Source organism: Gopherus flavomarginatus, chromosome 1 (assembly GCF_025201925.1).
Source record: "Gopherus flavomarginatus isolate rGopFla2 chromosome 1, rGopFla2.mat.asm, whole genome shotgun sequence".
In the NCBI taxonomy this organism is placed as follows: Eukaryota; Metazoa; Chordata; order Testudines; family Testudinidae; genus Gopherus; species Gopherus flavomarginatus.
In genome coordinates this window covers 164,953,761-165,188,963 of record NC_066617.1, presented here as the reverse complement: position 1 = coordinate 165,188,963, position 235,203 = coordinate 164,953,761, and the positions used below count along the sequence as shown (strand labels likewise).

Genomic DNA, 235,203 nt, shown 5'->3' with positions numbered 1-235,203 from the left:
AACTTTTGTGTGTAGACAAGCTGTGGTGGGATATACTCCCCACACTGGCTCTGAGAGAGCTGAATTAGGCCAGGTGGGCCCAATGAGCCAATTAAGCATCAAGTGAGGGAGAGCCTTGATTAGAAAGAAGCTCATCTCTGAGAGAACAGGTGGGAAATTCTGTAAAGCCAAGAGGCTGGTAAATAGTGCAGGGAGTGGGGTAGAAGCTTGTAGTCTCTCCTTCTGGAGTAAGAGAGAAGGAAGTAGTTGGGGACAGGATCTGCTGAGATCTAGTGGGCCTGAGAAAGGGGGCTGAATAGCAGGACTAGAGAAACACAATAGCAAGGAGTCTAGGGACTAGAGCAGTAAGTGAGTGCAGCTGTGGACTTTAAGTGCTTGCTCCAGGGCCCTGGACTGGAACCCTAAGTAGAGGGTGGGCCTGGGTTCCCCTACCAATCGCTGCAGAGTGATACTGCTTGAGGCAGTGAACTAGAAGACTGCCTGGGTCACTGCAGGAGTGACAGAGTCAGGGTAGCAGGCCTGAGGACTGCATGATGCTGTTTGAGCAGAGAGACTCTGAAGGACTCATACCTCTTGCTGGGAGGGGAATCACAGTGTGACCTGGTTGGAGAGCTGAGTCACAAAGCTGCTGTGCTGCAATGCTGTGAGAGGGAGAAGAGCTGCAGTTGATGGAAGAGAAGAAAGAGGGTGCTGAACTGGACCGAGCTAGTCCTCAGAATTGCCCAAGGGAAGTGCCACCCAGTGGTGAGTAGAGTGCCCTGTGACACAAGCCCAAGGGAAAGCAGGATTGTCCCTAAAGCTACTTTAAAGAAAGAGCACAAATATCTTCCCATGTAGGCCCTTTCCACATGAAGGGGAGTCACACTGGAGTAACTCCATTGATGTAGTTCTCCTGGCTCCAACAACTGATCCTGTCACAGTGCACTGGTGCAAAGTGGTGAGATGCCTTATGTAGCTTAATTCAATAACACAGAAGTATGCTGCACCTGGTAAGCCCTGTATTGTGCCAGTGCATTGTGACTACATTAGGGTCTGCCCTGGCTGTCTACACTGGCATTGTTAACACTGGTGGAGCTGAACTGGAGTGAGCAATAGGGGGACTGGTTGAGAGAAAAATACTAGTATAGATTGGGCCCATCAAACAATCTAGCTAGCACAGTGCATAGGGGATGCCTACATTGCCATCACAGGGTTTCACTGCAGGTCATGTAGACATACCTGAGCTAGCTTTAATCTAATCATCATGATAACACAGTACCATAGGCTTCAGTGTGGGTTAGCTGCCTGAGTAATTAGCTAGGGCTCAAGACTATGCTGCTGTGGCTTTGTTGCTCTGGTACCCAAGCTAGCGTAGCTGTTTCTACACAGCCATGATCGCACCCTGAGACTGCAGTGTACACATACCCTTAGTCAAAGGAAAGGAGTATATACCTATATCCTTCTACAATGGTAAGGGAAACCATGTTAGAATCCTGCTACCAATCACTTAATCATGGGTGCTGCTAAGCATTTCTGATCCCTGTGTGAATAGAGATCATGAGGAAAGGGCACCTTGAACTGGTCCAAAGTTTGGCTCATTGAAGGCTTGAGGCCAATATTTGCACACACAAAATGGTACCTAAAGTTAGGCTCCTAGGTCCATATTTAGGCACCTCAATAAATGACTTTGAAAAGTGTTGAGCTCTCATCCACACCCATTAAAAACAATGGGTGATACTGGGCTGCTAAGTTGTTTGTCTTTTTTGTTGTTTGTTTTTTTGAAAGTCAGACTACTTATTTGGGAGCCTAAATATGGGTTTAGGACTCCATGACCTTTATCTTGGGTTGTTTTTTAAAAGCATATGTAATGGCTGGCAGAAAATTGCCACTTCAGTTATCTAACTAAAACAACAGTGACAAAATAAAGTGGAATTATCAAAGGGTCACAGACAAGCTGGAAACCTCCAGTCTGAAATTAGAAGTGGTAAGAATTACTGATCAGTTTTAATCATATCTTTGCTTTATCACCTCCTGCTCTGCACTTTTCAGTCAGATCTGCAGACACATTGGCTCATGTTTAATTAAAAACTGTGGCTTCGCTGTGAAACCTGCCATTCTCAGTTCCAGTTTAAGAGTTAGTCTTGGGACATGCATCTGTTTAATGGAGGTGATGCTGAAGGAAGATAGATCAGTTATACGTAACTTAAGAGTCATTAACACAATTTAGTGGATCCACAGATGCACATCTATGTTGAGTGGACTTGCTGTTTCGCCCACCCCCATATTAGGTCTACATTCAGTTGAGTCAGCAGCACTGACTTCTGTCCATGTATCCTAATGTTCTGAGCACCACTCCATGTGGTGCACTGTGGATGATTCTGCTGAGTGGGAATGTACAGCTGTAACCTTCAACTAATGTTCCCAAAGTTCTGACAACAGGAGCGGCACTCAAACCTGTCCATCCATGGAAAACTTTGACATGTCTTCCAACCACCAAGAACTGGTGCAAAATTTAATGTTGCAATCTATGAACACTGACTATTAGATGCTGTAATTTTGGTCAAATAGGCTCATATACATAGGACTCGCTGGCTCAGAGGATTTTATAATGAGGTATACATTCCAGGGGAACAGTGACTGAAAGTTGTAACCATCTGATGGCTGTTTAGCCTATGTAAAAAGAGTTTAGTGATCTCAGTCCAGTTCCCAGTGGAAAAATGCCTCTGTCACAAAATCCAGGCTTGGTTATATCCAAGTTTTTAGTCTGCTTAGGGAATCTATGCTAACAAGATGGGTAACTGGATCACATGTGTATTGTGATTGAGATTGATGGGGCCATTCGTTGGCAGCGGTGGAAGGAAGTCTTGGTCAGGCTTGTTTGGCTAGAGGTTGGCTACATTAAGTGCTCATGGGGCCAGGGCCTGAGGTCTGGGCTTATTTTCTTTATCAGGATCTCATGGCCACTATTTCTTCTGAATTAAAAAAAAAAATCTATCAAATATCTCTGCCCCAATAAGCTTGATCTTCCATCTGGTATATTACATACATCTGATCTAGGCCTAACTTAGGCTGTAAACTTCTTGGGTCAGGGACTGTGTTCCCTTTTATGTTTGTAAAACCCTCAGCACATGATGGTGCGTAGCATTCCCAGGGGAGTCAGGGGAAAGAGGAAATTGCAGCAGTTAGTGATTTGGTGACTGGTGCTGTATAAATATCTTAGTCTCTCTTACTCTTTCAATAGAACAGGAAAAATATGATGCAAAGACAGAATGAAATAAAAGATTAAAAGAAATAGGACAGCATATTAAGGGCCTGATCAGAACTGCTCTGTGGTGGTTGCTTTAGCTTTCCCATCACCCATCCTGCATGCCACCTGTGCACTATTCCCCAATTCATTTCTAGCCTGGAGCTATGCAACGGAAGCAACCATAACATGCAAAACAGTATCAGTTGTTTTACATTAGATCGCCCCCATCTCTCCAATGTCACAACCTCAGGTCAAAACAGCCCTTCCCCCAAACACTAGGGGAAAACTGAGTTAACTAAGTAATTTGTGGATCAGGCCCATACAAGGCCAGCTCTAGCCATTTCACCGCCCCAAGCATGGCGGCATGCCGCGGGAGGCGCTCTGCCGCTCGCTGGTCCCATGGCTCTGGTGGGCCAGCGGACCCTCTGCAGGGATGCCTGCGGGAGGTCCACCGGAGCCACCTGCCGCCCTCCCGGCAACCGGCAGAGCACCCCCCGCAGCATCCCGCCCCAAGCACGTGCTTGGTGCGCTGGAGCCGGCCCTGGGCCCATAGCTAGTGTTAAGAGTTGTTTTTGAAGTTCTTCATATTCTAGTTCTATCAAGGCTGGTAGAAGCAGGTCTGAAACCTCTATTCTATCTCTGTCTGTCTGTAGCACATGCACCCTCAAGCTTATTTTAGTATTTGGCTGTTTCAGCGGAAGGCCCAGCTTTGCCAAGTGTCATCAGTATTTGTCAAAATCTCTGCTACCACCCTTCCTGCATGACAATGATTACAGACTAATGATATTTTACTTATCTAACAAAACCCAACCCTCTCCCTTGGCAAATGAGAGAATAGAACAATTGCAATATATTTGTCAGAGACTTGGGTTGAATTTCCTACTCTGCGACTTATTTGACTTGCCAGTCAAGATTCCCTGCATGTAGAATGCTGTAGTAGAAGCATAGGATACTGGTATATTAATGACTCCCTAAATTGTTTTTATGGGGCTTCTCAGATTCCTGCAGTGTTACCAGGGAGTGGAATGTAGCAGATTTTGGAGGGGGGCAGGGGTGTCTGGCCCCCAGGAATTCCTGCTGATCTAGTGACATTTATGGACACCTGCAAACATTAACAGAGTGGCCCTCATTACAGATCATATATGTCCAGCTAGGCCCCAGTCCCACTGAAGTTGGGCTAGATGTTAGGAAAAGCTTTTTCACTAGGAGGGTGGTGAAGCACTGGAATGGGTTACCTAGGGAGGTGGTAAAATCTCCTTCCTTAGAGGTTTTTAAGGTCAGGCTTGATAAAGCCCTGGCTGGGATGATTTAGTGGAGATTGGCCCTGCTTTGAGCAGGGGATTGGACTAGATGACCTCGTGAGGTCCCTTCCAACCCTGATATTCTATGATTCTAAGTTTCTTTGAGAGACCCTACACTGATTATATGTTCTGTGATTAGGTTTTACCAACCCAGTAACAAATGGGAACTCCTGAAGCACTAAAACAATCTTACCATGGAGTCACAGTTAGACTGGAATGCCCAAGGGGACTATCTTGTCACCCAGGCAAGCTGGATTTAGTGATAATTGGTTGCTGTACGCCAAAGGTCACCAAATAGTCACGTTGCTCCCAGTTCCAGGAGACCAGTCACTTACCCAAGATCAGTTTGCAACTGAGATGATCTCACCAAAGAGAATTAGTCTATGGGTTTTTAAAGGTGACAGAGTTGTAGTAATCTGTCGGCTTTGAATGCCTTTTAGGTCTAACTCAGCTTGACCCTGCGATCTCTGCTTCTGTTGCATAGCTCCTCAGCCCTGTGAGATCTAAACAGCAAAAAAGATGAGAGAAATTTCTCGTTTTTATTTCCTCCTTCCAGAACTCAAGCCTCTCCATGGGTGCAAGGGAGCAATTAACCAAGTCTTTGTATTGTGATGTCCCACAATGGCTCACTTAGTTTTAATAACCCTTCTTGATGGGCAGGACACAATCCCTCCTGACTAGGTTCACAATTTCAGAGCAAACATTTTTTACAGTTATACAGTAAAACATTAAATATTACCATATAGCAGGTGATAAAGAAATTATAATTGAGATTAATACATCTAACTACTGAGAAGTATTTTATAAAGTCTAAACACACTGTTATAAGTCCAGTACCATTTTAACTATCCTAACACACAGGTGAAATTGACTGGCTTCCAGCAACGAGTTTCAGTGTTTGGCTGAGTCCTAAAGCCTTGGCAAGAGCTATCACCTAGTCTGCCAGAATCACAGCTATCTCTGTTACTGACTGTGACCTTAGGTTAAAAGTGTCCATTTATTTTGAGTACCGATCTTGACCCTGATTTTCAGCCATGCTGAACAGCGACAGCGCCAGGTAATGGCAGCAGCAGTTGTGTGTGCTCAGCACCTCTGTCAATCAAGTCCTCCGCGTCTCAAGTTAGACATTCACAAATGAAGGCACTCAAAATCAGAGTCCTCTCTTGTGAAAATTAGTCTTGGGCTCTGTCCTAGTTCTCCCATTTTAAAAATGGGGAAACTACATGGATAGGGGTCAAAACCCACACCCTTGATGTGAACATCTCTGGACTCCAGGGGTGTTTGAAATTTAGTCCAAGATTTGGATTCAAATTTTGCAAATGGCTCCAATCTCTGTCACAGACACTGGATCCAAACACTTCTAAACTTTGGCATCCAGACCCACATTTTACCACCTTTACTTTTCTTTCAGTTGGTTGTGAGATAAGAGCACAGGGGTGGCATCAGAAGACTTGGGGTATGGCTTGCCACGGCAGCTCTTTGAAGTGTGAGTGTGGTCAGAGCGCCCAGCACTGCACGTAAACCACATCCTCTACGGGTGTAGCTTGCAGTGCTGGGAGCCGCGCTCCCAGCGCTGTGGCACTGATTACACTGAGGCTTTACAGCGCTGTATCTTGCAGCGCTCAGGGGAGTGTTTTTTTCACACCCCTGAGCGCGAAAGTTGCAGCGCTGTAAAGTGTCAGTGTAGCGAAGCCCTTAGATTCTAACCCTTTTCTGCCATTGACTCTGACTTTAGCTTCTCTCTGACCTGCTAACGCATGTTAAAACGACAACTGCCTTGGCCACACTAGAATTTTAATGCATTAGCTAATACAAGGGGTGTGTTTTTAAAAAACAAACCAACCCTTTCCTCTCTTACCCCTCCACGCCTCTCCCCATGTGACCTTGGATGTTACTTCTCCTCTTGGACACAGGTTCTACACTGGTGAAATGTAGTAAATATTTTTCCTTTGTAAAGTGTTTTGAGATCTACAGTCGAAAAAACACTGTATACATTTTAGGTATTACTGGTGTTCACAAAGAGTTCTGAAGATGCAACGTGCTAAGTTTTCTCTGATAAAGGAGTAAAACGTTTATAAGAATGAACTATCCATGGCACCCAACCCATTCTGCGTGCAGCTGTTAAACCAGCTGCTCCTAGATAACTCTTATCTGATTTGTTTATTTTAAATTCTTCTGGTTGGTTGGTTTTTTATGCTTAATTCCATGTTATTGTTTGAAGGTCTCAGGACTCTCCAACACCAAACTCCCCATCCTGAGGAGAAAGGGGCCAAATTCCTTAATGATATAACAGTATTGAAGCTATCCATCAGTTCATTGTTTTGACTCCACTTCAGTGCTTGTTTCTCTGGTTCCTCTGTAATATTCCTAGGCTTTGAAGTTTCAGTTTCAATAACATTATTTGCAGGGCAAGGTAGACAAGCAGTGCCATGGTTAATACGTCAAGTATCTAGATACCATGGTGATAGGGGATCAAGTGTCTGTGTCTAGGAGCAATTTCGTATTTGCATTGTGATATGCTAAAACCCGATGGGGAGGAAAGGAGCATACCTCCTTTGCTTTATTTCTTGATGCTGATGATGAGCATCTCCAAGGCTAGGTTAAACAAGGCAGCAGTGCCTCTGTTTAAACAACAGAATCTGCCTGTATAAGAAGAAAAGGCTAGAAAAGGCAGCTTTATTAAACAAAAGCTTAGTATCTATAGAAAACACAAATAAAGAACATGTTAAGGGCAATCAGATTGCAGCAAATGCTTGATTATATGTTTCAGTCCCACTCAAGTTACTGACCTCACTGTAGGAGTAGCTGGGTGAAATTCTATGCCCTGTGTTACGAAGGTCAGACTAGAAGATCTAATGGTCCCTTCTGACTTTAAAATCTGCTTCTTCCAAAAGCTTTCCATGGAACTGTATTTGTGCTGGACAATACTACTACTCGCCTCCCCTTCCTTCCCTGCCTCCATTTTTCAGATTTTCTTCTTTTCCCTAGCACACAAGTATCAGCTGGGGTGATCAGATGTAAAGAAGTTCATGACAATGGTAAATAGAATGTAGGGTACAATCCTGCTCTGGCCAAAGGGGTGGTCTAGCTACTTCTTTTTCCCCCTCTCTCTGATTAGGGATCTGGGGGGCTACTGTCACTTAGATAACCTATCTGTGATAGGGAGGCAGGCAGATCCCTGTTGTGGAGTGGGGAATGCACGGCAGGCAAGATGGCAACATAGTTAACTTCCAAGTTGTGGTGTTTTGGTTGATTGTGTTCAGTAGCTGATGCTTATTTTCATCCTCTCGTACAATATTATTGTATCTCTTGCAAAGTGTGGTAGGACAGGGTGGATGAAGATTATAGTGAGGTTGCAGCCACAAAAAACAGTCATCACCCACAGAACCAAAAAAGAAAGTCTTCAGCTCTGAGTCCCTGTCCATATGTGCTGTGAATGTAGGCTGAGGCCCTGTCTGCAGTGTAAATATAACAGTCAGAGGGCCTTGTTAAAAGTCCACACCCAGTTATAAGCAATAATGTAGTGCAGTGTTCCTCATTACGTCCTCCTAATCAGGTTAAGGCCATGGGCTCTCATCATAAAGTCCACTTCCTTGGTTATAACTATAGTGTACATAGGACCTGAGGTAGAGTGGAGTCATGACACAATCTGAAGAATTTGGGAACTAAGATTCCCAGGGTCCATGGCACATGAGGAGAAGGATGGTCTAAAGCACTATTGGGACCCAGGACTCCTGGGTTCTATTCCTGGCACTTCTACAATCTCAGAGGAGGTGGGAGGAAGACCAATTGACAGTTTCTGGGTAAAAAGTGGCAAAAAATAGAAGTGATGTCATTGTAGAAGTTAACTACAGACCACCTAATCAGAAGTGGATGTGGATTTTGAGAACACACAACAGAAATACTGAAAACACAAGACCTGGTAGTAATGGGGGACTTTAACTACCCAGACATCTTTCAGGAAAATAAAGCAAAACATGCAGTTTCCAGTAGGTTCCTAGAATGTGACATATTGGGAACAACTTTGAGACAAAAAATGGATGAAGTAACCAGGAGGCCAGCTATTTTAGACTTGATTCTGACCAACAGGGAGGAATTGGCAGCAAATCTGAAGGTGGAAGGCAAATTGGATGAAGAGAGAGAATAAAGTGATAATCACGAAATCTAAGAAAAGGAAAGTATGTGAACAGCAGAATAAGGATAATAGACTTCACAAAGGCAGACTTTAACAGACTAAGAATTGGTAGGTAAGGTCCAGTGGGAAGAAGAACGATTGGGGGGGAAAGGAGTTCAGGAGAGCTGGCAGTTTCTCAAGGAGAAGATATAAAGGCACAACTGCAAACTATCCTGATGTGAAAGAGATAGGAAGACTAGTATGAGGTCATTATGACTCTTTCGTGACCTGAAAATCAAAAGGAGCCCTACAAAAAGTGGAAACATGGAAATTGCTAAGGAGGAGTGCAAAAGACTAGCACAAGCATTTAGGGACAAAATCAGAAAGGCTAAGGCACCTTCCAAAGGATATAAAGGGCAATATGAAGATGTTCTCTAAATGCATTAGGGGCAAGAGAAAGATGGAGAGTGCAGGTCCTATACTTAGCTGGAAAGGACAGCTAATAACTGATGACATTAAGGATGCTGGGATGTTTAATGCATATTTTGCTTTAGTCTTCACTAAAAAGGTTAATGTGACTAGGTACTCCACACAATTAGGGTGACTAGATAGCAAGCATAAAAAATTAGGATGGGAGTGTGTGGGGGGGGTAATAGGTGCCTATAAAATTGGGACATCTGGTCACCCTACACACAGTTGTTAATAACAAGGGGAAAGGAATGCAATCCAGAACAGGTTAAAGAATATTTAGATAAGTTAGATGTATTCAGGTTCTCAGGGCCTGATGAAATTTATTTTAGGGAACTAGCTGAAATTATTAAAGATAACAGGTAACAGTTCCAGGATAACTTTATGGAGGATGGATGAAGTCCCAGAGGACTGGAGACGGGCAAACATTGTACCTGTCATTAAAAAGGGGAACAAAGAGGACATGGGGAATTAGACTGGTCAACCTTCAATACCTGGAAAGATACTGGAACAAATAATGAATTTGCAAGCACCTGGAGAATAATAGGATTATAAGGAATAGCCAGGATGGATTTTCCATAACAAATCATGCTGAACCAACCTAATTTCCTCCTTTGACCGGGTTATTGGCCTACTGGATGGAGGGGAAGAAGTAACCATGAGACGACATGATTTTTAGTAAGGCTTTTGATGCAGGGTCATGTGATGTTCTCATGAGCAAAGCAGGGAAATGTGTACACATCTTATAGTAATTTCATTTAGACCACAACTGGTTGAAAGACCATGCTCAGAGTAGCTGTCAAACTGGGAGTGTGTATCTAGTGGGGTCTCACAGGGGTCGGTCCAGGGTGCAGTACTATCTTCATTAGTGACTTAGATAATGGAATGGAGAGTGCTTAGAAAAGCTGCAGATGTGACACCAAGCTGGGAGAGGTTGCAGACACTTTGGAGGACAGGATTAGAAATCAAATGCCCAACTACAAAATGAGGAGTAACTGGCTAGCTGGTAGTATTGCAGGAAAGTATCTGAGGTGTTATAGTGGATCACAGATTGCATACAAATCAACAATGTGGTACAGATTCAAAAAAGTCCAGTATCATTCTGGGGGTGTATTAACAGTAGTGTCAAATGTCAGATACAGGCGGTAATTGTCCTACTCTATTTGGCACTGATGAGGCTGCCTTTGAATCATTGTGTCCAGTTCTGGGCACCACGCTTTTAGGAAAGATGTGGACAAATTGGAGAGAGTCAGGAGAGCAACAAAAATGATATAAGGTTTACAAACCTGACCTATGAGGAAAGGTTAAAATAAATGGGCATGTTTCTTCTTGAGAAAAGAAGACAAGGGGGTGACCTGATTACAGTTGATAAATATATTAAAAGCTGTTATAAAGAGGATGGGGATCAATTCTTCATGTCCACTGAAGATAGGAGAAATAGTAGTGGACTTAACCAGCAGCAGGAGAGATGAGGAAAATTTACGTATTAGGAAAATCTTTCTAATGATAAAGGGTGTTTAAACTCTGGAATAGGCTTTCTGGGAGTTTGTGCGATCTTCATCATTGGAGGTTTTTAAGAACAGGTTGGACAAACACCTGTTGGGGATGGTCTAGGTTTACTTTGTCCTGTTTCAGCATTGGGGGGAGGAGGGGTGAGAACTGTGTGGTGGTGGTGGTGCTAGACTTGACCTTTTGAGGTCCCTTCCAGACCTACATTCTATGATCTTGTTGTATGACCCTACATAAGTCATGCCTCTTTTGTGGGTCTATTTCTCCCGCTGATAATGTGGAGATGAGTTAGCCTCACAACCCTACCACTGTAACATGGGGAGGTATTAGCTAATATTGATTAAGTGCTTTGGTAACCTTGGATGGAAAGCACTAAAGAGGAACAAAACTATATACACCTCTACCTGATATAACGTGACCCGATTATAACATGGTAAAGCAGTGCTCCAGTGGGCGGGGCTGCACACTCCGGTGGATCAAAGCAAGTTTGATATAATGTGGTTTCACCTATAACACAGATTTTTTTGGCTCCTGAGGACAGGGTTATATCGAGGTAGAGGTGTATTTACCTCTCCTCTTCTCCTTCCTGCTGTTGCTGGGTCCTGTAGCAGCACCATTCAGCCAACTGCAGTCAGCTGTGTGTGGCTCTGGCCGAAGCTCTGTTTTCTGCTGCCTCCCAAGAATCATGTGGCAACTCTCACCTTGTGAGACACACTACCATGAACTGGCCTGTGAGTGAACTCTGGCTTCTGTTCCCATCACTTTCATCATTTTGCTGTGTCCCTCAGTTTCCATATCCAATATCTTATCCACCTTTTTAAAAGCACTTTGAAATGTCTAAGTATATTGTGAACAGATCTGGGTGGCTTTCCAGTGTCAGTACAACCTCTGGGTGTAACAGGAACTGAAACAAGCTTGGCAGATGCTTGGGAACTTGATCTCTGAGAGATAATCACAGAACTGAAGTAACAGTGATTTTTTTTTTTTTTTGGGTGCTCTAGATTTTTTTCAGTCAGAAGTGGTCAGAAGTTCCCTGCCCCTACGTGGTGCATATCTCTCAGTATAAACACATTTATTCTAAGTCATAGACAGCCAATGGACTTGGGCCAGGGCTGGAGTGAGAAGCTATTTTAATAGCTAGACAGAGAGGAGTCAAAAAAGAGGGAGACCTGCTGAACATGCGTTTTCTAGGAGACTAACTAAAGTTAGTTGAGAGAACCACTTGAAAAAGGGTTAACTTCAATTTATATAGGAAATATGGCCAGCAAGTCATCACAGAAATGCAGCGTCAAAAACCATCCAAGTGGCCAAACATTTACCAGGTCTTAAGTCTTCTCTCAGAAAGGGGTGGGGGGAATGCATCTTAATTTCTCAGTATTCTCTCACCAACAGAGCTGAGGAAAGTTCTACAAAAGTTAGTTGGATTTTATTGAGCTCTTGCACTATGGATCACATCAGCCTGGTGGCAAAAGGGTCCCTTCTTTGTCATATGGGTGTCATGTATATGTCACAGTCTCTAGTAGACATCTAATGTTACAATGGTTATATGCATTATTTAATGTTGCTGTTAACACTGGGACAAGTGCTCAAATACAATGGTCATAGGTGTGGTATTAAAGCCTAGATAGGTGCCAAACCCATCAAATAAGGTATCCCAGCTATGTGCTGCTTGTAGCTCCCAAAATGGAGATGGTAACACTCTGGATGAGTGCTGGCGCTCATAAAAGTGGGATACATGTTGCATTGGGTGCTTGAGTCGGTCACTAGCAGTGTGGCTCTGCCAGGAGAAGGAAGGGTGGAAGCTGTAGTGTAGACAAGGTATAAAGGCTTTTAACACTCTCATCTCATTGCATGGTGATTTAAAAAAAAAATCCAAGACCTGCTTACACTATCACCAGTGGAGAATCATGGGTCAAAGTGTAGATTCAGTCAGTAACTGTAGATGAATTTATTGCATAAATGTAGAAGTGTAGTCAGTGGTTTATAGCAGAAGATTCTAATGTGCTCTGCCACTGACTTGCTAGGTAGCCTTGAGGAAAGTCACTTAATCTCTCAGTGCCTCAGTTTACCAACTACAAAATTAATATTATAATGATTAGCCAGGGATATTTTGAAGTTGTTTGAAGTGCTCTGAGCTTCAGGTAACAGTAGTAGCTTTTTGTAAGGACAAATCGTATCTGATTACAGATAACAGCTGCTTTCCCTAAAGGGATTTAGAAAAAAGTAAGGAATCCTCTCAAATCCCCCTGCCTGGAGTTGAGCAAGCCCTCAATTACTACTGTCCAGACTCTGCTTCAACACGCAGCGGAACTGATTTGCATTTGGTAGTTCACTCCCAGCCTCCTTCCTGAAAGCAAAATAACAGGCAAAATTCTCATTTAGTTCAATCCCAGTCTTGGTCCACACGCTACACCCTCCATTGCATCAATATAAAGAACCAAGTTTCAAACAGAAAAAGTTAAATGCAAGAATAGAATTTGCCTAGCACAATGAGGCCCTGATCTGACTGAGGCCTCCAGGTGCGACAGCAATCTAAATGACTGCAAGGCATGTCCCATGTAAATGACAGCAGCAGGGCAATACCATTTGCTTGATTCCTCTGCTGTGTCCCCATTAAACTCATGACTGAAGGTTTTGTTAATAAGATATAGTTCCTTCTGCTTCCAGGTTATTGGTTCTTCAGCTCTGGTTGGGAGTGCCTGAAAGTCATCCCCATGGTGACTGCTGTGAAATGAAGTGGGGTCAGCCCAATTCAGAGTGGGCAGGTATCTAGGTAAAGAAAAACCCACCACCACGCAACTGGCACTAATCGGCTCTGTTGCTAGCTGTCTCAGCAGAGAGGCCAAGAAGGAAATGAATGGACCACAGAGACTGTCTATGGGCCAAGTCTTCAAAGGTATTGAAGCACCTAAAGATACAGATAGTGCCAAGTGGGATTAGGTGCCTAACCTGCTTTGATGCTTTTGAAAATCCAACCAGGCACCAAGCTGTATCTCTAGGTGCCTCAATATCTTTGAAAATCTGGCCCTATTTGCATATTCCATACAAATCACTCCTTCAGAACTGAGATGAGGCCACTTGTCAACAGGTGTGTGGGGAAACAACCACTGCCTAAGCCATAGTGCATAGAGAACTTCAATCCCGTTGTGACAGGTTGGATCACAGAAACTCTCTTGGGAACTGCCACCCAATGGGCCCAGACTACCTCTACTCCTGCTTTCCCTGCCAGCTCAGGACCCCAGCACCCTGTCTTGCTGAACCAGGCACACCTGTCTGCTCCAATAGACCCAGGGTCTGAATTACTTGCCCCAAAGCTGGAGGTTTACCTGAAAGCAGCTAACAGAAGTGTGCTTGTCTTTAGCACTCAGATGCCCAACTCCCAATGGGGTCTAAACCCAAATAAATCTATTTTACCTTGTATAAAGCTTACACAGGGTAAACTCATAAATTGTTCGCCCTCTATAACAGTGATAGAGAGAGATGCACAGTTGTTTGCTCCCCCAGGTATTAATACATACTCTGGGTTAATTAATAAGTAAAAAGTGATTTTATCAAATACAGAAAGTAGGATTTAAGTGGTTCCAAGTAATAACAAACAGAACAAAGTAAGTCACCAAGCAAAATAAAATAAAATGTGTAAATCTGTCTAATCAAACTATATACATATAATCTCACCCTCAGAGATGCTTCAGTAAGTTTCCCTCCCACCCCACAGACTGGACACCTTCCAGGCCTGGGCACAATTCTTTCCCTTGGTACAGCTCTTGTTCCAGCTCAGGTGGTAGCTACGGGATTCTTCATGATGGCTCCTCTCCTCCCTTTGTTCTGTTCTACCCCTTTATATATCTTTTGCATAAGGCAGGAATCCTTTGTCCTGCTCTGGGTTCCCACCTCTTCTTCTCAATGGAAAGACACCAGGTGGATTCAAGTTCAGGTGACTTGATCACATGTCACTGCAAGACTTCAAGCCTTAATACCTCCCAGCTTGATTCACAGGAAGGCCTGCCTGCAAACAGAGCCATCCAGTCAATTGCCCTGGTTAATAGGAAGCATCAAGATTCCAAACCACCATTAATGGCCCACACTTTGCATAAATACAATGGGCCCTCAAAGTTATATTTCATATTTCTAGTTTGATACAAGAGTGTTACATTTATACAAATAGGATGATCACACTCAGATTATAAGCTTTGTAATGATACCTTACAAGAGACCTTTTGCATGAAGCATATTCCAGTTATATTATATTTGCTCATTAGCATATTTTTATAAAATCATATAGAGCAGGGGTTCTCAAACTGGGGGTCGGGACCCCTCAGGGGGTTGCGAGGGTATTACATGGGGGGGTTGTGAGCTGTCAGTCTCCACCCCAAACCCTGCTTTGCTTCCAGTATTTATAATGGTGTTATAAATTAAAAAACACTTTTTTTTCATATATATATATATATATATATATATACACACATATATATAAAGGGGGTCGCACTCAGACTTTCTATGTGAAAAGAGTCACCAGTACAAAAGTTTGAGAACTACTGATATAGACTGCAACATCACACCCATGGCCTGTCAACTCATCACCTTCCGTCAACACCAAATCCACTTCAGAGAAATGTAGCCAAGGCTACGTCCAGAGTGCAAGCAGGGGTGCAACAGCAGCTCAAGCAGGCCTACCTGAGGTAGCTTTAATCTCCTTACTCAAGTCCCAGAGTAGTGAAGCTGCAGCAATGCACCCTTCTGCGCAGGCTGTACGAGCCCACCTAGAACCCTGGGTAATTACTTGCTGGCGTAGCCTGAGCTGAAGTGCATGCTGCTGCGGCTTTACTAGTCTGGTACCTGAGCTAGCAAAATTTAAAGCTAGCTCGGGTATGTCTACGTGAGCTGCAGTCAGACCCCATGCTTGCAGTCTAGACATGCTCCAAGATAGAATCCTCTTGGCAGCAGCATGAGATGATGTAAGACGTACTGCCCTATGGAAACTAGATGATGACATCTCAAGAGGCAGGTAGTCAAGTCAAATCTTACTGCCTTCTCTCTTTCTCCCACCTGGCTCCTCCACTGGGGTGTCAAGTAACTCAGATCATTAAAAAATGGCATGGGAATCGGGCTAATCAGACAGACAAAGAGGCAAAGTCAGTTTTTTGTTCTGCCACAGTCTCAGAGTTCACAAGCTAAGAACTGGGAGCTCTTCTTTTTTACCATGGGTAGAACTGAAAATAAAGCTTTTTAACTATAATTGGCATTCTTTTTAATCTCCTGCTGCTGGTGTCCAGCCTGGTGGGAGGAAGAGTCTCTGAAAGGATTTGTAAATCACATTGCCATCCTACTGTGCTCCTGACTGAACAATTACAAGAGGTTTAGAGACAAGTTGTGCCCTGATGTACCCCTCCCATCCCCAATCACTGTGTGGGCTGCTTAGATAAGTCAGCGCCTGATAACTAATGACAGAAATAATTTCTCTCCCCGCCCCCCCCCCATTTTTTTTAAACCTCTGTTAGATCAGGTTTCAGAGGCTTATTAGTTTAGTCTTTTTGTTCCCAAATTTAAGTGGTTTAGTGCTGGTGAAAGGAGTCAGATTGTTGGTCCCTGGAAACTGGAGTTTTCTATACATAACAGCATAGGCAGCAGCAAGGCAGGCTTCCTCTAAACTTTCTGCTGCTGGTGTGCCTCACCAGTGCACCCCTTTAGGAGTGAGCGGAGAGTTTAGTCTCCATGTGCCAGACAGTCTTAGTTGTCTCGGCAGCAAAAATCAAACATGGAGGCCAGGACGCTGGACCAATTTGTATAGTGAGGGTGCTGAGAGCCATTGAACCAAACTAAACCCTGTGTATATAAAGGAAACTGCTTCAAGCCAGGGTGTGTGGCAGCATGTATGCATTGAGGCTAGTTAGTGTCTTCACCACAAACCACACTGCAATGTTTTGTCCTGTAGGAATTAAACTGAGATCCACCATTCATGCCACATAGACTTCAGATGGCATGGTTTCTGCCAAATCTGGGATGAATTTGAACGAATGCACTAGAAGTGAGAGACTCTTTCTTCAGCCTCCTTGCCATTACTTGTATAGTTCACATGGTGATTGCTTATCAATCAGTACGGTGGCTGCCATCCTCACAGAGGCTCCAGAATGCCAGCTGTAATGAAACACACTGTATTTTTCCCAGTTTCATACTTTAATCTTTGGGAGACATGCTTTTCCCTGAGGGATGTTCACTTTATGATGAACCAAGCAAATGGGATGGATTTCCTATATTTTTATCCAACTATTTTCAGTAAGGAGGCAAAAATCCTATTTTCCTGCATCATCAAAGAAAGACTGGATCTGGAGAAATGGCTTATTTACTACATCATAGTTTTCTATTGCGTTGATCAGAATGTTGTTTGGGTTTCTGCTACTAATCATTGTGTGTGTTTAGCCAGAGGAACAATACCCAGTCCCAGTGACATAGCCTGGTTATTTAACGTCCAGCAGTGGATTTCTCTCCTGTTATATGCAGTCCTATTGCATCCCCAAAATCCTGCCTGCCCACCCACAACACACTCATACCTCCCAGAGCCTGTGAATCCTGCACCCTACTGTTCTGTGCTGAACTGGAAACTGAAGCCTGAACAGTTCTGCCCAGCTGAGCCAATACACCTGGCTCTGCTGAGACTGGCATAAGCTAGGAGTAAGTCAACTGTATTACATAAGTGTGAAACTGGCATAAGCAAGAGGAGAACTGGGTTCCTTGATGGTTTTCTGCTGATCTGATTACTAGTTGCCACCTCCCTGCTTTGATGCCTAGAGCTTGGATAGGCACTTTTAATAAACCTACATAAATTAAAATCTCTGCTTGGAGGACTAAATGCATGTCTGTGGGCCTCGTTTTCAGATACGCCATTCCTGTGCTTGGGACAGGAATGGGGAGCAAAGATTGTTTTTTAAGCCACTTTTGCACACTCTGTATTCCTAGGCTATGCAGATCTGCCAGTACTCTGGTGTAATTTAGAGCAGCTTCTGTCCTGCTCCAAAACGTACGCTCTGCTTCTCATGGACCCTTATGGGACCCAGAGGCAGAGAATCAGGGAACAGTCACAGCGCAGTGTGCTGCAGACATGATGCTCCATACGCCTAGGGCTGATGTAGAGCCCATATGCCAGCTTTACATTGACTGAGGTGCAAGGGACATTCTCAGGGGCCATTTCTAGCCACTCTGAGGCTACTTTACGCTGCCGGTTTGGTGTAAAATGCTCAGTGTCACTGAGGATCAGGCCCTGTGTCTCTCTAGTTTTTCCTGGGAGAACTAACACCGCACATGTGGCTTGTGGCCTTTTGCACTGTGGTGGCTCTGATTGGCCCCCTTTGTTTCTTTCTCTCACCTGCTTTGTGTGGTGTGGGCATGGTGCCAGGCTTCTGAGTAGCTGCCCCTTCCTGCTCTAGGCCTGCCAGACAGATGAGACCCAGCCCTGCCTGTTTGCTGCAGCAGCCCATGAATGGTAACTACTTAAGGGCATTTTACACACTTTCATCTTTTAAGTAGTGCTTGCTCTAGTAGTTTGAGGTTCCACCCTAGCCTACTCCCCTCTCCTCTCCGTCCTTTCAGACGTAGAGTATAAAGCAAGTTATTTGCAGACCTGGAGAAGGGCTCGAAAGCATGTCTCTTTCACCAACAGAAGTTGGGTCAATCAAAGAGATTACCTCACCAGCCTCACTTCAGTGCAAGTTACTTGGGTTTCTGTGGGTGGGAGTCAGCCAGGTGGCAAAGCTACCCTCTTTTTCCTCCAGCTGTAAAATCCACATTGCTCCCTCACTAAGAGCAAGGCACTTTCACTGCCCAAAGGGCAGAATAATCACCTCTCTGGCAAAACCCTGCTTCTCCCCAATCCCACCTCTTACTGCAGGACAACCTGTACTATCTCCTTAAGTGAGAACAACTCTTGAATCCCTTCTCCTCTCCCACTGCAAGAAGATGCTTCACCTCAGCCCTCTCCCTTCACCCCATTCAAATAAGAAACAAATTCTCATGAAACTGAGAGTAAATACCATCCTGCTAAATCATTCTTCCCTAGGCAGTGTGGAAGTGGGTTTCCAAAATTCTTTCCTCCTGCAGGTAAACTTGTAGACATGGTGGATATCTTTGCATGTTTTGTCCTCAGCATTTTCAAAGGTCACTGTAGGCTCCTGTTACTCTTATGAAAATCAGATCATATAGTTGTGTGCTCAGACTGTCTGGGCAAAATCTGAATGGCCAGGCAGGGGATGGTTGAATTTTTACCTAACTTGGGCCCCCATTCTGCAAACATGGAAGCAGCTGCTTAACTTTACACAATAAAGTGGAGCCATTGGAACCATTCACATAATAAACAGATATAAACATAAGCATGTGCATAAATGTTTGCAGGATTGTGGGCCTTGGAGTGAAAGTTAGGTGTGTGCCTTTTGAAATTATGTAGTGTTGGTCCCAAGATATTAGAGAGAGAGAAGCTTTGAGGCCACACAGTTCTTAAGGTTTGCTTGTCTCTTAGGCCATGTCCAGACTACCCGCCATATCGGCGGGTTAAAATTGATTGCTCGGGGATCGATATATCGCGTCTAATCTAGACGCGATATATCGATCCCCGAGCGCGCTTATATCGATTCCGGAACTCCATCAACCCCAACGGAGTTCCGGAATCAACAGGGAGAGCTGCGAACATCGATCCCACATGGTGTGGACGGGTGAGTAATCCGATCTTAGATATTCGACTTCAGCTACGTTATTCACGTAGCTGAAGTTGCGTATCTAAGATCGATTTCCCCCCCGTAGTGTGGACCAGCCCTTACCAACAGAAGTTAGTCCAATACAAGATTCCTGGCCTTTTGAAATGCATTTTGGGTAGTTTTGTTTCCCTTTGGTTCAAAGTTTGGGATATGCCGTTATGGTTTCTACAGCCCTGCTTGATGCAGCTAAACCAACAAAGGTTTTCCTTGTAATAAGGCCTTGCTCTTGTATAGCATTTTTCAGCAGTAGATTTCAAAGCCCTTTACAGATAGGGAAACTGAGGCATGGGGAAGTGAAGTGACTTGTCCAAAGTCACTCAGCAGGCTAGTGGCTTATGCTGGGAATGGAACCCAAATATCCTGAACCCTAGTCCAGTGCTCTAACCAGTAGGGCAGATATGTACAGGGATACTGTAATTATCCAAACCCAAGCATTACAAACACAGGAAATTCAGAGTTAAGGTTATTTAGAAGAAATCCAAACATGTTAAGGCACGAAATGTACATGTAAGGCACTCAAACCACCTTAACTCTGCCCCACAATGACGCCATGCAATAACCATCTTTATGATTAAGGGCTATTGTATTTGTAGTTCCATAATATTGATTTTTAATTTTGTTTGATACTCTTTCCCTCCCCCTTCCCCCCGGCATCACTAGAGGGCAGAGTTAAAGTTGGTTGGAACATATGTAGGCTCTAGGTTATTCAGGCAACATGATATGATGCACAGAATGCTGACTTGAGACTCTGGGGCCCTGTGTCCTGTATCTGGGTTGGCCATTGGGTGAGTCACTTCACCTTTTTGTGCCTTTGTTTCTCCATCTATAAAATGGCCACAATGATACTGACCCCCTTTGTAAAGCATTTTGAGGCCTAAGAAGGAAAAGCTCTTGTATAGAGCTAAGTTGTGGTGTTAGCTATCGGTAACACAGTAAAGGAGTGAGTACCCAGAGTGATAAGCCAGAAATTAATGCTTGGGTTTTGTGGCAGGGCTGGCAATATTGAGCACTGGGCCAATTACCAAGGGAAGATGAGTGGCAGAAATGTGGTAGTGTTCAGTAAAGGGTGGGGTGGGGTAGGCTATGGGTGAGCCAATGGTTATTGCTGAGCATGGATACACAGGGCAATTGGCCTAGCACTAGGGTATGGGCAGTGATTGCTGGCCCCCACCTGCTCCATAGTGGTGGTTCTCTGTGTGGTATTGATGCAGTCTCAGCTTACAGGGACCCAGCAAGCTGAGATATGGCTTTGAAAAACAAAAAAAAAAATCTAGTCAGTAGCTGTGGGCAGCTCATTATTTTCCCTTGCCATGCTTAGTTTGACCATGTGCTCTCCAGTTTCCCTGAGGAGGAAGAAAGAGGAAAATAGTGCACATGTTCCTGAAGGCCAAACTGGGAGGAAATACTCTGGCCTGGTTCTTGCTGCTTGCTCCCACCCCTCAGATGGCATCCCATCCCCCAGTCTCTTCCTGATCACTATCACCCATTGGTCTACTCTGTTCATTGCAGACTCTACCCCCTGCCATACCTACCATCCTGTTGCAGACATAGGGGCTGTGCCAGCTACATTCTCCCCCTCAAGCAGGGACCCATCCTTGCCCTGGGGCAGGCTCTGCCTTTCTCCTCCTAATAGGTGTTCACAGCATGGGGCATGTTATTTGCATTAAATATGCAGTAGCTGTGTTTACCCTTGAGTGAGCTGGAGTGCAGTGTGACTTCAAATGGAGGGTAGGAATGACAGATGGGAGGAGAAACTGAGAAAGAAAGGTACCTAGTGTATCTTTGCTCTACTATACACTTTACTCAGCAGTAGGGTTGCCACACAAGTAGAAGCTCATGCAGAGGAGGCTGCATAGCAAAGAGAAAATGATTTTAAAGGGTGAAGCATTTCTCCTTCTGCTGTCAACTGATAACACCCCTCTGCAGCCTTCTCCTAAACCCAGACCAATCTGCAGCTGCTGCCAGAGACAAAGGATGCCCACTATGTCCTCACCCCCCTCTCATGAGTCATAACTTAAATACCCCAGTGACAGGCACTAAATAAAAACCTAAGCTAGGAGTTCCTGGCATAGACTTGGGGTAGGACCCTTTTCTCATTCCAGCTGAGTGGGCTGCTATCCTGTGTTGCATATTCATGGCAAGGGGGATTCCCAGGGCAGGGCAGGGAAGTTGCAGCTGTGGCCAGAAGCAAGGAAGGGACTTGAGCGGGAGGGAGGGGAATACTTTGTGTGGTAGCTGTGGGCAGCCAGCAGATGGGAGCCAAAAGGCTGCAAGAATGCGTTGGTGGCATCTGGGGCCCACAAAAAGGGGCGGGGGGGGTCAGGCACTACTAGTCCGTGGCAGGATTAGCTGTTAAGTTGATGGACGGTGATGCTGGGGGAGGTGTGGAAATGGCACGAAAGGTATTTCTCCCTCTCCCCTCCCCCTTCGCAGCGAAGCTCCCGTCTGCAGCTGGACACGCCCTTGACCCCTTGTCCCGCTCCCCAGCTCCGCCTCCTCCCCCTTTACGTACGAGGGCTCAGGTGTGCGGCTGGCGCCAGCTCTCACCCCCCCCCCCGGCCTCCTCCTCCCTTTGTCTAGGAGCTTGTGCCAGGCCGCCTCCTTAAATGGGCCGCACCCTGCTCTGATCTCCACCCCCCTCCCCGGGCTGCCGCCCCACCCCGCCCGCTGAGCTGCATGGCCCCCGGCCGCTTTCTCTCTCCCCGCCCCCATCACCTTCCCCTCCGCCCGCAGGGCTCAGCCTGGCGGCTACTTGCCTGGAGCCCCCCGCCCCCGTTGCAGGTGGGGTCTCCCCGGCGCCCGCTCTCCCCTGCAGGTGCGCGGGGGGGGGGGGGGGCGCCAGATACAACCCCAGACGCCTTTCAGCTCAGCCACGTGCTCTCCCCCCGCCCCAAATCCCGTTTTCATTGGCTGCCGGCGTTCGGTGGGCGGGGTCAGCCGCGGGAGCCGGCAATATAGCGCGCCGCTGCGCCCTGGGCGCTAGCCGAGCGCATGTCCCCGGCCGGCGCGGTTCTGTGAGCGGCCCCTCGCTGTGCCCGGGAGCCGGCGGCCCGTCTGCGTCCCACCCTCCCGCCTGCAAAGCAGCCGCTGCCGGGGCGTGCGCGGGAACCCGCTGGCAGGGCAGCCCCCGCTCCGCTCCGCTCCGAGGGGGCGAGTAGGATTTTCTCGTGTCGCCCCTGCGCCCAGGCGGGGCCGCTCCCTCCCCCATGGCTCGCGGCAAGGCGAAGGAAGGCGATGGCAACTGGAAGAAATTCATCTGGAACTCGGAGAAGAAGGAGTTTCTGGGCAGGACCGGCGGCAGCTGGTGTAAGTGCGTCCCTGGCCCCGTCTCCGTGCGCGCCAGCCCCTGCCGCAGCCCCCCGCACCCACTGCGGGCTGCGCCTGGAGGGAGGCTGCGTCCCCTGCTCCCGGCAAAGGCTCGCGCGGACCCGCAACAACTCGAGCTAGAAAGGTGGGGGCGGGGGCAAGGAATTGGTTCCCTGGTTCATTGTAATCGGTTTAGCGCAAAGTGGAGACAGTCCCCCTCGCATCAGGATTAAAAAATACCCCCCGAGCTTTCTTCGCTGGTCTTACATGCTGCTTCGGTGGCGGTGATTTGAAACACCCCCCCACCCCCACCCCCGACTTGCTTACGCTGGTGTGGATTTAATTTGTGGTTCCTTACGGTGTTGCGTGGAGCGGTTCGCTGATTTTGGGGCGGCTGGTTCCCTTCCTGGAGGGGATGCGGTATCGCCTGGGGAGATGAAGTGCGTATTGTTCCGGGCGGAAAGCGGTTGTGTGGTGTCTGAGCTCAGAGGAGGAACCTTGTCTCGTCTTTGGGGCTTGCCCGTACCCCGTTGCCCAGCCTGTTGGCTAGATTTGTCAGCGATGCTTGAAATCTGAAAGGCCGAGCTCCTTCCCTGCAGGAGAGAGCTGCTTTGGTGTCTTTTTTTCCCTGCAAAAGGTCATGCTGAAGGGCACTGATGTAGTTAAATCTGAGTCGTGACTGCGGTAGGGATGGGGTGGGCGGCTGTGTGCGCGGGGGCGAACAACCCTACACGTACCTCTCGCTGTTTCCCACCATCCTCCTCTGCATCAGACCCTTTGTAGGGGAGCCAATGCGGCTGGCATGGTGTCTTTGGAGGAGGGCGAATTGTGGAGAAAGCCAGGCAAAGGGCCTCTGTTTAGAGGTGTTACAGGGATGCCCTCTGAAACTGGTGTAGAGGCTTTTGTGTTACAAAGAGAGACCCCCGCCCCCGGAATCCAGCAAGCTCGGTGGGGCTGCATGGCTGGGGAAGCAAAGGGTTAATAATGCATCAGAGCTCAAGGTTAGTCAAGGTGACACCTGAAAGCAGGAGGTAACCGGAGGCACTGGGCTCTCTGGGCAAGGCCATCCGGTGGTAGGACATTAGGGTTTGGTTTTCCTGGATGTGTGGATGGTCCTCTTGGGTTTTATTTGTTTCCCTCCCGGTCTTCATTTGGAGGAATAACTGGCCTGAGCTCCGGGGGAGAGAGGAAAGGGCTGGGTGGGGAGGAAGCAGGGGAGACTCAGGAATGAGCAAGTCCTTGAAACCAGTCTCCTAGCAACTAAATGTAACTTGAGTGAGACCATGAGGTGCACAATGGCTCTATAGCTGCCTCCTTCCCTTCTCCCTGGTGTGCTTCTTCCCACTCTGAAGTCAGAGGCAAGAAGGACCCCCTCTTCTAGGTGCATCACAGCCTGCAGTGCACTAACCAGATAGATACAAGGGGCATTGTGAAGATAGGGCATCACTTCCCAGTTTTTCCCCTCTCCCATCTTTTTGGCTTCTCTCTCCCCCTCTCTCTGTTCTCTATAAAGTACAGCCATATCTGTTTGCTTTGGAGTCTAATAGTCTGCAAGCTCTAGTTCATTTTGAGTTGACCCTGGGGGAAAGCAGCTCCAGTTCTGTACAATAAAACAAACACAAAATACGCAGTGATCTATAATTTGAGAAATGGTGTCTCTGGTTCCAGCTTGACCTAGCATGTGGCTGTTAGTCACATTGTTTGTTTCTTCTCCCCCACCTCCCAGTTAAAGTTATAAAAAGATACTATTAAAATATTTCAGTTCGCTGATTTTTTTTTTCTTTCTTTTTCCTTTTAATCAACCAAGTTTCAAGGATGGCCGTGACGCCTCTTTTTGTCTTAAACAAGGAATGCATCTCTCAGTGCTGAAGCGCTAGGCATGGTTGTCCTTCGGGAGAGGGCATTTTGCCCTTGGGCTCATCTTTACCTAGCTGGGTTTTAACCAACAAACATGAGTTCTGTTTATGAATTGTGAAACTGTAGAATTGGAAAGACTTTTTTTTTATAAATCTTTTCCTTCTTCCTTTTTTGGGGAGTGGGGTGGGTGATTAAAGGAAGCTGAGTTTACATCAGAACTTGGGAAACAAATGTGAAGAAGTATTGTGTATAATGTACTGATTACATATTGTACTATTACAAATAGTACTTGGAAAGTTGTCTATTTATATATGAATTTTAAAAGCCTTAGTCAGACGTCCACTTGCTGCCAACCAAAGCTGGCCTGCCACCCTCATTGTTGAAGTCAGCCCCTGTTGACTGATCAACCGGATGTGGAGTTGCCATCTTCAGATTTGGCAGGCAGAAGCATTAGGACACACTATAGGAGGCTCTCACTATATATTTGTGTGAGCAGAGAATTTAAATACATCAACTGTTGGTGTTTTTTTTTTTTTTTAGCACCATGAATCTGTGTGGAGCTTCACAGGTGTGTAGAATGTGGTCCCTGCCACAAAGAACTTGTGCCTAAATATCTAGGTCTAGATCCCCATTGGTGTAGCTCCTTTAAAGTCAGCCAAAGCTCTGACAACTGTACATTAGCTGAGAGTCTCTGGGCTAGGTATTACACACCAACTTGTAGCAGGCACCTGTTTCTCACAGTGAGCCCTTGTGCTTTGTTGGTGGATTTGCTGGATATTTTCTATAACCCAGGCTGTGTACCTTGTAGATGTCGGGTTCTTTTTTTTTTGTGCTGTATCTCCCAACCAGGATGTTCATTGCTACCTCCTGGTACTGCCCATTTGCTGTGATCAAAAAAAAAAAAAAAAAAAAAAGAATCAAAGGCAGCAAGCACATTGCAGACAGCAACCTTCTTGTTTGGTGTATTACAACAGCACCTCCTTTGACTGGTCTGGAAAAAATTTCCAAATCTCTTGTGACATCACAACCATTTGCCTAGAGCTGCCTGGATACCAAAGAGTATGATTAACTCTGAGAGTGCCAAAACATAGTGCTGCTGAGTTTAACTTCATGAACTTTCTGCTACCTCACCCCAGTGGGGAAAGAGAGAGTTTGAGGACAAGGCCAGCTATCTTAGTTTGTTGTTTGTCCCACCCCTTCCTGCTGCTCTCTCTTTAAGAGACTGAAAATAATTAAAACCAAGGAGAAGAGAATTGTATTTGAATTGGTCTGCTTTTCTGTGGTAATAGAGCACAGGAAGAAAGCTTTTTTCTCTTGCACTTTCTGTCCTTCCCTTCCCCCACATCTATTTTCACTCCAGATGGTTCAGAGGGCCTTTGTTTTAGGGCTTGTCCACACTGGCACTTTACAGCCCTGCAACTTTCTCACTGAGGTGTGGGGAAAAACACCCGGGGGGGGGGGGGCCCTGCCCAGCACTGCAAATTTCAGTGCTGTAAAGTGGCAGGGTAGACTGTGCACTGGAGCAGCTGGTAGCTATTCCCCTCATGGAGATGGGTTTCTTATACTGCTGGGCCAGCACTATGCCTGACTACACAAGCCACAGTGATGCAACCTGGTTTAGTGATTTCAGATTAGGGCATTCTGAAGTCAGATACATCTCTTCTCAAATCTGTTGCCTCTAATTCTAGTTCACTTGCTTGTGCTTGTTACTGTTCCCTTGATTAGCATATAAGTTGCTTTGCTTGGCATGGGTTGGTTTATCCTTCCTGTAGGCTGCCTGGTGATGCCTAGTACCGCATGTTACTATGCAGTTAATCATCTGAGATAATCCTTGTAAACCAGTAACTGATATCCAGATTCTGAGTAGTGTTGTGTTCCTTTTTATTTTCTTGTGTGGTTATTCCAGTCCCCTCTTTCCTTTTAGATCAAAAATCTGGTTATATAATTGGCTGCTTCAGCTGGATGATCTGGTAATGCCGTGTAGTTTTTCTTTATATAGGAATTGTCAAACTACAGTAATACAGGTGGCTTTCAGCACCTGGAATCAACTAGACAATAGCCAAGATGAAGCCTAATTTTGTTCCTAGCAAGGTCTCATTAACTTTCATGTGTGGGATTAGGTCCACAGTTGAAGATTGGGGTTGTCAAAGGATCCTAAAAGAATTAGACACCCAGCTCCTAGTGGAATTCAGTTGGATTTGAACTGCTAATTCATTTGGAATTTCCAGCTCCAAGGCTCAATACTAGTGAATGGGTGTTGTGAAAGTGCTAAGCATCCTAAGGACAGGCACTTTAATGATGTCCTTTACTACCAAGCAGGCTTGCTTTACTGAAAATCAGTCCCTTATAATGCAGCACAGAGTGATATTTCCTGGTGGATCCAGTAACAAGTCACAAGTTTTAACCTTTGTGTGTTTTTTTTTAAATGAAAAAGTTGGCTCATAGTATTTAATGTGTTAGAATGTGATGTGACTAAAATCAGAAAATTGCTTTGTTTGTACAGTGCCTAGCGCAGTAGGGTCCCAGTCCATGACCAGGACATCCAGACACTACTGTGATACAGATAACCGTCTGCCACTTCCTAGCTGTTGTAACCAAGATCCCTAGCTCAGTCCTCTTGGGCAATTTCAGTGTCACACTTAAGCATGCTGGGTTTTCCTTCAGCGGTAGAAAAGGATGAAGTTTTGTGCTGAAACATGGCTGCGTCAAGGGCTTGATTATTTCTCTGTTCTCTTGCAGTTAAGATCCTTCTCTTCTACCTGATCTTCTATGGCTGCCTGGCAGGCATATTCATTGGGACCATTCAAGTGATGTTGCTCACTATCAGTGAATTTGAACCCAAATATCGGGATCGAGTGGCACCCCCAGGTAACTTAAATAACAAGCCCATGCCTGACTGCAAACCATTTCAAGAACAATCATTTTATTACTCACCTGGGAGTGATGATGGAATAGCATTCCATCGTGCTTCTAAAACGGGATTGGTGCCTTATCATGAATATCTGTCAAGCATGTTTAAAAGTTGTGGGTATGGTCTCAACCTATGTTTACAGCATCGTTTTTTTGCCGTTGAGTCTTAATGAGAATTAAATGTTGCATCAGCTAGAACATTTTCTGAAGTGAGAGATCTACATGTGCATAATTGGTTTTATATTAAAACCAATTAATGGAATGTGGTTTAGATGTTGCAGTAGGTAAGTGGGTGGAGTGAGGCTGTCAGGACTCTGCCACCTGATATGGACAATTTTCTCCACCTTTGTCTCTTGTTTAACTCTCTTCTGTGAAATGAGGGAAATAATACCAATATCTGAGGGTTTAAGACCCTTCTATAACTAATGCTTATAGTGTCTTGGAAATTTGGGGGAGGAAAAGGGTGGGGGTGTGTGTGTGTGTGAGACACATACATGCATTTGGAGTTGTCTTGTTTGAATGAATGGTAGCAAATGAACAGCCTGTCCGTACTGGATGAAATACAGCAGCAGTGTAAAGAGAGAGATCGATTGGGCAGCATCTCTGAACAGTCTGCATGAAGTAAAAGCAGAGAGAATGCCTTGGCAATGCAGCAGATTCCTCTCTTTGTCATATCCAGTCTATTATGCTGCCTGGCTCTTGCTAAAAGTCAGTGACTGGTAGGCCATGAAGAGTGTAGGGGGAGGAGTCTTGCAACTGCTGCTTTCCCACATTACAAATGACCTTGAGGCTGCTTGGCATTGGGGATGGTAACGATTTGTCTCTGTCTCTCACTGCTTGCTCTGAAAAACAGCTCAGAAGCTTTTAATAACAGTGGTATTTAAGTGACAATTGTGAGGCTGCTGGCAAGGCTCTGGTGTCAGAGCATGCTGCAGCCCCACCGGGGTTAGCAGTGCAGTAGTAAACTGTGTGGCTAAGCTATATTCTAGCTAAACAAGGACTATTATTCTATCCAAGGGGTACACGTAGCCCAGGTCTTCCAGGAGGTACTTCAACTCCTCTAGATATTTGCCTAGTTTTACAACAGGCTACCTAAAAAGCACTAGCAAAGTCAGTACAAACTACAACTTCATACAGACAGTGACTTGTTTATACTGCTCTATATACCGTACACTGTAATGTAAGTACAATATTTATATTCCAATTGATTTATTTTATAATTGTGTGGTAAAAATGAGTCAGCAATTTTGTAGTAATCATGTGCTGTGACACTTCTGTATTTTTATGTCTGATTTTTGTAAGGAAGTAGTGAGGTGAAACTTGGGGGTATGCAAGACAAATCAGACTCCTGAAAGGGGTACAGTAGTCTGGAAAGATTGAGCTACTGTTTTAGCCTATACAATATCACTCCACGCAAAAATCAAAAGGCAGATCTTCCAGAAAGCCTCACCACCAACATTTTAAAGGAAGTTGTTTCCAAAGGATGAAACTTGGAACAAACTGATGCTTCAGAAGGGGTAAATGCTGCCCGAGGTGCTGTAACATTGGCCTGAACCCATCTGGCTTTGACATCTGTAAGAGAGAACTAATTGCTCTGGTCAACATCAGCAGTACCTTTTTTTGGTAGGGCACCAGAGGGGAAAATGGATGGTATAGCATTAAGCATGGCTACTAGGATAATTAAGATAGAGTAGGCACTACGTACTGTATGCATAACTTTTGGTGGCGCAACCTGCTTTTAAAGAAGAAAAATGTTTGCCCCATGAAACTACATTACATGGAAAAATACAAGGTGGAGAAATGTTGATGTGCAGAGTTTGGTTTTTTTCAGGTTATGTCCATATTGACTTGCTGCATGGTCTGATATCACATGATCTACTTGTTGTAGCTAAACTTTTTTGTCAGTGTCTTCACTTTAATAGTAATTTTGGAGGTCTACCTCTGAGTTGAGATTGAGTTGAATTTTTTTCATAAAACCTTAATCTGTAGAGCATTGAGTAGTTTTTTAAAAATGTTGACTGGATGTTGCACAAATTGACCTTCAAAAATAAAATAATTGGAAGGTGGATTGGTTTCAAGACACCATTTTAATGTGTCATTAAAAATAAATCTACTTTGATTCTATAAACACAAAGGTTGCAGGCACTGATTTTTCTGAACATTTGGGAATTTGAGCATGCAGACTAGACTCCCTGGGCATGCAGTGGGACCAGCATGGCAACGTTTTGCTTCACAGTCAAAATGAACTGTCCTCTAAATCTGTATTCCTTCCTTCCCATCCCCTACTATGGGTGTTCCAAGACTTTTAACCCAGTCAGTGCACTAGTGTCAAAGCCCCTGAATTTGGGGCAAACATCCTTCTGGCTCTTGGAACCAGTTGATATTTGCTCTTCCTTGACTGGACAGTAGAGGTCACTTGCACATTAATAGGGAGTGAATGTACTTATACCTGAAGCCTTTCCATCCTCATGCAAGCCCAGAAATAAAGTGTAGCTCTCGGCCTCAGACCTATCATACCATGGTGCAGTAGCCACTAGTTTGGCCTCTGAATATACCTTTTCAGTTATGGAAGTGAGAGTTTCTCACATCAGCTTTCAAAATGGCCATGAAAGCTGACCAGCCCAGGCACAAAATCTCACTGGATCTTCTCACAGTGATGATGAATAAAATGTACTCCTGTCAAACAGGAAAATGGACAAGTAGAATTTTGTGTATTCGAGAGAGGGAGAATAGACAACATAAATTGCCTCTCACTGGAACCACTGTAGACTATTGGCTACATAAAATACAAATCAATATGTGAACGGCATGTGCCCAGCAGGTTTTATGGTATATGTGGGGGGAGTGGTGCCAACTTAACTATTAAATGTACTGGTAATCCAGGAATGACAGGGTTACAGGACTGGGAGCTAGAAAAACTAGACTTCTGTCGCAGTCTCTGGCTGTGACTCCTTGGGCAAATCACTTAACCCCTTTGTGCCATTTTGCAGATTAGGGAGGGGAGAATAAAGCTTGTCCTTCTAAAGCACTTAAGATCTTCAGAAGAAAATGCTATATAAATGTTGTGCATTAGCCTCATTGCTCTGTAAAAATGCTATTATGAAATGAGAAGTCATGCTGCCATTTACTGGGTGATACTGATTTGGGTATAGCTCCATTTCTTTACCAGATGGCATTAATATGCTAATTACTGCATGCATTTAACACAACAGGGCTATTATGCTCACTTGAAGGCTAAAGAACAATTTTGTACCTTTCCATCAAATACTGCTTTTCTAGAGGGTTGTGGTGGAATCAAAGGCATTCGGATATCCCAACACTGCAACTACAGCAAACGCTGATTAAAAGTACAAGAAGAAAAATGTCTGGAATTCTAAGCCCTACTTAAGTGCAGTATTTGGTTAAAAAATTTAGATACCTGTGTGATGGAATCGAAGGTTTTGTCTTACTACTCAGTGTAGAACGTTGTAAAAACGTTTTAAGATGTTTTTAAAAAGTATATGGTAGAGTTTAGGCATAGAAGTTTCTGGTGATCAGGGAATAGAGTACAGATTATCGAGGGGGTGCAAAGTTTGGTTTAAGATCGGATGGTGTAAAGAATACATAATCTGCAATAGTCCTGATTGGGGGTAAAAGGTTAACGAGTCAAAGTACAGACACTGAGATAGGAGGGTATGTTGTTCATATGATGGCTATGTTTGAGTGTGGAATATGAGTGGATATGATGATGAGGATTGATTGACCCTCACTTGGTGAGATTTAACGTTCAGTGAGTTTATGGTTCCGGTTCATATGGTCCAACAGGAAAAAGTCTTTTGGTCATTGAGATTCTATCTGCCAGCTGGGGTATGACCCAGCATTGTACCTGCTGCTTGGTCTGCCTCTACTATAAAAATATCCTCAATTAGGCTGTGTATTTCTGTTCTTGCTGTTTGATCTTGGCTACTGGGGTTGGGGGGGAGGGGAGCCACTCCACACCTCACAGAGAAAAGACCCTCTTCAGAAACTGGCAGAAAGGACTCTTCTGTCCGATCATAGTGTTTAAAAATGGCTCCTGCCCCTTTAAATGGCTTCCTCCTGTGCCTGTGAGGTTGTGTAATGGAAAAGGCTGTTCTGGTCCATAAGTGAGCCAATCAGTCACTAGCTTCCATAGCAGCAGTAAATGAAATAGAGGTCAGTGTATTTTAGCTGGTGAGTCTGCAACTGTCCTGGGGACAACTCTCGGCAGGAGGCAAATAACATTTTCTCCCTCTGCCTCTCACTTCTTAAGAGTGGAATCCGTGAAGCCCAAACTGCAGAGGGCACCTGGTCACTCAGCCATGCAGATACCATTATATGTTGAGAAAGTGCACACATTTTCCTCAGAGGGGGTGGCTAGAAGACTCGAGTGACACTAGCACCTCAAGGTTTTAAATTTAGTTCCATCTTGGTGTGGGTTTTTTTAAGCTTACTAAACTAACAGGACCTTGAGGGTAGTAGCTTGCTCAGAATGACTGTAGGAATGTGTTGTGAATCTGTGTATGCCACATCCATCTGCACTTAAAAATGTGCTCTCTAAACCCAGGATTGTCTTTAACTGGAAATAACACGGTATTATGAAGTAACACTACTTACAGCCAAAGTTCCTCATTTTAAAGCCTTATTTCCCAACTACAGCATTTCCTTCTTCAGTTTTTCTGCAGAGGAAAGGCCAGCACTTTAAACATGCTGCTTTTCTTCCTTTAATTTTGCTTCCCATCCCAGGTAAGTACACTGCTCTCTTACAGGGATGTTCATGAGGGCTGGACTGCTGGCCATGCTGCCTTCTCTTTAAGAGGATTGAAGTATTTATTTTGTGTGGTTGTAGATTTGCAAAACGTAGCGGGATGGCACGTAAAGTGGGAAATGGTAAGTCTTAAGTTTGGGCCTCAACATTGTGTCAGTAACATGGGTAAGATGGGGAAGGGGAAAACCAGTGACTTAAATAATTCTCACATTATCCCTGTGAAATTAACAGTAGTATTCCTATTCCTCAGATAGGTAAAATGAGGCACGAGAGAGATTAAGGTCCCAAGTGACAAAAGCACATAAGCTAGCTTGGGGGGAGGTGGGGTCTGGCCCAGACACTCCCCTCTTCCCCCCACCCCCGCAGAGCCCAGGGATCCAGAGGGAGAAATAGCCTGATGCTTGGTCCCAGGCTTGCATGGGGTGTTCTTTGTGCCACTGTCTCCTTCCTTCAGGGTGTGCTGGAAACTAGAGCTGCTGGGAACCCTGCAGTTCCTCCCCCAGCCTTGTCTTCTGTTTGTGAACTGAGCTCTTCTGGCCCCTATTGGTAGCCAATATCTCTGCAGCCCACTTCTGTGGAGGGGGAAAAGGGAAATTCTCTGCACACATTAATTTCTGCAAAATTCTGCGTTGTGCAGTGGTGCAGAATTCCCCCAGGAGTAAAAATGTGCTTACGTGCTTTGCTGAACTGGGGCCTAAGTGACTGGGACCATGGGATGAGCCAGTAGGAATAATTTCTGGTCTCTCATCCCATCCTCCCTAGTGTACTAGCCACTAGGTGCCCATTAATATTGGAAGTTGGACAGAAGAGCCAATGGTGTCTTTTTGATGTAGGGCAGCAGCTCTCAACTTTTCCAGATTACTTGTTCCCGTTTCAGGAGTCTGATTTGTCTTGTGTACCAAACGTAAAAACCACTTGCTTACAAAATCCGACAGAAGTGTCATAGCACACTGTGTGACTGAAAAATTGCTTACCTTTATTTTTGCTATATAATTATAAAAATAAATTTGGAATATAATATTGTGCTTACATTTCAGTGTACAGTATATAGCACAGTATAAACAAGTCATTGTCTGTATGAAATTTGAGTTTGTACTGACTTCACTAGTTCTTTTTCTGTAGCTTGTTGTAAAACTAAGGAAATAGCTAGACAAGTTGATGTACCCCCGGAAGACCTCTGTGTACCCCTGGTTGAGAACCACTGATGTAGGGCTTATAGGCTGCCCAATCTCATTCTCTTGGGGATTCTTCAGTGTGGGTGATCAACAATGAAACACATACAACCATTTTTCTTGTGTGTGGGTGTCTTGTGGTCAAAAGTGAGCTCAAATGGTGGGCTTGACTGACCACTAGCATGCAGCTACATTGTCATCCCTTTGTTCAGTGGCTTTAGCTTCATATTGGGTGGAGGGGTTTTGTGTTGTCTTCTCTTTTCTCTCTTTTCCTTTCCTTCAGCAGATGTACAAAAGGGGGGCAGGACTTTGCTGTGAGTCATGTGCCCTAAATAAAGTACATGGCTTAAATTGTCTAATGACAGACTGTAGTGTGTACTTTACAGCTTCTATACAAAGGCATTTCACAATATTCTGCTATTCTTCATGTGTTCTCAGTTCCCTGGGTGGGGGGAGAAAGGGGGTGTGACTTTCTACAAGCTTAAATCTGAGAAACTAATGGTGTTGCCTGAAGCCCACATACAGAAGACCACCTTAAATAACTAGTGTTAACATTCACCAGCTGACAAGGAGGAGGACTGGGAAGGAGGGGGTTAAAAGCTACTTGCTATCGCACACTATATTTAGCAGTGAGGGTTTTGTGTGGATAGCAAAGTTAAAGGTTCCTAGAAAACAAATGATTGTCAGACTCTTGTAGAAACAATTGTAATTTTGATAGGATTTAATTTTGTTAGTGGGGAAGGTAATTTAGTTCTCAATTTGCAACAAAACCCAGACCAGGGAAAAATATATGAAAGGGAGAACTAAGAGAAGGTTCGAACTGTTTCCTGAAATAAAACTTGAAACCATGAGCTCTACTGATTGGCTGTCTAGCTATCTTTTGGCTGCTGGGGACTGCCCTCAGGGAAACAAAGCAAATCTTTGTCTTCTAGGTTACAAATTCCAACTTGGGGGGGGGGTGCGAAGAGGAGGAATGGGGGACCCTAAGCAGCAGTATTTAATTGCCTTTGAAAGACCTGATAGAATTGTGAGCCCATGTAGGCAGCTGAGTAGCTTCAGCCTGCACTGGAAGAAATTGTTGTTGTTGGCAAAACAATTGTTTGAAAGTTGTCAAAGCTGATGCCACTCGGCTGCTATGCTGTGCTTGCTAAAGCAAAGGCAACAGACTGAATGCAACCAGGACCCCTAATGATCACACAGTTTGCAGCAGAGGCCACCGCAAAAGCAGCATGAACTCTAGTTCCCATTATTTTAAACTTCAGCATTAGTCACGCATCAAGGCATTCAATTAAAATGTGACCTGGACCTCATGCGAGTGCAACTATTTATTAGTTTTTTGTAATGACTAAGGGAATGCTTTTCCCTTTGACTGTACGGGTAACTTCCATATATTAATTCTGTCTGCTCCCCACCCCCCAAATATCCTTGCCCCTTGGGTAATAGAGTAGAGCTGGTTATGGAATCCAGAATTCTAGCCCCCAAGGCAGTGTTCTAACCAGGAGATGATTTTCCCATTTACCCCATTCAGCGAAATTGTCTCTTTGGTCAGACACATCAGCGCTGTTTCTGTGCACAAAGCCCAGAAGAGACGAGTAAGGGGGAAAGCACGATGCTTTCTAGAGAGCACAGATAACGATTTGACTGTTCTCTGAGCTCACAACATGAGTACATTTTCACTTGGTGGCTAGCCTAGTAATTCCTGCACAGCATAGGGGGGAGATGGAGGGAGGTGAGGGTTAATAAAGTGCAGAGGCCACATGGGACTGGAGAAGTGTTCTGGATGCTTGGCTGATGTCTGCCCTCTGATCCTACACTATGTGATCTTAGTGATGTTGCTGGGATCACAGCAGCCTTGCAGTGTGGCATAACCTAACTTCCAACTCAAGTGCTACAGTAGCACAGCTGGAGCCCTGTGGCTACAGCGCTACAATGTTGTTGCTTCTGTTAACCTGGCTGCCTCTGCACTGGGGGTTGGTTCAACCTAACCTTAGTAGCTGGGGTGCAGAAACTTCAAAGCCCTCAGTGACATAGCCAGGTTGATCTTATTTTTAAGTGTAAACCAATGCTTAGTAGTGAAACATTACCATTTAAGGCTTGTAAAAATAAAATTTCTACTTAACCAAAGAATGGAACCTTATCTGGTACAGATTTTCCTTCTGTGTGCCATCGTTCACCATGGGAGGGAGATTTTGTCCTGATGTCAAAATAGATCTTCCCAGTTTGGTTTAATTCAAGGCTGCAGTCCACATCTCTCTTCATGAATTAGGAGTGTGCCAGGGAAGTGTGAAGCATTTTGAGCTGAGGTTTGAGAGCAGTTACACTGAGACCACTTTTTCTTGCTAGATGTGAGGATGATGATCAATCTTCTTTGTTCTACCTCTCCTTCTGGGCCAGTTTCCAAAGGCTGTAACCCAAAAGCCAAGTGTGCATGTTTTTGAAAATGTGCCCAACTATCTCCAGTCTTAGGAGCTGTTCTTGAAGGGCAGAAACAGAGTAGTGGGTTCTTCAGTTCCCTCAGGTAGTGTCTGATTGACCCATGTCTCTGTTAGCATAAAGGCACCCCCAAATCACTAGTTGCTTCTGAAAAATCTTGGCTTTGGACTGCTAGCCCTACCCACTAACCTGCCTTGTTTCCTAAGTGTGTGATTTTTCTTAGAAACCTCACCGTCTTCCAAGCCTTGAATTGTTCTATCTGCTGGAGCATTGTAACTATTAAATAAAATTCTCAAAAGCACCTAAATGACACTGAAACACAGTCGGACTTTGACTCCTAGCTCATTTAGGTGCTTTTGAGAACTTTACCTCATGTCTAGAATCCACTGGAGGTATCTCAGCGCCTAGGACAACTCTGCTCCTCGCTGCCTTAGGGCCAGTTCAGGAAAGCATGGAAGCACATGCTTAATTTGAATGCTTTCCTGAGTAGGCTTGTTTGGGAGGTGTCTTGAGCCAGCATGCTTGGGCCCTGCACCAGCTGCTTTTGTTCGGCTGTACGCTAACCCACATCAGACTGCTTCCAGCCTCCATCTTGTACAATTGACCCAGGTCTGGGCTGGATTAGAGCATACACAACTGGTGGGGAAGTAACCGTGCCAGATACAAATGAAGTCTTAGTCCAGTAGGATGTGTACTGCATGTTGGAATGTTGAGAGTATATTTAAAAAAAAAAAAACAAAAACCCAAACTTGTGCAGTGACCCAAAACACTGCCCTTGCCACTAATGTGGGGACAGTGTTTTGGGCCATAATTGGAAGCAATGACTGAGCTGTAGCTTAAGCACATCACCTCCAAGTGAGCTAAAATCCAGGAACTTAAGCGTGTGCGTGTGTTGGCTGTACAGACTCTGAAATCTGAGTCCTGTGTCTGTTTCTAGAAGAACAGACTGTTTCATGCATTATACATGTTGTCCTGAAATCGTGTGACTTTTGGGTGTGTTAATCTATATTCTCTCCCCCCCCCCCTTTCTTCTTGCCCTTTTAGGACTGACCGTAATCCCCCAAGTACTAAAGACAGAAGTTTCCTTTAGTATTTCTGATCCTAAAACTTACGAAGAATATGTGGCGGGCCTTAACGGATTCTTGAAGAACTACAACAGCAGTCAACAAACCGATGAGATGATATTTGACGATTGCCTTGGTAAGCAGACTCCTGGATATGAAGTTCTGTTCTCACATAACTGGAGGCTGTATTAGCCACCCCTCTTCTAACTACATCCATCAAGAATAGAGATGATACTGGCCATTGTTGATGGTTTTGGTATAAGCCCGTAGAGCATCTGTTTCATCGCGACTAACAGCATGATGGTTAGCTTTAGACTCAGGTTAATTAGCTGGTCCTGAAGTGGCTCATGACTGTCTGTTGTCCAAGTAGAATGCATTCTACAGTGAACTTCGCTGTCCAAGTCTGACAAGCTTCTGGGTGGGATTGTGAAAAGCGCTGAGCATTGGCCTTCCTCTGCTCCCGTCAGAGACAATAGGGGGTTTTACTGTTGTCTTCAGTAGGAGCAGAGTTAAACCAGTGCTGAGCAAACTTGACAGTTCCACCCTAAGTGCCCAAATCAAGTTAAGAATTCAAATCCTTGTCTCCAAAAGCTGTTAGTATGGGGCACTGTCCCTTCCCATGGCCCCTGGGGTGTAATAACGGACTACAGATGCACTGAAAGCGCTGTTGAATTTCTTTGGAGAAGGAAAGGCAGTCCACATGGTCTGAAGGAAAATCTGTATTCAAAGCATTTCTTCTAGACTTGCTCCTTCTCCTCTGCTCCAACAGCCAGACGAGAAGAGGAGAGGTCGTTACTCGGAAGCCATTTAAATCACAACACCAGCTGAATATTTTTCTCCTAAGTAGAGATAGTGTGTGGGCTGCTCTGGATCTGGACCCAAACCAGATCACTGGGCTCAGATGCATAGAAAGTAACACTAGCCTGCGTATATTTGTTTCTGTAAGTCCAAAGGCCTAAAACTCCAGTCATTGTCTTTCCATTGACATAAATGGAACAGGTGTCAAATGATCAACAGATGGTCAGTAAGTTTGTTTTTAAAGTGGGCTTGAAATGCTTGTAAGTTGTTTCAGATCCCCACCCTCCACCAGAACATCTCAATTACAGAACCCACATTTGTGTCCTTTGCAGTCTAATTTTAGGGGCCAGATCATGCAGCTAGTGTAAATCTACGTAGTTCCATGGACTTCAGTGGTATTATGCCAGTTTATACCTGCTGATCACCTCTCCCTCAGGTCCGAGTCAGAACGTTTTGAGCTTCCTTCCCTGCTGCAGTTGATGGTTTCAGCTAACACCTAAAGCATTGCTCTAAATGCATCTCCCTGTTCTGATTTTAAGTGTGATATCCAGTCTTGTAGAAGAGAGAGCCCTGACTTTTGGTCCTGACCACTTAGAGGCGACCCCCCCCCCCTTTTTTTTTTCCTCCTCCTAATGTAATTCTGCAAAGCACCTATAATGGACTGCGTGTAGTGTTGACTTGAAGGGAGATGCGTGTGTGTTGGAGGGAGAATACAGTTCTGACAATCTCTCCTGTGACCCAAAACATTACCAATAAAAATCAGAGAAGCAACCCCCACACACACTTCCATTTCAGGAAAAAAGGCCCCGTAGAAAACAGACTTGCAGTGATCAGTAGAGCACTTGTCACTGAATGGCTTGGTGCAGATCCATGAAGTCAGTCTGTAGAAGGTGGTGTCTGTCTCTGTTTTTTGATTACTACTAAACCTGAGAAAAGGGATTCCAATCCCAGGGAAATGCTCACAGGAGTGTTGTTTTTCTTCTCAAAGCTTTCAAATGTGAGTTCGTGCTGCATGTAAGTGTTTTGGTTTTTTGCCCCTCCCTCCTCTCCCCCTCTCAGAGAAACCTCATGACTACATAATCCGAGGAGCATTTAATAATGCCCAAGGTCAGAAGAAAGTCTGCAGGTTCAGACGTGAATGGCTGGAAAACTGTTCTGGAATACTTGATTCCAGCTATGGATACAAAGATGGAAAACCATGTATTGTTGTCAAGCTCAACAGAATTCTAGGCTTCAAACCAAAGGCAAGTGCTTCTTTTCCTATTAATTTGGGGGAAGTGATTTTTATAGCAGGAGCAGAGGACTGGTCTTGGAAAGTCCATTTACTCTGGACTCTTATCTGTAAAATGGGGATATTAATGTCTCGCTTGCAGGGTAGACATGAGGCTTAAGTAATTCCTAGAAGGTGCTGTAAGAGCCTTCAGTGCTAAGTGCTATGGAAGCACACTGTAAATCGAGTCTCTTGAGAACATCACCTTGGTTCAGGACTGCCAGTTGCCTTCCCTAGTTCAGCCACTCAAGTTCCAGGCTGACTCTCAGGGACTGTTCCTAGAAAGTAAACTCTCATGTCGGCTGTGCCACTCCTCCATTATGAGTGATACATATGCTTTTCCAGAATACCTTTAGGAGACTTGCTTTGCCCTTTGACCACAAGCATTTATTTTGGGGCGGGGGGGGGGGGTGTCAAAACAGATAAGTAGGAGTTAATAGAACAGAAGTGCTTCATATCTCTTTCCCTGGAAAGGGTTAACAAGAACAGTGACCCTGGCTGTCACCTGACCAGAGGACCAATCAGAGGACAGGATACTTTCAAATCTTGAGAGAGGGAAGTTTGTGTGTGTGCTGTTAGTTTTTTGCTTGTTGTTCACTCTGGGGGCTCAGAGGGATCAGACGTGCAACCAGGTTTCTCTCAAATCTCTCCGATACAGGCTCTTATAAGTTCAGAATAGTGAGTACTAGGTAGATAAAGCGAGTGAGGCTTATGGTTGTTTTCTTATTTTGCAAATGTGTATTTGGCTGAAAAGATTTTAATTTGTACTTGTATACTTAGGCTGGGAGGGTGTTCCCAGTGTCTATAGCTGAAAGACCCTGTACCTATTCCATTTTTTTTAAATGTACAAAGATAAACTGTAAAATTTTCTTTCTTTAATTAAAAGCTTTTCTTGTTTAAGAACCTAATTGTGTTTTTATTCTGGTGAGAGCCCAGGGGACTGGGTCTGGATTCACCAGGGAATTGGTGGGGAGAAAGGAGGGAAGGGGGAGAGAGAGGCTGATTTCTCTCTGTGCCAGGATTACTTTCTCTCAGGAAGAGTCTGGGAGGGGGAAAGAGAAGGAGGGAGGAAGGTGAATTGTCCTCTCTGTTTTGTGATTCAAGGAGTTTGAATCACAGTGATCTTCCAGGGTAACCCAGGGAGGGGAAGCCTGGGAGAGGCAACGGTGAGGGAAAGGGTTTACTTTCCTTGTGTTAAGATCCAGAGGGTCTGGGTCTTGGGGGTCCCTGGGCAAGGTTTTGTGGGGACCAGAGTGTACCAGGCACTGGAATTCCTGGTTGGTGGCAGTGCTACAGGTTCTAAGCTGGTAATTGAGCTTAGAGGAATTCATGCTGGTACCCCATCTTTTGGATGCTAAGGTTCAGAGTGGGGAATTATACCATGACGGGGGGAAGTGTTCTCTTGGGCTGTCAAGCCTTATCTTTTATTAAATTCACTAACAGGATGATTTTTTTTTTTTTTAGAAGTCCCCTGAACTGTATTTACTCTGCCCTGCTCAGGAAGTTGTCTGCAGAGCTTCTCTTGTTGGCAGATTCAGATTACTGCTGGTGAATTAGTGGCTTCCATGGCCACTTAACTTGCTGACAGTATTGACTGAAAATCATTGCCAACCTGAGCTGGCTTTGAAACTTTGACCTAGAAGCAAATCTGGTTCCTCTCAATGAATCTGCCAATAGTCCACCTCCCCCCCACCCCACCCCCTGGGACTTTGACACACAAGAATGGGGCCACTTGTTGGCACAGTTCTGAACTTCAGGAAGATGTGCTGGAAACTAATCAATGTGCGTGTTTTCAATGGAGTTAGTCTGAAGAGCAGAGATTGTCCAGTATGAAATGTAACACTTGCTTGTTCTGGGTTTCTTTTAGCCTCTACTAAATGACAGCCTCCCTCCTGAGGTGACGGGAAAATACAATCCCTATGTCCTCCCTGTTCATTGCTCTGCTAAGGTAAGTGGGAAAGCGTGTCCATGCCTTTTCTGACATGTGATCCAAACTTCCTCAAAAGCTAACTTGTAAATGTGCAATGAACTCTACCCATCAAAGGGCTGAGCAAGCCAAAACCATAACCTACACCATGCCAGTTTTGTATAAGCCGAGACTTAGGATTCTAAGCCATGGCTGTGGGAGGACACACATACATTCAGTGATGCTGTTTATTATCCAGGACCTTCTTTCTCTGGTCCCAGTTCTCCTCTTAGATTGGTGCAGATTGACTTTAAAAGGATATTTAAAAAAGTGAGCATGCTTCAATCCTGAGACAGGAGTCAAGTCTTGGTGCTCATTCACTCCTTGACCTTTCTGCTGACAAATAACACCCCACCCCCCATTCCTTTTGAGAAGGATATCTTCCCATTAGGAACAGGATTGAGGCAACTCATTTCACAAAAGTCAGTGAACAATTAATGACTGAATGGGGTCAATGACAACATCTCTGGAATGGGTGAACTAAAAATAAGTAAAACCTCTTTCCCTCCTCCCCCCCCCCCCCCACCAAATCCTTTCAGACATCTACTCCTCAAAAGCAAGGTCTCTTCCAAGTAATTCATTTACTCAAGCAGGAAATTTGTAGAGATTAATGCTAACTGAAAAAAGCAGATTATTTATTGTTCAATTTAAAATTTTTGGACAGAGGCCCAGCAAGCTTTGTCAATTCTGGGGCCAGTTCTAAGAAGGAATAATTGTTAGAATTCAGGATTTTCCCATACCCTGTGCTGTAGCTAACAATGAGTGGCCAGGGAACAATAATGCTGATCTTACCAAGCTGCTGGAAAACAATGGGAAGTTCTGTGGCGACATAATTTGTGTGTTTTTGTGGAACCTACTTCCTTAATCCATTGACATAATGTAGGATGATTTTCCTATTTACTTCTTAATTGCCCACATCCTACTACTGTGCACCTGTCCTCAGGGATCCTGAATCGCTTTGAATGAATGAAGATAACTTTATTGTACAGTCGAGCACAGAAGTCACATGGTGATGGCCAAGTATGGCTCAGATAATTAGGTTGAATGGGTATATAGGGGTGGGAATATTTACAATGGGGCTTGTCCAAATGATTTTTTTCTTTTCCTGTTTAGAAAGGGGAAAATGCTGACAAAATTGGCACTGTTGAATATTATGGGATGGGTGGCTATGCTGGCTTCCCTCTACAATATTATCCATACTACGGCAAGCTACTTCAGCCAAAATATCTCCAGCCTCTCATGGCAGTGCAGTTCACTAACCTGACCTATGACACAGAAGTGCGTGTGGAATGCAAGGTCTACGGTGAGAACATCGGTTACAGTGACAAAGACCGTTTTCAGGGACGTTTTGAAGTGAAATTTGACATAAAGAGCAGCTGATCATAAGCATGATTTTCTTTTCTCCCCTCCTAGCCATTTAAAAAGTAAAAAACAAACTTACTAGTCTTGAACAAACTGTCATACGTATGGGACCTACACATAATCTATATGCTTTACACTAGCTTTCTGCATTACTAGGTTAGAATGTAAACTTAAAAGTGTAGCAATAGTGACAAAATATTTATTCTACTGTAAATGACAAAAGAAAACAATTGAGCCTTGGGACATGTCCATTTTTACTGTAAATTATGATTCCATAACTGACTTGTAGTAAGCAGTGTTTCTGCCCCCCAAGTATTGCTGCCTTGTGTATTTTATTTAGTGTACAGTACTATAGGTACATACTCTGGTCATTTTTCAAGCCATGTATTGTATCTGTTTTCTACTTTCTGTGAGCAAAGATTTTGCTGCCTGAGGTGTAAATACTCAATGGGACTAGAACTGGCATGGTACTTAAATTTCTTTTTTCCTTTTAAAGATAAAGGCCCACCTGTGAGACTATTTAACAGCACTCCATAGATCCTTTTTATTTTCCTGTGGTGTAAGGTATTTTATTAGAGAGGTGGCAGGGGAAACTAATTTGAGTTTATGAATAAATAAAAAAAGGTGATTGTGTTCTGTGCTCTGTAGTGAATGCGCTCTTTCCACCCTCATCCTCCAGTATGTTGTGTGAGACCTGAGTCAGGCTATCCCTACCACTGATAATTTTTTGCTTTGTGTATAGTTTTTTTTTTTTTTTTTCTGCTGGCAGCATCACACTGTGTGGTGCTAATGTCTTTTACTGAATGTTTTAACCATTTTCATGGTGGAAGATTTTATATTTATGCAGTTGTACAATTTTATTTTTCTGCAAGAAAGTGTAATGTATGGAAAAAAACCAAAGTCACTTGTTTGAAAATAAATCTTTATTTTAAACTTTATAAAAAGCAATGCAGTACCCTATAGGATGGTGTTAAATGTTGTCTAAAGTGCAAAACTCATGTTCTAACATATGTAATAAACAGCCAGGAGCACAGTGCTCTTGCTCTTGTATTTCAGTCAGGTTAAAACATTGGACAATAAATTAATGAACACATCATTGCGCCTTGTCTGTCTTTTTCCTTTAGAACTGGAGATAGGTCCATGTTCTACTGTCAGTTGTCCAGAATCTTGAAGAAGTACTGGACCTGTAAAAGACATATTACAGTGCGTCTTCTAGGTTGTTAACTATTGCAAAGTGAATACAGCTGAACAACAAAGCAACTGTGTGTCACAATGTAGTGGTCACACTAGAATCTGGCTGTCAGGGGTGGGCTCAAGAGTTCCTGCAGTTAGCACTTTTATAGAAGAGTACCTCATGGTTTCTAGCTGTATGTACTCTTATTTTTACTGTTGCTGGGACTTATGGACAGATCAGACTTTGAATATCAACAGTTAATTGTCAATAAGTTAAAGCTTTAAAACCTAAATCAAAGCCAAGTTCTGAAGCAACACTTTTAAGTGTTGATATCATTTGACAATCTTAGCCTTCCAGGTCTATTTGTTTTACTTAGAGGAGCTCAGTGCCATCTTTAAGTTGCATTTCAAAGTGTAGGGGGAGCCTTCAGCTTCCTCTCTAACAAACAGGTCAAAAACCCTTGAGCTTAGGAAAGGCAAGGGTTGCTACATATCTTGGGTACATTGTGTTTTAGACAGTTAATACAGCAGCAGGAGTTGTGCACTAATCTACTTCTGAGAGGAGTAGCTGAAATGAAAATGTCATGCTTACTGACCAACACACCTGTACGCCAACTTTTGTTAATCTGTTGATGTCTCAAATGCCCTTCTAAAAATGTGGCTGAAATCTTCTGTTTAAAAGTTGGACGGCACTGGCTGCTTCAGCTACTCCGATCAGGGCTTCAGGTCAGATGCAAGAAGATGACAAACTGATTCACAAGTAATAACTGAGTTTAATGGGAATGTACTTCAATTTTGTATAAACAGAGGTTTCTGGTGCTTACAAAGACAGCAAGTAACTGAGTTATTCAGGGGTGTTCCCACTAATGAATGTCACTGTGACACATGGTAGTGGCAGTGATTTCGCCCCCCCACCCCCCTTTGGCAGGAGGTAGGGGGAAGAGAAGAAGCTGGCATGCATTAATTTTAAATGAGAATACATTGCCTATGGCTCCTTCCATATACAGCAGCAGTTTGAAGAAATGCACCCTAACTAGCACTACTTTTTTTTCTAGGGGGAGGGGGTGGCTCCTTAGATGCAGAGGTGAAAGAGTGGGTCTTGCTCACAACAGACATTTTTGTGAAGCCCCCCAGCTTGAGAACAAATAAATGCATGTCTTTCACTTGCTTTATGCACACCTCAGGCCCTGCTTGAAGCATCTTACTGTGGTAAAATCTGAGCTCATACCACAGGCCTAATTAGGCTTGCATGCCATTTTGCAATTCATGACAGACTTTTAAAGGTACCTAAAGTGTTAATAGAACAGCACCTTAACATCACACACCTCAGAACTTCTATACAATGTCTCCGGCTTTTCTATGCATTCACAAAAGTGTCATCCCCTAAGCCAAAGACATCAAATTAGACCCACCACTGAGGCATATCAGTAAAAAGGCAGCACAGTGAGACTTGACTCACTTATAGTCACCAGTGTGCTAAAGACTGATGGAGCTAAAGAAAATTGCAATGATTAAAGTGGCATGTGGGAAGTGTTAGCAGAAAGAAGCCTCTCTAATCAATCTGCATTTTCACAGTGAGGTACCTGTCCCCCTCACAGCTAGGAAAGAAAGCCCCACAGAAGTGGGAACAGAATCCATCTCTAACTCAGTTTAATTTCCTGTGTCTCACTACTTATCGTGACGCCTCTCTAAAATCAAATGTGAAGCCTCTCAAACCTAGACTGCACTGATTTTCCAACTCTCAAGTTACCACCATAAACATGCCCCTCCCCCAATATAAAGTATTTGCAACTGGCAGAAGCCAATGGATTGAATTAGGTACTTTACCTGTTATGAAAGTCTATCTGTATATTTCATGTGTTGCATAGCAAAATGTGGGTCCCTTGAAAAGTGCCCAAAAAGCTTTTAAGAAAGGTACATGAATCTCATCTAAAACTATCCCAACAATCATCCCTAATGGAGAGCCTGGAAAGCGTAGACTTCATGACAGGCCCTCATTTTGCATGGTATGACCTGGTATTTACATTACAGCGGTGTTGCCATATACTCAGCACAACAGTAAAACAATCATTTGTCAGAGACAACGCTCTTAGAGTCACGGAGTAAAATCTAGCCCCAGTGAAGTTAATGAATCTTTCCACTGACTTCAGTGAGGCCAGGATTTCACCCCAGGGCAATGGACTTAGAAGAAAGAAGCAGCACAGTTAAGAACAACAATCCGTTTTTTTATGCTGTCACTCAGACTCAGCCTTTAAGGTTAGCAGGGATCAACATGATCATCTAGTCTGACCACCTGCACATTGCAGACCAGAACCTCACCCCCTGCTCCTTTAACAGACCCCTACCTTCTGGCTGAGTTACTGAAGTCCTCAAATCATGGTTTAAAGACATCAAGTTAGACTCCACCACTTACACTAAGTTAAACCTTTAAGTGACCTGTGCCCCTTGCTGCATTCAACCCACTTCTGAAGTCAGTGACACAATGGAACATGAGAAGTCTTTACAAACTTTCATGCCAAATTTGATGGTGTCATGTTTGCAAATTAATTCCAGTTCTGCAATTTCTCATTGGCAGCAATTTTTCAATAAGAAAAACTTCAAAAACAGACTCTGAATAAAGAGTGGGAGTGGCTGGGTCACTACAAAAAAGAATTTTCCCTCTGCTGATATTTGCACCTTCTTGCCAACTGTTGGAAATGGGCAACGTCCACTTTGATTGCATTGGCCTCATTAGCACTACAAAAGTAATTTTCCTTCCCTTGGTATTCACCCCATGTCAACTGTTGAGAATAGGCCACTTCTACCTTAATTTGGCTCGTTAGAACTGACCCTCCCTCCCCACACTTGGTAAGGCAACTCCCAACTTTTCATGTGCAGTAACATATATACCTGCCTACTGTATTTTCCACTCCATGCATCTGATGAAGTGGGTTTTAGCCCACAAAAGCTTAGCCAAAAAAAATTTGTTAGTCTCGAAGGTGCCATAAGGACTTCTTGTTGTTTTTGCTGATACAGACTAACACGGCTGCTACTCTGAAACTTGTGAACCAGTGCTGCAAAGGAGACAGAGATGGAGAGACATTTTCTGCTGCACTGTCAGAAATACAAGGGAGCTGAGAAATGTTTGTTAAGTCCTCCAATCTATCATTCATATCTGATAGACTTTCCGTTAAAAAATCCAGGGGCAGGGGTGGAGAGAATGTTTGAGAAAAGCAAAGGCCTGAGATAGCATCACATAGGAAGAACCATGCCCCTGAGGGTATGTCTACACTATAAGCTAGGAATGTGATCCCCCCGGTTCATGTACACACACTTGCACTAGCTCTCATTGAGCTAACGAGAATAGTTGTGTAGCTGCAGTGGCAGTGAAAGCATGGCTGAGCTGCGCAAAATACAAAGCCATCAAACACCAATAGATATTGCGCTAGTGCGATCATGTGTCCACAGGCAGGGGAATCACCTGCCCAGCTCAGCCAGAGCTGGAGTCAGAGGTAAACAAGAATGACTGATGGATACAAATCCAAAACATGACTATGAAGCCTGACGGGATACTGGATACTTACTTAAGCTGTTTGGGAACTGGAATTTCTGTTCCATTGAATGAACAGCCAACATTTTGAAATGTCCCACAAAATTAAAATTCCAACATGTTTCAATTCAATAGCATTAGAAAATTTCAAAAGGCCATTTTGTTTGGATTTATTTCATTTTAACTTTTATATTAAATAAATAACATTAAATTAACACTGACTGGATATCTGATATCATGTGTATAAGTAAAAATGTTTCCATGCTGTCAAAAAAAGTTTACACTTTTTTCTATCGAAAAATCAGTACTTTTCCCATGCAATGTTTTGATGTTGACAAAGCTGCATATTTCAATGGGAAACTGTTTTTTTGACCATCTCTAATTGTAAGCTCTTTGGGGACAGAGACCATCTTACTGTTATATGTTTGTACAATGCCCAATAGAAGGTCCATCACTAGGGCTTTAATGTACTAGCCCTACTTTTCACAAATACCCAAGGTCTGTGTCTTTTTTAAATGTTAGCAGCATTATGTAACTTGTCACACTAATAAAATTGTGAATTTCATCTCGACTTCTGGAGAGGCCTGTCTGCCATCAACTTCACATTTCAGGGTGGTTTGTGACTTTGTGAAAGCTTCCATTGCACTCAGAAGAGCTGCTACTTCCTTATTGCATGGTATATTATCAGCTGTCTATCTGAACACACTGTTCCTGCTGCCAGATTGACTCAAGTGTAATTTTCTACATTAAAATGCTTTCTCTCTGCTCTTGGCAAGCCAGGCTCCTGGATTCCAGAGTGAGATGCACATTAAAAACACTTAAGAAATACAGAGAGAAACACTTAAAGGCAAACTCATAATAGTTGCATTTGAGAGCAAGCAAGGTTATGAATATACATAACGTCAATAAGGTGGTGTAGACCCCTGATTAGAACAGAGGTTTAAGCCTTAGAACCTCGGGGTTCTTTTCCCACCACTGCCCAATCCTCCCAAACTTGCGAAGATGTAAATGTGGAACACAACGTGCGTCAGAGAACCAAGATGAGGGGGACAAAAAGCACGAACGTTAAAATGCATGGAATCTATTCCTGCCGTGAAAATAACTCTTTTAACCTTGGTCACATGATTATGCATTTCTCAATTAATTAATTTTCAACAATAAAAGGAAGGAGACACCAAATGGGGGTGGAATATAGGTAACTTGGGGATTTTGAGAGGTGTAGCTCTGCCACTAACTTGCTGACACACCCTGGGCAAAGTCACAATCCTTCTGGTCCTGTTTCCCAATTAATTAAATGTGAATAAACTTCATTAATGATTGCAAAATGCTTTGATCTGTCTAGATGAATGTCACACTTGAAATCTACACGACTAGTACTGATCAAGAGTGTTTATTGCAGCCTGGGCCTCCACCTGTACGGCCTCTCTGGAAGGGAATTCTCTCGCACTAATGGCTCACCCCTGGTTTGGAGAATCTCTCTCTTAAAAATAGCTTTTATTGCATTGTCTAAAACTCATACAGAACATACTGACAAACTTCAAAGGCAGAACAAGCACAGTAAGTACTGTATAATCTACAAACTGTGTGCCATTATGTTCTTTCCAAATACAATCATGAGGATTGGCTGCCATAGACTCACAGTAAAATCTGTTAACAATTTACATGTATATAGTACGGAGGAAGGATTTGCCTCTCTCAGGAGCTGTGCATTGCTGGGCAAGATGCTACAATGATAAATGTGGCTCTGGGTAATCAGTAGCAAACAGTGCCCATCTATTTCCTCAATTACCATAATCTATTTCAGGGGTCAGCAACCTTTCAGAAGTGGTGTGCTGAGTCTTCATTTATTCACTCCGATTTAAGGTTTCGCGTGACAGTAATACATTTTAATGTTTTTAGAAGGTCTCTTTCCATAAGTCTATAATATATAACTAAACTATTGTTGAATGTAAAGTAAATAAGGTTTTAAAAATGTTTAAGAAGCTTCATTTAAAAGTAGATTAAAATGCAGAGCCACCTGGACCAGTGGCCAGGACCCGGGCAGTGTGAGTGCCACTGAAAATCAGCTCGTGTCCTCCCTTCGGCACACGTGCCATAGGTTGCCTACTCCAATCTATTTAATAAATTAGCGCTTGTGAAAGATGGTGCATTGCTAGCTGGAGAGTGAGGCCAAGGTTGTCAAAAGTAATAGTGATTTTGGGTGCCTCTGTTCTAGGACCTTTGGGTGGCCCAATTTTCAGAAAGCGCTGACCCATGCCACTGGACAAACAAGCCCTTTTAAGATGTCTCTTATGGGGCATCCAACAATGGAGGCAGACAGATCACTACTCACTTTGGAAAATCTCAGCCTGCAGTCACTCTTTACTCAGAATCCTGATACAGCACAAACAGCAGGAGAGAAAGCTTCCCCCGCACAACACGAATGTGCCTCAACCTTGTCTCTATGGTCAATTCAAAACTTTCGCCCCTTTGCTATCAACAAAGGGGCCACTCAGTGCCAAAGACAGTGATGATTTTTTTCTGTGGACATTTGTCCTCCAGGGACAACAGTGAGACCAACCAACCAAACTCATTTTGCATAGGCCATCCAATAGCTGTTACAGCTGCAATCAGTTACACTCACTCCTCCCTTGGGATGGGTTTGAAAGAGAAGATGAAAGGCTCTGTATGCCATTAGCAATCCCAGCAGCCACCCAATCTCCAAGGAAAACTGGGTTATAACATGCAGATAAGCCCACTCTGCTTCCTGCTCCTATATAACATGGAAAAAGAACTGAGACACTCAGACTCTAACAAGACCAATGACCTCCCCAGGGAAAGCTCTAAATCTGCGGCATTCCACAGTGGACACAAACTCACTGCAATTCTAGGACTGGCAAAGATGATAACTCCATCTCTTAAGCTTTCGAAGTGCACAATAAAATAGCTGTTTCCAAACTTTCTACTCCAGAGCAGCTTCAGGAGTTTACACAGTTGTGCAGGCAATAATAAAATCCAACAACATCCTGATTGTATCACTCATGCAAACACTTCTCTTTTCAACAGTGTGCATCCTAAAAACAAGGAGGGGGTCAGACAGAAAATTAAAAAGGAAAGCGAGCCGACCAACCAAGCATCCCAAGGAAAGAGAAAGGTCTCAAGTGCAAGACACAGAAGAGGAGTGAAAAAGTAGAAAAATTCACAAGTGAGGATATTCCCAAGAAATGGAAACGCTCCTAAAAAATAAAGGGGAGCTTAATGCTAATGCAAGGTGGCAGCTAGCTAGACAGCCTTAGAGAGCAGTGCTCTCTGTTTAACCATGGAATAGGTACAGAATGGGCAGTAGTAGTACACCTTGGCAAGGAGGCGGATGATGACTTATTGGGGCCCTAGGGCACAAAGAACATTTGGGCCCCCCATGTCCTGGGGGCCCCGGGGCACTGGAACCAGGGAGATCATGGCTCCCCTACTTTTTAACATGGGCATAGTAGCCTCAGGCAGGTGTGGAGCGGTGATGGTGGCAGGGACTGCGCTTCACAGTGGGGGGGAGCTGGTAAGGTGATTAACTCCCCTGCTGTGAAGCACAACCCCTACCCAGGGCAGGGGGAGGGTCCAGGGCTGCCCACAGCAGCCCAGGCTCCCTGGGCGGCTCTTACCACGGCCTGGCTTCTTGCCTGGCCAGAGGGGAAGGCCACAGTTCCAGCGCCAGAGGGTCCTCCACTTCTACACAGCTTCCAGAGTTCCTGTGGGGGCCCCCAAATTGGCCAGGACCCCACAGACCCATGTGTTAATCTGTCACTGGCTTGGCAGAATGCCTCAACCCTACCCTAGAGTTGAAAGAGTATTTTGTTATTCATGGTCCATTCATCCTTGGCCTCTCAATCTGAAACTGCTAAGCCCAGGGGACCTGTCAGTGTCAGTTTTGGTAGTGGTGGCTTTAGCAATGTAGACTCTTTCCCAATGGAAACTAGTCTAAGATCCCTAACTCATTTCACAAGTGTCACCAAAAGGGTGATAGCAATGTTCAGTCTTTTCTAACCAGTGCTAAATTAGAATCATCAGCTAAGAGATGGAAGGCTCCATAGTCTATTATTAATTCAGAGCCAGCCAGTCCTCCTCCAACAGGCTGAGAGAAATGCATGCAATTCATCAATGCTGTGTCTTGGAAGCCATTCCGACACTGTACTCGCGCTGAACCAGTGACAGGGCTCCAGGAACACGGTCCAGGTGATAAAGTGATCCATGTGACTTCTACTGACCCATGGCACTGAGGCTTTATAACTTTAGGAATAATTCAATTTGAAATCACTAATGGGAACTCAAATACCATTTTGGCCAATAAAACTGCTCTCTACATCAGTATAAACCTCGCTGAGACCTGACTGCACTTTTTGATGGCTAAGACTGAGTTCTGTTTTATATGCTGTTGATTCAGTGCAGCATTAATACAGCAGCATGGATTAAAACACTCAAAAAAATCTTGCATTTTTACAGCACCTTCCATCCCAAAGGGTTTCATAAACAAACTGATGTACAAGCAAGGGAGTCATTTTATCCACCACCCACATGCAGTCACCTGGGGGGTGAGACCCAGCAGCTATTTAACAGTTTACAGCAATACACTCAGCCAACAAGGAAGTGAGGAGTAGCTTTTCCAGATGAAACTGCAGAGAGAATTTAGTTCCCTGGTGGACTTTGGTCAGAACATCAAGGTTACACCCCTTTCCTTCTTACCAAAGTTCCAAGGAATCTGTAAGGCACAAAACTGATCAGGAAGGGCCAATTTGAATTATTCACACATACTAGCAGGTTCTAAATCAACTTTCACCACTGACACAAAAGACCTGGGCTTCATGGCAGAGAGCTCAAGGAACAGCTCTTTTCAGTGCATGATCATGATGAAAAAAACAAACAAGAGGGTACTCTGCTTTAAGCACTAGAGAATAACACTAAAAATATTGTAATGTTATAACATATGCTGGTGGCACACTCATCTCAAATGTGTGTTCAGCCATAATTAGCCCATCTCAAAAAATTATAGCTAAAGTAAAAAAGAAGGACAATGGTAGTTTTTCCATGTTTTACTAATTTTAACACTAGGACAGATTAAAAAGATTAGGTCGACATCTTAGATGAGAAACACATAAGAATGGACATGATAGTAATACATGAAAACAATGAAGGCTACAGTAAAGGTAAATTGGGGCTGCTAATTTACTCTCTTTAATAGTACAACAACAAGGGGATATAGTCAATGAAATTAAAAAGTAAATTTAAAATGGATATAACAGTACATAGCTAACCAGTGGAATTCACTGACACAAGATGTTGAATTCAAGAGGAGTTCAGACATTTACAAATGTAGCATTTTTTTCCATAACTGCAATAAAAAAACCAAACAATGTAAAACTTTAGAGCCCACAAGTCCACTCAGTCCTACTTCTTGTTCAGCCAATAGCTAAGCAAACAAATTTGTTTATCTTTACGGGAGATAGCATTGCCCACTTCTTATTTACAACGTCACCTGAAAGTGAGAATGGGTGTTTGCATGGCACTTTTGTAGCCGGCATTGCCAGGTATTTATGTGCCAGATATGCTAAACATTCGTATGCCCCTTCATGCTTGTAGGCTCTGAAGTTTCACATTGTTTTGTTTTTGAGTGAAGGATTAAAAAAAAATTCTACATTTGTAAGTTGCACTTTTACATTACATACAGTACTTGTATGAGTTGAATTGAAAAATATTATTTCTTTTGTCTTTTTACAATGCAAATATTTGTAATAAAAATAATATAAAGTGAGCACTGTACACTTTGCATTCTGTGTTGCAACTGAAATCAATATATTTGAAAATGTAGAAAAACATCCAAAATATTTATAATAAATGTAAATTGGTATTCTATTACTGGTTAACAGTGTGATTAAAGCACACATTTTTTTTTAATCGTTTGACAGCCCTAGAAGAAACTACTCCCATGAGCATGTTATTTCATAATGGTCCAGCCTGGGTTTTACTTCTCTCTCTGAAGCCTCTGGTATTGGCCACTGTTAGAGATAGAACATTGGACTAGACAGGCCTTTGATCTGGCAACTCCTAAATTTACAACTCATTTTTAAAGAGCACAGCACCCCGTTCCCAGGATCACTCTGGGATATTGATTCAGTACCAACTCAAACCATCACTTCTTGCAACATCTAGGCATATTTTAAGAGGACTCATTCAAATACTGACTCAGTATGTCCCTGCTTAGTTTGAGCAAGCACTAAAGGAATCATAGCCCAAGGCTGCAGGCAAAAATAGTTTTAAGGACCTTATCTGAATAGCTGTAAAATGGCTAGCAATAAAAAGCAAGGGCCAAATGTAGTTTTGGGTGCTCAGCACTTCCAAAAATCAAGTCGCAGAACTCCCTGCGGGCAAGACACATGTGAGAAAGGAGACAAAGCCTGGAAGGTTTCCACACTGTAACTGACTGGGCTGCCAACAGCTCATGGGTGTATGCACAAAGGCATGCACAGAGGCAAATGAGAGCATAACTGGAAAATGGAGAATGGGAGAGTCTGGCTCAGAGTGAAGTCACCACACCAGTGATTTAGGGATCTGCATACTGTTCGCTTAGCAGGTAAACATCTATATTAAAGTACCTGAGAAGGCAGAAGTTAGTAAAGGGCAATAAGGTGAGATCACTCACATTAGAAGTTAAAATGATACATCAAGAGGCAAATCAATTGACTGGGAGCTATACAGCTCACAAGCTATCCCTATGCAGCATGGCATAGGTGCGAAATAACAGCTATCCAAAAGGCCTTGCTAGGGGACCATATATGCTACAGTTTGTGGCGCAAGAAGGATTATTTCACACATAAGAAAATGGTTGGTAACATTTTATTCATTGGAAGTAACAACCTCTTTCAAGTGGGTTATTCAGAGATTTTGAGTATCTGTTTCTATTCAACTCACTGCAGCCCAAGAGATCTCTCAAGAGATGATTATTTTACACATCTGTGGCACTTAAAGTGCTTTACAATCTAATTACACCTCAGGACTTCCACACCCCTGTGGAATGAGTCAGTGCTATCATTGCTATTTACATTAGTACATGGGGAAACCGAGGCACAACAAGATGGAGAGACTTGCCCAAAGTCCCACAAGTCAATGGCAGTCTCCTGCACTAACTACTCAACAAGCTCTGCTTAAAATCAAAGAGGAGGTTTGCCTAATACATATATATGGAGAAATAACGTCTTGTTTTATATTTAATTTATAAAAGTGCATCTACTCCACACTCACTCAATATATATAAATGAATACTTAGCCAGAGTTAGGAAGTGAATTCCTGCCCCCACTAATGTCAATAGTAAAATTTCTAATGATTTCAATGAGGTCAGGATTTCATTCAAGTTTCCTATGCATTACCTAAATTGCAGGCTCTTTAGGTCAGACACCCTCATTGTGTTCTGTGTTTGTGCAGTGCCTAGCACAGCGGGATCCTGGTCCTGCCTGGGGCGTATATCTGGGAAATATTACGCATGACAGGGGAAGTGATTTCTAAAGTTTGTGAACGAACCTTAGCTCAGGATTTCCTGCATTTGTAGTGATTGTGCTAGCTAGGAATGGATGTCAGCAGCCTTCACTCCACGTTACCACAGTGTTAACACTGTGGTAACGTGGAGTGAAGGCTGCTGACATCCATTCCTAGCTAGCACAATCACTACAAATGCAGGAAATCCTGAGCTATATATACACACACACCCCCCACACAAAAACTTATTGACCTAATTCAATCACACTAGTGTACATTAGGAGTAGCTCCAATGAAGTCAATGGAGTTAAACTGATAAGAGAAGAGTGAGGCTCTACACAGTACAGGTATACTTAATAATTTGCCTAGGAGAGCTCTGGGAAGGATGCTATTTAGACAAGGGAATAGTAATATTTCAGTATGTTTCTAAAGGTGCATTAATGGACAGAAAACAGCCTTACAGTCACCCAGCTCTATACACCACAGGGTATGTCTACACCGGAGCTGGGAGGTGTAATTTTCAGCTTCAGTAGACATACACATGCTAGTTCTAATTGAGTTAGTGAGCTAAATATAGAAGTGAAGCTGCAACAGCATGAGCAGCAGGAGGAACCAGCTGTCCCGTGAGAACGTGCCCACTGTTTCAGATGGAATCTGAGACAGAAGCCAGGCCAAGAAAGCAGGCCACACAGGCTATTGAGGGGTCAAAATATACAAAAAAAAAAAAAAAATTTCTGTAGCTCAGCAAAGCCTCTCTCTCTCTGTATATCTATCTATCTATCTATCTCAAAAGCCCATTTATCACATAAATCAATGACACTCAACCTTTCCAGACTACTGTACCCCTTTCAGGAGTCTGATTTGTCTTGTGTACCCCCAAGTTTCACCTCACTTAAACTACTTGCTTACAAAATCAGACAAAAAATAAACAGTGTCACAGCACACGGTTACTGAAAAATTGTGGACTCTCTCATTTTTACTATATAATCATAAAATAAATCGATTGGAATATAAATACTGTACTTACATTTCAGTACATAGAGCAGTATAAACAAGTCATTGTCTGTATGAAATCTGAGTTTGTATTGACTTTGCTAGTGCTTTTTATGTAGCCTGTTGTAAAACTAGGCAAATATCTAGATGAGCTGATGTACCCCCTGGAAGTCCTCTGCGTACCCCCAAGGGTACACGTCCCTCTGGTTGAGAACCAGTGACAGACATGACCTCTGGGATATGGTGAAATGAACAGAACTTGTTGTCTGATCCACTCCCAGCTTGTTAACCTCTCTCCTCTAGTGCTTAGAAATACCTAAACCTGGAAGAATAGGTAGGGTGACGAGACAGCAAGTGTGAAAAATTAGGACGGGGCTAGGGGGGTGAGTAATAGGGTTCTATATAAGAAAAAGCCTCAAATATTGGGACTCTCCCTATAAAAATCAGGACATCTGGTCATCCTAAGACTAGGTGGCATTTGGGTCTGATCTTCCCTGGCAGAGAAAGCATGTTAGCTGAATTGTTTCTAAAGACTGTTTAAACACAGTTTCAGCACGGTTTGTTTGGCCAGTCTAGAGCAGGCATAACCATTTTACTCACCATGTTCGAAGGTAGGCAACAAGTGAACCAGCAATACCTGAGGCTTTACGGAGGAAAGATAAAGCCTCAACAGAACTAAAAGTAATCTATCTACATTAGCCTCCTATTTTATTTTTACGTTCTTTTCCACACACAAAGTCCTCTTCATTCTTTGTGCTGAGTCACCTCTTAGTACCAGATATGTACACTGCATCAAGAAACATTTTGAGACAAAATTCCAGTGCTAGGGAACATGTACATAACTACCACCGAATTAGATACAAAACATTGACTTGCATTCCAGATTCTTTCTATTCTGCTCCCACATCTCCTGGATAGCAGGTATCCAAAAGTCAACGTGGTAGAAGACTTAAATCACAATCTTTATCATCTCACAAATCTCTCTGAAAATTAATTTATATCAAGAGCGACAGTCAGATGCAAATTTCAGTCTTTCAAAATGCCTGTTGTTTTCATGAAAAGTTCAAAACATTTTTCACTTTTCATTTGAGATTATTAAAACCATCTTACTATGGATTATGCAGCTCAGTACAGGCCCCTAGTAAAAGACTTCATCGCAAAAGTGCCATATGACTGGGAAACAATGGCTTCTTTATTAACAATTTAAAGACTCTTGAAAAGAAATGCTGTACGAATGAAACACCCTTATGGAAAGGTTCATTGCCATATTCTGCGCTTCTGCTGTGTAATGTTTTACAAATTGCATCACCTTGTGAATAGTAAGAGTTAGTTCTCAGAGGCTAGAGGCTGCTTGCATGCTAGAGAAGTTAATATGTAACAAACAATGCAGGAGACCTTTGTTCAGAATGTGACACACTGAAATTTCACACTAAGAAAATGCACTCTTTTTAGCATCTCTATGCTTTCCAGAGTTATTCATTCACATACTTAATTAGCGTATTTGTCATGCAAAGTTTGAGGCACCAAAAAGATTACTTTTAACATTTGCATCTTTTAACAAAGAACTCTAGTTTTACTACTTATTATTGCTTGGTGTACTGTTGCCAAATAGTATGAAATCATAACTAATCAAATAAGTAATGTTTTACACTCATATAAGGTCTTTCATCCCGCACTGTTACACAAACCATACACAGCAATCAACTCATCCATCACTAAAATCAACTTCGTGTGGGGTGGAGTGTGACAGCCATTTGATAGCACACCAGAATCCCTATGCAATGGTTTAAGATAGGAAGAGAAGTGCCACATTGAAATTTCACGTTGGCATTCAACAAGACACTGCATCAAACACACTTCCCCTTGTGAAAATTGCCACTAGATATTTAATGACACCACATGGGCAGTGTTATGTTTTTCCACACTCAAAGAGCAACCACACACCGTTACTCTGAATGACTTATTTTAGATCAAGAGGAACAACAGAACAAGAAAGAACAAAAGAAAAATTTCTATGAGAAAGCACAATGTGTGCTGCCTCCTCTGGACCCTGTGTGACAACTTCGCATCACAGATTGGGAGCAGCCCCTATAGACAGCAGACTCCTATGAAATTACAAGTGCAATACATCAAAAACTCAGTCAAGCAATTATACGCACCACTGACATGATCTCCAGCTGCACAGCAGCTCCAAAAGCCATTGACACTAAGCACCCCTGTAGTCACACCCTACACACTATTGTAATTACTTTTGTACAAAATATGCCTTGCGAAGTACCATTTGAATACTAATAATTCACTGATCATTAATACTCTTGTGTGACGTATGTACGTGATGGGTACTAAGAGTTATGAATATATGCTGGAATTATAACTAAAATGTGTTCAAGCCAGGCATGCAGTGGGAGTTGGCAAACAAATCTGCCCAGGTTTTGAATACAAATGAGGCAGGGTTGACCAGAGACAATAGGATTACAATTTACAGATAGGGTAAAAAGAACCAAAGCTCACAAGGTGGTTGGGGGTCAACATGTCTGCACCAGCTTGGCCATCAGCCAAAGACAATGAAGGTACATTGGCATGCCAGATAAACAAAGCGATTAAGCTGGGGGGGGGGGGGGGGGGGGGGGAAGAGAAGCATGTCTACAGCCAGTAGGAGAGAGAAGCTTGGTCTGAGTTTTACTTTTCAAAAGAATCCCTTTCAAAGGTTTACTGATCTATAAAGAGGGCAGGGGGAGGGCCTGAATCTCAAGCGATAAGCAACTGAATCCACTGATTGTGTACAATATTAGTGTGTTACACAAGTGTATCGAGTGAGGTCTTTCCTGAAAGCTAATGACACATTGGTGATTAACATCATTATGAAACGTATGTATTAAATCTATATAAGGAATTATGACTACTTAATAATATGAGGCTGTACAGTTTGTCCAGACAAGAGGGGATGTCACAGCTATCTCCTATGTACCTGTCTCCTATGTAAATAAAGCCTGGTGGAATCAGAAACAATGGAAGCCCCATTTACATGGGAATCACACAGCGGGGATGGTCAGCAGACAGGAAGGGAAGAACAGAATGACATCATCATCCTGCCTCATGAAACAAAGTCATTGAGCTTTGGAAGATACAGGCAAGGACAGGAGCCGTCATTAGACAGACACGAGGGAACAGAGCGCTTGCAAGCTGAGAAAGATGGGGCCTTCAACCAAGGGGGGGTTGAAGTTTCTGGAATTAAATATAGGTGAGAAACCTGCAGAAGCAAAGAACATTCCCCCTAAGATAACAAGGGAAACCAGCACCTTGTAGTTTCATGGAAGGTCCTGACTGAGGGAAAGTCAGCCATGGCTGGGATGAAGAATGACTGGTGAGAGGAACCACCTTGAACAAAGCCTGAATCTTGCTAGATTAAGTTTTAGATGAGTGTTTTCACTTTTATTTTCTTGTAACTCTTTTCTAACTTTATTACTTTCACTTAGCATCACTTAACATATGTCCTATTGTTAACAAATGTTTTATTTTGCTATAAACCAGAGGTAGGCAACCTATGGAACAGGTGCTGAAGGTGGCACACAAGCTGATTTTCAATGGCAGTCACACTGCCTGGGTTCTGGCCACTGGTCTGAGGGGCTCTGCATTTTAATTTAATTTTAAATGAAGCTTCTTAAACATTTTAAAAACCTTGTTTACTTTACATACAACAATAGTTTAGTTATGTATTATAGACTTTTAGAAAAGGACCTTCTAAAAATGTTAAAATGTATTACTGGCACGCGAAACCTTAAATCGGAGTGAATAAATGAAGACTCGGCCCAGCACTTCTGAAAGGTTGCCAACCCCTGCTATAAACCAACTCAGTGTGGTGTTTAAAGGAAAGGATGTATTCACCACAGTTAAGTTAATTAGATGTGATGTGTTTTTGTCTCTTTAGAGGAACAGATGACCCTACTATTACCTCAGGGCACACAGTTCTGGGGTAATTTGGGACTGGTAGTCTGTTGGGATCACCCTGCAAGTAGTGACCAAGGCTGGTGGAAGCCAGAGTGGGGCTGGAGACAGGCTGCTGGGATCAGAGGAGTCAGAGCTGATGACTCAGGGCTGTCTAGCACACAAACACTTGGGGCATGACCTGCATATGTTGGTGGGCTGGTTGTGAGCGACTTAGTCTAGGAGCTACAACAGCAAAGCACTATAAGGCAACCAAGGTTACAGAGCAAGTGATGACCCAACCCCTCACTGCTCTGGATTGCACCCCTGACTGTGACAACCATACTGCAGTATTAGTTTAATATTGACTTCAAGGGATCAATGCTTCCTTTGAATCTCCAACAGCATGACCTGTAGGACATACTTGATGAGAGTTATCTATGGAACGTCCACAAAGTACCTGTCCAGCCCGACAGTGCTCAGCTTATGAGATGATCATGGTAAAAGGTGGTACCTTCCATTTCTATAAAGTTGGATCACAATTAGCTAAATTTCTGCTGTCTGAACCTTGATAACAATTGTATCTGTGTATCCCACTGTCTATCAAGCAATTGTAAGCAATTTGTACAACTAAATGGTGCTACTTATTGTTTCTAAGCCATTTAACCAAGTCATTTAGTTTCATTGCTATATGCCGGACAAGAGAAAGAAAGGTTATTTGTCAGTAGCAAAGACTCATGTAGATTGTCAATACCCAGCCCCACAACTGGGGATCTCAGGGCATACTTGAAATTAAAGATAGAAAACACTGTAATAAATGGCTCTCTCAGTGGACAAATGAAGAACACCACTGTATGAAATCAAGGCATCTCACTTCAAGAGGTCATTTACATGCCTGCAAGAAACTTTAAGTATGGGGTGAGGACAGGGAGGAACAGAGGCACAGACAGGGATTGAGGAGGCTCTGTTCAAATCCAGGCTGAAAACCTGCCTGGGACAATGAAAAATCCCCACGTCTTCCTACCCAAGCTCACCAACCAAAGAGAAACACAATTAACTCTCTGATGAGTCAACTGTGACTGGAATGAGCTGGAGAGAGGGTGAATGGGAGGCTGTGGAGGAAGCCAGCACAATCTCCATTTTAGGCAGCTCCGAGGCTGGAAAAATGTACATTTGGAAAAATGTAAACTCGACATGGAGAGCAGTGGTAACTGTGGTACTATTCAGCTAATGCTCCTACAAACACTAACAAAGAGGCTGCCAGGCTGCTTCAGATTATGTTGCCAACCCTGCAGCTGCAGGAGAACCAAAATTATGGACAGTGAAAATCCCACTAGGCACCTATCTGCTTCTTTAGGTGCCTAAACATGTTTGAAAATCTGGCTCTCCATAATTACATTTTTCAAAATGGGAGTTAAATGTTTTTGAAAATATTACTAAATGTGTGCAGAAGGGCTCAAACCCGAACTGTGAGTCTGAATGCTCTCAAAATGCAGGTATGTGCTTTGCATTTCAATCCATATCAGGATCCAAACTTCCTATCTGAAGCCAAACCTTCACCAAGATCCTAACTTCCCCCTAAACTTTTTGAAAGATTGATCCCCGTCTGCGTCTAGATTCTAGCACAGTGGTTCTCAAACTTTTGTACTGGTGACCCCTCTTTCACATAGCAAACCTCTGAGTGCAACCCCCCCGTATAAATTAAAAATGTTTTTTATATATTAAACACCATTATAAATGCTGGATGCAAAGCGGGGTTTGGGATAGAGGCTGACAGCTCGCAACCCCCCAGGTAATAACCTCACAACCTCCTGAGGGGTCCCGACCCCCAGTTTGAGAATCCCTGTCCTAATGCTTCTTCTCACTCCCACTTCAAACTAAAATACTTAATTCGTGAACTTTGTGTAACTCAAAGTTATGTGATATGTTTGTCAATGGCTCTCTCCTTCTCATGAGTGGGCAGAGTTAAGGGTTGTTGGATATTTCTGAATGCTTCATTGTTGGCATGTCTAGATTTCTTTAAGGCTGCATGAACCGTAAAAGTTACATTCTTATCTATGTCACCTTAGCTGAGTATTAATATACATTTAAACACTTAGTTTTATTAGTTGTACAGTCTTGGTATGTATTTTTTGTAACTGTTTTACAGTTCAGCAACCTTAATTTTAAGGAAGCTAAGTTTTTTGTCTGGGAATGTACTCTAAGCTGCATATCACATAAGTTCAACAAGCTAGTTCAGATACAAATTTAGATTATTACAGTATGGAAAACAAGATTTAGTTTTAGCTTTTCTACTTGTCAAAAAATTCCCTGGTTAGCACATTGCCACATAAATGGTTCATGTCCCTCAGTTACATTGGTGCTACCCCTTGACTTCAAACAGGTAATGGACAGCACAAATGGGTCTAGTTTTTCTTTTTAGGTCAATCTTTTGAGTCACTCCTTGCTGTATGTTATCACCAGTAAATATATACTGATGCAAACGTGCAAGAATATAAACACATATACAGAGGAATAATTAAGGTCCTGATCCAGCAAGGTGAAGAGCGCTTTAGATAGATTTAACTGCATCTCTCATCACCCAAATTATACCAGAAATAAAAACAGAAGTTATAATTTTATGAATGAAAATGTGCTGACTCTCATTATGGCCAATGTTTCAGGCTAAATTGCAACTCCACCCTCCCGACTTAGTCACCAGATTTAATCATTAATTCTGACTTGCTTAGTGACTGGCTAAAATGTGGAGTAGTTTGCAGAACAAAGCCAAGAGGTCAGAGTCAAACTACAGGGAGCCAGTGACAATGAATTTTTTTTTTTAAAAGCTGCTTCCTCATTTTTCAGCCTCACAAAAAGACAGAGTACTACCAGGCAGCAATGAAAAGTTGGCGTGCAGAATTAAACTTGACTAAAAGTTATTTTACAATAATGTTTGTTGCAACACCTGGGATCTAGTTGGTCTCTCAGCTTTCCCTGTGTCTACAATTGTCCACACTTGTAACTCTGGGGTGCTATTTATGGGAGGAAGGCCATAGTCTGCTCCACCCTAGTGGCCTTGGACTAAGTCAGGATCCTGCATCATCCAGGTCAGTGAGAGATTTGCTATCAACTTCAATGAACTGAGACCTGGCAGCCCTCAGTTACCTACTACCATCTCTCTCTTTTAAGAGGTTGAAGTACTTTGTTCTATCTCTGGGCAAGCTGAACAGCAACTGCCCTAAATAAACACTCTCCAAATCCAGTTCAGGGGCTCTTTAACCAGAGGTGATTAGTAATTTTGCAGAGGCCAGAGAGAGAGATCTTAAAATAACCAACACGTGGAAAGAGGAACACCTAAATGAATCCTATTGAAATCAGGCTAGCCTGCTACTAAAGAGCACTCAAATATCAGGTGAAGAGTCTGTCACAAGGCAGAAAAGTTTTTCCTCACTCTCACAGCCTAAAGCACTCTCTTCCTTCTTCCACTCAGCAAATACTGAACACATACGCCCAAGGACAAGGTGACAGGGTAATCACATGCCTCTTCTCTGTCTCAGTTTGGCTATACAAGGGCAAATGTCACAAGTCGGTATTAGGATTTGGGGATTTGCAGTTTTCCCATCTGCAAAATGGGAACAATGCTCCCTCTGACCACCTTGTCTATTTAGAATGTAAGGTTTTTGGGGCATGGACTGTCTCCCACTATGTACCTCTACAATGCCTAGCACAATGGGGACTCAATCTTGATTGGGACCTCTAGGTACCAGGATAATACAACCAATGAGTAATCCTCCTCCTTCTGCTTTGGTCAATAACACATAGGATTAAAGTTTTCCTTTTACATACATACTGGGACAAATTTACTCTTCTCAGAGCAGAAGGTCACTTTGAGTCCCTTGTGCACACAGGATATTTGCAACAGAATCAAAGAATCATAGACTAAGGCCAGAAGGGACCATTATGATCATCCAGTCTGACCTCCTGCACAATGCAGGCCATAGAATCTCACCCACCCACTCCTGTATTAAACTTGTGTCTGAGCCACTTAAGTTGTCAAATCATGGTTTAAAGACTTCAAGGTGCAGAGAATCTTCCAGCAAGTGACCCATGCCCCAGGCTGCAGAGGAAGGCAAAATAAACCCAGGGCTTCTGCCAGTCTGCCCTGGAGAAAAATTCCTTCCTGACCCCAAACATGGCAATCAGCTAAACCCTGAGCATGTGGGCAAGACTCACCAGCCAGACACCCAGGAAAGAATTCTCTGTAGTAACTCAGATCCCACCCCATCTAACATCCCATCACAAGCCACTGGGCATATTTACCGCTAATAGTCAAAGACAAATTAATTGCCAAAATTAGGCTCTCATATTATATCATTCTCTCCATAAACTTATCAAGCTTAGTCTTGAAGCCAGATATGTCTTTTGCCCCCACTACTCCCCTTGGAAAGCTATTCCAGAACTTCACTCCTCTAATGGTTAGAAACCTTCGTCTAATTTCAAGTCTAAACTTCCTGATAGCCAGTTTATATCCATTTGTTCTTGTGTTCACATTGGTACTGAGCTTAAATAATTCCTCTCCCTCCCTAGTATTTATTCCTTTGATATATTTATAGAGAGCAATCATATCTCCCCTCAGCCTTCTTTTGGTTAGGCTAAACAAGCCAAGCTCCTCGAGTCTCCTTTCATATGACAAGTTTTCCATTCCTTGGATCATCCTAGTAGCCCTTCTCTGTACCTGTTCCAGTTTGAATTCATCCTTCTTAAACATGGGAGACCAGAACTGCACACAGTATTCCAGATGAGGTCTCATCAGTGCCTTGTATAACAGTACTGACACCTCCTCATCTCTACTGGCAATACCTCGTCTGATGCATCCCGAAACCGCATTAGCTTTTTTCACAGCCATATCACATTGGCAGCTCATAGTCATTCTGTGATCAACCAATACTCCGAGGTCTTTCTCCTCCTCTAACTTCCAACTGATGCCTCCCTAGCTTATAATAATAGTTCTTGTTATTAATCCCTAAATGCATGACCTTGCACTTTTCACTATTAAATTTCATCCTATTACTATTACTCCAGTTTGCAAGGCATCCAGATCATCCTGTAGCTTTCCTTGCTGATCACTCCCATCTTCCATTCCTTGTTGGTTTTCTGCTTTTCCTTAATCACCTCTCTGAGATGCTTGCTCATCCAGCTTGGTCTACAACCCCTCTCTATGAATTTTTCCCCCTTTCTTGGGATGCAGGCTTCTAATAGTTTCTGCAACTTTGACTTGAAGTAATTCCAGGCTTCCTCCTGGGATTTGTCAGGGAAGGGCACGTGAGATGTAACAAATACAATTGCCAAGGAGCCCTAACTTAGAGTCTGCCTGGGCTATGAAATGAATGAGCACATATGCTCTCAGTTTGGCCCTGCATTCTTTTGCAACAGCAATAGCTGGCTCCAGACCACCCCTCGGACAGATCAAGGGCTACAGGTAACTCATTCCAGGCAGACTTACTGCCTCTGGGCTTGCAGCCTATGTTTCAACAGCAAAATCTGGCAGAATCCAGGAGGTGAAATGAGTTCATGTCCTATTCAGCACAAAACAAAATGCAGTTATATAGAGCAGGGGAAAAAAATGAAATAAAAGCTCATAGGTTTTCCCACTATTATTTTGAACATTAGTTTTGTGGTTTGTTTTGCAAAGTCTTCATTGCACTTTGCATTTCACTTTTTGCCAAAAATGTAGCAGAAAACTTTGCTACAAGATTTCCACATTTTGATACACAATTTCTGGAAGTGACTCAGCCAAGAGAGACAGACACGCACGCACAGGTCAGAGCTGGAGGTGAAACTCAGGAGTTCCTGTGTCTGTAACCAGATCACTTCAGCACACCTCTCTCAGCTGGATGGAGTGCAGGAATTTGCATACTGTCAGGTTATAGAAGCCAGGGCCTTGCTGGCGGCCAGAGTAGAGGGGCATGCATTTGGGGAGCTCATTTTCTAAACAAGGATCCCAGGGAGATGATGCAGTGCAGAAATAATTCTACACCAAAAGGCCTTGCTTTTATTCAGGTAGAAAAGTGATTGCTAGGGTCAAGTTTCTCCTCCGTTTGGCATTACAAGGGATTGTTCTCATATTGGCATAGGAGCACAATAGGCCAAATTTATCTCGGGCATAATTCCATAAAAGTCAATGGAGTTATACCAGCGATGAATTTAGTCCAGTCTCTCTCTCAACTAATCAAGTAGCCAGCAATGGCACACCAAGGTTTCATGGTAGCAACGTCTGCAGCATCATAATAGTGGAGCGTAAGCAAATTTCCCATTGAAACGTATGAAACTGACTAGATCCTGCCAGCTTCCCTATATAGTGATGGGGAACCATGAGTGGGACCCACAAATCTGTCTTCCTACTGGAGAGTGAATTCACTCTCTCTGAAGTTCACCTAGTCTGAGGCCCAAAATATTTGATATTATGTATTATTAAAATGCGAAATTATCCACACACACAAAACCCATCACCATCACACTTTTCATAAGATCAGTGGTTTGCCTCAGAGTCTTGACCAAAATTTCCCCCTGCTTGTGTTGTGTGTCATTTGGTTGCTACACTCCACTCCAGCAGTGGCTGCACTTCAGTGTAGCTGTACAGTATTTAGAGAGATTTAAAGCATTTTGAGATGAAAGGTGGTACATTAATATTATTATTACAGCAATAAGGGTCTAGTCTGTGCTACTCAAAGACAGAGACTTTGGAGATTTGCTATGAGGAAATTTGTACTACCCTCTCCATCTCACCCTCAATAAGCTCTTCAGTGCAGTGCTTCCCTAGGATAAAGCGAATGCGTATTACATCACTACAATTTCATCAGGTATGACAAGCGAAGCGGTTGTATATATGAGGACCATAAAACCCTTCAGGAGGTTCTTTTTTATTTCTGCTTAGCTGAGTTTTCAGTTAATTACAAAACTGAGATTAAAAAGAAGAGTTAGAAATGTATGCATTCTAGGAACCGAGAAGCTCTAGTAATTTATAAAACAACGTCCGCTTGCCAAGGGATCAGAATGCCGTATTCACTGTTTCATTACATTAAAAATGACATTGATGATGGTCTTCATTATTATTGCTTTAGCTTAAATTGTCATAGGAGAAACAATTGACAGCTGCGAAGCCATGTTGTGGGACCAAATGTGCCAATGATAAAAATGTAATTTAGAAAAAGAGGAATGTTTATGGACTGCAAAGCACATGCTCAAAATAAGAATGAGCATGCTCTGAAAAAGCATGCACAAGTCTGTAAATGCACTGCGGATTCAGAGGACATCATCAATCATGACAGTGGTGTTTGACTTCATGCAATTAGAACACTGATATAGAACTTCAGCCTTAAAATTCACTGGGGAGAAGCAGGGCCAGATTCACTAGTATTCTCCAGCTTCTTTGTGCCACTTCTTTCATGAAAAGCAGCCAGGGTGCCTTGGTGAATCTGGGCTATGTTGTTTAACAATATACATGGAAGTCTGCTAGATATACTGAAATGCCTGTCAAGACTGGGTGGTTTATCTTCAGGGGTTAAACCCTTTCTCTGCTGATAATTTAAGGCTTTGGCCGCCCCCCAGTCTTGGGGGAGGGGGGGATGATACCCTACTCACTCTCTGCTTGTTAAAAATTTCACTGATGTATGGCTGGGTGATCCAGAGCATTAGTATTATCATGGAGACTTTCATTTCTAATCACCGGTCCTAATCCAGCCCACATAAGCAGTGACCAACAGCTACCATTTGATAACTGACTAGTGCTTTATGACAAATTAGTTTGCTGTCTTAGGGCTGGTATACACTTGAAAGTTATAACAGTCAGTTAAAGGTTTGACTTTTTTTATATTTTATTTCTTTTTTACAGATATACCAAGACAAAGCCATAGTATAGCGGTACAGTTATTCCCCTTCCCATATATAGGAAGAGTTCTATCAGTAAAAGCACTTTTATGCCAGCATAACTGGTATGCGTACTGTACGTGTACACACCACTTTAACTATGCTGGAAGAGTTAATGCAGGGGTCTCAAACTCAAATGACCACGAGGGCCACATGAGGGCTAGTTCATTGGCCCGAGGGCACACACCCTTGCTGCCCTCGGCCCTGCTCCCACTCTACCCCTTCCATGAGGCCCCGCCTCTTCCCACCCCTTCTCTGCCCCATTCCTGGTCAATGGGAGCTACGGGGATGGAGGGGAAGGTGGTGCCTGGAAGCCAGGGAACACACGAACGGAGCCCTCTGCTTCTCCTCCTCCCCTGCCACAGGGACATGATGCCAGTTGCTTCAGGGAGCAGCATGAGGCTCGAGGGGGGCAATCCTGCAGCTGTAGTTTGCCCACCCCTGGCCTGGAGGTAGGCCGGAGGGAGAGGGCACAGGCTGCTTAGCAGGCCGCAGGAAATAGCCCCGCGGGCTGCCGCGTGTTTGAGAGCCCTGAGTTAATGGAGTACAACTTTCTAGGCCTTGCCTACACTACACGTGCTTTGTCAGTATAGCTATACCAGCAAAACCTCCTAATGTAGATGCAGCTTTTATACCAACAGAAGGCATTTTTCCATTAGCATAACACCACCACCTCCCTGAATGACACTCGCTATACTGAGAGAAGCATTCTTCCGGTATAACTGTGTCTACACAGGGGTTTTACCAGCATAGCTATGCTGGCTGGGGTGTGTGGTTTTTTCCCCGACCAACAGAGCTATGCTGACAAAACTCCCAGTGGATAGGTGCCAAAACTGCCTTAACCAAATCCCAGGGGATAGGTGTTGAAATCACAAAAACACCACTATGATTGACTGAATGAATCATGGAGACTGAACTGTCCTCTCACCCCTGGAGCTAGCCTTCACTAAAAAAAAATGAGGTCATATCAGAACATGACCAACATGATGTTAAAGCATGACTTCGTAATCTGTGTAGACAAGAACTAATTGGTTTAAAAATTGTATCAGCTGGCCAAGTGTAAGCCCGACCGGATAAATACTTTGCTACTTGCTGTATAAAACAAAATTCACCATATAAATAAATCCAGCACAAAATTCACATGTACATAAAAAGAAAAGGCTTTAATTCTCCTGCCATGCTTGGTTGTATAGTTTGCTGTTTCATACGCTGTCAGTTGTATTTTGTCTGAAGTGAGCTCTCTTTAATTCTAGCTTTTTAATTTTTATTGAATTTTAATGAAAATGTTAAAAGCTGAAACCAGACACTAATTTTAGAATTAACATAAAGCACAGAATAGACCTATTGATACATATAATTACCCATGGATGTCTAAAACAAAGCTGATCACCAAGAGGAGTTTTTGCAACTTTATGCACTTGTCACATTGCTAAACATGCTTTCAGGATAGGTCCAGCCAATGAGACGGTTCTGATGATATAATGCTTCTGACATTGGCTCACTACTTTGTTCAGCAACATCCTGCAAAAGTTGTATGGGAGGAGTTCTCAAGCAACATTACGAACTAAAATTCTGCCTCTGGCTTGCTGATGTAGTTGAATTAATTTATCTTAATAAAGTCACCAGCTGTTTTATTTTTAACTTATTCCAGTACTATTACTCCAAACGCAACACATTTTAAATAGCTCCAGACAAGGCTGGTTCCAGGTTTTTTGCCGCCCCAAGGGAAAAAAAAAAAAAGAAAAAGAAAAAAAGCCACACTGCTGCCACCACCGAAGCAAAAAAACAACCAACCAACCAAAAAACAACAGAGTGCCGCCCCTTGAAAAGAGCCGCCCCAAGCCCATACTTGGAACACTGGTGCCTAGAGCTGGCCCTGGCTCCAGAAATTGCTAGGTTTATTTTCTAATTTTAAAAAACCCAGCTATAAAAAGAGTTTATATTTGCTGAACCTTACCTCCAAAAGTCCATCCTCTGGTAGATCTGTACAGTGTACAGCATTCTGAATCTTGTTTTTACCAAAGATGGCACGCAGGGTTCCAGGTCGGAGGTGACGGGCTATTTCCTATTGAATATATAAATATTAACACCGTGTGAACCTTATAGCCATGTTACATCATAGACAGTACAAATACATATCAAGTAAAGAATTCATTGTATGTTGATTAATATATGTACAATATACCAAAAATGAAAATTAAGAGGTAAGTTCCAACTTGGACTTCATGTATGCACTGTGTGGCTGTAAAGCCATGACCAGGATGGGAACTGAAGGGTGAAAACAGTCTGATATGAATCTAGTGTAATTCATAGATTCCAAGACCAGAAAGGACCATCTAATCTGTCCTCCTGTATAACACAAGTTACAGAACATTCAAAAAGTAATTCCTAAATCATTTCTTTTAGAAAAAACATCCAATCTTGATTCAAAAATTGTGACTGAGAATCCACCATGACCCAATGCTGAATTACTCTCCCTGTTAAAATTATTCCTTATTCCCAATCTGAATTTGCCTAGCTTCAACTTCCAACCATTGACTCATATTATGCCTTTCTCTGCTAGACTGAAGAGTACATTATTAAATATTTGTTCCCTAGGTAGATACGTCTAGATTATAATCAAGTCATCCCTTCACCTTCTGTTTGTTAAGCTAAATAGACTGAGCTCCTGGAGTCTATCACTATGAAACCACCAGGGATTGTCAGCAGGGATAGAACTCAGAACCTTCCACAATATATGCCTAAGCACCTAACACTTGAAATAATGGAATTAGCTGTGCATATGTAGCAGGCTCTTATCCACTAGATGGACGAGTCACTACAGATGAAACACGATCACACACACTTAGCTAATGCAGAGTGCTACACTGTATCTCCTCCAACCTGAAGAAGCAATTTTCACTTTAAATTTGACATTGTCAAAACTGAGCTCTTGATCTACCCTCAAAACCCTTCCTCTTTTCTCTGTCAGTGTGAACACCATCATCTATATTTCTCCTAATCATTCAGCTCCATAACCCCAGGCACCAACATATTCAGGCTATATCTAAATCTTGCCCTTTCTTCCTTCATAACATTTCAAAGATCCACCTTTCCTCTCAGTCCACACTCCCAAATTGCTTATTCAGGCGCTCATCTCACATCATGACTCCTGCAACTGTGCCCCACTCTAGTCCATTCAAAGCTTTGCTGCTGAGATCATCTACCTGTCCCATTGCTCTGACCATGTCAATCCCTCTGACCTCATATGAGTCCTGTCTCAACCATGTCAAATAAAAGTTTCTTGCCCTTACCTTCAAGGCCTCTCACAATGTAGCCTAGCCATACCTACCTGCTCTATTATCTTATCGTGTTGTCACTTGTCCCCCTTGCTCTGCCAACAATGCAGGATTGACCACCCATTTGTCTGCTTCTCCCAGAAACACCTTTGAATTTCCTTCCATTCCATCTGGTAGGCATGGAATATCTTCCCTGAAAAAGCCACCATAATGTCACTGCCCTGTCCTCCACCTTGATGACTACAGAACACCACCAGCTGAGAGGGGTCAGGTAGGTGATGAGCTGAGACTATTGCTACTGAATGGCTGATTTGTCTTAACAACAAATATACACATACCAATCAACTGTGCACACAGCTTGTCATGGTATAATTCCCCCACTCTGAACCTTAGAGTCCAAAAGATGGGGTACCAGCATGAATTCCTCTAAGCTCAATTACCAGCTTAGATCTTGTAGTGCTGTCACCAACTAGGACTTGCAGTGACTAGTACACTCTGGTCCCCCCAAAACCTTCCCAGGGGACCCCAAGACCCAGACCTCTTGGATCTTACACAAGGAAATAAACCCTTTCCCCCACCGTTGCCTCTCCCAGACTTTCCCTCCCTGGGTTACCCTGGAAGATCACTGTGATTCAAACTCCTTGAATCTTAAAACAGAGAGGGATGCACCTTCCTCCCTCCTCTTTTCCCCTTCCCAAGAGGTAATACAGATTCAAGGTCTGTGAATCTAAAACAGAGGAATTCCACCTTCCCCTCTCCCTTCTCTCTTCCTGTCTCCCACCAATTCCCTGGTGAGTACAGACTCAATTTCCTTGAGCCTCAACAAGGGGAAAAAAATCAATCAGGTTTTAAAAAAGAAAAACTTTTAATAAAAGAAAGAAAAAAAGTAAAAGTTGTCTCTGTAATTAAGATGGTAAAGGTTACAGGGTCTTTCAGCTTATAGACACTAGAGAGAAGCCTTCCCCCCAGCACAAATACAAATTAAAATCCTTCCAGCAAAATACACATTTGCAAATAAAGAAAACAATCAAAAAGACTAAACCGCCTTCTACTGGTATTTACTATTGGAATAGAAAATTAGAGCGCCTGTAGGTACGTCTGGTTACTCTCAGAACCCAGAGAGAACAACAGACAAAGAAAACACACAAAGACTTCCCTCCACTGAGATTTGAAAGTATCTTGTCTTCTGATTGGTCCTCTGGTCAGGTGGTCCAGGTTCACTGCTTGTAACCCTTTACAGGTAAAAGAGACATTAACCCTTAACTATCTGTTTATGACACAGCTAGTCTCTGGAAAAAACATGCTCATGCTACTCTTACCCTGGCTTTTCACACTCCAGTTTCATCCACCTGTTATGTCTTGTCTTGTCTTGAACTAAGATTGAGGGAGGGACGGCATTCAGCACAACCAACCCCAATCTGACTGAGGCCTGCACAAACTTCTGTAATATTAAGGGTAATTTAGTTAACATGTACCCAGCTGAAAAGCAATTAAGCCATATTATGGCTGGATTGAATCTGGCCCAAACCACTTTCTTATGAGATGCTTCATGTTCCCATTGTTACTGTGTGTATGACAGTGTTAGGTTATTGTTTACTTTGTAGTTATTGCTTTACTCTTTAGTTGTAGACACAGGAGAAGACATGATGAAGACACTTTTCATCTCAATGGTATTTACAAGGATTTGCTTCCTAGTAAAGTCATGGGAGTAGTTGGGAGTAGGCATTGCCCCCCCCCCCCCAACTGCAAGCCATGGGCAGGTGCAGAATTTGCCCCCCCTCTCCTCCACGGAGCCCCATTGGCCTGACTGGAGCTGCCCCCCTAAATATAGAAGTCAAACTACACCTATGTGTAAAGTCCAAGAGATTCTCTTAAGAAATAAAAACCTCCTACACCAGATCATGTATTGGGATCGCCAATAACCTGAGATTGAGGAGGGTACAAAAATCACATGCGAGTTTACTGCATCTGCTTTGTACTTAAGTGAAGCCTGGCTTGAAATGACTGCTGATCCCAGTTGGCAGAGAACAATAACAATTTGACTGCTAGAAGCTTGAAGAGAGCCCCAGGCTTTCTGTCTTTTCAAGCAAAGTTTAAAAAGACATTACAAATATTTCTGTAGCCATAAAATGTTAGCTACCACTTCAGCAAGAATTAGCTCAGAGGTAGACTTGAAAGTCAAAGTTTCATGTTCACACCTTTTTCCCTCCAGCTGCTTCTAAAATAATTTTCCTCTCCCACTGTTCCAAACACATCCCTTCTTTCTCTGAATTCCTTCAGCACTTTCCCCTCACTTTTCTCATAAAATTCAATCTCCTTGTCCTCACTTTTACATCCCTGCAGAGTCTTGCTGTAGCCTACATCTCAGCTTTCTTTTCTTCCTACTCCACTTCCCAAGCCTCCCTTCTTAGTGCCTCGCAGCTGTCCTCCCACACTGCCTCTCATGCTTGCAAGTCTGGTTTTCCTTTAGCACCCTGAGACCTCCCAATCCTTCTCCAAACTTCCTCCAGGAACTTCCCACAGTGGCTGCTTGCAACACATCTCTCATCTCATCTCTCTCACAAACTCATGGCACCTATTGTACTAAGTCTGATTTTCCTGTGCCTGCATTAGATCATAGTTCACTGAGTCAAGTTTTGTGTCACCTTGTATGTTTAGTGTAAAATAAAAATAATACTTCTTGAGCAATCTAAATAGATTCCTATTGCCTTCAGTTACTATATGTGACCAGAGATAAGACAATTTGCACTAAGTAGCCAAACAAGGGACCAATAAAGAATCAGTTCCCTTTTAATTATTAGTTCTTCAGTCTATTGCAGAAACACCAAAAAACCCACCTCTGGGATCAGGGACCCAGTATATCAGGCACAGTATAAAGAACCAACACAAAAACAGTTGATCTTTAGTTAAACATTAAAAAAAAGTATTGGAAATCTTGAGGATACTTCCTAAGTGGTCATTTCAGACGGGGCATTGCCTGTAGAACTCAAGCTACGCTACAGAGCTTACAGAGGCACGGCAGCACTGCTAGTGCAGACATTCCAAGCCAACGGCCGTCAGCTTTGTTACTCCAGCTCCTGCAAGGGGTGGTAGCTATGTCAGTGGGAGAAGCTCTCCCACCAACATAGCGTGGTCCACACCGGCACTTATGTTGGTGCAAATTACATTGCTCAGGGGGGTGGATTATTCACACTCCTGTACGACACAGGTTATGCCAACATAAGCTGTAGCATAGACATAGCCACAGTCCTTAGTGCAGTTCTTAAGGTATATGCTTATTACTTCCTATGTTTATTGTTACACAGTACATTTCTACTGCCTCTTCAGTACCAACAGAGAGACTCAAGTATAGGGTCCTCTTATTTTTAATTAAGAAAACCAAAAAGCATTCTATTTATTTCAGTTCTCAGAGTTTATATTTTACATGCTATATATGCCTATTTTCATATTCTCTCCATTATATACATATATGTCTTTTCAACTGTGCAGGAATAACCTTACCGACGTGGAATAATTTGCAAATTCTATGGACTCATTTCTCCTTGATGAGACGGAGCATTACGGAAGGCAGATTTTGCATTTTCCCTCTTGCCTTTAGTAGTGATAATTGTCAAAAATTACTGAAAACAAAGATCTTTATGATGAGAGGGCTGGTTACCTTTGCTTCAACACTTCAGGTTAAATGGCTTTGTAGTTAAGAATGGAGGAAGTATTTTTTTTAAAAATTCAGAATTGTACAAGTGTCAGACAAAGTGTTCCAGCCATAAATGCAAATTCCAAGTAGATTAAGCATTCAGTACAGATGAGCTAGCCCAATGTAGCCAGAAAGGCAGTGGTTAAAAGAATTGTTAAACATGCATGTGTACTGTCATTTGTTGTGGACAGGAGATGGTAGTTAAGTGAAATTCTAGAGGCAGCCACATCAGGCACTTATCTTTTCCTTCTCATTCAAGATCTGTATAAAGTGGTCTATCCATAAAGGGTTATTTTTTAAAATAATCAGGCCATCATGTGGTTTCACTCCAGGTGAATGGTGGTTCCAATACCCTGCTGAATCAAGCACCAATTTGTTCAATTTCAATGTCAGGTTTACAGATAAGATGGGCAGAATTCAATTTGAATTTTTTAAAATGGGTTGACAGATATAAATGTTTCTTTAAGCATTTTTTCTATTTTGATTGTTTTAAATTTTCAGTGATACTAAATTATGGGGGGAGGGGCAATTATTTAACATCAAGATTCAAAACATTAAAGCTTTATAACCATTAAAAGACAAATTGCCAACATCATACGCAAAATATACAAAATAAATACTCGAAATCAAACTCTAAGAAGTTCTCAAGCAGCATTAATCCTACTTTGCCTATCTGTCATTGATAGAAATAGTTGTCATTCGTTTGTATGTGTACAGTGAAATTAACATTTACCAACATTGACTAAAAAAATCTAATCCTTCCAAGCCTAGTTATAGATCTAATTTTTCATCGCTTTGCCCCTAATGATACAGAAATGTTTGCCCCTTCAACTTTGCCATCCACAAGGATAATTAAGAAGACACAATGACCACAATTGTCTTTCACTGCCATGAGCTCCAGAATAGACTTTCTAGCTTTTGTAAAGTTTAAAAACCCAGGAGATCATCTCCTTGAAAAGCAAGTGACTTCAGTATCAATGGTGTTTAAGTCCATCATGAAAAACACCATGCCCACAAATATGCCTGTTTTGATCTCTTTAAGAATGGCCCTACCTCAAGTGGCAACATCCTGACTTAGTTTCTGCAACATATTCCAAATGATAATTTTTCACCATAGTCTTCATTGCTCTAGACACCACTCCTTGTCGCCTCAAAAGTCTCAGCAAGGGATAGAATTAATTCATGTTTTATACTTCAGGTCAGACGAGATGATCATAGTGGTCTCTTTTGGCCTCATAATCTTTGAAAGAGCTTGCAGTTCCTGTCATCTTTTGGGACTTAAATAGATCAACTTGAAATGTCTTTGAAAATAAGGTCACTTTTTAAGATAAAGATAATCCTTTCTAAGTCGCAGGATTCCAAGTTAATGGTTACGACTGATGCAGTGCACAACATCATGAGGAGTAGTTTGTCTGAACTTGCCCTGCAAGCCATTTGAGCAACCCATATCCACCTCTGCTCCTTCTAAATTCAGGTCAACCAGTTTTGAGATATGCTCTTCTATTGTGATCACTGTGATGCCTAAACTAGTTTTTATTCCACAGGGTTATACCATCTGCTACGTAAGCAGAGCCTAAGGTTTCCCAATCCGCACAGCTCTGATGTCAATTTAGCCATCAGTAACTGTAAGCGATAAGCTCTCTGTTTGTATTCCTGAGATACTTCCCAAGGAGACTAATTTGTTGTCTTCATAAAGTCTTTCATTTGTTTGGGTGTTAGCATAGTTACTTCAAGATGCTTCAGCTCTGGCCTGTCAGTTGAAGGGTATTTCAGAAGTCCGAAAACCTGAAATCAGGCTCCACGTTAAACATTTGGTTCTCTTCCTTTATTTTATGAAGTAATTAGTAACAAGAGCTTCTTGTTGACAAAGTGACACATTTTCTGTTTACATGCACTCCACACGAGCAGCAGAGAGGTCAAATACATGTACAGAATCAATACTAAAGGTCTAATACCCATTTCCAAGTCTTACCAGAAAATTTCCTGTGCTTTCTGAAAATTGCAGTAAAAACTTTTAATTGTTTTGACATGTAGCCAATGAGAGTTTATATTTAAGTTCCTTATATTCTTTAGCATAATCTCCTGTCCGTGCATATTAAGCTTACTTGGCTTTAGGCCCTCAGTATTGCCCTGCACTGACTCAGGTTAATTTTTTTAAGCTCCAAAACACCCAGCCGGGGTGCTTTGACATGTTCCAGACATTTTTCTTTTTTTTTTTAAATTAACCAACTCTGTGCACATATAGTTGTGTGTTTAAAGCAGTGTGTGAGTCAAGGATTGATTTGCAAATTAAGTTGCCTGGCCCAGGGAGCAGCAGCTGAATATGCAATTGCAAGGCAGTTAAAAATGTATCAGATCGTGTTTGGCAGCAGTAGCAGCAAGTAATCAAACTGTAGTTTATTTTACTACGAAGTCTGCTCTAACTTGGTTGACAAATTCAACTATTGCTTGCCTTGCTGGTAAAAAGAAAAAAAAGGCAGCGTTTGAACTCGGATTGAAGCCACGTCCCTTTTGCAAGCTATATTCACCCACTTAAAATCAAACCATGCTCTGTATTGTAACCTCAGCAGCTGCTTGCAAGTCTCTGAAAAATTGCTACACAGCCTATTCTCTTCAGCTCAGCCTCTTCTTTTTCCTCTTCCCTGAGGCAGTTCAATTCTCATTGCTTCACTCCTACTCATTCCCTCTAGCCAACGTTCCCTCTGACTGGCAGCCTAAAGGTGCTACAGGCTTGATATCACTCAATCCACCCACGGACTTCCTATTCTGTGGGCAGGAAACTTGACATACTTACTAGCCCAGACAGCATTTCTACTTGTCCTAGACTTTTCTGGTCTATACTTGAGCACAATGCTGGTGCCTAAAAGACTCCTCACAGAAAGTTATTCCATTGTATTATTTAGGAATGCATCTGCCATAAACAATGGCCAAATTCAGATCTGGGGTAAACAGGTGTAATTTGTATGCAAATTTCTGGGCTAGATTCAGTGGTGATATAAATGAAAAGTTACGTAAAACGTGTAAGTTGGTCAGAAAATGGATGTAAATGGTAAAATAACTCAATGATTTGGATTTCAGTAGGTCTGCAAAAAGCGTGTAAATTACATGCTGACAGGTTGAAGGGGAGTGTGCAGCAAAGGGCAATTAATATGAGAGTGTAAGAAAAATAAGAGAAGCCAAGCTTCGTGTACTCACAGTCTTCAAAAAATAGATTAGTTGCTTTATTTGAGTTCCATTCCCAGATCTGTTTTGACAGCACAGACTGGCTAACCTAGTAAGGAGGGCTTTAAACTCGGTTCGACGGGGACAGGAGAGCAAACCCCACAGGTAAGTGGGGAACAAGACCTGGGAGATGAGTTGGAAACAGGAGGGAGCATGGGCTATAAAGGCAGAGAGAAAGGAGGGTGTGAAAGTAGAATGAATTATATTGTGAAAATAGAAAGGATTAAAGAAATGCTGTCTGTACCTTTAAGAAAAAACTGTTGGAATGTTGCAATCCAGGTGTCAGGAATACAGATATTCACATAGAACAATTGCACCATTTAAGGGCAATTGGTGAAGTATTAGCCTCAGATCCATAAAGAGTTAGTAAGGAAGTAGGATATGCATGCTGTGCCCCAGGTGAATTTTACAGTTTTGCTTTCTTTGTTCCTTTGTCTGATTCCCGCTCTTTTATCTGTATAAATAAGACTGTTTTGGCCTTGCATGGCCGCTCACATATTCTGAATGTTATTGGCAGAGCGCTGTGCTAATAAAACAGAGTGGTCTGACAAATTGTGAGTCCTGATTCTAACTTTGACAATTTGGAGGTCCCACTGAGATGGCAACCGTCTTCACTGGGGCTGTGTGATTCCTGACTGTTTTTGTAGGATGACCGTGGCAGCCGGCACCTGGGCATTTGGCCCAAGCGGTCCCCCACTAGAGCAGAAAGGCGCACAGCCACAGTGAGGTCTACGCCATCGAACCTGTTGGTTCCCACTCTGTTCTGGTAGGGATCCCGGGATCTGACATCAGGAATCTGGTCAGGTAATTATTTCTGTGTTTTGTCCGGACTGAGGACTGTCCTGTCTCTGTGTCTATCTGTCCTCTTGTGGAGTGTTTGAGTCTGGGTGCCGTCTCTGTCTGGGGATCGGCCGACCAAGGGGTTCCTGTCCCCGCGGTCTGAGTGAGTGAAATCTGCACAATTGCAGCCGCACCACACCTTGGGTAAAACCCTTAGTGTGAAAGCAAGGGCAATTGAGGCAGTAGCCTGTGGGCTCCTTTTATGTGTTGCAGCAGGCATCGCTCTGACGAACCTGAATTTCCTTCTTGTGTGATTGGTGTGTGAAAGTCCTCCTGTGTAACCAGACGTCTAAGTCGGGACAGTTCCCTAAATGAACGCTGGCTCATTTTATGTATTCAGGATGGGTCCAGACTCCTGTAAAAAGGGTCAAGACTCCTGTAAATTTCTGGGAAAATGGTCTAGGCTAACTCAGGGGGATCCCAAAACTCAGTGGCCACTGTTAAAATCTTGGAACAAAGACTGAGTGGACGTCTTAAAGGACAAACTCGGCCAACCTAAAACTAAATTGGCTAAAGGAGAGGTTAATTGTTTCATGCAGTGGTGGGAAGAGGCAAATCATAGGTGGACAAAATCAAAACTGGCCTCTCTCACTTATTCAAATAATAAGTTAAAAGCTTTATTAAAAGCCTCCTCTCCCACCACTAGACCGAGCGCTCCCCTTTACCCCGTTCTCCAAACCCCGGATCGATCCAAACCCCTTCATACTCCCATCTCATTGTAAAAAGGACAAAAAGTCCCTTGTTCTGTTCCCCTTTGTTGTCTGCCTCAGAAACTGATTCTTTATAGTGTCCCACTACCAATTCAGCAAGGTTGGGGGCGGGGGGGGGGGGCTCCTCAACTAGCCCCCACCCTTCCTGGTCCCTTTCCTTGAACATTTCTTTCAAAATTGTGAAATGACCACAATATCATTCACAAACGGTTCATTGAAAAAAGCAGGATCGGGCCCAGACAAGCAGGCAAGCAACAGAAAAGAAACAGGTTGAAAGCCCTAAGGGAATAGTGTCAGGAGTAAAAAAAAGTAGTAAGTGCAGGCATGAACCCCTGGAACAATACTTAAAAGGATGAAATCTAAGGTGATAAAGGTGTCATTTTGGAACATAAACAAGTGATTTAAGAAAAGAGAGTGAAAAGTTAACTATAGAGGCTGGAGAGAATTAAGCAGTTAAACTTTGTGGAAAATGTTAAAAAGGACCATGTTAAAGAGAGAGAATTCTTGGTTTCTTTGCAGACATTCTGAAGGGAAAATGGGCCCTTTTCCAGAAGAGTGCCTGTAAATAATCCTTATATATAAACAGCTATGCAAAAACAAAGCAGTGTAAAAAAAATGTTAAGGAAAAGAAAATGTGTATGTATCTATTTGTCTGTGTATGTAAAGTTCTAAGAATCTAAACCAACACATCTGGTTTGTAAAACTACTGTTTTGTAGGTGTAAGATAAATTGATTTTGTTTTTGTTTTTAATGCCACTAAAAATTCATTTGACTCTTTGATTCAAAGTTTCAAAACTGACAGACCTTTTTGCAAGACACAGGTAATTAGTGTTGTTTGGCTTTGGGATTTAGCATTTAACCCTTAAGGGGTAACTTAATTCTTTACAAAAATTAAAATGTTTTTAAATAAAAACCAAGTCATGGCTGCAATAGGGCAGTCAGAATCAGAAAAATAGGTAAAAATTCTAAAGTCTTTTTGTTTGTTTGGTTTGTTTTTTTTGTAACAATAGCAAATAAAAGCTGTAATAACAAAATAAAAAGTTAACAGTGACCCTCTAAAGCAACAGCAAAGGTAAGGTGCACAAAACAAAAAGAAGCAATGTTAAAAACACTGAGCCTTAAAATGGCTCTGTAGAATCAGACTGTCACTTTGATAAGGATACATGAAAACTCTGTAAGAACAAAAGAAGCAGTTACACCTTATGTAAAAATTAATATGGCTAATGTTTTTAAAAAGTTATAGTATAAAAAAAATGTGCATTTTCCGTAAAACATGTGCAGCGTATATTGTAAAAAAAAAAAAAATGCAAATAAAACATGCTGCTAAATTAAAATCCTATTAGGGCTCCAAAAAGAGCCGCAATAGGCTGTGTTTTCTTTTCAGATCCCTGTGTGTTAAAACAGAGTCTCTAAGCTCTGCTGATGGCTTTAAATCCAAAAGCCTAACCTGTGTTAATGCAAATTACTTAACTAATAAAAAAAGGTTAAAGCTGCAAATAAAAAACATACCTGGTCAGCAAACAAACTGCCTACATAAAAGGCATGGTATAACAAAATACCTTTAATAAATTTAATGCTAATGTTACTGTTAATATTAAACATTAAAATAACTTTAATGTTAGTAAGTACCCCTGTAACAACTTGTAGTGTGTATGATTTTTGAAAAAATCCTTTAAAGTAATATGGTAATGATGCTTCTCAGCTATTACCTGTGAATAAACTTAAAGCTTAACACAGCAGGAAAAACATTACAAACTTGGTCTGCTATATAAAAGGCAAAACTTAAGGTACACCACCTCATGAATTTAATAACTAAACAGTGAAATAATTTTTGCATAACCCTTAAAATGTAGAAGCCATTAAAACCTGGCCTGCCTTAAAAAAAAAAAAAAAAAAAAAAAAAAAAAAAACCACACAGGAAAATATGGGAATAATTCCTCTGTTTTGCCTGCAGTCAGAAAGGGTATTTGTAAAAAAATGAAATCTTTAAGCAATAATCAATGCCACCCCAAAAAGGGGTAGAAAACTGTTCTTTTTGTCTTTCAGATAATCCAAAGTACTGTATAATGGACTATGTGTATGTGTTAATTCTTGGGGAAAAGTGTTTAAAAAGTGCTAGCAACCCATCAGAAGACAAATGTAAATGTAATGTAAGTACTGTGTTTACCAATAATCACATTTACTATTTGCCACAACAACAACAAAAGAGTCTCAGCTTACTTTAAGCACTGATTTAGCTGAGTTCTCTATCAATCTTGGCATTAAATGGCAAACAGTTACCAATCATCTGTTTAAAAGGTAAAAAGGTAACATGGTTCCTAAAAAATAAAAATAAAAAAAAAAACGTGGAAAACTGGGTTATTCATATTATACACGCAAATGGGGACATGTTAAGAATTGCCACTGCAAAAAAAAAAAAAAAAAAAAAAAAAAAAAATAACAGGTTACCATTGGTATAACATATTTTCTGGATGGTCTCCCACAACTACTGGCATACTAATGTTACTACCCCTAATTGTTTTTGGTTTTAAATTGTATGTGTTTAATTGAAATGTTTAAAATGTGCTGGTAAATAAAACAAATGTATGTAAAGCTAAAGCCACAGGCCCAAATCACCTCCCAGTATTTTCTATTATGTGGACTAAATAAGAAGTGACACTGGCGATTAATAATCTTAGTGTCAAAAGGGGGATATGTAGGAGCAGGATTTTATAATGTCCCATAAGAATTAAAGTATAATTTGATTTCATCCTGCTAGCCACTTTTTTAAATAGCAGAAATAAATGACCCCCTGGGACTATAAGATTCTGTTTTCCCATATGCATTACAAATTGGGCCCCCTCTAACTCTTTGTTTTAAAATTTAGATAGTAAGAGACAGAATTCTCTATTGTGTCTATGTTAAGTAAATTAGAGAAACATTGAAGGCCTGGGTCTCAATGTACATTGTCTTAGTTATCAATTGTAAAACTTAGCAAGGTTTAATTTGCAATGCTTTTTTGTTAGATATAAAATACTACTGTTTGTATTCTCAATCTATTTGTGTGAATGAGAAATGTATGCATCAGGAAAAGATAAGGTGTGAAGGCCATTGTTATAGCCAGAGTCAAGGGACATAGCCAGAGTCAAGGGACGGCTGTTAAGCTGTCTGGCATCTCAGAGTGGATACATGCTTCGCAGTGTAAGAATGCACCACCCCAGTGAACCAACCACCACCTCAGGACCACGCAGAGTCAATTTTTTGACTCCAGAAGAAGACGTAGAGGAACAGCCTGCAATACCTTACAATCTACGCTCTCGTAAGGGTTGCCAGAAGCAGATGACTACATAAAGCAAGGCCCAAGAAGAAGCAGTAGTGAGCCTAGCGCCTGCTGCATGGTGGACATAAAACTGTAACTGCAGTTCCCTCAGTTGAGGTTGTCAGAACCAGAAGGGCCCTGCCTCCAACATGCGCCTCTGGGGGTGCCTGTTCTTCGGCTGCTGGTGTCTTAAGTTCTGAGGAGTCCACAATGACAATTCTTTTATCCAGCAGCAAGTGTGGATAGCTCAGACCCTTATTATTTCTAAATGCTGGGTCTGCAGCCACATCCCAGCCCACTCTCAAACTGGTGTTCCTGTCCTGGCTATCCCACTCAATTCCCCAGACCTCACTGGAGGACCTTGTCCGTTTAACACAATATGGAACAGTAATGACACCTGGGAAGAGGCTATTGGCAGTTCCTTTATCCCACTTGGGGGAGTAATACACCACGCAAAAAGACTCCTAAGGTTACAAGCAGTGGTTGAAATAATGGCAAATGAAACCGGAGAAAGTTTAAAAACCCTGGCCAAAGAAACAGGGGCGATCAGACAGGTTGCCCTCCAAAACCGTCAGGCATTAGACATAGTGCTGATGGCCAAAGGAGGGACCTGTGCTCTCATTGGAAAAGAATGTTGTGTGTTTATACCTGACAATACCAATGAGGTAATAGATCACGCTAGCCACTTAGAACAAATCACATATCTTCCTCATGAAGAGCTGAGTTCTTTATGGAAGTGGCTAAGTAACCTGTTCAATTTCTCTGGCATAGGAAACTGGTTGTTTCAGGGAGCCCTAACTATCCTGTTTGAAATCTTAGTAATTTTGTATGCTTTCAGTTAATCTGTTGTATCCAGAATTGTGTCACCCAGATGGCTGCCCCAAAACAGAGTGCTAATATAATGATTTTGAATATCACTGATGAACAAAAAGATAAGAAACGGTTAATTTGTGGAACCCAGTAATTGTTGGTCATGGCGTGCGCTTGACCAAAAGGAGGGATTGTGAAAGTAGAATGAATTATATTGTGAAAATAGAAAGGATTAAAGAAATGCTGTCTGTACCTTTAAGAAAAACTGTTGGAATGTTGCAATCCAGGTGTCAGGAATACAGATATTCACATAGAACAATTGCACCATTTAAGGGCAATTGGTGAAGTATTAGCCTCAGATCCATAAAGAGTTAGTAAGGAAGTAGGATATGCATGCTGTGCCCCAGGTGAATTTTACAGTTTTGCTTTCTTTGTTCCTTTGTCTGATTCCCGCTCTTTTATCTGTATAAATAAGACTGTTTTGGCCTTGCATGGCCGCTCACATATTCTGAATGTTATTGGCAGAGCGCTGTGCTAATAAAACAGAGTGGTCTGACAAATTGTGAGTCCTGATTCTAACTTTGACAAGGGTCAGGGCAAAGCTGGGAGGCAAGATCAAACCAGTGTCTTAGATGCCTATATACAAATGCAAGAAGTATGGGTAATAAGCAGGAAGAACTGGAAGTGCTAATAAATAAATACAACTATGACATTGTTGGCATTACTGAAACTTGGTGGGATAATACACACGACTGGAATGTTGGTGTGGATGGGTATAGTTTGCTCAAGAAGGATAGACAGGGGAAAAAGGGAGGAGGTGTTGCCTTATATATTAAAAATGTACACACTTGGACTGAGGTGGAGATGGACATAGGAGATGGAAGTGTTGAGAGTCTCTGGGTTAGGCTAAAAGGGGTAAAAAACATGGGTGATGTCGTGCTGGGAGTCTACTACAGGCCACCTAATCAGGTGGAAGAGGCTTTTTTCAAACAACTAACAAAATCATCCAAAGCCCAAGATTTGGTGGTGATGGGGGACTTCAACTATCCAGATATATGTTGGGAAAATAACACTGCAGGGCACAGACTATCCAATAAGTTCCTGGACTGCATTGCAAACAAATTTTTATTTCAGAAAGTTGAAAAAGCTACCAGGGGGGAAGCTGTTCTAGACTTGATTTTAACAAATAGGGAGGAACTCGTTGAGAATTTGAAAGTAGAAGGCAGCTTGGGAGAAAGTGATCATGAAATCATAGAGTTTGCAATTCTAAGGAAGGGTAGAAGGGAGTACAGCAAAATAGAGACAATGGATTTCAGGAAGGCGGATTTTGGTAAGCTCAGAGAGCTGATAGGTAAGGTCCCATGGGAATCAAGACTGAGGGGAAGAAAAACAACTGAGGAGAGTTGGCAGTTTTTCAAAGGGACGCTATTAAGGGCCCAAAAGCAAGCTATTCCGATGGTTAGGAAAGATAGAAAATGTGGCAAAAGGCCACCTTGGCTTAACCACGAGATCTTGCGTGACCTACAAAATAAAAAGGCGTCATAAAAAATGGAAACTAGGTCAGATTACAAAGGTCGAATATAGGCAAATAACACAGGAATGCAGGGGCAAGATTAGAAAGGCAAAGGCACAAAATGAGCTCAAACTAGCTATGGGAATAAAGGGAAACAAGAAGCCTTTTTATCAATACATTAGAAGCAAGAGGAAGACCAAGGACAGAGTAGGCCCATTGCTCAGTGAGGAGGGAGAAACAGTAACAGGAAACTTGGAAATGGCAGAGATGCTTAATGACTTCTTTGTTTCGGTCTTCACTGAGAAGTCTGAAGGAATGTCTAGTATAGTGAATGCTTACGGGAAGAGGGTAGGTTTAGAAGATAAAATAAAAAAAGAGCAAGTAAGAAATCACTTAGAAAAGTTAGATGCCTGCAAGTCACCAGGGCCTGATTAAATGCATCCTAGAATATTCAAGGAGTTAATAGAGGAGGTATCTGAGCCTCTAGCTATTATCTTTGGGAAATCATGGGAGACAGGGGAGATTCCAGAAGACTGGAAAAGGGCAAATATAGTGCCCATCTATAAAAAGAGAAATAAAAACAACCCAGGAAACTACAGACCAGTTAGTTTAACTTCTGTGCTGGGGAAGATAATGGAGCAAGTAATTAAAGAAATCATCTGCAAACACTTGGAAGGTGGTAAGGTGATAGGGAATAGCCAGCATGGATTTGTAAAGAACAAATCGTGTCAAACTAATCTGATAGCATTCTTTGATAGGATAACGAGCCTTGTGGATAAGGGAGAAGGGGTGGATATGATATACCTAGACTTTAGTAAGGCATTTGATACGGTCTCGTATGATATTCTTATAGATAAACTAGGAAAGTACAATTTAGATGGGGCTACTATAAGGTGGGTGCATAACTGGCTGGATAACTGTACTCAGAGAGTAGTTATTAATGGCTCCCAATCCTGCTGGAAAGGTATAACAATGGGGTTCCGCAGGGGTCTGTTTTGGGACCAGCTCTGTTCAATATCTTCATCAACGATTTAGATGTTGGCATAGAAAGTACGCTTATTAAGTTTGCGGACGATACCAAACTGGGAGGGATTGCAACTGCTTTGGAGGACAGGGTCAAAATTCAAAATGATCTGGACAAATTGGAGCAATGGTCTGAGGTAAACCCGATGGCGTTCAATAAAGACAAATGCAAAGTGCTCCACTTAGGAAGGAACAATCAGTTTCACACATACAGAATGGGAAGAGACTGTCTAGGAAGGAGTATGGCAGAAAGAGATCTAGGGGTCATAGTGGACCACATGCTTAATATGAGTCAACAGTGTGATACTGTTGCAAAAAAAAGCAAACGTGATTCTGGGATGCATTAACAGGTGTGTTGTAAACAGACACGAGAAGTCATTCTTCCGCTTTACTCTGCGCTGGTTAGGCCTCAACTGGAGTAGTGTGTCCAGTTATGGGCACCACATTTCAAGAAAGATGTGGAGAAATTGGAGAGGGTCCAGAGAAGAGCAACAAGAATGATTAAAGGTCTTGAGAACATGACCTATGAAGGAAGGCTGAAACAACTGGGTTTGTTTAGTTTGGAAAAGAGAAGACTGAGAGGGGACATGATAGCAGTTTTCAGGTATCTAAAAGGGTGTCATCAGGAGGAGGGAGAAAACTTGTTCACCTTAGCCTCCAATGATAGAACAAGAAGCAATGGGCTTAAACTGCAGCAAGGGAGATTTAGGTTGGACATTAGGAAAAAGTTCCTAACTGTCAGGGTAGTTAAACACTGGAATAGATTGCCTAGGGAAGTTGTGGAATCTCCATCTCTGGAGATATTTAAGAGTAGGTTAGATAAATGTCTATTAGGGATGGTCTAGACAGTATTTGGTCCTGCCATGACGGCAGGGGACTGGGCTCGATGACTTCTCGAGGTCCCTTCCAGTCCTAGAGTCTATGAGTCTCAATGTATGACTGTAAGCAAGACAAGATGGGTGAGATAATATCTTTTATTGTGTTGGTGAGAGAGAGAAGCTTTTGAGCTGAAAAAGAGCTCTTCTTCAGGTCTGGGTCGTGAGATCTGACAAAGTGCTCTGTGTCAGATCAAAAGCTTGCCTCTCTGACCAACAGATGTTGGTCCAATAAAAGATATTATCTCATCTGCCTTGTCTCTCTAATATCCTAGGATCAACATGGCTACAACGTTGCATACAATGATGACTTTAAGCAAGTCACTTAAACTCTATCGGTGAAATCTGGCCCCAGTGAAAGTCAGTGGTAGTTTTGCCATTTACTTCAATGGAACCAGGATTTCACCCTGTGTGTTTATTTATCCACCTGTAAAACATGAACAACAATACTTGCCTATGTACCAGGGGACATTATGTGGTTTTACTGATTAATGCTTGTACAGCACTTGGAGGTCCTCAGATAAAAGGAGCTACACAGCTGGAACACAACATTAGTCTGCAAGCATTCTGACTGAATATTACCCCAGCAGAACAAATAGAGCAGGTATTTCTTCCTCCTGAATTTTAGGAGAAAGAGAAAAGCAATTTACACTTACAAAAACAGTTCGGATAAAACTGCTTCATTGTACACACATGCGTGTGCACGTACAGTTAAGTTCAAAGACGCTGTTCCTGAAATCACCACAAACTTTACCCATGCTGGGAAAATTCAGAGTTTGCCTAGTGTACAAAGACAGCAGGCTCCAAGATGAAGAAAGTTACATCTGGTGATTTCTGGCTTCGATCCTTCCATCACACCCACATGAACAAAGAAAGAAAGAAATGCAGAAGAGGAAAGAACTACCACAAAATTCTACAAGATTTATGTAGCTAAGCCACCTTGCTCCCTTCAAAGGGAGTTTGCAGCCTTGCTGAGGTGCGCAATGTACACATCCTGGGATGCCAGAGGTCCATCTCACTGATTCTGGGCCACCCCCAGAGATACTCTTCTTCTCTTATCCAGCAATAAGTCTTCCTTAGGAATAATGAAGGTATTGGCTGCTTTCCACATGGCAGCGTACTGCTCCTTTCTGAAAGGGGTGCAGAAGCCATGGGGTGGAAATATTACTATTTGTATTACAGTAGTTCTTTAAAAGCCTCAATTGAGATCAAGATCCCATTGTGTTAGGTGCTGTACATGTATATTAAGAGACAGTCCTTGCCCTAGGAGCTTACAACTCATCTTGACACAACAGACAAAGAGTGGGAGAAAAGAGCATCATCTCCATTTTCAGAGTGAGAACTGAGGCACAGGGAGATTAAGTAACTTGCCCAAGGTTACACAGGGATGTGTGACAAAACTGGAAAATGAGCCTAGATCTCCTAAATCCCTGCCCAGTTCCTCAACCGTCCTTGCTCTCTGGGTTAATGTTGCTTTAATTCCTGAGCAAATTTCAGATCAGGTGTCTGCCCAGTCCCCTCTCCGGCAAAGAGAGCCCCTCAATTCCATCTGGGCACCTCCCAAAACCATTCCATCCAGAGTCTGCACAAAGAGCTTCATGTGGGCTTTCCCTCCCTTGCTCCCTATCACAATGCTGTTCTGTGCACTCACAACCATTTCAGTTTTTAAAAAAACAATCCAGTGTTTGGTTACCGTACATTTTCTCAGACTATAAGTAAATGAAACTGCTAAAAATTCTGCTCAGGTTGCCTTGCAGTAGAAAGGAGAATGAGAGCATATGCTGAGCAGAGCAGTGAGAAACACCCTAAATTATTCATCGACAGCGTGTTTATTGAGTAACTCATTTCATATCCAGTTTTTTAAATGTCTCTGTTTAATTGATGGTTTCAGAGATAATGAGACTGATGCTACAGAGTGAAACCTGGTATTGCAGCTGCTTGTGCTTGCTGCTATCAGCTACAGCAGAGGTGAAAGGATGGAAAAACAGAGATTACCTGCTTCTTTCTGATACAGAAGGGTAGCTGGCTCAGCTTGCAACATATTTCTGCCCTTCTAAGCCAGACAATGTAACCTAAGCAGAAGAGACTGGAGAGACTCTCAGATAGCAGTAGTATGCATTTATTGTGTTATTACAATGGCACAATATGTGATGTGGTATGCAAACCCCACTAGGGAAACTCAGCCCATATGTACTCTGTCCCAATTCTTCCACTGGGAACAATCCCATCATGCCTTTAAATGATGCAAGCATACAGTTAGGTCACAAGCAGTTGTCTAGGAAGCCAGCTGCAGCTTCCAAGGAACCTGCGTAGATTGGTTTTAAATCACATTCCATATCCTAGCCAGTTCTTGTGGCTCCACTGCAGCTGGGAGTCCTATACAGAGTGGGTGAGCTTCCCCCTAGAGCGGTCTATAGCATGAGTGACAGTTCCTCACAGACCTGACTCTTCGGGGTATTTCAAATCCATACCAATAAAGGGTATATGAAGAAGGCTGTGATCTGCAACTCATCTTCTGCGTGCCTAGCAACTGCTCTATCACCCACTCGTTAAATTTTCAAATAAGCACCTTTGTGCTTTTTCCCATACTACCCCTCACACTTGCGAGGTGCTCCACAGAAACATCTGCAAAGCTACCTCATTATCCTCCTTCAAATCCCTCTGTACAGCTCTTGTTTTCTGTGATACTTGTAAAAAAAAAACTTGACAATGGCTAGGCTGCTGGTTGCAGAGACGACTGCCTATCATGCTGACCAGTATTGTCTCATTGTTTACTTGCACTTTTGTCTCTCGCTTATACTTTGACTGCAAGCTCTTTGGGGCAGGGACTGGTTTTTTGTTTTGTGTCTGTATAGCACCTAGCACAATGGGAACCTGGTCCATGGTTGGGGTGATTACAAGCTACACATAATAAATAATAACAGTCAACAACACTAAGCAAACAGTATTCCTCACTGGCAACAGACATTCTGAGTGTTAACTACAACTCAGCATCCTACAGTAACCAGGGCACTGTTCTGGAAACCTGCCCCCAACAGATTCTGAGCAACACAAATGACAAACGCGAAAGGTGCTATATGCACCTGATCATGCCACCCTCTACTCCTATTGATTTTAAGGCTGTTGGAAAATGCTCAATACATCCCCACACTGAGCCCTATACAAGCAAATATTTATTATCATAGCATGTCAGGGTTTGAAGGGACCTCAGAAGGTCATTTAATTCAACCCCCTGCTCAAAGTAGGACCAATCCCCAGACAGATCTTTACCCCAGTTCCCTAAGCAGCCCCCTCAAGGATTGAACTCACAACCCTGGGTTTAACAGGCCAATGCTCAAACCACTGAGCTATCCCTCCCCCGAGTGATTGACAGAGATAAACCACTGAGAACTTCCTGTATGAAACTTTTTGGGGCAATCATAATTGACTCTTACCCACAGCCACTGCTGACCCTTACTACAGATCTCCTGTGGCACTTATGGAAAGATAAGGCAGCTAGCCCTAGTGTCCTAAACAGAGTTAACTACATTCTGCTTTCCTACACTCTCCTTGCACTTTCAGCCAGATATTCCTCTTCACTTCCTGACCTAAACACCACCAACACTGCACATCTGCGGTGTTCCAACTCAGAGCAGGGAGCATTTCAGTAATGGATAAAGCCATTTCTGTTTGTAAACAAATTACAGAATCAGAAGATTGTGAGGTGCTTTGGAATCTATTTAGATGAAAGTTGCTATGTAAATGCAAGGTCATTGTGACCAGCCATTTATCTTTAGAGGAGGAACTGAAGAGAAGGGAGACAGTAGTTCACTGCTATTGCAATATCTTTTCCCCTTCTAGACACTGTGACCCGCAGCACTTCCCTTATCTTCTGAAAAATACTGTTCCCTTTCTCTGTGGGAGGACTGGCATCACAAGAGACTTTGTTTTGGTAAAATGCTATCTCACGGTTCGGGCTTTTAAACATTCAAAAAATATCCCTGTCTCAACTCAGAGCATAGCCTCCCCATTTCTCCAAAATTCAACACAAGCCAAGCAAAGAAACAAACATCTTAGACAGAAATTAATCCAGATACCGAGTGCACTTCAAAAGCACATTCTATAAACGGATTTCACATAATGCTGTATAGACACTAATGAATTTAGCCTCAAAAACACCACTGATAGGCAGGGAAGTCCTATTTTACAGATGGGGAAATCTATGATAGAGAGATTGATATGGGTTGGTTCTGGGGCCAGTTTTGTTCAATATCTTCATTAATGATCTGGAGGATGGCGTGGACTGCACCCTCTGCAAGTTTGCAGATGACACTAAACTGGGAAGAATGGTGGATAAGCTGGAGGGTAGGGATAGCATACAGAGGGACCTAGACAAATTAGAGGCTTGGGCCAAAAGAAATCTGATGAGGTTTAACAAGGACAAGTGCAGAGTTCTGCCCTTAGGGCAGAAGAATCCCATGCACTGCTACAGACTAGGGACCGAATGGCTAGGCAGCAGTTCTGCAGAAAAGGACCTCGGGGTTACAGTGGACGAGAAGCTGGATATGACTCAACAGTGTGCCTGTTGCCAAGGAGGCTAACTGCATTTTGGGCTGTATAAGTAGGGACATTGCCAGGAGATCAAGGGATGTGATCATTCACCTCTATTCGACATTGGTGAGGCCTCATTTGGAGTACTGTGTCCAGTTTTGGGCCCCACACAAGAAGGATGTGGAAAAATTGGAAAGAGTCCAGCGGAGGGCAACAAAAATGATTAGAGGACTGGAGCACATGACTTATGAGGAGAGACTGAGGGAACAGGGATTGTTTAGTCTGCAAAAGAGAAGAATGAGAGGGGATTTGATAGCTGCTTTCTACTACCTGAAAGGGGGTTCCAAAGAGGATGGATCTAGACTGTTCTCAGTGGTACCAGATGACAGAACAAGGAGTAATGGTCTCAAGTTGCAGCAGCGGAGGTTTAGGTTGGATATTAGGAAAAACTTTTTCACTAGGAGGGTGGTGAAGCTCTGGAATGGGTTACTTAGGGAGGTGGTGGAATCTCCTTCCTTAGAGGTTTTTAAGGTCAGGCTTGAAAAAGTCCTGGCTGGGATGATTTAGTTGGGAATTGGTCCTGCTTTGAGCAGGGGGTTGGACTAGATGACCTTCTGAGGTCCCTTCCAACCCTGACATTCTATGGTTCTATGATATATTTGTCCAAATCAAACAGCGAGTCTGTAGGTAGAGCCAGGAACAGAATAGAACACAGGTCTCCTGACTCCTAGTCCTGTGCCTGACTCATGAAAGCCATGTCTTTGCTGGGAAAAAAAAAGCGTGGCTTTAAAGCGTGTTAAAACCCTAGCATAGACAGGGAAAGCAGTATTTTAACATGTGAGCTGGCAGGGGTCAGCCCTAGAAGGAGCTAGCACCAACAAGTTTTAAACTGCAACTTGCCTTGTCTACTCTAGGATATTAACATGCATTTAGCTAACGTGTCAAAAGCACTACTTTTCCCTTACTGGAGATATGGCCAAAAAAGAAAAAAGAAAAAAAAAAAAGCTTCTCTAATCCTACCAAGACCATGTTTACACTAGTAAAAAGACACTGTGTTTCAAAATGTGTTAGCTAACATGGTTTTTAAAAAGACTTTGCACCAAGATTAGACAAACCAAGTGGTGTTAAAAAATTCATTAGTTGGTTGTCGTCATCTAGTGGGGGAAGCAAAGGGCTGACCACAACTATTCACCACATTTTAAAAATATAATTTGCCATGTCTACACAAAATGCATAATATTGTTTAACCTCATCTTAGCGAGCACATTGTGAAACATGCCCTAATCTTCCCAGAATAGAAAAACCCATTGTAATAACCTTAGTCCCAGTTTTGGACCTTAGCGTCCAAAATATGGGGGTTAGCATGAAAACCTCCAAGCTTAGCCACCAGCCTGGACCTGGTACCTGCTGCCACCACCCAAAAAATTAGAGTGTTTTGGGGCACTCTGGTCCCCCTGAAAAACCTTCCCTGGGGACCCCAAGACCCAAATCCCTTGAGTCTCACAACAAAGGGAAATAATCCTTTTTCCCTTCCCCCCTCCAGGTGCTCCTGGAGAGATACACAGACACAAGCTCTGTGAACCCAAACAGAGTGAATCTCCCTCTCTGTTCCCAATCCTGGAAACAAAAAGTACTTTCCTATTCCCCCCAGAGGGAATGCAAAAATCAGGCTAGCAATTCAACACACAGATCTCCCCGATTCCTTCCTCCCACCAATTCCCTGGTGAGTACAGACTCAATTTCCCTGAAGTAAAGAAAAACTCCAACAGGTCTTAAAAGAAAGCTTTATATAAAAAGAAAGAAAAATAAGTACAAATGTTCTCTCTGTATTAAGATGATACAACACAGGGTCAATTGCTTAAAAGAATATTGAATAAACAGCCTTATTCCAAAAGAATACAAATCAAAGCACTCCAGCACTTATATTCATGCAAATACCAAGGAAAAGAAACCATATAACTTACTATCTGATCTCTTTGTCCTTACACTTAGAAACAGAAGACTAGAAAGTAGAACTACTTCTCCAAAGCTCAGAGAAAGCAGGCAGCCAGAAAACAAAAACAAAAGACACTCAATTACCTCCACCCAAAGTTGAAAAAATCCGGTTTCCTGATTGGTCCTCTGGTCAGGTGCTTCAGGTGAAAGAGACATTAACCCTTAGCTATCTGTTTATGACACGCCCCCCAAATTGCAGACAGTGGGGAAGCTCACTGGCGGCGATTTCCTTCTAGAACTTGAAAATAAACAGATTAATACAACACATACACCTTTACATATACTCCTAAGTATATAACTAACAGACTTCTACATTTTAAGAACACTTTTTAACTACTGAATTCTGGGAAACTCTCACGGGAGAGTGCATCAGCAACTTATTAGAAGCTCCTGTGATGTGTTGAATTTCAAAATCAAAATCTTGGAGAGCTAAACTCCAACGAAGAAGTTTCTTGTTGTTCCCCTTGGCAGTATGAAGCCACTTTAGTGCAGCATGGTCAGTTTGTAGTTGGAACCGCCGTCCCCAAACATATGGGCATAGCTTTTCCAGGGCGTACACAATGGCATAGCATTCCTTTTCACTGACTGACCAGTGACTTTCCCTCTCAGACAGTTTCTTGCTGAGAAACACGACAGGATGGAAGTTGTGATCTGTTGCTTCCTGCATGAGCACTGCTCCTATACCACGCTCAGATGCATCTGTGGTTACTAGGAATGGCTTGTCAAAATCCGGGGCCCTGAGCACAGGGTCCGACATGAGCGTTGCCTTAAGTTGGGTAAGGCCTTTTGACACTCATCAGTCCACTTAACTGCATTTGGCTGGGTCTTTTTGGTCAGGTCGGTCAGTGGGGCAGCGATTTGGCTGTAGTGTGGTACAAATCGCCTGTAGTATCCGGCCAAGCCTAAGAAGGATTGGACCTGTTTCTTGGACCGTGGGACAGGCCACTTTTGGATAGCATCCACCTTGGCCTGTAGGGGGTTTATGGTTCCTCGACCCACCTGGTGCCCAGGTAAGTCACTCTGTTTTGGCCTATTTGACACTTTTTGGCCTTAACAGTTAGTCCTGCCTGCCTGATGCGCTCAAAGACCTTTTCCAGGTGTAGTAGGTGTTCGGGCCAGGAGTCTGAAAAAATGGCCACATCATCGAGGTAGGCAACTGCAAATTCTCCCAGTCCAGCTAGTAGACCATCTACCAGCCTTTGGAAGGTGGCGGGTGCATTACGAAGGCCGAAAGGAAGGACATTGAATTCATACACCCCCGCATGGGTGACGAATGCTGACCTCTCCTTGGCAGGTTCATCTAGCGGTACTTGCCAGTACCCCTTGGTTAAGTCTATTGTAGAGATGAACTGGGCACGTCCCAACTTTTCCAATAGCTCATCGGTACGTGGCATTGGATAGTTTGTCCGGACGAGTTACAGCATTTAGCTTACGGTAGTCCACGCAAAAGCGTATTTCCCCATCTGGTTTGGGTACCAGAACCACTGGAGATGCCCATGCACTGGTAGATGGCGGATTATACCCATCTGTAGCATGTTCTGGATCTCCCGTTCTATAGCAGCTTGGGCATGAGGAGACACTCGGTAAGGTGGGGTTCTGATTGGGTGAGCATTACCTGTATCAATGGAGTGGTATGCCCGTTCAGTCCGTCCTGGGGTGGCTGAGAACAATGGGGCGAAGCTAGTGCACAGCTCCTTGATTTGTTGCCGCTGCAGACGTTCCAGGGTGGTTGAGAGGTTCACCTCTTCCACGCCACCGTCTTTTTTTCCCGTCGTAGTAGACACCGTCAGGCCACTCAGCATCCTCTCCCTGGACTGTAAACTGACAAACCTGTAAGTCTCTGGAATAGAAAGGCTTGAGAGAATTAACATGGTACACTTTAGGCTTTAGTGAGGAATTGGGAAATGCTATGAGGTAGTTTACAGCTCCCAGGCGCTCTTGGACCGTGAATGGCCCTTCCCATGATGCTTCCATCTTATGGGCCTGTTGCGCCTTCAAGACCATAACCTGGTCTCCTACCTTGAAGGACCGATCTCTGGCATGTCTGTCATACCAGGCCTTTTGCTCTTCTTGAGCATCCTTTAGGTTCTCTCTAGCAAGGGCTAAAGAGTGTCGGAGGGTGCTTTGTAGGTTGCTTACAAAGTCCAGAATGTTAGTTCCTGGAGAAGGCGTAAACCCCTCCCATTGCTGCTTCACCAACTGTAATGGCCCCTTAACCTCGTGACCATACACAAGTTCAAATGGTGAAAACCCTAACCTGGGATGTGGTACAGCCCTGTAGGCAAACAGCAACTGCTGCAACACTAGGTCCCAATTATTGGAGAATTCGTTGATGAATTTTCGTATCATGGCCCCCAAAGTTCCATTGAACCTTTCCACCAGGCCATTGGTTTGATGGTGGTACGGGGTGGCAACCAAGTGATTCACCCCATGAGTTTCCCACAGTTTTTCCATGGTCCCTGCCAGGAAATTAGACCCTGAATCTGTAAGGATGTCAGAGGGCCAACCTACCCTGGCAAAGATGTCTGTTAGGGCCAGGCACACAGTGTTAGCCCTGGTGTTGCCTAGAGCGACTGCTTCTGGCCATCGGGTAGCAAAGTCCACTAAAGTCAGTACGTACTGCTTTCCTCTGGGCGTCTTTTTTGGGAAAGGGCCCAGAATATCCACAGCTACTCGCTGAAATGGGACCTCAATTATGGGGAGTGGCTGGAGAGGGGCCTTGACCTGGTCTTGAGGCTTACCCACTCTTTGGCATACCTCACAAGACCGGACATACTTGGCAACGTCCTTGCCCATCCCCTCCCAGTGGAAGGACTTCCCCAACCGGTCCTTGGTTCTGTTCTCCCCAGCATGGCCACTGGGATGATCATGGGCTAAGCTTAAGAGCTTCCCCCGGTACTTAGTTGGAACCACCAACTGTTTTTTGCGGCTGCCATTCTTCCCGGTGTCCACCAGAAAGAATTTCCTTGTACAAAAGTCCTTGGTCTATAACAAACCGGGATCGATTAGAAGAGCTGAGAGGCGGTGGGGTGCTCCGTGCCGCCGCCCAAGCTTTCTGAAGGCTGTCATCCGCTTCCTGCTCAGCCTGGAACTGTTCCCTTGAGGCTGGGGTCACCAGTTCTTCCTCAGACTGTGGACTTGGGCTTGGTCCCTCTGGAAGCGATGTAGGTGATGGGGTTGTTTCCGTTGCTGGTGAACCGCTCTCCGCTGGTGCACCTGAGGGTATTTCAGGCTCTGGCTGAGCCTTTTGGGTATGGCTGTCTGTTGCTTCTGCCCGTTTTGGCTCGCTGGCGCCCTCTGGCGTTGAGTTTGAAGATGTAGTTGCACTTGCTGGTGCTGGTTGCTGTTCCAGTTCCGGGCCTGGGACTGGAGATGCTGTGGCTGTTTCAGTGGTAGGCATGGAATCCGGGTCCTCTACCTCTGTCTGGGTCTCTGGTAACACAGACGGGGCCTCTGTGGACGGTTCAGGAACAGGAATGGGTCTGGAAGCTTGCCTGGTTTGGCTACGTGTAACCATTCCCACTCTCTTGGCCCGCCTCACCTGGTTGGCCAAGTCTTCCCCCAGTAGCATGGGGATAGGATAATTGTCATAGACTGCCAAAGTCCACATTCCTGACCAGCCTTTGTACTGGACAGGCAGTTGAGCTGTAGGCAAGTCTACAGCTTGTGACATGAAGGGGTAAATTGTAACTTTGGCCTTTGGGTTGATGAATTTGGGGTCAACGAAGGATTGGTGGATAGCTGACACTTGTGCCCCCGTGTCTCTCCATGCAGTAACCTTCTTTCCGCCCACTCTCAAATTTTCCCTTCGCTCCAAGGGTATTTGAGAGGCATCCGGGCCTGGGGATCTTTGGTGTGATGGTGGTGTAATGAATTGCACTCGCATGGTGTTCTTGGGACACTTGGCCTTGATATGTCCCAGTTCATTACACTTAAAGCATCTTCCATCTGATGGGTCACTGGGCCGAGGTGAGTTACTGGAGACTGGTGAGGTTGAAGGGTAGGGTATCTGTGGCTTTACTTGGGTGGTATGTGGGGTCTTTGGCTGTCCTCGGTTGTAGGGTTTATGGTCTGTGTGCCCCCTGGGGTAATCGTTCCCCTTGACAGTAGCTTTCTTGCTTTCTGCCAGTTCCATCCATTTGGCTCCAATCTCCCCCGCCTCAGCGATATTCTTGGGGTTTCCATCTTGTATGTACCGCGTGATGTCTTCAGGAACACCATCCAAGAACTGCTCCATTTGTATGAGGAGGTTCAGTTCTTCCAAGGTTTGAATGTTGTTTCCTGTTAGCCAGGCCTCATAGTTTTTTGCAATGTAGTAGGCGTGTTTGGGAAATGACACCTCTGGTTTCCACTTTTGGGTTCTGAAGCGCCGACGGGCATGATCTGGGGTTATCCCATCCTGTATCTGGCCTTGGTTAGAAAAAGTTTATAGTCATTCATTTGGTGCTTAGGCATTTCAGCTGCCACCTCTGCTAAAGGTCCACTGAGCTGTGACCTCAATTCTACCATGTACTGGTCTTCGGGAATGCTGTACCCAAGACAGGCTCTTTCAAAATTTTCCAAGAAGGCCTCGGTGTCATCACCTGCCTTGTAGGTGGGCAATTTCCTGTGCTGTGGAGCAATAATTGGCGCCGGGTTGTTAGGGTTGGCTGGCACATGCAGCCCAGCTTTTGCCAACTCCAGTTCATGTTTTCTCTGTTTTTCCTTCTCTTCATTCTCTTTTTGTTGTTTTTCCATTTCTTTTTGGTGCTTTTCCATTTCTCGGCGGTGGGCCGCCTCTTCTTCTGCTTGTTTCCTTCGGTAGGCCACCTCTTCTTCTTCTAGTTTTCTTTTGTGTGCTGCCTCCTTGGCTGCCTCTTTGGCTGCCTGTTCTCTTTGGTAGGCTGCCTCTTTGATCTGTTCTTCTCTTTCTTTCATCTCCATCTCTTTTTGTTTTATTTCCAGTTGTCGCCTGTGTTCAGCTTCTTTGATTTGTTCTTCGGCGTCAATTTTTGCCTTAGAAGTCATGGTTCCTGTTTTCTTGTGTTGGGGTGCCCTCCGGTGTTTATCTTCTGAACTGCAGGTTCTCTGTTGCCTCCTGAAGTCTGCCTAGCAACAGTGCCTTTAGCTAATTTTCCTTTTCTCTCTCTAGCTAATGTTCAATGAAGGGAAACCAGAAAAACCACTTTATTTGCATGCCTATAAGTGCTGGTACTTGCCTCCTAATGGGAGGGCTATTGCATGACAAAAGACCCTTAACATGCAAGCCACAAACTGCGAGAGAGAGCAGAAAAAAAAATTCTCTCTGGTTCCCTTTTAAAACCAACTGCTTCTCTCTGCTAAAAAGCCCTTAGCAGAGAAAAGAAAAATATAATATTTCTACTGGCTTCTGGATTCTGTCTATCTCCCACCAGCTGCACACCATGTAATAACCTTAGTCCCAGTTTTGGACCTTAGCGTCTAAAATATGGGGGTTAGCATGAAAAACCTCCAAGCTTAGCCACCAGCCTGGACCTGGTACCTGCTGCCACCACCCAAAAAATTAGAGTGTTTTGGGGCTCTCTGGTCCCCTGAAAAACCTTCCCTGGGGACCCCAAGACCCAAATCCCTTGAGTCTCACAACAAAGGGAAATAATCCTTTTTCCCTTCCCCCCTCCAGGTGCTCCTGGAGAGATACACAGACACAAGCTCTGTGAACCCAAACAGAGTGAATCTCCCTCTCTGTTCCCAATCCTGGAAACAAAAAGTACTTTCCTATTCCCCCCAGAGGGAATGCAAAAATCAGGCTAGCAATTCAACACACAGATCTCCCCGATTCCTTCCTCCCACCAATTCCCTGGTGAGTACAGACTCAATTTCCCTGAAGTAAAGAAAAACTCCAACCGGTCTTAAAAGAAAGCTTTATATAAAAAGAAAGAAAAATAAGTACAAATGTTCTCTCTGTATTAAGATGATACAACACAGGGTCAATTGCTTAAAAGAATATTGAATAAACAGCCTTATTCCAAAAGAATACAAATCAAAGCACTCCAGCACTTATATTCATGCAAATACCAAAGAAAAGAAACCATATAACTTACTATCTGATCTCTTTGTCCTTACACTTAGAACAGAAGACTAGAAAGTAGAACTACTTCTCCAAAGCTCAGAGAAAGCAGGCAGCCAGAAAACAAAAACAAAAGACACTCAATTCCCTCCACCCAAAGTTGAAAAAATCCAGTTTCCTGATTGGTCCTCTGGTCAGGTGCTTCAGGTGAAAGAGACATTAACCCTTAGCTATCTGTTTATGACACCCATTTATGCATAGTAAGCTCTGGAGCTGCAGAGTTAAATATCAAGACAGTCTACCAAAAACATTCAACCTTTTTGAGGCCGACCACTCAAACCATACAATTCTATACAAATGATTCAATTTTAGAAAGATCTATATTAGCTACAGAGAGCCTAACACATTGTGTATTTCATTCCACAGTGTCATAAACAGATAGTTAAGGGTTAATGTCTCTTTTACTGCAAAGGGTTACAAGCAGTGAACCTGGAACACCTGACCAGAGGACCAATCAGAAGACAAGATACTTTCAAATCTCAGTGAAGGGAAGTCTTTGTTTTGTGTTGTTTGTTTGTCTGTTGTTCTCTCTGGGTTCTGAGAGTGACCAGATGTACCTACAGGAGCTCTAATTTTCTGTTCAAGTAGTAAGTACAAGTAGAGAGGCGGTTTAGTCTTTTTAATTGTTTTCTTTATTTGCAAATGTGTATTTTGCTGGAAGGATTTTAATTTGTATTTGTGCTGGGGGGAAGGCTTCTCTCTAGTGTCTATAAGCTGAAAGACCCTGTAACCTTTACCATCTTAATTACAGAGACAACTTTTACTTTTTTCTTTCTTTTATTAAAAGCTTTTCTTTTTTAAGACCTGATTGATTTTTTCCCCTTGTTAAGCCTCAAGGGAATTGAGTCTGTACTCACCAGGGAATTGGTGGGGGACAGGGAGAGAGAAGGGAGGGGGGAAGGTGGAATTCCTCTGGTTTTAGATTCACGAAGCTTGAATCTGTATAACCTCTTGGGGAGGGGAAATGAAGAGGGGGGAAGGTGCATCCCTCTCTGTTTTAAGATTCAAGGAGTTTGAATCACAGTGATCTTCCAGGGTAACCCAGGGAGGGAAAGCCTGGGAGAGGCAACTGTGGGGGAAAAGGTTTACTTTCCTTGTGTAAGATCCAGGGGGTCTGGGTCTTGGGGTCCTCTGGGAAGGTTTTGGGGGGACCAGAGTGTACCAGGCACTGCAAGTCCTGGTTGGTGGCAGCACTACAAGATCTAAGCTGGTAATTAAGCTTAGGGGGATTCATGCTGGTACCCCATCTTTTGGACACTAAGGTTCAGAGTGAGGGTTATACCATGACACACAGAGGTAAAGAATGTGCTGCTTTTGTATCATTATCATTTTGAGTGTAAAGAGAGTTATATATGATATGGGTCATCCCAGCCAACCTCTTTGGGTATGGCTACATTGCAATCAGAGGTGCGATTGCTGCACATGTAGACATACCCATGCTAGTTTAGACCTAGCTAGCTTGGAATACAATAGCAGTGAAGCCATGGCAGCACGGGCACCAGAGCAACCTGTACAAGCCTGCCTGGGACACTAGGTATTTACTTGAGTGGCTAGTCCTGTTGTCATGGTATCCAGTGATGTGGAGATGGGGGAGAAAGGCCAGCAGCTGAGACAGACAGGTAGGAACAATGAGGTTCTCTATCTGTTGGCACAGTCAGCTTCCCAAGGTGATGCTAGGTTTTTGAGGGGGCTTGTGAGACCTCAGGCAGACTTCTATAACCTACTTAAATGTATTCAACATTACGAGTGCTTGGAAGCTGGATGGATCAGGGCCCTTATTATGGGGATGCTACAATGCCCATCATAATGATGGATGGCATAGGAAAAAAAATAGACTAGGTAGGTGTTTCAGCAACTGGGGGAAGGACGAAAAAGAATTCTAGCAGCAAAAAGGGGGATGATATAGAGACCTCTTAATTAAAAGCACCTTGTTGTAATATAGTAAACTCTGTTGCCTATCCAGGATGATTTTCATATGAAAAAAAGATATCTGAGCAGGTCATCCCCAGATGGTGGAGGTCTGCCATATGTGCTGCATATCCATAAGGTAAAAAACAATGTACTTACCTTTTTTTGTTTGGTTGGCTGGGTTTTATGAAGATACTTTCAGAAGCATGTAGAATGTGTCACAGAATTAACATTATGAACACTGAATACATGCCTATTAGACTTAGACATTGGGGTCTAGATTCTCAGCTGCACCCAATACACACTGGACGCAGTTTTGGCAGGGGGCACAAAGGAGGTAGTTCTGCACCACACTGGTGAGTATGTAGTTTAGAGCAAACTCAGGGAGCACAATGGAGCGCTGGTCATATCCTGTTCCTTTTGGGTACATCCCCTAATGAGCCCGCTACACTAGGGACCAGGCAGAGAGTGGCATAGGGAGGTGTTAAAGGTAGAAGGGAATCCTGAACTGGCTAAATATCTTGGCTATTGTATTATCAGACTAGCATAAAGAAGCAATATCATAGAGAAGAATCTGACTCTGGAAGTTTACCCCTATAAGGAAATCATTAAACCACCTAGCTAATAGGCCTTGGCACAGTCCGTACCAGATTTTTCATTAGATCTGCAATAGCTGATATGCACAATTAAAACTGAAAGGACAGAGTCAGATGTTTGACCCTAAATAACATTTAAGCAATTCAATCATGTCCTTTCCATTACAGGCCTCCGCAGACAGCATGACATAGTAACTGCTGTCTGTTATTGATCTGTTTGCTACTCTAGCTGACAATGGTCTGTGGCTGAATGAATTATTTTTTTTAATTTAACTTGTGCTATTTCAAGGGGTAACTGATGATATAAATTTCTTCTTCATCAAAGAGTTATAATTGCCCTTCCTAGACGTTAATGTGTCTCTCTGTAGATGTGTAAGCAGTGATCATTAGGCAAATCAATACTAAACAAGGAAGACAACAAGCTTAGTTGCTTGAAAGAGTCGTACGTTACATATTCTAATATTTTATATGGTAATCTTTCACATCACATAAAGTCACATATACTGTCTTATAACTGCACTTCCTAAAATTACATAAGTATTTAGCCTTCAAATATATCTAATAATTCTTTGCACTTTCATAGTATCTGCTACAGACATGCTCCCAGCCCTGGCAGGTGGGTCATGTCATTGTTCCCATTCAACAGATGTGGAAACTGAGGCACAGACTAAGCAATTTGCCCAGGGTTACATGAAAGTCAGAGACAGAACTGAAAATAGAAGTCAAATCTCCTGGCTCCCAATCCTGTATTTTAAACCATAAGGACTTATCCTCCCTTTCAGTTGTTAAAAGTAATAGAGTTTAAGAGCAGAAGGGACCATTATATCATCTAGCCTGACCTCCTGTATATCCCAGGCACTAATACCCACATATTAAACCCAATAACCAAAATGAGAGCAAAGTAAATGAGCCCTGTAGTGGGGCAATTGCCCCACTCCTCAGGGCCAGGGGTTAAAAGCAGCCCTGGAGAGGGCTGCGGCTGTGAAGAAAGCCTCGGCTGATTGGAGAACCAGCCACAAATGCGGCCATGCCCCAATCAAGGCCCAGCTGGCCCTTATAATAGGGCAGTGGGCCAGGAGCACACAGAGTCTCTCTCTAGCGGTAGAGAAGGAAGGGCCTGGCTGCCTGGAAGCTGAGAGGGTACCAAGACTGGAGCAGGGCTGGGGGAAGGCCAGAGGAGCTGCGGAGCTCCGGCCTAGAAACCCCCCAAGGCTGCAGGCCTTGTTAAAGGCCAAAGACGGTACTGGGGTTGCAGAGGGCAGCCCAAGGGCAGGCAGAGGCAGCAGGTCCAAAACCCCGCTTGCCAGTGATGAGTGGCAGTTATACTGCAGTCCGCCCCAGTGAACGGGGGCTAGATGGTGACTGGCAGTAGCCACTGAGGCGAGGAGGGGCTAGAGGGTGGGGGTTCCCCAGGAAGGAGAGACCCAGATCTGTGGGGGTACTGCCAGGGGGAAGCACCCCAGCCTGAAAGGGGCAGCAGGATCCAGGAGGGACTCGGGCCCAGTGGCAAGTGGGATACTGGCCCGCGGACGGGCCAGGTCCTGGCAAGTGACCTGCACACCCACGTTGCAGAGGAAGGCGAAAAAACCTCAAGGTCCCTGGCAATCTGACTGGGGTAGAATTCCTTTCGAACCGCATATATGGTGATAAGTTAGACCCTGAGCATGTGAACAAGAACCAGCCAGCCAAGCATCTGAGAGAGAGCACCAGCCCACACTGCCTCATCTCCAGTTGTGGCCATGCCTGATGCTTGAAAGGAGAAGGAAAAAAAGCCTCCTTGAATATATGGTGGGGGGTGTCCCCTTTCTGAGTCCTGCCACTGACTCACTGAAACTCTGAAGCACAAAGTTTAGGAAAATAAGAGATAAACAAGAAGTGAGCTCCAGGGCTGTTGAGCCTTGTCCCCTAGCATCACAAGCAATCTTGTCATACAATTGCACTCATATATTTGTCCAGCTCTCTCTTAAAACTAATTAAGTTGTTTTCCCGCACAACTCCTACTGGGTGGCTGTTCCAGAATCTCACCCTTCTGAAGGCTAGAAACCTTCTAATTTTCAGCCTGAATTTGTTCATAGCCAGTTTGCATTCATTTGTTCTTATGAAAATATTGTCCGTTAAGCTTAAATACTCTTCACCCTCCCTAGTATTTACCACCCTAATGTATTTACAGAGAGCAATCATATCCCTCTGGGTCTTCTTCCCCTTTCCACCCCCCTGCCCCCGAGACTAAACAAGCCAAGCTCTTCCAATCTAATCTCATAAGATAGGCCCTTCATTTCCTTGATCATCCTAGTAGTGCTTCTCTGCACCTGTAGTACCAGTTTCAATTCATCTTTCTTGAACACGGGAATTGCACACACCAGCAGCTCTCAACCTTTCCAGACTACTTTCAGGAGACTGATTTGTCTTGTGTATCCCAAGTTTCACCTCACTTAGAATCCACTTGCTTACAAAATCAGACATAAAAATACAAAAAAGTATCACAGCACACTATTTTTGAAAAATTGCTTACTTTCTCATTTATACTATATAGTCATAAAATAAATTGATTGGAATGTAAATATTGTACTTGCATTTCAGTGTATGGTTTATACTGCTCTATATACAAGTCATTGTCTGTATGAAATTTGAGTTTGTACTGACTTTGCTGGTGCTTTTTATGTAGCCTGTTGTAAAACTAAGCAAACAACAAGATGAGTTGATGTATCCCTGGGAGACCTCTGCTTACCCTCAGGGGTACACATACTCCTGGCTGAGAACCACTGGCATACAGTATTCCAAATAAGGTCTTACCTGTGCGTTGTACAAGGGCATTAATGCTTCTCTCTCTCTACTAGTAATGCCTCGCCTAATACATTCTAGGATCACATTTGCCTTTTTCACAGCCACATCACACTGGTGGCTCAGTCATCCTGTGATCAATCCACATACCCAGGTGTCTCTCCTCCTCTGTCACTTCCAACTGATAAAGCCACAGCTTGTAGCAGAAATTCTTATCAGACTAAGTACATGACCTTAGAATTCGTAATATTAAATTTCATCTGATATCTGTCGCTCTAGTCTTCAAGGCCACCCAGATCTTCCAGTAAAATATTCTGATCCTCCTCTATTGATGCCTCTCACCTTTGTACCATTAGCAAATTTCATTAGCACACTGCTACTTGTTGTGCCAAGGTCATTAATAAAAATATTGAATAAGATTGGTCCCAAGACTGATCCTTGAGTAACTTTGCTAGTAACCTCTCTCTAGTCTGATAATTCACCTTTCAGCACAATCTGTTCCTCCTTTTCCCTTTAGTCAATTCCCAACTGTTATCCATCTCTGTGAAAACACAAACTGTTAATGCAAAATTAAGGTTAAGATTTTAAATTCTGAAAGTAAAGGAATTTAGATTACAATTTCCCACAGCTACCTTAAATTCCTCTTAAACCTGCTGCACACTGGCATTATACCAGGGTCTATCACTGAAACAATATTCCATAAGAGGGTGTGCACTGGCACACACCACTTCAAGTGCATTGTGAAGCACAAACGGAAACGCTTTCAGCCACTAAGCAGTATGCAGGAAGCGAGAAACACAAGCCTGATCTACGCTACTTGATAGTTAGTATATGCTATAACAAACTTTTTTTTTTGTTATGCATATGAGAAGACTGTTGAGAAGGATAAGACAAAAGAACAATAATGCCTAGTACTTCTGTAGCATTTTACACCTTAAAAATGTTGTAAAAATATTAACTAATCACCACAACACCTATGTGTGGGCAGTGACTATTTTACTGATGGGGAAACTGAGGCACAAAGAGGCTAAAAGTGAAGTGACAGCCTTAGGCCTACCTAGCAACAAAAGGCCCTATTCTTTTAGAAGCCATATATAAACAGCCAAACAGCCAGCAGCGAAATCTAACTCCAGTCCCAGTGCAGAGTTCAAATTCCCCAACTGCCCTCCACCAGTTCCATAACTGAGTTTTTGTTCCAGCCCCTTGCTTCCCTAGTCACTGTATGAGATAACAAACACACAACACCACTGAAAACTTCCTTTTGCTCTCACCCCTTTGCTCCTTTCCCCTCCCCAAACGCTCTGTGAAAAGATTTTCTGGATGGCACTTAAACAGAACAACTTTACTGAGAAAATACCAAGTACCTTATCAAAATACTATTATTTCTCATGAGCAAATGTGTAATTTTTTTTTTAATTTGGGTGATAGAAACTATACTGCTAACCTCTTTCCTTTCTAGGTGATATCGAGGCTGTATATCCATGCTTTGTGCTCTGTATAAATCAGTATTTTAATTAACATTTTAACCCACCCTTCTAACTTTGTAGAGTAGCTACCTCTTTGCTGCTGTTACATTTCATTGATTTTATTCATAGATTCTAAGGCCACAAAGAACCATCATGAACATCTAGTCCGACCTCCAGTATAACACAGATCATAGAACTTCCCCAAAATAATTCTCAACCCCTATCTCTTAGAAAAGCACGCTATCTTGATTAAAAAATTTGTCAGTTATGGAGAATGGTTAATTACTCCCAACATTAAACATTCATCTCTTATTTCCATTCTGACTTTGTCTAGTTTCAACTTCTAGCCATTAGATTGCGTTCTACCTTTCTCTGCTAAACTGAAGAGCCTATTATTAAATTTCTGTTCCCTATGTAGATACTTATTAAGGATGTAAAATACTAAATAGTGAACTGGCTAACCGGTAAACATTAATCTTACCGGTTAACCAAACCCTAACCGTTAGCTTCCAGCCCAGACTGGCTGGCCGGAGCAGCCCCAGCCCAGCTGACCGGAGCAGCCCCAGCTACACAGGCCCCAGCCCCTCTCCCTTTCATTGGTTAACCATTTAAATGACATAATTTTAATCATTTAAACGGTTAACTTTTTTAATGGATATTTACATCCCTAATACTTATAAAATATAATCAAGTCACCCCTTAACCTTCTTTGTTAAACTGAATAGATTGAGCTCTTTGCCTGGGGTTTTGTGGGACCCTGGGCCAGAGCAAATGGGGGTGTCATAAACAGATTGTTAAGGGTTAATGTCTCTTGTACCTGTAAAGGGTTACAAGCAGGGAACTGGACACCTGACCAGAAGACCAATCAGAAGACAAGATACTTTTAAATTGGGGTGGAGGGAAGCTTTTGTGTGTGTTCTTTGTCCGTTGTGTGTTCTTCTCTCGGAGGGTCTGAGAGAGACTAGACATTACTACAGGCTCTCTAAGTTTCTTTTCAAATAGTAAGTAAAAACAGGCGGTTTAGGCTTTTTGATTGTTTTACTCTATTTGCAATTGTGGATCTGGCTGGTTAACTTTTATATGTGTAGTTGCTGGGAATATTTTGATTTGTATTGGTACTGGGCGGGAAGTCTCTTTCTGGTGTCTGTAAGCTATAGGACCCTGTAATATTTACATCTTGAAGTTACAGAGATAATTCTTTACTTTTTCCTTTCTTTTATTAAAAGATTTCTTTTTTTAGAGAACCTGATTGATTTTTTCCCCCTTGTTTCCCTTGTGTTATTCCAGGGGACTGGGATAACTCACCAGGATGAGTGTGGGGGGGGGGGGAGGCGGGAGGGGGGAGAGATAGAATCTCTCTTTGTTTTCCTTGAATCTGTTTGCCTCTTTGTGGAAGGGAAGGGAGATGCTTCTCTGTATGGTGATTTAAGAGGTTGGATCAGTATCTCTCAGGATAGCCCAGGGAGGGAAATTCTGGGAGGGGGAAAGGTGGAGGAATGGTTTATTTCTCCTTGTTTTAAGAACCCAAGGGATCTGGGTTCTTGGGGTCCCCAGGGAAGGCTGGGGAGGTCAGAGTGCCCCAAAACACTATATCTTTGGGTGGTGGCAGCGCTATCAGATCTAAGCTGGTAATTAAGCTTAGAGGATTCAGGTGCTAGTATCTCATTTTCTGAACTCTAAGCTTCAGATCTGAGAGGGAGTGCTATGATAGGGGGCCCCTCCCCATCCCTTCCACCTGCAGTCCCCCCCCCACAGGCTCCTGCTGGGAAAATGAGGTCAGGGCACGGGGGCTTGTCCAGCTGAGCAGAGTTGGGGCGCAGGGACTTGTCCCCCTCTGCCCGCCTGGCATTCTTGCCGTGGAGCAGGGTCAGGGCACGGGCGCTTGTCCTGCTCTGCCCACCTGGTACTACTTCCCCCACAACCCGACCCTGCTTCCTGCTTAGAGCGCCACGCAGGCCAGCAGAGTGGAGCAAGCCCCCTGTGCCCCAACCCCAATCCCCAGCTGGAGTGCTGGGTGAGCAGGCAGAGCAGGGCAAGACCAGTAAGCCTTCAAGCCCCAACCCTGCTCCCTGGCAAGAGAGCCGGGTGGGCAGAGCATGTTGGGGTGTGGGGGCGCCCACTGTTCCAGTGCCCCCCAGTTGGCTGGAGTCCCTGGGCACAGGCCCCATTGACCCAGTGGTTAATCCGCCACTGGCTATAAGACATGCTTTCTAATCCTTTAACCAGGCCTTCTTGAACAGTCATGGGCCTCTTCCTACTTTTCTGAAATACGAATGTTAAATTTCTTTTTAAACTTCACTCAATTTATGAATATCTTCCTAATACATATTTTTTAAATGATACAATAAAGCTTACATTCTTATATCAGAGTTTAAAAAACAAAACAAAACATTTCTTGCTTCGGAAAATGGTACCAAGTAACTGACATTCTATTGTGGAAAACAAGTCCTTTTAAGAAATAACTTCACTTCCTGACTTTGGAATGTGCCCAAATACATTGAAATTTATTTTTTTCTGGTATAGGTTTTCCTCTTGTAGACAATGAGGCCTAATCATTTCACAAATGTCCTTTTAGAAAGCATTGCTGTACCGTAATTATAGTCAGTCTGATTTTCTTCTATGATGACTTAGTTGAACAACAAAGCAGCCAGAAAACCGCTGGACCATAGGCTCATTGGCCACCCACTACCAAATCGAATCCTGAGCACTGACTCCTTTAGGCACAAAAGGATTGGTTACATGAGTGCTCCCTGTAGTGTGCCCTGAAGCCTTCCAAACTCAGGTGCTGAAAAAGGGCCGGAAGTAGGAAGTTTCACAGATGTGGGCATTCAGCTAAGTATGCTGGCTGTCCCCCTAGAATTTACACTCAGGGGCCAAAAGTAAGAATTCCCCAGACATTCTTAACCATTCATGATGGGACATAAGAGGAGATGCAGACTCTCAGAAAGCCATCCCCCAGACCATTTAGGGCTTTAGAGAACACAACCGGCACCTCGAATCGCACTCAGAAACCATATGACCAGTGCAAAGCACAAGTGTTTTATGCTCATGGTGACCCAGCACACATAGGAAACAGGCAGCAACATTCTGCACAAGCTGAAGCTTCCAGGTGGTTTTCAAGGGCCGTTCTAGGCATAACATATACAGTAGTCCAGGCTGGAGGAGACAAAAGCATGGATATCTATGTATATTAGAGAGGAAATATGGTCTTGTGGTTAAGACACACTGGACAGAGACTTGAGAGATGTGAGCTCACGTCCCAGCCCTACCACAGACCTCCTGTGCAACCTTGGACAAGTCACTTCATCTCTCGGTGATTCAGTTTCCCATCTGTAAAATAGGAATCATATTTCCTTTCTCCCACCATTTGTCGGTACTGTCTATTTAGACTGTAAACTCTTTGGGGGCAGGAACCATTTCTTACTACATGTGTGTACAGTACTCAGTTTAACAGAGTCCTGATCTTCACTGAGGCATCTTGACAATATCACAGGACAATTAATAAATCTGTGGTAAGCAAAGGCACCAGAAGGACTGCAAAAGGAGGGGTGGGGGAGAAGGGCAAGAAACCCACACAGGCCAAATTTGTCCATGTTTCACTTTTTGTAGGATTCCTTTATGATGTTCAGGTAATTAAAGAGCTCCTGATGGAGCCATATTGGCCTCATACTATTCTTCACATCTTTCCTTTACGCTTATGGCCAGCAAAAAAAGCTATAGAGGTTTGTGCTCCTTGGGGTTGAACTACCAGTGTTTGCCTGACATAGACAAACCAAAACTAGTAAGGGGAAACTGTTTTTGAAGAGCAAAGGGTTACAAAGGGTCAAGAGCAGGGTGACACAGTGGGAATTTTCTGTAACATTTTTATGAATCCTAGGTATGCCTCAGTTTCCCTCCGTACAGTGCATTGCTACCCAGTGAGTACAAAAAGGTTAGCACTGCTCTTGGAACAGGGTAGGAGACCAGAGGTGTCTTCTGCATCACCCAGCTGCTGGGGGGGGGGTGACTAGAAGAAGGGGGGTATTTTTGGAGGGACGCAGGAGCCCAGACCAGAGGATACAAAAGGAGGCAGGGGGAAAGAGCTGGAGTTGTAGTCCATTAAAAGATGTCTGGCTCATGACGGCACTCACTTGGCCAGGATGGACTATGGCTTAATTTCTGCCTCTCTGTGCTAACCTAAGGACTTTCAGATTCTGTACCCAGGCGACTAATAAATTGTTAGCTCATTCTGAAAAGACTGCCTGTGTCATTGCAAATACTCACTGAGAACATTGCGCCCTGAAAGGGTACAGTACTAGCCTCCCGCAGAACTCTGAGTCAGCTGGATTCACTGCAGGGAGCCATGGTGAGAAATAGGGATTGGTCCTGGAGTCTTGGAGGCCAGGGACCCACCTCTGTGGAACTGTGTAGATCTACGGGGCCTGGAGCACTAAAGGGGTCATTCCCAGGAGACTGAGTATAGATTGGGGCATAGACCAGTCCCTGTGACTTCATGACATGCAGAAATTAAGAACTATGTATCTGTTAAATTCCTGTGGTTGGCAACGTCTCTTTAGCTGCTTCCTGTTACAGTTCCATCCTCATGTTATGGGTTTATTGATTTTCAGTCTGGGGGAAATGTTCATGCTATCAAAGCAAGGAAATGAATCAGGTAATCTGGGGTTCTACTCCCAGCTCTGTCATGGACTTGCTGTCACTTAACTCCTCTGTGATGTACTGTCTCTATTCACAACATTTTTCCATACACAAAGGACAGCCATGCATGGTACTTTCAGCACAAATGGCTTATTTTAGATTAAGTAAAACAGGAAAAAAGACCAAAATGAAAGCCTCCATGAAAGCCTGGTATGTATCTTTGGTGCAATATGTTGCATCAACTCAGTATTCTAGAGTGGCAGCTGTCTTGCATGACAAATATTTAAAGGTGTAGTACATGAGAAACAAAATCACAAGTTACACAGTTATATGCACCACAGTCACAAAGCCTGCTCTCATTTATATAACTTTTTGAGCACTTCCCACTATAGGTGCTGGTAGTACTGCTGAAAAGGATCTATGGGCTATAGCAGACCACTAAGTAATTATGAGCCAACAATATGATGTGGCTGCAAAAAAAGGTAATATCATTCTTGATGTATTAATAAGAGTTTTGCATGTAAGATATGGGAGATAATCGTCCCTCTCTACCCAGCACTGGTGAGGCCCCAGCTAGAGTACTGTGTCTAGTTCTGGGTGCCATGCTGTAGGAAAGATGTGGACAAATTTTAACAGCATGAAGAAAAAATATTAAAATTGGCATTGTAATGAACTTGCTGGCCTCTGATTGGACAACTCACTAGTCTCCTAGAACAAGCAGAAGGGAAAAGATTGGGCTGTCTGTCATTCTAGGAGCTGTAGAAACACATTTCAGTATCCATAGATGGCAATCTGTTACCTAGCGTGACCAAGAAGTGACAGAAGATCAGACTCAAGGAGACAGACACAGGGTTGGACTGTGACAGCAGCTGGTTGCAGGCAATAGCCTGACAATTGACTGTGAAGGAAAACCCAAAGTAGAGCTGTCCAAGCAGACAATGAGAGGCAACCACTGTAGCTGGCTGGCAAGAGAACAAGGAAAGGCCCCTAAGGAAAGGCCCCTAATGAGACCACTGATGAGGGAGCTGAACCCTGACTGTTGTATCACAGCACTTCCAGTGATCCCTACAGTTAGGTCAGTTACAGTGGGTTGGTTTTAGCCCAGTTCCTTGTAGACATACCTATATCACAAAATTCACTACAATCTTTGGCAATGCCGTCCCAGCATACAGCCTACATCAGTATACAACAACAAAACAGCGAGTTTTCTGTCTGAAATCTTCCTCTATGGCAACAAGAAATTCCTTTTACAATGAGAGAGAGTCTTTCCTTTGCAGAAGTTTACTAACTTGAAGTGCCACCAAAAATAATCCAGTCACAGCAAATGGCACACACTTCATTCCGGTTTTAGCACTGCGCACTAATCACTGGTTTTGTGCATTCAGAGCTCTTCCTACCTTTTCCATGTTGGGGACCAAGGAAAGTTAATCATTTGTCCTCACTCCTCTTCACTCCCAGAGTTTGGGGGCTCAGACAAAATGAGATTAAGGTCCCAAGAACAATCTCATTTTGATTTTGTGAAACCCAGGCCACATGTGTTTTTGTCCACCACTACGGACATCATAGAATTCAAAGGCCAGTAGTCTGACCTCCTGATATCACCGGCCACTTGACACTATCCAGCACCTGCATGCTAAACCCAGCAATCAAAATGAGACCGAAATATTACAGCCCAAAGAAGACTAGACTATTATATGCCACAGGCAGAGAATGTGCATGACTGGCCACCATTCTGGATGCCTATGCCAGGCTCAGGGAGATGTTATCATTAGGGTCTTTAAGACCCACTTTAAAAATGTGAATTGCCACATTTGTAGTAATTATTACATTTGTTACATACCAGAGAGACAATTTGCCACATATAAACTAAGGCAACATCCATATGGGTCAGAGTCCAATGCCTTTACTCACCTTGAGTAGCACCTTACTTCAAGAGCTGTCTCATTGACTTCAAATGAGACAACTAGTGGAGTAAGGGACTATTCAACACGAGCAAGGGTGACACAATCTGACCCTTTGTGTTTTGTGCCATAATTCCAGACTTTGCCCTGGTCTTGGTTTATAGCAGGTTGTATTTTTATATCCGGAGGCAGTGCATTAGATATGAAGATGTGTGCATAGCCTGTCACAGTGCATTGTTAACATTAGTAGTTAAGCACATGCTGCATAAAATGCTAGATTGGCTGTTCTCAAATGCCTTTAAACTTTGGTATTTATATACCAAACTTCTTCACACATGTTAAGGTCACTAGACTTCATAAATCGGAATCAATTTAGGTCCTCCTGTCCCGAGTCTGTCAAAGGACATTGGCACTATCCCAGGATTTTAGAATTGCTCCAGGATTTTATCTCCTGAACAGCAGTGCTGATTGAAAGTTACCACAGTAAGTTTAAACAAAAAACATCTCATTGATCAGAAACATAGCAACTAAATGGGAAAGGTGCATTTATATGAGAGAATAAGAAAAACACTTATATCTTTCCCAGTTAATAAATGTTAAATTTAAAAAGAAAAGTTATTTTTACATCAAAACTGAAACACCACATTGAGCAGAAAACTAAATATAAAGTAATGAAGCTTGAAACTGACTCTTCAAGATAATTGAACCGTATAGGACAAAACCAGATTTTTTTTGTTTTTATATATATATATATATATATATATATATATATATATATATATATATACATACACACATACACACACACACACAAATTCAGATCTGTGAATGACAATGTATTATTTATGGACACTTTAAATATTTACCCTCTCTTTAAGCACTAAAATATCAGCTCATGAATTTCTAAGACTCTGTACATAACCTTGTTAGACAGGAAATTGCTTTTCTGGTTTCTACTACCACTACCCGAGGCAGATATTGCAACCACAATGTTTAGTCATTAGCTTCCCTGACTATGTAGATTGGGGATGATAAAAAACGTGATACTTTAACCATGTTTTGTCAAGGACAAGCTGCACACATTATCTAACTAGACAGATAAATTGCAAGCAAAGACACTCCTGAAAGCAGCTCTGTCCCTGTGCATTTACACTGTATGTGGATAAGGAATTGATTTAAGGTGATTCTTATAACAAACAGTGGAGATGGAAGTACACAACATATCTAACATACCATTAAAGCAAGCAATATGAAGCCCACGTCCAAAACCTAAGACATTTGTTTCTAATGCATGTAGAATCATGCTTATTTTCACTCTACACATAGTGTTGCTACCAGGTGAAAAGGAACCACACAAACAAATATCCGAGATATCTAATGGTTAGAGCACTAGCTTGGGACTCAGGAGATTAGGGTTCAATTCCCTGCTCATCTACAGGTTTCTGGTGTGTCTTTGGGGAAATCAACTAGTCTTTCTGTGCCTCACTTCCCCGTCTGTAAAATGGGGATAACGACACTTCCTTACCTCACAGGAGTGTTGTGAGGATGAATACATTAAAGCTTGTGACTCACTCAGGTACTACGGTAATGGAAGCTATGTGAAGACCTTAGATAAATAGTTTCATAGAGCTTCAGGCCAGAAGAAATCATTAGATCATCTAGTCTGACCTCCTGTTTATCACATGCCATTAAATTCAACCTAAATTGAGCCTAATGACTGCAGTTAAACAAAAACATTTTACTCCTCAGGAGAGTATACAGATGTGTACCACAGACAGATAATAGGAAAGACTGAGGCACAACCAATGCCCGAAGCCCTATGATGGCAAGGAATTGAGTAGATGAAATATATCCAGATGATCCTAGCAGCAATTCACAACCCACATTGTAGAGGAAGATGAAACATAGCCAAGGTCCCTGACAATCTAACCTGGGAAAATTCCTTTCTGATCCCAAATCCGGCAACCAGTTAGATCCTGAGCATGTGAGCAAGAGACACCAGCCAGCCATTTAAAACACAGTTTTTTCTGTACCGCCTTATATCACTGGCCTAGCCCACTCTCACTAGCTATGGCAGATCTCTGATGCTTCAGAGGAAGGAGGATAAAAAATCCCCAACAAAACTCAAAACCAGAGATTATAATTGTGCACTGGGGCAAAAAATTCCTTCCTAACTTCTGCTGGAAGCCCTGAAACAGGAGATTACATTATAACCATTATCATCATACAGAACTACAAGTGTTATGAGCATGTTGGATTTATCTTTAATAACTTTAAGACTGCTGGTTTGTGGATACCTTTCAGTATCAGCAGTATCATGCCAAGGGTTAAACAAAACCAGCATAAACATGAAAACACAAAAACAAAATAAAATAAAATGACCATCCTTATCTTTCAAAGAGTTCAAGTGATTAGAAACCTGCCATTAATGGCATTTGGGATAACCACAGGAGCAGTACACTGTGTGAACTGCTATTGAGAGAGGTGACTGACCTGCATTTAAATATAGGTCAAATAACTGGGGTTATGCTCTGCTCATACTAGAGTAAAAGAGTACAAGAAATGGAACATTTAACATGGCCAAATAGAAATGTAATTAGAAATTAGCAAAAATATTTGAATAATTCCCCAATATTTGCCTTCTCTAATGTTAAATGTGAATCTACAAAGCAATAAACTCTAAAGAACTTGTTCTCTTCTTCAGGTGTAAATCTATAAAATACTGAGCATTGGAAACTGCCAAATTACAACTAAAACATCATACCATAATACACCTCTACCCCGATATAACGCGACCCGATATAACATGAATTTGGATATAACGTGGTAAAGCAGTGCGCGGGTGGGGGAGGCAGAGGGCTGCACACTCCGGTGGATCAAAGCATGTTCGATATAACGCAGTTTCACCTATAACACTGTCATAAACAGATGGTTAAGGGTTAACGTCTCTCTTACCTGTAAAGGGTTAAGAAACTCAGTAGACCTGGCTGACACCTGACCAGAGGACCAATGGGGGGACAAGATACTTTCAAATCTTGGTGGAGGGAAGTCTTTGTTTGTGCTGTTTGTTTTGTTTGTTGTTCGCTCTTGGGGCTAAGAGGGACCAGACATGCACCCCAGGTTTCCCCAATCTTTCTGAAACAGTCTCTCACGTTCAAAATAGTAAGTACTAGCTAGAAAAGGCAGATTAATCTTATGTTTGTTTTCTTAACTTGCAAATGTGTATTTTGCTGGAAGGAGTTTTACCTCTGTTTGCTGTAACTTGGAATATCAGGCTAGGGGGGAGGGAGTCCTTCTAGGCTATATAAATCTGACTACCTTGTAAACATTTTCCATCCTGATTTTACAGAGATAATTAAAGAAAAAAAAAAGTAAAAATTAAAAGCTCTCTTTTTTAAGGACTTGACTGATTTTTTTCCCTTGTTTAAGACCCAAGGGGATTGGGTCTGAACTCACCAGGGATTGGTGGGAGGAAAGGGGGGGGTGTTAATTCCTCTCTGTTTTAAGATCCAAGGAGTTTGGATCAGTGGAGCCTCTCAGGGTAGCCCAGGGAGGGGGAAAGGAGGGGGGATGGTTTATATCTCCTGGTTTTAAGACTCAAGAGGTTTGGGTCTTGGGGGAACAGAAAGTGTGCCAAACACCATATTTTGACTGGTGGCGGCGCTATCAGATCTAAGCTAGGAATTAAGCTTAGAAGTGTTCATGCAGGTCCCCACTTTTGGACGCTAAAGTTCAAAGTGGGAAAAATACCTTGACAAACACGGTAAGATATTTTGGCTCCCGAGGACAGCGTTCTATTGAGGTAGAGGTGTATTAAAACACAAAGCCCTGACTGCATTGCCTAAGGACTGTCATTTTGTCTTCTGGATGCTATCTGGTGTATTTTTGTCTGCACTTTATTGTCTGGTTAGTCAAAAACGGCAAGATCTTTGGGATAGGGACTATCTCTACCTCTCTGTTCTGTATAGCATCACGTACATTGATGGCACTCAAACAAATATATAATAAAGCCTATAACAATAATCATATTACAAGCAGGGCTACAGAATGCAAGCTTTTTGTTTCCTACAATTAACATGGGGACTGGGAATATGTCTACACTGCAATGAAAGCCCAGGCATAGATGAGACATACTTCCTGATACTGAGGGGAACAATCTAAAGGGGGAGGACATGTGATTGTCCCATGCATCTCCTCTGCCCAGTGACCTGCCCCGCCCCAGCCCTATGCCCAGCCAGGGGTCACCACGCTCTTCCTACTCCCCCCAGTTACCTGTGAGTGGGAGGGGCTCTGTCCTCCTCCTGCTGCACCTTCATCCCAGCACATTTGGCTGCTCTCCCTGGCAGTCGGGCCCAGGCGGGGAATGGAACAGAGCTGCTTCTCAAGTGCTGAAGCTGGCTGCTCTGGGTCGCTGACTCTTTGCAGCTCAGTGGCTCCCTGAGAGAGAGCCTGGTTGGGGAGGTGGCAGCAGTGAGCCACCCTGCCTGCCCAGGCCTGGTTGCTGGGGACAAGGGCCAAGCAAGCCAGAGTCCCCACTCCCCGGGGCATGTTTCCAGCTCTCTCGGCCTCTGTCTCCGGCAGCCTAGCCTGGGCGGGCAGGGTGACTCCTCTCCCTCCACCCCTCTGCCCTTCAGGCCAAGCAGAAATCGGGCGGGGGCACTTGACCCCGCATGCCCCCCCTACTCATCACTAGGAGCCCAGGATTAGTGGGACTTGAGTCAGCTGACCTGTATTAGGGAACTCTGTGCTTGAGCATCTACATTGTATTTTAACCCTATGTTAAGACTTTTCTAACCTGTGCTACAACCTTGGGCTCTGACATCCACACTGCAGTGTACAGACCCAAGACAAAGTAACCACATCCCAGCATCCTCCCTTTCCCCCAAAAATGTGGTTACTCTAGCCCTAGGACTGCTGTGCACTGCAGAAAAACTTTATGGCCTGCCCTGCACATTACCAGCAAGCGGCATCCTTTGCAAAAGGCTTGATCGGTTCACTCTCCATTGCAAATCCAGGAGGCTTTCTGATAGTGTGCCTGCAGATCAGTGATCAGAGAAGAATGGGTTAATGTTGACCTGAGCTGCTGCCATTTGCAAAGGGCTTCCGTTTTCAGTAGAATGGACTGCAGATTGTTAGGACAGAGAGGACTAAGGAAGTTGTTCCACAGAACTCTGGGATACTTCTGGCTGACACCAGGGACCTGAATCAAGCAGGGCTGCATCTAAAATGCAAAGCAAAAGGGCTCAGACTCAGATCCCAGCTTAACTCAAGCTTGGGCCTTCCAGCCCTGCAGAGTCCTGGGATCCTGGGTCCAAGCCCTGGATTAGTGCAATTGCAGTGTAGACACATGGAGGGTTAGGCTTGAGCCCAGGCTCAAGCATGGACTTACGTTGCACTGTAGACATACCCCAAGAGTTTCCTCTCACCAGTTAAGATACCAGGGGATTGCCACAGACTTCAGTGGAGTAACAATGATTTACTCTGGCCTGAAAGGAAAATCAGCCCATTTTTTTTGTTAACTATTGTAGTGCTTTGCCGTCCAATGAAAATTGATGAAAACAATGACCAAGATGCCTTTTATCTTGACACTGTATTTTCACATAAGTATTCTTTTGGTAATTGTATTACTTTGTTTACCTAGGATCGGTGGATTACCTACAGTTTGAGACCACTGATCTACCTAGTTTAGTATTCGGCCTCAAGCAGTGGCCAATGGCTAAATGTTTCAAAGAAAAGTGAAAAACACATACAGTAACAGAGCAATGCTGCAATGTTTCAGTTTGACATATAGAATATCACCTTTCAAATATTTCTCTTTAAACAAGTAACTTACAGGATCAGAAGGCCCACAGAAGTCTCTGAATACTTTTTGAGGATCAAGCTGCCTGATCTCTAGTGCTATACAAGGCCCTGAGCACAGTTCTGTAACCATCTCCTGGAAGAGGAAAAGATTAAAACAAATTTCAGTTTGTTAGTGTGTTATCGAGATTGTATTTCACATCAAAGTTGGATCCAAACACAAAGAAGAAATTAATTATTAGGAAATGTTGGGGGAAACAGCAAGAAGAAATGGCAGAGGGTATAACCAGCATCCTTAGTTGAGAGAATTTAGCCATATTTTGTTATTCAGGTTCACAACATGGAGGATAAGTTGGATCTCTAATTTCTTCAGGATGCCCAAGTACCAGTAGTTGCCAAAGTACATTTATTTCTCTGCATTTAGCCTGAGGTTGCAACCTTTTCATTCCTCACATGGATCTTTCTACAGAGAGCCATAGTTTTGTCACCTTCAGACTAAGTTACTGCAACCTGCTGTACTTGGGGTTAAACCTGAAGAACATTTAGGCTATGTCTACAATGGCACTTTCGTTGCTAAAAAATTGTTGCTTAGGGGTGTGAAAAAAAAACATACTCCATACGACAAAAGTTTTAGTGACGAAAAGCGCTGGTGTGGACAGCGCTTCGTCCGTGAAAGCCGTGCTCCCAGCGACGAAGCTACCACCCCTCATTGGAGGTGGTTTTATTCTGTAGCTGGAAGAGCGCTCTCCCGGTGATAAAGAGTGACCACACAGCGCACCTCACCATTGTAAGGTGCATAGTGTAGAAATAGCCTTAGAATCTTCAGCTGGTTCAGAATGGAGCAACCTATTTACTTAGCAGCATTTCCCACAGGGGACACGTTAAACCTGACCTACGTAGTCTGTATAAACTAAGTTGTCAGTTTTAGCTGACAAAAGCTTACATCATGCTTTAGGTCCTACCTCCCTTAGACACTGTCTCTTTCTTTAAGGATAGTCTTAATTTGGGGAGGTGAGTTTTAACTATAGACACTGGTGCCAATTTCTAGTTTGCTAACAAGATAAATAGGGGTTCTTGTGATCATTTAGTCTGACCTCCCGCATAACACAGACCATAGATTGTGTGTGCACCTAGAGCTCTGGGCAGACACTTTTTAAACAAATCAAATGAAAGGAATTGAAACGGATGGGGAAAAGGGAAGACAGGAATAGGAAATGGGCAAAGGTGGTGAGAACAGGCTAAGATGTCACCATTCTGGCATTCAGCAATGAGCTGCTCATAGGTTAACCCAGAGACAACCAGAGAATAAGAAAGAAAAGAGTAACAAGGAGATGAGGCAGGTGGCAGAAAAACCTGGATCATACCTATCCCAGCATGTAAGAATTAAGATTAAATGCGAAGAGAATTAAATTCAAATGCTATGTTTCCAGAATGAGAGCAACTTCCCAATGAGATGCCTTTTGAGATCACTGATGAAATCTGCCCCACTGAAGTCAATAGAAGGCTCCCTTTGACATTAATGGGGCCAGGATTTCACCCCAGAACTTTTATTATAGGGTGTTCACAGGAAGACAAGCACTCAACAAGGGGTGAGATTATTCCAAATTCCTAGGTTGCGTTATGAGGCACAAGGTTGAAGACCAGATGCCTTCAGCTATAGTGCAATGCTAGATGGTATTACTGCTATGAAACAAGCTCTAGTGCAGCTGCTTCCAAAGTTCATTGGTTCATATACCACCTTCTTAAACAATGGCTGTGAAGTGAATGGATGGAACATCAAGCTCGCCTATCACCATTTGGGAATCCCTGCTCTAGCAGTACACAGCATAATGGCACATCCCAAACAGTGTAACTGTGTTTACAAAGTGATCATTTGTGGTTTGTTTTTTTCTAACAGTTATCTAAGGACTCCTGCCCTAGGCAGTTAGAGGAAACACCAGCAAAGCTGGAATCTTTGGCAACTATTTCAATTTCTCCTTTCATGACGGACCATTTTGTAGTTGTATGCCAAGCTCACTTCTGAATGACCGATGATGATTCCTAGGAAATGAGGACAAGACCTTTGAAAAGGAAATTGGGATTTGCATATGAAACAACTTCTGCCCTGATATTTCACCAGTCATGATGATTATTTTCAAGTCATTACAAAAATAAAATTAAAAAAACCCCAAACACCACAACAGGATGGAAAGCCCTAGAGACTGGAGTCACATATATGGAGATCATATCCTGACTTAGGTCCTCCTCCTTCTTCCCTCCTTGCTCCTTTCAGTTTCCTAGCACTGGCACTACCTCACTGCTCTTGGTGGAAGTGTCTTCTCTTACCATCTGGACTAGAGTTCCTGTATCTCTCTACCTCACAGAAGACCAGACCTCCACCTGGGGAAATCCCGTTTCCTTCACTTGAGTGCTCCAGGCACAGAGGGCTTGCAGGAGGTCTTAACTCAAAATTTTAGCTTCAAATCAGGGTGGATTAAAAAAAAATAAAAAATCGGATTTTTTTTTTATTTAAGTTGGATTTTTTTGATAAAATGCTTTTTTTGATGGAAAAAATCTATCTAAAGATATAGAAGGGTCTGGTGGCACCTTTAAGACTAACAGATTTATTTGGGCATAAGCTTTCGTGAGTAAAAAAAAACAAACCCACTTCTTCAGATGCATGGAGTGAAAATTACAGATACAGGCATAAATATACTGGCACATGATCCACTCCCAATAAGTGATGAGGAGGTGTCAATACCCAGAGAGGGAAAACTGCTTTTGTAGTGAGCCAGTCACATAAACACCATCTTATACTGGAAACCTACTGACCACTACACTTACCTACATGCCTCCAGCTTCCATCCAGGACACATCACTCAATCCATTGTCTACAGCCAAGCCCTAAGATACAACCGCATTTGCTCTAATCCCTCAGACAAACACCTACGAGATTTTTATCAAGCATTCTTAAAACTACAAATACCCACCTGGGGAAGTGAGGAAACAGATTGATGATCTCTCACTCTCACAGACCTTGGAAGGCAGGCCAGTCCCCACTTACAGACAGAGCCCCAACCTGAAGTAACTACTCACCAGCAACTACACACCACACCACAGAAACATTAACATAGGAACTAATCCCTGTAACAAACCCTCTTGCCTTCTCTGTCTGCATATCTACTCTAGCAACACCATCAGAGGACCCAACCACATCAGCCACATCATCAGGGGCTCATTCATCTGCACATCTACTACTGTGATATATGCCAACATGTGCCAGCAATGCCTCTCTGCCATGCACATTGGCCAAACCGGACAGCTTTTACATAAAAGAATAAATGGACACAAATCAGACATTAGAACGGCAACATACAGAAGCCAGTAGGAGAACACTTCAACAACAGATTTAAACGTAGCCATCCTTCAACAAAAAAACTTCAAAAACAGACTTCAAAGAGAAACTGCAGAGCTACAATTCATTTGCAAACTTAACATCATCATTTTGGGCTTGAATAGGGACTGGCTCACTACAAAAGCAATTTTCCCTCTCTGGGTGCTGACCCTTCCTCATCAATTATTGGGAGTGGACCTGTCAACACTGGTTCTCCACTTGTAAGCTAACTCCCTTCTCTTCATGTGCCAGTATATTTATGCCTGTATCTGTAATTTTCACTCCATGCATCTGAAGTGGGGTTTCTTATCCACAAAAGCTTATGCCCAGATAAATCTGTTAGTCTTTAAGGTGCCACCAGACTCCTCATTGTTTTTGTGGATACAGACTAAGACGGCTACCCCTCTGACATCTAAAGACAGTTTTAATTAAGATACATTACAGCTCAAAGATATCTCATTATGGAATAGAGATTATAAATTCTAATTCTAGAGTATGAGACAATATATTTATATAATTGTTAAAAGTTTTGTCAATGAGTTCCAATAGTTCATGAATTAGGGACCCAATCTTATCGGGTTCCAGGGGCTTCTGTATAGATTATTTAGGTTAATCTTTTTATCTACCCAATGGGTCTCAGTGCTCAGTCTAGAAGATACCATCAGAGATGCTTAGTTTTGCAGTTCTCAAACTGTGGATGTGTGTCTCCAGAGATAACATGCTTGTTAACAGCAAAAACATTTTTAAATAAATAAATAAATAAATAAAATATCCAGCGGTGAGAAACAACAGACCTCAGCACTATTGTCCCTCTAAAAATGTGTACACAGAGTCAATCTCTTTCCTCTCTCTAAAAGTGCAAAGTTTCAAAAAGTTCAATGAATAGAATTTTGGGGGCAGAATAGATCTGGACAAGGAGAAGTCTGGAGATAAATGTGAGAAGGGAGGGACAGACAATAGAAACCAAAGTGAAACTGTTTGAGCAGCATATTCCAGAAGTCTTGAGGTCTTTCTGAGTGTAGCCTTCATTGATCTGATATCTACCACATCATTCTCTCACTAGAAAGGAATACCTATAATGTCAGCAGGCCATAAGAGAGACCCATTTTGGGAATGTTTTAATGAAGTTCCTCTACCTGTGGGTAAGATAGGCATGTGTGCAAAATGCAAACAGTGCAACAAAGAAATGCAAGGCCTGATTGCCCGAATGAAACAATATCATGAGAAGTGTTCCTTCTCAGGAGGAAGCTGCATTGAAGATGATGAAAGGAACATGTCTGAATATGCAGGATCTTCAGGTTGGTAAACTTTTTTATGTCATATTTCTTTCTTAAGGACTGCCTGTCTTCCTTCTAGACCATTCTTGAATTCTCCTGCTTGATCAAAAAATATAGTTGTTACTCTATGGTACTATCACTTTAGATGCAGTTGTGATAAAAGATAAATAGCTGAAATAGGCAGATCTTCCTTTTACAATTTCACCTTTAAAGTAGTACTGAGTGTCAGTGAATGCAATGAGTAATACTAAATGAGCAGTATGGTAATAATAATTAAACAACTGCATTGACTTATTTTGTTTAGGAGAATCCATCCTCAACCTACAGGATTCTGAAGACTCTCCACCTTCAAGATCACCATCATTTTATATAGTTTAAGAGTTATCTGCCAAAGATAGCGTTTCAGTTACATCATGTATGTCACAGTCACAGTATATCACCTGCAGCAAAAAAAAAAATTTTTTTTCCACCATCCAAAAACAACCATAGATAAGTTTGTGATAAGAATCAGGATATTACAAAAAGAGGTAACTGATGAAAAAATTTCCTGGTTTGTTTATGCAACAAACTCTCCTTCCGTATGATTGAGAACTCACACTTCATTAACATGGTTCAGTCATTAAGACCAGGGTACAGTCCACCCAACAGAGCAGATGTCACAGGCAAACAGCTGGATAAAGTATATGAAAGAGAAATTGAGCAGTGTGCAAAAGGTCTAGAGGATAAAATTGTTAACCTGAGTCTTGATGGGTGGAGCAATGTCCACAATGATCCTGTCGTATGTGCTGGTATGACAACAGAAAAAGGGAATGTCTTTCTTACAGAAACAATTGATACATCAGGAAATGCACACACAGCAGAATGCTTACAAGAAGTAGCTGTAAAAGCTATAACAAACTGTGAAAAAAAATTCAAATGTCTAGTATGCAGCTTGGTCACAGACAATTCTGCAAATGTATCTAAGACGAGAAGAAATTATTTAGAAGAGAGTCCCAAGCTAACAACATACAGTTGCAGTGGTCATTTGATGCACCTCCTAGCCAAAGATTTCAGTGTTCCAGAAATAAAGGTTAATATTGTTGAAATTGCAAAATACTTCTGTAACAACCACTTTGCAGCAGCTGCTCTGAAAAAAGTGGGAGGAACCAAGCTAACTCTCCCACAAGACGTGCGATGGAAAGCAGTAGTGGACTGTTTTGAGCACTAGATCAAGAATTGACCTAATCTGATGACATTTTGTGAACAAAATCATGAAAAAATAGATAGCACTATCACAGCCAAAGTTCTCAACATTGGGCTTAAGAGAAATGTTGAACACATGCAGAGTACCCTGAAGCCTATATCTGCAGCCTTGAACAAAATGCGGGGAAATTGCTGTTTTATTGCTGACTCTGTTGAAATTTGGAAGGAACTGAGTGAGATCTTAAAAAGAGAAATATGCAAGGACAGTGTTAAATTACAAGCATTAAAAAAAACGAATTGCACAAGCACTATCGCCAGCTCATTTTCTTGCAAATATTCTCAATACTCGGTACCAGGGTCAAACCTTAACTGCAGAAGGAAGAGTTGGTAATGAGATGGACATCCAGCAATCATCCCTCCATAATGCCAACTATAATGAACTTCAGAGGTAAGGGTGAACCATTCAAGAAATATGTTTGCTGATGATGATTTAAAGAGAGTCTCACCAGTGAACTGGTGAAAGTCACTGAAGCACTTGGATTCAGAGACAGAAGTGATAATCTCACTTTTAACAGCAGTAGCACTCCCTGAAGCATAAAAGTCAAATGGCCAGACCTCTTTGGAGTACTGGTACCTTAATCTATATAATTTACATACTTCACAGGGACATTGTAAGTCTCTTTTCATTACTGTTTGCACAGTGCACTGAAATCCTCAAAGGGAGGGTGTTGCAGAAATACAAAGTCACGTTATTATATTCCCATTGGTCCACAAGCACCCAGGAAGCCTTCAGCGCCAGTGCTCAAAGGCACTACAACGTACACAGACATCAGACCCCACTGAGGTTACAATATGCCTATCGGACCACACCGATTTCACAGAGATTCAAAAGACAGATCAACTTACATATGACATTAACCACCCAATCATAAAAATACTCAAACACCCCAGGACCCACTGAGGAGAAAGGAATAAATACATGCAGAGTTTCTAGGCCAAACCACTTTTGAAATAGGCCATTCAACAATACAAAACTAGCCATTACACCAGCTCTACTAAAGTGAAATAGCTCAGTTCTGTTTTTCCAATCTGTTCTATTTCATAAATATCTTGGCTCAATGGTCCTCCACTTTTTCCACAAAAAGTTCTCCTGTTTCAGAGAATACATGAGGTTTTTCAGATGGATTGGTTCATTCTGGACCAACTCAGGGAGTGTTCAAAATCAGACTCCTGATAACTCTAGTCACAATCCTAAGTACAGAGAGAGATGACCACCTCTCCTTAATTGCTATCTTATTTTTTAGTAGATTCTTTTCTAGTTGATACTTACAGTGTATTCAGCAACAACACCTTTGTAAATCTCATAGAATTCTTCCACATTCGCACGTTCCATGTTGAACTATGAAAAGGAAAAGGGTGAAAATGTTAGCCGAACTGTCTCAGGAGAAAAATCAAGCAAGCATTTAGCATACTCTTTATTTACCCCATAAAGTATTTTGATGGGATAGGAAGGAAGGCTTTGAAGGATTCTTTTGCTGATGATGCACGAGGCAGATAGGTTCCAGATAATTCTTCAATAGCCCAGCAAGCCCATACAGCTAAGCAGTAAATATTGTATTTTCTCCATGAAGTTGGCAGATGCCACTTAAAGATAAATCAGGAGCAGGATGGATTCAATAAAACCATTTTTACACAGTTCCTTTTCTGACCATAACTGTACTCTAAATTCCAAATTCGATTAGAAAGCCCAGAACGTCAGCTTGCACTAATTGTTTCCATTAATGGAGTCTCAATGAGCAAGCAAATAGGCCAAGGAGGCTGAACTACCTTCTGAATTCTAGTGTCTGTCCTTCCAGGTCAGAATTGAGGCATATTAGCATGGGTTATGTGGAGGAAATGTTTGCTTTGCTTTTTCCCACGTTGAAACTGCTTTGTGGCCAAATAGATTATTTCAGTCTCAAAGGCTTTCACAGATATTAAGAGTGAGATTTTCAAAATCCCTTAGGTTACTTTGAAAATCCTATCTTAAATTCACACTAAATGTTATATAAAAAAAACTTCTAAGCAGAGTATTATTAATACCTAGCACTTTTCATGAGTAGATCTCAAAGTGCTTTATAAAAGACGTCAGTATTATTACTGCCATTTTACAGATGAAGAAATTGAGGCATAGAGAGGCAAAGTGACTTGGACTTGTCCAAGAACCCCAATCAGCAACACACCAACCATAAATTTAAAAGAAAAAAATCCCAGTGTTGACAACCCTGACACCACATCTACAAAAATAACTGTCTCCTCAAAAAAATGAAAACACAAAATGAAAACAATTCTCCCCCCAAATCCTGCAACAACCATATCACCGAATCAAACAAAGAAACAAAAACATAGCCCCAAACAGTTCTGATCCTAAAAAAGGGAGAGGCACCAGAGACTCCATGATGTCCTCTAGGGACTCTGTTATTGCTGTTGATTTTATGTGGAGGGCACTCACATACTACGATGAGAGGTAGCAGTATAAAATCTTAAGACAGAGACTCATTCTGGATCACAGATGTACATAGAAGTGCCAGGCTTCAAACATTCTTTCCAATACATCTTTAATTTGACAGTCCACGTTCCTATGCTGAGATTTTTTTTCAATTAAAAGAAAGTGGCAATCATGCAACTTTGCTCCAGATCCAGTTAAAATGGGAAATGGAAACATATGAAATGCAAGAAGATACTTACCAACTGCAAAGCCGAGATTTCAAAACCCCCATCGAGGATGGCTTTTATGATCTTTCCAGTTAGCCCTTTGGAGATACAAACACACATTCACAAATGAATTAACGAAATTTACAATATATAGGTATAGCAGGTACTTCATATACTACCTGTTTTCTTGTCAAAACACAGCATTTATGTTATCTCTATAAAGCTGAAATATGCAGCAGAGCAGAATTCAGATATCCTAACCTTTCTGAAATCCTTTGGAAGTGATTCTCCAAGTGAGTTTTCATTCAGTTGTTGAAATAACATTTGCAGCAACGTATGAATAATGTGATTGGTGAAATTCTGGCCATATTGAAGTCAATGTCAAAACTCTCATTGACTTCATCCTATATTTGCACCCAAAACTCCATTTATATAAACATCCATTTAAAATATTTAGATTGCAAGTGCCTCAGGATAGGGACTGTCTACTACTCTGTGTGAATACAGCACAATGGGGCCCTACTCTTGGTTAGTCCCTAGGCACAACTGTAACAAACATGATTAATTGTGTACAAAAGCTCATCTCTGATGTAACTCCAGGGACGTCCATGAAGGTATAACAGAGAAAAATATGGTCCCATACCTTTTTGGAGTTCATTCTTGAAAACATTTACTATTCAGTATACCTACCCATCAACAAACCCACTGAAGTGGGGTGGGATGGGACTTGTGTTCACAGGATCAGGCTCTTTGAGAAACTATGTCAGTCTAGCATACAATGCAACAGTAGTCAGAACTTAGTAGAAACACTGTATCCACAGGATAACCCAGCCTGTGCTCCAGAACTTCCTGCAACTCTCAGGAGCACTTCATGTAGTTCTAGGGGTTTCCAGACATTTGTTCAAGAGCAAGCAGAGATGATCATAGAGATGTCCCCATACTGAAGACCAAATCATGTACTGGGAACTTGAAGTAAATGAACTGGTGCTCCCAGGATTTCTTCTTGTTGTTCCAAGAAGGCATAGGGAATGGGAAAGAAGAGAGAGTGGAGAATGCCTCCCATTTTTTTCTAGTAGCCTTCTTAGGGGCAGGGGAGGGAGAGGACAAGGTGTGTAGCCACAGAATAACCACACTGAGACATCCTGCCATTGTGTGTGATGTTTGTATTGAGGTATTGTTATTTCTTTAGATGAGTATACTGTAGCACACTATGGTGATGGATACAATATAAACACCTAGACAGCCTATATGACAAAGAGATGGGGCTTACACTTTGTCATTCAAAGTCCAAGAAAGATATTTGGTAAAAAGCAGAAAGCGCATGGATGAGAGTTACTGAGGGTACGTCAACACTACGGGATTTTTCTGATTTTACATAAACCGGTTTTGTAAAACAGATTGTATAAAGTCGAGTGCACGCGGCCACACTAAGCACATTATTTCGGCGGTGTGCGTCCATGGTCTGAGGCTAGCGTTGATTTCTGGAGCATTGCACTGTGGGTAGCTATCCCGTAGCTATCCCATAGCTCCTGCAGTCTCCCCCGCCCCTTGGAATTCTGGGTTGAGACCCCAGTGCCTGATGGGGCAAAAATCATTGTCGCAGGTGGTTCTGGGTACAGCCTCAACCCTCCCTTCGTGAAAGCAGCAGACAACTGTTTCACGCCTTTTTTCCTGGGTGAACTGTGCAAACGCCATAGCACAGCAAGCATGGACCCTGCTCAGATCAATACCGCAATGGTGGACATTGTAAACACCTCGCGCATTCTCATGCACTCTATGCTGAACCAGGACCTGCAAAGCCAGGCGAGGAGGAGGTGGCGGTTACGGCAGCGCAGCAACGAGAGTGATGAGGACACGGACACAGAATTCTCTCAAACCGCGGGCCCCTGCGCTTTGGAGATCCTGCTGGTAATGGGGCAGGTTCTAGCCACTGAACACCGATTTTGGGCCTGGGAAACAAGCACAGACTGGTGGGACCGCATAGTTTTGCGGGTGTGGGACAATTCCCAGTGGCTGCGAAACTTTCGCATGCGTAAGGGCACTTCATGGAACATCGTGACTTGCTTTCCCCTGCCCTGAAACGCCACAATACCAAGATGAGAGCAGCCCTCACAGTTGAGGAGCGAGTGGTGATAGACCTGTGGAACCTTGCAACGCCAGACAGCTACCAGTCAGTCGGGAATCAATTTGGAGTGGGAAAATCTACTGTGGGGGCTGCTGTGATGCAAGTAGCCAAAGCAATCATTAAGCTGCTGCGACGAAAGGTTGTGACTCTGGGAAACGTGCAGGTCATAGTGGATGGCTTTGCTGCAATGGGATTCCCTAACTGTAGGGGGGCGATAGATGGAACCCATATCCCTATCTTGGCCCCGGAGCACCAGGGCACCCAGCACGTAAACCGCAAGGGGTACTTTTCAATGGTGCTGCAAGCACTGGTGGATCACAAGGGATGTTTCACCAGCATCCACGTGGGATGGCCAAGAAGGGTTCATGATGCTTGTGTCTTCAGGAACACTACTCTGTTTAAACGGCTGCAGCAAGGGAATTACTCCCCAGACCAGAAAACAACAGTTGGGGATGTTGAAATGCCTATAGTTATCCTGGGGGACCCAGCCTACCCCTTGATGCCATGGCTCCTGAAGCCATACACAGGCAGCCTGGACAGTAGTCAGGAGCTGTTCAGCTACAGGCTGAGCAAGTGCAGAATGGTGGTAGAATGTGCATTTGGCCATTTAAAGGCGCGCTGGCGCACATTACTGACTCGCTCAGACCTCAGCCAAACCAATGTTCCCATTGTTATTGTGGAGCACACAGCAAGCAGCAATCTCTGTGAGAGTAAGGGGGAGACCTTTCTGGCGGGGTGGGAGGCTGAGGCAAATCACCTGGCCGCTGATTACGCACAGCCAGACACCAGGGCTATTAGAAGAGCACACCAGGAAGCGGTGTGCATCAGAGAAGCTTTGAAAACGAGTTTCATCACGGGCCAGGGTACGGTGTGACTGTTGTGTTTGTTTCCCCTTGATGAACCCCACCCCCTCTTGATTGACTCATTCTCTGTAAGCAACCCACCCTCCTCCTTCGATTATAGCTTGCTTAAGGAAATAAAGTCACTATCGTTTAAAAATCATGTATTCTTTATTAAAAAGTCATTATAAAAAGAGGGAGAGAACTTACAAGGTATCCCGGGTGTGGTTTGGGAGGAGGATAGGAGGGAAGGAAAAGGCCACTAAAAACATTTCAATGTAATGACAGCCTTTTGGTTGAGCTATCCATGAGGGTGGAGTGGGTGGGTGCACGAAGCCTTCCCCCACGCGTTCTTACATGTCTGGGTGAGGAAGATATGGAACATGGTGAGTGGTGAGGGTGGTTACACAGGGACTGCAGAGGCACTCTGTGACCCCGTTGCTCTTCCTGAAGCTCCACTAGACGTCGGAGGATATCAGTTTGATCACGCAGCAGCCCCAGCGTTGCATCCCGCCACCGCTGATCTTCCTGCCTACACCTCTCTTCTCAAGCGTCCCTCCTGTCCTCACGTTCATTGGCATCTTTCCTGTAATTTGATACCACGTCCTTCCACTCATTCAGATGAGCTCTTTCATTGCGGGTCACTTCCATGATTTCCGAGAACATTTCGTCTCGCATCTTCTTTTTCCTCCGCCTTATCTGAGATAGCCTTCGGGATGGAGTAGGGAGGCTTGAAAAATTTGCAGCTGCATGAGGGAGGGAAAAAAGGGAGAGAAGTATTAAAAAAAGATACATTTTAGAGAACAATGGTTATACTCTTTCACAGTGAACAACACTATTCACCTTACATAGCACATGTGATTTCACTACAAGGTCGCATTTTGCATCTTATTATTGAGTGCCTGCGGCTCTGGTGTTACAGATCTCGCAGACGCAGGCCCAGGCATCAGAATTCAGCTTGCATGCGGCCATGGTAAGCCATTGTCTTTCGGATTCTGCAGCCTTCATATACACAGTGCCCTCCTTTCCCAAATACCAAGCAAATCCTGTTCAATGATGCTTCTTTCCTGTTAACATGCAGCAGCAGAAGCCACCCCCACATCCAATTCTGTGGGATGATTGCTTTACCCCTCCCCCCCACGCATGGCTGGTATCATGGAAGATCACTGCTAATCACCCCCTTTTCCCCACATGGCGTGGCTGTTAGCAGGGAAGATCCCTGATAGCCAAACGCAAAAAAGCTCAGCGCTATTCCCCCTCCTCTCCTCCCCCCGCTTGGCTACGTGCAAGGAAGGATTTCTTTTAAGCAACAGGGAAACAGCCCAGTAGGAATGGCCATTTCTGTCCCCTTACTTAAATTCCTGAATTTCAACCAGGTTACCATGAACGATATCACTCTCCTGAGGATAACACAGCAAGATAAAGAACGGATGTTTCTTGAATGCCAGCGATCACTGGGACCATACGCAGCTAGGCTTTGTCATGCAATGATACCTGATTACTTGCTACATGCATGGCGTGGTAAAGTGTCCTACCATGGTGGATGGAATAAGGCTGCCTTGCCCAGAAACTTTCTGCAAAGGCTTTTGGAGTACCTCCAGGAGCGCTTCATGGAGATGTCCATGGAGGATCTCCGCTCCATCCCCAGACATGTTAACAAACTTTTCCAATAACTGTACTGGCCGTGAATGCATCCGAAGTCCTCAGGGCAAATCAATCATTAAAAAACGCTTGCTTTTAAACCATGTTTTATATTTACAAAAGGTACACTCACCAGAGGTCGCTTCCATGGCTTCACTGTCTGGGCTAGTGGCTTGGGAGGGCTAGGAGGGTAATTCCGTCTGGGTGAGAAAAAGCTCCTGGCTGTTGGGGCTGACGGAGTGCTGTGTGCTCTCTGCAAGCTCGTCCTCCTCCTCATCTTCCCCGTTCACAGAATCCTCAGCCATGCCTGAGATTACAACTCCCACCTCAGAATCCACGGACAGGGGTGGGGTACTGGTGGCACATCCCCTTAGAATTGCATGCAGCTCAGCATAGAAGTGGCATGTTTTCGGCCCTGCCCCGGACCTTCCGTTTGCTTCTTTGGTTTTCTGGTAGGCTTGTCTGAGCTCCTTAACTTTCACTCTGCACTTCACTGAGTCCCTGGTGTGGCCTTTCTCCATCATAGCCTTGGAAATTTTTTCAAATATTTTTTCATTTCGTCTTTTGGAACGGAGTTCTGTTAGCACAGAATCCTATCCCCATATAGCGATCAGATCCAGTACCTCCCATGCGGTCCATGCTGGAGCTCTTTTTTAATTCTCAGGAGACTGCATTGTTACCCGTGCTGATGAGCTCTGTGTGGTCACCTGTGCTGATCAGAGCTCACCACTGGCCAAACAGGAAATGAAATTCAAAAGTTCGCGTGGCTTTTCCTGTATACCTGGCCAGTGCATCCGAGTTCAGATTGCTGTCCAGAGCGGTCACAGTGGTGCACTGTGGGATACCGCCCGGAGGCCAATACCATCGATTTGCAGCCACACTAACCCTAATCCGATATGGTAATACTGATTTCAGTGCTACTCCTCTCGTCGGGGAGGAGTACAGTAACCGATTTAAAGAGCCCTTTATATCAATATAAAGGGCCTCGTTGTGTCGACGGGTACAGCGTTAAATCGGTTTAACGCTGCTAAAATCAGTTTAAACATGTAGTGTAGACCAGGCCTGAGCAGAAACCACTCAATCTATAGGCGTTCAATGTAAAGTATTTGCTCAACACTTGAAGATATGGGGTGAGATCCTGCTCCTATAGAAGTCAATGGCAAAACTTCCATTGACTTCAGTGGAGCAAGGATTGACTTGGTCATTAAATACCTTAATTAACAATTCTCTAATATGAAAGGTTTTTTTAGCACTATACAGAATAAGCTCAGTAACTAAGACTATGACTGAAAACTAACACTCAAGTTTTCTAAATACTCAGGACCTGAAATCTGCAGGACCCATAGATTTCTCCAGCATAGCGGCACTGAATTTTGCATCACACTAACATATTGATGGCAGCTTCAGTTAAATTTAAGAAGAGGGGCAAGTTCTTTAATTGATTTAACGCAGTATCTCCAAACTCGTCTTCTGTCGTTTTCATGTTAAAGTCAATACAAATTGCAATTTGAGAAAGCATTTCAATTTATGCTTTCCCCCTAAATTTCCCATTTTCAAAATGTGACCTATTTTTGTTATTGAGGGAAATCTGGAGGTTTTGGCATCTGGCTCGGGGCCAGCTGTTTGGAATTTTGGTATTTAGAAATGAGTGGAGACCAAGTTTTTGCTGTCAAGGTATGTTTTGATATGGTGCCTCACAAACATTAATAAATGTATCATCACAATACTCCTGTGAGATTGGTAAAATTGGGATAACATCTACCTTATGGGGATTGAGGCACAGAGAGATGAATGTGCCCAAGGTCACACAAGAAACCTGAGGTAGAATCTATCTTAATTAGTCATATGGCCCCTCCCTTACCACAGTATCCAAGCAGCTCCTAGTTTTTAACGTATTTAACCTCACAACACCCCTGCAAGTAGGTAGATATTATCCCCATTATACAGAGAGCTGACCAAGGCACAGAGATATAATGGGTATGTCTACACTGCAACGTAAGCCCAGGCTCAGATTCAGGTTTGAGCTCAAACCCCCTTTCCATCTACAAACAAATCTCTCAGATTGACTTGGACCTAGGATCCCAGGACACTGTGGGCATGGAGGGTTCAAGACTGAGTCAAGACCAGACCCAGGGTTCGAGCCCTATTGCTTTGCAGTGTAGACTCAGCCTGACTTGCCCAAGGTTACTCAGGAAATCTGTGGCAGAGAAGGGAATTGTCACTGTGACGTTGCACCCCATAATGCTTTATGGAAATATGCTTATGAAAGTAAATATGACATAACTGGAATATGTTTTATGCTAGATAGGCCAGGTAACACATGTCTGCAAAGATTATGATCTACTGAACATATTCATCCTATTTGTATGTATGTATCATTTTTATACTCAAAGTTATGAATATTGGCTGTGTATTTGTTTGATTTTAAGCAGCCTTAGTACGGCATTTGGTCAGCTTCTTTAGAAAGGAATTTGCAAGTTAAGTGCCCAATCAATAAACTCTTAACAGACAATGGATCTTGGAAGACTCCAATTCACATAAGAAGTCTACCTGAGGACGTTCAAGGTAGCATGTGAACAATGGCTGCTACCTGTAAGTTCTGAGTCATGCATGGACATGTGACTTGCCCATGTGACTCCAAAACTCCATTTTGTAGCTGGATTCTACACAGGGGGAGGGAAGGGTGTCCACCCACAAGAGAAAGTCTATTTAAACCCCTGGGAGGCCACTCCATTTTGTCTTCAGCTGGCTCAAGAGATAGCCTCTTCACCCCAAAAGGATACCTGCAAGAAACTGGAACAAAGGACAGTAACCATGGGGGTGTGAGCGATTGCTGGACCCAGACTAGAAAGAGGCTAGTCTGTAAAAGAAGTTTACTGGAACATCTCTGAGGGTGAGGTTTCATCTGTATTGCTGTATTAGGCATAGACTTGCGTGTTTTATTTTATTTTGTTTGGTAATTTACTTTGTTCTGTCTGTTACTAGTTGGAACCACTTAAATCCTACTTTTTGTATTTAATAAAATCACATTTTACTTATTAATTAATCCAGAGTATGTATTAATACCTGTGGGGGCAAACAGCTGTGCATTTCTCTCTATCAGTGTTCTAGAGGGCGAACAATTTATGAGTTTACCCTGTATAAGCTTTATGCAGGGTAAAACAGATTTATTTGGGGTTTGGACCCACTGGGAATTGGTTATCTGAATGCTGGAGACAGGAACATTTCTTAAGCTGTTTTCAGTTAAGCCTGCAGCTTTTGGGGGATGTGGTTCAGACCTGATCTGGGTCTGCAGCAGGCTAGTGTGTCTGGCTCAAACCAGGCAGGGCACTGGAGTCCCAAGCTGGCAGGGAAAATAGGTTAGAAGTAGTCTCAGCACACCAGTTGGCAGTTCCCAAGGGGGTTTCTGTGATCCAACCTGTCACAGTGATTATACACTCAAAAATTAAGGGATTACTAGGACAGTTGCAGAGGGAAAAGAGGAAGGGATCCTCCATCCCCTAAATTCCTGAAACCAACAGCCACATTTTTGGGGAGAGCCAAGGAAGAAAGAGAAGCAGCAAAGGAATAGCAAAGGCTGAACTACTTGTTGTGAAATGGCTGCTATACCATTGGCTGAAGATTTCTGTTTTTAAACTTTATCATAAATAATGGTTAGCCATTCACCAGTCTATCTGGTTGGCACACACACACTGTTTGATTAAAATATTCATCATGTATCTGGGTCTGTGAGTAACAAAGACCTGCTCTCTACTGGACTTTTATACTCATCAGTTTTAAATGCAGTTAACAAAATCTATGTTGTAGAGGAATAAAAGATACCGGAATTCTAACATTCAGCTTTTTGTGTTTCTTCTTTACTAAGGTTATTAAGATTTTGCTCATCTGTGGGAGAGAAGACAGACTACTTTGTGAGAGGGGATCTGATATGTTTGGGACACTTTAACCCAGTTCCTTTGGCATAAAGTTCTTTAAATAATGAACCGTGATAGATCTATCAATGTGTACTTTTCTCCCTTGGGCAATTTCTGATTTCATGCTAGCTACAGAATTTCTTGTGCTTTCTTGTGCTTCCAGAAAGATCACTCAGTACGACAGCAATTCAAAAGCTGAACCAATGGAATTCATTTCAATGGCCCATGTCATCCTCTCCCATAGCAAAATGTCTGGGAGAAGAATTCCTCCCCAAAAAATCTCCTCATGATAATCCTCCTCAACTATTCAGAGTAAGAGGGTTAGGACTGCTCCCCCACTGAAAAGGCCACTTGGCAAACTTATAAATGTGGCTAGGCAGGCCATTCATCCAGTTCTAAGTTGGGTAGTCCTGTTATTTCAAGGTCTATTCTGTCTGGCATGGTTATAAAACCGGTCATGTTTTATCCGATATCACGCTGCACAGGATGGAAGGTGCTATTTTGAAGAGTTCGCTGCTCCACCCCCGCATGCATGCTGGACAAGGCCAGTTTTAAAATCTCAACAGAATAATCTACTGTTAACACCACCACCCCCGTGCTTATATAGCAATTCATCTCATCAGAGAACTTCACAAACAGATATCAAGCTACACGCCACATCTTTGATGGGGGGATTATCATCTCTACTTTCCAGGAGTGGAAACCGAGGCCCAGAGAGGATAAGTGATTTGCCAAGAGCCTGATAGCAAATCAGTGGCAGAGCGGGGACTAGAACCCTAGAGTGCTGGCTCCCACTGCCCCACTTTAACCAATAGACAGATGCCCTTTTCCTAATAACAACACACTTGCAGAATATAAATAGAGCAATACAGAAAAAAAACCCAAATATATGGCAACCCCAGAGTGGCAACTCCCACAGTCCAGGTCCACGGTTTCAGCTAACTGCAGTAGTGGAAGGGGTTATGTGCTCACATTTCTGAGTATATAGGGGTGGGAAGGAAGAATCAGAGTCATTTCAGCAGTTTACAATAATTTATGACTTTAAAAAAAAATAAATAAAGAGTAACCACTTTAAAATCCAGGTTAATAGTAAAACAAGCTACTTCTTAAAGACCTTCCAAACAGGGATAGTACATATTTAAGTGCGGTAAGAAGCCAAAGCAAATCAAAGCTGCAGATTAGGGGCTAGTTAGGATTAATTTTCAGTGACAATGTACAAAAGAAATCACAGGCATTACTAAATACAGCTAGAGGAATTTAACACTAATCCTAGCAAATATGCATAACAAATAACCTTCGGCATAAAAATGGAGAGAGAAAGCTTTGTGTCTCCTAGACAGCATTAGGTTACTAGGCACTAACACTGGACAGATAATCTTCCAGCATATTTTAATCAGATGAACAGATGAGGCATTAGATCTCATTGGTTGCAGTGCTTTTCAACAATTTGCTACTTTGTAATATACACAAATAATTTTTCAATCATATATAATAAAGGAGTAGTGGAGAACATCAGGCTTCATAAGATGATACAAGTGCTTGTAAAACAATTGACTGGAGTGACATGCCTGGTTTACAGATGCCACATGTTCATTTAATAATTGATTTGTCAATTCCCAGGTCTGTTAGCCAGTAACCCAACTCTGGACAGTAATGGATAGAGATGCTATGTTCCCTTCACTTCTCCTGGGATTCGACATCCGACTTGAGCTTTTCAGAGCGTACCAGTCATCAGTTGGGGTGTGTGTGTCATCTAGATAAGTCAGAACACTGGCTTCCCTTCTCTCTCCTCTATTAATTCACCTGCATAATGCTCTGCCCCTAGTTAAACACATTTCACTCCTGCAGTGTGTCTTTTAAAGGGGAAAAAATAGTTTCTGCACAGGAATGTGAAAATTGCCAAATTGGCTCAAACAATGATCCATCTAACACAGTGGTTTTCAAACTTTTTTTCTGGCGACCCAGATGAAGAAAATTGTTAATGCCCAAGAGCCAGGGATGAGGGGTTTGGGAGGGAGCTCAGGGCTAGGACAGAAGGTTGGGGTGCAGGAGAGAGTCAGGGCTCTGGACTGGGGATGCAACCTCTGGGGTGGGGTCGTGGATGAGGGGTCTGGGGTGCAGGAAAGGACTTTGGGTTTGGAGGGGGCTCATGGCTGGAGCAGGGGATTGGGGCACAGGCTTACCTCGGGCGGCTCCCAGTCAGCAGAGCAGAGGGGGTGCTAAGGCAGGCTTCCTGCCTGTCCCAGCACTGTGGATTGTGCTGCATCCCGGAAGCAGCCAGCAGGAGGTCTGGCTTCTAGGCGGAGCACGCAAGCTGCTCCGTGTGGCTCCAACCCCCTCAACCGGCCAATGGGAATGAAGAGCCAGTGTTCAGGGTAGGCAGCACCTAGCGCCCCACTGCCTCCCTGCCTCGGAGCCAGACCACCTGCTGGCCATTTCCGGGGTGCAGTGCGGTGTCAGAACAGGTAGGAACTAGCCTGCCTTAGCCAGGCAGCACCACCAACAGGACTTTTAATGGCCTGGTTGGCGGTGCTGATCAGAGCCACCACGACCCAGTGCCTTCCATTCCATGACCCAGAACTGGGTCACAACCTGCAGTTTGAAAAAAACTAATCTAATCTCCAGTATTGAAGGATTCAGGGGAAATGATTGGAGGACAACAATTCCATTTCACTGCAACTTTTGAGGTTCTGCTTGTTTTGTTTTCATTAGGCAGTGGAATGAAATCAAAACCTTTTGAATGTTTTTGTGCAAATAGAATTGTGTTTGGAAAGAGGGGGTGCATGTACATCTGTCTCTCTCTCTCTTTTTTTCTTGTGCCTGGCAGTTAGGGTGCTCACCTGGGATGTGGGAGACCCAGGTTCAAGCCCCTGCTTTACCTGATTCAGAGCAGCACTTTTCATCCTAGCTCACACCACTTCAGGCAGAGCAGGGCCTAGAACTGGATCTCCCAAAAACAATACATCTTCAACAAAACAGAACATTTTGGTGAAGATGTTCCAACCAGCTCTATGCTTCAGAGCAAGGTACAAGAAACCCTGCAGTAGGGAGGGAGTTATGGGCTAACATGCTCATGGGGACTGCGATTGGGTGAAGTCTTCACACTGGGTATGAGAGGGCTCAAGTAGGCCCAATCAATCAATGAGGCTCTAAACTGGGGAATGAAGGGTGGGAAGAAAACCCTCATTAGGAGGAAGCTCACCTGAGCTGAGGGGGCTGGGCTAGTATAAACCCAGGAAGCTGGCAGCCAGAAAGAAGTTTGCAGTCACCCTCTGTTTAGTAAAGAGGGAAGGACGGAACCTGGGGAAAGCATAGGATCCTGGAGGCTTGGCCCAGAGGGAAGGGTATACCCTGAAGAGAGCCCAGTGAAGAAGAGAGCCTGTGGCATGTGGGGTAGGAAGCAGCCCGGAGATAAGCAGCAAGGTTGAGGACTACACAGACATTGGCTGTGTGTTGTAGGGTCCCTGGGCTGGAACCTGGAGGAGAGGGCAGGCCCAGGTTCCCCACCCTGCCACTGAGGAAGTGACATTAGCGGGGCAGTGAACCAGAAGAGTGCTTGGGTCGCTGTGGGAGTGACGGAGACTTTGATGGACTATACCCCAAAAGGGGGGAATGCTGAGTGACGAGACAAGAGGGCAGAGTCACAAAAAGAAGGCTGCGTTTCCTGGAGGACAGGGGAGACACCACCAGAGGAGGGCACTGGCCTGGCAGAGCTAATCCCCAGAACTGCCAGGAGGCAGAGATACCTGAAGCGGGCGGACCCCATGACAGGGATATTTCTTCCCAACTCATATCAGCTGTGGTCAGTTTCTATCCTGAAGACTGAGGTTTTCTATCCCTTCCAAATGTCTGGATGTTTCCTTAATTCTTACTAATACAACTGCAGAGAGTCTTATCATTCATATAAATATACACTTTTTTCTTACTCTTGCTAAGACCTTGGCATCAATGCTTAACTGAGGCTATGAATTCCACAGGCTAATTGTATATCATATACAATATTTCCTTTATTATTATTTATATTGCTGTAGCTCCTAGAAGCCCCATATATGGATCAGGATTCCACCAATGCTCACTGTGCAAACACAAAACAAGGATTGTCCCTGCACCAAAGAGCTTACAATGTAAAGTATAAGACTAGACACAACAGATGGATACGGACGTATTGATGATGGAGTCCAAGGAAACAATGAGACAATACTGGTCAGGATGAGCGCCAGCGATCTCAACAAACCAGCGGCCTAACCATTGTCAAGTTTTTTTGTAGGCATCATAAAAAAGGAAAGTTTGGAGGAGAGATCTGAAGGAGGATAATGAGGTAGCTTTATAGTTGCGTGTACATATGATGCTCAGGATTACCGCATATTTGCTTGCAGTCAACTGTACAATTTTGCTCTCATTTTGATACAGCACTGTAACAGATTAGGTGCCCCTCTCATCCTCCAAAATCCTCTTTAAAAACCTACTTTCTTTGCAAACCCCTCTCTACGCTTCCTCCACAGACCATATTTCTGCAATGCTTGAGATTCAGCTGTTGTCCTCTGTATTGTTTCTATCAGAGTTAGACTTGTCTTTGGAGTAGCGAACTACTCAAAATAAAAATAGAATAACAAAATAAAATAAAATAAAATACACTGTCTGCTTAAGTTTGCCCATTTATTAAATGAAGATAATACTGATGTTTACCTGCCTCACTGTGTTAGGAAGATTACTTAATATACAGTTCTATAAATGTGTAAAGCATTAAATAATTATTTAATCCATAAAATTAAGCAAGAAGGTTTTGTTGATGTCCCTCTTACGATTTATTGTCTATTCAAAATAGGCCAAAGGTGAACTGATGTCACCTTATTACAGAGCATCTTCTTCAATATGTGAGAGAGATTCTGCTCCCTTTGTTTTTCATTAGATTACATTCTTAGTTGAAGATTATCTCATAGATTACAAGGCCAGAAGGAACCATTGTGATCATCTAGTCTCACCTCCTCTATAACAGAGGCCATAGACTTCCCTGAATTAATTATTGCTTCAAGTCTAATAGCTGTTGTTGAACTAAAGTATATCTGTTTGAAAAACAGATTTTAAAACTGATTTAAAAATTGCCACTGATGGAGAATCCACTACTTTCTGTAAGTTATCCCAATGGTTTATTACCCCCACTGTTAAAAAACTTGCACTTTATTTATACTCTGAATAAGTCTAGGTTCAACTTCCAACCACTGGATCTTTAGACCTTTGTCTACTAGACTAAAAAGTTATTATCCATCTTTTGTTCTGCACTTAGATACTTTTAGATTGACAGAGTCACTTCTTAACTGTCATTTTGTTAAATTTAACAGATTGAGTTTTTTGAGTTTAACACTATAAGGCATATTTTCCAATCCCTTAATCATTCTTGTGGCTCTCCTCTGAATCCTCTCTTATTTATCAACATCATTTGTGAATTGCAGACACCTGAACTAGACAAAGTATTCCAGGAGTTGTTGTATCAGTGCCAAATACAGAGGTAATATAATCTCCCTACCACTACTTAAGATTCCCCCGTTTGTATATCCAAAGATTGCATTATCTTTTTTGGCCACATCATCACACAGAGCTCATGTCAGTTGATTATCAAGCATGACGCCAAGTCTTTTTCAGAGTCACTGCTTCCCAGGATAGGGTCCCAGATCCTGTAAGTATGGCCTGCATTTTCGCTCCTTCACATCATTTTACATTTAGTCATATTAAAATGTATATTGCTTTCTTCCACCCAGCTTATCAAGTCATAGAATCACAGAATATCAGGGTTGGAAGGGACCTCAGGAGCTCATCTAGTCCAATCCCCACCTCAAAGCAGGATCAATCCCCAGACAGATTTTTGCCCCAGATCCCTAAATGGCCCCCTCAAGGATTAAACTCACAACCCTAGGTTTAGCAGGCCAATGCTCAAATCCCAGAGATATCCCTCCCCCCAGATCATTCTCTTGCCCAGCGAAGCATAATCACGCTATAAAGATCTATTGTTATGCACACGGACAAAGTACAGGGGTTAATTATTATAGGAAACAAACAAGAATTTCCTGCTCCTTTCCTTTTATTCTTAAGGACAAAATTTCAAATTTTAAGTAAGTATTGGAGCTCAGCTCTGTGTGGCTTCCCACTCAAATTTCACATAGTCCTTTAGAGCTCTGAATCTACAGGGGTGAAAGCCTTCACTACTCTACAGCTTTCGCCCCTGGAGATTCAAGCCATTCATCCAGGTAGGTCCCATGAAATCCCTAGTTCCATCAGGAAATGAGCTGGTTTGATGATCTCATAGACTCAAGGACTGGAAGGGACCTCGAGAGGTCATCGAGTCCAGTCCCCTGCCCTCATGGCAGGACCAAATACTGTCTAGACCATCCCTAATAGACATTTATCTAACCTACTCTTAAATATCTCCAGAGATGGAGATTCCACAACTTCCCTAGGCAATCTATTCCAGTGTTTAACTACCCTGACAGTTAGGAACTTTTTCCTAATGTCCAACCTAAATCTCCCTTGCTGCAGTTTAAGCCCATTGCTTCTTGTTCTATCATTGGAGGCTAAGGTGAACAAGTTTTCTCCCTCCTCCTGATGACACCCTTTTAGATACCTGAAAACTGCTATCATGTCCCCTCTCAGTCTTCTCTTTTCCAAACTAAACAAACCCAATTCCTTCAGCCTTCCTTCATAGGTCATGTTCTCAAGACCTTTAATCATTCTCGTTGCTCTTCTCTGGACCCTCTCCAGTTTCTCCACATCTTTCTTGAAATGCGGTGCCCAGAACTGGACACAATACTCCAGTTGAGGCCTAACCAGGGCAGAGTAAAGCGGAAGAATGACTTATCATGTCTTGTTTACAACACACCTGTTAATGCATCCCAGAATCACGTTTGCTTTTTTTGCAGCAGTATCACACTGTTGACTCATATTAAGCTTGTGGTCTACTATGACCCCTAGATCTCTTTCTGCCATACTCCTTCCTAGACAGTCTCCTCCCATTCTGTATGTGTGAAACTGATTGTTCCTTCCTAAGTGGAGCACTTTGCATTTATCTTTATTGAACTTCATCCTGTTTACCTCAGACCATTTCTCCAATTTGTCCAGATCGTTCTGAATTTTGACCCTGTCCTCCAAAGCAGTTGCAATCCCTCCCAGTTTGGTATCGTCCGCAAACTTAATAAGTGTACTTTCTATGCCAACATCTAAATCGTTGATGAAGATATTGAACAGAGCCGATCCCAAAACAGACCCCTGCGGAACCCCACTTGTTATACCTTTCCAGCAGGATTGGGAGCCATTAATAACTACTCTCTGAGTACGGTTATCCAGCCAGTTATGCACCCACCTTATAGTAGCCCCATCTAAACTGTACTTTCCTAGTTTATCTATAAGAATATCATGTGAGACCGTATCAAATGCCTTACTAAAGTCTAGGTATATCACATCCACCGCTTCTCCCTTATCCACTAGGCTCGTTATCCTATCAAAGAATGCTATCAGATTAGTTTGACACGATTTGTTCTTTACAAATCCATGCTGGCTATTCCCTATCACCTTACCACCTTCCAAGTGTTTGCAGATGATTTCTTTAATTACCTGCTCCATTATCTTCCCTGGCACAGAAGTTAAACTAACTGGTCTGTAGTTTCCTGGGTTGTTTTTATTTCCCTTTTTATAGATGGGCACTATATTTGCCCTCTTCCAGTCTTCTGGAATCTCCCCCGTCTCCCATGATTTCCCAAAGATAATAGCTAGAGGCTCAGATACCTCCTCTATTAACTCCTTGAGTATTCTAGGATGCATTTCATCAGGCCCTGGTGACTTGCAGGCATCTGTCGAGTTTTGTTCAATAACTTCATTAAATATTTGGATAATCGTATAGAGCAGGGAATCTCAAGCTTTTTCTTTCCGAGGCTTCCCCACCCAAGAAGCTAAAAAAACTCCACTGCCCACCTATGCCACAACAACTGGTTTTTTTGCATATAAAAGCCAGGGCCAGCATTACGGGGTAAGAAGCAGGGCAACTGCCCAGAGCCCCACACCACAAGGGGTCCTGAGAAGCTAAGTTGCTCAGGCTTCGGCTTCAGCCCTGGGTGGCAGGACTTAGAGCCCTGGGCTTCAGCCCCAAGTGGTAGGGGCTTCGGCTTTCTGCTCTGGGCTCGAGCAGGTCTAATGCCAGCCCTGCTTGACAGACCCCTTGAAACCTGCTTGCGGTCCCCCAAGTGGGCCCCAGACTCCTGGCTGAGAACCACTGGTATAGAGAGTACAGTTATAAAGTTTGCAGATGATACCAATCTGGGAGGGGGTAGCAAGTGCTTTGGAGAACAGGGTTAGAATTCAAAATGATGTTGATAAACTGGAGAAATGGCTGAAATACATAGGATGAAATGCAATAAGGACAAATGCAAAATACTACATATAGGAAGGAATAATCAACTGTACAAATACAAAATGGTAAGTGACTGCCTAGAAAGAAGTACGGCAGAAAACGATCTGGGGGTTACAGAGGATTACAAACTAAATAGGAGTCAAAAAATGAGATACCATTATTAAAAAAGCAAACATCATTTTGGGATGTATTAGCAGTTGTGTTGTAAGCAAGACATGAGAAGTAAATTCTTCCACTCAACTCAGCACTGATAAGACCTCAGCTGGAATATTGTGTCCAGTTCTGAGCAGCACACTTCATGTAAGATGTGGAGATACTGGAGAAGCTCCAGAGAGCAAGAAAAATTAGTAAAGGTCTAGAAAACATGACCTACAAAGAAAGACTGGAAAAAAAAAAAAGGGTTTGTTTAGTCTGGAGAAGAGAAGACTGAGGGGGGACAAGATGATAATCTTTAAGCATGTAAAAGGTTGTTATAAAGAGGAAGGTGATTGTGACACTGCACACCATATTCTTCATAGTAATATTGTGATGATATGGTTATGGCGTAATTATGATGCATTTTGTACAAGAGGGGTCATTGGAAAAGTTATGATTTGTTGAATATGATGATTCTATTTGTATGCATGAATCTTTTTTTATCTGAAGTTATGAATACTATGTATCTGATTTCACATGTAGTCACACTTGGGTGAGACCCACTAGATAAAATGCTTCCACTCTAGATAGTGGCTGTATAGGGCCGGTCATAAACAGATAAGTAAGAGTTAATAGAACAGAAGTACTTCATATCTCTTTTGACTGTAAAGGGTTAACAAGTTCAGTGAGCCTGGCTGTCACCTGACCAGAGGACCAATCAGGGGACAGGATACTTTCAAATCTTGAGAGAGGGAAGTTTTTGTGCTGTGCTGTTAGTGTTTGGTTGTTGTTCACTCTGGGGGCTCAGAGGGACCAGACGTGCAACCAGGTTTCTCTCCAATCTCTTTGATACAGTCTCTTATATGTCCAGAATAGTGAATACTAGGTAGATAAGGCGAGTAAGGCTTATGTTTGTTTTCTTTATTTGCAAATGTGTATTTGGCTGGAAGGAGTTCAAATGTGTATTTGGCTGGAAGGATTTTAATTTGTACTTGTATACTTAGGCTGGGAGGGTATTCCCAGTGTCTATAGCTGAAAGACCCTGTAACATATTCCATCTTAAATTTACAAAGATAATTTTTTACTGTTTTTCTTTCTTTAATTAAAAGCTTTTCTTGTTTAAGAACCTGATTGTTTTTTTAATTCTGGTGAGACCTCAGGGGACTGAGTCTGGATCCACCAGGGAATTGGTGGGGAGAAAGGAGGGAAGGGGGAGAGAAAGGTTATTTTCTCTATGTGTTAGGATTACCTTCTCTCTCTGGGAGAGTCTGGGAGGGGGAGAGAGAAGGAGGGAGGAAGGTGGATTTTCCTCTCTGTTTCAAGATTCAAGGAGTTTGAATCACAGTGATCTTCCAGGGTAACCCAGGGAGGGGAAGCCTGGGAGAGACAACGGTGAGGGAAAGGATTTACTTTCCTTGCATTAAGATCCAGAGGGTCTGGGTCTTGGGGGTCCCCGGGCAAGGTTCTGGGGGGACCAGAGTGTACCAGGCACTGGAATTCCTGGTTGGTGGCAGCACTACAAGTACTAAGCTGGTAATTGAGCTTAGAGGAATTCATGCTGGTACCTCATCTTTTGTATGCTAAGGTTCAGAGTGGGGAATTATACCATGACAGGGCCTATTCAAGGTAATGGGCCATTAAGAAAAACAATAGGCCTTAGGAGAAGCATATCCCCTACCTGGTGAACATTCCTTGTTGGTTCATGCAGTGGTGGGCCAAAGCCTGCCTATAATTGCAGCTGGGTGTGTCTGTGTCTGTGTGAATGCAGTTGAAAGTGCAAGCTTGGAGGGCTTTGCAGCTTGTCACAGCAGCACAGTGTGAGAGGGAGCCCAGGCTGGACAGACCGAGGGCTTAGTGGCACCCCAGTTCCATGTTGCAACCCAGGGGAACCAGTCACAGTGATAAACTGTTCTCCTTAACCACTGATGGCCGGACAAGAAATAATGGGCTTAAATTGCAGCAAGAGATTTAGGTCAGATGTTAGGAAAAAACTTCCAAACTGTCAGGGTACTTAAGTACTCGAACAAATTACAAAGGGAGACTGTGGAATCTCAGGGCTTGGGTACACTTGCAGGTGTGCAGCGCTGGGAGTTACAGCTGTCTTCGTACAGCTGTGTAGGGAAAGCGCTGCAGTGTGGCCACACTGACAGCTACCAGCGCTGCACTGTGGCCACATTTGCAGCATTTGCAGGGCTGCTGAGAGTGGTGCATTATGGGCAGCTATCCCAGCGTTCAAGTGGCTGCAACGTGCTTTTCAAAAGAGGGGGGTGGGGTGGAGTGTGACAGGAAGCGTGGGGGAGACAGAGAGAGTGGATTTTTGGAGCTGACACTGTGTCAGCTCCCTGCCTTGCAAGTTCTAAGGACTGGAAGACACACAGCACCAACCTTCAATCATTTTTAAAGTTTTGACCCCTTCCTCCACCCCTCTCTTATTCACTAAATGCAAATTATGCACTCCTAAATAGCCTTCAGACCACATAAGCAGCTGCTCCAAAACGGACTTCCCCTTCCCCCACCCGCCATGTTGCTTCTCTCCTCAAGCAAACAGCTGTGAACATTCCAAAGCAATTCCCCTGCCTGCCTCTGCTCAAGCAAACAGGAGTTGTGTTTGTTTTTTAGATAAGCAGTTCCGGGAGCCCGGAGTTCACAACAAAACAGCAGAGTGGCTGAACAGGCATTCTGGGATACCTCCAAATACCTCGGAGGCCAATTACAGCGCTTTTGGTGGCCACATTTGCGGAGCAGCGCTGCATCACCAGCACTGCAATCCTTATACCTGAGGCAGAGCAGGAGTATAACCAGCGCTGCAGTCAGGGAGATGCAGCACTGTATTTGCCTTGCAAGTGTGGACGGTGAGTAAGTTGCAGCGCTGGTGGTGGGTTTACAGCGCTGCAACTCTTCAGTGTAGCCAAGCCCTCAGTCACTGGAGGCTTTTAAGAACAGGTTGAACAAATACCTGTCAAGGATGGTGTAGACCAGTAGTTTTCAACCAGGGACATGTGTACCCCTGGGGGTACTCAGAGGTCTTCCGGGGGTACATTAACTCATCTAGATATTTGCCTGGTTTTATAGCAGGCTACATAACAAGCAATAGCAAACTAAAATTTCAAAGGCAATGATTTGTTTATACTGCTCTATATACTGAAATGCAAGTACAATATTTATATTCCAATTGATTTATTTTACAATTATATGGTAAAAATGAGAAAGCAAGCATTTTTTCAGTAACAGTGCGCTGTGACACTTTTGTATTTTTATGTCTGCTTTTGTAAGTTTTTAAGTGAGGTGAAACTTGGGGATACACAAGACAAATCAGACCCTTGAAAGGGATACAGTAGTCTGGAAAGGTTGAGACACACTGGTGTAGACAATACTTAGTCCTGCCTTAGTGCTGGGGACTGGACTAGATGATCTATCAAAGTCCTTTCCAGTCCTACATTTATATGATTTTCTAAACCCTTGGCACTTCTCGGTTTAAAGTTCTGGGCTGAAATCCTAACCCCAAAGAAGTTAAAGACAAAACAACCATTGACTTCAATGGAGCCATGGTTTGACTTCAAGGGGGCAGGATTTCTCCTTGGTGCCTGTTATACACTGCACTCTGAAGCATCACGCAAGTGGTTCCCTCTGGCCTTGGAATCTGAGGCCATGTCTACACTACTGGCTAAGTTGGCACTGCTGCAATCAATACAGTGGTGTCGATGTAGCGGGTCTGGTGAAGACACGCTAAGCTGATGGGTGAGCACTCCCACTGATGTCTGTACTCCACCTCCCTGAAAGGTGGAAGCTATGTTGATGGGAGATCATCAACCATCAACATAGCGTGGTGTAGACACCACTATAAGTCAACCTAAAGTACATTGACTTCAGTTACATAATTTACTGAAGTAAATTAACTTAGATTGACTTAGTCTTAGTCTAGACCAACCTTGAGCATGCAAAACTTGAATTGACTTACATAGTCAAATAAAGTACACTGGCAACATTTTAACCACCAAATTTAAGTTTTTATTTTCTCACTATCTTTTTTTCTTGTCCCCTTGCAAAGAAATTAGATTTAAAATATTGTGTTCATGAAATAAGATTTTAACAAGGACAGTCAGAAAATTCCAAATTCTGGTTCTTACTGCAAAATATAACTAGACTACATTGCACAAATACATGAAAAAAATGCAAGTATACCCTATTATATAGTAATACACAAGACACTATTCCTATGATAAATATGGCTAAGTTACAGTAGCTATAAAACCCTGATCTTTCATAGACTCAGAGACTTTAAGGTCAGAAGGAACCATTATGATCGTCTAGTCTGACCTCCTGCACAATGCAGGCCACACAATCTCACCCACCTATTCCTGTAATAAACCCCTAACCTGTGTCTGAGCTATTGAAGTCCTCAAATCATGGTTTAAAGACTTCAAGGTGCAGAGAATCCTTTCAATTCACTCCCTTCCCCCTCACCCCATTCAGAACAGCAACATTCAGGATCCTGCTTTTTACTGATTGCACTGGCTTAGGTGCTCTGTTACAACTTTTTGGCCAAAGTTCAAGACTATATATTTCCTTGAAAGTCGATATCATGGCATTACAAAGACCAAAGCTCTTAGTTGGGAGGCATTAGTTGATTTTTCTATTAGGACTTATTTGCTCTTCCTTCTAACCTTTACCTATTCTATCCATGCTTAGCTTGAGAGCTTCTTGAAGCAAGGACAATTCTTCTTGGATGATTGGAAAGTGCGTAGAAGATTGTATTTACTTATTGTAACATACACTAAGTATTAATAATACAACTTTACAGTGATCATAATTGAATTTAACAATTCTTTAATGAACCTGGCCATGAATTTTCATCCAGTTTTGTTCCTGAAACATCATGAAATATCTATCATTTATGCAACATTTCCAGGCTTTGATCTCAATTGTCTTGGCCTCTACTTAAATGGTGATTAATGTTACTTCCAGACACAGCCACAGTTCGGTCTAACAAACTCCATGGTGGATCCCTACAGATTGTTATTTGTGCACCATTCCATAGAACAGAGAAAGTATTTTCAACACAATATTTTTCCCCTTGCTTCTCAGCCCTGACTGACTCCTGATTAAATTTTATAATTCTAAATAATTTGTTCCTTAATTATAGGATGACATTGTACAAATTTGGTCTCTTATCTTTATGAACTTTTCATTTTTAATTTTCCAGATAAAAGCTGATGCATCAACAGCTCTGGAAACTGAAGGCCTCTTCCATCACTGCTGAAGTACAGCATGGCCAGTAATAGTGAATCTTCCCACACATTATCTCCTGCCAATGTGTCTCAAGCCAGAACTAGAGGAACCCACTTTGGCACAAGGTGGAACCTGAAACTAACTCTGTGCAATAAAAAACTGCCACCAGGAAATGATCTTCCATATAAGATATCTGAGTTCACTCAGAACATCCAGTGGTTCAGAAGGAACTTTCATCAGCTTTGTCAGAACCACACTGATATCTCATGACCATGGGGAACTTCTGAACCGGAGAAACTTGGGGTAGTGTTTGTCACTTGTTCTCTCATGCCTGAACTGGCAGAGGCTCCAAGCACAGAGTGGAGACAGGAGAAAGACACATGCACTATGCACCTTATCATTAAACATTGCCCCGTAATCCTACCCAGAAGATTGAAGAACTAAAACTAATTACCATCCCTCTGGCTGAGGAGGACATCTGGGGAGAAGGTAAGACAGATTTAAAAGAACAGAGAAATCTTTGGGACTCTTAGAGGAAGGTGAATCTCTCTGACTCCCTATTGCCTCATAAAAATGGTTATTTCCTATGCTGGTACAATTACATAAACAAAATAGCTTCCTAGAAAAACACCACATACTCTGTCCTTCCTGTAGCCTCACTTCTATGAGGAGAAAAAGGGATGCTTCTAAGACCCCTGCAGAATCCAAAACCATGAACACCTCACCACCTTTCTCAAAACACTGAATCATGGTGACACTTCTTCCAACCCTCCAGTTCACTCCATTAGCCAAAGCAGTTACTTGCTTCAGCCAAGGGCAGAGGGTTGCTAGAATGATGCAAGGCACTCTCTATCCTCCAAGGCCAGAATACACTGCCTTCAAGGCACTCCCAAACTGGGAGCCAGGGACCCGAGCTCTGATCCTATATCAGGCAGAGTATTATGTGGACGGTAGACTGAAAGTAGTGAGTATTTTTTTTTTCTAAAAGAACATCTCATGATACTCTCCCCTTTTGTGGATCATGACACTATCCCCCAAGCCCATATCTCTACCCCTACTCCAAGTGTTATATGTTACTATCACTCTTGGCGGCTGAAGTTAAACTTCAGCCAGCTCCCAGTCATCCCTTTATCTGGCCCCTAGGGTTTCTCTGCATCCTGGCAGACATTTACAGAGCTCTCACTCGCACTACATATCACATGCCTTTGATCACTGCGTCATGTTTCTGCTGCAGGTACTACCGTTGCTAAGTTCTGGTGCTTTGGCTGCCTAGCAACAGATGTTTCTTTATTCCAGTCAGGAGTGGATCAGCGAGTCCAGAGATAAAAGCAACAGTGATTTTCCACTGCTTTGTCATTGGATAGGAGCCCTATAAATGATCTACTGTAATCAGAGTCAGCTGCTAAAAAAGGACTCTGTCCTAAAATTAACTGGGTGCAAACCAGAGATTAGATTCAGGACTCTGATAGCCACTCAGCTCACAGAAAAGCTCCCTGGCTCAATTATGGTTAAACTGTGCTGTGTCTTGCAGCACAGGACTAAGTGTGCCATTTTTCTGCAATGATTTATTACGATATGGAGTCTGCAGAAAAAAAATCAATTGGAAATAGGATCAGAAAGCGTATCTTAAATCATAAATTCAGTCAAAGATCACAGGGGAAGGGAAGATGGAAAGCTCTCTGTAAGCTCAAGCACTGAAGTGTTTTAGTACAACTGCACATAATTGTACACATGTAATGAGCTGATTATGTTCATGGAAATTAGATAATCGTGTTCAAAGCCTGGAAACTGGAAAGGTTTATTTTTAGTTGCTCTAGATTAAAAACTTGTACAACTCAAAATCCAATCTTTTACTGCTGTCTGAAAGCTTCTGCTGTTCTGATACCCCATCAATTCCTCTCCAAGCTCCTCTGTCCATGCCACCTCTCACACTGACTGATGGCTCTACGATATTTCATTTTTTTCTGTCATATTTCTACTCTCACTCTCCCTGACTCATTAGAAATGTTAGGGGGTTTTGACACATATAATTTAGAGGCATTGCTTTTTCTGCAAAAAAGCAAACTGCTCACTTGAAAAGTATCACACCCTCTCACACGTGCAACTTCACCAATTAGACCACATTCTATTTAGTTTCCTATGTTATCTGCTTCCACTATTATATGATGAGAGATGCTGCTGGCCTACCCATAATTTCTCAGGTTACTAGCAGTGGTTAAATGAGGAAAGGGTGAGCCTCTTACTGCTTTCTCTTCCTTGTGTCTCGTTGGCCTGAGTAGTTCTTCCATTTTCCTCCAGCTCTCCCTGCCTGAAGATACACCTCCTGAGGAGGCATTCTGCTCCTCTACAGTCCTCCTGCTCTCCACCCAGTGCAGTTACTGCTTCTACCACTGGGGCCAGAGCCAGGGTTCACCTGCTTGTCCCCTAGCCCTCTGCTCATCCCATTGGCATTGGGAAGCCTTAAGTGGATCATTTGCTCCCTCACAGCTGCTGATAGTAACCCTTTCAGTGGTTTGCCCATGGCTGTGATAGTGTGTGGGGAAAGGTTTAGCCACTGAAGGGGTGGTGAAAATCACAAAGCACCATAATGTGCTAAACTAATAGCAGCAAAATTACTAGGAGCCAAAGGCTAAGTTCATGCAACTTTAAAGCTGAGAGTTTAATTACAAAAGGAAGTCGGGAAAGTCAGAGTTAAGGCTCCCAACAGCAACTTTAATGCTGGCATGTAGCCCTTTACAATAGGCTCTTTCACCACAGGATACAAGGTAATATAGAACACTTATATGTGCATATAAGGTAATTGAGATGCCACTGTGATACTGGTATTATTTGTAAGAGACTCAAGACTATAAAGCATCTAAGAAAGTTTGCATGAGGAGGGGGAAGGAGACCCACAAGAGGACAGGCCTAGAAGAATTAAATCTGCTCCCCAGTGATTGGGCCTGTGACACATCATTCCATATTCTTTATGAAAATATGCGTATGATAGGAATATGATATAACAGCAATTACTTTATGCAAGATGGGTCATGTGAGAGATCATTGGAAAGGTTATGAACTAATGAATGCGATTATCCAATTTCTATGCCTGTATCATTTCTGTACCTGAAGTTAGGAATATTGACTATGTATCTGTATTTCAACTATGTTACTTTGGGTGATGCCCCCTGCTAACATTTCAGGTACAACAATGAAAAAGACCGACAGTGCTGGTGGTTCATCGGCAAGAGACGAACTGTAAAAGAGCTTAATCTTCCTGTGAACATGTGGGTCAGCCTGTGAAGAATGGCTACAGGGGCCCTACCGGGGCATGTGACCACGTCACAGGATACTGGAACCCATCTTGAATTCTGTATTTTTCCATAAGAAGCTAGTGGGGGGTCGAACTAGGAAACAAAGGACTCCCACCGTATGCAAATCCTATTTAAGGGTGGGGAGTGAGGTAATCCAGGTCACCAGTTCTCCCCTGCAACCCCACCCAAGATGACTGCTGGAAACAATTAACACTGAACTCGGGGAAAGAACTGGACCCAAGATGGAAGGGTGTCTGGCGTCTGAAGAAGATTATTAGAACCAATTTTAGGATGAGAACTGACATGTAACCAGTTTCACAGGCTACTAAGGATCTCCAGAATACCAGTTTCTGTGAGGAGCACCAAACAGATCAAACTAACAGAAACACACGGACCATTAAGTCTTCCAAAAATGAGCAAATTCCTACCTTTCTACTGGAACCCAGACTGTCTTGAAAAAGGTAAGGAGTTAATTTAGTTTGCTCTCTAGGGCAGGTGAGGTCTTCAACATCTTAGGGTCCTGATCATGCAGAGTGATTAGGGTAGGTAGACCTTTATATCAGTGCAGAATGCCTGTGGCTTTTTGAAGGAGTGCATGCTGAAGACAAATATGGACTTAGGATCCCCTATTTTGAAAATCTTGGCCAGCATTCTTCACTTCCTGTCTTCTAAATGTTTGCATGCTATTTAAACAGTGGCAACATCTTGCCTAAGAAATAGCTGTGTGTTAGTGATGGATAAAGACTTATAGCTCATGTGGGATCTGTTGGGGGAGCCTCAATCAGCTCCTGCCACTCCAGTTCCCATCAAGGGAAATGGATTGGGGCTGGGTAAATAGCCTAGATTTGCATAATCACTGACTGCACCTGCCAGCCTGAGTAGACAGGAGCTATAAGTCTGGGAGAAAGTGAGTGGAAGGGGGGCGGAGACCAGGAGGGATGGGAGGCTCAGGGGGAGGTAGAAGTTTGCTACTCTGTTGCTGACCAGGCCTGCATTAGGCCATGCCATTGTAAATAGAAGGAAACTGGTGGTGGGAAACAGACACAACGAGCATAGATATTGTACAAGCTTGGTGCCTCCCTGAGTCTGGGAGGAGCGGGGCCAAAGGGCTGGATACGCAGGGTGCAATGGGCACCCTGTTACAGGATCTTTCAGATTGAATGCTGTTAAATAAATGTTAGCCTTGTCCCCCATCCTCTGGTCATATAGTATTATGAAGGGCTTTGAGCTCTGCCAATGAAAAATACTATGTAAATGCTAAGCATTTTCATTTATTATTTAATTCTTGTCTCTGTGAGGCTACTATCGTTGTTTGAGGATGGGACCAGGAACAGTGCTAGCCTGTTTGTTTCCTTGACCCTGATGTACTCATTCACTCAGGTCACATTGAGCCATGGCCACATCTTCATTCTCCCCCTTGCTAGTGTTAGGGAAAGCAGGGCTAGGAACATCACTCCCTGTTCTGGGAGTCATAGGAGTTGGATCTTCATTGCCACAGAGGGAGTAGTTTGAAGCTTGCTGCTTCTCTCTCTGCCCTGCCTTCTGCAGAGGCCAGGGTGGTGGTGCTTTTCCCCACAGAGTCCTTGTGAGTGACGGATGTTTCAAATGTCGCTGGGTCTCAGTTGAGGGGGGAAGAAAGCCATCTCACAAGTGCCCTGTAGCTCTGTCTGGTCTGAGAGGCCACTGGATATATTTAGACCCCATGCTAAGTTCACAGCTCAACATTTTCTAGTCTGATAGGGCAAGCTGAGTGCCAGTGCTCCCCGGGGGGGGGGGGGGGGGGGGGAATAGCTCAGTGGTTTGAGCATTGGCCTGCTAAACCCAGGGTTGTGAGTTCAGTCCTTGAAGGGGCCATTTGGGGTTGGTTCTGCTTTGAGCAGGGGGTTAGATTAGATGATCTCTTCAGGTCCCTTCCAACCCTAATAAACCATGAATCTATAGTGTATTAAGCTTAGATTGCGTGCCTTGTTCTGTCTGCTACCTCCTTAACTACTTAAAATACACCTGTTATAGTTAATAAATTTATTTCTGGTTTACTATATAATACAGTTTATGTGATTTCTAACTGGAGGCGGAGGGGCAGGGGTGGCGAGAAGTTGTGCATACTCTCCGTCACATCGAGGGAAGAAGTGAATTTCACATAATTTTGGGTTTGTACTCCAAGGGGAGGTGGGAGGATGGACATCTGGGTGCTGTGGCAAGCCCCTTAAGATGAGCCTTCTCAGAGTGAATCTCTTTCTCTCTGTGCAGCTGGGTGTGGCCCTGTCTGTGTGCTTGGCTGGAAAAGGCTGGGGAGCCTAACCCAGCAAGACCAGGTAAATGGGGCCCAGGCTGGCAGAATAGTCTGACTCACTGGTGTCCCAGCACACCAGGTGACATCCAAGGGGGTCCAGCCCATCACAAGGCCAATCATAGGCAACACATAGGGGGGCATGTGGGATCAAATCTCCCCCCCACCCTGAGATTTCTGCTTGGCCTGCTGAGGAGAGCGCGAAGGGCTCTGTTATTCTCCCACTGTGCCTGCCCCCTGACAGTCGGGCCCAGGTGGGGAGCACAAGGGGTGGGACCAGCCACTTCTCATCCTGGCGCTTTGGGGCACAGCAGCTGCCTGAGAGAGAGCCTGGCTGGGGAGGTGGCAGTGACAGGCTGCCCCCCCATCTGAGCCCAGCTGCCAGGAACAGGGGCTGAGCGAACTGGAAACATGCTGATGGGAGAAGGGACTGCAGCTCACCTGGCCCCTAACCCTGACAGCCGGGCCGGGACAGGGGGAAGCCTATCGCGGACACCTCCCCAGTCAGGCTCCCTCAGGGAGTAACTGCACTGCACAGAGCCAGCAACCCAGAGCAGCCAGCTTCAGCATGTGAGAAGTGGCTTCATCTCATTCTCCACTCGGGCCCAACTGCAAGGGAGAGCAGACGAATGTGCCAGTGTGGAGGCACAGCAGGAGGAGGACAGAGCACCTCCCTCCACAAATAACTATGGTGGAGTAGGGAGACTGCAGTGGCCCCAGGCTGGGCGCAGGGGGTCATTGGGCAGAAATATGTGGGGCGGTCACGTCTTCCTCTTTAAATTGTGTCCCCCACTATCAGGAGTCACGAGTTATCTATGGGCCCAGTTAAGTGGGCTGAGCACATGAGAGTTCCCATGGGCCATGTGGGGAAAGATTCTTTCCTTCTCAGGCTGCACAACAGAAGCAGAGTTGCTTTGCCTCAGCTATTCCAAACTAACGGTATAAGGTGACTCCACCATGGCACGAGCAACTCATCCCTCCGTCGTGTCCAAATTCCTGCCTAATCCTAAACTTCTGGATGGTTTCCCAAACCTGCCTCTAAAATCTCATGACTTTCTAGGTTGTAGTATCTATAGTTTTTGCACCACTATAACTGACACTGGAGAGAACAGTGAGAAAATGGAGAGCCTACTTAGCCTCCAAAGGAGATAGTTATTAAATCCCACTATTCTTATATGTTTTCCTAGTTTAAAATAAAGTAATTCCATTTATGTAACCCAGGGCACAGGGATGAGAAAGAAGTCACAGAGAAGATATTCTTAGGCTGTTCAATTTAGCTGTGTAGCAGCTGTGCTTCTGCCTTACCAATCATTCATGGTGGGAAGGAAAGGACTAGAGAAGTTGAATGGATCTTCTGGCTCAATCCTAACCTAATCCTTGTATCTTTCCGGCTGCAAAAGGCGGGTTCTACCTCACACAAAAGTGCACACTCATCTTGTGCCACCCCAAAAATACCTCCCTGCCACCCACACCCAGTGGAACCACCCCAATTCTAGTGCTTATGGAGCCCTGTACATTGGGGAAAATGGGGGCAAGATTTGTCCAGCAGTGACAGAGAAAGGCCTGGACGAGAACAAGAAAGAGGGCAAAAGAACCTGGGCGGGGATTTATGAAAGAGACGCAGAAAGTCAAAAAAGAGGACTGAAAAGGTGAAAGTGACTCCTGATGTCTCATTAAAAGATAGTTTTGAACCATTTTAGGTAATAACAGTTGTGCATTAAAGTTAAAAAAAAAAAAAAAAAAGTCCAGCTCACGCTCTTCATTTTGTAATTTCAAACTCAATTTCGGGTGTCTGACAATTTTGCCATCTACTTTTTTCGTCCTCATCAAAACATTTACCATAGTAAATGTGCCAACTTGTCGATGATCAAATCCCAGGCTGCTACTGGTGCCAAATCACTCTGTCTTGGCTGCACAGCAAAGCTTTCAACAGCAGATATTATGCAAGGCCTCACAGAGATAAAGAGCAAGAAGTTAGCAGCAGCAAGTTCAAGATCTTTCCGTGGGAAAGCCACTGTTTGCAGAGAGCGCTCCAGCTATCCCACTTGAGGAGTGAGAGACCCAGAGACCACAATTGCCCCCTCCTCTGCTTCCACTTCAACTTTCACAAAGGAGGTACCTAAAACCCTGCAGTGCCCTACAGACGGCTTGGGAAAAATCTCTGCTATATCCCACATATTAGTTCTTCATACAAATATATTTAGACCTTAGAGCCAAAACACTGCATTATTATACTATAAACGTTGCTCTTATTTGTGCTCCTGCATCTGAAGGCTAGGGAATGATGTGGAATTGTCTATCTGTGGTTATGCGTGGACATCAAGCTTTTCTAATAAGCATATGATGAAAGGACATAGCATTCTCCAACACAAATGGCACAATGCGCTTGCATTGAGCTACAAAGAACAACAACTTGAAGTATTTTTTGTTCAACAGAGGCTACATCTTCTGCCATAGGATTCAAATTTCTTAACTACTGCCATTAAAGTATAAAAAACAAACAGTAGAAGAACTGTAGACATAACTATGGTATATGTAGATAAGTAGATATAGGAGAAATGTTGTAAGTCTGTTTCCTGTGTAATGCACCTTTCTCCTCTGGTGAAGACTTTTGGGCAATTTGAGATGGCTGTTACAGAGTGAGTGACACTCTTTCACGGAGATTTGTATTTGGCTTTTGTTTTCCTTATTCTGAAATATAATTTAGCCAAACAAAGTACATGATTTTCTCTCTGAGGATGGAAATCACAGCAGTAAACCATCCAAAAGGCTGTGACTGTGCTATACAGCACTTCCGAGTCAGTAGCGAAATATACATCCTGACCCTGCAAACTTTTATTCCCCCAAATTAGGAATGTCAGTGTGTTCAGGCCCATGTTACTCACCTTCATTAACAGCATGAGGCTTAATAATGCAACAAGTACAGTTTGTAAATTTTGCACTATTGGCTGGACCATGACCTCCACTTGAGGGAAAGAACAACTCCAGCTCCTGCGGGTATAATTGAAATTGAAAATATTTTAGTGTTAAACAGTTGCACGTCTCAGATCTTTAGCACACACAGTATTGTTCTGTGATATCCACAGCCTCATTTATTTAGATACTGCTATAAGAACACCTATATTTATACTTCTCTCTCTAGCACCATTGATACCCAGGGCATGACTAATCATTGTATCTCGCACCTTGGCTGCTGCAAGCATTTCTTCTTCACTTTACTTCCATCTATTCGCATTCAGTCTGTTCAAAATGTTGCTGCCATAATCTCCTTCCTCAAATTGGCTCTTCCTAGTTTTCTGCATTCAGGTCAAGCTTTTTTACTCTCACCGTAAAATTACTCTATAAATTCTCTCCCTTATTTATATCGCTGATCTCATCCCCTCGCCTCCCACATTCCATCCCTTTGCCTGCGGGAATGGTTGGAATTCCCACTCAGTTCTCAATATGGCACACTCAGACACAAGGCGAGTCCAAACAGACCTCCTTCCCACTCATTTTGGGATTATCCTTAACAAGAAACAACGAGCTTGAGCCTGAACTTCTTGTTTGTCTTCTCTAAGCTCTTTTCTTGCCTTCAAGACACTACCTTTTATGTTCCTGAATGTGAGCTGATGAGACCCATCTGCTCTGGCTGCCAGAGTGCGTAAGCAGAATAGATCTGCACCAAAATGCAGTGCCCTACAAACCTGACATTTTGTCACACATGTTCTGATCAAGTCTCTTTTCCAATTGCTCCTTTTGTTTCCTTTGCTCACTGTCAACTCCATGCCTTCCTTCCATGCTATTCATTCACTGTGCTCTGAACAGCCTGTCAATGAACATTAGCCAACCACCTGGAACATGGCCTCCAATAAGATGCATTATTCAACTTAAAAAAGGGAATTTGATTAATTTCCTTTTAAAAGGAAATAATAACCTGGAGATGTTACCATTAAATTCATCTCATTTTTCCTTGTATAACAGTCTCAGGGGTAATGCTTATCTCCTTAAGTTCCCTCTCAGAGCTTGTATACATTTACCGGAGGATCAATGCATAGCGATTGATGTATCAGTGGTTGATTTAGCAAGTCTAGTGAAGACCAGCCAAATCGATGGCAGATTGCTCTCCCATTGACTCTTGTACTCCACCTGAACGGGAAGCACAAGGGGAGTCAACGGGAGAGTGGCTCTCCTGTTGACTCAGGGATAGCTCAGTGGTTTGAGCATTGGCCTGCTAAACCCAGGGTTGTGAGTTCAATCTTTGAGGGGGCCATTTAGGGATCTGGGGCAAAAATCTATCTGGGGATTGGTCCTGCTTTGAGCAGGGGGTTGGACTAGATGAACCTCCTGAAGTCCCTTCCAACTCTGATATTCTATGACATAGCTTAGCATGGACCGCACAGTAAGTAGGTCTAAGTACATCAACTTCAGCTACGTTATTCACATAGCTGACGTTGCATAACTTGAAGATCGATTCCCCTCCCACCCCTGTAGTGTAGACAAGGCCCCAGTTATTTAGTACTGTGTTTCAGAAGAAATTAAGCTGAACTTAGATTTTCTCACTCTATAGCTCTTGTCCCTGTAATGACTTGTAATCCCTATCTAAACAAGGAGCTAAACAATACAATTTAGGGTCTCTTTTAACAGAAAAGAAATTACTTCTGTTTTTGCTGCTACCAAATGTACCCTTATTTTAAGTATTTACACCTATCTGAGGCAAAGGGTCAACTTCCTGGATCTTTTTATAGATAACGAAGAGCATGTTTTAAAGACTCTATTCTGGTCTGTTGCCACTGACTTTAAATAAATAAAGCAGTCTCACAACACCAGGAAAAAACAAAATAAGAAAATATTTACAAGTGTAACACTTGTAACTGGCTATATACAAAACAGATTCCTGAAAGAACAGTAAGAAAAATGACTAAAAGAACCAACACTTCAGATACAGGAATACCAAACTAAGACTATATGGAATTCTAAAAACCAGAACCTCGTCCCTACCTATATGCTTAAACTAAGATTACCCCAACTTTGGCCTGTAAAAACGGAGATGTTATCCCTGGATAGCCTAGTAGACAAACCCTCAACTTGATCTGCAATTCATTCCGTGAGAAGGACAATTCAACCATCATCAAACGAGCCCAGGACTTTGTTTCCCTTTCAAAAGATTTTTCCCAGTATGCTTTAACTGACTTTTCTTCCTCTCAGGAAAGTTTCTAAAAGCTGCACCCTACTAATTTTGTTGGCATCTGGTATGTAGCCACCTACCATTGTATGGCACCTGCCCATTACATTCATAATCCCAATTGCTGTGTCAGAGATAAACTTCAGTACTCAGAAGGTAAGGAGAACACCCCCCCCCCCAAAGATATAAAAATTTATATGCAAGTCTACTAAAATAGTGAGCTAAACATTTACAGTCAGAGTAAAAATTAGCTAGCCTTTCAAATGTAATTACCATAATATTACAAAAACCAGCATTTTTAAAATAATTAAATGCAAGTATAGTAAAGCAACAGTCTTATCAATAGAAAGCACACACTTATTGCTCTAACTAAAATCCTGTGTTAACAGATTTTTTTTCCCCACAGCCTCTTTCTTCCAAAGCTGCCGTTCAGCTATGCTGGCAGTATGCCAGAGCAGAAATACAGGGTATAGTTACAGTACACAGGCTGCAGCAGCACAGCTGCGGCACTGCAGCTATGCCATTATAACGGACACTTGCTACAGAGGTGGAAGGGGTTTTTCCATCACAATCATACACTCTTCCATCAACCTAGTGGTGTCTACACCAGGGCTTAGGTTGACCTAACTACATCTCTCAGGAGAGTGAATTTTTCACCCCCCCCAAGTGACATAGCTAGGTCGACCTAAGTTTTAGGCAGAGACCAGACCACAGTTTGACTCTTACCTTTCAAAGTGAAGACATCTGGATCTTTCAATCTTACAGACTCAACCCATGAGCATGAATAAGCACTGTGACCCTAACAGCATCCCAATGCAAGAGGACAAGGGGCATATTAGTATCTGGTAGTGAGTTTCAGCTGGCCTGACCAATTCAGTGTACCCACCTCACTAATATCATAACCTGTACTGAAAAAGTGTCATGAAAGATATCAATAGAAAGCTAACAACATATTGATCATTAATATTATTGTGTGGTGTATATGTGGCAGACTAATGCCAAATTATAAACATATTGGAAGTTTCATTCTTAAAGTGTGTCTGCCAGTCAGGGTTGAAGTTACCCCCACTCTAAACAGAGGAATGTACTTTCATCACCTTAGAAGTACTTCCAAGGTACATTAAGAAACAAAGGGAATGTATTTACATTAGAGGTAAACAGAAGCATCAAAAGGGAAAAGATAACCACTCAGCATCATGGCAGGGGGAAGAGATTGCAGGAAATAGATCAGTTTGCATTGTAGATAACACCTGTCAGGACCCTTCTCCATCAGACACTATGACCCCTTTCCTCACAGCAGGGGCAATTAACTTTAAGAAGGATTCCTTTTCAAAGGTTTAATAAAAGAAAGGGGCAAAGAACCCTCAAGTGATCTTTCACCTAAGATGACAAAGGAGCTGAGCACTTTGTCTTTGTGGGAGATCCTGACCAACAGGGTGATCAGCTATCTTGCTGGAAGGTAACATGATAAGAATCTGACCTTGAACCAAGATGGTAGGTTTCTTAAGTCGTAGCCTCTAGAAAGCGTTTTTCACTTTGATTTGCTTGTAATCATTTTCAGCTCTATATTTCATACCTGGACTTACTAACAAAAGGAGATAGGGTTTTAAATCAACTTGTTTTACTTTTAATCTAAGCCACCACAGTGCTGTATCTGGATTGAAGTGATTGTTAATGCAAGTTAAAGGGATAAGCTGTGAACTTTGTCTCCTTAGAGGAGCAAACAAATCTTACTATTCCTCTGAAAGGTCAGGGAAAGAACTGGACATTGCAGAGCACACCGATTTGGGAAAATTCGGGACTGGGAGTGTGTTGGGTCACTTGGCTAGTAGTAACCACGGCTGGTGGATACCAGAGTGTGGCTAGTGTATAACAAGCGGGCTGCTGAAATCAGAATTGCTGAACCAGAGCTGCTTAACACGAAACACTCAGTGAACGCTTGTCTGCTGGTGTCCAGGCTGTGAGCCACAGCAGCAGAATATTTAAGGCACCCAGGGCTAGAGGGCAATTGGTGCCAAAACCCCTGACTCGTCTGGATTGTACCACAAAACATGACACCCAGCCTCACTACTCCCTTTCCTAGGACCCTTCCAGCCCAAATTCCACTTCTCCTCCAAACGTATCATATGCAACCCAAGCTTCCCTGTGCCTTCAACAGTCTTGCTCACTCACCATGACTCCTTACAGTGCCACTATCCCACAGATTTTCCCCATGTCCCCTGTGATGTTGCATTCCGTATGTTTTATGGAAACATGCTGATGAATATGACATAACTGGAATATGCTTTATGCTAAATACCCTTGTATGGTATCATTAGAAAGCTTGTAATCTAGTGAGTGTGTTCATCCTATTTGTTTGCATGTATCAAAAAAAATACACAAATAATTTATTTTTAGTTTGAAAAATTAGATATAAACTTGTATTAGTGATGTAAACATATTAAGCCATTAATGGTGCTTCAGAATCAGACTGAACCAGGGGAAAGAATTGGGCCCAGACTAGGAAGGAGTCCAGTCTGTAAAAGAAGCTTATTGGAACATCTCTGAGGGTGAGATTTTACGTGTAATCAGGTTCTTAATGTATTAGGCTTAGACTTGTGCGTTTTGTTTTATTTTGCTTTGTGACTGACTTTGTTCTGGCTGTTATTACTTGAAACCACTTAAATCCTACTTTTTATACTTAATAAAATCACTTTTGTTTATTAATAAACCCAGAGCAAGTGATTAATATCTCGGGGAGCAAACAGCTGTGCATATATCTCTCTATCAGTGTTAATTTATGAATTTACCCTGTATAATCTTTATACAGAGTAAAACAGATTTATCTGGGGTTTGGATCCCGTTGGGAACTGGGTTTCTGGGTGTTGGAGACAGGTAACCTGCTGAGCTGTTTTCAGTTAAGTCTGCAGCTTTGGGAGCATGGACTAGACCCTAAGTTTGTGTTGCAACAGGCTGCATGTCTGGCTCAACAAGACAGGATTCTGGAAGTCCCAAGATGGCAGGGAAAACAGGCTCAAAAGTAATTTCAGCACATCAGGTGACAGTCCCAAGGGGATCTCTGTGACCGAACCCGTCACATCCCACCCCACAAGTTCACACCCAGACCCCACCTGAGACACTTACTCCCTCATAGAACCCAGAGCTCCAATAGTGTCACTTATCAGAGCCCTGCTTCTTAAGCATGCCCCTATACTCCCCTAACACATGCACATCAATATTTTTAAGCTTTGGCAATGTTTATATCCGCCAATGATAATATGTAACAATATGTATACATTGATACATATAAACTTTTACAAGCTGAGCTGGTAGGAATAAAGAGGGGCATGTTAGGGAACAAAGTATGGGGGAGAATCTGGTGAAGTTGGCAGTTGGGATGGTTAAGGGTAAGCAGAGGTTATGCAAGGTGAAGCCTGGGGCAATTCAGGATATGCACAGAAGAGTAACCATCTGGGAATCTGTGGGGGATATAAAGGGGAGAGAGCCATCTACATGATTAACTGCTAACATTGATACAAGCTTATTAAAATATGGGAAATGTCCACACAGAACCTCTGTTAACTTTGAATTAAAGTTGTTCAGCTACAACTATTTATTGTCGTATTTCAGTTTGTGTTAAGTTATTCAAACACCCCGTTTATTTCACTTCACGGCACACACTCATACTGATCAATATGCAACCACATATCTGTAACACCAACATGCACTCACAAATTTCAGCTCTGTAACTTCTACGTAAATATTTATAAGAGGTCACCCAATCCTACAGCTTTTCCTAAATATTACAGAAAAACAGATTGCAAACAGTGATTGCAAAATGACATTTTACCTCACTTACACACACCAGTCCAAAGCCACATACGATAAAATTTATGAAAGCTATTACACTCATATTAACCATCAAAACACAGGACTATAAGCTCTAAACATGGGTGGAATTCCAGGGTGCCTGCTGATTGTTCAGAATGATGGTTGAGATATGTGGGCTGTGGGTGGCGGAAAGCAAATAATTATGGTTGGGAAGGGATGAGTGGAACATTGATGGGGCGTTGAATGATTTAACTGCTTATTTCCTTGCTTTTTAGAATTTTCATTGCTAAGCCATCCAGTCTACACAATTAACTCAAAGTTAAAGCATCTGTAATATATACAGGCTTGGAAGTATTACATTTTAATTGGCAAACGTTCATTTTAGCATATACACACAAACCAACATCAATATTAACATCAATAATAATTAAAATTTACACATATACACAAGAAAGACTTTATGGGTCAAATCCAGTGATTTAGATTTTTGAATCAGGCTAGTTACAAATGGACTAACAAATGAATAGTAAGAGCAGGTATTAGTTCATTTAAGGATATTTTACTCTATTTTGACATGTGATGTTGACAGTTTGAGTTTTTGCAGTTTATAAAGCTTTAACCTTTTGAATCTCAATGTCTTCTGTCATTAAAGAATTACCTGACTGCCTCTCCATAATTTCCTACAGCTGTGAACATTTAAATAGATAAAAATCTTTAAAAAAAAATCTTACAAACCTCAATATCTGCTGAAATTATAAAAAAAATAATCAAATTCTGCCAGAAAGTGGTACACAATGTGGCAGATGGGTTAGTCTCAGTGTCCTTGCCACATTTTTTAAGTTTAGTCCCTCCAGGCTGGCGTGGAAGTATACAGGCAGTATAGTCTGCACAGTTACTATTTGCACTGTGGATAAAGACCGTCTATAAACGTGTCACTGTGGAACATTTAAATCGGTACTAAATTCAAATGAAAAAAAAAATAAATGGAATTTCTGTACTGATTGCAGCCTGATCATCAGATTAAGTAAAAATACAGCTTAGCAAATGAACATAATGAATAAATATATTTAAAAACTTACTCGAGCAGCAGAAGCAAAGGAGTCAGGGCCATGAGCTGCATTTCTTATGCCATCTGTTCCAAACATTGCTCTAATGCTGCCCGGGGCATCAGCACGAGCCACGCCAGAGTTTGCAGGTCCCAGTAACTTCTTCCATTCAGACACAGCATCATCTCCTAAAATCTCCATGGCAACAGCAGGACCACTTGTAATGAAGTGAAGAAGCTCACTGCAAAACAGACAGAGCAGGCAGGGAATTCATTATACAGAGAACAACAAAATCTATGGACTAGTTCTCAACTCTCACTAGTGTCACAGGAAAGGATAACAGTTCACAGCACAAGTTATCACACATGATGGTGTGTAACACCAGGCTCTGGAGGAGTACTGGGTGGGATAAGACAGGGAAAATGGAGACAAAAGACCAGGGGTGAGCCATTGCCTCTTTCCACTTGTGCTCCTTCGACACTGTAGACACATTGGTGTCCATCTAACAGACTCTATTCAGCCTGTCAATTTTTCCTCATTAAGGCAACATAAGCACTCCTATTAGAGACCTCTGCCTCCTTCATCCACCTCTAAATCCTCTTATCCAGTACTTGCCATCCTCTCCAATTAGCTTCTCTCACACAGGGGGACACTCAACCTGTGCATGCTCCCTCACATCTGTGAGACGCCTTGCATCAAACATGTGCGTTACCTCAAAATATTCACTCCACCATGTGCTTCTTCCCCGTGAGACATGGAGGGGACTCTAATCTCTGCCCCTCACTGAAATGGGAAACTGAATTCTAGTGAAAGAGGCCCCTTAATCACACATTATTAGCAAGACTAAGGGAAAAAGTAAGATAAGATGAAAATATACTGTATGTAGTTTTGTAACACAAATTTCTTATTTGTTTAGCACAGGCAAAGTGCTCAGTGCTGTACAAGCCACAGAGATAAAGACAATCCCTTCCCTGCAGACTGCTGCAGTCTTTCCATTGAATCAGACAGACTGAGAAGTCACTATATAATGGGAAATACAGAGCAGGGAAAAGAAAGTTGTTTGTTACTTTTTGTATTGCAAACTCACAATTTCTTGGTATCATGGAAGTCATCAGATATTGGGGGAAGATTTGAATAAAGAGAAGGTGACATGAGGGAAACATACGGAATGCATGGTTAAAGACTCAAAAACCAGGAAATCCCAAAGTTAAGTCTGAATACTTGTAACCTTAATTCTGCTCCAGTGAACATATTCATCATGATATAGCTTTCAGTTACACAGTCACATACTACCATCTCTGCAGCAACCCACCTCATTCAGTTTGAAGGCTGGATGCTGCACAATGAATGAAAAAGTTGTGCGATATTTTTTTTTTATTCAGTTATTGTTAAGATTATCTTTTTTATGGCTTATAGACAAATACAGACACAGAGACAAAAAATAATTTCTGGAAAGCTCCTTAGTTCTTAAAAATAACTGCTGTGCAAACTATTTACATTAATGCGTATGTAAAATATGAAATTTAACATTCTGAACATTTAATCCCCAAAAAGTTAATAGCTACTTCTTCCTGCTATTCAGTAAACTTTCATTAACTACCGATCTTGCCAATTAAATCTGAAAGTTCTGTTTATGAAACACCATAATAAACCTCCAATAAAATGCTATATGTAATTTGGTATGAGAATTTAAATTTTTATAAGCGTGAGGATACTTTTTCAGTTCACTTACTACAGCAAAATCCCATACTACAGGTATCGCTGGATGGCAGACAGAGTACATCATAGTGAATAGAGGGCTTACAGTTTCTCAGCCGGCCATTAGTTTAGCAATCCATGAAATAACACTGCAGACGGAACTCTTGTTAATTTATAAATTTATTCAAGCAGATTTATTCAAGCAAAGAAAAAATGGCAACTCTTTGTTTTCCTAGGATCTATACTACAGTCTGACATTTCCTAGGATCATTTCTCTACAGTGGACAGAAGGAAACAACCTGCACCAACACAAACCAATTGCTGCTCCTAGAATTAGGTGGCGATTACTGTATTCGCAATGCTCAGGAACCTCATAACAGTGCTCCACTTGGCGCTCTGTCAGTTGCAATTTCTTGTTCTGCATGACCAAAAACGTAAGTATCTCTACACAGCTGACGTTAAAGTGCTGCCACGGCAGTACTTTAAGTAGCTGTGTAGTCGCGGTTCCAGCACTGGAAGAGAGCTGTCCCAGTGCTGTGAAAAAAACATCTTCGTGAGAGAATAGCTCCCAGCGCTGGTGCACTGTCTACCTTGCCACTTTACAGCACTGAACTTGCATCGCTCAAGGAAGTGTTTTTTCACACCCCTGAGCGAGGAAAGTTTCAGCACTGCAAATGGCAATGTAGACAAGCCCTAACTAGAGTTGACCTCAACCAACTATACTGTGTGTTAACCTGGGTCCAGACTGAAGAATAGATTAGCTACCTCACCTTCTTTGCTACTCGGATAAAGCCTACATGTAAATAACAAATAGCATTTATCCACTATGCACCCTAATTAAACTTGATGCATGAGTGTGACGTCATTGACATAATCTGGGACCATACAGAACATGGTTGCAACCAAAGTCTTGTAGTGGCACCAAATCTTGTATAAAGGGGATCAAATGAGGTGTCTAAAACAAGGCTATGGTTTGCTGGTTATAATTATGGTGTCTATATGTGTGTATCATGTTTGTAGTTGAAGTTATGAATGTTGGCTCTATACTGTCTGTACTTCAAACTTATGCTACGCTTCCAGATAACATCCCAGATAAGTTGGTGTTAGCTCTGCCTAGCCTGCTTGATGGCCCATTAAGGACCATCAGCTATACAACTGACCCATTGAGAGAAGGCAGATACGCCTTGTAACTCAGCAAAGTATGCAGGAACTTGCCCATGTGACTCTAGACTCCATTTTGCTGTAATTTTCCACAGTAAGAACAAGACGTGTTCTTACACCTGGAAAAGACTATAAAAGGCTGACACCTCATTTCCATCTGGTCTTCAATCCTGCTTCTTACCTCTGGAGGGACTTTGCTACAAGGAAGCTCTACACAAAGGACTGAATGAACCATCCCAGCTGTGGATGTACTGTACTCCAGAGACTTGATTTGAACCTGCAGTTTATTCTATCACTGCTACAAGCCTGAACTAAGAACTTTGCCATTACTGTATGTAATTGATTCCATTTAACCAATTCTAGCTCTCATCTATATATCTTTTTCCTTTTATGAATAAACCTTTAGATTTTAGATTCTAAAGGACTGGCAACAGTGTGACTTGTGGGTAACATCTGATTTGTATATTGACCTGGGTCTGGGGCTTGGTTCTTCAGGACTGAGAGAACCTTTTTCTTTTACTGGGGTGTTGCTTCTCATAACCGTTCATCTCCAGGACAACTGGCTCTGCTGGTGATACTGGGAAACTGGAGTGTCTAAGGGAATTCCTTGTGTGACTTGTGGTTAGCCAGTGGAGTGAGACCAAAGTCCTCTTTGTCTGGCTGGTTTGAATTGCCTTAGAGGCGGAAAAACCCCACTGTCCTGTTTTAAGCAATTTGTCCTGAATTGGCACTCCCAGTTGGGTCCTGCCAGAACCAGCATCGTTACAATGAGGAAACTGAAAAAGATTTTATACAGCTACATACACAAATATATAAATATTTTCATCCAGTGTTTCTGCAGAGATCAAGTATTTCATAGTTTCATGCAATATGAAACAACAGAGCCACACACAGGTTTTAGCCCACCAAAGCTTATGCTCAAATAAATTTGTTAGTCTCTAAGGTGCCACAAGTACTCCTGCTCTTTTTACACAGAGTTCTGTATCTTGTCCAAGACCAGCCACACACAAGACATGTGCCACAATTTTTTAAATACTTGTGCTTTTGCGTATTTGCTACCAGAAGGGTATCCAGGACTGGATGGTACTCTGCAATTCTCACTGATTGCAAGCCATATTCTGTATCTGGAGAGTCTCCCTCTCATGCTTCTTTTTAGCTAGGGTCCTTTTCACATCTCATAGGGTGGATGCATTCATTAGCACTCGATGGGGCATGGGATTGTGGAACTAGGCATCAGACAGCTAGGTCCATTTTAGGAGGAAGTTTGCATAGGCTCCCTTGAAACTTAAGCCCAGTTCTGGTTTTGCCACACTCTTGTAGTGTCACAGGCATGTGAAATGAATGCCATGCACTGTAAAGAAAGTTCTCCAGGACAATCTTTTCCTGTATAGTAAATGAACATAACCTCAAAAGTATGTACTTACTTGTAAAAGGGCTTTGATTGATGGTCTACATGGAGATCCATTGCTTCTTTCCTAGAAAAGATTTTTAAAAAATCCTTTCATGAATCATTAATGTATAATTGTTCATTAATGTGCCTAAATGGGAAGTTTCTCCCAATACCAGGTAGTTTGTGCTTATGCCCTAAAGCATCAGGGTTAATACACCTCATACATTTTTATCATAACAAGGGCAACTCTGAACACTCCTTTTACCCAGAAAAATTGATAATCCTCTGGGTCCTCTTTCAAATTCTACTAAGCTCATGGCTTCTATGGAATCCTGTAGGAATGAGTCCTACAGATCAGTTGCATGTTGTGTAAGAGTATATCCTTCCAGTAGTTCTAAATGTGTTGTCATTCAACGGCAAGTATCTGACATTCAAAAGTTGAGCCATTTTAACTGGATAGGTCTTGTGGTATGTTTCTGTTTACTGATTGGAGGAGTGATGCTTTCAGATGGAAGCTTTTCATGTGCATACTCATTATGTCAAATCAAAAACTACTTTCCACATATATTCTAAATATTTGCTTAAAATTCTCTATTTCAGCAATAATTCCTACCAATAATCTAATTCACTATAATATTCATGGAAAGTGTACAGAAAAGGGGCATGAACCCAGTCTAAGCTACATAATGTATAAATCTGAACAAATATTTGTTGATTTTTTTCAAAATATTTGTTCAGCCCTACTACTTAGTCAAAAATCTCCTATGGCAATAAATATAAAGACAATCTTGCTCGCTGTAACCCTAGTTCCAATTCTCTGTCAGCAGATCCCCACTTGCAGAACATGGAAAGTTGCATTCATCTTGGGCAATGATCTGATTTGAGAAGTGATTAGCTGAAGAGACTGGAAAACTGACTTACGAAAGCAGGCATCTGCCCTTGCTTTCATATCTAAGCAATGGGTTTTACAAAAGGTGTGAATCAACTTAACAGGGTCTGCCAGGCAAATGTCAGCAGAAAAAACAAAAACAAATAAATAAATAAAAGCAGAAGCTGATCTGGACAAGCCAACCTAAAGGGATATTTGAGATTAGGACTTTGGCATTACTCAGGGGTGAAAGTAACTTACAGGACTTACCAGTACTGCTGGAATCCTGAGGGGGCGTGGCCTCATCTGGAAGAAGCGTGGCCTCTCAAGATTTAAAGGCCCTGGGGCACCAGCTATGGCTGGAAGACCCAGGGCCTTTAAATCAACCAGGGGCTCCCAGTTGAAGAGGTGGCTGGGAGCCCCCTGGAGCTTGGGGGCAAATTAAAGGGCCCGGGACTCCGGCCACCGGGGGAAACCCCAAGCTTTGCGGGGCTGGGGCAGGGATTTAAAGGGCCCAGAGCTCCTGCCACTGAGGGGAGCCCCGAGCCCTTTAAATCCTGGCCCCAGGCTGGCTGCCAGAGCCGTGGCCAGGATTCAAAGGGCTCTGGGCTGCCCGGAGCCGCGGGGAGCTTTGAGCCCTTTAAATCCCGGCCTCTGCCCAGCCGCTGGAGCTGCAGCTGGGATTCAAAAGGGCTCTGGGCTGCCTGCAGTGGCGGGGAGCTCTGAGCCCTTTAAATCTCAGCCATGGCCAGGATTTAAAGGGCTCTGGGCTGCCCGCAGCCACAGGTAGCTTTGAGCCCTTTAAATCCCGGCCCCTGCCCAGCTGCTGGAGCTGCGGCTGGGATTTAAAGGGCTCTGGGCTGCCCGCAGCCGCGGGCAGCCCAGAGCCCTTTCAATCCTTGCCGTGGAAGCCAGTGCGGTCCAGCACGGTGTACTGGCTCTTGCCGGTACGCTGTACCGGACCGGACCGGCTTACTTTCACCTCTAGCATTACTATATGCTATCACTAAAAACATGGTGCAAGTCCAAGGGACAAAAGCACAGGGTCCCGTGAAAACCACAAATACTCAACCACCGTTTTAGATTCATCCTACAACACTGTCCGATTATGGCTTCGTTGATAATAATCATCTTTCATTTTGCAGGGCAGGCAAGGGACTTTTCTGAACAGAAGGTAATAAAAAGTTACATCTTATATAAACTATTTGGATTTATTTTCCTCAGGGTAAGCAAAATCCAAAATATATAAAGTGGTTCAACAGAGATTCAGTTATCATCAGAGAAACTGACATATAAAACCAAGGAAGAACCCAGAGCTCCAAGAGCAACGCGCCAAGACAGCAGACCTCATGCTCCTTTTGGCCTGGGCATCTGTGGGAGGTGATGATGGAGCAGGGTGACTGGGAGAGGGATTCTCCTGTCATAAACAGATAGCTAAGGGTTAACGTCTCTTTCACCTGGAAAGTAGTAATCTGAAACACCTGACCAGAGGACCAATCAGGAAACCAGACTTTTTCAGGTCTGGGTGGAGGGAAGGTTGTGTGTGAGTCCTTTGTTTTTATAGTTGCTGGAGTGTTTTGAATTGTATTCTTTTGAATAAGGCTGTTTATTCATATTTCTTTTAAGCAATTGACCCTGTATTTGTCACCTTGATACAGATAGATCATTTTTCTGTATTTTTCTTTCTTTTTATATAAAGCTTTCTTTTTAAGACCTGTTGGAGTTTTTCTTTAGTGGGGAACTCCAGGGAATTGAGTCTGTGCTCACCAGGGAATTGGTGGGAGGAAGAAGTCAGGGGGAAATCTGTGTGTGTTAGATTTACTAGCCTGACTTTGCATACCCTCTGGGTGAGGGGGGAAGAGAGATTAGCTCTCGGTACTTCTGTTTTCCAAGGCTCGAAACGGGGAGGGTGGAATCCCTCTGTTTAGATTCACGGAGTTTGCTTCTGTGTATCTCTCCAGGAACACCTGGAGGGGGGAAGGGAAAAGGTTTATTTCCCTTTGTTGTGAGACTCAAGGGATTTGGGTCTTGGGGTCCCCAGGGAAGGTTTTTGTGGGGACCAGAGTGCACCAAAACACTCTAATTTTTTGGGTGGTGGCAGCTTTACCAGGTCCAAGCTGGTAACTAAGCTTGGAGGTTTTCATGCTAACCCCCATATTTTGGACGCTAAGGTCCAAATCTGGGACTAGGTTTATGATATCTCCACATACAGTTTCAGAAGAGACACATGGAACTCTTCGAACTGTCTCATTACGGGAGTAGAAGTCTCCAGGAGAGGAGATGCCCAGATCAGAGCCTCCCTGGTTAGCAGAGTAATAATAAATCCTACTTGGGTCTGGTCAGTGGAGAATGACTGGGGCTAATGCAGGAACAGGAGCCAGCACTAGCTCACGAAACCAGGGAATTTGTTATGGTCCCCCAAACTTATCCTGCACTAAAATCTCCAGCTCCCTAGAAGCCAGAGCAGCAGATATGGGTGGGACAGCTTGAGCCTGTAGCACTGCAGTTTGTAATGCATAACCTGAGACTGTAGGGTCTGCAGGATTCTCAAAATGTCCTGCAGGGGCAAGGCTGCCTCTGAGGAATCCATCTGAAGGGCAGTCCAGCCACTTACCCACCCTTATTCAATCTTTTGGGTTCCTCAAACTGTCAGTGACCGAGTTGTGGGCAGTCTTGCCTAATGGTTGGAGCATGACTCTGGCATACCAGTTTCAGCTGAATCCAGACATAAGTCCAGGATCACAGCCAGATGTTAGAGTCCAAAGCCTAAGGGTCAATCGGATTTACAGACAGAAGGTGGAGTCGAGGATCTGAGCTGGGAATCAGAAGTCAAGAAGGAGTTGAGGGGTGGAACAGGAGCAGCCTGAGGCTGGAGCAGGAACCAAGCTAAAGGAAGTGGAGGCAAGGGCAGGACCAAACACAGCTATGGGCTACGAATGCATTGAGCACGAACTGAACTGCTACTGAGTTTTAAGTATCAGCCTGTTCACTCTTTCAGTCAGTCAGATGGCTCAGTCAGACAGCTGCTATCAGAGCCAGCTGCATTCACTGGATTGCCAGGAGACAGGCTCTGCTGCAGGTTAAGCCCAACAAACATCCTGAATCATGTACCATACGAGAAACCTACATATGATTATGAAACAGATTATTCTCTTTGCTACTCAGTGGAATAGATCTAATGTTTGGAATGACATGGAATAACTGCGAAGATACCCTTCAGTTCAAAATAATCAAATCCTACAGGAAACGTTAATAGAGCCTTACCGTGAAAGTACCATCATTTTGGCTTTAGTTATTGTAAATCCAGCATTAATGATGATATCAACTAGTTCTCCAATCTTGGGTACTGCATCAGGTTTAACCAAAGCCAGTGTTCTGAAAAGGAAGGGGGGGGGGGGAGAATTGGAATTTTCATTCTTTAGGAAAAGACAAAGTTAAAGTTACACTTAAAGAAAAAAGGCTCACACAAGGAAATACAGAAATGCAGTTACAGTCATCCAACAATTTTACCTCAGTCCTTTACTGACCTTCCACCCAGCACATGCATATCTTTCATGTATGATGAAGGCATTAAAACCTTAAACAAAACAGTTACCTACTTTTTTTTGTAATGGATGTTTTGAGAAGTGTTGCTCAAGTCCAGTCCATTCTAGGTGTGTGCGTGTCCACATGCACAGTCATTGGAGATTTTTGCCTTAGCAGTACCCGTAGGGTTGACTGTAGCGCCCTCTTGAGTGCTGCGATCATGCGCTAGTGTATTAGGCGCTGCCGACCCTACATCTTCTCAGTTCCTTCTTACCGGCAACTCTGACAGAATAGCAGAAGGGCGGGTAATGGAATGGACATGAGCAACACATCTCGAAGAACAGTTACGAAAATGTAGGTAACCGTTTTTTCTTTGAGTGCTTGTTCATGTCAATTCCAATCCAGGTGACTCACAAGCAGTATCCTCGGAGGTGGGCTTGCAGTTCACAATTTAGCAGCTTGCAGTACTGCATCATTCCGGGCTTGCTGGGTAAGTGCATAACAGGACGTGAACATGTGGACGGACGGATGGACGGCCAGCTGGCAGCCCTATAGATGTCCTGGATAGGCACTTGGGCTAGGAAAACTGCCAAAGAGGCTGGCACCCTGGTTGAGTGTGCTGTGTCAATCGCCCAAGGTGGCTCTTTCTCCTGATCGTAACAGCCGCAAATACAGGTAGTGATCCAAGAAATTCTTTGAGGGGACAGCGGACGACCTTTCATCACGTTGGCCACTGTGATGAATTGCATCGATTTGCAGAATGGCTTAGTCCTTTCAATGTAGAAGGCTAGCACCCTCCTGTCATCTAGGGAATGAAATCTACACTCCTCCTCCAACTTATGTGGCTTTGGAAAAGATAGGTAAGTAAATGTCCTGGCCCATATGAAACTGCGAGACCACCTTGGGCAGGAAATCCGGGTGTAGTCGCAAGCTGGACCTTGTCTTTGTAGAAGACTAAATAGGGTGGTTCCAAGGTAAGCACTCTAATCTCAGAGACCTGGCAGATGGATGTTATCACAACTAGGAATGTGATCTTCCAGGATAGGAGAAGGAGAGAGCAGGAAGCCAGAGGCCTGAAGCAGGGGTCCCGTGAGCCATGACAGCACAAGATTCAGGTCCCATGGCAGAACAGGATCCCTGACGTGTGTGTAGAGGCACTTGAGGCCCCTGAGGAACCTGGCAGTCATATCCCGGGCAAAAACCAACCTACCCTCAAGCGCCAGACAGAAGGCCAAAATAGCAGCCAAGTGGACCTTGACAGGTGAAAGGGACAGGCCTTGGCACTTGAGATGCAGAAGCTAGTCCATGATCAACTGCAGCGACACCCACTCAGGCCGAATGCCTTTAGCCGAGGTCCAATAAGTGAACCACTTCCATTTGGCTAGGTAGGTCGCTCTGCGGAGGGCTTTCTGCTGCCCAACAGGACCTGCTGGATAGAGGCCGAGCAATCTGGCTCCTCTGCATTTAACCATGCAGCAGCCAACCCATCAGGTGCAGCGCCACCAGGTTCAGATGAGGAAGATTGCCATGGTTTGGAGACAGCAGGTCCGGCCTGAGTAGCAGCCATAATGGACCAGCCAACGAGAAGTCCAGCAGTGTGTCCAGTGCTGGTCAAGCCAGCACTATGAGGATCACCTTCACCTTGTCCTGCTTGATTTTGATGAGGACTCTGAATCAGCGGACTGGAGGGAAGGCATATAACAGAGCCCCTGACCACGGGAGCAGAAAAGCGTCCAACAAGGAGCCTCTTTTGATCCCCCCAAATCGAGCAGAAAACATGGCATTTCCTGTTTTGCATGGACACGAACAGGTCCACCTGAGGCATTCCACACCTCTGGAAAATGAAGCTAACCACTTTCAGATGGAGGGACCACTCGTGGCGAGACAAGAAAGTCCTTCTGAGGCAATCACTCAAAGCATTCCTGGGCCTCGGGGAGGTGTGAGGCTACAAGATGGATGTCATGTTATACACAGAAGTCCCAGAGCCTGAGGACTTCCTGGCAAAGGGCAGACAACCTGTCCCTGCCTTGCTTGTTGATACAGAAAATAGTTGCTGTATTGTCCGTTAGGACTTGGACTACCCTGCTTTTTATGTGAGGTAGGAAGGCTTGATAGGACAGGCGAACCGCTCTGAGCTCCCTGAAGCTGACGAGTAGGGAGCAATCGTGACTTGACCAATGACCCTGTGTGCTGAGATCGCTCAGGTGGGCTCCCCACCCCAGGTCTGAGACATCGGAGATGAGGGTCACGGATAGGGATGGAGCCACGAAGGGAACCTCCAGCAACACCGATGGAGGATTCTGCCACGATGTGAGTGATGACAGTACGTGGTCCAGGACCTGGACCACATGGTCCACACTGTGTCTGTTGGGGACATAGACCGACACCAGCCATGCCTGCAGGGGTCTGAAGCGGAGCTGTATGGGCTAGACCACGTAAGTGCAGACCGTCATGTGGCCCAACAACTGTAGCCACGTGTGAGCGGTGGTGAGAGGGTGGGCTTGCATGCATGAGATCAGGTCCACCATGGCTTGGAACCGAGCTTCGGGAAGAAGGCTCTGGCCTGAATAGAGTCAAGGACCACTCCAATGAACTCTATGAACTCCAGTTAACTCTATGCGACAGAGATCTGCACCATGGCGAACTCTGGTGGGAAGCCAGACAGTACCATGGGTATAGGGATTGGCGTCGTGACTCAGATGTTCCGTGCCTTGCAGGCAGAGACCTTGGTGGCAGGGACCTGTGTCTTCTAATCGAGGACCGAGGCCACAGTGATGGGGATTGACGCCTGCAGAGCATGGATGTGCCGCTGCTTTAGGGGGCAGTCCTATAACCAGCTTGCTCGTACATGCTGAGACCTTGGCCGGTTCCGTTGCCTGGCTTGGTGTCTGTGGTGCTGGTCAGCCTACGTGCTCTTTGGCCGCCGGGCCGGCTTCAGGCACAGATGACCCTACTAGGGGACAGGACCCCCTGCTGCTCCCAGGAGTCGGACGCGGGTCCCTGGCTGGACTAGGGGGTCCGACCGTAGCAGTACCCCTGAGCTGCTCCGTGCAGGCACGTGGTCTGACAAAGGTCCTTTGACCGAAGCCCGCTTTTTCTGCGGTGCCAGCAGGCTTGTTGAATTCAACTACTTAGGCACCAGGGAGGGGGCATGGTGCTGGTAGGGTTCCAGTGCAAGTGGTGTGCTGCGTGCTGACACCAAGGTGCTGGGCCTGGAATCCGATTGGGAGGGCTCCAATGTAGGGCAAAACGCAGCCTCCATGAGGAGGGCCCTCAAGTGGATATCCTGTTCCATTTGAGTTTGAAGGCAAAATTTTTGCAGATCCTGTACTTGTCCTTCCTGTGGAACTGCCCCAAACACTTTAAACAGCTCTCATGGGGTTCACTAGTGGGGCATTGTCATAAACATATAGTTAAGGGTTAATGTCTCTTTTACCTGTAAACGGTTAACAAACAGGGACCCAAACACCTGACCAGAGGACCAATCAGGAAACAAGATACTTTCAAATCTAGCTGGAGGGAAGCCTTTGTTTGTGGGTTTGGGGTTTTGCTTTGTTCTCTCTAGGTTCTGAGAGTGGCCACACATACCTACAGGCTCTCTAATCTTCTTTTCCAATTTTGTAAGTACAAAAGTAGAAAGACAGTTTAGTCTTTTTAATTGTTTTTCTGTATTTGCAACTGTGTATCTGGCTGGTAGAGTTTTACTGTGTATTTGGGTGAAAGTATTCTAAATTGTATTTCTGCTGGAGAGAGCTTTCTTTCTATTGTCTATAAGCTGAAAGACCCTGTAACTTTTTACCATCTAAATTGCAGAGATAGAAAAAAAATAAAAGGTCTTTCTTTTTTATTACAAGTTTTGCTTTTAAGACCTGTCTGATTTTTCCCCTTGTTGAGGCTCAAGGGAATTGAGTCTGTACTTAACAGGGAAGGAGAAGGGAGCGGGAGAAAAAGCGGGGGGGAACCCCCCTGATTTCCCTGTGTTGTGATTCAAAAAGTTTGAATCACAGTGATCTTCTAGTGTACCCAGGGCGGGAAAGATCTGGGAGGAAGAAAGGAGAAGGGGGAATCCCTTTGTTTAGATTCAAGGAGCTTGAATCTGTAAATCTCTCCAGGAGCCCAGGGAGGGAACACCTGGAGGGGAAGAGGGGGAAGGGAAATGGTTTATTCTCCTTTGCTGTGAGACTCAAGGAATTTGGGTCTTGGGGCCCCCAGGGAAGGTTTTGGGGGAGACCAGAGTCTATCAGGCACTCTACTCTAAGTCCTGATTGGTGGCAGCAGTACAGGATCTAAGCTGGTAATTAAGCTTAGGGGGATTCATGCTAGTACCCATATTTTGGACGCTAAGGTCCAGATTTGGGAAATATACTATGACATGTTGTGCAGCGTCTGGGAAAGATAAGAATCCAAAAGCCAGTGAAGATTATAATTTTTTTTTCTCTGCTAGCTACTTGTAGCAGAGAGAGGGTTTTCAAAACTACAGCCAGAGATTTTTTTTTTCTTTCTCCTTTCTGGCTGTGCATAGAGATTGCCTCAGACAGGGCCATTAAGTTTAACAATGGTCTTTTGTTAGACAATAGAACTCCAGCTGTGAGTCAACTACACCAGCAGAACACACATGCAAATGAAGGGGTTTTTTTTGTTCTAATTTTATAGGGGAAGGCTACTTAGAAAAAGTTAAAAAAGACTCTGTTGCTTAGCAACAGAGAAGGCAGCAGAGGAACAGCAGTTCAGGCAATAAACACCAGAGGGCACCCCAACACAAGAAAGCAGGAACCATGACTACCAAGGATGCCCTGAAACAGGAACGAGCGAGACTGGAGGCAGAGGAACAAATCAAAGAAGCAGAGCACAGGCGAGACATGGAAGAAAAACTACAAGAGATGGAGCTAAGAGAAAGAGAAAGAGAGGCGGCCCACAAAAGAGAACAAGACGACAGAGAGGCTGCCCACAGGAGTGAGCTGGAACTCCCGAGGGAGGCCTACCAGCAGGCCCTGGAATTAGAAAAGGCTAAGCAACAGAACCCAGCCAATACTAACAACCTGTCTCAAGTTGTTGTTCCACATCCCAAAAAATTTCCCGCCTACAAGGCAGGTGATGACACTGAGGCCTTCTTAGAAAATTTTGAAAGAGACTGCCTTGGGTACAGCATCCCTGAAGAGCAGTACATGATAGACCTGAGACCACAGCTCAGTGGACCTTTAGCAGAGGTGGCGGCTGAAATGCCTAAGGAGAAAATGAACAACTGCAAACTTTTTCAAACCAAGGCCAGATACTGAATGGGGATAACACCTGAACATGCCTGTTGGCGGTTCAGAGCCATAAAATGGAAACCAGATGTGTCATTCCCCCGACACGCCTACCACATTGCAAAGAACTATGAAGCCTGGATATCAGGAACAAAGGTTAACAATCTGGACGAGCTGCTCCTCCTGATACAAATGGAACAGTTCTTAGATGGTGTTCCTGAGGAAACAGAAAGGTACATCCTAGATGGGAAACCCAAAACGGTAATCGAGACGGGGGAGATTGGAGCCAAATGGATGGAAGTGGCAGAAAAGAAAATGCTACTGTCAAGGGGAGCGAATACCCCAGAGGGCACACCGACAATAAACCCTATAACCGAGGGCAGCCCAAGACCCCACCTACAACCCAAGGAAAACCACAGATGCCCTATTCTTCCACCTCACCAGTCTCCAGTAACCCACCTCGACCCAGTGACCAGTCAGCTGGAAGATGCTTTAAGTGTAATGAACTGGGACATATCAAGGCCAACTGCCCAAAGAACCCCAACCGAGTGCAGTGCATTACACCACCATCACACCAACGATCCCCAGGCCCAGATGCCTCTCAAATACCCTTGGAGCGAAGGGAAACTTTGAGAGTGGGCGGAAAGAAGGTTACTCCGTGGAGAGACACAGGGGCACAAGTGTCAGCTATCCACCAATCCTTCGTGGACCCCAAATTCATCAACTCAAAGGCCCAAGTGACAATTTACCCTTTCATGTCACAAGCTGTAGACTTGCCTACCGCTAAACTACCTATCCAGTACAAAGGCTGGTCAGGAATGTGGACATTTGCAGTCTATGACAATTATTCCATCCCCATGCTACTGGGGGAAGATTTGGCCAACCAGGTAAAGCGGGCCAAGAGAGTGGGAATGGTTACACGTAGCCAAACCAGGCAAGCTTCCAGACCCATTCCTGTTCCTGAGCCGTCCACAGGGGCCCCGTCCGGGTTACAAGAGACCCAGACAGAGGTAGTGGACCCGGATCCCATGCCAACAACGGAAACAGCCACACTGCCTCCAGTCCCAGACCAGGAACTGGAAAAGCAACCAGCATCAGAACCGTTGCCAGCACTGACGACAGTGCTTGCAAACCCATCTTCAACCCCAATGCCAGAGGGCGCCAGCGAGCCTGAACTGGCAGAAGCAGCAGACAACCACACCCAAGAGGCTCAGCCAGAGCCTGAAATACCCCCTGGTGCACCAGCGGAGAGCGGCTCACCAGCAACGAAAACAACCCCATCACCTACATCGCTTCCAGAGGGACCAAGCCCAAGTCCACAGTCTAAGGAAGAACTGGTGTCTCCAGCTTCAAGGGAACAGTTCCAGACTGAGCAGGAAGCAGATGACAGCCTTCAGAAAGCTTGGGCGGCAGCACGGAGCACCCCACCGCCTCTCAGCTCTTCTAATCGATCCCGGTTTGTTGTAGAACAAGGACTTTTATACAAGGAGACTCTTTCTGGTGGACACCAGGAAAACTGGCATCCGCAAAAACAGTTGGTGGTTCCAACTAAGTACAGGGAAAAGCTCTGAAGCTTAGCCCATGATAATCCTAGTGGCCATGCTGTGGTAAACAGAACCAAAGACCGGTTGGGGAAGTCCTTCCACTGGGAGGGGATGGGCAAGGACATTGCCAAGTATGTCCGGTCTTGTGGGGTGTGCCGAAGAGTGGGAAAGCCCCAAGACCAGGTAAAGGCCTGTCTCCAGCCACTCCCCATAATTGAGGTCCCATTTCAGCGAGTAGCTGTGGATATTCTGGGTCCTTTCCCAAAAAAGACACCCAGAGGAAAGCAGTATGTACTGACTTTCGTGGACTTTGCTACCCGATGGCCAGAAGGAGTAGCTCTAGGCAACACCAGGGCTAAAGCTGTGTGCCTGGCCCTAACAGACATTTTTGCCAGGGTAGGTCAGCCCTCCGACATCCTTACAGATTCAGGATCTAATTTCCTGGCAGGGATCATGAAGGAACTCTGGGAAACTCATGGGGTGAATCACTTGGTTGCCACCCCGTACCACCATCAAACCAATGGCCTGGTGGAAAGGTTTAATGGAACTTTGGGGGCCATGATACATAAATGTGTCAATGAACACTCCAATGACTGGGACCTAGTGTTGCAACAGTTGCTTTTTGCCTACAGGGCTGTACCACATCCCAGTTTAGGGTTTTCAACGTTTGAACTTGTGTATGACCACGAGGTTAAGGGGCCATTATAGTTGGTGAAGCAGCAATGGGAAGGGTTTACACCCTCTCCAGGAACTAATGTTCTTGACTTTGTAAGCAACCTACAAAACACCCTCCGGCACTCTTTAGCCCTTGCTAAAGAAAACTTAAAGGATGATCAGGAAGAGCAAAAGGCCTGGTATGACAGACATATCAGAGAGCGTTCCTTCAAGGTAGGAGACCAGGTTATGGTCTTAAAGGCGCAACAGACCCATAAGATGGAAGCATCATGGGAAGGGCCATTCACGGTCCAAGAGCGCCTAGGAGCTGTTAACTACCTCATAGCCTTTCCCAATTCCTCTCTAAAGCCCAGAGTGTACCATGTTAATTCTCTCAAGCCCTTTTATTCCAGAGACTTACAGGTTTGTCAGTTTACAGTCCAGGGAGGAGATGACGCTGAGTGGCCTGACGGTGTCTACTACAAAGGGAAAAAAGACAGTGGCGTGGAAGAGGTGAACCTCTCAACCACCCTGGAACATCTGCAGCGGCAACAAATCAAGGAGCTGTGCACCAACTTCGCCCCATTGTTCTCAGCCACCCCAGGACGGACTGAACGGCATACCACTCCATTGACACAGGTAATGCTCACCCAATTAAAACCCCACCCTATCGGGTGTCTCCTCATGCCCAAGCTGCTATAGAAAAGGAAGATCTAGAACATGCTACAGATGGGTATAATACGCTCATCTACCAGTGCATGGGCATCTCCAGTGATTCTGGTACCCAAACCAGATGGGGAAATACGCTTTTGCGTGGACTACCGTAAGCTAAATGCAGTAAGTCGTCCAGACAACTATCCAATGCCACGCACCGAAGAGCTATTGGAGAAGTTGAGACGTGCCCAATTCATATTTACAATAGACTTAACCAAGGGGCACTGGCAAGTACCGCTAGATGAACCTGCCAAGGAAAGGTCAGTATTCATCACCCATGCAGGGGTGTATGAATTTAATGTACTTGCTTTCGGGCTGCGAAATGCACCGGCCACCTTCCAAAGGCTGGCAGATGGTCTACTAGCAGGATTGGGAGAATATGCAGTTGCCTACCTCGATGATGTGGCCATTTTTTCCTGGTTCCTGGCCGGAACACCTGGAAAAAGTCTTTGAGTGCATCAGGCAGGCCAGACTAACTGTTAAGGCTAAAAAGTGTCAAATAGGCCAAAACAGAGTGACTTACTTGGGACACCAGGTGGGTCGAGGAACCATAAACCCCCTACAGGCCAAGGTGGATGCTATCCAAAAGTGGCCTGTCCCAAAGTCAAAGAAACAGGTCCAACCCTTCTTAGGCTTGGCCGGGTATTACAGGCGATTTGTACCACGCTACAGCCAAATCGCTGCCCCACTGACCGACCTGACCAAAAAGACCCAGTCAAATGCAGTTAAGTGGACTGATGAGTGTCAAAAGGCCTTTACCCAACTTAAGGTGGCGCTCATGTCTGACCCTGTGTTAAGGGCCCCAGACTTTGACAAACCATTCCTAGTAACCACCGATGCATCTGAGCGTGGTATAGGAGCAGTTCTCATGCAGGAAGGACCGGATCACAACTTCCATCCTGTCGTGTTTCTCAGCAAGAAACTGTCTGAGAGGGAAAGCCACTGGTCAGTCAGTGAAAAGGAATGCTATGCCATTGTGAACACCCTGGAAAAGCTACGCCCATACGTTTCGGGACGACAGTTCCAGCTACAAACCGACCATGCTGCGCTGAAGTGACTTCATACTGCCAATGTGTCATAACCTTAGTCCCAGATTTGGACCTTAGCGTCCAAAATATGGGGGTTAGCATGAAAACCTCCAAGCTTAGTTACCAGCTTGGACCTGGTACCTGCTGCCACCACCCAAAAAATTAGAGTGTTTTGGGGCACTCTGGTCCCCTTGAAAAACCTTCCCTGGGGACCCCAAGACCCAAATCCCTTGAGTCTCAAAACAGAGGGAAATAATCCTTTTTCCCTTCCCCCCTCCAGGTGCTCCTGGAGAGATACACAGACACAAGCTCTGTGAATCCAAACAGAGTGATTCCCCCTCTCTGTTCCCAATCCTGGAAACAAAAAGTACTTTCCTATTCCCCCAGAGGGAATGCAAAATCAGGCTAGCAAATCCAACACACAGATCTCCCCGATTTCTTCCTCCCACCAATTCCCTGGTGAGTACAGACTCAATTTTCCTGAAGTAAAGAAAAACTCCAACAGGTCTTAAAAGAAAGCTTTATATAAAAAGAAAGAAAAATACATACAAATGGTCTCTCTGTATTAAGATGATACAATACAGGGTCAATTGCTTAAAAGAATATTGAATAAACAGCCTTATTCAAAAAGAATACAAATCAAAGCACTCCAGCACTTATATTCATGCAAATACCAAGAAAAGAAACCATATAACTTACTATCTGATCTCTTTGTCCTTACACTTAGAAACAGAAGACTAGAAAGTAGAAACTACTTCTCCAAAGCTCAGAGAAAGCAGGCAGACAGACAAAAGACTCAGACACTAAATTCCCTCCACCCAAAGTTGAAAAAATCCGGTTTCCTGATTGGTCCTCTGGTCAGGTGCTTCAGGTGAAAGAGACCTTAACCCTTAGCTATCTGTTTATGACACAAGGGAAACAACAAAAAACTGCTTCGATGGAATTTAGCTCTCCAAAATTTTGATTTTGAAATTCAACACATTTCAGGAGCTTCTAACAAAGTAGCTGATGCACTCTCTCATGAAAGTTTCCCAGAATCCACTGGTTGAAATTTGTCCTTGAAATGTAGAAAGTCTTGTAGTTTACATACTTAGTAGTATATGTAAAGGTGCATGTGTTGTATTAATCTGTTTATTCTAAAGTTATATGAAGAAATCACCGCCAGTGAGGTTCCCCACTGTCTGCGATTTGGGGGCCATGTCATAAACAGATAGTTAAGGGTTAATGTCTCTTTTACCTGTAAACGGTTAACAAACAGGGACCCAAACACCTGACCAGAGGACCAATCAGGAAACAAGATACTTTCAAATCTAGCTGGAGGGAAGCCTTTGTTTGTGGGTTTGGGGTTTTGCTTTGTTCTCTCTAGGTTCTGAGAGTGACCACACATACCTACAGGCTCTCTAATCTTCTTTTCCAATTTTGTAAGTACAAAAGTAGAAAGACAGTTTAGTCTTTTTAATTGTTTTTCTGTATTTGCAACTGTGTATCTGGCTGGTAGAGTTTTACTGTGTATTTGGGTGAAAGTATTCTAAATTGTATTTCTGCTGGAGAAAGCTTTCTTTCTATTGTCTATAAGCTGAAAGACCCTGTAACTTTTTACCACGTAAATTGCAGAGACAGACCTTTTATTTTTTCTTTTTTTATTACAAGTTTTGCTTTTAAGACTTGTCTGATTTTTCCCCTTGTGAGGCTGAAGGGAATTGAGTCTGTACATAACAGGGAAGAAGAAGGGAGCGGGAGAAAAAGCGGGGGGGAACCCCCCTGATTTCCCTGTGTTGTGATTCAAAAAGTTTGAATCACGGTGATCTTCTAGTGTACCCAGGGCAGGAAAGATCTGGGAGGAAGAAAGGAGAAGGGGGAATCCCTTTGTTTAGATTCAAGGAGCTTGAATCTGTAAATCTCTCCAGGAGCCCAGGGAGGGAACACCTGGAGGGGAAGAGGGGGAAGGGAAATGGTTTATTCTCCTTTGCTGTGAGATTCAAGGAATTTGGGTCTTGGGGCCCCCAGGGAAGGTTTTGGGGGAGACTAGAGTCTATCAGGCGCTCTACTCTAAGTCCTGATTGGTGGCAGCAGTACAGGATCTAAGCTGGTAATTAAGGTTAGGGGAATTCATGCTAGTACCCATATTTTGGACGTTAAGGTCCAGATTTGGGAATTATACTATGACAGGCATCAGCTGGCTACACACTGAGCATGGCTTAAAGCCTGGGGAATGGGGCACGCCCCGCTCTGATGGGAAGTCCCAGCCAAGACTTAACACCTAAACAACAACTCAAACACTTAACTTAAAGGTCTAACTAAGCACCTAACAACTAACAACAAAGGAGAGAGAACAAGGGACTGTAAGAACTGCTAATGCTCTTGCAACTGACCAACTCTCATGGGCTGTAAGAACAAACTGAGAGGGTGAAGGGTCAGCAGTGCCTAATATACCAGTGCATGAGCATGGCACTCAAGAGGGCGCTACAGTCAACCCTATGGGTACTGCTAAGGCAAAAATCTCCGATGACTGCACATGGGTGCGCTCAGACCTAGAATGGAATCTACATGAGCAAGCACTCGAAGAAGAATATTTGCCTGTGGCATGGTCAGCAGTACGTATACAATCTCTGTGTCATCTAAAATGTCTGCAACTGCAGATATGGTAGCATGTATCTATGCTAAGTCTCACAATCAGGGAATCCTTTATAACAAAAAGTCCATGTACCTTTGTGAGGCTGTCCTGAATGTGGTTACTGCTGAGAATGTGAAAGCCTAATTTTCTGGTGAATGCACAGCACGTTGAGATCCTTAGATAGAAAGGGCTATAGAAGTGCAAATGGTATATTTATTTGATTTATAAAGTGAAACTATTTCATGCTGGAGGTTGAGATATTTTTCCATCATGTCCTCCCACCCCCAACACACTCCAGAAAAGCAAGCCTTAGCATCCCATTTGTTCCCTTTTCCCTCTTCCATTTCTGCCTGTTTATTCACACTGCTCTTTATGCACAGAGTGGCCTCCTGATCAACAAGCGGCTATGCTCTTCCTATTCAAATCCTTCCATAGAAATTGTGTTCCACAAAGCTTGTAAAAAAAAAAAAAAAAAAAAGAAAAAAAAAATCCTTATTTGTATTCCAGTACTGCCTAGAGGTCCCATCATGCTAGGTACTGTACAAACACAGGAGCTCTCTTCCAAAGAGCTAATAGTCTAAAAAGGCAGGATAAAGGAAGCATTATTTCTATTTTATGGATAAGAACTATATTATGAGAGAAATCAAAACAAAAACCTCTAAGCTATCCAGTTCATCCTGTCTTCTCTGCAATTATCTTTTATACTCTTAAGCACTTGGGAGCCAGGATTCTTTTTATTATTTTGTTTTGTACAGCACCAAGTGCATGGTCAGTACTAAATACATTATTAGTCATAAAAAATAAGCAGCATAACAGGAACTCTAAAACGACACTGTGTGCGCTTCCATTATTTATTCTCATAGTGAGTCAGCATCAAATGTGATCATGCTTACAAATCAACAGATTTAACCACCTGTACCACAAACTCTGCCTGGAATCTGAAAATCCAGTGGAGCTCTTCTGTCTTCTACACCATCTCCAGCAATGGAAGATATTCAAGACTGCATGTTTCCTTTAGAGCAGTGCATCTATATAGAGAAGACAGATGCTGCCAATTTGCTCGTTTTATTCCCAGCATACTGGGGAAGACAGCTTCTGTGTACTACAATTTGTTCTAACTGGAAGTAACATGCTGAAATTAGGGGAAATTCACAAAGTGCCATTCCATTTGCTCTGATCACTAAAAGATGTCAAAGTTGCAAATGCTGTGGAGAAAAACATTACTCTAGCCATCACCCAAGGCTTTTACAGAGAATGGACACAGGAAATGTTAGAAGGGAGGTGGAAATTAATTTGATACTCCTGGTGGGGCAGATGAAGGGATAGACCAGGGGTCGGCAACCTTTCAGAAGTGGTGTGCCGAGTCTTCATTTATTCACTTTAATTTAAGGTTTCCCATGCCAGTAATACATCTGAACGTTTTTAGAAGGTCTCTTTCTGTAAGTCTATAATATATAACTAAACTATTGTTGTATGTAAAGTAAATAAGGTTTTTAAAATGTTTAAGAATCTTCATTTAAAATTAAATTAAAATGCAGAGGCCCCCAGCCCGGTGGCCAGGACCTGGGCAGTGTGAGTGCCACTGAAAATCAGCTTGCATGCCGCCTTCGGCACGCGTGCCATAGGTTGCCTACCTCTGGGATAGACTTAAGCTGCAAAATTCACAGTCGAATGTGAACTTTCGCAAAGATCAGGATGCTCAGATCTGTGGATCTGATTAAGGTGCATATCTACTGGAAACAGTGCAACAATGCAAACAAGATTGATTGGTTAAGACGCTAGAAAGGATCAAGTTCTTTGACCAGGAATTTCAATTCAGTTTGAAGCTAGCATTTCCCCTCAGAATGTTTGTCTAGAGGTTGTTTTTCGTTTCTGTTGTTGTAGTTATAGACTATCAGAGAGGAGAGGTTTAACTCTAGCATAATCTGTAGTTTACTTTGCCGATTCCAGACTTTGATAGTAGATCCTCAATTGCTAGCAACATGCAGTGAAATACTATATGGTGAACCCATTATCTTCAGTACTAGCTGAAATAAGCATCTGTCGGGGTGGTTTGTAATAGTATTTTCAGTGTGTTTTTCATGGAGGTGTGCAGGGTAGAAAGTGCTATGATCCAGCATGCTGAGGGCTGTTCCTGAGATTGGATTTTGGATCCATGTGATCTATTTGTAGTTTTAATTAGCAATATGTTTTAGGGTTCTGACAGGTTAGTTCACACAAGTGCATTAGGGAGCAGTTACATCTGGGAACAAAGGAAAAGGAATTAAAAACTAGACTCAGCTACGTTGTGTCACACAGTAAATCTGAATGCGAATCTCTTGTGGTTATTGAAAAGAGAGATTGTAAGTGATCATAAGAACTGTATCTGGTGCATAAAACAACGTATGCAGTGGCTAAGGCTGGTGTTTATTTTTAATAGAAGGACTATTACAAGTACAAAATCTTATGCTGTGGAGGGGAGGAAACGTTAAATATGGTAAATGACTGGAAGCACATTAGTGATTTACTAAATCAATAAAATAATCTGGTATTTCTGGTTTGTCGTGAGCATTCTAATAATTTTTTTTAAACCAGGTATGGTAACTGAATACACTGAAAGGCTCACGGTCCTCTTTAAAAACAAACAAACAAACAAACCTTGTCTGAAAAACGTTTAGCTAGTGTTAAGTGCCATCTAAGATCAATATAAGTGAAAGATTGAGGGGCGGGGGAATTCTCTATTTTTTCCAATTTTATTTACTTTGTGCATTTGACAGCACTGTGTGTTTAGTTAAGATTCCTAGTGACTAGTTAGTTTCCTTGTTTGCGTGGGTCTTTCAGTTAACAATGGAAAGGGGGAAAAGAAAAAAAAAGCAAAACAAACAAACTTGGCTGGAAAGCTAATAAATAAATTGGCTGGGGGATTCAGAGGCAAGTGTAGAACCTGAAACTACTTTAAAGTCACTTTTTGGAATTGGGTAGATTTTAAGTTGACTGTCCATACAGGAAAGTTTTAATTTAAAGTGCAATTATAATCAGAAAAAGGACTATGTAAAAATCAGCCTTTTCTTCCCCCCCACACCAGATCAATTCCCTGTATGCGTCTGGAGTCATACTGGCTCATTTTACTGACAAAAACAAAGGCCCCAGTTTCAGAAAGTGCAAGATGCTTGATGTGCAGATGCCAGTCTAGCCTGGAATATTCACTGAGCATTTCACACCTGCTTCTCTAGTGACCAAAGTATGTGTAAGTTTTGCAAACTTGAGCCAATGAAGCACTATTACAGAACAAGGTGAAGATTATTCTGCCTCATGCATCAGCAACAAAATTGTCCAGTTGCACATTCTTTGTCTTTGGTGATGCTCATTTCATCCTCTGTTGCAAAACTCCTCTTTTTCCCCTTCTGTCACTGTCATAAAACCTATACTAAGGACTATCCCTAAACAGGCAAATCCCCATAACCAGCCACTTGCCCCCGTGCAATATAACCTTGTTTAACCATTGAAAGCCAACCTCTGCTTGAACTTGGATTTTGCTGATCCTTTTGATGATTGCCAAAGGTAGATTTCAATGGAAGTCATTTGGTCATTCTGAATAAATTATAACACTGTCTCTTCTACAGCTAAAGATGGGCATGGTAAGTATTATTAACTGCATTTTACAGATGGGGAAAATGAGAGATTAAGGACTTGTCTAGGCACAAAATGTGTACTGCTTTAAAATATGAGAGCATAAAGCAGTACAATCCTCCCAGTATAAACAGCATCCACGTTGGTATAAAGCTGTTTTATACCAGTGTAGCTATTCGTATATGAGAAGTGGAATAAACAATTCCCATATAAGGCACCTTTATACTGCTGTAATTGCTACCCACGCTAGGGCTTACTCAGGTATAGTACATCAGTAAAAATGTACCCCTAAGGCATGGTCTACACTACGATTTTAGATCAAATTTAGCAGCGTTACCTCGACTTAAGCCCAGACTCGTCCACATGATGAAGCCCTTTTTTTCACCTTAAAGGGCTCTTTACATCGATTTCTTTACTCCACCTCTGATGAGGGGATTAGCGCGGAAATCGGCTTTGCCAGGTCAAATTGGGGTAGTGTGGACGCAATTTGACAGTATTGGCCTTCGGGAGCTATCCCAGAGTGCTCCATTGTGACCGCTCTGGACAGCACTCTCAACTCAGATGCACTGGCCAGGTAGACAGGAAAAGGCCTGCAAACTTTTGAATCTCATTTCCTGTTTGGCCAGCGTGGCAAGGTGCAGGTGAGTACAGATCTCATCAGCACAGATAACCATGATGGAGTCCCAGGATCACAAAAGAGCGCCAGCATGGACCGAATGGGAGGTACGGGATCTGCTCGCCATATGGGGAGATTAATCCATACTAGCTGAATGCCATTCCAGTAAATTAAATGCCAAAACATTAGAAAAAAGTCTCAAAGGGCATGAAGGACAGAGGCCATAACAGGGACGCACAGCAGTGCCGCATGAAAGTTAAGGAGCTAAGGCAAGCCTACCACAAAACCAGAGAGGCAAACGGAAGGTCCGGGGCAGAGCCGCAGATATGCTGTTTCTATGCTGAGCTGCATGCGATTCTAAGGGGTGCAGCCACCACTACCCTACTCCTGTGCTTTGACTCCATCAATGGAGAATCACACAACAAGGAAGCGGGTTTTGAGGATGAGAAAGATGATGACAAAGAGATCAAAGATGCTCACAGAAAGGAAGGGGAGAAACCGGTTTCCCCAACAGCCAAGATATGTTTCTCATCCTGGACCTGGAGCCAGTACCCTCCAAACCTACCCAAGGCATGCTCACGGACCCTGTAGGCGGAGAAGGACCTCTGGTGAGTGTACCTTTGTAAATATTACACACGGTTTAAAGGCAAGAGTGTTTAATGATTAATCTGCCCTGGCATTCGCGGCCAGTACAGCTACTGCAAAAGTCTGTTAACTTATGGGGATCGAGCGGAAATCCCGGTGTTTGCTCACATTCAGACAACATCCATTCCTTATCTCTCTCTGTTATCCTCAGGAGAGTGATATAATTCATGGTCACCTGGTTGAAATAGGGTGCTTTTATTAAGGGGACATTCAGAGGTGCCCGTTCCTGCTCTGCTGTTTGCCTGTGGCTGAACAGAAATGTTCCCTGCTGTTAGCCACGCGGTGGGGGGGAGGGGTGAAGTGATCATCCCAGAGAATAGCATGTGGGGGGGGGGGGCGTTATTTGGGTTTGTGCTGCATGCTAACTCACAAACCGCAGCCCCTCCTTTTAAATTGCAAACTCATTTTAAATGGCCAACCCAACGGCTGCTTGGTATGAGAAATGAGGGTGCTGCTGTTTGAAACCATTCCCACATGTTATGAAAATTAAAGAAGCCAAAAGACTGTGGCTTACCATGGCTGCCTGCAAGCTGAATTCTGTTGCCTGGCACTGCGTGAGTGATCTCTCACACCACATCAGCAGGCCCTCAATATAAGAGGCAAAATGCTACCTTGTAACGAAAGCACATGCTGTGTAATGTGAACAGAAAGTTTAACGAGAAAGAGTGATCCTACTGTTCTCTAAAATGTGTCTTTTTCACCACCAATCTCCCTTTCCCCCCCCAGCAGCTGCAAATGTTTCTCCTTCGCAGAGGCTAGCGAAGATTAGAAAGCAAAAAAACCGCTCTTGGGATGAGATGGTCTCAGAGTTACTGCTGTCCTCCCACACTGACAGAGCACACCAGAATGCGTGGAGGCAGATGATGTCAGAGTGCAGGAAAGCACAACAGGAATGCGAGAAGAGCTGGCGGGCTGAAGAGGATAGGTGGCGTCAGCTTGCTGACAGAAGACAAGAGTCGATGCTCCAACTGCTGGAGCATCAAACTGATATGCTCCAGCATATGGCTGAGCTGCAGGAAAGGCAGCAGGAGCACAGACTGCCGCTACAGCCCCTGTGTAACCAACCGCCCTCCTCCCCAAGTTCCATAGCTTCCCCACTCAGACGCCCTAGAACGCGGTGGGGTGTCCTCCAGCCACCCAGCCACTCCACCCCAGAGGACTGCCCAAGCAACAGAAGGCTGGCCTTCAATAAAATTTTTAAGTTTAAGTTTTAAAGTGCGGTGTGGCCTTGTTCCTACCTTCTCTCCCACCCCACCCTGCGCTTCCCTCCGCCCCCACCCCTCCCGGGCTACCTTGGCAGTTATCCCCCTATTTGTGTGATGAATTATTAAAGAATGCATTAATGTGAAGCAACAATGACTTTATTGCCTCTGCAAGCAGTGATCAAAGGGGAGAGGGGAGGGGAGGGTGTTTAGCTTACAGCTGACAGGGAAGTAGAATGAACCGGGGGTCGGGGGGAGGGATGTTCATCACAGAGAAACAAACACAACAGTCACACCATAGTCTGCCAGTCATGAAACTGGTTTTCAAAGCTCCCCTGATGCACAGCGTGTCCTGCTCTGCTCTTCTAACTGCTCTGGTGTCTGGCTGTGCGTAATCAGCAGCCAGGTGATTTGCCTCAGCCTCCCACCTTGCCATAAACATCTCCCCCTTACTCTCAGATATTGTGGAGCACATAGCAAGCAGTAATAACAATAGGAATATTGGTTTGGCTGAGGTCTATCCGAGTCAGTAAACTTCGCCAGCGACCCTTTAAACATCCAAATGCACTTTCTACTACTATTCTGCATTTGCTCAGTCTATAGTTGAACAGCTCCTGACTACTGTCCAGACTGCCTGTGTATGGCTTCATGAGCCATGGCATTAAGGGGTAGGCTGGGTCCCCAAGGATTACTATAGGCATTTCAACATCCCCAATGGTTATTTTCTGGTCTGGGAAGAAAGTCCCTTCCTGCAGCTTTTGAAATAGACCAGAGTTTCTGAAGACACGAGTGTCATGTACCTTCTCCAGCCATCCCACGTTGATGTTGATGAAATGTCCCTCATGATCCACCAGCGCTTGCAGCACCATTGAAAAGTACCCCTTTCAGTTTATGTACTCGCTAGCTTGGTGCTCCGGTGTCAAGGTAGAGATATGGGTTCCGTCTATTGCCTCGCCACAGATAGGGAATCCCATTACAGCAAAGCCATCCACTATGACCTGGACATTTCCCAGAGTCACTGCACTTGATATCAGCAGATCTTTTATTGTGTGGGCTACTTGGATCACAGCAGCCCCCATGGTAGATTTGCCCACTCCAAATTGATGCCCGATTGACCGGTAGCTGTCTGGCGTTGCAAGCTTCCACAGGGCTATCGCCTCTCGCTTCTCAACTGTGAGGGCTGCTCTCATCTTGGTATTCTGGAGCTTCAGGGCAGGGGAAAGCAAGTCACAAAGTTCCATGAAAGTGCCCTTACGCAAGCGAAAGTTTCGCAGCCACTGAGAATCATCCCAGACCTGCAACACTATGCAGTCCCACCAGTCTGTGCTTGTTTCCCCGGCCCAGAATTGGTATTACATGGCATGAACCTGCCCCATTAACACCATGATGTGCACACTGCAGGGGCCCATACTTTGTAAAAAGTCTATGTCCATGTCTATGTCCTCATCAATCTCGTCAGCGCGCTGCCATCGTCTCCTCGCCTGGTTTTGCTTTGGCAGGTTCTGGTTCTGCATATACTCCAGGATACTGTGCGTGGTGTTTACAGTGCTCATAATTGCCGTGGTGATCTCAGCGGGCTCCATGATCCCAGTGCTATGGCATCTGGGTTGAAAAAAGGTGTGAAACGATGGTCTGCTCTGACGGAGGGAGGGGCGACTGACGACATGGCTTACAGGGAATTACAATCCACAATGGGAGTGGGCTTTGCATCAAAGAGAAACACAAACAACTGTCACACACAGAATGGCCCCCTCAAGGATCAAACTCAAAACCCTGGGTTTAGCAGGCCGTTGATTTCACGGAGGGCAGGAGGAAGCAAATGAATACAAAACAAATAGATTCTATTTCTTGTTTTGATCCACTCCATCTATCTTTTACATCTTTAGGGTGGCAGCAGATGGTGCAGTTTGACTGCTAGCCATTGTCGTCTCTTGGGTGCTCGGCAGAAGGAGTCTGCCCAGGCGCCCGTGAGTGACCTCACCAAGGTCGGTTAAAAGAGCACCCAGGAATACGACAGCTACCAGTCATAAAGCACCGTCTGCTGCCAAAAGGCAAGGAGGAGCTGCTGCTGTGTAGCAATGCAGTTTCACGACTGCCATTTGCCCAGGTGCCCCTCACCAAGGTAGGTTAAAAGAGCACCCAGGAATAGGACAACGATAGCTACCGATTGTAATGCACTGTCTGCTGCCAAAAGGCAATGAGCTGCTGCTATGTAGCAATGCAGTCCCATGTCTGCCAGCACTCAGGAGACTTACGGTGACAGTGAGCTGAGCTGGCTCCATGCTTGCTGTGCTATGGCATCTGCACAGGTAACCCAGGAAAAAAAGGCACGAAATGATTGTCTGCCATTGCTTTCATGGAGGGATGGAGAGAGAGGGGGCCTGATGACATTTACCCAGAACCACCCGCGGCACTGTTTTGCCCCATCAGGCATTGAGATCTGAACCCAGAATCCCAATGGGCAGGGGAGACTGCGGGAACTGTGGGATAGCTACTCACAGCTACCCACAGTGCAACACTCCAGAAGTCGACACTAGCCTCGGTACTGTGGACGCAGTCCGCCGACTTAATGCACTTGAAGCATTTTCTGTGGGGACACATATAATCGACTGTATAAAACCATTTCTGAAAAACCAACTATAAATTCAACCTAATTTTGTAGTGTAGACATACCCTAACCAAAAAAATTATACTGATATAAAAGTTGTATGTAGGCCAGGCCTAAGTGACTTGCCCAAGGTCACACAGAGTTGATTCATAAAACCAGGAACATAACAGAGCTTCACGTTTTTCGCAAATGCAAAACACAAATACCGAAAAACAATGTATAAAATGAAATAAAGTGCCACTCACTCAACTATGGCCCAGCCGTCCCTCCGTCATGATGATAGAAAGGTAATTGGGTCAAGCCTGAACTGTGCTGTGACCCCATGTGCCAGGTTGCAACACCTGCAGCGGGAAGCCCAGCCAGGCTCTGCAGCAAAGCAGCTACCACTATGGGGTGAGTGCAGTGGGGGGGTTCACTCTGCAAACTTCCTCCCCAAGCCTTCCACCTGCCTCAGTGGGAAGATTCCCTCTCTCCGAGCCTTCTACCCCAGACCAGGGCAGGATCCGACCTTCCTCCCACCCCGAGTGTGGATAAAACAAACACAATACAACATTTCTGAAAAATAAAATAAAGGAATGTCATAGGGCTCTGAATATAACCCAAGAGTCCTGAAACACAATCTTTCTCTTTCACACCCTCCCTTTCACTACTCCAGTTCCAGCCACTAGGCAACATGCCCAGAGACCTTATTTTGGAAGGCTGTTACTGTAGTCATCTCAGTGGCAATATTTTTTAGGGGGTGAGGGAATGGTAAATGTTCAATTTTTCAGTGTTATTTTGATTAAAATGTAAGTTTTAAAATCCTGCTTACAGCTCTTTAAAAACAACACACAAAAACAGAGCTAGTAGAGGGCTTACCGGTGTTAGGAACAGCAATCTAGAAACGGTACTGAGTGTTTTTCTTAACGATACTGGGCTAAACTCTGATCTCAGTGATAATGGGATTCACATTCATATTCAGAGAGCAACTCCACTGAAGTCAATCCAGGTATGTGCCAACATAACTAAGAGTAGAATTCGGTCTTTATGGTTTTTCCAGGTGTGTTCCCCAAAGCAAACATCTCCTGTCACGCTGCCTCAACTGGAACGAGCTTATGAGCCTGATCCTCAGATAATGTAAATTAGCATAGCTCCAATTTTCACTGTAAGTCTTCTTGCCCCCACCACCACCCAGCCTTGGAATTTTTCTTTGAAAAGTTTCAGTATCTCCTTTATTGCAGGAAAAGCAGTGGACGATGGGTAACAACAATAAAAAGAGAGATGCTTGTAATTGTTACTACAAACTGATGTAAAAAACACATCACTTAGTAAAGAGTTGCGGCTGGATCACAAGGCCTGTGCTTCGTCCCTGAAAGACACAGTCAACAACTTTTCCAAGGTTCATTCCCTGTAAGCCCAGCACATACTAAGGTTGAAATTCTGCCCCAAGCTACACCCATTCAGCTCCACTGAAATAACATTAGTGCACATCAGTGGGGTTACACAGCCATAACAAAGCTGAACTGTGCTCCAGAACTGGAGTGAGGAGCAGTTTACATCTATGGGAAGGTGTGATCTGGAGGATGTAACAAAAAACAGGAAAGATCATAGGTTCGACAACAGGGGGATGGACTGTTTTTTCTTGCTTCCAGTGATCAAACCGGCCAAATCTCCTTGCCCAAGATGAAATATATATTTCATCAGATATACCCTCCCATCCAGCAGATATACCCTCCCATCATCCCACCTCATCAGCTGTAGAAACTCTCTATGATCCCTCCCGAGAAAGACAATTAGTTTGAAAAACTCACTTGCATAAACAGTTTTGTGGATAGCAAATACCAAAGGAACTTCAGAGACCACATCATCTTACCTTTCTTTGCGGCTACCCAACTTGCGGGCTGTGTATTGATCCCCATAGTCTACTAGGGAAAGGTGACGTGAAAAGACAGTAACTTTGTTGCCTACAAACAAATCTTCTAGGTGTAGGTCATCATATTTTGTGCGTTTCAGAAAGGTGCGATGGTTCTTCACATCATACTGCAGAGAGAAGGAAGATCACCAAGAAGCTGAAGAGGGTGATTAAATGATGAGCAAATTCTAAATAAATTCTATTCTATTCTAGAACAGCCTCAAAAGTATTATGGGATCCAGTGAGGCTGATAGATTCACTGAATTTCTAACTCTTTGAGTTTGCATGTACAATAGAGAAGGTAATGAGATGAAACCAACTATTATAAATTTGTTCCATTTTAACTATCAGCTGCTGACACTGGGAGCCCCTCAATACCAGTTGGCAGGGGGCACAACATACTATAACTCACATGACGCCTGACATGCTCATTGCCCCCAAAATATTGGTGTCAAGGTGTCATGTAAGGTACCATGTACAAGCCAGTAACACTCTGGTCCCAAAGATCATTCTGTGGTGTATACAAAGAGTTATAAATGTGTCCTGGAAATATGTTCTTAAAATATGTTTGGGAGGCAGCATATAAGCCCACCCTGTCCTAGACAAAGGAATGTGTATTTACTTGTCTGATCAGCTTGATAATGGGCAGAGGCCATTACATGTACATTTACATATAAGGTAAACAAAGACATCAAGCTAACAAGTAGGGGACCAGACCACTTAATCGCAACAAGGGATGTAATCTGAACCCCAGGAAGCATTCCTGGCTCTTGAAACAGAGTCAAGGAACTTGGGGGAATATAAAGACAAGCAAAAAGCCATTTTGGTTACCCATCATTGAGGGGATTTAGGGTTCAGTGCCTTCAGAGCCTATGAAAGCTGGATCCTCTTGGCCTGGAAGACAAGAGTACCTGGAAACTGACTATAGGTGAGAAACCTGCTTACACAAAGATGAATTTAGTTTTAGTCACTAGAAAGCATGTTTTGTTTTACTTATAACCATGCTTATTTTTGTATGCTTTCTTATGATCATTTAAATTTCTGTTCTCTCTTAATAAATGTATTCTTGTTTTATTACAAAAAATTATGTCAATGCTGTGTAAGAGTCTTCAACTAAACTGACAGACTGGTGAGCGTTCTGTCTCGCTGGAGATAGTGAACTTAACTTCTGTGAGTATCCAGTGAGAGGGACTGGCCCCTGCAGAAAGATGTTTCTGAGGACCTCAGAAACTGAGATTCACTGACTGTTACCTGCAAAGCAAGGTTTGGAGTGGCAGAGTCCTGAAAAGTTTGCTGGCAAGGCAGATGAGCTGGTATGTCAGGGAGCTGACCACATAGCTTAACAGCAGCAAACGTCTCACTTCCTGAGGCTGAGAAGGGTAGCACAGTAGCTCACAGTTCTAGGTACCCCAAGCAAGACATCACTCAGCATAAGAGAAAGATGTCTTAGAATTTGCCAATTTTTAACTTGCTTGTGTTATTCTGAGTTGCAGTAACTGGCTCTGCTACCCTCTGTGTATCTCTTGTCCAGTCTGAATTATAGGGAGTCTCACTGACAGTTGGCCCAGGAGAACTATACTCTGCCACAGTTCTATAACCCAAACCACAACTGCTCATGTCACCTGCTGTAACAGGTATCTTCAGGGCATCATCACAGTGGTATTACACGATCAGTCTGTATAGTACAGCTCAAAGGGGGAGGGGGCAGAGGAGTGGATTAAGGACCTTAGAACAGGGTTTGAAACATTCTGACTCCCTAAAAGCACAGTTGAAAAAGCCTAGTAATGTCAACTCGGCATTTCATCTTTCTGAGGAAAACACACTAAGTTCCATGGAGTTAACTGGGTGAGCTGTCAAAGCAGCAGAGGACATCTTAAAAGCAACAGTTTCCTTTCAGCTGCGTCCGGATATTAACAATCCGGAGGCATTTCTGTAACAGTAGGAGTCTGGCCTGCTGTTCTCAGCCAAAACTTCCCCTTCCCACCCTTATATATCACGTGCCACCCTCTACCACAAAGCTATATGAGCCATCAGATTTTGTGAAAATACAAAAATCTTTTGCCCATTTTTAGAACCAAAGTGAATCTTTTTGATATTCTGAAGTGTTTGGATACATTTTCCTCCCGTTTCCAGATTCCGACTGGACTCAATAGAAGTCTCACAGGACAGCCTGCTCTTGTGACATTCACAGCCCAATTCTGCATACTGAAAAGGTCAGAATAGTTCTGATAAGCACCCATTTTGGCAAAGATTGGGTGGACTATCTCTTTCTGAACTCTTTGAGGTTCCTCATTGACCCTGCCAGCAGGTAGGGTATCTTGGGGGACAACTACTGCACTGGTGGGGTGCAAAATAAACTTTATTAAGAAAATGCAAAAACAGGGAAAATTCAATAGTGAGGGGTATGGGGTTTGTTAAGGTAGACAATTGGGGAGGGGTTTCTTTTAGTAACTAGTATAGGGGGTTTCAACAGTAGGGTACAATACAGTGCGGTACAATTAACACTGAAGTATAAATGTAACAGGTAGCTAACAATTTCTATGTAAAGGGTGTGTCACAGCAGCATATAACCAACTAACAGTTATGGATAAAATGTGTTAAATAAACAACAACTCTAGGTAAAAATTTGTCACAGTGGTGTAAATGTAAAATGTGAGGTGTGTCAGAGAGAAAAAGGGTAACCAATGGGGTTTTATGCTAGACTTTAGTAATACAATTGAGGTTTGGCAGCAGCAGGAGTGGGGTGAACATGTGGGGGGAGGGATTAAGAGAGAGAGAGAGAGAGAGAGAGGGCAGTGGTAGAGGAATGAGGTTGGGGGATGGAGGAAGAGGAGCAGGTGGTGGAGCAGAGACCAAAGGCAGAGGCGCTGCGGAGGGAGATTTAAACTCAGGGAGACACACAGAGAGCAGACAGGCTGCAAGTTTAAACAGCAGAGAGACTGCAACGAGTGACTGGGGAGATCGGGGGGAGACACGGGCAAGCTTGGGGGGGGGGTTAGGGCAGCAGGAAGACAGACTTAACCACAATTATACAGAACACAGCAAAATCTTATTTATGATCTAACTTAACCAAGACTACACAAATTAGCAAGTCACAGAACACAATGCAACAATTCTTTTTTAAACCTAACTTACAGAGCACAATACAAATAATTCTTTAAACCTACCTTAACCACAGCTATGCAAAATGAAATTACAACAACTTATCTAGACTAAGAACCTGATTCTAATAGGTGCACCTTACACTATGCCGATTCTTTGATCGGGAGTGGGAGCAGTTCCAGAGGGCAGAGTGGTGTGTGCCCAGGGTACAGCCCTGGCGGAGGGGCGGGGGTGGCTGCAGCAGTGGGGCGGCTGCAAGCCGGCGGCCCAGGATACAGTCCAGGAAGGCACAGCTTAGCAGCGGCACAGGCTTATTTTTAGCAGCAAAGGCGCTGCGGAGCAAGAAACAGTAGGACAGACAGACCAAGGAGTTAGCTTGGGTCTGTCTGCTGGGGAAAACAAGGCCAGCAGCTAGGAGAGGGGGAGTCTGCAAGAGGGAGTTCTTAACAATCCCCAGGACAGCAGCAAGCACAGAGGCAGGAACAGCAGTAGCATCGGAGGATGGAGAGAGGACTCGATTCGCTTACAATAATCAGGAGATCTCCAGGCACAAATTCGTTGTTTGTGGGAGGGGAGTTTAAAAATGGGGGTACGCTCAAAAACAAACGAGATCGGGGAGAAGGCCCCTCAAAGACCCCTAGCTGATCAGACCAGGTGGCAAAGCAAGGACCTTCTCCGAGGTCTAATCAGAAAACGTCCGGCTTTAAAGGCAAACTCAGGCAGTTTCCCACCAGTACTTTTGATTGGCTCCTCTTGATACAGGGGAGGAGAGAAGGCAGGGAAAGGCTACAGGTAAGCATAGGCATGCCTGGGCATGTTCTGAGCCACAGGTATGACTCATATGCTTAATTAGTTGGCCACTTCAGGTCTTGCATTTCTGGGCAGCGCCCCCCACACCGAGCCCGGGTCTGAACAAAGGAGCCAAACAAAGAAGAAGCCCCCTCCCTAGGCAGAGCAATGGCTCCAGTTAGTCTGTACAAGCCATTCTTATGAATAGGGCTGTGACTTTAGTTAGCACAATGGCCGGGAGGGGCGGCCACACAGGACAAACAGAAAGGAGAGGGGAAAAAGGAATGCAGCAGGGGGACAGCTGTAATAGACACTCATCACTATTCAGAATGAAACCCCTCTTTGTCCTTTGCATTAGCTGACTCCTATATTCTAACAGTTGATGAGATGGTAAAATAAAATAGTCCCTTGAATTCTGCTGTATATTATTGCCTGCCTTGTTTAAGACTTGTATTTTCAGATGTAACTAAATCAATAATCTTCAAAACCTTGACACTTGCATATTTCCTAGCTCAGTTCAACCATAGCAGAGAAAAAAAAAATGCGTTCTAGTTGTTTTGCACTCATTACCCAGTAGTAGAAGTGACATGGATGAAAAAAGCCTGAAGTCGATATTTCCTCATCCACCTGTTAGGGGGTTATTTTTTGGCATGAATGCCTGGATATATTTATAAACCCTATTTAAAACATAATGATGAGCCACAAAGTGGGTAAACAATAGATCAACGTTACTTAGATTTGGTAAATACAGCTTGAAGTTTTATTTCTCCTCGTCTCTCACACTTTGCCTGAAGAAGCAAGTTTAGCGAAAATGAAATGATGTCTGCTAGCAATCTATGTTTTCTTGTGAGTTTTTTAAAAAAAACATAAGCCTTCTCTTATTAAGGCAATCATCTACATAACTCCTATTCCAAGCAATACATTGTTAAGGATTAACCTGTAAGGTTTCAAATGATGTCAGATTCTGAGAACCAAGTATGACTATTTGCCAACAGATCAATTTGCTCACAGCACTCCCTGGTATCCTCTTCTGTTATGGGCTACTGGGACAAAAAACAAAAAAGCCTGCCAAACTCTTCCACAGCCAACAGAGGCCACTCCTCCTGCTATGTAGATACAATCTGCCTCTCCAATATTTTCACTGCTTCCTCTACCAGTTTCCCCTTTTTCACCAGAAACAGCCAAGAAGCATAGCATAGTAAGGAAAAGGACAGAAGGAAAGCTGAGAACTAGAAGGCCTCATTTACACACAATAAACCCTCTGCAGCTTCAGCCCCATACATGGCATAGGGGTGGTTAAGGAGAGGCATCGGTGGTGGGGGTATCCTTACAAGGAGGAATGAAGAGATCAAATAATTCATCATCTCCAAAAGGAAATTTGCCTACCAGTTGCCACCTATCCTCTCTCCAGATATGCTCAAGGGAATAACAAGCAACCATCCATTTCCTCAGAAAGACAACAATAGGTAGAGATGAGACAGAACCCACTGACAGAAGACATGATTCAGTGGAGATTGGTCACCGGACATAGTAGGGACTTATATAAATTCAGAAGAGCATCCAAATTTTAAGACACTTGTAAAGGAGTCCCCTGAGGTTTCTCTCTCCAATGGTGAGAGAACCTGTGCACACTTAGTTACTTGCACTGTGTAGCTCCGGCACAGATCCTAGTTCCTTGCTGCTTACAAGGAGTCTCTATTCCTTGTAGCCTTCTTAAGTCTCTCCCTGGCAGCTTGTGGCACTCCCTGTAGAGTTGGGGTGAAGAGCTCCTGGATGAGAGTTCCCCCTGTGGCTCCAGGAGTCAGGCCAGCTGTCTACTGCTTGGCAAACAAACTCCTTCCCCTCACCTGACTGCAGTTTCCTCTCTTTCACAGGCCTCCTGCCTATCATACGTAACTGACAAAGCCAGAGGGGTGGGAAAGCCCTTACCCCAGGGTCTATCTGGCACCTTCCTCATGAGTGAGAGGTCCATACACCGCAACACAACACCTGTCCAAATTGATCCCAAAATCTGAACAGCAGAGTGTAACACATTGCCATAAAGGGTTAAACATCCTGCCAAACAAAATGACTCAAATTCAACCCTTAAAGATGTGGGGGAGATAATGTTTGTGGTTTTGTGTATTTACATATATATATGGGTAGTGGTTAACAATGTAATCAACAGTCTCTGTCTATGCTGTATTCCGATAATTCAGAGGTGAAAAGAACATCCTAGTATTTAAATAAATTGTAAATACAGGATATCATTTTATTAATCTCTCTTTGAAATGTATAGCAAGTTATCTGTGAATGGTAGAAAAATAGGCAGTTGCCTTATGTTAATTAGTATAGCTAAGTACCAGTGATGGACCTGCTTCAAAGTCGCCCCAATTACCTATTGTTCCCCAAAGGACTCCGGCTTGTCAAAGGTGGCTTGAAATTGTATAAAAGATCCCTGGGTCGTGAACCTGTTTATCTCAGATTTGCTTAAGTTTCACCAGGGGAAGTTTGAGTTGCAAGATGAGATCCCAGTTAAGCTGGTACACCCTGGATATGATATTGGACAAGAACCTATGAACTAAATTCTTTGCAACTACAAAGCTCACCATCTCTGCTATGAATCTGAACCTCAAGAATTGAACTCTATATCTGTGTGTATAGTATATTTTAACCATACTCTCTCCCTTTTCTTTTTAAATAAGTTTTAATTTAGTTAATAAGAATTGGCTGTAGCGTGTATCTGGGTAAGATCTGGAATATTCACTAACCTGGGAAGTAATGTGTCAGATCCTTTCGGATTGGTAGAACCTTTTCTTTTATATGATGAAATAACATTTTCAGAAATCTTCATCATATTTGACTTGGGTACCTGGATGGAGGCCTGAGGCTAGGTTACTTTAAGGGAACTGTGTTGGTGGTTTCTGGGCAACCGGTGAGGTAATAAAGAAGCTGTTTTGTGCTGGCTTGGTAAATCTAAGTATTGAAATATCCACTAGCTTTGGGTATTGACTGCCCCATTCTTTGCAATTCACCCTAATTGAGTGACCTCAGCGGGCCCCCACTGGGATCCCAGTCACACAGAGCTTTTCCCACCACAGGTTATATGTGGGCATTTTTGCTTCCTCAGTTCCCATATGGATGGCGAGTTGAGCACCCACTCTGACATTGTGTCTGTGTCAAGTTATCATCAAGTATTGACAAGCTGTCAAAATGCAGAACTGTTGGATGTGCTTAGAGCTAAGATGTTTAAAAACACTTTGGAAATTTTCAGTTTAGAGACCAAATATTCCTATACAGTTAACCTAATTTCACCAGCATCTGCAGGAAAGATTGTTGTCACCCCGGGCCAATTAGGACAATTCTCTCTGGATACATTTTCAAATGTTGGCAACTGTGCAAGCTTTACAAAATAAATCAATAAATAAGGAGGTTACTCCCTGGGTTCCCCGAGTTTTTTTAATTTTAGAAAACAAACAAATTTAAAAAATCTCTTTAAATTTACCATTTCCAAATTAAAACCATACTATGGGCTGTGGCTTGCCAACTTCCAAACTGTGTAGCTGAAAAGTATGTTTGTGATAATATAAAAAAGTTTTTACCATTTCAACTGAACCATCTTTTGGATAATACAAGAGTTCGTAACGTCGAAAAAGTGAAGCATTCGGGTCATACCATTCTGCAATGAAAGCAAATCTGTCGTCTTGACTCTGGAAAAGAAGAGTTAGAAGGCTATGATAGGAGTTGTACACAGAATCATTGCATTACATTTATTTCCCAAATGAAAACACACTAGTGAACATGCTTCAGCACTACTATCTGCTCACCAAGGGTGACAGCATCATTTAACTTCTGAATTCACTTCGATCTCAAAAGGAAGCCTCTTAGAAATGTGGAGTTGGCCTTTTAAATAAGTATGATCAAAACATATTGTCCTCGTCTTGCCTAAACTACAAAAATCAATCATGCTGAGAGGTCCAGTTAAAACACAGCTACTGTTATAATTCAGTTCAGTCCCACCTACAACGCATGATGAAACAGTTAGGGAGGCAGCTTCAGCCTCTCAATTTTCTGAGGTCAAACTCATCTGGGCCTGCTACCTTGCCCACTTTCAACTGCTATAATATGTTTATCTGCTCATAGTTAACCACAGAACCTTTCCAAATTTCACAAATCTGTAAATTAATCTCCTACTAGTTGTAAGAGGCCTGTGCACCTCAGCCTCATCTATAACTAATTTCCTGTGAGTGGGCAGGAATAGCCAGGCTGCAACATTTCTGAAACTAACCAAATTTAGCTGGATGTGTGGGACTTCATCACTGCTCACAATCTTACCCATTTGAGCCCTTGGATCCAAAGCACTGGAGAAAGGAAAAAAGAGTTCTGAAGGTTTTCCAGAACATAGGTAGACCTCAGCTTTGAGATGTTAGCACTAGATGATTTTCAGAGGTGGCAATGACTGTCCCTCTAGCACCAATGGCATCTGACTGGCTCAAGGCAGCCTCACCAAAAGTGGGTCCAGAAGGATGCCTTAGGTTGGATCTGGCATTGAAGGTTTGATTTGCTCACTGAGGAGGTTTAGAAGTGAAAGACCCTCTTTCATTAAGAAGCTTTGGAGCCAGGTTTGTGTGTGTGTATACACACACACACACACACACACACACACTCAGGATGTGAAGAGTCTGACAGCAAATCAGGAGAATGGGCAAGAAGAATGGCATTGCCAGGCACATGAGGCACTAGCTGTGCATAGACTCCAGAAAAAAGAAAGGACACAATACACACCTCAAACCTTGGCCTGTGGGTTTTGTGTAAAGCCCAGAACAAAGCCAATGCCAGTTTGAGATTCAAACTGTACGATGATGTGGGCAGAGTCTCAAAAGAACCCAAACTACCTAAAACCTAACTACCAAGAACTATTCACAGAGAAAAAATTGGCAAGAAGTCTGGCTGAAACCAAATTCCAGAGACAGAAAGGTTTCTATGTCTATAGCTGGCTGCCAAAAAGAAGAAACTGAGGTGCTTTGGATTGCACAGACATTTTATAACCTCAGTTCTGAATGTTTAGTACTGTGAAAGGGCAATACCAAAGGGTGCTGCTTTCTAAAAGCTTTAGAGTTCTGGTGCTGGTGGACACATGCTACAAGTGGAAATATGCAGATGCCACCCTAAAGTAAGTGGTAACACTTCACCACAACTGTTTACCAGTTCTGTAGTCCAACAATGGTAATAAGATGAACAGTTTGCTACTACTGGGGGCATTAAAGGAAATAACAGAGAAACCTGCAGGCATTTCATATGCTTCTTCAAATGATTATTTTATTTTTACTTCTTAAATACAGTATTTTTAACAAACATTTAGAATTGTAGGGGGTGTTAGATGCTGTTTGATTAGTTATACAGCTTCAATTCAACACTGCTAGAGACAGGCCTCAAATTAAAACCACTGCTCTTTGGGGAAATTCAGGTCTAGATTCTAGGGCTCAACCATTGCTCTCTAACACGATAAATCAAATCAAATCAAAATCAAAACCCTGGACCTAAATGCTTCCAAACTCTGTGCGTAATTGGATAAGAACATTGTAACTCAGTCCAATTTCTGAACAGCGCAAGCATTTACAACAAAACAGAAATTCAGAACTACAATAAACTGATTTTTGCCCCAAGTACTCATCCTCACCCTGATCCCAACCTTTTTGAGCTTTCTACATCAATAAGCAGCTACAGGTTTACCATTGCTCAGTTAGTTGATACTGGTAAAAGAATGTGTCCTTTAAATAGTCAGCACGCTGAAACAGCTGATGGTCGTCATTTCCCAGTGCTGCAGAAAGTGTTCTGTATTATGTCTCAGATTACATCCAGCCTCCGAAGGAAAGCTCCTCCTAGTCAACTGGTTTAACAAAAAACAAGTGCTTCTAAACTGTCAGTATAAGAGGAAGGGTAACAATGTCATTACCATCTGATGTGTGTCGGTAGTCCCTGTGAAATCAGTGGTCAGTCTTACTCTGGTTCCAAGTGGACAGATGTCCATTAACTGCCTCCCTCATTTGCACTCTCAGTAGAAAAGACAAGAACTGCACTCCTCTCTCACCCTTAAGAGTAGCCCCTCTATGAGGCTGAGGTACATTAGCAGGACAATGCATAGAGGTAAGCTTGCACACACTGCCACTGCTACGTGATTCTCGCTCAATGGGACAGAGGTCTCCAGCTCCAAGGCCGTTCACCATGCACTACTCACTCCCTCATAGGCACATTTGTGTTTTTCTTTTGACGGCCCTACACCTTTGTTTTTAATGTCTCATTTAGTTCATCACTACTCCTTTTTGGCCTCTACTTCTGGGGTGGGGGGCATGTTTCAAGGATCCCACCCCCCTAGAAAGCTCAAACAGGCCATCCCCTTTCGCTTTTATACACCTTTTGAAGTCCAGCATACATATATATCAGATAAAAGATTAAGATTTTCAAGTTAGCACTAAGTAGGACTTAACTTCCAAATTTTGGAAAACAGTGGCACTTCAGTTGTGTCAAACACTGCCCGCTAAGCAGTGGAACAGAACAAATGCACATCAGCTTCTAGAGCAGTGCAGAAGCATGAAGGGTCTGGTCCTGCTCCTACTTAAGTCAAGGATAAACTGTCCCAAGAGGAAAGTGATTAGACTGGTGCATGTGGGCCAGAAACTATCAGCATTGAATAAAACTGTCACTGGCAGGCAATATGCTGTATTATCCTTTCCCCTCCTTTTCCCAAGACAGCATGATGTGATGTCCTTGCTATCTCATTGCTTCTCATATTAGGACCTGGTTCAGTAAAGTGCTGAGGTTCGTCCTTAAATCCCATTGAATTCCCTGGGATTTAAACCTCTGCTTAAATGGCTTGTTGAATTGAGGCCTTAGATCAGAGGTTCTCAAGACAAATTTTTTGGTGGCTTCAGAATGTGGCCACCAACTCTTGCTGGTGGCCACTCTCACACTTTTTTCTAAACTAGTTAATTAGCTTTAGGAAAAAACAAAAATATGCACATATACACATCCAAATCATTGTAATTTATTTATTGCTAGGAAGTCTGCTGTGAAAAGTGATATTAACAAACATACAAGTATCACTTTTACAGCATATTTACTCAGCCCTGCCAAGCCTGGGGACAAACTTAAGCCCTGGATGGGGGTAGGATGACAAGTGGGGCGCTGGACCCTGGGGCCTGCCACTGCACAGCTGGAGCTCAGGCATTGAGCCTGCAGCCCCTCGGCCAGAGCCTGCGACCCCGGGCTGAAGCCCAAAGCCTGAGCCTCACCACACCTGGGAAGGTGGGAACTCACCAGCTGTGTGGTCCTTCCACATTGTGCCCCAAGTGTCCACACCAAGGCAGTGCATCCAGGAGCAACAGGGAGCGGGGGAATGGCTGTTACTTTGCCTCCTCCTGCCACAATCACAGCCCAGGAGGCTGTGGCCACAAAAAAAAGTCCCCTGGTGGCCTCACGCGGCCACAGTGGCCGCATTTGAGAGACGCTGTTTTAGATCCTAGTAATGTTTTTTTGTGTCTAGCTCTACATATGCTGCCACTGGTTAGCTTCTAAAGTGCTAGCTTTGTTGTCTGGATTGTATTTTCAGTATCTACACTTAGTAGCATTAGCAGTGATGTCCCAAGAAGAGTAATTCCACAGTTTAAGTACAATATTGAGCTTTGCAGCTTTGTTTCCAAAAACATATGGAGTGTAGTATTGTAGACCAAGTTGTCTAACAGATAGAGCTCTGGACTGGGACTCAGGAGGCCTGAATTCTGTTCCCAGCTCTGACACTGGCTGCTGAGTGACCTTGAGCACTCATCTCACCTCTCTATGGCTCAGTTTCCCCATCCGGAAAATGGTGTTAATGATACAGATCTCCCTTGTAATGTACTTTTTGCTCTACTGATGATAAGTGCCATAAGAACTATGTATTATTTATTAACCCTTTAACACTCTGTAGTGATGCTGGAAAGAAAACAAATGAAATTGCTTGAGTTATTTGCCTAGCAGTGGCTAATATTGCAAAGCACGACAAGTCACTTTATAGTTCAGGTTGCAGTGAATTTCCATGTGGCCTTCTTTGAACATCCTTTACCACGTTGTTTTGATTCTTAAACAAACAGTGCCAGTTTTAACAGCTGAATAATTATCTATGAATAAGAACAAAAACAGTAAAGTCACATGGCTGTTAATCAGATCCTTCTTTGTATTAATAATGCACACAGCTGTATTTTTCATTGCTGCACGTCTGTAAAATAAATTAGTCACTAGAGATATGCTGCCAATTTTCATTTTAATACAACCCTAAAAATTTCCACTTCAAGTTTCCTCAGGCAAATGAATTTTTAACAATAAAAAAAAAATACATTTTTCATTGTAGTCATCAGCATCTTCATGGGAAAGTTGAGCAAATAAACTTTTTGCCTGGAGTGGTCAACTTAAATGAGAATTCTGCAAGCCATTTCAACATGATATTGATTTTAAAGTGCCTCAAGTAACTTGTATAAGATTTCGCACAAGTTGTCTATTAATTATTTATATTTATTATTCAGCAGATATTGCACGCCATCATTGGTTGTTCAGCTGAATGGCAAAAATGACTATTCCTCAGCATGCACCTTTAACACAGTGCTCACGGCAAGGTAAAAAAATGTAATTTTGGTTTGAAAAAAATCATGAGCACTCCTTCACAAAAGAGACTCATTTACAAGTTTAGGAAGCACAGGGTAAAGAACTATTTGAAAGAATTAACATTGTTTTAAGGATAGGAAACAGTAAGAGCTAACAGCTCCCAAAAATAACAAAATGGATAAAATGAAGCATTATCAGCAGTGAAGATTACAATTTCTTCTGTACATTCTATATATAAAATCGCCATGATGAAGACATATTTTAAAAAGGCTGAGGACCCAAACCAGGAGATGACAATAGTTCATACAAAACAAACAGTCAAACCTAATTTAAAACAGATTAAGTTTATGGGCAGATAAAAACGTTTCAGGACAATTATTGGCTCATGATTTTTGAATGATTGGATTTGGCAATACTACAGTGACAAATGAAAGTAGCTAACATTACATCAATCACATTACAAGCCCCCAAAATTATAAAAGGTTATTAAAATACATTTTGGGGTTGTTGTTTTTTTGCTTTCTGGTTTTTCAGTATTGACGGTTTGTGTTTAAGCTTCTCTCTCTGCAACCAGGAGGGCTAGAATTTATTTTTTAAATGAAAGCTAAGAATCTCATGTAATCCCAACTCCAGAAACAGAGTCTTTAAGTGAAAAAAACAAATATTACAATACTTGCAAATAACATCATGTCAGTTGGCAACTTTACCGCTGTTCCCTAGAATATTCATTTATTTTTGCAGTTAACTGAGGGCTGGTGTATGATTGTTCTGTTTAATATCTTCAATGATTTAGATAATGGCATAGACTACACTTCTAAAGTTTGCAGACAATACGTAGCTGAGAGGGGTTACAAGTGCTTTGGAGGATAGGAATAAAATTCAAATGATCTGGACTAACTGGAGAAATGCTCTAAAGTAAATAGGATAAAATTCAATAAGGACAAATGCAAAGGACTCCACTTAGGAAGGAACAATCAGTTGCATACATACAAAATGGGAAATGACTGCCTAGGAAGGAGTACTGCAGAAAGGGATCTGGGAGGTCATAGTGGATCACAAGCTAAATAATATGAGTTAACAGTGTAACACTGTTGCAAAAAAAATAAGCAAACATCATTCTGGGATGTATTAGCAGGAGTGTTGTATGCCAGGTATGAAAAAAGTAATTCTTTTGCTCTACTCCGGGCACCGCGTTTATTAGGCCTCAACTGGAGTATTGTGTCCAGGTCTGGGCATCACATTTCAGGAAAGATGCGGACAAACTGGAGAAAGTCCAGAGCAGAGCAACAAAAATGATTAAATGTCTAGAAACTATGATCTATGAAGAAAATTGGGTTTGTTTAGTCTGGAGCAGAGAAGATATGATAAAAGTTTTCAAGTACATAATAGGCTGTTACAAGGAGGAGGGACCAAAATTGTTCTCTTTAACCTCTGAGGACAGGACAAGAAGCAAGGGCTTAAATTGCAGCAAGGACAGTTCAGGTTGGACATTGGGAAAAAACTTGCTGTCAGGGTGGTTAAGCACTGGAATAAATTGCCTGGGGAGGTTGTGGAATCTCCATCACTGGAGTTTTTCATGATTAGACAAACACCTGTCAGGGATGGTTCAAATCACTGGTTCTCAACCTTTGAAGACTGCTGTACCCCTTTTAGGAGTCTGATTTGTCTTGCATACCTCCAAGTTTCACCTCACCCAAAAACTACTTGCTTACAAAATCAGACAAAAATACAGAAGTGTCACAGCACACTATTACTGAAATATTGCTGACTTTCTCATTTTTACCATATAATTATAAAATAAGTCAATTGGAATATACATATTGTGCTTACATTTCAGTGTGCAGACGCTCCCTGACTTACGTAAGCGTTCCATTCCAGAACACCTTGCGTAAATCAAATTTTGTGCAAGTCAGGAACATACACCAGACAATTACGCAAAAAAAAAAAAAAAAAGCATGCATAACCCGGGGAGCGTCTGTATAGTGTAGATAGTAGTACAAACAAATCAGTGTCCGTATGCAATTTTAGTCTGTACTGATTTCACTACTGCATTTTATGGAGTTTGTTATAAAACTAGGCAAACATCAGTTGATGTACCCCCCTGGAAGAGATCTGTGTACCCCCGGGGATATGTGTACCTCTGATTGAAAATCATTGGTCTACCGAATACTTAGTCCTGCCATGAGTGCAGTGGACTGGACTACATGACCTCGAGGTCCATGCCGATTCTATGATTGTTCTGAAGACTGAAATCCCCTATCTACAGAGCAAGTACATCATGGGCAATCTGCTCCGCAACAGTCCTATCAGTGTGCTTCATACCCTGACCTGGATGAGACCCAGTAGAGATGAGAGGAGTGGTCATTATTCATAGCCAATCCTTGGCTTCTGTCAGGAGTCCCAAAAAGGGGGTTACCTGTTATGTGAACACTTGTCCCAAAGGGATTAGACAGAGACAACCATCAATTTATTTCATACAGCCCTCCAAACTTTTAACAGATAGCAGTAATTTAAAGTCATTTCTGATGGATTAGATTTGATTCATGTCCTATACAAGAAAGGCTTCACAGCTCTTACCCAATCCCCAAAGTCACGTAGTCTTCCTATGAAATATTTTAAAATGATTTAGGCAAAAGTTGACATCAATTAGTTGTGAACAGTTCAGGTAAAAACTATTCAGGCAACCCTAAATATTTCTCTCTACTTCTCAAAACAAATTCTTTTTTTTAGCCCTTTCAATAATTCCTACTCCACATTCCACACACTCCACTGCAAAAAAAAAAAAAAAAAAAAAAAAAAAAAAAATATATATATATATATATATATATATATATATATATATATATATATATATATATATATATATATATATATATATATATATATATATATATATATATATATATATATATATATATATATATATATATATATATATATATATATATAGATATATATATATATATATATATATATATATATATATATATATATATATAATAAAAAAATATATATTTTTAACAACAACATCTGCTACCACCCTTTTCTAATTCACCAGTGAAAACCAATGGTACAATAATGAGTAGTACTCATGATTTTTTCATCAGTGAAACCCTGTTATAGTTATGACAACAAAATGGTGTAGGTGCTTTACAATTGCATACTAATAGTTTTAGGTTCTCTATATCTATTAAGGTACTTATATTGCCCTCTCCCCATAATATCCAAAGGCCTTCCAAAGGAAAAATCCTGGCCCTATTGAAGTCAATGCAAGTTTTGCCAGTGGCCTCAATGGTGCCAGGATTTCATCCATAGTATCTAAAGACAAAGAAAGAGATTTTTTCTTCCCAGTCTGTAGGATAAATCACTTGGTTAGTTGATAGGTTTTGCTTGTTTATGTACGTGTATGTGTAAGTGAGTGGATGGGTTTGCTGTGCGACTATGTGCACACCTGCTGAATGTATTGAGGGAAAGCTAAATTAAAAATATGAATCTTGTACTTAGTTCTCAAAATGGTGAAACCAATGGTCATTGTTAGCTTGAGTGGGACTAACTTTCGCAGTCTAGGTTCAGGTCTTGTGATAGTTCTGTTTCTTGCACTGACTGGTTGAAAGTCTCATTGTCCCAGTGAAACGCAATTATCATGGAAGATCACGGTCACAGACAGAAAGGTAGTGAGGACCAATCCCAAAGAGGGCTTTCTAGATTAGGATAGGGCTCTTTATTCACTGTGAAGCCTGTACAGAGAGTTGAGGTTATGTTCACAATGGTCACAATCTTGTAGCCAGTCAGGGGGAAAGATACGTTCCTTGCCATCATGGCCATTTGGGTATCCAGCAGCATTGATGTGTCCAAACTGATGCCACAGCTGTGGATTGTTATTTTGCTCCAAGAGCACATACGATCCATAATGGGGGACATTACATACGAGGCAGGTTTCACAAAGCACTTAATTCTTTATACCAACATCACCTCAGTATTTCTTGGGTTCCTCTTTAGGAGTAACACTACTTTGCAGATCCTATTCATCTTTATCTTGTGCCCTGTTATTGCATGGGACAGAATGGGACAGACTGTGGTTTCAAAAACATCAGTGCAAATACAGAGTAACTTAATTGGCCCAACAGGTATTACTTTGCCTTTGCAAATGCAATGTTAACAATTCATTATCACTGCATGTCATTTTTATTATATATTGTCCATCTATAATACCTGAAAAACAAGGCTCTCAACCTTTACAACATTAATACATTATCCCTCACAACACCTCTGGGATGTATTATACCTATTTTATAGATGCAGAAACTGAGGCCGAAAGAGGTTACGCGCTTGGTCCAACTCTCACTGGGAATAGTATCAGGCCTTAAGTGACCTATACAGGGTCACACAGCAAGTCAGTGGTAGAGCTCGGAACAGAAATCATAATTCATAATCTCCTGCATGATTCATAATCTCCTGCATTCCTTGGAGCCTCTTATTAAAATTTCACCACCAAACTGAGTAGAAAGGAGGGGTGCTTTTTCCAACCTATGACTGAATTGATCCCTCTCAGACTAGTATTAAATCATCTCTGGGAGGAATGATTTATCCCTGGGGCTCTCAAACCCACTGACAGAGAGCATTTTTTTGCCTTTGGAATGTGCCACAATGCCCCAAGTAACAGATAATTTCCCACATGAAGATACCTCAAACCACCAAATGCACTTCAAGTTACAAAAGCTGAGCTCTGAGCTCTACCATCAACATACTCAGTATATTTTTCAGGCACTATATAAAAACATTTCTAAGTGTGCTTACTAGACGCTATTGCTCCTCTCCTTTATTAGGTTGTAGCAATAAGATATGTTCTTTCAAAACGTGAAAAACAAAAATACTGGATTCCCCAGTCCCTGATCCTTGAAGGCACATGCACTCCTGGGCTTATCACAGGCTAACAGGGGGAAAATGAGTACAATCCCCTTCTTATAACATTGACAATACATCATTGCTTCTAAGATCTTATCTTTACATCCCTTGCTCTTTGCCCATTAAGCAGACAATTCTGTCCCATCAGCAAATGTAGGGGTACTGTTTCTTGTCCTGATGATTTATAGATCACACACAATATAATGCTTTGAGCAGTAACCTTTGAGATATACAACTGCATTGGTGGGAAAAGTTATCTCTACTTTCGCTACTTATCAGCCTCCGTGTACTATGGCCCCTTCAGTTCCGGCTTAGGCAACTCTCTCATGTGGGACACTATCAGTAGGTTTCTCAATACTGGAAAAGTGTGCAGTACTATATAACACTGCAGTGAGTGTATCTTACAGTTTTATTACATTTCCAGGCTCTTTTCAGTTCATATTGGTCACCAGGAACTTCACCTTGTGTGAAACATTTGACACCAGTCTATCATCTCATCTACCTATATTTACCAGCTTGGCAGTCAAGAGAATACTATTAGATTATAAGGGAGTAATTTTTGTCTGTTGCTCCCCGTACTCCCTTATCCAGTTATCTTCAAATAGAGGCAACATTAAAAGGAATCAAAAAGCTTGATTTGACTCTCATTGAAGCAATGGAAAGATTCTCAGATTTCAGTGGAAACTGGATTAGGTCCAAAATCTCCATTTTAATGTTCTGGTAGCTGTATTTCTTTTACTCTCTGCTGTGGGAAAGCCCTGAGCATAAAAGCACAGACATAGAAATCAACTGCTTCTTGGAAATTGCTATGTGCAGCAGCAGCACCAGAAGAGCAGGGGACAAGTTTTATTTTTTAAATGAAGAGAAATTCAATTCCCAAATGCAAAGTTTCATACCTTTATAAATAGTATAAACAATTTGCAGCTAAGGGAATGCTCCCTTTTGCAGTTACCTTACCATGACATATCATCATCAATACAGTATTTCAAACTTGACTTGAAGAATGTGTCAGTGGAGCCTGACCTTTTCAAAATGTATACTGACTAAATATGTGATGAGATGAGAAGCAACCAGGATGTGGAATTTTCCCCGTAGTACACCCAAACAGTTTTAAAAAATATTTGGCACAGACATATGCAGTCTCAAATTGCTCATTCACACTGGGATATCCTTGCTGTTGTTATTAATTTAATGGTCAATCTTGACTGATCCTGGAACATGGCTAATACACACAGAAAAAACTGCTGAAGGGGGCTTCCTGGAATCCACTTGTTAAAATTCTTCCAACAAACTGAAGGGAATGTTTCCTCGCCTCTGATCGAATTCCTACCCTAGTCCCCAAGCCACGTCAGAGAACTTGTTCTTGGGGCAAAACAAAAATACTTCATAAGAGCAGAACTATTGTCTTTGAAATAGATGAGATTGTATCTTTGCCTTTTGATACTTTTCTTCCTCCTTTAATTTCCCCTGGGAAGATACCTCTAGGCTCCTCTAAAAGGTCTCCACTCACTTCCTCCTTGTCAACGTACACAAAATAAGGATCATGCTACATATACATCAAGTACACCGCTACCTCGATATAAAGCCACCCAATATAAAACAAACTTGGATATAACGCAGTAAAGCAGTGCTCCAGGGGGGCGGGGTTGCGCACTCCAGTGGATCAAAGCAAGTTCAATATAACACGGTTTCACCTATAATGCATTAAGGTTTTTTGGCTCCCAAGGACAGTGTTATATTGAGGTAGAGATGTATATATTGATAGTGTATTTCAGGAACAAAACAAACACTTCCAGAAAATATAAGTCTGTCATGTCCTGTTGCCTCCTTCCTCGGCAATAGTTATTAAAGAGTATTTGTTTAAATAGGACAATAAATTAATAGATTCCTCAGCTCATCACCATTCTGTCTACAGGATCAGACCCTGTATCAGGCTTGGAAGGATTTCTTTTTTTTATTGGCAGATGTTGGTAAACATCAATTTCACTACACATGCTCAAACCAACAAAAAATATTTCCATCAATAATCTAAATATACAGATAGGCACAGTAAGGAAAATGCTGCTTGAGAACTTCGAGTAAAAATCCAATGATTTATACTTTTGAATTAGGCTGTTTAAAAATAGATTAGCAAACAAATAGTGAAACCAGGCATGATTTGTTGATTTAAAGATATTTACTTCGTATATTTTTACCTATGAAGTTGACAATTTGTATTTTAATGGGTTATACAGCTTTAGCATGTTAAATCTCAGCATCTACTATCATTAAATAATTGTCTGACACCCCCATAATTTCCAGCAACTGTGAAAACTTAAAATCGATAAAAATAGAAACAATGCTTACAAGTAAAAATTGGTATTACAAATCAAAATCAAACAAAAATAAAAATTGAATGCTGCCAAGCCTATCTATAACAGATCAAAACAGAGAACATAACCACTTTGTAATAAAATAAAATCATCATAAAAAAGAATGTGGTGTTGTTTTGAACAGAGATGCTTTAGGTTGAGCATATTATACTGCTTTCCAGATACAAGGCTGAAGTGAAGGACCCTTTCTTGGAAGCATTATTGCTCAGTATCAGATTAAATGGATCTTTTTGTAGATATGTTTTCAGCCTCTAAAAGATGACTAAGTCTTCCCAGTAGAGAGACAAAGCGGATGAGGTAATATATTTTATTGCAGTGGCTCTCAACCTTTCCAGACTACTGTACCCTTTTCAGGAGCTTTATGTCTTGTGTACCCCCAAGTTTCACCTTATAAAATCAGACAAAAACAACAGTGTTACAGCACATTATTACTGAGAAATTGCTCACTTTCTCATTTTTACCATTATAAAATAAATTAACTGAAATAAAATATTCTACTTACATTTCAGTGTACCGTATACAGAGCAGTATAAACAAGTGATTGTCTGTATGAAATCTGAGTTTGTATTGACCTCGCTAGTGCTTTTTCTGTAGTGTGCTGTAAATCTAGGCATATACCTAGATGAGTTGATGTATCCCGTGGAAGACCTCTGCATACTTCCAGGGGTACATGTACCTCTGGTTGAGAACCACTGCTTTACTGGACCAATTTCAGTTGGTGAGAGAGACAAGCTTTCAAAGGGCTCTGAAGAACTTTGAAAGCTTGTCTGTCTCACCAACAGAAGTTGGTCCAATAAAAAAAATTACCTCACCCTCCTTTTCTGTCCAAAATCCTGTGACCAACACAGCTACAACACTACTGCCTATAAGCCTTTCTGTGAATGACAAAACTATTCCTCCAACTGGGAAATCACAAAGTGTTAATTCTCTAAAAATGCCCAGTATATTAACCAATTGAAATTGCATCACCTAATGAAATATCTATGAGTCAACTAGCAATTCCGATCAGGCCCCTCTTACTACGGTGCTTCAGTGCCAGGAAGAGGAGAAGGTTGCTGACAGACTGCCTACAGCCTCTTGGAGAATGCTCATGACCCAAAGGCAGAGCTAAACCAATCTTCCTCAAACGCAGCATCATTCATGCATACTCTTCCCAAGCATGCCCCAGGAGTAAAGCTCATCCTTCCCCCAAAGGGGCCACGATCACCCTTCTAGCAAGACCCACAAATAATAGCCTTGCACCATGGGAAGCAGAGGTGTGACTAGCCTTTCGCCATGGCTCTTCTCCAGCAGGGTGCCATCTGCCTTGCCTTTTGGGATTGTTGAGCAGGCCAGTCCCACAGTCCCAGCAACAGTAAGCTCAACAGCCTTCTGCCCCCTTGCAGCCAGGTGAAGCGAACTCAAAGGAGATGTGCAACAAGTCAGTGGGAAAGCAAAGGAATAGAACCTAGGAGTGCTAATTCCACTCATTCCCGGCCCTCACTGTTAGACCACACTGACTCTCTACACGCATACAAAAGAAATATGAATAAAATATTCACACATCCCTAGTTCTCACTGCAAAGCCTGAAGTTAAATCTCAACTTTGGATATTCTAATAATTTTTAGAGCAACGCATTACGCCATCATAAACACCATCTCTATCTGCAGTATTGCAGGCCCAATACGCATGTTACTTGCTTCATTATTTTGTTGTGTGTAAGAATTTAGGACATGGGACTAAAATATAGGTTTTAAATTGGCTATTAAAGGTGATCATATTTAACCATAGGTATAGGAGCATTTCTCCCCTGTTTAATGACAAATAGACAAAATAGGACATGAACTTCCCCTCAGCCTGCCCTCTATTCACCTCTCTCAATTCTTGCTGCCTCCTCCTGTCACCGATAGAAAAAAGTTTCTTATCTGCTCGCCTCCTCTAGCCTCCCACTTGCACCAATGATTCCATCCCCTCTCCTGATCTCCCCAGCACCCACAGTCATTCCATCTCCAACTTTTCTCCTTAACCTCTCACTCTCTTCTGGCTCCTTCCCTTCACAATACAAGAATGCTTTAATCTCTCTCATCTTAAAAATACCCACCCTTGACCCCACTTGCATCTCTAACTACCACCTCATCTCCCCGCTCCCTTGCATCTCTAAGTTCATTAAATGTGCTGTTTGGAGCTCCTCTCCTTCAATTCCATCCTATACCTTCTCCAGTGATGCTTCAAGCCCCTTGCATTCAACTGAAATTACTCTTCCCAAAGTCTCTTATGTCCTTCTCCTAGTTAAAGCTCACACCAGTACTCATCTTCACCCTCCTTAACTTGTCATCTGCTTTTGACACCATCAACCATTCTTCAAATGTTGTCCTCCCTTGGCTTCTGAGACTCTGTCCTCTCTTGGCTTCTGAGACTCTGTCCTCTCCTGGTTCTCCTACCTCTCTAATTGCTCCTTCAGCATCTGCTTTGGCAGATCATCGTCAGCCACCTTCCAACCTTCTCTGCATGTTCCATAGGACTCTGTCCTTGATCCCCTTCTTTTCTCATGTTACATCTTGTCTCTGGGTAACCGCATACAGAAACACAAAGTCAGACATCATCTCTATGCTGATGATTCACAGATCTACCAATGTTTTCTCTAGACCTGTCTTTTTGGTCCAGACTAAACTCTCGGCCAGTCTCTGACATCTAGTGATGTCTAGCCATTACTGCACACCCAACACAGCTAAAATAGCTCATTCTTCCCCTCTAAACCACCCCGCTACCTTTGTTCTCAATCACTGTGGACATCACCATTTTACCTGTCCCAGCCAGCCCAAACTGGGGGAACTAATGATCCAGCCAGTGGACCAAATTTGGTGATGAATCTTGGTCACATGCCACCTGAGGCACATTGCACATATGCTAAGAAGACAGGCCCATAACCTGGATATTGTCTTTGACTCAGACCTCTCTTTCGAGAGCCTCACACTCAAAGTATGTCTAAATGTTGCCAATTCTTTTTGTATGACATTTCTAAGATACTACCTTTTGTATCCATCCACACAGCTAAAACTCTCATCATTCCACAACTCAATTACTGCAACATCCTTCTCTCTGGCCTTGACATACACCATCTTGCCCTGCTCATATCCATTCACAATGCTGCTACAAAGATCATTCTCCTAACCCATTGCTTTGACCATGTCACCCCTTATTTGAATCTGTCCAGTCTCCCCCTTCTCTATTGCATCAAAAACAAGCCGATCATGTTCACTTTCACATTCTATCCCCACTCAACCTGTCATCTTTTATTTGCTACTGAGCTGTTAACTTCCACCTCCAGTCGGCCTTTGATATCAGCCGCCATCACCCACTTGTTAGATTTTTTTCCTTGTACTCCCCTATCTATCTGTATCCATCTGTAGTCTCATCTTATGGTAAGTACTTGTCTATACAGAGAGTTTGTGCAAGCTGGGGTGGAAATGTATAGCACACTAGCTCCTGCACAGTAACTGGCCATGTGGCCCTTGATATTCCACACTAAAAGTTCCGCTGCATGATTTGATCTACTGCTGTTTCAAACAATAGCAAGGTGTGCATGGGCGACTTAGTGCATGGAAGGCTAAAGAGCTGTAGATTTACACCCCAGCTTGCCATACATAAAGTCTCCATATAGACATGCCCTTACATTGCAAACTCTTTGGGACAGGGACTGTCTTTCTGTTCTGTGTTTGTACAGTGTCTAGCACAATGAGTCTTGGTCTATGACTGGGAGTCCTAGGCACTACAGTAATGCTAATAACAATATTAATAATAATAATAGAGGGAATCAGAATCCCAGGTGGCTATCCTACAGAGTTGGAGACAGCAAAATTATATAAAATACCAGCACTTGGAATCTTTACAAAATGGTATGGAAAATAATAAAGCAAAGAATGGAGACAGAACATGTCAAGCTAAGCTACATTAGAAAATGCCAATGCACCATCTGGGAATAAGTGTTCCTCTTCTACCCATGAAGTCAATTTTCAGCAAAAACAGAAAAGAAAGTTAGATTAGTTTTCTGTTAAACATCCTGGTTTGCTAAATAAAATGATTAATCAAAGACAGGAAGTGGGTGTGGGGCCAGGACTCCTGAAATCTGTTTTCAACCATTTCACTGATTTGCTGATCACTTAACATCCCTATGCCACAGTTTCCCCATCTAAAAGTAGAGATAGTACCTATTCTGTTGGGGTTCTGTACAAACACTTATCCTAGCTCTCTGGAACCCTGAGATGAAAGGCACTACAGATGTGCACAGCCCAATATTTACTACATCTGCTCATTGTTCAACCATATTTGTGCTCTGTTTGGCTGAGGGAGAAGAGGGAAAATAAAGTATCAAAGAAGAGATACTGCACATATACAGCAAGACTGCCAATAGTCAAAAACATTTCTGCCTCCAAGACCAATAAGTTTCTTAGAAAGACACAATCAAATGCTTGCTCCATAAAACAGAGAGGGGCTCTTCTGAGTAAGGCCTGTGTCTTCCTGTGTCTGCATAGTGCCTACTGTTAGGATATAGATATTCAGGCTTGTCTGCAAAGTCCTATACTTTAAGAATGTAGGTGTATTCTTATCTCTTAGCTAGTTATAGAGGTATAAAAGAAAGAATCGAAATCACTGTGTGTCTGTGTAAGGACCTTCTCTTACTGTGACAGTCTGAGGCCTTGTTCTTAGGCTAGGCCTTCAGCAGAGGCCAGCCATAAACTGGGAAGTTTATGGTCACATCCTTACATTCCAAATTAGTCACACCGAAATAAGGTGCTATGGGTTGTTAGGAATACAGTCCTGTCCTGATATTCCTATCACCTCCAGAGAAAGGGAAGAGCCTAGAAGATGTAAAAAGGATGCTATCAAACTAAGTTTCCATCTGGCAAGAACTCACTTATCAATAGCTGGGATGTGAAAACCTCATTTCTGTATTGTTCTGTCACTGTAGTCTCCACTTCCCTATTGTTTGTCTGTATAATCTGTCTGGTTCTGATTGTTTCTGTCTGCTGTATAATTAATTTTGTTGGGTGTAAACCAATGAAGGCGGTGGGATATAATTGGTTAAATAACCATGTTACACTATGTTAGGACTGGTTAGTTAAATTTCAGTAAAATGATTGGTTAAGGTATAGCTAAGCAGAACTAAAGTTTTACTATATAGTCTGCAGTCAATCAGGAAATAAGGGGGGAATGGGAACTGGGAATGGAGGGGAATTCAAATCATGTTTCGCTAAGGGGTAGATGGGAACAGGGAATGGGAACAGGGACACAAGCAACGCTCGGTGGTGTCAGAGCTGGGTAGGGGGACACTGAGGAAGGAAACTGGAATCATGCTTGCTGGAAGTTCACCCCAATAAACATAGAATTGTTTGCACTTTTGGACTTTGGGTATTGTTGCTCTCTGTTCATGTGAGAAGGACCAGAGAACTGAGAGGATGAAGGAATAAGCCTCCGGACACCTACTACACTCTGGATGTTAATAAATAAGAAGGGCAATTACATTATTGCAATTCTAATACGAGTTTAGTCTATAGAAAATACAGAGTGTTTACTTTTCCTTTTATAAAGCCTATGTCTGACCTTCCACAAAGATGCACCTTGGGCAATGGAGGCCCCTATTTGGAAAGGATAGGACATAGACAGCATCATTTTATCATAGAATAAAATTATTGCTACCTTATTTTATAATATGCCCATCACTGTGGTTTCTAAGTGTCACCTACTTTCCATTCACATTGAGCAGAGTCTATTTGCATGATTATAATGGTCAATAATCTTAAGTAAATGCACTGCTAAGAGACTTCACCTCACCTTTCTTTATAACTTTTATTTGATAAAGACAGCTATATAAAAAAAATCTACTTATGCACTGCAAGTAATTTTCCGTTCTTTTTCATTTGCTTAAGGGTAAGGAAAATTTCATTCATATTTCTATGAATGCTGAGGCTGTTCAAAAGCCAAGGGCCTGGGTTCTGAATTCTGCACCAACCCCAACTGAATCTAATTCCATACAAATTCTAGAACAGGGGTCATCAACCTTTCAGAAGTGGTGTGCCAAGTCTTCATTTAATCACTCTGATTTAAAGGTTTCGTGTGCCAGTAATACATTTTAACATTTTTAGAAGGTCTCTTTCTATAAGTCTATAATATATAACTAAACTATTGTTGTATGTAAAGTAAATAAGGTTTTTAAAATGTTTAAGAATCTTCATTTAAAACTAAATTAAAATGCAGAGCCCCTTGGACTGGTGGCCAGGACCCGGGCAGTGTGAGTGTCACTGAAAATGAGCTTGCGTGCCACCTTCAGCACACATGCCATAGGTTGCCTACCCCTATTCTAGAAAGTCATTTGAAACTAAACAAATATTGGTAGACCAGTTTTTAACAGATTAAAATCCTAATGATGGGAGTTCAATTAAACGGGCCAAATTCAGTGCTGGTATAAGTAGCTGTAACTCCATTGAAATCAACTGTTTTACAATCGAACCAAATTTGGCCTCAATGCTGCTTGTGCACAAACTTTTCTATTTCTACTAGATTAAACAGGCACACCACTATCTGCACTGTCTATTGCCAGTTACACGGAGATACTGCAGTTTTTGTGTTATTGATCAAACAGGTCATGCTTCCTAACAAAAGCTTCCTAACAAAGAACTTAAGCACATAGTTGGGTGTTTTTACTTATTTGGGGTCTAGGAAGCTTGAAGCCTACAACTTTCTCCACAACTCTCAGGACACGTAGTCCCAATCTGTTTTAAACAAGTTACCCGTTTTTTTTGTCAATATGCTATAGTTAAGAAAATATGTTCGTAAAATTTACATCAAATAGAATTTCCTATATGAAAAACATTTATGAACAGTCTCTACAATACATTATTTCATTTTTTTAAAATCTCGTTTTAAAAGAGCATTCGGTTTGTGCAGTTAGACACGCAGAGGTCAGGAAACCTCAAAGTTGTATGAAGAACCTTATCTCTGCCCTTTGTATGCATGTATTACAATGAAGTCTAGTTATAGTATCACTCACTGTAAAGTCAACATGGTTTCCGTAAAGGGAAATCATGTCTTACTAATTTATTAGAGTTCTTTGAAGGGGTTAACAAACATGTGGACAAGGAGGATCCAGTTGTCATGGTATGAGCCCCCACTCTGAACCTTAGCGTCCAAAAGATGGGTACCAGCATGAACCCCGCCCCCCACCAAAGCTTAATTACCAGCTTAGATCTTGTAGTGCTGCCACCAACCAGGACTTGCAGTGCCTGGTACACTCTGGTCCCCCCAAAAACCTTCCCAGGGGACCCCAAAACCCAGACCCCCTGGATCTTAACACAAGGAGAGTAAAACCTTTCCCTCACCGTTGCCTCTCCCAGGCTTCCCCTCCCTGCGTTACCCTGGAAGATCACTGTGATTCAAACTCCTTGAATCTTAAAACAGAGAGAAGTCAGGCTTTTCCTCCCTCCTTCTCCCCTTCCTCCCACCAATTCCCTGGTGAGTGCAGACTCCCTCCCCTTAGGTCTTACACAAGATAGCCGAAAATCAATCAGGTTCTTAAAGAAAAGCTTTCAATAAAAGAAAGAAAAAAGTAAAAGTTGTCTCTGTAAAATCAAGATGACAAATGTTACAGGGTCATTCAGCTTATAGACACTAGAGGAAATCCTCCCCCCAGCACAAATACAAGTTTTAGCAACAGAGATACAATCCTTCCAGCAAATACACATTTGCAAATAAAGAAAAAACACACAAAAAGACTAAACCGCCTTCCTAATTGGTACTTACTAAATTGAACAGAAGAGGCCGTTTCAGAAATTTGGAGATGTCTGCTTACATGTCTGGTCCCTCTCAGAACCCAGAGAGAACAAAAACCCAGCGAATCAGCCCAAAACGAAGGCTTCCCTCCACCGAGATTTGCAAGTATCTTATCTCCTCATTAGTCCTCTTGTCAGGTGTTCCAGGTTCATTGTTTGTTAACCCTCTACAGGTAAAAGAGACATTAACTCTTAACTATCTGTTTATGACACCAGTGTACTTAGATTTCAGTGTACTTAGATTTCCAGAAAGCCTTTGACAAGGTCCCTCATCAAAGGCTCTTATGTACATTAAATTGTCATGAGATAAGAGGGAAGATTCTTTAATAGACTGAGAACCGGTTAAAAGACAGGGAACAAAGGGTAGGAATAAATGGTAAATTTTCAGAATGGAGAGGGGTAACTATGGTGTTCCCCAAGGGTCAGTCCTAGGACCAATCCTATTCAACTTATTCATAAATGATCTGGAGAAAGGAGTAAACAGTGAGGTGGCAAAGTTTGCAGATGATACTAAACTGCTCAAAATAGTTAAGACCAGTTTCCCAAACCTGGGACACTGCTTGTTTAGGGAAAGCCCCTGGCAGGCTGGGCCGGTTTGTTTACCTGCCACATCCACAGGTCTGGACGATTGTGGCTTCCATTGGCCGTGGTTCGCTGCTCCAGGCCAATGGAAGCTGCTGGAAGCAGCGGCCAGTAAGTCCCTCGGTCCGCGCAGCTTCCAGCAGCTCCTATTGGCCTGGAGCAGCGAAGTGGAGGCAACAGGATTTTCGACTGTAGAGTGCTGCGCACCGGTCCTCTTCCCCACCTTTAGCCAATCTTTTCTTTAATGAGTTTTTCTTGTATCATGAAGAGAGACATGATCTTTTGCTCAGAAATGAAATGTCTTTGCTCCAGTCCTTCCATTAAATTTGTTGCCAACTGAATATACAATTTTTTTCTGTGACATCCTCATCATCTTCATCACCATCACTGGTTTCTTTGTTATCTTCATTTTTTTCCTGCTGTACCATTTGTACAATATCTTCATCCATCATTTGACTAGCAATTGGTGCATCTTTGTCGACTTCCATCCAGTCTAGAAATTTTCCTCTCCCAAATCCTTGCCCAGCTCAAGCACTACAGGGTGGGACATAACGCTGGCATACTCCATTAACTCTAACAATTTTTTGGTTTTCAGACATTTGAAATCCAATGAACTCAGACTCATCATTGATGTCAGGACTGTCCTCAAACCTTAGGGCTGGTCACAATTTGTGCCTTCCATTCTTCAGAGTAGATGGAGTTACTCTTTCCCAGGCTCTAACTAGTGTCCAAATCATATCCTTGAGGTTAAATTCTTTCCTAAACGTGAAATTCTTCCCATCATTAAGTGACACTAGCAATTGGTGCATAAACTCGGACTTGTACATACACTTAAGATACCCTGATCACAAGGCTGAATCGGTGAGTACAGTCTAGGGCTAAATACAGTCCCACCACATTATCTTTGACAAGCAGCTCTGCTTTAGGGTAGGAAGAGCAATTGTCAAGAAGCAGCACAATTTGGCACTTTGGATCCAGACCTACTGAGGTGCAATGGGCTCTTGCCTATGGTACAAAATATTTCTCAAAACACCTGAGACATAGATTAGTCATTATCCCTTTTTTGATGCTATGGTACAATCACTGGGAATATTTTCACCTCTTTGAATGCCCTTGGGGTCACACTTTCCCTAATAACCATGAGCTTGCATTTGTGCATGCCTTCTGCGTTGCTACAACCAAGGACAGTCACCCTGTCCTTCAACTCCTTCATACCAGATGGTGGCCCTCTGCATCAGTAGCCAACATTTTTTTAGGCATACAATGCCAATAGAGAGCAGTTTCATCGGCATTGTATACCTGCTCTGTGGATAACTTCTCATTTGTAATTAATTGTGCAAATTCATCAACGTACTTAGCGGCAGCTTCCTTATCTGCACTTCTTTTTTCACCGTACACACAACATAGACTAATGCCATCCCTGTTTTTAAATTTCTGAAGCCATCCTTGCAAATAGTCACACTCATGCTGCAGGTTAAGTTCTTTGTGGAATATTTTTGCTTGTGCCATCATCATCTCACCTGAAATGCCAAAACCTTCGTTCCTACGAAGACTGAACCAATGTATAGGCACATTATCTAAATGGCTGCTTTTCCCTTCCTTCAATGTCTTACGAACACTCATACTTTTTTTTACTGTCACTTTTGGCAAAAAAAGTTAAGGATTTGATTCTTTTGCTTCTTCAAATCATACACTGTAGATGACCCTACATTGTAAAACTCACACAAGGCATGTACCAATGTGCCCTTTTCCAATTTCTGCAACAATTACACCTTTTGTTGTACGGATATTGACACATGCTTACGTTTAGCAGCATTACCAACACTTCCACTGCTCGCTGGTTTCTTAGAAGACATATTTAAGGGTAAATTAGAGCTAAACAGCAGCATAGAGCATTGAAAGCCAGGACTGGCAGAACTTTGCTGGATGGCGGAAAACTTGCCCCCGCCTTCCAATAAGCGGACATCCAGCTAACTAAAATCATGCCAGATCACAGATGTTGTATACCAGAGAATGCCGGACTAGAGAGGTTTAACCTGTACTAGTGCACTGCTCTGTATACGCCAGTGAAGCAAGGTCTTCACAGGAGCCCTACCTCATTTACTGCACACATTACAAGACGCATCTTACTAAGACTGTAGAAAAAAAATTAACTATAATGTATCACTTGAAAAACTAAATTTGATGATATAATTAAAGACTACAGGGAGATTTTCAAAAGTGCTCAGCACTGGCCTAACTCTGCTCCGACTGAAGTCAAGTAGAGTTTTGCCATTAATTTCAGTGGAAGCAGAGCTAAGCTCTGATCCAGCAAAGCACTTTAAACATGAGTCATTCTGTGACTTAGGCTACTCACATGATTCAAGTTAAGCACATTGATTTTGCAAAACACAAAAGCCGAGTCAAAGGGGCAGAGTTAAAAATACTGCTGTCATTCACTGTTAAACATTTAGGCCCTGATCCTGAAATGAGATGATTGCAGGCAGATCCTCAAGCTTATGTGGCACCCCTGTGAACGGGGCTCTGCACAAGGTGTTGCCTGCACGCATTTCACTGAGGGATCGGGCACTTACTATGCATGTAACTATTTCCAAAGCTCAAAAACTTGGCCAAATCAAAACGAATATTCATGGTAACCCCTAAAGGAACTCCTCTTCTATAAATTCTCATCAAATTTCAGCATTTAGCCTCCAGCCTTTTCAGCACTAAAGCTGTTCAAAACAACACAAAGACTTTCTTTTTTTAATGCTGGCAACTGTGCATTTTCTCCCCACTATCCTTACTTTCAAAAGTAACAGCCCCATATTTACTCAAACATGTCACTAAATATTCACTCTCTAGTAAAGGACAAGTTTGGAAAATTTCAGAAAGTTATCAACAACTGAAAACAGAGTCTTTGAAAGGAAACAGTCACAAATCCTGAACTATAGCTGTCAGCAGTGTTTCAAGCTATAATTAAAGTCTAATATGATATTTAAAGTTTCTTCAATTTATCCCAGCTCTTAATAATCTTTTGCAAGATATTTTAGCAAGAATTGCCTTGCTTGGAACCAGAGTCAAGGCAAACAGTGACCTTCAGCCAGCTGATTCCAGAGAGTGCTACTACCAAGTAGTTTGCATGAAGGTTCCAAAGAGCACACACTCTGCATTTACCTTGAACATTCTGAGTATATAATGGCCTATTAAAGATTTATTACCCTATTTATTACCCAGACAACGCTGCCAACACTTCTCTTATTCACCACTGTGGGCACATTGAGCAAGCACTTATTCTGCACTACTGTTTAACCACATGGGCTCCTCCCAAAGCTTAAGTTAAAAATACTCATTTTACCTCGAGTTGTAGTAAACATTAACTTGAGTGTAGTTTAACTAAATCCAGATTTTAACCAGCACAGACCACATTCTGTGGACTACTCTGCAGTCATAAATCTTTTCTCAACCTCTTTAGTGCTGGCGACCCACCCCTTTGGACTTTAAAATAATTGAGATCCCCCCTAACCCCCACTAAGACCTGAAAAAGTTGGGACCCCCTACCTTAAATATCATTAAGTAAATTATGAATAATACTCAGGGCCGGCATTAAGGGGTGACAAGCAGGGCAATTGCAGGGGGCCTCACACCACAAGGGGCCCTGCAAAGCTAAGTTACGTGCTTTAGCCTCAAGCCCCACCACCCAGGGCTCAAGTGCGAGCCCCACCACCTCAGGCTGAGGCATGTAATTTAGCTTTGCAGGGCCCTCTGTGGTGTGGGGCGCTGGGCAACTGCTCTGTTTGCCACCCTTCAACACCAGTCCTGCATTTGAGACCCCCCTAAACCTGTCCCACGACTCCCCTGACGGTCACAACCACCAGCCTGAGAAATACTGCTCTATTATAAAGACAGATGAACCGCAAGTTAAATTTGAAATTGATTTCTTATGATGAAACTTGTTCAGCATTTTCCCATTATCATGTTATAAGATAAGTAAATTACTTCAGAGGAAAAAAAGAAGGAAGTTAAGTGGAATTACAAAAACGCTATTAAACCTTGCTAATCCTAATCAGCTCAAAAGCTAATTTTATTAAGATTTCTTTTTAAAATGATTTGCCTCCTAGAACTTAAGACAGTTTATACTAGACTGTTTTTCCTCTCAATTAAGGAGGGGTGTTTTCTAGTGGTTATCAGAGGGGACTGGGCAACAGAACTCTGCCATCAAATTCCTGGGTGACCTTGAGCAAGTTGCCAAGGGTGATTTTCAGAAGAACTGAGCATCCACAGCTCCCTCTGAATTCAAACGGAGATTTAATGCTCAGCGCCTCTGGGGGAAAAAATCAGTTTATTTGTACCTCAGTGTCTCAATGCGTAAAACGGGGGTACTAATATTGACCTACTTTAGAGGGACTGTTGCTTAATTAGAGAATATTTATGAAGTACTTAGAGATCTGAAGATCCTGTTGTGGCCATACGTAAATCCTTCCAAAGCCCTCCCCACAACCTCCCCTCTCAGGCCTGGTCTACACTACTCGTTTAAACCAAATTTAGCAGCGTTAAACCAATTTAACCATGCATCCGTCCACACAACGAGGCCCTTTATATCGATATAAAGGGCTCTTTAAACCGGTTTCTGTACTCCTCCCCAACGAGAGGAGGAGTGCTGAAATCAGTATTGCCATGTCGGATTAGGGTTAGTGTGGCAGCAAATCGACGGTATCGGCCTCCGGGCGGTATCCCACAGTGCACCATTGTGACCGCTCTGGAAAGCAATCTGAACTCAGATGCACTGGCCAGGTAGACAGGAAAAGCCCCGCAAACTTTTGAATTTCATTTCCTGTTTGCCCAGCGTGGAGCTCTGATCAGCACGGGCGGCTATGCAGTCCCAAATCCAAAAAGAGCTCCAGCATTGACCATACAGGAGATACTGGATCTGATCGCTGTATGGGGAGACAAATCTGTTCCATCAGAGCTCTGTTACAGAAGACGAAATGACAAAGCATTTGAAAAAATCTCCAGGCTATGATAGACAGAGGCCACAGCATAGTGCTGTGTGACAAGCGTAACGGAAAGCCAAAGAATCAAATGGACGCTCATGGAGGGAGGGAGGGGGTACTGAGGACTCCAGCTATCCCACAGTCCCTGCAGTCTCTGAAAAGCATTGCATTCTTGGCTGAGCTCCCAATGTCTGTAGGGTCAAACACATTGTCCAGGGTATCTCTCATCAATTTGCCCCCCCTCCTCCCCCGTGAAAGAAAAGGGGAAAAAATCGTTTCTTGACTTTTTTCAGCGTCACCGTATGTCTACTGCATGCTGCTGGGAGACGCGGTGCTGCGGCACTGAATAGCAGCATCCTCTCCCCTCCCCGGTGGCAGATACAGTGCAAAATGACTGATAGCCATCCTCATCATCCTGTGAGTGCTCCTGGCTGGCCTCGGTGAGGTCGGCCAGGGGCGCCTGGGTAAAAATAGGAATGACTCCCAGTCATTCCCGGCAGATGGTACAGAACGGCTGGTAATTGTCTTCATCATAGCAACTGGGGGCTGAGCTCCATCAGCCCCCACCTATCATGTCTAAAGAAAAGATTCTGTACTGCCTGGACTATCATAGCAGCGAGAGGCTGGGCTCCTCTCCCCCGCACCGTTTAATGTCCTGCCTGGACTATCATAGCAGCGGGAGGCTGCCTCCCCCTCATTTTATCTCACTAAAAAGTCAGTGTTCCTTATTCCTGCATTCTTTATTACTTCATCACACAAATGGGGGGACACTGAAATGGTAGCCCAGGAGGGTTGGGGGAGAAGGGAAGCAATGAGTGGGGTTGTTACAGGGGCACCCCCTAGAATTGCATGCAGCTCATAATTTCTGCGGGATCTGACATGGAGCAGCTGTGCTCTCTGGTTCTCTAGTACACTTGCCCCATATTCTAGGCAGGACTGACTCTATTTTTAGATAAAACATAAAGGAGGGAATGACCTGGGGAGTCATTCCCATTTTTGTCTTTGCGCCCCCGGCCGACCTCAGCGAAGGCCAGCCAGGAGCACCCATGACAGCAGCAGATGGTACAGAACGACTGATAACCGTCATCTCATCGCCAATTTACAATGGCATGGCAAACGGTACAATAGGGATGGTAACCATCTCTGCTACCTGCAAAGGCAAATGAATGCTGTTGTGTAGCACTGCAGTACCGCCTCTGTCAGCAGCATCCAGTACACATACGGTGACAGTGACAAAAGGCAAAACGGGCTCCATGGTTGCCATGCTATGGCGTCTGCCAGGGCAATCCAGGGAAAAAGGGTGCAAAATGATTGTCTGCCATTGCTTTCACGGAGGAAGGAATGAGTGATGACATTTACCCAGAATCACCTGCGACACTGTTTTTGCACCACCATGCATTGGGATCTCAACCCAGAATTCCAATGGGCAGGAGAGACTGCGGGAACTACGGGATAGCTATGGAATAGCTACCCACAGTGCAACGCTCCAGAAATCGATGCTAGCCTCAGTACATGGACACACACCGCCGAATTATTGTGCTTTGTGTGGCCCCGTGCACTCGACTTTATACAATCTGTTTTACAAAACCGGTTTATGTAAAATTGGAATAATCCTGTAGTGTAGACGTACCCTCAGGCAGGGTAGTGATCTTGTTCTGAGTGACTGTCACTCAGGCCCATCACATGGGCATCATCTTTGATCCAGACCTCTCGAGAATCTCATATTAAGTCTATGTTTAAATGGTGCCAATTCTTTCTGCATAACATTTCTAAGATACAGCTTTTCCTATCCATCCGCTGCTAAAGCTTTTATCCAGCCTCTCATTGTCTTGTATCTCGATCACTGTAACATCCTTCTCTCTGGCCTTGACAAATGCCTCCTTGCCCTGCTCATGTCCACTCACAATGCTGCTCCAAAGATCATTCTCCTAGGCCAGGGGTCAGCAACCTGCGGCTCTTTGGCTGCCCCCTTGCGGGCAGTTGTATTTTGAGGAGGTGCGAGGTACAGGCTCTGGCCGGGAGGCACTTAACAAAGACGGCTCCCAGCTGGCAGCGTAGCACGGTTCTGGCCCCACACAGCTCCTGGAAGCAGCTGGCTGCTGACACATCTTTGTGTGCCCCTTAGGGGGAGGAGGGAAGCGGGTCGCCATGCACTGCCCACGCTCACAAGCACCGCCCCAGCAGTTCCCATTGGCCAGGAACCATGAGGAGGGTCTTGGGGGCAGCGTGCGGAGCCACCTCCCCACCAACAGGGGCATACAGAGACGTGCCAGCAGCCAGCCGCTTCCAGGAGTAGCATGGGGCCACAGCCCTGCTGCCCTGCCGGCTGGGAGCCGCCTGTAGTAAGCGCCTCCCGGCCAGAGCCTGAACCTCACATCCCCTCCTACACCCCAACCCCCTGCCCCAGGTCAGAACCCCCTCCTGCAACCAAACACCCTCCCAGACCCCGTGCCCCCTCCTGCACCAGCCCAGAGCCCCCTCCTGTTTATATTCAAAATCAATTTCCACTGAATTTTGTCAGGCTCACTCAAAAATCCAAGTACCCACAATGTAATAACTCACCCACCCAAATAAAACCCCATATAGGCCCACTCCCAAACTCTAGGGAAGTTAGGCTCTGGAACCAAGCTTTGCAGCTTTCACCCATCATTTCTAGTCTCCAACCTCTTTTTTAGAAAAAGGTTTCTCCCTCACATCTGAGCAACAGCAACTAACTGGCCCTGTCCTCAATGGAGGCAGAACCATGCTACCTTCAGCCTAGCAAAACTGCACGATAACCCTGTTCAACAAGGTTGCACCCAGTACTGTTTTTACACAATGTCATAGTACTTACTGGAAAGTGGATTCTTTCAAAATTAAGTGGTTAAAATTAAAAGACATTGTACACAGAACTCATAATACACCACTGGATAACAGACCTGTATCTTGAACAAACCTATCAAAGCCATACCTCAGCAAATAAAGGAGCGCCATCTAGTGTTCGTAGTGGGACGGAATGCTTCATTTAAATATTGTCAAATTAGAGGCGTTATCCAATTTCTTATTACTTTAAGACATTATATTTAGCATGTGGGTAGTAGCAAATATTGTATAATAAAATATATTTAGAAAAACAAGTTAATAGGAGAAAATCAAAGATAAAGGCTTTATAAAGCCAACATTTAGACATGTAATGTACACAAGCATTCTAGAAATTATAAGTGGCATGGACTGGGATGTGTGTCCTAGCAGTCAAGTCCTCTTTACCCAGAAAATGTTTGAAACACTGGGGATGTGGTTGATTACATCCTGTCTCCAAAACTGCCAGTACCACATGCTTCAGAGGCAAATGTCTGAAATCCTATGATAGTCACTTTTGGAGTAACTAACCGATCAGGGAAATTTCTCTCTTACTCCAGGCACGTAACAGTTACCATGAGTTCTGAAACAGAAGGATTTTGACTTTTTGTATACATTTATCCTGTGTAATGAAACTGTGGATGTTCTTATTATCCAAATTGATATCTGCTAAGCTCCCAGCCTTAATTATGTCATGTGATCATGAGTCCCATGTGTCAATTATAATTCCTTTTAAAACTATTTCCTTTGGTCAGTTTTTCATTTGCCACCTTTCAGTTTCATTGACTATGCCAAGACTACTGGATTTCATTCCTGGATCTTCCATGGACTTTCTGGGTTACCTTGGGCAAGTCACTTAAACACTGTTACCTCAATTTCCCCGTTTAATAAACAAAAGCACTACTGAGAGGTGCTTGTACTTCAGAAGTAATCACAGAAGTTCAAAGTATTACTAGCACTACCATATAAAAGTAAAAAATTTGTTACTCTAAAAGGAAACTTTTAAAAAGGTGCTAACCAGCATGGCATCTAGGCACAAGTGTTAAAAAGACAGATGAGCCTGAACATCCTCAAGTTCTAGAGTGTTTAAAAGACAGAATATACTTAGACTTATACGTGCATCCATTTAAAAGGAGCATGTATCTCTCATGTTTCTGATGCTCCTTAACAGTTTTTAAGCACACAATCATAACAGAGACCATTCCAGTAACCAGTGTTTTAGGCCTGTGCCCATCTCTAATTAAACACAAAATATTAAACAGCCCACAGCACACAACCCAAAGGGATCACTTTCAGCACAGCCCTTTTTAGAGCTACCATTCAAGGGACTTTAGTTAGTTTATCTGGGAGCCATATGGTATTGCACTGTTTGTAGGTGAGGGTTGTTTTATTTTCAAGTTCCTTTAAGCTGCAGGTCCAATTATGTACATACAATTTTAAAGTTTGTAAGCATGCAGAGAGTTGATAGCCACAGTGCATAAAGAAAGGCATAAAATTAGGATAACACTGCTCTTTCCTCTTTGATTTGGGACATACCACTCACTGGTTTCCTAAATCTTCATACCACACACGCAACTGCTATTTCTGCAGGTCTTTCATCCAGGAAAGAACACAAGCCAACACATTTTAAGCACCATACATTAATATGGGGCTAAGGAAGGATGATTAAAAGAACTGAGAAGTTTTGGAGGTAGGGGGCAGCTGGGGAAATGCAGCTGTATAAAATATAGAAAGGATCAAGTCACATAACTCCAATCAGGATATCAAAAATTGCCTCTCAAGTAGTGGAGTGTTTGGATCACTTATACCGTGATCACTAAAACAAAACCACAGAACCCACTCCTGCAAATACCACTAAGTACAATGCTTATTTCCATAAGTAGGCACATTGGTACAAAAGGAGCCTAATTACACAGAAATTTAAGTTAGTACCCTCCCGGGTAGGCTCAGTTAGTAGAAATATTTCCATTCAGTTCTTCCAGGGTTGCTCCCTCCTTCTCTTCAGCCCTTTATATCTCCTAATGAGGGTAATGAAGTCCAGATGCTTAAGCTGACTGGGGCAAAAATACAGCTGCCTTCCCTCAGTCCACGAAAGCTGTGAAGGGAAGGAAGAGCTGCATCTCCTTGACCACTGTGGCCTGTATCTGTGCCTGACCTATTTACATACCTGCTTAGGTTTTCTCTAGTGTAAATTAGGGGCAGGGTGTTTCCAGTCCACAAAGATCTCCTTCAATGAGCCCCAAAGGGTTTGTACAATCCTTCAGAAACGAAAGGAGAGAAGTCACTTTCAGCACAATGAACACAGTGTAAAAGGCTACTGTGGAGGCAACATGTTAGGAGACTGCTTTGGGAAAGAGTTGATTTTTGTGTAAAGATAATCAGATCTTAAGCAGGGAAGTAAACGAGAGTGGATTCCTCAGGGGGTTGATAATTTCAGGGTATAGAGCAGTAATTAAAAAGTTGTTACCACCTGATCATCATTTGGTAGCCTACATGAAATAAATTAATGGTCTCACTCCAATCCCTAATGGACTAGTTTCCCCATGACAACTGATACAAACAAGCCCTCTCGTTGGCACGCTCGGCAGAAACTCTAAGAACTGAATAGACTATAGAGACTGAACTCTCTTCTTCTCTTCCCTAGGTCAATCTTGGAGAAACATGGCCAGAGATTGTTCATTAAAGCTGGAAGTGTGCACTCATACAGCCCACACAGCACCTGTTCTGTGACTAAATTGAGGATTTCAGTCTCCTAGGCTGTCAACCTAGCAACTTGCAAAAGTACCACATTCACCACAAATAAAAAGGAAAAGGAGAAGTTAATCACTACAGTTGCTGAAGCTATGAAGTATGTTGGTAACAGACATTATCTTCCCCAATATCCAGAGGGAATGCAATCACATCCTTCACAACACTTTCAAAAGACTAGTGATTCAGGTTCCCTAGTTTTCATATACCCATCTTAAGATACCTTGGACACACAAAAATTAAGGCACACAATATAACTAGCTACTAAAGAAAATTTTGTCTCAATAGTCTGTTCTTGTGAGGTCCTGTATGCCCTCAACTGATGTCCATGGCACATTGCAGGAGGTTCTCAGTACCTGCGTTTCAGGCTCCAGACCACATTTGTGTTATTTTTAATTCCTATAGCAGCTGACCAGTATTGTTCGCTGCCTATTACCCCACTGTGCAATATCACTTGGGGATTAACAGGATAGTGATCTCGTTTCAAATACACCATCTGCATAAAGTATGTTATTGTCATTCTTTGGCAACTAATATCTTAAACTATCAATTATACATCTAATCAATTTTATGGACTGTAAGAATCCGGTGCTGGGGTTCGTCCCTCTCAGGCGCAGCGGGGAGCCAGGGCGCCTCCCTACAGGCAGCAATCCGTCCAGGGCCTAGATCCCTCAGCGGGAGCTGAGCAAACAAACAGTCTCTAAACAAGGCAGAGTCCCAGCCCGTCAGCAGGGGCCGGGTAAGCATGGAGTCTATAAGCCTGGCCCTGAAGCAGGGTGGGGCGGTAAGCAGGCAGCGCTCAGGCCCTTCAG

General features: G+C 43.2%; 2 protein-coding genes across 6 annotated transcripts; one reads left to right on the top strand and one right to left on the bottom strand.

Annotated features, from left to right (window-relative positions):
* Window positions 1–22,354: 22,354 nt before the first annotated feature.
* On the top strand, window positions 22,355–43,358 carry ATP1B1 (ATPase Na+/K+ transporting subunit beta 1). Its single transcript, XM_050961151.1, has 6 exons — window positions 22,355–22,665; window positions 27,262–27,390; window positions 36,847–37,002; window positions 38,724–38,908; window positions 40,802–40,882; window positions 42,014–43,358. The coding sequence occupies exons 1-6, from the start codon at window positions 22,566–22,568 to the stop codon at window positions 42,278–42,280; spliced, it is 918 nt and encodes a 305-aa protein (XP_050817108.1). The 5' UTR covers window positions 22,355–22,565; the 3' UTR covers window positions 42,281–43,358.
* On the bottom strand, window positions 43,168–233,896 carry NME7 (NME/NM23 family member 7). Of its 5 annotated transcripts, none has more exons than XM_050960370.1 (12): window positions 233,811–233,896; window positions 203,136–203,243; window positions 195,625–195,791; window positions 173,032–173,142; window positions 168,934–168,984; window positions 164,684–164,891; window positions 157,516–157,621; window positions 126,803–126,867; window positions 125,406–125,474; window positions 118,278–118,379; window positions 69,242–69,349; window positions 43,168–43,446 (listed from the first exon to the last, which is right to left on the bottom strand). In XM_050960370.1, the coding sequence occupies exons 2-12, from the start codon at window positions 203,136–203,138 to the stop codon at window positions 43,414–43,416; spliced, it is 1,023 nt and encodes a 340-aa protein (XP_050816327.1). In that variant the 5' UTR covers window positions 203,139–203,243; window positions 233,811–233,896; the 3' UTR covers window positions 43,168–43,413. The 5 variants fall into 5 exon arrangements, with proteins under 5 accessions (XP_050816327.1, XP_050816314.1, XP_050816321.1 ...); XM_050960357.1 differs by lacking the exon at window positions 233,811–233,896 and adding an exon at window positions 205,267–205,287; XM_050960364.1 differs by lacking the exons at window positions 118,278–118,379; window positions 233,811–233,896 and adding an exon at window positions 205,267–205,287.
* Window positions 233,897–235,203: the final 1,307 nt, after the last annotated feature.

Coding starts and splice junctions, on each gene's coding strand:
- ATP1B1 (XM_050961151.1), top strand. CDS start 22,566: ATGGCTCGCGGCAAGGCGAAGGAAGGCGATGGCAACTGGAAGAAATTC. Junction 22,666..27,261: donor CAGGACCGGCGGCAGCTGGT/GTAAGTGCGTCC, acceptor GTTCTCTTGCAG/TTAAGATCCTTCTCTTCTAC. Junction 37,003..38,723: donor GATATTTGACGATTGCCTTG/GTAAGCAGACTC, acceptor TCCCCCTCTCAG/AGAAACCTCATGACTACATA.
- NME7 (XM_050960357.1), bottom strand. Junction 195,792..203,135: donor AAGATGGTTCAGTTGAAATG/GTAAAAACTTTT, acceptor TTCTCTCTGCAG/TATGATGTGAAGAACCATCG. Junction 125,475..126,802: donor AAATCTCGGCTTTGCAGTTG/GTAAGTATCTTC, acceptor TCCTTTTCATAG/TTCAACATGGAACGTGCGAA.